The sequence below is a fragment of the Phaseolus vulgaris genome, chromosome 6 (assembly GCF_000499845.2).
Source record: "Phaseolus vulgaris cultivar G19833 chromosome 6, P. vulgaris v2.0, whole genome shotgun sequence".
Lineage (NCBI taxonomy): Eukaryota > Viridiplantae > Streptophyta > Magnoliopsida > Fabales > Fabaceae > Phaseolus > Phaseolus vulgaris.
The window spans coordinates 28,656,123-28,939,369 of record NC_023754.2 but is presented as its reverse complement, the minus strand read 5'-3'; the positions used below and the strand labels follow the sequence as shown (position 1 = coordinate 28,939,369).

The following is a 283,247-nucleotide window of genomic DNA, read 5'->3' as shown; positions in this document are numbered from 1 at the left end:
ATCATAATCACCTTAGTTTCTACTTTCTGTGTTAATATACAATATTAATATAAAAGTATATATGTTGAAGCACAGACTATAGTGCTCCATTATTTGTCCCTACATGTCATTGTTGTTAATTGATGCTTAGAATTGTTGACGTGAAAACGCAGAGGCCAACATGTTATTCCTGGAATCTCCTGTTGGGGTTGGCTTTTCCTATTCAAATACAACCAGCGAATATGCACAATTGGGAGATGACTTCACAGGTATTAACTTGTTATGTCAATTGCAACTGTAGCTGCTTTTTTCTTAATGAAGGTTACATTTTCTATTCTTCCTAACTAGCTAGCTTAATTAATTACTCTGATAAAATTAACCGTTCTCTATATATCCACTGTTTGAAACAGCTAATGATGCTTACACTTTTCTGCACAATTGGTTCCTCAAATTTCCCTCATATAGAACAAGGACATTTTACATAGCTGGAGAAAGCTATGCAGGTAATGAAATTAATTAACAGATCAATGAATTCAATAAGAAGTCATTTTTAGTCTTACAAAGTGACCATGCAACGTTGCAGGGAAGTATGTACCGGAGCTGGCTGAACTCATCCAAGACAGAAACAAGGATCCTTCCCTTCACATTGATCTCAAGGGAATTTTGGTAGTTTTCCATAATTTTAATAGCTAATACCTACTAAACAGTTGGTTTTGCCTCATTTTTGACGAAAAATGATTTTAGAAGAATCATGGTTGAAAGAATTGATTTCAAGAGGGATATAATTGAGATTAAAAACATTGGTTTGTGTTTGAGAAAGTTGCTTTATTACAAAGAACAAAACTTCATGCAGAGTTAACCATAAATACTTTTGATATTAATTAACATTGAATCTTTATTTCGTTATTATTTGCATAAATTTTATATCATGCAGGTTATCAAAATAAAGCCTTATTTTGCTTGATAATATGCTTGAGAATATTTAAAAAAAACACTTTGGTATTATTCTCAAATTCTGTTTATTTAAAGAGTTTTTTCTTTGTTTAGAAGAAACGACAAACAATGAAAGAATTATTATTTATTTTTTTTCAAAAATTTTGCGTAAACTCCAGTAAATAAAACTGAGAGTATAAAGAAATCCTGCTTTATAACCAAGAATATTTCCATTATCTATGCTTTAGTTTATCGATATGATATGTTGAAATGAATGGATCTATTACGCAAGTCACATCATGTTCTATATGAGCATCTTTGCAAAGATAATAGTCATCAAAACGAGTTTCATCTCTGGTACTGATTCATTGAGTGGATTGACTCCTTTCATTAATCTGATGCTAGAAAGACACAGTAGATGGAAAAATAGCATTTAAGTGGTAATTTTTGTTGCAGCTGGGGAACCCTGAAACATCTGATGCTGAGGACTGGTCAGGCATGGTTGATTATGCTTGGAGCCATGCAGTGATATCTGATGAAACATACAAGACAATCAAAGCAAGCTGTGACTTCAATAGCAGTGATCCATGGAGCAATAAAGATTGCAGTGAAGGAGTGGATGAAGTTCTCAAACAGTACAATGAAATTGATATCTACAGCCTCTACACCTCAGTATGCTTCGCCAGTACAGCACGTTCAAATTATCAATCCATGCAAATGGTCATGCTTCGCTCATCTAAAATGGTCAGTCATCAAACAAAACATTATCACACTCTTTACAAAACATGCAGTGGAATTAGGAAACTTTACTTTTAACAAAAGTTGTCTTTAAAAAATATTAAAACGAATATTAATGACCATTTCATTACCAAAATACATTCTAACGAATATCTATTACTTAATATTATAAAGATAAAGAAAGAAAAGTAGAAATTGTTGAAGATGGACAGAAATGATCATGGGAGGATAAGTTAAAATTTTATATTATATAAAAATGGATATAGGAAAGTTTTCTTGTTTAAGGTTGTGAGTGGAAGCTAAGGTTAATGTTTTTATATAGATTATTCGTGATTTATAAATGACTTTTTTTTTTTCTTTCGGAATGTAATAAAAGGAGAAAAGTTTAAAAAAAGTATTGATGAAATATTTATTCTATCATATGAAGTGCTTATATATTATAATTCATTTATACTATTTGTGAACAGTGTTATATACAAGGTATATGCTGTTACTGACACACATGTGGATTTGGTTAATTGACAGATGCCAAGAATCATGGGTGGTTATGACCCATGTTTGGATGACTATGCTAAAACTTTTTACAATAAACCAGATGTTCAGAAGGCACTCCATGCCAGTGATGGTCACAATCTGAGGAATTGGAGTATTTGCAAGTACTTTCATGTTGGCTTTCTTTAGGCCATGTTAAAACTGTATTTGACCAAATATAGTTTGAACAACTTAATTTACTAATTATTAACAACTCTTTTAATGGTAAATCTATATCAGTGACAACATATTCAAGGGCTGGAAACAATCAAAGACTTCTGTTATCCCAATCTACAATAAGCTGATTTCAGCAGGACTAAGGATTTGGATTTACAGGTAAATAATAGTATTCATGATTTCAACCTTGTAATTCAAAGGTTGTGTGCTGCCATGTTTTCTCAAGGTTTCCTTGTTTGCATATTGATGAGTTTTCAGTGGAGACACCGATGGTAGGGTGCCAGTGTTGTCGACAAGATACAGCTTAAGTATTCTAGATTTGCCTATCACTAAGAAATGGAGGCCTTGGTACCATGAAAAGGAGGTAAGAGGCATATTGCTTCCTTTGTTCTGGTACTTTTGTTTTTGGTATGTTTAATAGTGTATGTATAAATGATTTGAATTCCTTTGGAACAGGTAAGTGGGTGGTATCAGGAATACGAAGGGCTAACGTTTGCGACATTTCGGGGAGCTGGGCATGCAGTGCCATGTTTCAAACCAAGCAACTCCCTGGCATTCTTCTCCTCCTTTCTTAATGCATATTCACCACCCTCTACTAAATAATAACATACATCCTCATCTTTCTCAAATACCTACAAATAATATATAATTAATGAATAAAACACTGTTACTGCTTTCTATTCACCGGATAATACTTTTCTTTTACTTTTTCAATCTTACAGCTCAAACTAACTAAGCTGTTATAAGTAAAAAGAGACCCGCAAATGTATTCTTATTCGATCTAGTTAATCACTAAATAATATCATCATTCGGACATGCATTAATTATGGGAATATGAGCCTCAAACAACACTTCAAAGAGCCCCTACGCGTAGAGGGGTATGTTATGCAAAAATTGGAATAACTTTTTAACCAAGTTGTTGAAAATTTTGCATATCTCGATTTACCAAGTTGATTTTGTAACTATTAGTTATATCAGAGTCTATCCACTAATAAGGTGTATATAACTCCACGTGATATAGGTTTTTGAGGATTTAAACATAAAATGACAGGTTATAAAGGGCTCGTTCACGTACCACTCCACTGTATGTTTGTTTCCGATTAGTAAAATTGATTCCAACCCACGACATCGACATGGACATCAATCTAATCATTCATTCATTCCTTTATTAAGCCGAAAATGATAGCTTCAGACCTCTTAAGTATATACAACTCGTTATATAACTTTGATATAATAAATTTAAAAATAAATATATATAATAAAAAGTAAATTTATAATTAAATAATATAAAAAAATATTAAAATAAAAATATTAAAAGTTGTAATATAATTATAAAAAAAAGTTAGGGTTATAAATATATTATTAGTTGCGTGAGAATATGGAGGGTGACGTGATGGAAACGCAATCCAGTTGATTGAAACGCGGAGAAGCGAAGCAATTCTCCACTGTGGAGATGAGCATCATATGATTCCATCACATCACATCACAACAAACATCGCTGCGTGTTAAATGAATATCACTGGATGTGTGTTAAAAGGACAAGGAATACTAACAATATTGTACATGAAATTTTGTAAAATTGTCATCATTAATCTAAGCAGAGTTATAGAGGCCTACTTCAACTTCCTACCCACATATATATTTCTACTCTATTAATTTGTTCCCATTTTTCCTTTTTCTAAATTAGACATTCTTTTAAGTGTTGGAATACTTATGTAATAGGAATATTTTTGTAAAATAATAGACATAAAATAGATATAATTTGGAGCATTGGTGTCAAATTATCACTACTCTAATTTGTTATATAAGTTCAAATATGAAGAAGCAATTCAAAACCCTTTACTTTATTTCATGGCAAAATTTGTAGCACTAAGCACGGGGTGTAGTGTAAGCTGCTTTCAACTTGATAGTTTGTTCAAACCAATTACAATGGTGTAAGTATTAAAATAAAATTTTAAGGTGATAACATATTGAAAAAGTTGAAATGTTATAAATATATATTGAATAGAGATAATCTAGAAAACACATAAAGAGGATAAGAATAGGAGATTGAGGCCTTATTAATTAGAATAGAATAAGGGTTCCGATACAGGAAAACTCACATAAGGGGGTGTGAATTGAAGGAAATTCAGATTTTGGATACAATCGCTTTCTGAGTCAAAGCCAGAGACGTGCACGCAACTGGGTACAAACTCTTTCTTATCTCTGCGTAAACTTCACCCACCCACTTCCTTCGGGCTAACTCCTCCCCCAGGCGCATCGCAGCCTCCACCGTCCTCTCCTCGCTATCGTGCGCAGAATCTACAATCCCCGCCTTCACTGCCTCCGCCGCCTTCATCTTTGCACCGCCCAGCACCAAGTCGCGCAGCACTGCTGGCGACTTCAATTTTGACCTCATCACGGCGGTGAAGTACTCCGGCAGAGGAAGCCCGAGGTCCACCTCCGGCATATAGAGCACGCCGCGGTCGCCACGCATCAGAACGTAGTCGTGGCTAATCGCGAGGATAAACCCGGCGGCGGAGGCATGGCCGTTGACGGCGGCGATGGTGGGCATGGGGAGGGAGAGGAGCGCGGCGATGACGGGCTTGAGGGAGTCGACGAGGAACTGGAGGCGATCGGTGGCGGCAGAAGAGGAGGAGGCAGCGCGGGCCCAGGCGAGATCGAAGCCGTTGGAGAAAAATTTGCCGTTGGCGGTGGTGAGGAGGACGGAGCCGGGGGTGGCGTGAGAGGCCAGACGAGAAAGGGCAGAAGTGAGAGAATCGATTAGGGTTTGATTGAGACGGTGCTCGGGGTCGTCGCCGGCGAGGGTGAGCACCCACACGTTGCCACGCTTCTCGAGGCTACACATTTTTTTTTGCCTAGGCTCCTCTGTGCCTCTCTAACATTAATATTACCATTTAAAGGAAACTGGTTAACCTACTTCAATATTAAATTAAAATAATTAAACAAATTTATTCCGTACCTGATAAAAAATTGACAAATAATTTTATTGTATAATGATATTTTTTTAAAAATCTCCAAAACACAACAGGTTCCTTTTTTTAGTTTATAATTATTTGTGTTTATAAGAGTAGAAAGGACAAAAAAAATGTGCACATAAATATAGATAATAATTAATTTTATAATTATAAAATATTTTGTCACTATTACAGAAAAAAAAAAGTAATAGCCTTTCGTTTGATTTAAGTAGGAGGTAGAAACAATTTGGGATATAAACACCTTGAGTTAGTGAAGTAACTCCTAATAAGCTAGATTTACTACTTTTGTTTTTGAATTACATTCCTATTTTTTTTTCTTTTAAAGCCTAAATTAAATATAATTTTAATACCTAATTCTAATTTTTCATTAATCAATTTGTTATTTTAATCAAATTTTGCATCCAATCGTGCCAATTTCATTGACCAAATCAACTAAATTCCCTCAATCATTATATGTTGAAAATTACACAGTTCACGGAAAATTTATTTTTTATCTAGTTTTTTTTTCAGATTTTTTTATCTCTACTGTTTCATCATTCACTTCCGTATTTGTTAATGTATCGATAGACACGGGATGGACGTGACCGACCGACCGAGTACATAATAAATAGAGTATTTATGTAATAAGATAAGGTGGTTAAATATACACCTCCGAAAAATAAGGAATACGCATTTAAAGAAGATATGTTTCTTGGGTATTCCGGAGCATGACTGACAAGACCTATCCAGAACCACCCTGAGCCTAAGGGATAGAAAGCCCATTAGGCAATCCTATAAATATTGTGCTCAAGTCACAGAAAGGTACGTTTTCCATTCACTTACTAAACCACACTTAAAATCTCATACTTACTTGAGCGTCGGAGTGTCTTTGTAGGTACCTCCCCCGTCCAAAGATTGACACGTCAGCAGTTACACTACGTCAACCGACCGTGCCTGAGCCCCATCTCTCCACTCAAGTACAGTTAATGTTATTATTTTCTTATAACAAGAAATAAATTACAATGAAAAATAGCTTACTCGGATAAATTAATAAATGTACTATGATAAAACTAAATATTCACACAAATGTACTAAAAAACGGTATACAATCACAATTTTAAGGCCACTAAACTAAACTCTGCAAACTTGGACTCAACTATATAAACCCACAATATAAATAAATAAATACAAAGTAGATTGTTGTATTTGGAGTTATAATTCATATTCTCAATACAAATTATTAAAATGAAATAAATATTAATTAGTATAAAAAATATGTTGTTGTGATTAGTAAAATCTAAATATGTCCTACTTTTCTGTTAGTAATGGATTTGAGGTTTACAGTTAATACTTATTTCTTGGGCCTTATCCGAAATTAAAACGCATATGGAAATCTGAATTTCAAATTGTCATTCTTATTCGCACACCCATATTTGCTATTTGCCCCACTTTAATTGTTTTTTTCTTTTGACGAAATTACTCTTTATTGAATTGTGTTTCCATTAATCATGATGCACTTTTTTTATTTAGTATTAGTGTTTTTTAAAACATAAAAAATAAACATGATTTAAAATACTCTCCACTTTGATCTTTTGATCTTTAGATAAAGTAATTATTAATTTAAATTTATCTCTCCCTGATCAAACTACATTTATCTAAAACAAAAGCCTTATAATATTGATAGACTATATCTTTAAATATATATTACAAAAATCATGGAAGATAGTTGCTCGAGATGAAAATAATTTATTTTATTAGATAAATTTTTTTATATCAATTTCTTAGTGAACTCTCTACTCAATTTTGTCCTTCTTCTGTGGAAGAACTTCTTTACCGTAATATGCTAAAACATTTTGTGTCATCAAGACAAAGTAAAAATAATAAAAAAATAGTAATTCGAGCGTTTGGCAAATATGAACGAGACAAATGTCAAAAGATTTTTCAACATAACAACAAGAGACACAAAAGATTTTTCAAGATAATATATATATGTGGAGAGAAAAGTCAGAATCCCTAATTAATAGGAATAGGTCATAAAAGATATAAAAAAAACAAGAAAATTAAGAATATAAACGGTGGAGATGTGATGCAAACGATTTACCACAATGAGGCAAGAACAAGTTGACATTTTTGGTTTGGTTTTGGAAAGGAAGTAAAAGGTTAAAATTTATACTGAATAGGGTACTGCACCATTAAACATGAATTTGTTCTTAACAGCCAATAACATGGCGATACATTACAGACATGTTTGAATTTCAACGAAAGAGAAAACACGACAACAATGTTTGGTGCTTTCTAAGCAGCCAATGCCATGGCGATACATTAGCCCCAAAAAAACATGATGAACATCATTTCATGGTGAAGATTTGGCTTAATCCTATTATCTAATCTTTGCGTGCCATCAATTAAATCAAATACCTGATTATGACTACGAATAATGATACGTCATTAGATAGAAAAGTAAAACCCAAATCTTTCTCTCTCTCCTTTCATATAATATATACAATATATAATATCTTTTGCCTATTATTTGGCCGCATACGGTCCACATATTTTATTTTCTTTATTTTCTTTAACTGCAAAAGTTTTTTCTAAGTGTTGTGTTCTGATTGAGTAGTGTGTGGATTGACTTACTCAATCTCATCATGTAACAATATTCCACGTTGATTCGGACATAAGTTAATTATTAATAGTATCTATAGGCAAGTTACCAAAATATCCTATCTAGATACTTCTGTCTAAACTATTAAATATGTGAAAATAATTAATTACTTTATAACCTCGATGAATTTTCATTTTCATGGCTTCTCATTTTGTTCTAAGAGTTGGCTGCCTTTTATTTCATATGATCAAGACATGTTTTAAAGGATTACAAAGAGCTTCTTATGCAGGAATGATCTTACACAAATTTGCATTGGTAAGTAAAGAATAATTTGCTTGTCAAAATCTTGAAGAGGTTTTAGTGATTTATGGGATCAATAAATATGGAGAGAGTCTTTAAAATTTTTCGTATAACTGTGTTTATTTATGGTTGGAAAGTCTTAAAGTAAATCCTAAATCCTAAATCTTAAATCTAAATCTTAAATCTTAAATCCTAAACTCTAGACTCTAAATTTTATAACTAATTCAACCTTATAAAATTGGTAAAATAAAATTTATATTTGTTTATCTAATATAAATTGATCTTAGTAATGTGAGATCTTCAATACACTTTCTTTATGTCGAGATCAATCCATTTGTGTGTGTGACTATTTATTAGGTAATTCAATAATGGGTGATGCAATATATCTCACAAATTCTCGTTAAAATATAAATGACTTTGATATTATCTTAAAAAATTGACTTTAAATCTAATTTAATCTTAAAAAATAATATTTTTTTTATCAGCAAAGAATAAATAAAATAAAATGAGGTACTTCAAGGGTACTCAAACCCTTATACAAAAAACGAAAACAAGTTTCCTTACACCACCTAAGGATGCACAAAACCTTATATGACAAAACTCAAATCACTTATAAAATACATAGAATCCACAAAAACATCATCCCAAAGTATGTAAAATAATATTTACACCTACTTATATTGATTTTATCATGTGGTATTTTCAACAAGAAGTTCAAAAAATTATTTTACATATTATGTTTTTAAAAAAATTATATATTTATCACTTATTTTTATCAGATTTGACATGGAATATATGTGTGAGTTAGTTCTTCTGAACTCTTGTGAAATAACATTTTTATATGATTACATTTGAATTATTTTAAGAAAAAAATGTGTGTTCCATCTGTCATTTGTTTTCATACATCATTGTTGTATGATTTACTTAGATGATGCGAAATAAGATTGTGTTTTGAGACGTCAATTTAGGTTTTGATAATATATATTTTGAACTTGATAAAAGTCAAATCAAGATTGTTAATTGTGTTCCTTTTCTTTATCAGTGTGGGGACTTGTTATCTATACCTAACCCTTTGAAACAACATTGCCAAAATCTTATATTCAACTTAGAGTACCCCTCTGTCGATTAATAATTTTTCTTATGAAATAATGCGCTTAATAATATGTTATAGATACTAAAGGGATTTAAAACTGTTGAATTGTCTAATTCCAACAACTTTGACAGTTGACATTCTACTTTTGGACGTGCTGTGTTTAGGGTTTATAACAATCTTTTTATCTTTCTTTTCCTATAACCTTTTTCTTTCTTTAAGTATCAAATGCCCAAGAAGATGACGAAATAACTTCTTATCAGATATCATACAAAACCATTTCTTTTTCAATTGGAAACTTTTCATAGTAGTTATAAATCCATATCAACCTAGATTCTTTTTTCTCTTTTCTTCTACTCCCTAGATCCATCTAATCTTCCCATATACAAAATGATCTTTCACATAACCTTACTTTATATATTTCTGATTTCCACCCAAGGTATATCCTTACTAAGAACTAAAGATTATTGTTTCTATTTTTTATCAGCAAAGCAAAGATTATTGTTTGTGTGATTGTTATTTAATGTTACTTGTGGTAGGATTGCATGACTGAGACTATGACTCGGCACTCAGTCAAAGCCGATCGATATCACAAAAACCATTACGTCTAAACAGGATTAATGAGTCTAATCAACGATCAAATACTAGATAATGTATTATTAAGCATAACAGAATTCCTTAATCTCACCTAATAACAGAGAGCACATGATAATAATATAAATAGTCATAAATTTCAAGAAACAGGTAGGTTATCCTACAGTATTAATAGTGATAGGTGTCAAATATTGTGTTGAGCGTCGAAGTGTTTTTTGTGTTTTTTGCAAGTACAATTCAAGTTTAGTGTTCAGGAGAGGACAAGAGGGAGAGCAATGAAAAAAGAGTGAAGAACTTACTTTTAGAAAAAAGAAGAACTGACCGACCGATCGAAGAGTGTCAAAGAGTGTTTTTTGGTCCTAATCTAGTGTGAGAACATTACTCTCCCCACCACAGTGGTTTTTTTTATGAACGAACGATGACTACGGGGTCATGAGCCTTTTTAGCAATAGATCCCAATCAATAATGATTCTTTCTTTAGTTAATTAAAAGTGCTAGTGTTGTTGCTGACGCAGAACAGTAGTATTCTACTGTATTCAGTTTGGTGTAAGCTTCAAAGACGAAATTAAAAAATAAGCTATAGTGGAAAGGACAAAATATAATATAGAAAAGAACTCAATTAGATATAGTTTCTTATCGGCTGTTGTTCGCGTCATTACTCTATGAATTAGAGTTTTAGTTTGTAATCTGCATAATGAAAATTTACCTCAAAAGCTTATGCTGATTACAAAGTAACACTCAAATTTTTATAAAAATACAGAAACAACATTATATCTAAGTTTGTCCAATAATAAACTCCAAACCCAAACTAAAGCTTAATAGAGACCTACAATGGCAGGTACATTATCTAACCCAGTATCTACCCTAAGACAAATTAATCACCCTAAACGTTCCAGTTCATGCTTGGAAGTTGAAACTGTTGCCTCAATACATCATTACTAACTGGGCCAAGAAGTGCATTTGGGTGAAACCCTGTGTTCTGTGGAAGTTGGCTAAGCATTGAAACGAAGGAATTGTCTTCCTCAACAGTGTTGCTTCCTGCATTGAGATCACAATGGAATCTCCTGCTAGAAGAAGATGACCCTGTGTCATTCCAAAACTGTGACGAGAGTGCTCGTTTCACAGGGTAGATTCCCTTTGAAGAGACTTGGTGGGAATCAGAAACATCTTGCTGCATGCTATGGTCAACTCCTAAGATTCCATCAAACAAGTTGTCATCATTTTCTAGTCCCAGGGGTCCATAACTTGCGCTTGTCGAAGTCCCGGCTTTGGAGTTCTGAGTTGTGTTATTATTGGCCATTGACAAAGTTGACATCATTGGTACCATAGTACTCTCCGAAGAAAGCTCCTTGTTCTGCTCCATCAAAGGAAACCTTGGCATGATGGTGCTGTTGTTTTTCTTGTATATTCGGCACAAAACCCAATCATCAAGCTACCAAACAAAAGTGACATAAAAACAATCACTTTTTAACGAGAAATTTAACAGTAATAATCAAGATTTTGAATTATGGTACAGTTTATCCTGATATCTGATGTTACGGAAAATTAAAGATAAATAAGAAATAAAAAATACAATGTGGTCACGGTGAGTAAAAAAACTACATTACAGTCAAAATTACTGTTACGCGTAATTTTTTTCATCTTTAGGAACAATAAAAACCTTATCTTACTAAGGAAGATCTGCTGCATACATCACACGGTTCATTTAACTTTGTTAGAAAAGTAATTAAAACAAATAAAAATTAGAGATGTGAATACCCTCAAGGAGTTTTTCTTGGTACTACGTGCATGGTCTGCAGGCAGAGAAGGTGGTTTTGAGGTAGAATTCGAGGAAGTGCTAATAAGCCTGTACTCGTGCATGATCCAATTGGTTTTAACCCCTTTTGGAGGCTTCCCACCGTAGAAAACAAGTGCTTTCTTGACTCCTACTTTGTGGTGGCCATGAGATGCAAGAATCGGCCTGTCAGTTCCGGTAGCTTTCCAATACCCAGAAGAAGCAGCCCTGTTAGGCCTTGCCCCATTCGGGTATTTTCTGTCTCTTGGGCTGAAAAAGTACCACTCTTGCTCGCCAAACGTTGCTTTACCTAAAAAACACAGAAACACCAAAATCCAAAAAATATAAAATTTTGCATCACAAACCAAACTAATCAAGGAAATATAAAAGTGGGTTTCATGCAAGGAGGAGAAGACAAGGTGGGGTGTGATAAAGTTTCATACTTGGGAGTTCCCACGGATCGAACTTGTAGAGATCAACCTCGGCGATGATGGCAACAGGAAGAGGAACAGAGTCTGCTTTTCTCTTGAGGTAGTGAACCACTAGTTCCTCATCTGTGGGGTGGAACCGAAACCCCGGAGGAAGATGAGGGTGCTGATGAGTGTGATATTCTGAAGATGAACCCATGCTATTCATGGTGATGGTCACGGGTCTAGCTTCAAATCTCTGCTACAATTCTCATGCATACAATAAAGCAACCTTTGTAAGCCTACCTTTTTCTCCAGATTCCCTTGTTTTGCTCTCTTTCTTTACTAGGCGTGAATGAAGCTTAGGTACTAGCATTGAATGAAATAAGGTTGAGAGGGGGAGGCGATGATCGCATGACGAGGATTCGTGTTTTGTAAGGGTAGGGTTGGGTGAGATAAATGTACCAAAGGGGTGCCCGTGAGATTTGTGACACGTGGGAATCGAGGGTGGATGGTTCAACACGTGTACGGAGAACAGCAAAAAGTGATCACACAGTCTCTTGTCAAACACGTGTCTTTGGCTTAGACCAGTGTTCGTGCAACATGTAATGAATATTTTCAATTGAGAAAAGAAAATGAAGAATATTAAATTATACTATTACATGAAAATGAAGTGAATTGGGACCATAAGATTCGTGATCCATGTAATAATTTCTGGACAGCAGCAGAGCGAGGAGAATAAGGATGGTTGTCTGTTTCTGTGAGGAGGGAGTTTGGAACTGCCATTACACTTATGATGTCATGCTTTTGTTATGCAGACAAAACCCAACGTAGCCATGGCCCACACTGTTCACACAATCAAGCACAGTCCCCAACTAAAGCATGGAGAGAGAGAGAGAGAGAGAGAGAGAGAGAAAGGTGTCACGTGCGCACGTGCTCTTCTACCTGCGCCGTCTTCATTTCTTCTTCTAAAACTTTGGTAGGATTGATGTCATCACTAGGCTGTTAAAATTAAAATGTGTTTACTTTAGTTTGAACAAGGTTATAAAATGGGTTTGTTTAAGTAAAAATTTATTATATGCATTAAATCAAGTTATTTTTCATCCCAAACGTGTTTAAATTAAACTGATTTAAATTTTATGGGTCGATGTTATTCTTAGTACTAATGTTTTTAATAACTAATGACTAATATTTAATCGTGAATTAGTTTTATTTGATTAAAATATTAGTGGGTAATTATTAAAAGTTTGTGTGCAATTACTTAAAAGAGAAAAGGTGGGCGCCATAAAACCATCACTTTTATACAAGTACGAATCGTATGGTGCCAATAGGTGTGGGGCTTATTGCAAAGTTTGGTTTATTTCAATTATCTATAAAGAAACATTCAGATTAAGATTATTTATATGTACAGCGTGCGTGTAAAAATAAGAACACTTCGATTAGCTATGAATATTGGTATCAAAACCAAAAAATAAAACTAAACAATTTTCATGACAAGCAAGAACCCAAATATAATTTTCATTTTCATTTTGTATTGATAAAATAGATTGAATCTTTATTTTGTTCTAAGATTATCTATACTCAAATACAATATTAAAACTTTGCATTAAAAAAAAGTTATTATAACGTAAGCTAGTTGTATTTCTAAAACCCAACACTTGAATATCTTAGTTAACGGCTTAATTTTAATTTAAGTTCTATATATTTTTTATTAGACATATGTACAATTTATATGTTCTTGAAGGTAAAACTTTATAAAACACATTTATAAATGTGTATTAATGTATTAATTTGGTACCAGTGGTAAAATTTAGTAAAATTTAAAAAACTTTCGTTATAACTAAGGTTAACGAAAGTCGGACGTTTGGTCTTCAAGGTTCAACAAGTAAGTTGAAAAAGGGATGGAGAGAGCACGACTCTCCCATTACAATAAAGTCTCACTGAAGTTCTTCAAAGTGTTCATCGACAACAAAGCTTCCACTCAGTAGAAATCGGAAGTCTAAATGGTCGGTTCTCTAGACGGTCTAGCAATCTCTCAGTAAAATGGGATGTCCATGTCACATCACAAGTTAGGAACATTAATTTTGGTTAGGAGTTATAAAGTGTGATTAAACGCTCATTGGATATCTCTTAATCATTTTGACTGGATAAGACCCACTAGAACACTATAAATAAGAAAGGACTTTCATAGTGAAAGGTAACTTTATTTTGAAGCCTGAACTAAATCACCTAAATTGACTTCATCTAACTTGAGCGTCGGAGTATCTTTACAGGTATTCCATCCTCTCAAACATCTAAGAAGAACAACCGAAATTGAAGAAAAGACACGAGTAATTAATTGGAGACATTCAGTCTCGGATAAATTGTAAGAATAACTTTTAACATCGTTAATCGATTAGAACCCTTGTAATATATAATATATAGTGAGAATTGTTTTATATATATATATATATATATATATATATATTATACACAAATGTTAAACCTGAATTATTAGATTGTTATTTTTATGAAAAAATTAATTCAAACATGTTTTTTTAATAGTAATTGGAGACTCCTAAAAACAAAGTGCAAATGATATATACTTAAACAAAAATAAGAAGAATTAAAATGAGGGTATATAATGAGTGGCCAACACAAGATATTTCCTGGTGAAACAGAAATTGATGGGAGAAAATCTGAGAGAGAAGATGGAGAGGGTGACGAAAGAAGTTGAATGGGTTTGAGGAATCTATAATTACATATGGAAAGTGTGAAGCAAGGTATTCAACCCTTATCTTAAAGGGTATAAAAGGTGATGCTTTTAAACTACATCTGCTTCTCAGGATTATCAATTCTTAAATTAACACGTATTCCATGTGAATCTACACAAATATAAACTTACACTTTCTTCTACTTTCCTCATATGTTTTCAAACATTGAATAGACATGAAAACAATTACTAAACATATCACAAAAAAATCCATATACTTATTACATTAAGATTTTGAATTATAAATAATGTTAATACTTTATACATCCTCCTTAAAGAAATCAACATACTTCACTATAGAAAGAAAATAGGCAAAAATAATATTCAATTTCTACAATATATAATGCGAATATAATGACTTTTAACTAGACAGTGGAATAAGTACTTTACACCGAATATGATGATTTCTTTTTCTTCTAAAGCGAATATAAAGATTACGCAAATACTTCCTCGGAAAATCTAGATAAAGTAAAACTAAAGAATAATAAACTCTTATTTCAGTATTAAAAATGCATAAAATTATTAAATTAATAGTTGAAATTGAAAAAAAATAATCATAATAATCAAAATTTAAAATATTTGTAATAAATTTAAATAATAATGTAAAAATATATTTAAGAATAATTAAATTTTGAAATTTGAATTAAACAATTAAAGACTAATCAAACTATATTACAAGTCGTAGCAAACTTGTGATGAAGTGGTATAAAATTCGAATTTTGCTTTGAATATGATGTAAAGCATGATGAAAGATCAATATTATAATCATATTGTCGATAGTCTTAATAATTGTTTATAGAGATGAATTATTCGAATAATATTATTATGGTTAAAAAAATTATTATTATAATTCTTCCTAGAACTAAAACTTTAAAAGTTGCAAATTAAGGACAATGACTTGCCATGCTGGGTTCTATAATGCTTCGGCTTATCAGCATATTTTTCACTATTCATCTATAATTTAATGTTATAACATAATTAAGAAATATAATTGTTTCTTATTTTATTATGAGAATATTAAGATTATTGAGCAGGGTTAATACTAATGAGTAATATTTAACTTTTTAAAATTGGATACATGTTTTAAATTAGAGATATAAGAATTAAATTGATATATTCACATATATATATATATATATATATATATATATATACTTTTCAAGTATGTATAATATAACTAAAATTGTTATAATAAATATTAAAAAATTCAGTATATCATAAAAAAATTCTTAAGAATAGTGAAAAGTTAGAATTATCTAAATTTAACTTGAAATCTTACAAATATTTGAACGGTTTTGATGTATAAACAATATTTTTTACACTTATGACGAATTTCTTCCATTGTTGATGTGTTTAATTATTCTTTGTGATAAAAGTGTTAGAGATCTCACATCGACTAGAGATTAGAACATTTCATTGTATATAAGTGAGTGTAAACCTCAATCTCATAAGCTGGTTTTATGGGGTTGAGTTAAACTTAAAGTACACTTTGTAATATCTTATCAGACTCTTGACGTCAGGGATTGTATCCAATCAATTATTAACCAACATACTAATATTTTTAACTACATGTAACATTTTAATTAAACAAAAGAAACATGGAATAAAAAAATAATTTTAATCTATTATTGAAAAATAACAAAATATAAAATTTAATATATAGTTGTATAATTTTAAAAAATTAATCCATTTTTAATCGTTGATATGAAATGTCGTTAGAGTCTTAACGCAAGTATATATATGTCATTTTAACCAACTCTCTTATATAATCCGTAAAAAACGAGTGGATACAATATAACTCGATACAAATTACTAAAATTTAAATTATTTTCTTTAATATTATTTATTATTTTCACATTTTTTTTGTAATTACTTGTTTTAAAAATGATATTATTAATAAAATATTAATTATATAATTCATTATCATTTTATCCATACTCAATTATATACTTTAATTCATGCAAATCTTTCTCATCTTGTTTATTAAATTTAAAGAGATTGTTTTCTCGTTTTTTGGGTTTATTCATTCTTCTTTTATGTACTTTCTCTTTAATTCTTTATTAAGTATATATTTATTCTTTCCCTTTCTGCAAAAGCAAACAGATCCTGTAATTTATTATTTACTACAAATAAGTAAAAAATATATTATAAACAGGATATATTCAAATATATTTAAAATAAATTTATATTCATATTTATAAATATATGATATTGATAAAATAATAAATAAATCAATACACAAATAATTATATAATATAATAGTAAAATATATAAAAATATAATGCAAGTCACGAAACGAAACTTATCGGACCGCATTTTAGTTCACAAAAGGTATAGATTATAGGCCTATATGAGCTCATGGACTTCCATCTGGACTTGTTCCATACTCTTCTTTTGGCAATTTCTCTCTGCACCATATATTTTTTATAAGCACCTATCATAAGTTTTTAAATTCAACTTTGTTATTGTGACGTATTTACGTATCAATATCCAGAAGTCACATATTAACACGTCGATCAACATATTTATTATAAATTAAAAAAAGAAAAGAAAACACAAGTCATTGACTCTAGATTTTGAACTTTCGAATTCATCTTAAATCCTTGAACTTATGAATTTTTATATCCAGAATGTCTACAGATAGTGGAAGTAAAAAATTAACTATAACCTTTTGAATATAAGCATCTATGGATATAGATATTCGAAAGACACAATTTGAAAAAACTTATTGCATCGCATTATGTGTCAATTTCCACAACCACAATTCTACTCCTCCTCCGTGTTAGCTTTCTTGACTTCAGAATTCAGTGGTGTGTGTTGGATACTGTTGTGCCTTAGGGGTAAGGATGGGTGTAAGGGTTGATGTAGGAGAATGCAGTGAAAAGCTAAATTTTATTTTATTAATATACAATATACATTTTACATTGTTCATTAAAGATCCACATAATATTTAAAAATGATATGAAGCAGGAGAATTATGGGTAAAATAACTGATACCAAAAAAACATATGCTCTCTCCTAGTATACAATCCTTATTAAACAAAACACTTTTATTGTTGCTAAGACTTTATAACAATATAATTTGGTTATAAACGTATTTTCACCTCACTATAACAACGTACTTAATAAATATTTACATTATATGTTAGTTTAGAAGATGAAATTATGACGATTTCTTTTGTTGATAATAAGAAAAGGAAAACAAACAAGGAGAGTTACAATTTCTAATATGCCATTTATGAAAGATTTATTCATCTCACATTCAAAATATACACATTCATAAATGGAAAAGTTAGACTAACCTAAAATTAATAAAACTACATTGTTCTCGATAAATTATTTCCAATAATATAATAACTTCTTTTCAATAATAATGGGTTAATATAATCGACGAATTTTAAAATATAGAAATTTACAAAAAAGAGTAGTAATAAAAAAAACTCTCCATATCATTTAATTAATAACATAAAGGGTTGAATGTTTTAAAATAGAGTCTTCGTATATTTATTATCTAATTCTACATTACAATAGTTAAAAGTTTGATTAACAACATTGATATTAAGAAAGTGATTGCTAGAAATTGAATCCTGCCACTTGCCGTGGGCTTCTTCCTGGACTAGGCCTATGGGTTGAAGTAATTAAATTGGGCAAATCCTCCGTGCACCTCCATATAGTCTCCTTCCATTAGGCAGAATCTCCCTGCACCATATAATTTTTTACCTACACCCAACACTACTATGTGAAATGTCTTGTGTGCCCTTAATAAGTTATTTGAATGAAATGTCTATTGTATCCTTAATGAAATAAAATCTCCTTCTACAACAATGCATTCCCTACACCAACCTTATGCACCCAACTACCTAAGGCACGACGGCACTCAACACACGTTTGTAAGGCACGACGGCGGAGAGGAGGAGAAGAACTGTCGTTCATGGAGGAGGAGAAGAGTTGTCGTTCACGAAAGAGGAGAAGAGCTGTTGTTGTGGAAATTGCGAGTGTAGTAAGTTTACTCAAATTTAATGACTTTTGGATATCTATATCCAGAAGTGTTTTTCCTATTCTGAACGTGCATGAAAGTTATAGTTAATTTTTTGCCTCTTATATGGATATCGTATGTTTTCTGGATGTGAAAGTTTGTAAGTGCAAGAGTTATGGATGGTTCTGAATGTTGAAATCCAGAAAGAAGTCACTAACATATACATTTTTTGTTGTCTTATCTCAGAACAATTTACAGTGAGAGTAACGAGAGTAAAAATGAAAGCTTCCTTCCACCATCACAACAACCACTGCACCAGCACCAATTCCTCTATAGCTAAACGCACACCAAACACTCAATCCTCTATAACTTTTTTCATAACAAAGAGGAGAAAGGCAAAATTGGGTTTAAAATGTTATGTTGGGTGCATATAAAAAATGATATGGTGTAGGAAAAAATTGCCTTTCTTTAGTTTTAACACTATCCTTCTTTTTAAGTATGTTGAAGAGTGTAATGTTTTTTTTAGTGGCAGTGGTTGCTTGTGATGGCTTGTGATGAATGTAGGTAGTTGAAGTAAGTTTTATGATGTTTTTAGTGATAGTGATTGCGTTTTTGTTTGCTTTTTATTTTTATTTTTTTGAAAGCAACAAAACCCAGAAAAAAAACCTGATAAGATGCAACAGTGGAGTGCAAAACTCAATAAAAATTATTTTTGTATTGAAAAACATTAAATATAACAAATCTTCTTATCAACCCTCTCACACATGCTTAAATGATAAAATTACTCTATCAAACCATATGGTTGAAGAATAATGAAAATGTTGCGACTGGAAAGAATATATGGAGGTGTAGCCGAGATAATTTAAAAAAGTTATGTTATACTTCATTTAAAGTTATTTAAAAATTTAAAAAATGTTAAAAATTGACATTTCTCATAAATTGAAGACAATAATTTTACACCTGCATCCAATTATTTTGAAATATTAAAATTACTTTTTATTTTGAAATTAAAAATCTAAAATTAAAAAGTACACTCTAAAAAAAAATTCATAATAGATTTTTGTGATAAAAAACTAAATTCTAAAATAGAATTAAAAAAACAAAATTACATGTGAAAAGAAAAAGAAAATTAAAATCAAGAAACATATTGAAAATATAAAAAAGTATTCCGTAAATAAAAATCTAAAAAAATGTATTCCGTAAATATAAATCTAAAAAAATGTATTCTAAAATATTAAATGTGAAATTACACCCTTCACTCTTAGGACCGGTTTGCTTCAAGGGAAGTACTGTTCACGATGATGGAAGTGCAGTGATATCCCTTATTTGGATCAAGTGATATGCATGAAAGTGTGAGAAAGGATATCCACATGAATAATGAAAATAATATTCCTCTTATATGCAGAGATTGTTGTGGAAAGACACGTCAGCATTGGTGATTTTCCCAACTTACCACATATTTTGTTTTGACATGCTGAAGGCAAAGGAAAAATAAAAGGGATAAAAAACAAATAAAAAAAGAAGATAAAATCATATTACAAAACAAAAATACTAGGTATATTTATAAAAAAATAAAATTATTAAATAAAATTATAATAAAATATATAATCAATTGTGAATAATATATAATTGATTATGTATATAATTTCTATAAATTAATTTTTTAAATATTATTATTTTAATATTTATATTATTATTATTATTTTATTTTAAATAAATATATTAATTAATTTTTAAAAATATAAGAATAAATTTGTAATCTTAATATTTTATTAATTAAAAAAATTAAAATTTTAATCACACTCGTCACATCATTTACAAATTTATTATATTTATAAAAAAATTTCATGTTCAAATAATGATAAGAAACTAATGTTTTTTTTAAAATAATTATTCATCGAAATAATTTACAAAATTTTAATTAACTCAAATTCACACAAAAATATTTCATATTTCATTATTCAAATATTTTTAAAAACAAGGATAAATTTATAAACTTACATTTTACACTTTAGAAAAATTTAAAATTTCCCCACAGTCATTCCATCAATCACAAACTCCCATAAACTTTTTTTATAAATCCACTCTAGCATACCCCAATTTAAACAACCTCACTTTCTTCACATCCACTCCTTCAAATCTTCACACATCCACTTCCCAATCCAAATACACTCTTAATTAAAAATTAGAGAGAATAGTTTAAGTCTATAAGAAAATTTAGGTTGGAATTTGTTGTATAGAGGAAAGAATTGACTAAACTGAAAATAGGAAGAAATTTTCTTGCAATTCAATTGAGTGAGTGAATCGAATGTCAACCACCGTTGTGTTTGTCTTTGCGCGTTGCTCCTATTTCTGTTACTTCTTCTGCAAGCTATCGCGTGTCTTCCATTTTCACATTGCTACCATTATCTTCTTCATTCATGAAACAATGTCTCAGTAGAGTTTTAAGACCTCTTTTTTCCTTTATATTCATTACCCAGAAATTAGTATACGATCAATTTTTTTTAATATAGAGAATGATAGGTTATATCTTAAAATAAATATCATTATTTATAATAAGTTGGAACAAACTCCTAAAAATTTTGATAAATTATATCATAGTACCAGATGACTTAAGAAACAAAAAGATAACATCATAGAGAACAAATAATAACAAATATTCACTTCTCACTAATAATAACAAAGTTTCAACTTCAAAGTTTTAGAAGATTTTTTTTTTTTGGAATTTATATAGGCAGTATACTTATTAGTATAACATTACATCAAATTTGTCAATCATTGACTTTACATCTTATATTATCACTTTACCAAATAGTGTAAATTGTGGGGGAAATTTTAATTAATTGGTTTGGATGTTTCTAAATCACTTTAAATTAAAATATTGAGGCATGTCAATTGATAGTATATTTCTTAAAAATCGTATACATGAAATTACTTTATTTTTTACTATTTTCAAATTTTAAACCTTAAAACAATTTTAATTTTCAGTGAAGCTAATTACAGTAAGAATATATAAAAATGTGTGCATTTTGTAATGATATATAGAGTAGTGTTTCAAAAAGCAAATGAAAAATATTTTCTTTATAAAAACTCTATTAATAGAACAAGTTTTGAAACAAGTTAAAAAAAAATAAAAATATTTTTTTTCAAACATAACACATTATATATACTTAAGTTTGGTTTTAAAACTTTTTTCTATCGTCAGGTTTTAAAACTAGTTGAATTTTGGTTTGATTTGTACAAGAATGTGTATGCTTTAGTTTGCATTTTTTTTTTACAAGAATGTGTATGCTTTAGTTTGCATTTTTTTTAAAGAGTTACTGCAATTACTACAAGAAACCATTGAATATAAATCAATTTTAGAAACTAAAAATAATTAGTTGCTATAATGACTGAATTAAAAAATATTTTAGTTTTTAAATTAGTTTCTAAATTGATATCTAATTAGCTACATAGGTTTTTCTACCAAATTTAGAAACTATTTAACCATAGAAACTAATTTAGAAACCAAAAAATATTTTAGATTCTAAATAGTCTCTAATTTAGTCACTATAGCAACTAATTATTTTTCTGTTTCTAAAATTAATTTCTATTTAATAATTTTTTTTAGTGTATGAAGAATTTTAATTATTTAGTTTTGTTTTATATATTTAAAAAATAAATAACTGATGTTTCATGATGAGTATAATTTTATTAATACTTAATAACTTTCATCATATAGATTATTAGAATATAATAATAAATAAATTAACTGTTTTAATTAAGATTTATTGGTTTATTTGAATCTTAATGATTATTTTTTATTAATGTTGTGTTTATAGAGTAAACGGATAATGAATCAAATATGCAAAAGATCAAATTATTTTTTTACATAAAAAAACAAAAGCAAATATTTGAGAGAATTTAAGCAAAGTAAAAGATATTTTCTTCATTAACTAGGAACTGAATCTTCTTTACTATATCTTCTACATCAAAAGTGGTGTCTCCACTATGGAATGTGAATATGCTTGTTGGTTTGTGTCCTACTTAAGGAGAGACATGGAAACACATAGTAGCTATCATATATAAATTTAATTAAAAAAAATATTTTAAAATAATAACAAATAAATGTATAGTATATATGAAAAATTACTATTATATAATTTTGGAATAATAATTATAAAAAAATGCAAACAAAGTACATGTATCATTATAATTTTATTTTTTGGAGACGATTTTTCATTATTCAATATTTTTCTTCCATGTATCATCATGTATAATTTGATAGTTAGGATTGATATTATTATAAATAGAGTAACATGACTTTACAACTTCAGAATCTTGAAACACTTGTATTTGAAAGAGATTTAACAAATAAAAAGTTTACATGTAAAGAAGTAATAATGCTACATCAGATTTAGATCTATAACATCATTTAACCTTATTGGAACATATTTCAACAATTAAAAGAAAGTGAACATACTTTACGTTAGTAAATTATCGTTTAACAATGTACCTAAATTTTTTAGTTTTCAGTGCAATGAAGCACACAAATCTTAAATGAGTAATAATAATAATAATTAAAAATATATATAAAATAATTAAATATTATAAGATTATAATTGATGTAAAATATTTTAAACAAATTTATTATGTTTAAAATTTAAATATTAAAATAGATCTCAACGCTAATAAAAGAATTAACAAATCTAATATTCTTTTAACTCAACAAATTATCCATTAATATTGAACGAAACTTAATTCTAATAAAACCAAACAAAGTTCATGAGTAATAATAATATTTAAAAAAACACAATACTATAAAACAATTCAATATTGTAAAAAGGTGAATTATGCAAAATATTTCAAAACAAATATATTATTTTTCAATTCAAATATTATAAAAAAAACAACTATTTAAATAATCAAACATATTTAATTTTATGATAACGTAGTAAATTACCATTTAATATTTAATATTGTATAAAAAAATTAATTTCCAATAGAATCAATAACATTTTGTAAATAAATAATAATAATAATAATAATAATAATAATAATAATAATAAAAGTAATTAAAAATACTATAATGGAGAATATATAGAATACTAGGGGAAAAATGTGGGTAACAAACTACAAATTATTGATTTTAACCTTGAGATTTGTTACAGATGTCCTATAAATCCCAAATTATGGGATGAAAACGTAAAAGGGTTAAAGCAAATTGCTGTCATAAAAAAATTAAATAGACAAAGCACCAAAAAAAATTAGAACAGAGATGATGAATGAAATAACTTTGTATTAATGAATCAATAAAAGAATGATACAAATGAATTAATCTCAGAGCACTGTCCCGTGCTTCTGTTGAATCAATTTCAATAATTTTTGTTTAAAAAAAAAAAACTATCTGAAGGCTGATCCCAATATTAAGCGAATTCAGGCCACAGAATTTGAGTGATGTTAAAGATAGCAGCTTAGCTTATGGTTATTTATATACGAAAAAAATGCAAATTTTATATTGTGGTTATATATCCAACTTATGAACATTGAAGCGTTCAACGTTGCTTCCTCGCGTGCTTCCTTTCTTCCTCTACCTCCAACAAGTTCACGATCACCGCTTCCGAAGCATTCCTTAGCAACTTTGACCAATCCCTGAAAACAAAAATCACTTCAAAATTAATAAAAAACCCAACTTCATTTAATATGATCCATTAACCCAAAGAGAGAGATGCATATGAATGTGTATAGATTTACCCGTTCAAAGAATCAAACGTCAATCCCACGGTGTTCTTTGCTTCTTCAAGTGCGAAGGCGAACCTCTGAAGCTCCATCGGAGGGCACGTTCCGTTGTCCTTCACCCTCAGTTCCGAGGGTTTCACGTCGTAGAAAATGGGAACGACCCTTTTGTTGGACTCCATCAGAAGAGCGAGCTCGTGGAGGCAGAAATGGGAGTCACAGTAGCGAGGAGAAAAGACGGCAACACCAACCTTGCAACCTAGAATGCCTCTATCAATGTTGTGGAAGAGCCTGTCCCCGGGTTTCATGTTCATGCTGTCCAAAAACGACCTCACTCCCATCCTCGTAAGATTATCGTACAGCAACCCCGCAACGTTCCTCTTCGTGTCGATTCCACGGTGGTTGATGAACACGTCGCATGCCGGGCGACCCATTTTCGCCATCAACTTGGCTGGTAAACGCTGCATGGCTCCTTCCACCACCTAACTCAATCACCAATAATTTGTTTGCTTACAAAACTTTTGTTTCTTTTGTAGAGAACCGAGACTTCAACTAGTTATGTACTTATATTTTGTTTTGTGCGTTGGGGGGGAGTTTTTAACGTAGGCAAGATCTGAGAGACAAAGATGGATGTGTATAAAGTATATATATATATATATACATATAGAGAGAGAGAGTGTGTGTGTAAATTTTGGAGAAAAGGGGTTATGTTGGACTAGAGAAAATACAAGGTAATTGAAGGGAGGAGACAGAGAACAAAAAGAGTAAAAGCATTTGAATTTTCTGGCTAACTAGGATTAAGATCTGGAACTACATTTGTTCCTTCAAACACGTAAGTACGTATCCGTAGTTTTTTTGTCTTTGTTTTTTGTTACAAAGTATCGGGGATTTTGTATTAAAGAAAAACATCGAGGATCTCGGCTACACTAATCCTCTGACGTGGTCATTCTTTTACCTTAATTTTGATGGAAATTTAGGGGTTCTTTCCTCCACGACCCTTTTAATTAATCATAAATATACTTATAAGATATTTAATTTCTACTTTATATAACGTTAAAAATGTACTAGCAATATGTACAATTATTCAATTCCTATCTTTTACTCTCATATGACTCAGTTTTAGTCATTTTTTTTTTCAAAGTAGATTAGTGGTAATCAAAATATGTTTAATCAATCCGATAAATCAGTTTTTTTAAGTGGTCCTATTTAATTTTATTGTTTTTTTTTCTGATAAGAAAAGTGATAATCAAAATATGCATTTATTGAAAACATAATATATTTCAACAAGTTTGTTTTAAATAATGTTGTGAAAAAATTCTTAATAAAAGGAAGATGTATAAGTTTAAGAGAAATATATTCTTTAAGATTGATTTTAAATATGTTTTTTTACTATTATTGAATTTATTGAAATTTTTTTTTTTTGGAACTAATTAACTTTATATTAACAATTTCCTTTTTTTAGTTTTTAATGCATTTTAATTAATAATAAAATTTGTTACAAAATATGTTATTAACTCTACTTTATTGTTAATTAGTTAAAAGTTCAAAATATAAAATTTTACAAACAAAATTATTACATTGTTGTGATCAAAGCAAATATTTTTTTTAAAAAAAAAAACACTACAAAAAATACAAACCAATTTTAAAAACAAAAAATAATTAGTTGCTATAGTAACTAAATTAGAGACTATTTTAAAAATTAAATAAAAAATTGATTTCTAAATTAGTTTCTATTATTGCTGAATGATTTTTAAATTGGTATCGCTAACAAAGTTCTAACTACCAAATATTTAGTTTCTAAATTTGGTAGCAAAAATCTTCATTGCTAATTAGATACTAATTTAAAAATCATTTAAGAATAATAAAAACTAATTTAGAAACAAAAAAATTTTAGTCTTTAAAATAATTTCTAATTTAATCACTATAAAAACTAATTATTTTTTTTGTCTCTAAATATTGGTTTCTATTTCATGATTTTTTTTAGTAAAATCGAATATATGTTATAAAAAACAATTTGCTCGTGTTCACTATGTTAAAGTTTTATTAGTGTATATAATTCCTTTTTTTTTCAGCACTGTATATCATTCATACGTTAGAATAATAAAAATATATGTTGAACTTTTCTTTTGTTTGCTATCATCATAAGATTTATAAAATATAGTCAATAATTTTAAAATGCTTTTTTTTGGTTACTAATATTTTAAGTGAATTACTGAACTTGCGTTGACCGTTCTGATTTTTGTGAAAGAAAATGAATTTTTAAAATTCCCTTACCCAGTTATTGATAAATTAAAATAAACTAATATAATATGCACAATGTTAAGATAATCAAATATAACTATTAATGAAGTTGTAAATGATAATAAATGATAAGATATGCCAACTGCAGATGTTAATAATGATACAAAAGTTAAAAAAAAATTAAAACATGGGAATCTCCAAGTATAGTATTAGACAACTTTTACTATAGAAAGGTAAAAAGAGTAATTAATTTCTTGTTGTGATTACACTAACTTCCAATAGTAAAAATATTACTTAACTTTCGTGACAGAGCTAAGTGTGAAATCTTAAATTTCTAACTGAGATCAATGCTTGAAATGGAACTTTTTTTTTTATGAATGCTTGAAATGGAATATTATGTGGCTGTTGAACACTTTTTTTGAATACTTTTTGTTGAACTTTCTACTGTGGTCAAGTATTCATATTTGGTATCCAAAAAACCACGACATGTAGGACTCAATTGTTCCTTATATTTATTTATTTAAGTTTGAAATTCAGGGGCAATACCCTAATAGTTTAGAGCCAAACAGTGTAAAGACTAAAAACGACTATTATAGTAAATTAAAATGTATTAGGTATTGAGCTTAATTATGTTATGAAGAACACATTGATCGTGAATATTTTTCTCTTTTATTTCTTACATGATTTTAAAATACGTGTGAAATAACGTACTTTTCGTAGAGCCATTGGACCAAGGTGATATATATGAGGATGCAATCAACATCAGTTTTTGTTAACACTATAATAATATCAATTATACTTACTAGAATGTTTTATAATCTTTAGTTTTGTCTTATTGTTTAAAAGTTTATTATGTAAGTATGAAATATACTATCTTGTTCCCACTTAAAATTTAGGGGTTGTTGTTACTGAATAATTTCCCCTTTGATTAGTGGAAACTTCAGACTCTGAACATTTTAATTTTTTCTTTTCACAAGAAAGTGAACAAGGGCATGCTCCTTTTCAAAGAGCTAAAGAATTTCACAGAAGAGTTCTATAAAGCTAGATGATGAATTGCAACGTTTTAAGATATATACAAAAGTAAAAAAAAAAAAAAACTGACTCATACATAGTACGTAATTTTTTAGATGTTTTTTTTATCAACAAATAATAAATAAATTAAAAAATACACTTTAAAAATATTTTAACCCTCATATATATGCTTACTAATACATATACACATACATAACAAAATAAGAAAAAAAAAATTGATGACTAATGAAGACCTACGCGACAGCAAAAGGGGTCTACAAAACATTGAAAACATGGCATCTACATCAAGTATCAAATTAGATTTTTGGTTACACTAGATTTTTCTGTACCATATTAATTGAATTCATAAATGACTTTCTTTGAGAGTGAGATTTAATACGCTAAAATATCAAAGTGTTGCGAAACTCGATTCAAACGGTCAAGTAATGATTAATCTAAGCTTTTACTCATTATACATTTGAATTATGGTTAGTCGTTAAATTTCTGATTTCATAAATAATTGAATACTTCTGTATATAATTCTAATTTCATGGAAAACTAAAGTTCCAATCAAGATATATAATAATTAACTCGCTGGTGGGCTGTTGTGGGTCCCAATTAATTAGGTGTTTAACTTGGTGGTTTTGTTTTTTTTTTTATTTGTTTTAACAAATATAAATTGAGAGACTGAACTATAATTATTATAGATAATTTTAAAAATAAAATATAATTAATTGTTATATTAATTAAATTAGATATTATTTAACATATTAAAAAAATTATTAATAATTTTTAAATTGATATTTAATTAAAAATCTTTCTATCCTTATTTCTTAATCTCCATTTTTCTTTATTTTGCATATGTTAACTCATTTGACCTAGTCCACCTAAGAGAATTTTTTTTTTTGATATTTTTAATGTATAGATGAACAATATTTGTTAGCATTTTATACATTGAGAGATAATGAAGGAGTAAATATGACAGATTTTATTAAGCAAAATCTCTCAATCAAGATTAGTCTTTTCCTAAACTTATTAAGAACATTTTTTCAAAAATAATCCTCCTAGGATTATCCCCAGTGGTAGACTTAAATATGTAAAGGTTAGATTCATTATATTGTAATTTAATATTTTCTAAAAACCTATGTACACATTGTGTTGTATACTTGAGTCTCCTAATTTATTTTGAGGAAAGTAACCTTAAGTCTTTAGCTAAATTTATATACTTTTTATGGTTGTTACATTACAAGAAAATCATGAAATAGAAATCAATTTTAGAGACAAAAAATAATTTTTATAGTAATTAAATTAGAATCCATTTTAGAAACTAAAAAAAAAATGGTTTCTAAATTAGTTTCTATTATTGTTAAATAGTTTATAAATTAGTATTTAATTAGCTACCAAAGTTTTAACTACCAATTATTTAGAAACTAAAAGTTTTTTTAGTCTCTAAAATAGTTTCTAATTTAGTTACTATAGCAACTAATTATTTTTTATCTCTAAAATTGGTTTCTATTTCATGATTTTCTTATAGTGTTAAGACATTTTGCATGTTTTTTTTATACATGAACATGGTATTGTATACAAATCTATATTTACTTTATCTTGTCCTACCTTCACACTCTTTTATGCATTTATTTTTTAGTGATCTCCCTTAGTGTGTCATATAATTATTATCCTACTAGTGAAAACAAAATAAGAAGTCAGAAGTATCCTTAACTTAACTCATTGGATGATTAAATTTTTGGATTTAACTTCTATTTATTAATATTGAAATTGAGGAAGATTCCAACATTTTCTCATTTATTTAATATTGAAAATGAAAATTTAATTTAGGTGATTTTTTTTTAGAATACAATAATTATTATGCATTTCTATTTTATACACATAAATACAAAATAGCACTACAAGCAAAACATGAAATAAAAATCAATTTAGAAATCATTTAACAATAATAGAAACTAATTTAAAAATCAAAATTTTTTTAGTATCTAAAATGATTTCTAATTTAGTCACTATAGCAACTAATTATCTTTTGTCACTAAAAAATAGTTTATATTTCATGATTTTCTTGTAGTGTAATATATATAAATATTTAAATATATTTTAATAATAATGTCTTTTACTTATATAAGAAATGAACTCAGTTAATTTTTTTTCAATCAGAAAAAAAAATAAAAAAAATGAACTCAATTAATATTAACTATTAAACCACAACTGAGTACTTTATTGTAATACTTCTGTTATTGCAGTTGCTACATACATGTATATAGTTTTAACAGATTAACTAATAATAATTAGGCAAATCAATATACAAATCACGATCAAATCCATAAGTTAATAAACTTTATTAACGTTATGAAATTATAAGTGTTGACTAAGAAATAGCAATTAGTATCGACGGTGACAGAAGACGTTCACGCGAACAATAAATTAAGAATAATATTAAGGTGGGAATAGAAAAAAAAGATGAAATTGTATAGAAATTAAAGAGTGGTGAGTGAAGATTCTATTTGTTTACAAAGAACAAGGGAAAATCATAGTCAATATAATTGAATTTGAAATGTGTTCTAGTCTTCAAGTCACGTTGATTTCCATTTACATCTTCTCCTGCTTAAAGAATTTCAATTTGGTAAACGATACGTGTTATGTTATAGTCTTTTAAAAAAACACCACGTTTCTTAATTTTTAAGTCTTAATAACGTTAACCCTTTCGATATTAATTAAACATTGTATGAGTTTGAATTCAATCACACAATTTTGTGTGTTCCTTTCTGAATCCAACAGGGCGTGTTGATATGACTTTTCATAGCAAAATGAATGCTACTAATTCTGAGATTTCCCTTTTGCAGCACCACATTTTAAAACGTGTTTTCGCTTTCAAGAACACACTTAAATTGTTTCATGATGACGTTGTGGTAACAGTGATGAAATTTGAAGATTATTGTTTGGGTTTTGATTGAAATTTGGAGCAAAGATTGGAATGGACTTGTTCGTGCCCCTAATTTGGGTTGTTTTGTCTTAAGTTGAGCTGAGTATTGAAACTGGCTCAGCGAAACGGCACACTATTGAGACCATTCTTTGGTGGTAGAACACAAACTCCCAACGTTTTTGAAAGGTTCAAATCAAACAAGTAAGCGAGTCAAAAGAACCGTTCCACCCCGTTTTCTTCACTATTTACGCAAATCAAATCAATAATTATTAATTAATAATTCACTATTAACTCATTTTATTTTCATCTATCTTCTTATTATGCTTTAATTTGGTGACCTTTGTTTCAACGACCAAGTCATGCCTACAATACAACATAAACCCAAAATATTTTTTACTTCTTAACTAAAATAGAACTTTCCTTTCCCTTCGACTGTGGAAATTTATTTCAACTAAATTCTTCATTAACTTTTTTAACAAAATAAAAAACGAAATTTAAATTAATTTAGATAAATTTTTTTAACTTATACATAAACTAATTATTTTTAAAAAAAATCTCATATAAATGAATTTGCGGAGGTAATCTAAGCCTACCTGTATATACAATTTAACCTAAATAAGATAATTATATATGTAAATACTTTTTAAATTTCACCTATTTTTTTATTTTCATCATTTACTCGTTACATTTATTAATTACTTTTTTTGCATTTCTCTTGCTATCGTTTCCATCTATGTCAAAATATATAATATTAGTTTACATTTCGGACATTTCCCTTCGACAATAATATAACGATGGCTATATTTATTCGACTGTAAACTTAAAATAAATTCATATTTAAACTATTTTTTTTTACCGCAAATCATATTTAAATTTTTAATAAATAGTTTGGGAAATATAATAAAATATTTGCCTTTCATTAAATTAAATATTGATTATGTTATATGTTATTTTATGTTCTGGTTAAATAAATAAACCAGGCATGCTTGTCTTTCATTTAAATATTTATTATTATCATTTTCAAGAAAACAATAAAAATATATACGATTAGATTTTAAAAAGACACGTGTTCTTCATAGTGTGTGCCACGTTTCACTTTTAATTAAATCCAATTTTGATTTATTTTTGTTAGATTTACCTATGTTGACATCTGTAAAAAAATTTCTTGAAGAAAAGTGAGAGACGAGTAAATTTTAAAAAATACACCTGTGCTTCTCACAGTGTACCATGTTTCACTTCTATTTTTAGTTAAATTAAATTTTAATTTATTTTTGTTGAATTTATTGTGTTAACACGTGTAAAAAGTTTTCTTCGAAGAGAAATCTATTTATAGTATAGATAGATATGAAAATAAAATGCTACTGATTTCTTTCTAACAGTAATGTTGTAAAATGATTATTATAAAAATAATATTTAAACAATGTAAGATGAATTATACTTAAGAATGCATTTAACCGGTAAACCATATATATTCAGCAGGTAATTTATTTCACCAATGATTTTAGACATTCACCCAATAATTTTTGGAATTTCAAAATTGTCTCTCATTTGAAATTAAAATTTCGGAATTAAAAAAAGAAATTCTGAAAAGTAAAATCTAAAAACGTATTCTAATAAAGAAATTTGAAAAAAGTACATAATATCTTAATCATTTCACATTAATAATTGATTTTGTTGGGTGCAATAATCAATTCATATTCAGAAATGTGACTAGTTCAATAATACACATGACATGCGTTTTTGAGTTCGCGTTACCCACCTCTCCGTTCTCCTTTCCTTCAGATCCAAACAAACAAGTCAAAGAGACTATTTTATTATTTTAATATAATTTTATCTCTTAATTATTGAAATGAATATTTTTTATAGAAAAATTATCAAGAAAAGAGATAAATAATTTCAATTCAAATACATTAAAGTAGTTACATTTATACATAAAGTTATGTCAACTTGTCACTAACTATCCACTTTAATAAAATTTAAAAAAATTATTTATTTTGATAATTAAAAGATAAAATTATAACCATTCGTTTCAAAAATGGAATTCTGAATTTTACATTTTGAACGAATTATCTTTTTGAAATCATAAATTTTACATGCAGATTTATCAAAAATTAATTACCCACAAAAATTAGTGATGAAAAAGTAGACAAGCATTACCAATAACACGTCCATAATGTAAAAAGTTGATATTTTGAAATAATTTTCCCACATATGTAGATAATGTATTTGCAGATACATTATATTATTTGTAGATAAATTATTAAAAAATAATTTTTTTAGTTTGTCCTTAATATTGTTTTCACCGTTGTTACCCTGAGAAAGTTAAAGATGTAAAATATTTTTCCATCGTTTTTTTTTTTCTTCATACACTACATTATTGTTTTATAATAACTGTCGTTTACAATCATGAACATGCTATAATTTCATCGATTTCTTTATATAAATGAAGATAAATGTTTAAAAAAAAATATAAGATAATAAAAGTTCACATAATTTCTTCAGTTCTTTCTTTTCGCGAGTGATTTCATAATAAAATTGTCTCACTTTATTATTTTTAATGAGTGATTTACGAAACAGATTACCAAATGAACTTTTGAAGACAAAATACCATAATAGAGAAGATTAATTCTTAGATAAGCAACTTGCTTGAAAACTATTTTTGACAAGACCTCTGTTTTTTGTCCACATATTTTCCACGTTTTAAATGGATTATTCTCTTTATACACCCCCATTCCACTGTTTCTGTTTTATGGGTATTTCTTCCTGCACCCTGTCAAAGTTTTCTCTACCCCATCACTTAAGAAAAATGACTAAAATACTTATTTAATTTCTCATTATTCTTGAAAGCTCTTTTCAGAACATATTCCGAAAATTTTATTTCGGAAAATAGTATATAATACGCTATGAAAAGTTTTTTCTAAAAATTCTATTTCGAAAAACATTTTCCACAAATATATTTTATAAATTTCAGAAAGTATGTTCCATGATCATTCTGGAAAGTTAATCCAGAATCATTTAAAAAGGGTAAAACAGTCTTTTCAAAATTGATGGAGTGAAAAAAGAAATTTGTTGGAGTGCAGGAAGAAATATCCTATTTTGTCTTTTGAGCCCATTTGATACCTCATATCTACAGATCCAAATAATTTTAGAGAATAATTGATGACTGTTTCTTCCTGCACCTCCATACCTTCTTCTCTCACCTCCATATATTTTCAAATTTTTAAAAATGCCCTCCTATACTATTCCGAGTTACGTAATCCAGAAGTTATTTTTCATATGTATGATTAATTTTCGAATTTAGCTTCCGGATTATGTAATCCGGAAATCTTTTTTCAAATGAATTTCCAGATTACATAATCTGGAAACTACTATATGGGGTGACATAAAAAGGATAAAAAGGATAAAAATGTATTTTCATGTTGTGTATGGAGTTGTGTATGGAGGTGACAAAAAAAATATGGAAGTACAGGAAGAAATAGTCTAGAAGGACAAATTTTTCCTACACCCAATCTTTTTGAACTGTTCTCAACACAGTTTTAAATTTTCGAAAACGTTCTTCATTCAAAATGAAAATCCGAAATTAAAAGTTTTTTTTTTCTTTCCTTCAATCTTATTCGTCTTTAACTATATTCTAATTATTCTTTCAAATATCTTCCTTAATTGTATTATTTTAAATTTTTTTTGTTATTAAAAAAATATGTAAATGCAGAGAAACTTGTTAACTAAAAATAATATCCACATCACTTTACAAATTCTTTAAGATTTAGTTAAGATAAAAAAATGAAATCATTACAAAATTTTACTTCTGGATATAGGATCTTATAGCCGATATTTTTTGTCGTGAATATTTATTAGTGTGTCCAAAATCTAACATGAAATTTACTATTTAATAAACTGGTATTTATATTTCCTAGTGCATATAAGTCATATTTAAAAATAACTTCTTATGATAATTTTGCACTATGGTGCAGTAGTTAAAGTAAAAATAATTTTGAGACCAATCCCATTGAATCTATTGAAGTGTGTGCGTTAATGTGACCCTACATATCGGATTATTCTAAGGGTAGAGAAACCAAATGCATATTAAACTCTAATAAATTGAAAAAATAAATATGCTGAACCTTTTTTTTTGGCCATTTGTTGGTATAATTTTCTGAACCATCCATCAACTTCTGAAAATAAAGACAGGCATTTCCAGTTTTCCAAGGTTGTCAATTATTGGAAGTAAAGCAAATATTGCATTTTGCACATGTTGTGATTCTGTCTGCAAGTGCATGGTTCAATAACTATGATATGAAAACCACAGTGTTTGTTATGATTTAAACCACTCAGCATATTGATTAAAATCTCTACTTAAAGATATTTTAACTAAAAATCTTATAACGAAAGGAGTGCATAAATTAGGAAAATAATTTATAATTAATGAGTGTTAAGAAAAAAAAAAGAGAATTGCAGAGGAAAATATCCATGGCTTGGTCAAGTTGCATAAGAAATTTTGTCGCCTTGTTTTAGAAGGTGTTGATGTGAATGTCACAACACAACACAACTCATGGAACCCCACACATGCATTTTGCCTTTTTTTCCAGCTAAAGTGAGCATTCCAGCTGTTTGATAGTTGGCTTCAGATCAGATCCACCTCCTTTTTTATTCAACAATATCATCTCACACATTCACCCCTTTATTCTTTTCAACCATTTTTTCCTCACTCCTGTATTCCACACACTAATACTCCAAATCATTAAGTTGGGTTTTGTGTTATTTAATATTTCAAGACTTTATAGCACTTTTGTTAAATGTTAATTACAAGCTTCTTAACTTAAGTATAATATTTTACATTTTAAAATGAAATGAAATCAGCAAGTTGCTAGTAAGAAAATCTTCAATAATTCAAACTCAAATTCTGTAAGATGAAGTTAACAACCTAATCATCCTTGTATATGATATTGCAATAATGATGAAAGATATAATTTGAAATGATGAAGCACTGAAAATTGACACCTAGCACAGCCCACCTTGTACTGAAAATATATGCATAAAAAACATTTGTTTTGTCCTTAATGAAAACTTAAAAAAACTAAAGAGGTAAATGTATGATCAAAAGACAAAGAACTGTTTTGTCTTCATTATTAATTTTTGGTTTGTCGTTAAAAAATTGTCATGGTTTAATGTGAGGCTCCTATAGAGAAAAGAAAAGAAAATAATTGTATGTTACTGTGGATGGTTCTTTAATAAGAGTCTCATTTATTAGGTGAAGCATACATAAAATTCAACTGAATAATCTTAATGCAGACAACAATGGCACAGAGAGAGAAATGGGATTCAATTTGAAGAAGAAGAAGAAGCCATTAAATCCGAGGAACATATTCTTTCTCCAAACCTATAATTAATGACCTTCTTTAGCAAGACCAAACGTGACCCACCAAACAGCGGAGAATGCTTCCAATAATGTCTTTTATCAAATCATAATCTTTTGGAAACTCACGCCCCCATCTCTCTCAACTTTCAAAACCCAACACAAACAAATAATTGCACGAGTTAAAATTTCGATTAATTGCTATCAAACTATGAATAGTAAAATAAAATTAAGTTTTTATAAAAGACCAAAATTTATAAACCACACAACACAACTTATAAAATTTATGGAAATTGTTAGTTTTTTCTTGTTAGGGAGATGGACTTAGAGACCTCTTGAAGTCTTCATCTTTCTTCTTTTTTTGGGTAGGTTGTTAGGACTATACTGAGATCCTTCTCGCCTTCGTGTTATTCTTTCGATTCTCGGTTTCGGATGAATGCCAAATGGGGGAGGTACCTGTAGAAGACCCTCCGACGCTCAAGTTGGTAAAAGGTGTTCGACACTCGGATAGGTGTACAGTAATAATGACGGACATTGTTCCTTGGGATGCGTGTTATTTATATTTTTTAATGGACTTAACTGATTGGGCCTGATTAGTGGAATATATCACACTTATGGTTGCATATGTAATTATTGATGGTAGTTTAGTTTCACTGATCTTGATTTGAACATTAATGGTTATATGTGTCGATCTTCTTAACCTCTCGATCGGTTAGAGCGTCCAAGATACTCGGTCGGCTATGCCAGTACAAAAATTAAACTTATTAAAGAATAAAGGAAAAATATAGCAACTTATTAACCTTTCTTCACACTCTTTGATAACATTTTGATGAGTTTATCTTAGTTGATTTTTGTGAGTGAAAAGAAAGGAGTTAGATACGCAGACAAAGCAGAAGGTGTCGCTATGGCATGTGATGAGGGCGTTGAAATCCTATAATATTATTGCCCCACTTCGCACTCCATGTGCCATGCTGCACTGCATTCCCCTCCTCTCTCCCAAACCCTTTCTCTCACATTCACACAACAACAACTAACGTTCTTCTTCTTCTTCTTCTTCTTGTTCTTCTTCACTTCACGAAACATCCATTCCCTTATGCTCTCACATGGCTTCCAATTCCAAGGCCATTTTGGATTATGCTTTGTTTCAACTCACTCCCACCAGAACCAGGTCACCCTCAACCCTTTCTTTTTCCTTGTTATTTGCTCTAAACAACTCTTACTGGGTGCTTTTCTTTTGCATCTGTGGTTGCTTAATGTTCTTTTTTCTTTTGCAGATGTGAGTTGTTAGTCTTTTGTGGAGGTGCTAATCAGAAAATAGCTTCTGGGTTGTTTGAGCCTTTCGTTTCTCATCTCAAATTCGTCAGAGATGAGATCTCCAAAGGTGGATACTCCATTAAGCTTCTGCCTCCCTCCAACTCTGCCTTCTGGTTCACCAGAGCCACCTTTGAGAGGTGATTGCTGCTTCTATCGATTTTTTACGTTATCTTTTTTGGCCTCTATAAGTGATTATTATCAATCTCTTCTTTCATCTCAACAACTTTCCTAATGTTTTCCAATCAAAATTGAAGATCCCGTGAATCAATACCTTAATAATTGAAGCCTGTAATGTGACATAATTGAATGGGAATGGTATGTAAAGAACTTTTAAATTTTTATCACACAATTAGTACAAGGGGTAATCATTTTCCACTCAGATTACTACCATGGATATATACTTCTTCATGGACCTCTGCAGCGCCAATGATAATAGAGGTCACTTTTTGTTTGTCCCTACTAATTATTATTTTATTTGACACCCATCAACTTGTTTAGTTAAAGTACATGATATTGTCAAATCAGTGATTGATTAACAAATTGCAGCTCTTGAATGATAGCTCGTGATTTAATAATCGATTTAGTTTACGTGGTTTTTATAAATTTAGGGAAGAATTTTTTTGGGGGTGGGAGTTATTGAAAACTAGGACTCAGTTAATAGAGGAAGGACTCTGGAAATTATAAAAAAACTCAGGATTTTCTGTATTTTTATCTCGTGTTCCTCCTTTCAGGATCCACATTCATCCAATTTAAGATTTATGATGCTGATTTTGCTCACTTCAGTTTTTGTCTTCTCTCTTTCCTTTTGGGGTGGGGTGTATTTTGCAGATTTGTGCGTTTTGTCAGCACACCGGCTATTCTGGAGAGGTTTGTTAGCCTTGAAAACGAAATTCTTCAGATTGAAAGTTCATTTCAAGCTAATGCTTTATCGATGTCCAATGCAACTCCTGATGAAGGTACGGTTGGAAGCTGCATCTTAAACATGTTTTATGGATATTGCTGCATGAATTGCTCAGTGTTAGGTGCTATAGTTAAATTTCAACAGCTGTACTTATTAAGTCAAACGACCATGAGGGAATGAAGTATGTGCGCATAATATTCACACCTAATCATCCGTTGCTTAATTGGAACTATTTTCTTACTAAAATTTTATTGTGTATTAGGAATCGTGCCACAAAACAATGGCAACACAAGGAGGTTAAGTGATTCTGCGAAGGTACTTAATTTCTTAAAGAAATGTTAGAATTACTTAATAATCTCTGATTTATTTTCTTAATTTACATTTTGTTTTGTTTCAGTTAAATGATGTACTCGAAGGTGTTGAGATCAAAGAAGAGGAAAGCTCAAAGTAACTGTCTCTCTCTTCAATGGTTTCTGCTGATGAAATGTTATTTTTATTTTTAAAAGAATTTCCTAACACTTCCTATTGCTATAATGGTAAGGGCTTCCCTGCATCGTCTATTGGAATCTCGAATAGCACTACTCCGGAAGGAGCAAGCAATGGCTTATTCACGTGGTCTTGTTGCTGGATTTGAAATTGACAGCATTGATGATCTCATATACTTCGCAAATGCATTTGGAGCAATCCGATTAAGGTATGAACTGGAACTAGTTCTTACTTGTACACCGTCAAAGGGAAACTTTAGTCAATTCAATTCTTACTCATAACATCAATGCTATTTTTCCTGCCTGTTTTTGTAAAGTGAGTTTATTTTCCTCAAAAGAACTTTCCCCTGCTTTGCCTGACTTAAAATTATTTTAACAATTGACCCTACTTTGTAGATTGTGAAATTTCACTTGTCTAAGGGGATCCTTCTTTTTGCTATGGAGGTTCAACTACCTTTGGATGTCAGTTCTCTCATTCCTTATTTTTCCAAGGATCATTGAGAAATGAGAACCTATTCTTGTGAATATTTTAGTTTCCTTTAAACTCTAACTGTCATCCTGTATGTCACACGTACTAATGGACTATGCCATACCACCATATCAGACTAGGGAAATTTCTGCAAAACGTACCTGTTTTCTTACTATGAGATATGATAAATCATTTAAAACTAGTAACCTATGGTTGTGGACTGGGAGATCTTGCCTCATTGACATAAGACCTTTAGCTTCAAAATCAACTCAGTCTTGATATTCAATGTATGTAGGGAAGCCTGCATTAATTTTAAGGAATTATGGAAGAAAAAGCATGCAGATGATCTTTGGATAAAAGAAGTAGCTGCTATGCAGTCAAGCTTGCCACCGGCACTCTCATTGTCTGGATCATCAGGAATTATACTGGCAAATGATATAACCGCCAATGACCAGAATAGCGTTGCTTCTGGTGACGGAAATGTACTTTCTGAAACATCAAATTCTACTTCAAACAAAAAAGAAGGTAATTTTTTCAACCCTTCCTTTTCCTTTACCTAGTCTATATTATGTATTTAGAAATTTACAGAAACCTTCACCTCCAAATCAAATCTCAGAAATTTAAATTTGATAATCAGAAATCTGCTTACATAATGATGTCTGCTGGATGTCATAAAGCCATATTAAAGAGAGGATATAGATATCATTTACAAGCCATACAATGTTTATTTAATATCAATGAATGTCATGTGCAGATGTGAACCTGGCTACTCCAGATCAGAAACCTTCACAAACAGCAAATGTTCATATGCCAATGCCCTGGCCTTACAATGTGCCTCCGTATATGTATAATCTTTCGCAAATGCCTTCGTACCAAGGATATCCTATGAATAATATGCAGACTGTTCCTCCTTACCTTCTACAGAATTTGCAATGGTCTTCTGACCCGGGAGTGAATCAGAAACCATCATCAACCAAAAAGGATAAATCCCATAAGAAAAGGGCAGATGAATATGAAGAAGACCAGCAGTCAGAGTCCAGTGATCCTGATTCTGGGAGCGAATCTGATTCAGATAAACAGAATTACTCCAGTCACTCTTCGAAGGATGATGTGAAGAGGAGAAAGAACAGAAGAAAGTCATCTGGAACAGTTGTGATTCGTAATATCAACTACATCACTCCAAAAAGGAGAAATGGAAATGAGGACGGAGGCTCTGACGAATCTTTAGAAGATGATGATGTCATAGATGAACAAATGATCAAACAAAAGGTCGGTGTTGCACTTGAATCTTTGCACAAGGTCCATAAAGGTGAAAAACACGCTAATGGAAAAAAAGCAGCAGCCGGGCACAAGGTAACTAAATCAAGTGATGCGACTGAGGAGGATCTCACTGAAAACTTGAGTGATGCATCCCACGGAGGAAACAATAATGAGAACTGGAGTGCATTTCAGAACCTTTTGAAGATAGATGAGGGTACTGGAATTGATGGATCAGAAAGGATGAAGTCAATTGATGTCCAGGATGAGCATTTTACGGTGAGAAACTCAGAAGAAACAATGCCGTATGCTGCTAGTTCAACTCCAAACTTGGATTTCAAAGAAGTTCTCAAGAATCCTAAAGTTCCAAATGACTCCTTTATTGTGAGTCGGAGAGATGGAGGAAATGAAGGCGGATCCAAGCTGGATGAGTATGTAGACAACTGTGGTCCAGTTACAAAGAGCAGGGACAATGTGGGTGAAGAAATAGTGCTGTCTCATAGATCAAAAGAACCAGGAAATAAATACGGTGATCCATTATCTACTTTTGCTGCCGACTCATTACAAACAAAGGGCAGAACATCAGATGATTGGTTTATTCTTGAAAATTTGGAAAAGATGAGGAGCCCCGATCCCGCAATTGTGTCTGCAGCGTTTGATGGTGATTTCACTTCTCCAGTGAATGGTCATTCCCATTCCGAGAAAAGAAGTGAAAGAACTCTCATTGATGATTCCTTCATGATTCAGGGTCAATTAGTAGATAACGATCTTTCTGGCTCCCAATGGAAGAGGGACTTGAGTATGGTTGCAGATCTAACTGTTGCCAACAAGCCTGAAAGTGATGCAGCTTCTTCAAATGAGAAGCGTGCATTATCAAAGAACCAGGAGCCTAACGACCTCTTTGTAGTTCTACAACGTGATTCTGGATTTGATTCTGTTGAGGGCTCACGGACAATGGACTATGAAATTGACTTTTCTTTAGCAGAAACTGATAGAAGATCCTCCTCCTTTGACCATTCTCATGACAAGTTGAATGACAACCTTCCTGCTAGTCCTGTGAAAACCAATGTGAGCAAAAGCAAGGTTTCTGGATCAAGAAGTTCAGAAAAGGATGAGAAATCAAAATCCTCGCGCAGTTCCTTCGGAAAGGGCAAGCCTGAAATAATTCCCAGGGCCAGAAAGCCATCTCTCCCGAATAGGCCTATTGTTCAGAAGAGCAAAAGGGAACAGGTATCGTGATTTTTCCATTGTTCAGTAGCATTGTTATCTTTTGAAGATGCTTTGTTCACCTAATTCTTTTAACATAGCATGTATTAATCCTAACTCTTAATGATGCTTATGACGGTAAACAGGAAGATGAGACGAGGAAGAAGATGGAAGAATTGCGGAATGAACGTCAGAGGAGAATTGCTGAAAGAACTGCATCCTCTGGTCTTGCTCGAGGTGTGCCCAAGAAAGACCAAGTTGAAGGTAAAACAACAAGGGTTTCTCCTAAGAGTGACAAGAACAAGACTCAACCTGCGAGAGAGACAAACAGAATCAGTTCTGTCAATGTCAGGGGAATTTAGCAAAACTCGTGAGTTCGATGTGGATGCAGATTTTATAAGCTACATGGTAAAGTGTATTTAAATAAGCGATGATTAAAATGAAATGAATAGTTTCGTTTTTTATAAAGTGTAAGTTATTGCATGTTTTGTTTTGTCTCACGGTTGTATATCAATAGATTCTTTATCGATTGTAGATGAAAACTTGTCATAAAGGTTTTGTTGGATAAATAGATATTCAAGTTTAATAGGTTGTGTGGATTGTATATCCCGGCATTCTTTGTTCTATGTAATGTATGAAACCTTTATGAATAATTCTATTCTTTTGCAAATAATTCTGAATTTATTTTTCTGTCTGATTCTTTGTCATTATGATACCACTAGGAAAAAGAAAGTGAACAAAATTCACAACTTATTTCTGCAATGTTTTTAGTTATATCATTAATATTCAAATCTGTATCTCAACTAAATATAAAAATATTTCATTGGGTATAAACATGAAGAGATCTATGAAGTTGAATTAAAAGTCTTTTCAATAATATTTTTTAGCAAATTTTAGTATTATTTCAGAATGAGTTTGTGAAATTTAACTCTACAAGATTAATTTTAGTAAAAGTTGCCTTTGTCATGTTTATTTTGGGACTTTACCTTGAAGAACAATTTGAGTTTTTCTCTTCAATAGCGTATATTGTTTGAGTTCTCCATCCTTTTGGACATAAATTAAAAAGATAGAAGCTTATTTTAAAAGTAGTTTATTTTTTTTTTAAAGTTAGTGTTGCAGTATATAAACGAAGTTTCTACTTTCATATCAAACTAGTCTAGAAGCATTTCGAGAATTTCGGTGAATAAAAAATTGAAGACAAAAGAAGATTTTGATTTAAACTCAAAGATCGTTGCCACGTGCTTACAAGTAAAGAGAAAAAAAAATATTAGTTCCTTTTCATACGATACACTCAAAATTAGAAATCAAATAGTGAAAGAATCAGTAGTTTTAAGGCGAGGGTTTATTATAGAGTTGGGGCAAAATTATATAAAACTGGACGGACAAATTGCTAATTATGGAGAACCAAAATTATATAAAACTGCTTTGTTACAGTATCAGTTTGTACCTAACTCACTCAGAACCAATGTTAAGTAGTTTGTTAAAACTTAAAAGTGGGAACTCAACAAAATTATTGAGTTGATTAAACATAGAAAAATCGAAGAGACATGTGAAAGGGTCGAAGCTGTTTAATATTGTCTTGTTTTTAGCAATGAGCCTGCCCATAATATACTTTACAATGTTACAGGAAATTATTAGTTACAACCTCACCTATACTTTACACTGCTATTCTGTTTACTGTTTTAGTGCTCAACACAACTACTTATATATTTACTTCAACTTTTCTGTGTATCTCTCAGTTCCTAAACGATCACTTTCCTTGTCGCGTAGTAGTTTACTATGAGAACACGGCATAAACTCCAACACAATGGCTGAAAGCAACTCCATCAAATCCAAAACATAGGACTGAAAAGGTACTTATTTTTCATCCTAGCTCTCTCACGTTTGACAATTTTCTATTAGAATTCACATTATTTAATGATGATGCTCCACCATTAGGTCTAACCTCCTTATTGCATGCATGTCGCTTATTTTTTTATTATAATGTCAATTTGAAAGTTCATTTCTGGATATTTTATTTCTTCGCAACAAAGGTTTGAATTCTGTAGCAAATTATTCTGTAGTTTTTTTGGTCTTTTAATACCTTCAATGGACTTTCATTTTGAGCTGAACATGTCAGCTTGTTTATACACACTTTGTGAAGTTGTGGCTCGCACATCACAATGTTTTTTTTAATTCAGGTTTTCAAGTCAATATAAGCAAACCTACTAAGCCATGTCTAACGTGAGATTATGTGGTTTGATGCCATTTCGCTTTGGACGAAAGGCCTGTCTTTTTGAGGTAAGATTCTGGCCTTCTGACAAAGCAATTCCCAATGGTTTTGTCATTGTATTTTGCATGGCTTGGTTTGTTCCATGCTTAAATTTGGAATTGTTATACTGTCATAACTCCTTTCATTCATGATACACAATTTATCATGTTCAGTCAATGAAAAGCTCAACGACGTCCAAGAAGCCTTCTATGGCTCATAATGAAGGGAAGGGAGGGTCAATTGAGTGGTCATTTGTTGGTGCAGACCAATTGATATCAATGATGAAGGTCCATAAGAAGATCTTTGTCTTTAGGGATATCATGGACCTTGCTCCTATCAATACTTCTGCTTCCTTGCTTGAGGTATTTCATCTTTCTGAACTATGTTATGGCTTTGCCTGAAAAATGTAAATAAATAAATAAATAAACATGACTTTGCCTCCCTTTGCTTTTCATCTGTCATATTTTAGATGGTTATTACAACCTTGGAAGATCTTCAAAGGCTTTACCCGGGGATCATACCAAGCAAAAAAGTGTCAAATATAAAAAACAAGCCTATAAATGAGGTTTTCAACTTGCAGCACTTGAAAGTGTCTTAATTAAAGTTACTTCATAAATTTGTATCCTAGAATGCTAAATGTAGAAAGTTTTCTGCTAGGGTCTTGCCTACTTCTGCGAGGCTTTAGAGTCTCTTGGAGAATCTTGGATGATTAACAATGATTCTATGGAAAAACACAGCTATGAGTTACCAGCGTGTAAAGATAACACCAATATGAAGCAACTGGGTACATCATATTTCACAATTTCTGTCCTGTCTCAGTTGAATTTCAGTTAATTGTTATTTTATTTGTTTCGCAGGTGAAACTATGTCGACCACACTTGATTGTTTGATTAAGATTGCTAGTGAGAAGTTTGATATTATGGAAGAAGATGACCCAAAAAAAGTTCTACCTTACAACTCCTTTTCAGATATGAATTATTCCCCTGTCACACCAAAATCTGTCCTTCCAGAATCCATGACCCCAGCATATTCTAGTACCATTCCACTTTGGTCTCCAAGAGCTGTGGAAAAGCTGAACCCAATTGATTTAAAGCGTTTATCTTACCACATGTCATCACCACGCATGCAAACCCACAAGATAAAGAAGGAACCAACTATGAACATGGAAATAATAGATCCAAAAGTTGAAAACCCAGAAAACAAAATATCACAAGATATAGTTCTTCCCTCGGGCACTACTAGTGATCATGGAGAAACATATGATAATCCTCAAGCAAAGGAAGATGTGGAGAAACTTTCAGTATCTCCCAAACCATTACAAACACCTACTCTGCAACAAAAAGCACAAGGGTCGGTAGCATCACCGTCATCTCCACTAACACCTCCACCACCCCCACCACCTCCACCCTCACCCCTTCCGACAACATGCACTATCCCACCACCACCTCCAACATCATCACCACCAGTGCTGCAACCAAATAGGGCACTACCCCCGCCGCCACCACTACCTTTGAGCTCAAGTTTAGCACTAGTACCACCACCTCCCCCACCAATTCCCTTTAAATCTGGACCAGCTCCGGCACCTCCACCATCAATGCCACGTGGAAGCGGAGCTGCTGCTCCACCACCACCTCCACCTGGAGCAGGGAGATGCTTGCGGCCAAAGGCAACTACCAAACTGAAAAGGTCAACACAATTAGGCAACCTGTATAGAACTCTCAAGGGAAAAGTGGAAGGATCCAACATCAAAGGCAAATCATCCGGTGGGAGAACCAATGCAATTGGAGCAGGAACTAGTGGGAAACTAGGAATGGCTGATGCTCTAGCAGAGATGACAAAAAGGTATACGTTTTTAGACACTCCATTGGCTTGCTTTTAAGCCTTGAAACCAGATTTCTCACCACTTTCTTTTGTTATTTTTTACTTCAATTTTTGGTTTTTACTAGATCATCTTACTTCCAACAAATAGAAGAAGATGTTCAGAGGTACACAAAACAGATCATAGAACTGAGATCAGCTATTACCAATTTCAAGACAAAGGATATGATAGAACTTGTTAAGTTCCACAAAGATGTTGAATCCGTTCTTGAGAATCTAACTGATGAGTCACAAGTGAGTTTAGAAACCCCATTCATCTCCATTCAAGTTAATGCACTGCCATGTATTATTTTGCTTGTTCTTTCGATACCATGATACAAAACTCCATTGCTATGTAGGTCCTATCTAGATTTGAAGGCTTTCCCTCGAAGAAGTTAGAAGCTATAAGAATGGCAACCGCACTTTATCTTAGGTTGGATTCAATTCTTACTGAGCTTCAAAATTGGAATATAGTGACTCCTGTTGGCCAGTTCCTTGACAAGGCTGAACGTTATTTCAATAAGGTGATTCTCAATCTTTTGGTTTATTATCCCCTCATTCATGACATTGATTCTTTTAATGTATCTACATTCGTTTCTAACTTGCAACACCAACATACAGATAAAAACAGAATTAGATTCAATGGAGCGAACCAAGGATGAAGAATCCAAGAAATTCAAAAGCCACAACATCGAATTCGACTTCAACATCCTTATAAAAATCAAAGAAGCCATAGTGGATGTTTCCTCCAATTGCATGGAACTAGCAATAAAGGTCACACAACAACAACAATCACAAACAAACCCTATTTAGTTTTGATGATTCCACCTTAGGACATTTAGTATGATTGACTTGATGTGTATTTGCTTGAACTGAATGCAGGAGAGGCGCAGTGATGCCGCCACCAGAGTTTCAGGATCAAACATTAGTGATGGAAAAAGAAAAGAACATGGTAAGTTGCTTTGGAGGACTTTCCAGTTCGCATTTCGAGTCTACACTTTTGCTGGTGGACATGATGATCGTGCTGACAAACTCACAAGAGAATTGGCTAAGGAAATAGAGAGTGACCCGAACCAGCCATGACCTTCCACAAGATTTCTTATAAAGCATGTCACATGCTTCATACTACAATCACCATTTTTTGTCATGGACAACTTAGACGTAGCTCCATAGATGCCTTGCTGTTATTCTCTTATGAAAATCACAGTTTCACTTTTCTGAAATGTACAATTAGACAAAGTATGAACTTTAAAATAAGAGGATAAAATGTTTATATATTTCAAAATAAGAAGACGAAAGTCACGAATTGAATAAAATGGAAGGATTGAAATCACAGTTAAGCTACATTTTTATTGCACAGATCATTAAAGTAAAATTCTAGTTTTTGTCGGAGAACATGAATACCTATTCAATTGTTTGTAACTTTTTTTTTTCACTCAGGAAGCCCCAAATCATTGTTTGACCAAAAGAAAACAAAAAACTGGTTTTTTGTTCTTGTCATGAGAGAAAAAAAATTGTTGGGTTAAACAGAGCTATCTCTCAATATTACATCACTAATCCTATCACACAATTTTTCTATTTTCTCTTTCGTGTCTTATTATGGTTGTAAAAAAATTATACAAAACTATCGTATAAAAAATCTCTTTTAAAAATGTACCACTGTTGATACAATGTTTATTTTTTAAAAATAATTATATTTATTATTTGAAGAAATTAATCTTTCCAAAATAAGCTTTAAAAATTGAAATTTTAATGTGAATACTTTATAAAATATTATAAGAGTTATTATCATTATAAAAAAGTTTATATATGCTTTGTACTCTGAAGCATTATTGTTGTGTACTATTGTACTTTCTGTACTACATGTACTGCAGAGTGGAATTTGCCACATATATATATATATACATATATGTATATATGTATATACATATATATATATATACATATATGTATATATGTATATACATATATATATATATACATATATGTATATATATATATATATGTATGTATATGTTTTGTAGTAGCATTTCACTCACAACCAGCAACCTCAATTTCTTATTTTGTAGCAGTTTAGTTCAGAGTACTACATTTTCTCCTAACTTTGAGAGCATGGGTAACTTCTATTTTCTGGGTATTCCAGGTTTCTTCTGATCCTTTGTCCTAAAATCCTAAAATAGTGTCTGTTTCTTCTTGAGGTGTTTGTTGAGGAAAGAGAAAGGGTTTGTTGGGAACGGTACGAGAAATAGAAGATTCCCATGTTCTCACGGTTAGCAGAAAACGGGATGTCAGTGGAAGATGCCAAGATTAATGCGGAGGTGCAAAAACAAAAAGCTAACAGGCCTTCGGTAGTTGGGCTCTACAAAATAGAGAACAGCCCTTTGGGTTTTTTTTATGCTACCCTTCTCTTCGCACAACCCTGCGATTTCTTCCTCCACCTCCATACAAGATGTGAAATGCAACTTTGCCCTTTTTTTCATCTTCTCATAACATTTCAAACTCCATAATTTAAAATATAATTTTGTATTGTGAATTCTAAATTTTGAAAATTATTTTCCAAATCAAAAAATACATTACAAACTCTAGAATTGGGATTCAAAAATACTTTCGAATTCTATAATTCAAAATAGGTAAGATATTTTGAAACCTAAAAAATATCTTCTGAATTTTAAAATTAAAAAAATACTCCAAATTCTAGAATTTAGAATATATTTTCTGGGTTTTGGGTTTGAAAATATTGAACTCAGAAATTTGGAAATAATTTGAGTTTTTAACTTTTGTGTTTAAAAAGTATTTTCAAACCACAAAATAGATTCTGAAGTCTAGAATTTGAAATTTGAAATTCTAAAATTCAGAAGGTATATCAATTATATAATTCAAAAGTGAGAAAAAAAGTATACACCTTTTGTCCTATGATAATTTTGGAATTAAAAAAAATATGGAAATACTGAAAGAAACTTTGGAGGTGGATGAAGAAATTCCCCACAACCCTTTTTATAGCAAATGAGTGAGGAAGGGAAAGAAAAAAAGTATTCTCTAAATCAACATCAGAAATGGTCCAACAAGCAACCAAATTGTGATCCTTTCATAAATTTTGTGAGCCACACGTATAAATTAATAAATTAATGCTTTTCTCTTCAAAATTACCATTCAGATTAAATGGTCTGCTACTTGGTTATAGTTTCAAATTTGCTACTTTAATATTCAACAAAATTGCACTAGGTCATTTTTAAGTGCAGTTATGATCAGTTAGTGTCGTGCAGGGTTCAATTAGGTAATCCATATTTTATTTGAAGAGTTTCTTATGAATATTATATTTATTTTAGTTTGAGTATTGCTTAAGAAGGTTAAGTTTCAGATTGAATTCCTACACCTTTTAAAATTCTTATAGATAGATCTATATACATATAGTTTAAAATCATACATGAGTTTTCATGACTTCATCTTCTTTAAAAAAAAAAGTATAGTTTCTTACTAAAAGATGAATAACTTCGGAAAAAATTGAATTTATATAAAAATTCATATATGTACTTTTCAAATATTAGAAACATATGTAAAATATTTCAATAATGAGATTATGTGTACTGCAATTTAGATTTGAATCCCCCTTATCTTCTAAACTCAAGAAACTTTGTGGTTTAAAACAAATATGAACTAATTTTAAAGAAAAAATAATAATTAATTATTATATTAACAAAATTAATTTTTTTTTATAAACTAAAGTAGTTAATTAATACAAATATATAAGAGGATTTTTATAGGGTAAGTCTCTTAAACTGTCTCAAGTGCATTATCCTTAATACGAGAAAATCATGAAATAGAAACCAATATTTACATATCAAAATAATTAGTTGCAATTGTAACTAAATTAGAGACTATTTTATAAACTAAAAAAAATATGGTTTCTAAATTAGTTTCTATTATTGTTGAATAGTTTCTAAATTTGTATCTAATTTGCAACCAAGGTTTTAACTACCAATTATTTAACCTTGATTGCTAATTAGATACCAATTTAGAAATTATTGAAGGGTAATAGAAACTTTTATTAGCATGGGTCAAAAAGGGACATTAGCTATAATAAATGGACGCAAAAGTGTAATTATCATTAAAATTTGGAAGCTAATATGTTCGACATAAAAATAGTGGCAGGTGTGTGGGACACAAGTGATGTGTTTTTTGAGTAGGCGTATCCTACATGCTACCCACACAAAATTATATTTTATATTGTTTATTCAAAGAAGCTTGGGCTTAGACAACGGACTGGCCACACAATTTTTAAACAAGTGTGGGTTTAACCTTCATAATTTTATTACATATTTAAATTTAATTTGAAATATATATATATATATATATATATTATGTTTGCGTGAGCTTAACCTACAAAATTTTAAATTTTTATTATTATTTATTATTTATAGTTTCAGTTGTGACCGTTTGACCCACGCAATTTTTTCTTTCTTTTTTTTAGTTTATGTCGATATAATCACGCTTACCCACGTTTTATATTTTTTATTATTTTTAATAATGAAGTCTTAGTGAACACTATTTAGGGTTCCTAGCATCACCTTCACTTTCTTTTGTAGCTAATTTTACTTGTTGGTGTAGTGATTCTTATACACAACATTAACTAGAAAGCGAAATTCATAATAAATCTTTTATTTATTTTGAAATGTGATTACATTAAATGTTTGTTTATACATATTGTTTTATCCATGTTGAAATGGTTTTTTTTTTCTTTTTTGTATTGTTGGAGTAATCTAAGACAGTTACGTGAACCTTAATCAGCACGATCCCTTGTCTATAAGAGAAGAAAAATGATTTGTTGACACCCCATTTTTCCTTTGCTCCAAATTACACCTTCTTTTAAGTGTTGGATTACTTATGTGATAGGGGTATTTTTGTAAAATAATAGGCATAAGATGGATGTAATTTGGAGCATTGAGTGTCAAATTATCACTACTCACTCATAAGAGAAATGTACGAGGTCATTTAGTCACCGAAAACTTGAATAATTTATTGGTGAAAATCCTATCGTAAACTTCGCAGGAGCATCGAAATTAAGGATCACGCATAGATTTTATTCAAACTTTTTGAATCCCAACTAACATCATCGTCACTTCAAAAACTCTATCTTGATTCCTCCAACCATGACATGCCCCTTCCCACACTTAGGCACCAAAGTCACCAATACATGCTCGTAACCTTCAGCATCCAAATCCTCCAACAATTCCGTTATTCCAAGCTTTAACTTCGTCTTCATCTTAGTGTGTTTGTGTTTATGCTTATGAGGCACGTTCACAAAGCTCCCTGTAAATTCTATTAAGGAAATAATAATTATCAAAATTATATGCATTATTGTACGATATTCTATCCAATTAAATGCAATTAATTTAATAATGAGAGAATCTCATTATTAGTATCACTTCCTAATTAGATTGTAATTTGGAGAGAGAAATTTCCTATATATTTCCTAGACATGAAGTGATGTAACCATACACATAAGAATAAAAAACATCTCTTCTTTTTACCATTTTTTATCATTTTCTTATAAATTCAGCCTTACTTGGCTCACCTGCCACATCGTCTTCATCATAAATATACACATCAAACTTCACACCCAAATCTCTCTCAAACTCAATCGCTTCTATCACCAACACCTTCTCCTTCTCTTCCTTTTCCTTCTCATTTTTATTCTTCTTTGGTCTTTTCACCATGGTGCTTACACTTACACTGAATCCAAAACCACAGGAAACTTTGTATTTTGGGAAGTCTCAGCAGCCAACGCTCTACCAGCACCAAAATAATTCATTGCAATTGTTCTTCGAAGACGTGGTTTAGGCTTAGGTTCTAACCACGGAACATCATCTTCTTGATAAATATATCCAAGCTTTCTAGTATCAAGACAATCTTTCACCTTCACACGAACTAGCTTTTTGTTCTCATCATAGAAAACAAAACCTATAAGAAAATGATAAAAAATGGTAAGAAGCTAGTTTTACTTACTTTGAGTGGTGCATTGATCCTAATGCTTGTATGTTTTCAATAAAGTGAGCTTTTATAAGAGTTACTCCTTCGGTTGGGTTGTTTGTTATTTTAAGCTTCTGTTGTTCGGTGCATTGATCCTAATGCTTGTATGTTTTCAATAAAGTGAGCTTTTATAAGAGTTACTCCTTCGGTTGGGTTGTTTGTTATTTTAAGCTTCTGTTGTTCGTTGCAAAGAGATTGTATTGGGTTTGGTTTTGAGTTTGTACGGGTTAGATTTGAATTTGTACGAGTTAGTTTTGAATTGGTACGGGTTAGTCTTGAAAGTAAACGGGTTGTACGGGTTTTTAGTGGTAGATTTGTTTGTGTCTCTATTTGTTGGTTTGGGAGACCAGAGAAATTGTCTCATATTTTTTAGGTATGTATAAGGGTTGAACCCTCCTGTTATTCAATCATTTTTGCTGATAAAAAAAAATATATCGTACAATATTGCATACAATAATTGCATATAATTTGATATTATTATTTCTTTAATACTCCCCTCAAGTTGGTAAGTGAAGATCATGAACTTCCAACTTGTGTGTCGTAGCGTCAAAATATCTGCAAGCTGATACTGTGTCGGTACATATGAAAGACTAATTATCCCAACTTGTAATTTTTCTAGCACAATGTGGCAGTCTATAGTTTTGTGCGTTCATGAAATACCACGTTTCTTCTGTCAAACACCAAGCCCTCTTCTTTGTGCTTTTCTGCTTCACCACCCTTTGTGCCTTTGCATGACACTCTTAGCTTTGCAACTTTTGGGGCATTCAAATTCTGATTTCTGAACAAGCTGATGGAAGAGAAGTGGTTTGAAATGGAAAAGTGTGGAGGATATAGGGAAGCCATTAACATAGCTAGATGAATTTTGGTGGTATTGTTGTGGGCTTAGAGATTGAGAAATAATCTCTCTCATTTTATAACTAAGTTATGTGAGCTGCTTTAATTATGCTCTCTTGGTTAAATGGAAGTGGCGTCTTATGAGTGAAGAAAGAGGGATATGAAAAGAAGTTTTACACTCTAAGTATGGTCATGAGAGTGTGCAAACACACACTCCTATAAAACATCAGTCTAGGTGGTGGAAAGATTTACTAAAGGTATGTAGTGTAGAAGGTATGACGGGATGGTTTCAAAAAGCAATAGGGTGGAAAATAGGAGCAGGTGACAAAGCAAGATTATGGGAAGATTCATGGTATAATAATAATAACATTTTCAAGTGTGTGTATCCCAGGTTATACTCGATGTCACTAGATCAAGGGCTAAAAGTGGGAGAAGTTGGTGAGTGGGTTGGTTCAGTGTGGCAGTGGAACTTAAGATGGAGGTGTGATGGATTTGTATGGGAAACATCCTTACGAGAAGAACTGATGACATCTTTAAATAACGTCAAGTTAAATAGGAATGAGAAGGACAAGTTGGTGTGGGAGGGTCAGGATTTCTCGGTCAAGTATGCATATGATTCGTATGGGAATGGGACTTATGGGAAACATTCTTACGAGAAGAACTGATGACATCTTTAAATAACGTCAAGTTAAATAGGAATGAGAAGGACAAGTTGGTGTGGGAGGGTCAGGATTTCTTGGTCAAGTATGCATATGATTGCATCATAAATAGTAATCGAGGTTGTAATAATGTCAATTCGCTTCTTAATCAACTATGGATGCTAAAGCCTATCCGAATGTTCTAACTGTAGCATGGAGGGCCTTACTGAACAGATTACCGACACAAGAGAATTTATCGAAAATGGGTGTTTTAATAAACACATTGGTGTGCGCCCTGTGTTAGGACGGGGTAGAATCATCTCAACATCTATTTCTGGAATGTCAGTGTGCACAAAAGATATGAAACAATTGTTACAGATGGATAGTGCAACACAAAGACTTGAAAAACCACTTTAAAAGCTTTACTTTAGATCACATCAATTCAAAACAAAACCTTGTATGGAAATGAGTATGGACGGCCATAGTATGGAGTATCTGGGAACAAAGAAATAGAGTAGTATTTAAGCAAGGTAAAGTTGATGTCGAGGAAATATTTCATTTGGCGCAACTCAAATCTTGGTTATGGCTTAAGTATAGAAAGAAAAATTTCATGCACTCCTTTACAGAGTGGATTATGAACCCTAATTTGTGCATTAAGAGTTGCTCTTAAAGAGAATGGTGGGTGGGATTGAGGAATAGAGTAAGGAGTTGTTGGAGTGGGTTAATCTTCTGGGGGAAGGGGTAGCAAAGGAAGTATAGAAGGGGTTGGAAAAGAGTATAATGTCTGTAATGTTAAAACTGGGTTAAAATCTGGTTAATAGCTAGGTTGGGAGCATCACACATGGCTAAAACCAATGATAGTGATGTGTTTAATCTAGTTTTGCCAACTGACATCGTCTTAGCTAAAGGCTAAGAAAGGGTGTTCTGTTATGCAGGTTGTGACGGTTCGAAAGAGGGGGACTATGAAGCAAAATGAAGCCGAACAAAGTAAAAGGGTGTGGAGTGGATGACTATAGATATCCATATATGGATCAGAAAAGTGTCGAATGGTAAGCTAAATGGATATCTGAATCAAGCCATGGAATTAAAATTATGTAGTAGTGATAAAGGCCCAAGATGGAACTATTGAGGTTGAAACTTGTTTGTAAGGGTGGTGGTCCCGGGACTGAATTGAATATAAATCACCAATATGATGATTATGTTGAAGCTAGTCTAGTTTGGTTGATAGGTAGAAAATGTAAATTTGTGTAGTTGCGCATGTTGGAAAACCATAGAGAAAATGAAGGTGTAGTATGGTGGGTGTGGGAAAATAATAACATTCTTAGATTATGTAAGACATTCATCACAAATTGATTGTTGTGCAGGAAAGGGTAGACTATATATGTGGAGAAAAGTCCTATGGAATAGAAGGGGTAAACAAAAATTCTACAGAGCAAAAACAGGATGATGAGCAAAACTATATGTGAATCAATTTTAGAGGTGTTAGTTATGTACTTGTAATCAATTTGCTCTACCTGTTTGTTGTAGGCTTTTGTATAAGGGTTGAAACACCAAAAATATCTCTTTAATTAAATTCAATCATTGCTGATAATTTTTTTTTTTTTGACTATTTTCTTCTCTTTCGTGATCAAAATAAGATAAATCTATGGAGATTAACGTGACGTCAATTAATAATCACGTGGATGGAGATCAACTATAGTGTTATTTTTTTATTATTTATGCAAAGTAATTTCCATTGCTGTGCCAGTTTCTATAATCTTCCCTGACGAATTCAAATTACAGACGAACGAAATAATAAATAATAACGATGATGACCAAACTTTAATATGACGTATAATACATGGTTCTATTTGTATTTTTTATTATTGTTTTGCATGTGGTATGAAATTTTGGATACTCTGCATGATCAATCAAGAGACACCAATTTTCCATGAAATAGTGTGCAAATGTCACAACTCCAGAACATTTTATCTTCTTTGCGTAACCAGCTTGCTTTAATAACTATTAGACCATCTATACAATGCAATTATGTGAGTGAGGGTTATGGGTTAATTCCAACAACCTTGAAGTTAATTGACATACTCTCATGAATACCGTGAGTGCAAAGGCAAAGGGTAAAAGAAGATGAACAGTAAAAAAAATAAGAGAAAAACTGAATATGCAGTTTTATTGAGTGAGTCGTTTTACACGTTTTTCACACTCTGCCTCTTTCATGAGCAAAGGAATATATGGCTGCTTCTTCCTGCACCTCCATACCTTCTTCTCTCACCTCCATAGATTTTCGTATTTCTGGATTATATAATCTGGAAGTTATTTTTCAAATTTGTAATTAGCTTCTGGATTATATAATCCGGAAGTCTTTTTTCATATGCATGATTACTTTCCGGATTACATAATCTGGAAGTCTTTTTTAACTTCCGGATTATGTAATCTAGAAGTCTTTTTTCAAATGCGTTTCCGGATTATATAATCCGGAAGTTATTCTATGGGGGTGGCACAAGAAGGATAAAAATGTATTTTCATGTTGTGTATGGAGGTGCCAGAAGAAGATATGGAAGTGCAGGAAGAAACAGTCGGAATATATAGACAAAAAGGAAGAGAGAAAAGGGCTCCGTTCAACTAAGAAATGAAAAAGCCCAAAGAAAAAAAAACGGAAAACATAAAAAAAGTTGTCCGAATTTATGTTTAATATTTTTATGTGTAGCTTGTGCGGGAAAAAAGATGAGACTTCTTTTCATCCGCTTTTCTGTTGTTGCTTCACTTGGTTAGTGTGGAGTCGCGGTAATGCGTGGTTAGAGTTGAAGTCGGTTGATTCTTTTAACCCTCATTCTCATTTCTTGCAGTTTAGCGTGTGTAATGCACCTAATTCTGTTAATTTGGTAATGAGAAATGTTTGGATTGCGGTAATTAGCGAGATCTGATGTGTTAGAAACAAAGTCATATTTAATGGTGGAGTGACATACTATGCAGAGACTTTCTCTCTGGCTCAATTGAAGGTTTGATATTGAATTTTCTTTAAAATTTCATCTGTTTGTTTTTCTTATTTAGATTGACCATGAACCTATGGTTTGCCATTATTCAATTTATATTTGGTTCTAGATTGTCAACTTTCTGATTTTGAGGTTTATTGCTTTAGAGTAGTTTGATTGGTTTTAAAGTAGTTTTAATATTTTATTAGCCGACTATAATTGATGAGTTGTATGAGAATTGGTTCATGATCCATATATATTTATTTATTGTTGCTGAAAATATATATATATATATATATATATTAATAAAATAATATTTTGTATTATATAGTATTATAAGGTATGTAGTTAAATTTAAATTTTTTGTAATTTACTATTTATTATGTTCCAAAATATGGGAAGACGTACACCTCTGTATTTCCTAATTAAAGCTTTGTAATGGTGAAGTGGTACCCTTTTAATTTGTCCACAGTTATTATCTTTTATATTCCAAACTACTAATCATCGTGAACCAGGGACAGTGGTCTATATCCTTTTGTGATCAAGCATACCCTAATGGATTCAAATACTTAAAGCATCGCAGGTGGAAACTGACTTATTAAATAAAACATATCAGAGACACTGAGAATATCAAAGTAACTTAAGCAACTAAACCCATAAAAAACGACACCATATCTATATTAATCACGTCTAAAACCTAAAAGGGAAAATCACATCTACCCCAATTAAAGATCCATAGTTAATATCTATTGTTTTTGTGTCTGAAAGTTAATCTTCATATTGATTAATTGGATAAAATACTCCACTGTAAAAGGTGGGAGTGAACTCAAACCACTCTAGCAGACACTTTTGGCAATAATTTCTTCTGTTACTAGTTAAATATTTTATCAGGTTTTAAAAAATTAAATTAGTTAATTTATTGTACAGTATTAAATGTATGTTTTACAAAGTTCCTGGCATTAACGAGCTTTTTTTTTATTATAATAACAAATATTTCTATTATTTGTAATTTTTTTATTCTTTCTCAACATTAATACATTTATTTTTTAAATTTATTTGGTTGTAAATGTTAATAATTAAAGTAATATTTTTTTTATACAAAATATAGTTATTCTACTTTCAAAGAAACTAAAACATTAATTTATCATGTATAAATTTCTGAGAGGAATTTTCTTGGGATACAACTATAGTCACAATGGATACTTGGGAAATTGTAGTAGATAAGAAGAAGATAAAGTCTTTCTTTTGAGCTCACATGCTTATATTCTAGAATTTGACTAAATGGATGGATTTTGGATTTTTTTATAGATAATTTGATTAATGTATTAATATCCTGATTTTTTAAAAAAAATTTATGCTTATCTGAATTATATGTGAATATGGTTATGTTTTAGTGATTTTAACATGAGTTGAGATATCCAAGTACTTATATTTATTATATTTTTATTATTGATTAAAAAAATGTATAGATTTCGAAAAAACACTGGAGATAGTTAATATAATATAGACTATGAGTGGTGATATGGTAACAAAGAGTAAAAAACATCCACTTAACAAACTATTAAAATAATATTTTAATCATTTTTAATTTAATTTTTAATTTAAAATATAATTATATTATTATAATATGATGTCATGTATATATTTTTTACTGTATCTAGTGTTAAATAAAATATTTCTTTCCTATAGGCTATATTAAAGACTTGACCAGATAGGTACAAGTTGTTTATACCTTGGGAAATTTTTCCATGGTAGACTGAGGATGTCGATTACTATACATACCTATGTAAATATTTGAAATTATAAATAACATTTTTATGTGTTTTTTATTTTGTTAACACAAACAAATATATTCGATAAGTATGTAAGCAAGAAAGATAAGATTTATTTTTGAAGCATTTTATCCTTAATTGAAGATTTTTTATCGTTGATACATGGGTTAAATGATTATAAATTGAACGAGAATGTTTACAAACATTTTTATAATTATTTGAAACAAAATTTATTAAAGATTTACAAGAAAACAGTAAGAAATGGAAACTAAAGAAAGAGATAAAAGTGTTTAGATATTCCAATCCTGATTTTGTTGAATATTTTTCAATCTGAAATGAGCTCAATTTTGATGTTTGTGATTTTGACAAGTCCTTTCCCATACCTGGGAACAAGCGTCAACTAACACTGTCATCATCGTCAGCTTCCAACTCCTCTAACAAATCCGTAAGTCCCAGCCTCAAACAAGTTTTCATACTCTTGTTTTTGTGCTTGTGCGTATGAGCCACACTCACAAAACTTCCTGCAAATTCTGTATTATCTGGTCGAATGACCTTATCATCTTCGTCATTAACAAACACATCAAATTTCACAGGTGTGTTTCTATCAAACTCAATCCCTTCGATCACCAAAACCTCTTCCTCCTCTTCCTTCGCCTTCTTGCTCCTCGACTTCTTCGGCCTTTGAACCCTTGTGCTCACAACTGAATCCAACACCAGTGGGAACTTCACATTCCTTGAAGTCTCAGCGGCACGTGCTGCACCAACACCAAAATTTTGTGTCACTGCTACCTTCCGAGCCCTTGACTTAACCGGTGTGGGCCTGGAGTTTAACCATGGAACGTCAACATCTTGGTAAACATACCCTAGTTTTGTGGTGTCAAGGCAATCCTTGACCTTCACACGCACAAGGTTCTTATCCTCATCGTAGAAGAGAAGCCCAGATTCTAACCAATCCGAGTCACTGAAATCCCTTCTTTTCCCACCAAGTGTTTTCCATATGGACCACATCCTATCTATATTGGAATGATGAGAGAAGAAAATGGGGTCTCTTGCAGCCGAATAGAAAGTTCCCATGTTCTCAATGTTGGGCTGGTCGATATCACCGGTCCATACATGAACAGGTCCATGTGGAACGTTCTCTACGGATCCACCACCCGGGTCGGGTTCATCTCCAGCACGGTAAGCATTTCCAAGGAACAGTCTAGGAGTTTTCCCATTAGACACAACTTGCCTATACATTATGGTAAGGTTGGAGGAGATTTTTCCATCGGCATCAGGATCCTCAATGTCGAAGTCAAGGTCAACGAGTGTTGGAGGTTGATGATTAGAATTGCGAAGAGGATCATAGAGAGGTGATTTAGGGTCTGCATAAATGGAAGGAAGTTGCATGCCCTTGGGAGCATCCCAGTTCCAAAACGGGAGGGCGAAGGTTGGGTCGTTGATCAAGCTCCCCAAGATTCTTTCGTAGAAATAGAGATACCATCGATGGAAGGGAAAGAAGAGCCAAGAGTTGTGGACTTGGAGATCAAGGTCAGGGAACCCAACTTGGTGATATGCACCGTCACAATAAGCACAGTGGACGTTGGCTTGCTGCATGAAACTACGTGGGTCATTGGATGGGAGTTTTTTCATTAGGTCAAGAGCTTTTTTGTATTTGGCTAGGTAGTCATCAGTGACCAAATGTGCTGCTGGTCTGACACGTAAGGGTTGGTTAGAGGGAGGGAACTTGAAATCAATGATTTTGGAAGATGGGGGGCAACAATTGATGGGTTTTACACCTTCGGCTAGGTCTGGTGGACCACATGTGGTTAGATCGGGAGGTAAAACCGGAGCTGCAAAAGCAAAAGGGTTGTTGTTGAGAGTAACAGCTCCACAAAGCCCTCCTAGGCCAAGTAGAACGTTCCTCCTGTTTTCTACAATATGTGGGAGTTGTTCTTCAGAAGGGTTTGGTGTTTGATGATTCGGATTTCCTCTGCATGTCACTCTGGGAATGTGATTGTGCTTTGGCTTTCTAGTTTTAGCTGATTGGAATTGTGAAAATGGATGCAAGGAAGAAGGGGGAGTGATGGAGTTGGGAGAGACGTTATTAACTGAGGAAACAAAAGAAAGATAAGAGATAGAAGCCATTTTCTATCATAAAAAACCACACCTTCTCTACCCTTTTATAATGAACTACTCATGAAGAACTTTCTTGAGATTTCGTAAACTTTTTGAACTCCAAAGCAAATTTTTGGTAACGAGGGCAGAAAAAATAGGTTGACGTTCGTGGTTAAAATTGGTGGTTGATAATAGTTGAATTTAACACCAACGTGTGCAATTTGAGCTCTAGCTTGTACTGGTTTGGGGACCTCATTGATTCAGATTTAGTAGGCATCTATGTAAAATCCATGTACACATATTCAAATCATGAAGGTTTTGCACGCAAACTCCAACTAATCGTGGAACGAATATTCAAATTACCATGCATGCATGAACCAATATGTAATTGAAATAATTATGTTTCAAAATATTAAGAACTGAAATTAGATTAATTCAATTTTAATTTTATAAAATATTAGATTTAAAGTTTACTTTTTTTTAATATAATATCAGAATTATTCAAACTATATTTTTCTTATTTGTATTGTTCAAAGTTTCCTTTGCCAATACAATGGGATGGTTGAAGAGACTAATTTTAGCGAGTGTTTATGTTGAATTTATTGTGTCATCGGTTATTACATCGTTATTGGATTATCCATAAATATGTAATCTCAAATACAAATTGGTTGGTATGAAGGATAGAAAATAAATTGAAGATCTCGACAAAAATATTAATAGTATATAAATGAGGGTAAATCTTAAGTATTATATTCGCTTTTTAATATAAAATATTATATTTTATTTGAAAACATGAATTGTTTTGAGATATTTAGCAGCAATATTTGTCCTTAGTCTTATGCATAGAGAGAAAATCCAACTCGGCGGCTTGAATGGGACTCTGATATAAGCAATCTGTGTTTTCTATTTGAATTTGGATTGATTGATAAAGAAATGAAATTTGGATTCTAAGAACACCAATCTTACAATGCAGCATGCACCTGTGCTTTGCTGTTACCATAGATTAGCAAGTTTGGCACGTGGATTGACTTTCTGTTCAAATATTTTTAATTTATTTCCATTCACACACATATAACTATAACAACTTATTCTTCATTTTCCTTCTTTTTACGAGATACAAAAGACTTATTTCCTGTAATTATTAAATTAAAAAAATTAAAACAATAACTCTCTTAAAATTATTATTAAAATAATTTCATCTTATATATACTTGCGTTTTAGACTTATCTTCTTAATGAATTCATATTTTAAAAACTATGTCAACTCGCCTTTTCATTTTTTGTGGATGGTTAAGATTAAAAAATTAAATAAATAAAGTATTTAATTCATAACTTCAAATTTTAAAATTAATTTTTAGGTACGAATAATTTCATAATAATTAATGAACATATGTTTAATTAATAATGATAAAATAACTAAGAATAAAATATGTTTTTCAGATAACACGTATTGTATGTTTTCAATTTTAGTATAATAATAACAAATTAATTAATCTTCGTACAAAAATTTAATTTTGTTTAGTTTTAACTCCATCAAATAATTATTTCGTTAAACATTACTGTGATATGGTCACATAAAAAAATAATAATATGAAAATATTATTGATATCACTTAGTTTTACTTTCATTGGTTAACCAGTGAGGTAATTATTTATGAAGAAAAGATATTACCGCACGAAGAAGATAAGTGTTCCATTAATGGGTCTTGATTTTTGTTAGTGTTCCAGCTCTGATATACTCAAATATAGTTTAGGTGTTGAGTTTAAGACACATTTGGGAGCAATTTTGGAAGTTTTATTAGGTTTGTTTAAAACTCTCTTTCAACTTTTAAAGTCGTTTGTAGGTATAGTTAAATCAGGAAATAACATAGAAAATATGAGAAATTTGAGTTATTAAGAATTTACAAATAAAATATAGAAATGTTGATATATATTTAAGACTTTATTCAAGCAAATAAATATGTGTAACATATTTATAAGTCTAACAACTTCAGCTTTAATAAATATAAAAGATGAAACAAATATGTATTCTAAAATAATTGTATTAAGTATATCACAAATTAAAAATTAACATTTATCTTATTATAAAAACTTTTAATCTACAGATAAACTTCAATTATATAGTATAAGTTAAAAATAATTGTACAGTGAAAAATATGTACTACATACTAGTGATATAGATTATAAGTGGAACAAAATTATCTCTTTTTAACAATGAGTTAATGTACTAGATGTCATAAAACCACAAACTAATACAATATACTATATCAGGTATCTAACTCTTCTCATCCGTTTAAAAATTAATTTTAATCCACTTATGCATATATGAAATGGGTCTATTTGACAATATCTTTGTGCTTTGTTATGATAATAAACAAAAACCAAGATCAAATACTTATTTTTAATTTGTATTACGAAGTTGACTTTAAACCTAACTCAACCTCATAAAACCGGTTTATGAGGTTGAGGTTTGCACTCACTTATATACAATGAAAGAAGACTATAATCTCTATTCGACGTAAGATAGACTCGAAATAACTCTGATACCATATTAAGAAGTGGACTTTAAGCTTAACTCAACCTCATAATTTATTTTTATTTATTTGACATATTCTTAATTTGTTTACTAATAATTCATATAATTTTGATTTATAATTATAATTGATTCTACCATCATTCTTAATTTTAATATATAAATTTATTATTATAATATTATCATTTAAATATTAAATATTTAAAATATTTCGTGCGTTGCACGGGTTAATAAACATATTTAAACATCTACAAATTATATATTATATATTTCAATACAACACATCTGATGAGCGAAATAAAATTTCACAAAGAAATTTTTTTTTCATTACTCTTGGATTGAGATTCGTTGTGAAAATTATCATTCGTGTGAGAATTATCATTCACGAAGCAAAATGAATTTGGAAATTATCATTTGTTTTCTTGGTAAAATTTACTATATAAATAATAACTAATAAGAACTGAACAAAAAAAATTGAAATCTTATTTTATTTTTTTAAAATCTCGAATTGATGTTCCTTTATATCCATAGCATAATGAATACCATCTTCAATAGAAAAACCTTTTTTAAACCATAAATATCTATATTTATTTACAACATGAGGAGGCGTATAAAATATGCAATGAATTATATTTTGTGTGGCATGAGCACAGCATTGGAGAGTAGCACAACGATATTTCTCAAGTAGGAGAAGTCGTGTCAAATTCACAAGTGCATGGTTTGGATTTTGTTGGAAAAATATATATTTAATAATTACACACGTGTATCATTTATTACATTACTTTCCAATTCTTTTAAATCCCCTCTTCATTTTTTATATAAATTTTAATTGAAAATAAAATAAATTTGATGTGAATATATATTTTTTTATAAATATTTAGACATTTTAAATTTACATTGAAAAATAGAACAAAAATAAGATAGATTTGGAATTGGTGGGCCAAACCAAGGGTATCCTAAATATATTCAACAACGAAAATGTCGGTGGGAAATGTCTTCCGTAGCAAATTAATATACTATCATTTTGAAAAAGACAAATTCATTTATTTATAGAAACACAGTTAAATTACATAAAAAAATATATATTTACGGTTTAAATTATAATTTTTTAAATATGGTGAAGAATAACATCTATTTATTATAGAAAAATTATTAAATAAAAATTAATTTTAAAAATTATAAATGATTAGTTATTATATTGATTAAATTAAATATTATTTTATAAATAATAAATTATTAATATTTAAAATAATATATACTATTAATAAAAAAATTAAATTAATTTTTAATTAACTATCACATTAGTACTTTATATTTTAAAATTAATAATTAAAAATTTAATAATTAATTAAATACCAATAACATAATTAAATATCAATTTTTAGTTTATAAATAATATATAATTTAATCAATATAATAATTAGTTATTTTTTATTTAAAAATAATTTTTATTTAATAAATTTTTGTGGTGATTTTTTTTTATTTTTTTAGTAAATTATAAATTTGGAATATGTGGATGTTAAATTAAATAATACTATTTTAATCATTATGATCACTATAATATATTAAATAATTAAATTAAATTCTTAAATGCATAATTTTTTATAATCAATATTTATTTACGTTTAAAAATATTATATGATTAAAGTAAAGTTATAAAATGAAATGTTAAATAATTAAAGTTATTTATAAAATTAATATAAGCAATAGTATAAAAATATGAAAAACAAACAAGTTAACTCCCACTTGTCAAATAGAAATGTAAATGTTTGAAATGATTGAGATGATATCTAAAACAGGTGGTGGATGATAAATCAAACTGTATTAAAGAGAAAAACTCAATGATTTTGACTTTTTGTTTGGACAAATTTTTAAATTATAAGTATTTAATCTTGCAGGTAAAACTCAAACCAACTTATGACTTTTGAGATTAGACATGACTAATACCTAAAACAAATTATTATTAATAATAAAGCTTCATATTTAAAAACATTAAATGATTAATTGATTAAATCAATATTTTTTGTTAAATAATAAGTGTGAGCATAAGTTATATTTATTAAACACATTGTAAATTGGATTTTATTATATTAGTTTAATAGTATTAATAATGCATATATAATTCATTGGTTTGAATATTTTTTATTATTTTTATTATTCTTAATTATTCATTTTTGTATTATATTTTAAGAAAATTATTCAGAAAACTATAAATATTATATAATTTTTTATTGGATTATTTTATAATATGTAATATATATATATATATATATATATATATATTGAAAGGCATGCGAAAAAATTATGAAGGTAATAGGAGTTGAATTAACAATTTAATCTACTTTAATATTCATTATCAGCCTCCAAACTATTGGAGGATGTACCCTTCTCTATTTTCTAACTGCACCTCTACGAGACTAGGTCCAGATCTCTTTGCATAGCCCATTTTTAACCTTGTTTCAGGTGTTTCTTCTTACACCTCAACAAATGTCTTTCTGCACCCCATCATTTACAGAAAATATTGTTTTACCCTTTTTAAAAATGACTTCAGGATATTTTTTTTTCAAAATATTTCTAAAACATACTTTCCAAAACATATTTTATGAGTTTCGAATTGATTACTCTGGAAATTAAAAAAAATATGTCATAAAAAGGATTTTCTGAAATGATTTTTTATCTTCCAGATTTTCTATTCCAGAAATATTCTTTAGTTAGGGAACTCCTATTTCAAAAACACTTTTTACTTAGGAACTTTTATTTCAAAATTATCCAAAATTGATAAGGATAATTTTAATATTTCAGATAATGTAGGGGTCTAGAAAGAAAAATGTAAGGGTATAGAAAGAAACACTCTCTTTTTCATTCACAGAAAACTTACTCATTTAATACAACCAATCAAACAAAAACTACTTATATGTATTTCACGGATTTATTCAGCAATTTTACCAACTATTTTTTCTAAATAAATTGATTTTTAATTTAGAATGTTTTCAATAACATTTTTTAGGTGGTTTCTAGACCAAAATTTGTTTGAAAGAAACTTACATTGCCTGGATTGAATTACCAGACAAAATATAGAAGAACAAAAATAGATTATAATAGGCAGATAGATGATAGAATGTCAAAATTGCATCTTCCAGCAATCTTCAACAAATGAGAAATTATACTTTATCTCTTTCAATAACAAAATATTTATTCCATAGATCAGATCACAAAATATTTGTAGTCTTTGTTAACTTTTTGTATTTAGATTTTGCGATTTATAAAATAAATTAATAAATTTTATCATATAAAATTAATTAAGTATCGAATACGGAATAATTTATGTTTTTAAAATTACCTCTCTAGTTTAAGGACATAGAATTTTACATAAAATTAATAATACTAAGAGTTTTTTACTAGATAATAAACTTATTTATAAATATAAAATAACATAAATAAATATTAAAATTAAATAATACTAAAAATGTATTTTGTAGACAAAAGTATATTATTGTATAATTATAATTGTATACTTTTTAAAATAATTTATTTAATTTTTTTAGTACTTTTGTTTATTTTAAAAAGAAACTATTTTGTTCTTTTATTTGAGTAAACATTTTTTAAAATAAATTTATCTATTAAGTATCAATTATTTTTTATTTTTTATTTTTTAAATTTAAATATTTTTATTTTAAACATATAGTGAAATATCAGTTATAATATTAATTACGTAAAAAAATATAATCTAATAAATATTAAAAACAATATAATAACTGCATTTTTATAAAATAAATTAAGAATAATAAAAAATATTAAAATAAAGAAAACTATTGAAAGGAAATTTAATAAATTAAAAGGTAAATAAAATATTTTATAGTTTATAAATTAAAAAACGCCTGAAAGAATCTGAGATGTAACATCACTAGGAGTCAAAAGATAAAAATAAAATAATATAGTTTGGACAGGAAATGGTGGAGGATTTGGGTGGTGGAGAAGGACCATGTGAAATAGCTGAGTCAGATCATTGTCATCTTTGACTCTGAAAATGGATAAGATTTCACTAATTTTAATGATTCCAACACATCAATGCCACGTGCCATCTTTCTTTTCCCCTTTTTCACATATATTCATTCATTAACTACACTTTTATTACTCACTCAAATCTATTATAAACAACTTTTCATTTTAGCACCAAAATTAATTTTTTTTTTATGTATCAGATCTCTCTTACTTTATATCTTATCTACTTTTTCTGTTCGGATAGAGTTACCACGTTGACACGCGCTTTCTCTCTTCCTATTGCAACTATATATATTCAACATCAATCACTCATTCTTCATATCACCATCAAATCTCATTCTTCACCTACACCTGTTTTTATTCCTATTTTTGGTATGCTACGTCCCCACTTTTTACATTTTGTATACATTTGTTCATACCATGATCATTTCTTATTGTTCAAAAGTTGATAGTTTTTTCATCTTCATTCTGCAGTTAAGTATCTTACAGATCTTGGTGCGTTTCTTTGAGAGTGCTCATTGGAAGTTAATTGATAGACAGAGGAAAAGATGTTGGGAATTTTCAGGGAGAAGTTGGTTAATGCACCCAAGGAGCTGAACAGTCCAGCTTCTTTGAATTCGTGCACTAAGCCCAAGCTAAGCAATGAAATCCTGAAGGATTTCATGTCTTGCAATTCCTCCAATGCTTTCTCCATGTGCTTTGGAAATGATGCTTTGCTGGCCCATTCCCCTTCAAACAACCCCTCCATTCATCACAGGTATGATTATTGAAGTTCTTGTTATGATGAGTAAATTCCCTTTTCAAATTCCATGGCAGATGTTGTTAATGAATCTATTTGAGAAATGGGTTTATGAATTTGTGAGCTGTGTCGGTAATAGAGAAGAAAATTGTGACAGGTTGTTTAGTGGTTTGGATGACATATACTGCGTTTTCCTGGGTGGGTTGGACAACCTTAGCAAGGTGAACAAGCAGTATGGGCTATCAAAGGGAACAAATGAGGCCATGTTTATCACTGAAGCATATCGCACACTTCGAGACAGGGGTCCATACCCTGCTGATCAAGTCCTCGTAGAACTCGAAGGAAGTTTTGGATTTGTGATCTATGACAACAAGCATGGAACAGTTTTTGTTGCATCTGTAAGTAGTCTCTTTCCTTCATCTCTTCATAGTAGAACATGTATGTTGGATTTAGAAAAGGAATGTATGATTTGACAACAATGTGTAGCATAAGATTGTGCAGCTAATTTTTGTGGACTTACCCAAATGTTGTATGTGTTTGATCAGGGTTCCAATGGCCAGATTGGGCTCTACTGGGGTGTTGCAGCTGATGGTTCGGTAGTAATCTCTGACAATGTGGACCTTATAAAAGCAAGCTGTGCTAAATCATTCGCACCATTTCCAACTGGTATGTAAATGTGATTTCTCTTTACCTTTGGAAAATCAGGTTTTGTAATCTAGCATTTGGAATTGTTTTTGTGGAAGTAATGGAATTATAAGATGATGGTAAAATGGTGCATTTGAAAGGGTGTGTGTGGAATTTAAGCATAAGTGGGGTTGGAATTGCAGGGTGTATGTTTCATAGTGAGCATGGTCTGATGAACTTTGAACATCCAAGGAGGAAGATGAAAGCAATGCCAAGAATTGACAGCGAGGGGGTTATGTGTGGGGCAAACTTCAACGTTGACTCTCAAGCAAAGATCCAAATGATGCCGCGTGTTGGAAGTGAAGCTAACTGGGCTACTTGGGGAATATGATCAGACTCACTTTTGAGTATTTTGTTTTCTTGTTTGCTTCCATTACTGTGTAAAGATTCAGGCTTCAATGTTGAACATGACTTCTGTAATGTCTAATATGAATAACAAGAAGTTTTAGTTTTGAGATCTAATTTCCAATACTTGATAGGTGTGTAGGAAAAAATAATAAAGGTGCAAAAAGGAATTGGTGATGAAGCCCAATCAACAATACTTATGAGGCTGCTTCTTCCTGCACCTCCATAGAATTTAGTATTTCTAAAAATGTTCCTCTGTAATATTCCGGATTAATCCAGAAGTCATTTTTCAAATTTGTAATTAGCTTATGGATTATATAATCCAGAAGTCTCTTTTCAAATGCATGATTACTATACGAATTACTTAATCCGAAAGTCTTTTTTAACTTCCGGATTATGTAATCCAAAAGTCTTTTTTTCAAATGTGTTTCCGGATTACATAATCCAAAAGTTATTCTATGAGGATGACACAAGAAGGATAAAAATATATTTTCATGTTGTGTATATATGTGCCAGAAGAAGATATGGAGGTGCAGGAAGAAACAGTCTACTTATGAATATCACACGTTCAGTCAGTCCCATTTAAAACATGTTCGTCGTATCAAAGCTAGAAATCATTTAATATTCTTAATCGAATCCGAAACAACCTATATTAAATGTAATAAAGGGTGCTAATGTTGATTAGTGTAATATGCTATACAAAAAGTTAATTGGATTAGACGTTTCAATCTATTGCTCATCTCACAACCTCAGTAAATTTTTCAATTATTCTAATTATTCATTGCTATGTCAAATATAATTTAATATTTTTATTCATTGTTTTATTAATATCTACTACATTATTTTAATTATTAATAAATATTGATTGCACTGAAAATTATGAATGTTATTGGTTTATATTTGTATACTTACATGAAAATCTACATTTTAGTTCTGGTTCGTTCTACTTTAATATTTTTTTCTAGCATTTTTCTATTTACTTAAAATAAAAATAAAAAAAAATTAAGTTTTTGAAATTGTTTAATTCTATTTTACTTTCAGGAAATCCTTCTTTCTTAATTAATTGTTTATAATAATTTTTTTTTTCAAAACCGTAATATATGAAGGGAACTACACCAGATCTGTGAAAAAACCAATTTTATACATATCAACCCATTCAATCTATGCCAAATCCGAAGCAAGTACACCTTGTCACTCCTAATCCATCTAATAGTCAACAAATATTGTTTTTCTGTTTACTTTACATTAATGTGCATTTATTGAGATAAATACGAATGCTTTAAAGCCTTACTGTATAACATTGTTGCACAAATTTGGGTAGGAGAAGGGTACTTGCAATATAATTCACTAGTGATACAGTTATGGAAAAAAGTTAATAAAGATTTATGGAATGTCAGTACATATAAATAGGACAATGCATAAATCAATAGATCAGAGACAAAATCCCACCCCTCTCATTCTTCCCATGGAATGTCATCAACATTTTCTAATACTGATTTACACATGATATAATTACTTTGTGTATAACATTTTAGTATAATGTACCAACAAAAAGGTAAAGAAATAGAAAATCATATAATCTTGTAAGAGATGGAGTGGTCTTTTGATCATGTACATTGTATTGGTAGGGTGCGCACAACTGAGACTCTAACATGACATTCGATCTAGACCAATCGACAATCGACATTATTAATAACGAAACTGATTAATATCTAGCATTTGTTAATTTGGTTTTATTAGGTTCATTAACGATAAAAGACCCACAATAATTATATAAGTAAACACAGATTCAAAAAGTCAGATACGCAATCATCTAGTATTAAATACTGAAAATCAAGTGTAGAAGTTTAACTTGAGCGTCAGATTGTCTTTTGCTGGTATCATCAGCTGATTTCAAGGAAAGGAGGAGGAGTGGAAGAACAAGAATAGCCGAAGTTCGGTCTTTCTTTGATTCCAAATCCATTCAAGAATATATAATATAATATAGGTTAAGATACATAAAAAAAAATACATTTTTGTGTAGTAGCAGGTTAAATGAAGTTAGGGAGAATATTATTCTCCAAATTAGATCTGAATTTGATAATTACAATTAAAAAACCATAAGGATATCTTCTCTCTCCGAAAATTCATATATTAAAGGGTTCTACTATTGATCCGTGGCAATGCAATGATAGAAGAAACGCCAAGCAAAAACAAACCTCGAAAATAGAGTGGGCCAAGATGCCATACACTGTTGTATTAAAAAGGAACAAATATGAGAAGAGCATGTGAAGTATAAGCCCACAGATAAACATCCTTGAGGTATATAACAGTAATAGAATATCATAATATCAATAAACAAGTCTGCAACCAGAATTCCTTATGGCCCAGAAGCAAAGAATGATTCTCAACCAGTGGTGGTGATCAATCTTGCCCAATCAAATCCATCTTATATCATTCCAACACATGCACATTTACATATCCACAAGAATCTTCCATCACATTCTGTCACTTCAGTGTGCTGGAGCAGACCCCGTATCCATAGTCCTCCCCATTACAAATTACTCAGAAACCATTAAGAAAATACAACAAAACAAACAAAATTCTCTATACTTTTGAACAATGTTAAGCTACTTGCATACATTAGTGTAACATTTTATTACAGGAAATGATAGAGAGATGCACAGGCAAACTCACTGGGTTACAGTTAATTGGACCCTCTTGCTTGAATCTGAAGCTGAAACTAAAATAAGACAGCTCCAAATACTTCTCCTTATAAGACTTATAAGTGCAGAAAGACAAGTGGATATTATGATCCATCTGAAAACAAGAACACTTTTTTCTATTCCGTATGAAACACAAACACCACAAATAACTAATCTATGAACATGGGTTACCATTTCTTTTTATACTTCCTCTTATCAGGGTTTGATGTCAGAATCATCCCAAGGATTATTTGGATCAGTTGAGACCAACGAATCAATGTCCTCCCAACTCCAATAGTTGGACATTTCCAAACCAGAACTTGTTGCTGCTATCTCCCATGGCTGTGTCCTGTTGCCACCACCACTGCTGGGAATTGTACTGTTGACGGTTGGCTCCTCCAGTATTTTAAACTCTTCACCGTAGTTATACACACTGGAAGATTGCAAAGAGTTGGATACTGCACATGTGTTTGTGTCAAAAGAGTTTGAGGTTGTGAAAGGGAAGAGAAGGTTTTGGTTTTGAGGTAAAGGCAGAGTTGAACTCAGAAAGATTCCATTGCCAATAGCAAAGTCTCTGCCTTCTGAAACTTTGGTACTCGTCAGATTCTGTTGTGGCAAGCACAAGGATCGGTAGAGAGGGGAAGGTGTGGTTTTGTGATCATCCACTGCAAGAGGAGGAATTGTGAGGTGGGTTGTCAACTCACCATCCATGTTGCTGCCATTTGAGGTGGTGGTTGTAGCTGAGGTTGATTTCTTGACTCGCTTATTCTTTCTACCACCACCAACAGGAACGTTGCGCAGAGTTCCACCTTTAGTCCAGTGCCTCTTGCAAGCTCTGCAGAAATGGCGAGGTTGAGACTTGTTGTAGTTGTTGTAGTAACAGAATTTGGTGTTAATGGAGTCACATCTTGGACAATTCAAAGGCTCTGATGGCTGAGTTTGTTGCTGCTGTTGTTTCCTCATAGGAGTAGGCTTTGGGAGCTCCAAGTTTTGAGCCTGCAACAAATTCTGGTCCCAATCAAGCCCTCTATTAGAAACCTGCTTAGAACTCAAGCCCATATCTTAAAGTCACCCCCCGAAAGCACTACTAACCAGAAAAAAAGGAGTAGTTCTTTTGTTGTATGCAATTAGATCAGAAAGGTGGGGATTTGGCAAATTTATCCTTTTGATCTGAAGGATAACAAGGGAATGAGATTGCTGCTTATAGCCCAAACCCTGTGAAGGTCTAAGGAAATTGGTGAGTGAGAGTGGCTTGATAGAAGGAAAGGCCTAGGAAGCTGAGAAGAAGTGAGCATGTCTTTCTCTAATCTGTCTACATCTAATACCTATTTATGATCTTATCTATCTGTAAAGGATCAATAATTATAGGAAGAAGACCAGAAAAAAATTACTTGAAGTGGTGTGTGGTAGTAGTGGAGGAAAATGAAACCACATAAAACTTATGCAGAGTATAGTAACCAGTTCAATTTTGGTTTTCTCCATACAAGTATTATAAAAGGGGAATGGGAAGATGCTTAACCCCTAAGGTGAAGGTGGGTGGGTGGCACGTGGAGGGTTTTAGGCCATTGATAGTGCTTTGTGTTTTGGCTGTAAAAGGAACGTAGATGTGCATGATGCTGTGCTATAATAATTTAAGTAGCAAACTTGGCCACCAATAAACACAAAGTTGGCAAAAAAGAAGGCAAGTACACTACGGTCATGTTTCTCTTAAGCGATTCACATTAGGGGAAAGGGAAGTGAGGTAATAGTGGGGCCTAAGATTCTTAGGAATGGTAAAAACAGTTGGCAACACACATGCTTTCTTGTGGGACACAAGGGAAAGAATCCATCTAGTTTATGGACCTATGTCATGTGATTACATGTTGTAAGTTGGGTATATCTCTATGTTGCATGCACGTGTTGCTCTCAAGTCTTTGCCCTATCGCTCTTCTTCATTCAACCATTATATCTTAGCTCTCTGCATTTTCATTTCTTCTGTGCAACAAAACAACATTATGCTTCGTTTTGTTTTTACAAGGTGTACTTGCTCTGGTGTTTGTCTTCAGCATTACAAATTCAAGGGTTCTGTAAGTGTACATTTGAGTACAAAATCTTCATCTTAATTTGTATTCTAGCTCAAGGATTTTTGGTCAACAAAAACTTCATTAATATCATAAACCCTAGGGGCATGACCCACACCATACACAATGTAATAGACTAACAGATGTTTAAACCCTCTAATAATGTAGGAAGTTTGTAGTTTAGGAAAGACCATTATCAGCATAAATTGTGTATGGTTAAGAAACCTATAACAAACAAATTTGATTGAAGTATGCTCAGATATCAGTCTTAAAATAGTGTAAAAACAATTGAATTTTTAAAATGACTAGTGGAAAGTGTCATATCTGAATGTCTTGGCACCAAATCATATACAATGGACTCACACCAGCCGACACTTGTGAGCAAAGAATAACCCAAGTGTCTCACACACCCTCAATAATGTGAATTTCAAGTCAATTACTACTTCAATTAGGTGATGGAAAAAAATTAAAGAAAAATTTCTATTAGGACTTTGGTTTAATTCTAATTCATCCTCTTAAAATTCAGTTTCTAAAGTAAAAGTTGTCCTCACTTTATATATTTAATTGTAAAATAATGTTTTTTTATCAATCAAAAATAATAAATAGATAATCATTTCAGGGTAGATCAACCCTTACATCGACAAACGCCTTCTCTTTCTAAACAAACAAAAATCTGCAAAAATTCGCTTACAACCTAAAACAAAAACGCACACAGTTAAAAACTTACCATTGAGAAATCCGTCACATAAACTAACATCTCTCACAGTCAACCGACGAACCTTATGATTGTAAATTGGTATTAACCGTACATAAGAAAAATAACATGTTCAATAAATCTCAATAAAATAGATTATGATATCATATAAAAAATAAAATAATTCATACATTCATAAAAAAATTATTAAAAGAAAATAATTTATTACTAATTATATATAATATCTAAAAATTAAATAAGTATATATAATTAAATTTTATTGTAAAAGATGATTAAATATGATTGGAATTTTTCTTTTATTTGTCGTGATACATTCCAAAATCTCCTGGTGCAGATAGAAGTGATATGAGTTGTGGAATAAATGAATTGAAGATACTATTTTGCACATGGTATTTTCATCCTTTTACAAGTTATTTCCTATTTTGAATTTTGAGATCACCCATCAAAGAAAGTCATAAGAAGTGGATGGAATAATATATTTCACGCATGAATGAAACGCTAACACTTAATCACACAATAATAAATTTAGTGGTGGTGGCTGTCATAATATTAATTATTAATGTTATTATTATTAGTAAATCAAAAGCCACATGCAGATGTATAATTAAGGCACGAGTAGGAGAACAAAGATTACAAATAAATGTGCGCTTGATTGCATTTACAATTTTAAAAGATGGATTTTTGTAATAAACTAGTGTCTTAAGGAATCGATAACAATAAAGTACGTTAATAATATATTTTTAAAATTATTTAGGGTAGTGATTAATATTTGAATAAAAGATTAGTAATTGAAGGAAAGGAATGATGGTGGGTTGGTTAAATAGTATAGTGTGATGAAGTGGTACAAGACAAAACAGAGAATGTTTGTCGGACAAATGAAAAAGGAAACACCCAATTACATCTAAGTTCAATCGTAGTCACTTAACACCCCCAAAGACTCAATGATGCAAATAATTTAAAAAATATTTTTCTTAAAGTTAAAATGGGTGTCATATTTAACTCGTAATCAAGTGCACTTTAAATATTTTTTTCCACTTAACGGATCTATTAAAATATGTATTTCTTAAAGATGAAATTTGACAAAGTTTTAAGTTTTAAAGGGAATAATATTTTATATATATAATTATGTAGTACAAATATCATGGACACTGACATGACATGAATACGGACACGGAGATATGTATAATCTTTAAAATGTAGGATACGGGGACACGGATCTATATATTATATAATTTTAAATTATATAAATTAAAAATAAATATTTATATGTAAAAGTATATTTCAGATTCTTTTGGAAGTAGAAAGATATTTTTATGACTGGTTCAAAAGAATTTGTTCTTATTTTTAAAAAAATGTATTTATACTTTTTAAAATTGTGTTAGAACCGTACTAGAATTTTCAAAAATTCAACAAATATTTTTTTAAATTGAACATTTTACCGATAAGTATCCTACGAGTGTCGACACGGATACGTGTATCCGATACGGATACACCACTTAAAAAGAAGTATCCGAACCTATAATGATATTATTTTAACGAATTTAAATTAAAATATGGAGATTCTTCATGCAAATTGGAATAAAGTTTTAGAAACAAATCCTTCTAAATTGAGGAATTTAGCTCAATAATTTTATATTTTTTTAGGAGTAAGAAGTCATTAATACTCTAAATACACATCCTTTTCTTAATTTACTGAAACGTCTCTTAACAAATAAAATCGTAACAAAATTTCAAACTTTAAAATAAACCATACTTCAAATACCACAATCAATCCTAAACGATTCTATGTCAACAAAATTAAAATCGAAAAATATATGTCAATATATTTAAAACTGCATTTTACTTAAAAATATATAAATTTTACGTAACGATCTTAACAATCATAAACTCCTTATAATTTAAGTATTAATTGATTCGGATGTAACAGGTGGAGCCAGGAAGCACGTGGGTTTTAGTTTGGTAATGGGTCATCGCGGGTTATTTAAATGGCACTGATTATCTTAAGAAGGACACGTGTCGCGCAATCAAGGGGCAGGTGGGCCACTTGATTAAACCATTTGGGCCATTGATGCTTTCAAGATCATCCACCGCCACTATCCTGTGTCTATATCTTATCGCCTAAGAGACTCAATTTCACATTTTCCTTTATCTGGAGAGTTCATCTATTTTTTTATTTCAGGAATTATATTTAATTATGTATATTTAAAATACAAAAATTTAAATACGAGGATATTTTCAAAAATAGTGTCACCAAATGCGATTAAATTAATTTAAAAATATATATTTAATTTTATTATATAACTATCGTGTTCCTTTTTTAGTCCAAAGAAACTAATAGTTATTATTGTAGAAAATTTGAGACGATAACCTATCCATCATAAAAATGTATTTGAGATTAATTAATAAGCGAAGCGATAATATAAGTTTATAAAAAACTATTTTTTCAAGATATTATGATTTACTTAAGTGATTAGACTCTTCAATACATATTTGTTGTCACCTCTATTGATATAGAAAAGAACTCATATTGATTTTCTTTATGAAATTAGCTGTTATTTTTTTAAAATTCAAAACAAAATTAAATACTCTTTTTGTAATAATTTATATATTTACCCTTCATCTAATTTTTAACCATTTTATTTACTTTATTGTGATAAAAATGAAAGGCGTAAAATAAAAAGTTTATAATTTTATTGAAATAAAAAATGCATTTTTTTTTACAAAAAACAGCACTTAAAAAAAACGGAGAAAATACATGTTTTAAGAGATAAATTATAAAAAATAAACAACATATTTTCGTGGATTATAGACTGCATTGTGTAGCATTTAAAATTTTGGAATTGTGAAAGTAATAAAGGGGTGTGTTTTGATTTTTAAAATAAATAAGAAAAAAAAGTGAAAAACGTTGATAGGAAAAAGTGGTGTGTGGAGAAAGTATAATCCATTGTGGTATGCAGAGAAACATAAGGGATTTATCTTTTGAGGTTTTTATTAGAAGATGAAAGTGACATACTGATTGTCTGAATGATGAAAGAGGCAATACGTACAAAACTCTGAAAGTGACACTAACGATGCCATTTCAGAATATGTTTAAATCAAATCAACTATCTTTCTTCGTGTAAGAACCAAAATAAAATCTCACAAGTTTGGAAAATAGACCCCTTCTACTGTGCTTTGTATTTCTGTTTTATTTCATGTTTTTAAAAATTGATTCATTTAAATTTTCGTTTCACCAATTTGATTAGTGGAAAAAATTACTCTTCCACAACGTGGTGAAGGATGTTTAAATTCAGTTCAAAAAATAATCTTCAATTTAGTGTTTCACCCTGCCTTGATTAAAAATGTTTGTAAAGGAAACTCTTGAAACTAAAAAATTGAATAAAGCAATAAAATATTATAGAAAATGGAGTGATTTTGTATATATCAGCATTTATTCCATCGAAATTCGTCTTAAATTTTAGTTTATTTGCATAGGGAAAAGATAGATAGAGGAAGAAGAAGACAGAAAAGGGAACAGGAGAAGAAAAAAGTTATGTGCAGAAATATAGAGTAAAGAGAAAGATAAGAAAGTATGTGATGAGAGAATGAGATGAAGACATGAAAAGGAAATAATTTACCCTTTCATGTTTGGAAAATTTTATAATCTCGCTTCTAGAAAGACACATTTTATACTGCTTGAATATCTGATGAAAGGTTTCCCCGCAGTGGACAGCTTTTCTTTTGGACAAATATCAACATTAATTAATATGTTAATTTTTGTTAACAGAGAATTCGAAGGCATCATTTTCACTATATTATCTTAGTAGTGGTCAATGTAGTGAGAAAAGATAGAAATATAGGTTGGTGAGTGGTGGAGTATAGTAGCTCCATCTGACGGAGGGATAAAAACCATTACAAGTCCTAGCGAGTTACCAGGACAAAATAATTGAGATGGTTACCAATTAATAGAGACGATGATGAAAAAAATTAACAATTGAAGTGCTGACTTACAAAAAAACATATGTTTTCCATCATTCGTTCAAGTCACTTCAGAACTCTTAACAAAATTCCATATCCACAATTATACACTACATTTTCTTTAAACAAAGCCATTTTCATAAAAAATAAAAATAAAAAACTATTATAAAACATTTCAAAATAATGTAACATATTCTCCGAGCTTATCCTTAGCCGAAAAGATTCTCCTTTGTCGAATGAAATTTACCAATAAAAAAATTATAACAATTCATACATTTATTAGTAGTGCACATTTATTAACAGTGTAGAAACATGAAGAGAAAATTAATATCGTTATTTTAACAGAAAAAAAATAATTTAAGAAGATAATAAAACCTAAATTTTATTTCTTTCTCGGATATTTTTATTTATCTTTTTATATCTTATTAATTTCATCTAAATTATACAATATTTAAAACATTTTTTTCTCTATTTTTCACTTTTTTTTACTCTAAAAAACTAGGCTTTCAATTTTATTTTACAACTTATCTCATCACAACTTTCATCCTCTCAATTACTCTTCTCACCCAAACAAGACAGTACCGTTCAATCAAATACTCTCTTCAATTATCCTAATTTTTTCTCCTAAAACAATAAAAGAAATCATTGGCATAAATATTAATAGAATAAGGGGAAAGAAGCAAAATAAGACGGTGATTGGGGTCAACAAATTATGTGGAAGGTAGCGCGGTGATGTATTGTAAAGCCTTGGAAGGATTGAATTCATTGTATTGAATTTTGAATTAAAGCTGACTACCACTTGCTCTGCGTAGAGTCCTCATACATATATATTCCTCCTATCCAAAACATTAACACTTCACTTCCAGCCAATAAAATACAGTCGCGTTAAACCGCTGCTAACAACATATTCTCAGCTCATGGGATGTGAGAACTGCCCCAGTAGAGGGTAGCCCAGCCCCATTTTCCAGCAATAGACGAACAAGGCGCACCCTAAAACTTAAAGTCTTTCTTCTTTGACTTGCCCTCCTTTTCTTGCATCTTTCTCTTTCTCTTCTTCTCGTTCTGCACCAGACAGATAACATTACCTAAGTCACATTTACAACTAGAAAATCTAATATGCATGTATGTACACGATTTGAAGGGTGAATGTAACACACCTCTGCAACCATATCACTGAAATCTTCACGCTGACTACGCAACTTCTCCTCCTCCCTTGCTTCTTCGTACCTGTATCCAGTAGAGGTAAGAAATCACTTCCTCAAACCTGACCCAACTAACCAACTCTAAAAAGTTAGAAAAGATAAAATCCATACTTCGCTGGCAAAACATTTTCCATTGCTTCCAACTCTTCAGGCTGTAAAGTGACATCCACTTTATCTGTTTTCTGACCTCTAAGCAAATCAACCTGAAAGTGCCATAACCAGAACGCATGAAACATGCTACCCTTGAAAACAAAACGGATAGCATCATCATAAACAACCAACCAACCACAGAAAAAATTCTTACCCTTTTAGCCCCAGACTTGTCCTGTGCGCCAGTGCCAACAACATAACTGCAGAGTGGAGAAAAAACGTGGCAACTCAACACACAATCGAGGAGGGAAAAATAATGCTATTCAAATAATAATAAAAAGGTAGGTGCAAGTATAGCATACGTGTGTGTGGTTCCAAGCAAAGTTCCAGGAGCAATTTTTTCTTCCTTCTCTTCAAGTACCTACATAGAAAACAACAAAACGATAATTACATAGCAAGTCAAATCAGAAGCCAAGGCTAATGAAAAACAGCAATAAAATACACTCACTTGATAAAGAGGCCTCTCAGGCTCCTTCCTCTGTTGCTTCCGGAGGTCAATAACATCAGGTGTTTCCACTCCCGTGGGAGTGCTGAGGTGAAAAATGTAAAGGAAAATAATCAAGAGATGAGATGAAAGGAGCAGTACATAATCAACCGCCACAAAAAAAAAAAACTCTTCTCAAATCAGTCCACACACGTACACCCAAAATATTAAAGGGAGAATCATGAGCACAACAATGGTACAAGAAATTTACATTCAAATATCTGTTAACTATTCTATCCATAAGATTAGTTCATTTTGGGTGGTAAATGTTCCATATATTTAATACCAACCAATCATTAACTTCAGTGTAACAATTGGAAACCAGAAATATTAAATGTTCAAATTAAACTCTACAAAGCCATTTTACAAATTCTTGATCATCATTTCATTCCTGTTTCCTTTTCTGTTTGCTAAATGTTTTATAAATTCTAGGAACCCATTACATAAATTCTTAACCATCATTCGATAGTTTTTGTTTTCTTAAATGTTTAGCTAGTGCATATTTGGTTGTGATTAAATCTTTGGGGCAAAATTCATTCTCTTCATAAAGATTTGATAGTGCTTTAGGTGACAAAATTGGCTAATCCAAAGACATAATCATATGCCAAATCATTTGTAAATGATTTTCAAAAGTTTTATCATGAAGAATGGTAATGCAGATCACCAAAAAAATGTTGATTCTCAGGCAGTTCAAAACGTCCATGCTACCATCATAATATATAAACAAGAAAATAAAATGGTAAAATAACAATACCTTGACAGACTATCAACTGACTGAATACCATCTTCAAGTTCCTCCTCCTCCATTTCTTCTTCTTCTTCCTCCTCCTCCTCCTCTTCTTCCTCTTCCTCCTCCAAGTCTCCCCAATGTTTGGTCTTGTCAACTGGCTCTTCCTGCATAGTGAGAACACTAAATATGAAAATGGAATACCACAATGAATTTAAGAAACATTTTATACAACATATATTGCAACAGTCCTATGTAAAACAATTATCTGTATTCGTTACCAAACGACAGATAAGATTGCATTCACTCAATGACATGACTGTCTCTTGAGAGTTAAATGAGATATATTAATGCAATCCTATGTAAACTTTACACATTCCTCACACAAAGAAAGATTGCATTGACAGGACAGTCTCTGAAGAGTATATTGCAAAAAAAAAATATTATTGTGTTAAATATAAAACCATTAATGTGTCTTCACCGTCGTGAATTATTGATTCATGACATAGGATATGTGTCTATCGAGGCTCTGACCACTAGATCTAGGAGTTTAATCCCAGCTATCCTAATTCTTATAAATAGAAGTCAATTTCCAGAATAGGGGGGTAGGGTGGGTCTGTCTGTGCATTATCAAGCCTCAAGCCCAAAAAGACTTCTTAGGTGGCATGTTATATGAAAAACCATGTGAGCTTTCAAACAGCACAACTTTTGGGACTGTGAGTTCAAGATAATAGGAATGGTGGCAAGCAATAAGACTTTATATACTGTTAATGTTTTTCACTTCACATCATAAGAACCCAACGAAATTCCACATGAAACAAGAAAGAATTCCATAAGCTTTAAGGTAATTCAACTCTGGCCTTAAACCAAACCTCATAGTTAGGCAGTTCTTGCTGTTGAACACCAAAAACATCTCCATACAGTGGACGTCCATACTGTTCAGATGAACACAAGTAAACAGGTCAGTGAGATAAAGAGTGGGGGGCTCTTAGCTGAAAAAAATAATCCAGTCCCATCCACAAGTAGATATGTAAAAAAAATATATACTTCATCAACAGGAGGCTTGCCCCATCCACCAGGATGATAACCAAAGCTAGCTCCAGGGGGGATAGGAGCATTCAGTCCAGGGATCTTCAGATGAGGGTATGAGGGTGGAGGACCATATCTCTAAAAAAACATATTTGTGGTCAAATGGCCAGAAACAGAATAATATGAAAATTGCACCAGAAGTCAAAAACATATAATGTTATTACCTGCATATTTATAAGCCAAGGAGGAGGAGCACCCTCAGGCATGCCAAGAGCTTCTTTCAATTCATGAGATAACATGCCAGGTTTCATCTCCCTCAACTTCACCTGTGCACCAAGCAATGACATCATATAAAATAAGAGCAATCTCAGTCAAAAGATATGCTTAAATAAAATCTAACAATCAAATTAAAACTGGACAGGATGCCAGGAACCCTGACACTAAAAACAAATGAATGAACGCCTCTATTAAAAGGACAAACAAAGATATCCAAAGTCTAAGACGAGAACTTCAAATTGAATGCTCATAGAAATTCAAATCCAAACCCAAAAAAAAAAACATAACATCCTACCAAACAATATTACAAATGAAAGGAGAAAAAGACATTTATAACATATTTCCCAACTATGCATGCCACTGATAGGCCCATTATCAAAAGATATAGAAGCAAAGGGAAAAAAATGAGCCAAAGGAATTGTCAAGGTGATAAATGTGCCCGTGAAAACAAGGCTCTGTTAATATTCTCAGGGTTCAAGAAAAGAAAAACTACAGAAAAAGGTTCACTCTTGAATTTATTACTCAACCAAAAAAAGCAAAACAGATTACACAAAGGAGTTGCCTCCTTTCATACTGGATTAACCCAGTCACCACAAATTAATATTCCAAGATGACCCCACTAAAACAAACAGATTAATTTCCAGTTTTGCAGCGAGATGTACTCCAATCATTGTTTTAGTTTTTATTCAATCTGATTTAGTTCATCCCTTTGTTATATATTCAAATTTCCTTTTCAGTTTGTGGAATCACAGCCCCGCAATAATTTTATTTAGCTTCCATCATTCATAAAATTTCCACTTATCTAGGAGTGGAGATGGTACACAGAGATTCCTATCCTAAATTACAAACACTATATTCCAGCTAAACTTAATCAATAAATTGACCTACTGCTCCAAATTAAAGACTCTCACCCAACTAAAAAATAAATAAAATATTTTAACACTTTTCTGAGTCATAAGTTAATACAGCAATATTAAAACGAAAATGGTTGCAACAGAAACAAAAACAGAAGTTGATAGCAGTTAAAATATTCCCACGCTGGGTAATACCTCAAATTCTTTTCCTTCATGATAAAGGTCTCCAAGAGATGTCAGTTTAGGCTTTGTTTGGTATTTAAAGAATGCATCGTGAAGAACCTAGTAACCAGGAAAAACTATTAGAAAGAATGAAAATGGTTCTGGCACTTGAGTAAACAAACAACCAAATAAGCAATGCAAATGGTGCAAAACACAAATGAAACCTGATAATCTATATCCATTTTCCCCATTTTTGGTTGCATGCGCTCCCTTTGCTTTTGTTTCAGCTTCTTACTGTCCTCTTTCTCAATATAAGCCTGCATGAGACAACATATGACAGTTAAAAAAGCAACTACGGCAAGGATTTAGGTAAATTAATTAAAAGACACATATAAAGATCAGACAGAAACTTACAATATACAAATGTTAAGTTGTTGGGAACAGAAAATTTTAGAGAGGACACGTGAAAGGAAAACTATATGTAGCACAAGTCACTCTCACAAGGCTATCCCCGTTAATATCCCCAATATTATCAATCCATGCTACAATGAGTTAACAATGTGCTAATTTTATGAAAACACACCAATACTTAGGAGGGATGCAAGCTTCTAATCAAAACCAATAACCATCAATCCATCAAATATAAATAACAAAATTCTAAAATAAAAAAGAGATTCTTCCCCAAATGGGAAGCTTGTAGTCTAATATCAGGAATAAAAACAGTAATAGCTTATGATATTACAGAAAAATGTAGTTTCAAGGTCACAAATAGCATGTAAAATTTGTAAGGAAATTCATTTATTTTGTAGGTCACTCAAAAAATTCATAGCTCGTAAACACGAGATTTCTTGAAAAGCATATGTAAAAGATTGTATTACCTGTCTGATTTTCTCAATTCCAGTGGCAGCAATGAAATCAGGAAGCTGAAAGGGTGGTTTCTCTATACCTCGTTTACCCTGAAAACCAAAAAAAATACCTTCGATGAGATATAAGTACTTTCATGTGGACATACACTATGTAGTTGGCTAAGTTATATTATATCAGTCATAAAAATTGAAGATAAGAGGAATTCAGCCCAAGCATTAAGCCCAATGGAAAGGTATCTGAAAATTCAAAGCAGAACTATTAGCATCTTTATCACAAATAAATGCCCATTTACATTATGCAAAAATGTCATGATTGTAGATCCCCATTATGCAACATAATACAAGCCACATATTCCCATTTGATCTAATAAAGGTAATAAAAGAGAAATGACTCAAGGTTGCCCATTGCCAAACACCTACAAGTCCAGGATTGGTGATTGCCACAGCAGCTCCCCTGCAAGCACCATATACATACAGATAAGAGAAACCTTATCGACGTTATCTTCCTCACCCTATCACTACATCCCTCATGCAGGCTACAATTATCATATATGCTTGCATTGCATCTTGAACCGTTATTTATAAATTTAGAATGCATATTAACCTGTAAAAATTTTCTCTTCTGACACCAATGCCTGGGTACAGGTACAGTGTTCCGATAAGACTTCAAAAACACCAGCAACTTTGGGTCTGATGCCGTGGCATCCCATACCTTAAAAGTGGAACAATAGAACAATTACATGACTTTGAAAGAGTGACCGTGAGACTAAACTAATAGTGGGAACTGGGAAGGGAAGCTGAACAATTTAAATCTAAACAAGCTACACAGAACGTTCCTACCTCTACAACATCTGGCCTTGAGCAAATTTGTTTTAGTTCAGCAATTTTCATCCTCCGTTGAAGCTGAACAAAGAAACCAAACTTATTTCAGAATATTTATCAAAAGGAAGACAATAGTAAAAATTGAATAAACAAAAAAGGAAAACATGTTACAAATTGCTACACCTTTTTCCTCTTGTTAGAGATGCCTTTCTCTTTTTGCTCATTATCGTTTTCTTCTTCTTCAGAATCATCAGAATCTGCCTTCTTATTAGTAGCGGCATTCTCTTCCGAACCATTCTTCTTATCAGTATCCTAGTTGAATGATAATAAACCTCCAGTCAAACAGTATAGAAAGAAGATACAACGAGAAGAAGACAATTGAAACATAAGCTTTACCTCCAAAGCAGTAACATCAGCGAAACTAAATTTCTCGAAGATTTTTCTAAACTCTTCATCCATGCCTTCTATTAACTCGGCCTTCTCTGGTACATACTCAATCTCCACTAGTTCAACAACCTGCAAATGAAGAAAAATAACGGCATAATAAGTGCACTAACGACAGTATATTTCAAATGACATCAGGGAAATTTCAATATATGATTAGAGGAAACAACTATCTGCTACGACACCTGATCTAATCACCTAAATACCTTTCAAAACACTAAAAATTGACAACATGACACTAAAAACTGCAATAATTACAGTGATTATTCCAGTTTAAGAACTTCGATCAAAACAAAGTGAACCTGCAACCGAAGAATAACTAGTGCAATGTTTGGCACGGGAGAAATAACCCACGTTCCATGTACATGAGCCATGTCTTGTCCAAATACACAGATCATTTTGCTATATTCTCTCCAACTCCCTTTCACCCGACAGAGCCCTAGAGATTCTACCGCTATACTAAAAACTCTGAAACGCCAAGTACAAGTACGAAAACCCTAATTTCGCTGCAATATTGTTGCAAGAACACACAAATATAAACAGTCGGAATCTAACTATCCTTTCCGGCAATAAAGCCGCTGTCGATTACGAACCTCTAAAGGAATAGGTACAATAAACAACGCACCAAAGCCTGAGAAACCGTTAAAGTAACAGAACATAGATGGACAAGAACCTGATTTGAATCAGTGGTTTCTTTCGCGTCGTCACTATCTTCGGCAGAGTTAAGCACCGACGCCTCAGACGCTTTGTTGATCTTCTTCTGCTTCCGGCGACGGCGACGGCGCTCGCTTTCCCGCGATTTTTTGGTCGTGGCGGTGGAGTCATTGGAGTTGGCAACGACGCTCCCATTCTGGTAGGGAAGCGTTTCCGCGGCCATCGTTGAAGGGTTTTGCGAAATCGAGAAAGTCGATTAACAAGAGAGTTCAGTTGGAGGGATAACAATGAATCGGAGTGAAGAGAGGTGAGAGACGCGAAGAAGGAGACGAAAACGGATTAATAATAACTTGGCACCCAAACAGTCTTCGAACCTGGGCACGTGCAACGTTGTGAGATATTTAGGCCTTTTGAGCTTTGAGGTTGGGCTCTGTAGAGAAATATAGCCCAATAAAGGCTTTTACTTCATTCACCCCTTATTCATCCTCTAACTCCATAATCTATAAGTCTTTATAGGGAATGTCTTCCAAATTATATAATCTATAGGTCTATTCTATATTTGTGAATGTCTTATGATGATACAATCTAAAATATATATAAATTCAAATAATTTTTTTTAATTGTATAATAAAAAAATAAAAAATAAAATATTTTTTATTTGTATATTTTATAATGTTTTTATGTTATTTTATAGTATATTGTATTTTTATTTTTATTTTAAAGTATATGGCTAAGTGTCTTTCAACTCCATGAGACTATATATTAGGTAGTGTGATAGTGGATAAAATAAAACCAACAAATTATTATTATAAATTATTATTATAATAAATTCTAATATCATTTTAATAAGTAATCTTTACGGTTTAAATATAAGGTAAAAAAGTTAATCTCTTTAATTACTAATAATACTATGTTTGGGATACCTAGGAATTTAGGCAAGTTGTGTCAATTCGGCACGACTTTTGCGATTTTGTCATTTATAGGTAACAATGTGTGTGGCCCCAGTATACATTCTGCACAATATTTTAAAGGCTTATGAGGTCCAATTTAATCCAGTTCGAAATCATGATTATTGGTCTACTTAAACGGGACCAAATTTCTTACCTGACCCCATCATGCGTCGACATCAATCAGGAAGACCTAGCACTCAACGCATTCGTAACAAAATTGATGATTCAATTCCAAATAAGACAAAAAAATGTTCATATTGTAAAACGGAATGTCACAATAGAAGCAATTGTCTGCACAGACAAGTTTAATAATAAAATTCAATTCAAGTTTAATTATTAATTTTCTCATTTTCTTTATATATGTATTTTTTCATTCATAATATTCTTAGAACATTCATTTTCTTTATCTATGTATTTATTCATTTAATTCAAACATGATTCATACATGATTATTCAATTTTTTATTCCTTAAAACTAACACTCCTAAAAAACTATGTATCAAAATAATTTTTAACATTATATAACTTAATATCCAATATATAAACAATAAAATTTAACAAAAAAATGATGGAGTGACAGAAGTCGTGCCAAGTTGTCACGACTTCATTATGATAGGACAGAAGTCGTGCCAAATTGACACGACTTCAGTATGACATGACAAAGTCGTGTCAAATTGGGACGATTTATGCATAAGAAATCGCGTCAAATTGGCACGACTTGCCTAAATTTGTATTTTTTTTAAATAGACTCCATTTTGTTAAAAAATAAAAAATAAAAAATAACACATCATGGTCAAAAACCCTATATTTGAAATATGGATTTCAGTTATGCTTCGGACTTTACTTTCTTTAAAATATTTTAACTTTTTAACAAATATGTATTAATAAATGTTTATTTATATACTATACTTACACTGATATTATTTATTTTGAAATAAACATGGTAAATATTATAATTTAAGTTTTCATTTATTTTATTATATGAAATAACTATACACATTATTAATATTCATATGTTGTGACAATCTTTTAAACTGATTTATTATTACCAGTCAAATACAAATCTAATACGTAATGTTAATGATGTTTTTTTTTACATGATATAGAAACTATGTTCAACACTAATAAGTATATTTTACTTATAAAAAAATTAGGTGCATCTCACTGTTAAAAATACTTGCTACAATTTGCAAGCATAACAGTTATAGTTGTAATGTTTTACTGAACAACTTTGTCTTTCTAGAAATACCCTCGCTGACGGTGGAAGCCTCTTCACACAGCTCAGAAATACAAGGTCTAAATCGGAATTCATGAGGAAATCAGTAACAACAGCGACACAACCTTGGACATGTTTCGTTTTTCCTTCTTTATCTCAAACACGTATCTTTGAAATGAAAGAAAATTAGAGCCACAGGCACACTGTGTTGACCCCACTAACCCTCCACACCATAATGCGACAATTCTTTGCACCCAAAATCCAAAGAAAACTAATTTTTCCAATGGGGTGTCTGTTTCTCCTCCTCAATTCTTCTTCTTCATTCAATCGCTTTCCCATTTCAGATAGAAGAGTTCAACATAGCCCATTGACAATACAGACAAAGGAGCAGTGATTGGTACTTGATCAAATGAATGTTATCTTTTATTATTGTTGTTGTTATTGAATATTCGAGGGTGGCGAGACAAGAGAAGGAGTAGAATGGGGTTATCTGAGGTCCAAGAAGATAGGAACTGTACCGGAGATGGGGTATCTGAAATTCCGTCGGGTACCGAAACAAAATACACCATGGTGACCTCTGTTCCAGTTGAGGACAATGAAGTTCTGCAAAACAAGAAGCACCAGGCCAAGAAATATGTCTTTGCATGTGCCGTTTTTGCCTCTCTCAATTCCGTGCTTCTCGGCTATGGTAGGCAATTCTAATTCCTTATCTTCCTTTTATGTCTAATAATTCGATTCCGTTATTTTATTTTATTTACACCCGAAATATTCCCCAATACGTGTCAGTTAAAAAAATCTAAAAACGAAAAATGATTTGATTTGGTATCGTCTTTTGTGAGATTCTATACTTGTTTTAAGGACTTCGATAAGTTAACTCTCTATCACAGTGATGAATATAAAATCCAGTGTTGTTTGTCAGTTTTTTTATTTTTAGGTTGAAACTTTTTCGATGGTCGCTCATTATTCAAGAATTGAGAGTGGCTCGGAAGAGATATATGTGTGTGTATGACTAGATGGATTAGTCTTATAGTATCAGATAGCAGATATGTGTGTTCGAATATGATGAATAATTTTACTGTCAGACAAGCACTAAGGATTGAACGCAGAAAACTTAAATCCTAGTCCAACTATTAGATGAGAACCCATTGGTTTGTGCTTTGTTTGCAGCTATGTTGTGTATTGATTTATTTTATAATATTGACTGCATAAATAAACGAGTTTATAGGAACCAAAACTAAGACCGTAGTTGGTTGTGTCTGCTTGTCATTTTGCAGATGTGGGTGTTATGAGTGGAGCAATTATATTCATTCAGGAGGATCTGAATATATCTGACGTTCAGCAAGAAGTACTTGTTGGAATTTTGAGCATAGTATCCCTGTTGGGTAGTTTAGCAGGTGGAAAGACATCTGATGCCATTGGTCGAAAATGGACAATTGGTTTGGCAGCCGTTGTCTTCCAAACAGGTGGAGCTGTTATGGCTTTTGCTCCATCCTTCAATGTATTGATGATAGGAAGACTCGTGGCTGGGGTGGGTATAGGTTTTGGTGTCATGATTACACCTGTCTATATTGCCGAAATTTCTCCAGCCATTGCTAGGGGATCCCTTACCTCTTTCCCTGAGATATTTATAAATTTTGGAATCCTTCTTGGCTACATATCAAACTATGCATTTTCCAGGCTTCCAGCACATATAAATTGGAGGGTGATGCTTGGAATTGGACTTCTCCCTTCGGTTGTTATTGCTCTTGCACTGTTTGTCATACCTGAATCCCCAAGATGGCTAGTGATGCAGAATAGGATTGAAGAAGCTAGAGTTGTGCTGTTAAAGATAACCGAGAGTGACAAGGAGGCTGAAGAAAAGTTGCAAGAAATTCTGGTAGCTGCTGGGTCAGTTAATACTGACAACAAGTATGAATCAAAAGCCGTTTGGAAAGAAATATTGAGCCCTACTCCTCCTGTTAGAAGAATGCTTATAGCTGGGTGTGGCATTCAGTGTTTCCAGCAGATAACAGGCATAGACGCAACTGTGTATTATAGTCCCACAATTTTCAAGAACGCCGGGATCACTGGCAACTCTGAGCTTCTTGCTGTAACAGTTGCTGTTGGATTCACCAAAACTCTGTTCATTTTGGTAGCCATATTTCTTATCGACAAATTGGGGAGAAAGCCTTTGCTTTACGCCAGCACAATTGGGATGACAATAAGTTTGTTTAGCCTGAGCTTGTCTCTGGCTCTTCTGAGTCATGCGAAAATTGGGATTGCGTTAGCAATTCTTGCAGTTTGTGGAAATGTAGCTTCATTCTCAGTAGGAATTGGCCCCATATGTTGGGTCTTGTCAAGTGAAATATTTCCTTTGAGACTCAGAGCTCAAGCATCAGCTCTTGGAGCAGTGGGAAGTAGGGTGAGCAGTGGTGCAGTCTCCATGTCCTTCCTCTCAGTGTCTCACAGAATCACAGTAGCAGGAACATTCTTTGTTTTTGGCGTTATTTCGTGTTGTGCTGTTGTCTTTGTTCATTATTGTGTTCCAGAGACAAGAGGAAAGACTTTGGAGGAAATCGAAGTACTGTTTAAAGATGAAGATGATTTGCAAGAAAGTGAGGTGGAAATGGGAGATGTAGAGCGTCTGGTGCAGTCATGAGTTGTTGCCACACCAAATCTTTAAACTAAATTCCTAGGTATTCCAAACATAGTATTATATTCTATGGTTCTCTTGTATATATTAATGTTTATAACATGTATTAGATTATTTTTAACACTTTGTTGATATGAGTTTATACACTGTTTCATGTAGCCATAGTGGATAATGTGTTGTCCCTTTCGCATCACGTGGATACATTGTTTTATTTTTTTCTATGGCGCGATTGTTGCTTAGTTTACTAAAGAAGTGAACAATTTCAACTTTCTGATTGTTCACTAACCCTTGAACATAACATAATTAGTTAACTATCTCGGTTCAATACTAATTTAGGCATAAAAATATAACAATAATTCACTTTTAAAATCTTGTTATCAGTTGAATAGAGTTATTTATGTCTCAGTATACGAAGAGATGTGCAATCTAAAAAAAAAAAATGAAATAAATAGGTAAAAAAAACATTAGAAATTATATCATAGAAAATACATACTAAATATATAAATAAAGTTAAAGTAAAATTTAAGATCTGTCTCGAGTTTGAAAATGTGATCCTTTTTAAGTTTTGATATTTTGAATCTTCGTTTTTTTTCACAAATTTGGTAAGGAATTATCTACTTTAGTACTTTCCCACCTCATTTTCTATTAATATTTAGGTTTGGAAGTAAATGATTCTTAAATATTTGTACTTATAATTTCAATTACTGGTACGGTAATTTGTTCATTTAAATTACTATAGTTTGTACCAAAAAGTATATAAGAAATAAGACTTGGCATGGCTCCTATTCGAAATTTAGTATATATATATATATATATATATATATATATATGAGAGGAGTTTGACTTAAAATGTAAATTGTTAGTTTAATAATATCAGGTTACATTTTTTTTAAAATGGTTTCTTGATGATATCTTTTATTCAATATAATATTATATTTATCGTGATATTACTTACTTTAAACTTTTTTAAAAAATACTTTATTTTAAATTTACACTTTTTAAATACATATTTCCATTTTTTATGAATTGTACTTAAATTCAAATACATATTTCCATTTTTTATGAATTGTACATAAAATTTATGATTAAAATTAGGGGTGACAATACGGATTGACCTGTCCCATGCGCACTTGGCCGGCATATAGTGGACCGGGTTGGTTTGCCCCACATAAAATTTGTGGGCTGATTTTTCTAACCGGTTTCGCATAAGGGTTAGCCTGCGGGTCTCCAGGCCAACCCGCATAAGAAATATTTATTAAAAAAATAATTTTTTAAATATAAATTTTGAATTTCTTTTATTCAGATGCATTAGGTAAATGGTCTCATAATATTATTTTCATAAAACATGCGTAATAAGATGTTATTAAAAATTCTGGAATGTAAAATAATGAGGCTACATGAAGAAAATATGGAGGTATAGAAAAAAAATTATACATTTTAAAGTTATGCGGGTCAACCCACACTACCTCACACTTGACCCGCACGGGCTGCGGGTTATGCAGAGTGGACCTAAGCGGGTCAACGGGTTAAAATAAGTAACTCATCCCACGTTTTTTTCAACGGGCCACAGACCGGTCCGCACGGCCCGTCCCACTTCGTTACCCCTAATTAAAATGAAGGAATAAGAAATGACACCATATCAAAGAATATTGTGACCAAATTGATTGTTAAGGACTTATTTATTGTAATTTGGTATATGATATATACACTTTGATATGTTATAAAATATCTTTCCAAAATAAAAGTTTTTAATATAAAAAAGTAATTTCTTTTATTCTTATAACTTGTATAAGACCCAGTATCATTTATATGTCAAGATACTCCAAATATAGATGTTTTATAACACCCAAATCTTACTCTTTATAACCTTATTATGTATAAATAGTGCAAGAAACTTTGAAAATATCAAAATAAAGGCGTAGTAACAACCTCTTCACGTTGATAGCCACATCGCATTTATGGGTTTTATGTTTGAAGATGTTATGGGATATAAACAATTAAGAAAGAAATCTCCACATTGAACAAACCCACCATTACAGAGATGTGGTTCCATTTCCACTTCTGTAGTATACATTCTTCTGTTACAGAGTGGAGAATGATTATTAATACTATAATGAGAATTTCTCAAATTTTGTTTCCAATCCCCTAAAGATGAGAGTCGGCAAGAAGTATGTGTTTGAACTAAATAGGTGAATCACCTGTCTGTACAATACACGAAAAACACCCTTCTTGTCTCTTACCATTACCATGACTGAACTCTAAATTTAGAAAATACAACAAACTTGCATGATTTGTATCTTTTAACACCCTCCATATCTGGTTTCATTGGTTTTACATATTTCGCACCTTAAACAGCTGCACATCTATTCTTAAACACACGTTTTCACCTTTTATCTAACCATTAGTGAGCCAAACATTTAATTTGTAAATTGGATTTAGAAGCTGCTTTGGATCTTCCTAAACATATTCACAAGAACTATGACTAGCAAAAATGAAAGCAAGGAGATTGGGACAGAAGGCGAGTGTCACATGGAAATAAAAGTAGGTGCTCTATTAAGATTGGAAGCTGAGAAATCACTTTCACAATTTAATTGTCTCAAATAACAAGACAAATATCAATCAACTTTTACTTTTCACTTGTCAACTGCAGGCCAAAACCACAGCTAAACATGCCACCCTCTTCACCATTCAGTGGGAAGGAACGTGTCAGAAAATTTTCACATCATATTCCTCTCAGATCTTTCGAACAGATACAACAAAAAGGATCATACATTGGTCCAAATTCAAACCTCCTTGTACTCTATCAAATATATTCTTTTATTTTTTTATACTTGCAACACAAACATTGCTTATAACTACTTTAATTTAAAACCTATCATTCTAAGTCACTAATTACAATATTTAATCAACAAAAGTAAAACTGCAAACTTGAAAGCTAAGTGTTGCAGAAGATGCAACAAGCAGAGATGATACTATCCACAATGCTTCCCTTAACTACTTTAAGTTTCCTACTATGCCTGTTCCACAAGTGCACTGCAAAGCTTTCTTTGCGAATTTGCTCCATTTTATTCACCAACCATTTGGAGGGAATCTCATCTCTAAACAAACCTCCAATCCCTCTCCAATCCACAGGATAAAACGCAGAAGGAGGGAGCACAGTGAAATTGAAGCCCGGTTTCCCATTCACCCTAGACACTACCCTTGAGATCAAGTAAGGACCATTATGCCCCCACTTGTTCCCATCAAAGGTGAGTGCAAACTCCTCGATGAACTTGAAAAGCAAAGGGTGCTTCTTGTCAAATATCAACACTGCATTGTTCAAGCGGCTCCATTTGCCGGTTTTGACATCGAAGTTCTGTGCACCAATGGTGTTTCTCAGCTTGGAGAAACTCTTCAAGACTATGACATCTAAGTCAATGTAAGTGCCTCCAAACTTGTACAACAGAGCAAGTCTAAGCAAATTGGAGAGGTTCTGCCCCAAAGAGACCTCACCGGGATTCACATTCCCTTCCTTCAAACGGTTAAACCATAATTCGGCATGTGTGTTCTTGAATATGTAGCCAAAATCTGGAGCAATGGCCATGACCCTGAAGCCATTACTCGCAAACGGTTTCAGAATTCGAGTTCCAGTGTGAGAATCAAGGGACTTTGACACTATGACTAAACAAGCTTCAGGGTGAGACTTGAACAAGCTCTCTATAGAGATCAGCTCCCTCTCACCAAATGCTTTCAAGGGAGAAATCCAAGTCATGAAGAACCTCACCCGGCAAGGAGAAGAAGAAGAAGAGGTGTTGAAGAATGTTTTGAGTCTGGAATGAAAAAGTGAAACAGGGGAGCGAGGTTCTGAGCGCACACTTCTAAGGCCACGCTTGTGCTTCTTCACTCTCTTGGCCCTTTGAATGGAGAGGGAAAGGCTTTGAGTAGTAGTAGTGTTTGGAAGAAGGGGCAAAAGGGAGTTGTTGAAGAGAGGTGAATTGGCGGAAGATGAAAGATTGAAGAGTGTTGGAGCAGAGCGTAGGAGAGGGGACTTGGGGAGATGGAGAGAGAAGACGGTGAAAGCGTTGTAGGAGAGGAGGAGGAGAAGGAGGAAGGCGAAGAATGAAGTGGGTAGGGAGAAGAGTAGAGAAAGCATGGATCTTTTGAGGTGAAAAAAGGGGAAGAGTTTTGCGTTTTGCTCCATTTGGTGAAGCATGAAGAAGGAAAGAGAGGTTCAAAATGTTAAGCACGTTTCACGAGGAAACAGAGAAAGTGGGAGAACATTTGCATTGAATTGAGAATGGCAGAATGAGTGGAGTGAAACTACCTTTTTGTTTTAAACTTTTCCACCCCCATATTCTTTTTTTTTCTTTTTCGGTTTTGCTCACGTACTCTTCCTGTATTACAAAAGTATATTAAATTAACATTAATGTAAAATAGGAAAATTGTTATAATATATCAATTTTAACTTAATAAAAATTAACATCAATATTAATATCCATTTTCACAAGAACAATTTATTACATGTATTAATGGAAATTAAACTTTAGGTAAGATTAAACTAGGTAACGCAAATTGTGATATTACGAATATAAAATCTACTTAAAAAATCACATTGAAAATTTGGGTTTTCTTCTTGCAACTCTACATTTTTATTCTTGCACTCCTATATCATTTGAAATACCAAAATTATTTTTGACAATTTTGAATGATTTTAGAAGGATTTCGTAACTAAAAAATGTTTCCAGAAATACAGATTTCATAAATAAAGAGTGTTTATGGAAAAGAAAATCAAGAAGGCAAAAAGTTATTATGAAATATTTGTTCAAAAGACATTTCAAAAAGAGTAATCCAAAGTCACTTTTAAAAGGAGTAAAACGGTCTTTTCAAAAAATAATGGGATGCAGGAAGACATTTGTTGGGGTGTGGAAAGAAAGACTCTCAAAATTTAATTTCATTTAAAAACCCATGACAATAAATGGGTTGGGCTGGACTGTTTTGCGGGCCCGTTGTGTTGTGCGAATCTCAACACTAAAATATTTCCCATTTCTTTTCCGTTCTTCTTCGTATGCTTCTCCTCAGTTCTTTTTCTGAGATCAGTCTTTGCATCAGGTATTTTCTTTGTTTCTTTTTCCTTTCTTGAGCATTTGAACCGCCAATGTTAAAAGCGGAGCCCAAACAAATCTTTCTTGTCTTCTATTGCTTCAATTTTCGCGCTGTTTCTCAATATTAACCTGTATTTGGTTCAACCACCACTTGTTTACCCCTTTAAATTCAATATTCTCTTCCCACTTTTTCGGTTCCTGTTTATACCTTTGAATCCTTGTAAATAATTGTTTCGCTCGAACTTAATTATTCAATTTGAAAGCAATACTACACTGCATTTGATTCTTTAATGTTTTCATTTCCAGGTTTAGGGAATGGCTGCAAATTTAGCTCGGAAATCACTCCTTGCTCTTCGTGCCCGCCAATTGGTAACATTAATCTGATTTCGATTCTTCGTTATTTGTGGAAATGAAAGAAACAAGGAAAAAATTACTCTTTATAAGATTTTGATTCAATCAAGAAACTAAATTTTATCCGAATGCCCTATATTTCTTCCCATCTCTTCCTTCAAGCTGTGAAATGGATTCTTTTTTTTCTCCTTTTTGCTGTTATTCTGATTTCTGTCTGGTTATGTGATGCCCTGGTGCTCTTAAATTATAATTTACTGGATAGTATTGAAGAGGTTGCTGTGAATTAGATATGGATCATTTTAAATGTAGGATGCCCAATGTTTAGGTTATTACTTAATACTATCCCTTGTTGTTCTGCTTGTTTAGGCTGTAAGCGGTCAAGGGCTGCACAACTCCCAATCCTATGGGCTTCGATTAAGTGCACACTCCTACTCTACCAAACTAGGTCTGTTATTTGTCTTAACATCCTCATGGGCATATTTTCTGCACTGCTATAGAATGGTTAGAATTAGAAAGCAAAATGATTGAGGACTGGCTGAATATGAATTTTTATTGTTTCCTTCACCAAATTATCCATTGCATAACAATCATGATCCAGTTTCAATAAATGAACTTCTTGAAAGCGGATAGTGAGCTGGGTTCACATGTAAAAATAAAATATATATTTAATTATGTATTCCTTGAAAACACTACAATGCACTCCACTCTTCCATCCTCAGGTGATACTGGTGCTGTGAGTTTTTACCAGTTCCCGTACTTTAACACACCCTCCCCCTCCTAAAAAGGCAGATAATTACGTGGGTCAAAGGAACAACTATTCAGAATTGTGTATAGTGAACAAACACGACATTTCTTTAACTTTGCAAATACTTTCACTAGCATGACCATTTGTCTGTCAATAGTAATAGCCCTTGATCTCCATTTGCTTTTCACTTTCATGTGTTATGTATTCATGTCCTCCTTCACATATATCATAATTCTGAGATGCACTAACTGCAGAGGATGAACAAAGGGAGCAACTTGCAAAGGAAATTTCAAAGGATTGGAGTGCTGGTATTTATTTTGAATCCTTTATTTTTTAGTTTGATTGTTGTTCTTTTTGACTTTTTCTATAATATAACTAATTCATTGCTGGTATTCTGGATGACAGTTTTTGAACGAAGCATCAACACTCTCTTTCTCACTGAAATGGTTCGAGGTCTAATGCTGACTCTGAAATACTTCTTTGAAACAAAAGTTACAGTAAGTGTCTTCTGAAACTGTTTGCTATCCAATAATGATGGATATTCTAATTAAATGCTTAATGCACGACACCTTTAATGCAGATCAATTATCCATTTGAGAAAGGACCTTTGAGCCCTCGTTTTCGAGGTGAACATGCACTCCGACGATATCCAACAGGAGAGGAACGTTGTATTGCTTGCAAACTTTGTGAAGCTGTAAGGCTTTGATTATTTATAATTTTGGTTCGTCTATGATCCTTGAGAGCATGCATACATACACCAAATGGCATATAACCACAGGACAACATTTTCCTGTTTCTTTCATAAACTGAACGAAGCTTGCAATTTTTAAGACTATTTTGTATATTCCTGTTTGTGTGTGTATGTTACGAAGTGTTGTTTCTACATTGGTTAATGTAGAAAAAAATGTGCAGCTGTTTTGGTATTTGAAAAACACACACTACACAAAGTGTAAGAGTTAGACCATTGGTAGGCTTTGAGCTCAAAACCATGCGGCGGTCTCTAAATAGTGAAATCCAAATAGTTCTAGAAGAAAGGACTACAGGGGACCAGCTAACAGCTAACCCCAAACAAATGAGCTATGCAATCTATACATGAATACCCTAATTAATAATTACAACCAATGATCGATCCATTACATATTTGCATTGTCCTAATATTCCTTTTCCAGGTTTTCTTTCTTCTTTTTTATACGTTCCCCATTTCTCTCCTTCCTGTCCGTAGAGTCAGCAGCTGTATGTTATTGTTTTCTCTTAATATTTTCTTATTAGATATGTCCTGCACAAGCAATCACAATTGAGGCTGAGGAGCGGGAAGATGGCAGCCGCAGGACAACTCGGTAAATTACCTGCCTTATCTGCCCCCTCTTCTCTTAGCCCACTCCATTCTTGCTCTCTTATCTGTTAAATCTTTCAGGTATGATATTGACATGACCAAGTGCATCTATTGTGGATTTTGTCAAGAGGCATGTCCTGTTGATGCCATTGTTGAAGGGCCAAACTTTGAATTTGCTACAGAGACTCACGAGGTTCATTTTTATTTCCTTTATGCTGAATTATGTAAATATTAGGGGTGGTCATGGATTGGATTAAAATCCAATCCAAATCCAAATAAATAGATTGGATTTAAAATCCATATCCATTTTAACTAGATCAAATTTAAATGGATTTTTTTTTTAAATCTATTTAAAGTGGATTAAATCTAGATTCAATCCATTTTGTTAATTAGATTAAATCCACTTTGTCAATTACATTTAATCCATTAAATCCATTTTGATATGGACACAAACTAACTTGACTCGAATCGGGCCTAAGTCGACTCAACCTGAACACAGATCAACTCGGTTCGACATCGGCCCGGGCCTAGACGCCTCAACATCAGCTTGAGCCCGGACGACTCAACATCGGCCTGGGCCCAGACGACTCGACAATTGCCCGAGCCTGGATGATTTGACATCAGCCCGAGCTCGTTCGACAAGACATCGACCAGGGCCTGCTCCACTCGACATCAGCTCGAGCTTGGATGACTCGACATCGGCCCGGGCCCGTTTGACTTGACATCGGTCTGGGCCCAATCGACTCAACATCGGCCTAGATGACTCGACAATGGCCCGAGCCTGGATGATTCGACATCGACCTGAGCCCGTTTGATTGGACATCGGCCCAGACCCGCTCAACTCGACATTAGCCAGGGCCCCAATCGACTCAACATTGACTCGAGCCCGCTCCACTTGACATCGGCTCGAGCCCAGACGACTCGACATCAGCTTAAACTCGGACGACTCGACATCGGCTCAAGCTCGGACGACTTGACATCGGTCCGAACTCGGACGACTCGACATTGGCCCGAACCCAATCTACTCGACATCAACCCGGGCCCAATCTACTCGACATCGGTCTGGGCCCGGACGACTCAATAATGGCCTGGGCCTGGATGACTTGACATTGGCTCGAGCCCGCTTGGCTTGACATCGGCCCGGGCCCGTTCAGCTAGACATCGGCTCGAGCCTGGGAGACTTGACATTGGCTCAGGCTTGGTCAACTCGACATTGGCCCGGGCCCAATCTACTCAACATTGGCTCGGGCTCAATCTACTCGACATTGACCTGGGCCCGTTCGACTTGACATCTGCCCGGGCCCGGGAGACTCGACATCGGCCCGGGCTCGTGAGGCTCAACATTGGCCCAGGCCCGTTCGGTTCGACATCAACCCGTGCTTGCTCAGCTCAACATTGGCCTTGCCTGTTCGGCTCGACATCGACGCGGGCCCGGCGACTCGACATCAGCCTGGGCTTGCTCGGCTCGATATCGACCCGGGCCAGCTCAGCTTGACATTAGCCCGGGCAAGCTCGGCTCGACATTGACTCGGGAATGCTCGGCTCGACAACTGCCCGGGCGCACTCAGCTTGAAATCAGCCGCTTGGCTTGATATGGGCCCGGGACTGCTCGATTAGACATCAACCTAGGCCCGCTAGGCTCGACGTCGGCTAGATTGTCTTGGCTTAACTTGGATCGGACCTGTCAAAATCCATCCCAAAATGCAATTTGGATAATCAAAAAATGTATCTAATCTATATCTAATCCATATCAAATTAAATGGATTGGATTTGAAATCCAAAAATATAGATTTGGATTTTAAATAAATCCATTTAAATGGATTAAAATTAATAAGGATATGGATAATTATGGATTGAATTTTGTAATTTGTTTTTTGCCCACCCTTACGATAATAGATTCTCGCTAACAATTGTCTCTATTGTTCTTTACTATTAATTATATGTTTAACTACTATTTATTATTCCATGCAATTAATTGTTTACTTGCATATTTATTTACTTCTGGTCGTTTTTACCTGTTCTAGGAGCTTTTATATGATAAAGAGAAGCTGCTTGAAAATGGTGACCGATGGGAGACTGAAATTGCTGAGAACCTGAGATCTGAAAGCCTTTACCGCTGAAATTTTACCATGTGATCATTGCCTGTTGCTTTTTTCGGTCTTATTAGGCAATGATGAATAAAATGACCACCTGAATGGTTTTAAAGAACTGTATGCATTCACGATTGTTACGTCAGGTTTTTTCTTGTCAATGTTTTGCATTGCTGTTAAGTATACAATATTGTTGACGTTTATCTCATTGAAATATTGAACAAATATGAAAATAATTGAATTTTGAGCAAATTGGCAACTTGTATGCTTGTGTTGGCGTAATTGATCCTTAGAGGATGGAAGTACTGATGCAGTAGTGCAGTTTTCGGATTCGATCATTGCGAGCATGTAACATTTTTTTTACGAGGTTGTATAAATTCTTGTGAAATAGCAAAATCACTTTTTGTTGGGAATTTTAACACTTAGCAGGGTTGATATTGGTCCTGCTTAATTTTTTTTTGCTATTTAACCAACATGATTTTCTATTTTCAAAATTACTATTGTTGAAAGAAACATTTTCTATTGAGTATTTACAAAATGGAAATGTATTTTAGTTTTGTCATTGAGTGTCTTGCTTTTATTCAAATATGCTTGTGTTGTGTGACACTTACTTGCTTTTTATTTCCTGGTTTTATTTTTATTTTTAAATACAAAAATAGAATCATATTTTTAATCTGCTTTTCAATTTGTACAGAAAATAGAAACAAATATTTTTGGCATTTTCTGTACAAATTATTTAGAATAGGAAAAAAACTAAAAACAGTTATATTAACACTTTTTTAAAACAATATTTTTTAATTAATTTAGCTCAAATTTATTTTCTATTTATAGAATTTTATTATATAAAAAGTTACACGATTTAGTAGTGTTATTTTTTCACACAGCTTATGAGTATATTTCCCTTTTTATTCTTAATTTTCAAATTTAAAAATTTAGACTGCTCATTGTTGTTATCATTATTTTTTTTCTTTTCAAATTTAAATAAATAATTATTTTATTTTAAAATTCCAATAATAAATTTGATTGTATTTAAATATTATATAATTATATTCTAATTTAAATAAAATTAAGTGTACTTTTATATCAATTTAATTCATGAAAAATATGATTTGGTAAATTTAGTGTATATTATTAAATTATGTATAAAAATGTTTACTTCATACGGATTAAAATGTTAGTAGAATACAATTTCACACAAGCTAATCAAAGTTGATGAAAACAAAGGAAGATTGAGAGATAAAAAAAACAATTTTAGTTATTTTTTCTATTTATGGATTTGTTTATTCGATAATTGACAGGGAATATTTGTTTTTAAATCTTGCTTAAAATATTGAATTTATACATACATATATCCTATTAATTTGTGCGGAAGATTGCTGTTGTATAATTTTTTCATTTCATAGAGCCTGCAATGTGATCCTCTAATATTAATTAAAAGTTTTACTTATATGTTTATAATTTATACACTTTATAATTAAACATATTATTAAAAAAAAATTATAATAATTTAATCCCGATTCAATTATAATAAAATGAATAAATCATAAGTAGCTTTTAAGTTTGAGTTGATATGAAGCTCATCACTGATATTTGTCCAGCTCAGTCAATGATGAATTTTTGAAGGATATCATGTTCTATCCACCATATTAAACATCATCACTTATTGTTGCAAACTACTATTTTAAATTCTAAAACAACTATGCCATTTAAGATTCTGTATAAAAATTAAAACACCAAACACAATATTTTTATATTAAAATAAAATTTCTTACATTAAAAAAATGCATTTGCAAAACTCCTAAAACAATATTGTAATTACTATTAATATTAACCACTGGAAATATTTTTTATCATAATCAAAGTAAAGTATAATTGAAAAATGAGTTATTATGATAGTTATTTAACTGATATTAATAAAATTACTAACAAATTGTACAGAGAAACCGTCAAAAAAATCTTCATTATTATTAATTGTTATAAATAAAATATATTGAACAAGTTTAATTAATATCAAATAAAAAAATAAGGTATCTCAATTATAAAATAATGGGTCAATAATAAGTTTCTTATCTTGGTAATTTTTTTCATAGTTAATTCTGTCTAAATAAAAAAAAATGTTTTTTACTGCCCTGTGCATATCAATATTTATTTTCCATTTTAAACCTTATTGTTCTTCTGATGGATTATTCATTTAAGTGATTTTTTTATTAGAATATTATATAAATGTTAAGCTAATTATTTGATACGGTGGTTTAGTGAGATGATAAAAACATGATATTCTATTATTTAAAAACAATATATTAAGATACAATAAAATTATTTAAAACCAACATGTTAAGATACAATCAAACTACAAAATTAAGTTGTGAAGTAATAGCTTTTCATAATTATCAAGATTAAGCATAAAATCTCATTTTTTTTTTTATTTTAAAAAATAGAACATAGACTATCATTATATACAGTTTTGTAGTTACAAAATTATAAACTTGGTATATGGTAAATTTGTTTTTGTAATAATTATCATAAAAATCTATTACTTTTAATTGGTTGAGTGATAATTTCTTAATATATTTTTTTACTCTTTCAGTGTACAATAATTGAATTTTTGTTTTAACGTGAAATACTATACTTTTTATGTAAAAAAAATACTACATCAACTATTAATCAAACTTAAATTATTTAATTTATATATATTTCATAATATTAATATTTATAACTAGATTATAGATGAATTTTAACATTTTATTTTGTATTATTTTCACCGTTAAGTATTTAAAAAGTGGAAGATAGTTTAGTGGCAGTGCTGAACCTCCGTCAAAGCAAAGCAACAGTGTTCCCATCATTTGCGTTTCACAGAAGAGAGAGAAAATCGCAGTCGCAGACATGTCTTCCTTCGATACCTTCACCGATGACTTGAACGTCAACTCTTCTTCCACTCACCAACACGACGACGACGAGGACAACTTCTCTGGCTACGCCGGCTACTCTTCCTTCACCGGTGATTTTTCCGCCGATGGAGATGTCGCCGTCGATCACTCCGCCGCCGCATCGCCGGAGATCTACGGCTTTACTGATCCGACTCCCGCTTACTCTCAGTCTCCCTTCGAATCCGCCTCCGTAGAGAACGGGAACGAAAACGGAAACGGCTACGGTGATGGCGACGGAGTTTTCGTCTCCGACGGTCCAGTGCTACCGCCACCGACCGAGATGGAGCCGGAGGAAGGTTACGCTCTTCGCGAGTGGCGCCGGTGAGTGGTTGTTTGCAATTTCATCTTCCGTTTCGGGAATTTGTTGGATCTCGTTTGAATATGCTTAGATCTGCGATGATTTTGCCTTAATAAAAAAGTTTCCTCGCTAAGTGTCTCGCGGTTGCTAGTGACCAATTAGAACTGTGAATCGGGAGTGGGAAAGGTTGATCTTACTTGTAGAAAGCGAATTGGTGAACTTAGGTTAATACGATTTTACTTCAAGCAGTTAGTTGAGCTGTGGCATGATATGTGATTATTTCGCTGAGATTTAGGGTATCGGTTTTTGTATGCTAGGGAGTTGGGTGGAATTGATTTATATCCATCAATTGTAAGTCTATGTTTGGATGGAGAAAGTTTGGAGAATAATGAGCAAGGATGTTTGATTTTTCACTCATTGATGTTGGATTTCTATAGTCTATAATTATTTTGAGGTGAGGTACTTTTAGGGTAAATTGCATGGTGTGAAAAATTTAAAGTTGCGGTTCGGACTGAATTTGTGATTTGATGGTTTTTAGGGTTTCGTCTCTGTGATCACTTAATTTGACTAGATGTTGGCTTGACAATAACCATTGTTTGATTCCTTCTCCTTGGGAATGAGATGATCATATGCTAAAGTTGACCCCTGTTGACTGTTGAGCTTAGGGCAGGCAAGCTACTTATGCTGAACTTAAACGTTGATAAATGTTGATGGGGATTGTATAGGAATGGGATCCTCTTGATCTTGGTTTTTTGCGTGTATGCTACGGAAGTTATATTTTATATTTATTCAATTAATTCAGTGTGCTTCTTATATAGACCGAGATTGCATAATTTTATCTCCTTTTCTTTTCTTCCCTTGTGCTTGAGGGAGTAATAAGATATTTAGCTATCTGGTTATGCAAATAAGCTTGATTTATCATGTGTATAAAAGCTAAAGAGGAAATTAACTCATGTAAATGTATGTTAACTGATGCAACTATCATTTCTTCATACCCTTGAAACATTTTTGCTTGCTCTAATTAACCTGTGTGTTCCACATTCTTTGAACAGACAACTGAACTTTCCCTCTTTGATTTATATGGGTTTTAAATGTTCTCTTCTCTAGTATGATGGTAGCTCTCATAGTAGTCAATGGTGTGCTATAGTGGAGTATTAGATTAGAGCAAACCAGTTTTCAATAGCAATCATTGTGGCTGTAATAGTTGTCAAATCAAAATAGCAGTTTTGTGTGTTATGATGATATAGGGAGTCCAAAAACACATTCTTTTACCCCCTTACACAACTTCAAAAGCATAACAGGATTTGAAACCCTTCTTCCTTGACCATTCCCCAAAACTTTATCTTTTTTTTACTTGTGTCACTTCACACTTTACCGGTCTATGTTTTCTTGTGTTCCAATATTTTTCTTTCTTTCAACTTCACTTTCTGCTAATTTTTTATTTAATTTGTTCTTTTTCTATTTCATTATTGTTTTTTACTTTATTATTGTTATTAGCTCCTAGACTGATGGTGATTGTGTGCATAAACTTTGTCTAACTAGTTTTCATGAATTTCTTTAAATTTTTTGTTTGCTTTTGAATATTTACGTGTAGTATAGACTATTAGTTAGTAATGACAATTAGTAAGATATAAAATGGCAGACATCCCAGTATCTCTATAACCTTTTGATATGGGAATGAAAATCTTCTAATGTTTGATTTATCACACGCAGCTCAACTGATCGTCTTGAAAAGAAAATACAAAGCATTGTTTTTTCTTATTTACCATATAATTCTGGTCGATTAACAATTCTGAAATTAGGATTTCTAATATTTATGTTAATTGTATGGTGCACGACTTAAACAGGCAACAAGTTATCTTTTTCTGAGCCTAGATAAAGTTTATAATATTTTAGATGTCCAAACCAATTCTGTTGGAAATAAATGCGTGAGATAATATGTTAATGTCACATTAATAAAGTTAATACCATTAATTAATTTCAATCAAAAAAAATAATTGTGATTAATCTAAATCTCCACTTTATATAGTTAGTTATCTGGGACAAAATAGTTGTGAACTTGATGAAAGAACATCATTTTCTTAATCTCTCATCTTGGGCCACTAAAGTTTAAGATCTTTTGTAAGTTTGCTGAACTCAGTTATGATAAAAAAACGAATGCCTTTGGCTTTCCTTGTACAGTCAAAATGCCATTCTGCTAGAAGAGAAGGAGAAAAGGGAAAAAGAGATGAGATTGAAGATTATCGAAGAGGCTGAGGAGTATAAGCTGGCTTTCTATGAGAAGAGGAAGGTTAATGTTGAGTCTAGCAAGGTTCAAAATAGAGAGAGGGAGAAGGTAAGTTTTACTTGCATGAAGACATCATCTTTCGCCAGATGTATTTTTTTCCTGTTCTAATAGAGAATGAAATTTGTCTGTCGAGCAGTTATTCTTGGCTAATCAAGAGAAGTTTCACAAAGAGTCAGACAAAGCTTATTGGAAAGCAATTGCAGAGCTCATTCCTCGTGAAGTTCCCAACATTGAAAAGAAAAGGGGCAAAAAGGATCAGGACAAGAAGCCATCAATTACAGTCGTTCAAGGCCCAAAGCCCGGCAAACCCACGGACCTGTCTAGGTTGCGGCAAATACTGTTAAAACTGAAGCATACACCACCACCTCACATGATTCCTCCACCACCTGCTCCTGCTAAAGAGGCCAAAGACGGTAAGGATGGAAAAGAGAAAGCATCAAAAGCAACTGGATCTGCAGCAGAAGGTGCAACTGCATCACAACCAAAGGATGCTGCCTCTAATGGCTCCGCAGATGAACCCCAGAAAGAAGCTCCTGCCACTGAGGAGCAGGCTGCTGCATGATTTTTGCATATCATACTCAGTTCCCCTTCAATCTTTCTTCTGCCATCTCTTTCTCCACCTGCTGTCTTTAATGAATCTTTTTGCCCTGTTACTAGTTTCTAATGCTTATTGGTTGCATTTTATTACCAACTTTGAGGTTCTGTATGAATTAAATCCATTGACCATCATGACGTAGAGATTCAATGATCATGGGTTTAACTACATCCTTTTAGACAGAAAGTACTTGTTGGGATTGCTGACTGGTGGTGTCAAACAGACTCTTTTCGGCTGTTTAAATTTCTGTTCATATATATGCACCTCATCCTACTGCCCTTACATGTGCTGTAAGATTAAGTTTTATCAGCCTTCATTAAATTTGGTTTTGCATCTTTAAAAATGGTTGATTTTGGTCTTTAGAATTTTTAAATTTGTGATAAATGATTTATATCATATTTATTCAAGATATGTAATATCTACATGTTGCGCACGTTATTTTAAAATCGTTAAAGCTATTGTATGGTTTTATATTTGTGCTCTGTAATTGTAGGAATTATTTAAAAGGTTAAGAAGACTAAAATAAATGAGAAGTTTAGATTAAAATTAAATTATATTTATAAAGATTTCAAGTATATTTAATCTTATTTGATCAGGTAATTTATTGACAAGGTAGGTGAGTCTTTTTCTCTCAAAGTAGATTATTACAAAGTTAAATGATGCAAATTATTATCATGTGTCAATAATATTGTTGTAAACTCATGTCGTCTATTAACAGTGAGAATGATTCAGGTTTCAATTTTTGTCTAGTTGCTTGGCTTCCTAAGAGTAAAAGTTTTAGGATTTGACTTCAAAATGAAAGAATATTCATAAAGTGAAGGTTGAAAATGAATCTACCTTTTACTTAAATCAAAATATCTCTTTAACTTTTAATTCATTTTAAATTAATAATAAATGCATTTTTCTTTTCTGTTTTACTACCGTTGAATTTTGAAAAAGTAATCAAATCACACACAGTCAATAAAAGTAATGCAAGATAATCAGACATACTATACAGGTTTCAATATGCAGGAGCACGAGATTGCTTTCATGCCGAGTTATATTTTTTTATAGCTAAATTGAAAAGAAATAACATAAGAAAGTAAAACAATATTTGAAAAACAAAAAGTACTCTTGAATAGACATCACCTTGGGGTGACCTGAGTAATAGCAACATGAGTAGAGGTAATAAAAGGAAGAGGGTGTTTTCGAGAAGATTCTCCTTCATCTGTGAATAATCCTGGTGCTGTAAGTTCTTTCTCATTGAGTTGGATTGTCTTTGATAGCATACTAACAACTTGTATCATCAAAGGCCTTCTACTTGCTGCTGACTGTGTACAGAAAAGTGCAACCTTCATGTATCTCATTACCTCTTCCTCAGGAAACTCTTCCATCTCTGGATCCACAAACTCCAACAATTTTCCTTCTTCATAAAGTTGCCAGGCCTGTTAGATCAAATAATAACTATCATCATGTCCACTCCAAAGTTTCACACTATGAATACCATACATCTAACTATATAGATAGACACGGACACTCATATGATACAAACACATATGAAAAAACGTATAATCTCTAAAATATCAGACACGAAACACAGATCTATATATTATATATTTATAAATTATATAAATTAATAATAAAGATTTATGTTCATAAAGTTTTTCTTGTGTAGCATAAAGATGTTTCTCATGACTAGTTCAAAAGGATTTGTTATTTCTTTATATAGTCAATAAAAATTTATACTATAAATTTGAGTTTTTAGAAAATTGTATATTTTCTTTATAAAATTGTGTTAGAACCGTATTAGAATTATTAAAAATTCAACAAATATTTTTTTGAATTAGACGCTCCACCGATACGTATCGTACCAGTGTTGTGTGTCCGACATGGATACACCATTTAAGTGGCAATTATTCAACTTTTTTTTTTCTATTTTTTACAATTATTTCAACTCTAGATTTCTTTTTGGGAAATTGAAATCCCATTGTTTTTGTCCCTAATAAATTGGACCATATTTGATTTTAGTCTAACCTTTTAAAATTAAATGTTTTTGTTCCCAATTTTTTTAAATATCCAAACTTTAGTCCCAAATAAAACCTCACCCAACAGTAGTTGTAAAATATAATGGATGGAAACTCATGATCTTAAAGAACTAAATCCAAAGATGGCCATTTTTTTAGGAACACACCAATGTATTAGGGTTAGGTTACAAGGGAAGTGGAGAGATATATAATGAATAAACAAGGTAGTGAATAAAAAAGATATGATAGGATTTCATAGACTAAATTATATAATGTTGCAAAGTAACTCATAAAAGTAAGATTTATGTACCCATTCCAAGAGAAATTTGTGTGATCCTCCTCCGTTTGTTCTCCTGGCACTGCTTCTGCCACTAACTATTTCAAGCACGAGAACCCCAAAGCTGTATATATCAGCTTTCTTCGTTAACTGGCCACCTATTGCATATTCCGGTGCTAAGTAACCACTGCATAAATATAAACCTTACCCTGTTTAATGAGTTTCATAATCCACAGTTCAAGTATAAATCTTGAAATGCAAAAAATTTATAAACTAGTGGATAAATTAGAACATCCCAGTTTTTCAAGCAAAAATTGAAGTATGCTTAATCCAATAACTGTATGTAGAGATGAGCAACCAACAGAATGACATAAGAAAAATAAAAATCTATTTTCATACTCTCATAGACTATTTACATACGCTGTTCCAGCAATTCTTGTGCTAACGTGAGTGATACCATCTGGAAATAGTTTAGCCAACCCAAAATCACCTATTTTGGGATTGAAATCTTTGTCAAGTAGTACATTACTAGCTTTGATGTCTCTATGCACAATTGGTGGTGAAAGTTCTTCATGCAGAAAGGCAAGACCCTTAGCAGTACCTAAACAGATACCAGATCTTTTTCTCCAGTCTAGTTTAATCTTTTCATTCCTTGTGCCTACAGAACACCAAAAAGAACAAAAAAAGGTTACATGCATGTTTCATTCTATCATCTGTATATGGAGTCAATTCGTGACTTCATAATTTACTGTAAGCATTTGACATATTTACCAAGTAGTGCACTATTAAGGCTTCCATTTTCCACATACTCGTAGACTAATGTACGACTAGGTCCTTGGATGCAGAATCCAATCAATTCAACAAGGTTTGCATGTTTAACATTTGACAAAGTTTTGATTTCAGTCAAAAACTCACGAACACCCTGCTTTGACCAATTTGAGAGAGTCTTCACTGCTATACGTCTTCCATCTCTTAAGGTTCCCTAGCAAAATTGTCACATGAGTATTTAGAATGGCTTAACATCAATAAAAAAAACTAATGATACAATTACTTGCTACCTTTTACTCTTCAATAGCTTAGCACATATTCAGTGTTCTTGAAACTCAGACAAATTTTTTACTAAGTGTGATGATATTCTTAATAACCCAAAAACAATGTATTGACTTTTTTCCATTGCAAAGTATGGAATCCTAGCTGCTCTCAGATTGTCTTCTACTTCAGACATGGTTGGTCTCAGTGAAGAGTTTGAGTAGGTAACATTCATATTGATTTCATGATTTCATGCATGCAACTTATACAAGCATCAGAACTCTGAATACCTGGTAAACGGTTCCAAAACCTCCTCGTCCTATCTTATTGTTTGAGTGATAATTATCAGTTGCCAATCTCAGTTCTTTATCAGAAAATTGCCTAACATTAACAAGGGGATAACCTGCACAACAAAAGAATACATATGAATGAATATAAACGGCAAGAGAAGAATTCTATAGATAAACATATTGCTTGTTAATAACCGTTGACCACAAAACCATTAAAACGAATTTATTTACAGTATTTAACACACATAATTGATAATGAAATTGCCAAAACTTTCTCTAACCATCAATTTCTCCATTAACATTAGAAGAGCGTCTTTTCTTAGCAGATTTGGCTCCAAAGCAGCCACAAGTCATAATGATTCTGGTATACTCTGCAATCTGCATAATCTAACATTCTAACATAAGACTATTAAGAGACAAAGATATGCACTGGCACGGCCACCCAAATGAAAATTAGACCTTTTTAAATATTTTAAGATACAGAAAAACGGTCTTCAAATCAAAGAATCAAACACAAAACTGAAGAGCAAAACCCAGAAACCTCTTAAAAAAAGATTTGGAATTTTAACAAAAGCAAATTCAGAAAAGTTTTCTGTTAATCTGAAACAAAGTAAAACATTAATTTTTTTTATATAATTTCACAAAGAGTGTTACTTCTGAGATGAGTACCTTATTTGGGTGATAAGAAAAAGGAGGTGGGAACAGAGGTGTGGTAGTGATAAGTATGGCTTAAAGTTGAAAGAAGAATGAGAAACAAAATGTGAAAATAGAGTTGATTAGTGGTGACATGATTGAAATTTGAAAGCAAGGAAATGTGGCATATAGCCGCCAGCCGGCAGTGAATATAAAAATGGAAAATTGAGAGAGAGTTGTTTGGTGCAGTTAGTGTCTGCCTTTTCTGTCGCTAATTCTCAATATTTTTTTCAAAACGCATCTTTCATTCATATCTATCACTTCAATCTTATGATTTTTGTTCTACATGAGACATAGACTAAATACCGGTAATGGGAATTAGCTGACTATATTCTACCACTTCCGGCGATCAACACGTTTATTCTATGTCACACCAAATAATTAAATATATTCTAGACTAGATATTAGGATATACTTTATAATGTAAATTTTATTTTTTTATTAGTAAAAAAAATAAAAATATGAATATTTTAAGGGGTGATCAAACTCATATAGCTACTAGCAATTCTATTCAAAAGAGAGACTTTGTAATCATGCTATAACCTACCAATTGAAAATCAATGTAGACACATAAAAGAACACCATAAAACCAAACTACTCAAACTAACAAACTACTATCAAAGACTTTTGATCATAAGCAAACAAGTCAACGGATTAAGACATCAATCAGAAAAGGAAAAACAAGCCGAACCAAAATTAGAAGTAATCAAAGACCAAATCTTTAATATAACGAAAGAAAATATTTCAGAATGATCAATCACTCCACTTTTAAAGCTGATGCAAATTTTACTTTATAAGACGATATAAGATTGAAGTAGACTTAAAAGTCCACTTGTTAATATGATATTATAGTCATTTTTTGGTCTATCTCTATAAAAGTTTGTTGACCTTATCAGATCATTCGTTATCGAACTGTATCGTATCACCTTTATATATCTCCATACACGAGTTGATCGTCTCATTCCACCTCATGTCAAATAGAGATCAAGACATTTTATGTATATAAATGATGTAGACATCACTAAGTCAGTTTTATAAAATTAAATTAAACTTAAAAATTCATTTCTTAAAAATAATATTACGTCTTAATCATCCTGAAATTATTATTAAAAAATATTTCGGACATTCTTCACAAATCCTTACACGTAAGGTCCATAAATATTAATATAGGTAGATGGATGTTTCAATGTAAATTTAGTTTTTCTAATTCAATAGAATCATTTTGTGTAATTAAGCTTAAAATTTCTTACTTAAATGTTAATAGTTCATTTAACAGCCATATATTACAATTATTTTTTTATAAATTAATCAGAAAAATGAAATGAAAGTATAAACAGTCTCATATGTCAGCGCCAGTTCCCACCTGGTCACACTCTAGTGGAAACTCATTTTTGCTCTTCTAGTTAAAGTTCCACTATCGTTGGGTCAATGCCTGTAATATTATTTTTTAAATAAATCTTATTCTAATAAATTAAATTATCTATATCACCACCTTCTGTATATTCTATGTTTTATTATTATGCATCAAGGTTTTAAAAAATGGTTTGGTTTAAGGAAGGTCACAGTTGAGATCATATAAATTGCATTTGAGTGTAATTTTTCTTAACATTTCACTACACTTCTTTCTAAATATTTTTAGAAAATAAAAATAGAGTTCTTTACACAAAATACAATAATTTTATATATAAAAATGCACTGTGGTTCATAATTCAGTGGTCTTTTTCTTTACTAAGCTCGAACATGGGAGATTTTTCTCTATGATTTTTTTTTTACTCTTATACTTTGGGATTCTACTGTTGAAAGGGTTGGTGTGTTTCTTCATGCATTTTTATTTTTTTTTTAATTTCTTTTTGTTTCCGGAATGTACAAAAGGTGATTAAATTTTTTATAAAAGGCAAGAATCTCAACTCATGGGTTGGGGTGGGCAATACCTTATTGGGCTTGTGGGCTTCATTACTTATTGGGAATGACGGTTTCTTCCTGCACCCCTACATTTTTCTTCCTGCACTCCATAAGGTTACGAAAAGACAAAACTGTCCCTATAAACTGTACATTTTTTTTTTATTCCAGATTAAGAAAATCCGGTAAATTTTTGGATTGACACTTCCGGTAAATTTTCGAATTGGCGCATCTGGTAATCTCCTGGATTGATACTTCCGGTAGTACATAGTGTTAATCCAAAATCAAAAAATGCAAAACATCATGAAAAAACCACTCCGGATCCGTCAATTCGTAATTCAAAATATGCATTCCGGATTCAGAAATCCATAATTGAAAAAAATCATTCCAGATCTACCAATCCGTAATAGAAATTAGACTTCCGGATTCAACAATCCATAAATCAATAATTTATGTAAAATTTGCTTACAGAATGCAACATAATTCACTTTTGGATTAATGAATCCGTAGCACACTTCGAGATTTCAAATTTAATATGCAGTCTGTTAAAATAATTGTTTAGAGATTAAAAGGTATTTAAAACACAATTAAAAATAAAACTAAAATCAATTAAACTAATCCAATTTATTTATTTGTTATGGTATTTGGTATGGGTTAAAAAGAAATAAAGAAAGTAAATGAATTGCGTAGTGTTGTTGGTCCCATGAACTTGTGGCGGCTACCATACTTGAATACTTAATTACTATAATCTTGCATTACCATTACAACAATCATTTTCATTCAAATTTCAAGTTTTTTGTGCACCTTTAAAATAACATATCAACGTAAAATTTCCCATTATAGTTTAGTTAACCTATATATTTGACTAATGATATTAATTCTGAATGCTGAAAATAGCATTTTCATAGTCAAAGGATATCAAGACTTAAATAAACAACAATTTCTTTGTTTTATTAAAATATGCCCTCGTGTTTCAAATGCTGGAATAAATGCTGGGATAATACACCACCTTATTCCTTTAATTTTGTTTTTGCTTTTAATATTTTTTTCCTTTGTGATTTACTCTCTTTTTTATATCAGTGAAATAATTTAAGTTTTTTTTAATTTTGTTAATATATTAGTAATTTAATCTAAATTTATTTTAATATTAATTTTTTATTAGTATTAAAAAATTTGCTTTTATAAAATTATAATAAGAAAAATATATATTTTTTAAGAACATAAAGCTTTTAAGAAAATTACATAGTAAAAATCTGAAACTTAAATTAATACAATTTTTTATATTTATATAATTGATGGTATTTTTGGATTAGGGAGTAAACGTAGGAAATGAATTTGTGATGATTTAAAGGAGAAAATGTGAGGTTATTTGGATTAAGATAAATATAGTAAAAAATGAAGAAAATAATGTATGAAAGGTTGTAAGTGATACAATGTAATTAAAAAAATAAGAATAAAATTAAAAAAAAATAATATTTTATTAATAATATGTTTAATTACCCTTTTAATTCCTATATCAAGAATCAAAAGTTGATTCGGTTATGAATTTTTTTAAAAATTCATTATGATCATATTTCTTTAATAAACATTTTAATGTGTTTTTTTTTTCTGTGAGATTATTCTCATTTAAACATATTTACCTTAACATTTATACCACTACACAAACACATTTGCATTCAATAGTTTTAAAAAAGTTTGAAACAATCACATTAAATTAATTTTAAAAAATTAAAACTACATTAAACTTTTAAATAAATACTGAAACCGAATTAAACTTTTTTTAAAAAGTTGAAACTTGAACTTTTTAAAATCTGTGTGATAAAATTAATTTTGAACCTTTAATATATATATTAAAAAATAATTAAGCTTTGATAATAATACAAAAATAATTATCTCACAACAATACCTTCACAAATATCACAACTCTGTATATAAATTTTATAAAAAAAATCATTCAATAAATAACTCATAAAACAATTATAATAAACAGATAGACAATCTAATAGAGCATCCTACATAATTGAAACCCAAATATCACAAGTTGTATCATTCATGGACCCTACATGATTGAAACCCAACCATCACAAGTTATATTATTCATATATATTATATTATTGATGACACTTTGAATATGAAAATATTATATAGCTATGCACATACTTCAAAGCATTGAAATGGGAAAGGTTGAATGGGTTGACCAAACAAGAGTCTTTCACAACGCTTTTTTTAACATCTTGTCTTATTCTACACTTCTTTTATGTCAAGAATATTCACCTAACATCTTTCCCAATAAAATATTTCTAAACTTTTTATTTTACGTTTTTTAAATGAATATTTTACAATACATTCTGTGCTCACAGTACAATAACAACTGAGAAAATCAATTTAGTAACTTTTATGAAATCAATTAAATTTATTTAGGATGAATTTGATGTGAAATTGCATGAATACGATGAAAGTAAAAGAAGAAGGTTGGTTTGTTGGTTGGCAGTGAGAGAAAGGATGAAGCCGACACATGCTTCTGCCGACGACTCCTGTACCCTCTTTTGGTTGCAATAAATAAGTGCCACACATGCGAAAAAGTTATGTAATATTTAAAAAAAATTAAAATAATAATATTAAGAATTATAATATTGTATAATTAATTTTTATTTTTTAATATTTTTTTAAATAAAAATATATGAATGAATTTTAAAGTATTTAGAGATGAAGGTGGTTTGAATAATTACTCAAATAATAATGCAAACCAAATTCTCAAAAGTTAAATTCACTCAATCTAACCACCAACTTCAACTTCTCTATAAATCATCTTCTTCATCAGCAAACAAAAATGTTACTTCAAATTAAAATTCATTTGAACTTTTTAAGAACTTTCTTGTGAGTGCTTACCAAATTTTGTAGTATGGTATATATATATATATATTTGTGAATGTTATTGTAATTTGATGATTTGAAATTAAAGTGAAGTAGCACACAGAGAATAGACGAAAAAGTGTGTAAGAGTGCTAAATGTAAATGCACAGTAACCCCACTCATAATCACGTCTTTTCTTTCTCTTCATCCGTCGCCATCAATTGCGACTTTCCCTCACTTCCACCTCTTTCTCTCTTCCTTCCTGCATAAATATTATATATACATCAGAGCCTTTTGTTTTCGGTTATGAATCAAATTGCTGCTACAAAGGAGCCAGAGGAGGGTTCCCAGAAGACGAATGAAGCAGTGAGTTGCGAAGAAGAGGATCCAATGGAGCAGGAATCAGTCATCCCTGCCACCGTCTTCTGCATTAGGCTCCGCCAACCGAAGTCCAATTTGCTCTACAAAATGAGTGTCCCTGAAATTTGTCGCAATTTCAGGTATCTCTGCACTGCAGTGCCTCAAGATTCGTTTCATGGATTGAATTTTACTGTCAGTGTTGGGTTTGAATAAACTGACTTTCTATATATCGGATATAACTAGCTTTAGTCGTTTTTGTCATTGAACTTGGATAACCGTAAGTATAGGAGTAAGGCTTTGCTGTGTTTTAATGTTCGTCTGATTTGGTGCATGTGTTGGCTTCAAGAGTTGGCTTTGTGGACTAACGAAGTGGGGAACTGGTTTAAACTGAAGATGATTGTGAGGATGTTGCCAACGGAAATATTTATTGTGTTTATTAAATAATTGCATAGTGTTGTTTAAATGAAAGGGGAACAAAAGGAGAAAATATTACGTATATAATTTGGAAAATAAAAGGAGAGTGTTTTTTTATTGGGTTTGTAGATTTTAAATTTGGAAAGGATTGCTAAATAGCTTGAAAAATTACTGCATTAATTGGTTACGAAGAGGAAAAAAAGTGCCTGCGTGTAATTGGAACTGAGAAAAATAAATGTTTGATGGAAATCATGCCAAACAGTTGATCTGCGGTTTCCGTTGAATGATTTTCATAATATTTAGTAATTTTCTTCTGAATAGTTATGGATTTGGTGCTTATATGAGGGGAGAATATCAAGAAAATTAGTGCAGTGCTGTCAACGGAATTGATGATATGCTGTTTAAAACTCTTAAATGGTGTTTGAGATGACACCTGAGTCTTGCTCTGATGGTGTACCATGATGATGATGGAGCAAAGGGGTGATCTACCAGCAAAGGCATTTCTGCGGTCATGTCTGTCAAGGCATGATAAGATCTAAAGTATTAAGGGTGAACTATGTGCAGCCAAGGTCTTCAAAAAACTGTCAAATAACATCATCTGTGGATGCAGCGTCAGGGTTTTTTTGGGGTATTGTGAATGCATCAGCCTCATTTGTCTACATTTTTCTGCCATATAAATGAGGACAATGATGCAATGGAACCAGAACAAAACCTAGTGTGTAATTGATAATGGAGGGTCCCTTTTGTAACATTTTAAAACCTTGGGAGTAATTGATAATGGAGGGTCCCTTTTGTTACATTTTAAAACCTAGGGAGTAATTGGTAATGGAGGGTCCCCTTTGTATAATATGGTAATTGTGGGGTTGAGTTAAGCCCTAACTCCAAGTTCTAGAACCATCTAACAATAGGAGATTTGACTACTCTGTTTCCTGATTTATGCCATGTAGATGATCGGTCTGGGATTTGGATCCCAGATCCTACCTCAAGGTATCCAGTATCAAGGGATATTAATGCCAGAGATTCTTGTGCCCCAGCTGTATCTTAGTTGTGTGCCCACAGTGGGATGGACAAATTCGTCTAGTCATGCCTAGATTCTGGTATGGAGCAGAACATATGGTATTGAGGGAGGATAGGAACCACAAATAAATTTCATTGTTGTTGTAAAGCTACTTAATAGGAAAGAAGCTGCTGGTAAAGAGTAGGATGAAAATGAGAGTATACCACTGGTCTTCTAATAGTATAGGAAAGAAGAAAGTTAATTACTAAGTTTCAATTGTCAGTGAAATTGTACTTGATTTAAATTAAGGTTCTAGTATGTTATTGTTCTGGTATATTTTCAGAAAGTATCCTTCTATCCAAAACTGTATTCAAGAGGTGCTTGGGGGCTTGCTTTGACCTTAGGCTTTGGAAACTTCAAAGTTCACTTATTTATTATATATGTTATCTGGTTGCTGAAAGAAGAAAAATTATTAAAGGGAAAAGTAAACAGGAAGCGTTAATTAATACATAATAATGCTCCTATCTCTCTGCTTGTCCATGAAAGATATTTGCTGAAAAGAATCTCTCAAAAGACCATTTACATTTACTACTACGAAGCTACAGGAAAGCAATGCCATAGAAGCACAGACATTTCACCGCAACCAAATACACCAGAGAACATCATAAAAGACAAACAGCCACAAAGTTCTATCTTCCTTACTCTTGCTGAATCCATGGATAAGTATTATATGAAACTTTCAAATTGGCACACAATAGTAAAGAAATATGTACCCATTGTTAAACCAACCTCAGACACAACACAACTTATTTACAGTGGTATACACAGGTTGATGTGTGGTCACCAAATAGAGAATTTGACCTAGAAGTTCCTTTGACAACCAGATTGGTTTGTCAAGAAGGAGGTTTCCGTGTTAGAAATAGTAAAACTTTAAATAGGATTTATAACAATGCATACCATGAGTGTCAGAAGTCCAAAATATTGTATTTTGATAGGATGACAGCCATACAGAATCATGTTGTGTGGAAGGGGTTATAAATAATGCTTCATGTCTGAAGGATTCCCATTTTGTTTGACCACTTTGGTGATAATTTCCTTTTATGTATTCTGGATTTTGTTCATCTCATGGATAACCTTTTTAGTTTGGGATACTTATTTGGAGATACTGGCTCAGTTCATTATTTTCCTTTTAAGGAAATCATAATTTTAATGTCTGGGGCAGAGAATCATGAAACAATATTAAATTTAAAGTATAGTTTTTCTTGAAAATGTGAATTGAGAAAATTTCAGTTTTTATCTTGGACTAGAATTTTTCAAAGAAATATTATTCATGCATATTTGTTTGATTGCTCCAAATTATCAGACGAAGATATTTATGGAGATTGTACAACCACTCAAGTCATTATTACCTTTCTATGTTGCTTGGAAATCAACATAGTAAACATCTTTTCTTTGCTACCCACAGTGTTTTCATTTCAATAGTAGTACATGAGGGCACTGCATCAGTCCATGCTTATGCTTTTGCTATCATTTTCTGTTGGAGTTTTATTTTTAGCATTTTTTTATCGCTGGCAATAGAATGAAACTGTTTCATTTTTCTCCATATCGATATAAGCTTGAAAATCTTCATCTCTCCCTTAAAATAATTATATAAGCCTCTTTGGAATCTAGAAAATATGTAGATGGCCAACTTCCTTTTCATAATGGGGACACTGGCTTACCAGTGCTAAGTAGTAATTCCTATGACTGGGTACGTGTTAGGTTACACATAGAGGAGGAGGAGTTAGTTAGTGTTGCATAATCAGGAGAATTATGTTATAATTAAGTGCAGATTCTATTTTATATTTATTAGGACAGATTTGTTAGTGATTTGATTTGATTTGTACAGCTTTAAACACTCATTATTTCTGGCTTTCATTGCCTATTATTTCTTTCTTTAATTAGGTTGTAAAACAGTCTATAAATAGAGACTGTAATCACATTTGTAAAATATCTCAGAAATATATTTCACTTATTTCTTTCCACTTGGTATCAGAGCTCCTGATCTAGGAGACTCTGCTTCCGCAAATTTTTTTTTAGCCTTCATTGCTGTAATCATTTTCCTTGACAGCCTTCATTGCTGCAATTATTTGTTGGACAGCCTTCATTGCTGCAACTTTCTATTTTCCTTATCCTTTCTCCATTGACCACCACCACCACCTTGCACCATTGACCACCACCGACCACCACTGCCGTCGCTCGCCGGAAACTGCACCGCTCGCCGGAACTGCCACTGCTCGCCGGAAACCGCCGCTGGCCGCCTGAAACCGCCACCGGAAAATTTTTCCGGCAGATTTTTTTTTTCCTGTGTGTGTGAACAGGATCAAATTTTGCCAATCTGAAAAACTCAGTTGGTTTTGAACTCTCATGGACTCCCTTAGTAAGCCATCTAGCTATTGTTCCTTTACTATGAGTGGTAAGAGTTCTAGTTTTTTATCCTTTAATGCTTCTAGTACTGAAAATATCTGGATTATAGACTCTGGTGCTACTGATCATATGACACCTCATTCCTCTTCTTTTTCATCCTACACTACTTTATCCGGTAAGCCATATATTACTATTGCTAATGGTTCCACTACCCCCATTAATGGTCGTGGTAACATTCACCTTCAACCTTCATTTCCTTTAAAAAATGTGCTTCATGTTCCCAAACTATCCAATAACCTCTTGTCTATTCAAAAGATTACCCAAGATTTAAATTGTACAGTGGTATTTTTCCCTTCCCATTGTGTTTTTCAGGATCTTGTCACGGGGAAGACTATTGGAATTGCTAAAGAGCAGGGCGGGTTATATTATTTACAGCATGAAGAAAGTAAAAAGGGTGCTAGACTACAGGCACACACTTCTAATCTTCAGCAAGGTCGTGAATCTTGGTCATCCTCTCAGATATGGCTTCAACACAGACGTCTTGGTCATCCTCCATTTAGTACCCTAAAGTCCTTATTTCCTGTTTTATTTACAAAAGTGTCTGCTGAGTCATTTCATTGTGATGTTTGTCAGTTTGCTAAACACCATCGGACAACTTTTCCTCCCAATGGTAATAAAAGTTCTAAACCTTTTGATCTTATTCATTCAGATGTATGGGGACCTTCACCTATTCCTAATATCTCGGGTACAAAATGGTTTGTTTCATTTATTGATGATTGTACTCGGGTTACTTGGTTATTTCTCATGAAAGATAAGTCTGAAGTTTTTCACTTGTTTGTAAAGTTTTACAGAATGATTCAAACACAATTTGAAAGTTCAATTAAGAGATTGCGTTCTGATAATGGAAGAGAATATGTGAACCAAAACCTTTCCAAGTTCCTTGAGGAAAATGGAGTTGTTCATGAATTAACCTGTGTGGACACTCCTCAACAAAATGGGGTTGCTGAAAGGAAAAATCGTCATCTCCTTGAGGTTACTCGAGCTTTACTTTTCCAAACATCTGTTCCTAGATCTTACTGGGGGGAAGCAGTCCTGACTGCCACTTATTTGATTAATAGATTACCCTCTCGGGTTCTAGAGGGTGTTACTCCTATTCAGGTTATGACCACATTCTATCCTTCTATTCCCATGTTGAATAGTCTTCAGAATCGTGTCTTTGGTTGTCCTGCTTTTGTCCATGTTCATAGTCCTAATCGGGGTAAGTTAGATCCTCGTGCCATCAAATGTGTCTTCATCGGTTATGCCCCCTACAAAAAGGGGTACAAATGTTATCATCCTCAAAGTCGTAAAGTTTATATTTCCAAAGATGTCACCTTCCATGAAACAGAGTCTTTCTTTCCTAGTTCTCAGCTTCAGGGGGAGAGTATTCAAGAAGCTGAGGACCTTGAGTTGCCACCTTTTCCTTTGTTACAGGATTTCGTTCTTAGGAAGGATGACAAAGACCCTGCACCAACATCATTACCAGAGAAGAATAATGAAGACAAATATTTTGGAAAACAATATCAGCGAAGGCAACAAGAACCCGTCCTGGTCGAACAGCAACTTCAATTGTCTGAACCGGAGGTAAGAACTCATACCAGTGAGACTCTTGAGGACACCTTAAATACTGCTTTTGAACCTAACCTAAATGATTTACCTATTGCCTTGAGAAAAGAAAAAAGATCTTGTGCCAAATATCCTATATCCCAATTTGTGTCTACAGAAAAACTTTCTATGCAGCACCAGAGTTTTCTTTCAGCTATTGATTCTATCAAAATCCCTACATCGGTACAAGAAGCCTTAAAAGATGATAACTGGATTCGAGCCATGAATGAAGAAATGAGCGCGTTAGAAAGGAATGAGACTTGGGAGATTGTAGAGAGACCAAAAGATAAGAAAGCAGTGGGTTGTAGGTGGATATACACAGTTAAGTATAAGTCTGATGGCACACTAGATCGGTATAAAGCAAGGTTGGTTGCAAAAGGGTACACTCAAACCTATGGGATCGATTATGAGGAGACTTTTGCTCCAGTGGCAAAAATGAATACCGTCAGGATTATTCTCTCCCTGGCGGCACACTTTGGTTGGGCAATGCATCAATTTGATGTTAAAAATGCCTTCTTGCATGGAAGCTTGGAGGAAGAAGTATACATGGAGATTCCACCTGGGTATGGTATTGTTAATGAAGGGAATAAGGCGTGCAGACTTAAGAAGGCCCTATATGGTCTTAAACAATCACCTCGTGCTTGGTTTGGAAGGTTTACTCAAGCTATGGTATCTTTGGGGTACCGACAAAGCCAAGGTGACCATACTCTGTTTATAAAACATTCTCAGAATGGTAAACTCACTCTACTTTTGGTCTATGTAGATGATATGATTATTACAGGTGATGATGAGATTGAAAAACAAAATTTGAGGGAGAGACTAGCTGCTCAATTTGAAATGAAGGATCTTGGGAAGCTGAAGTACTTCCTTGGGATAGAGGTTGCTTACTCGAGACAGGGCATCTTTATTTCTCAAAGGAAATACATCCTTGATCTTCTCAAAGAGATTGGTAAGTTGGGTTGTAAGCCCACTGGAGTGCCAATAGAGCAAAATCATAGGATTGGGAATGATGAGGAAAACCCAAAAGTGGAGAAGACACAATATCAAAGACTTGTGGGAAAACTCATTTATCTTTCACACACTAGGCCAGATATAGCCTATGCAGTTAGTGTGGTTAGTCAATTTATGCATGATCCAAGAGAAAGACACTTGCAAGCAGTAGATAAAATTATTCAGTACTTAAAAGCCTCTCCAGGAAAAGGATTGCTATTCAAAAAGGGGGAAAACTTATCCATGAAAGTATATACTGATGCTGACTATGCAGGATCGATTGTTGATAGGAGATCCACCACAGGCTACTGCATGTTCTTGGGTGGAAATCTGGTGACATGGAGGAGCAAGAAGCAAAATGTAGTTGCAAGATCAAGTGCAGAGGCAGAATTTAGAGCCATGGCTCAAGGGGTGTGTGAACTCTTATGGATGAAGATCATACTTGATGACCTAAAAATAAAATATGAAGCTCCTATGAGTTTGGCATGTGATAATAAGTCCGCTATCAGTATTGCACACAATCCGGTTCAACATGATCGAACAAAGCACGTAGAGATAGACCGACACTTTATTAAAGAAAAGTTGGATGATGGTCTTATAGCCACTGAGTACATCCCTTCAAGACTCCAATTGGCAGATATGTTTACTAAGGGACTTCCCGCAAAACAATTCGAAGATCTTACTTGCAAGTTGGGAATGATAGATATACATTCACCAACTTGAGGGGGAGTGTTGCATAATCAGGAGAATTATGTTATAATTAAGTGCAGATTCTATTTTATATTTATTAGGACAGATTTGTTAGTGATTTGATTTGATTTGTACAGCTTTAAACACTCATTATTTCTGGCTTTCATTGCCTATTATTTCTTTCTTTAATTAGGTTGTAAAACAGTCTATAAATAGAGACTGTAATCACATTTGTAAAATATCTCAGAAATATATTTCACTTATTTCTTTCCACTGTTAGAATTAGAATAGTCATGAGTTTGTTATTTGATTTGCTAGTTAGATATAAATAAGAAAGAAGGAGAGGGGGAGGGGAGTGTGTAATATTTTTGTAGATTGAGCTTTAACTCTTTGTGAAGGGGAAACCCTTGGAGGAGAGAGTGCTCTCCTATTTCTTGTTCTTTTCTTTCTATTCAATAAAAACCTTTCTTTTCTTCTCTTTATAATTCTTGGATCCTAACAAATTGGTCCGACCTGCCGGATCTGAACAAAGAGGATGGAACAGAGGACCGCTGCATTGGAGGAGTTGACCAGCGAACAAGGAAGATGGATTGCGGAAATGAGAGCAGACATTACTGGGTTGAAGCTGGACCTGAAAAGAAATGCTACTGGACATCAAGAAAGGGGACAGAATGTCTGAGGGAGGAGAGAAATCTGTTAGAGCGGACACAATGTTCTTGAAGGAAAGCCTTCTGGACTTGAAAGAAATTAAAGAATTGTTGTGGGACATCAAGAAATGGGACAGAATCTCGGAGGGAGGAGAGAAATATGTTAATGATGAAGAGAAGAGGATCCAAGATGTTGGAGAAGATTCATATATGAAGAATCACATTCTCTGCAGCGAAGAAAAAACCAAAAATGAAGTGAGATTTGCAAGAGAAACTGAAATGATAAGGGTAGAAGGGATGCATCAATAAAGAAAGTGAAGACTATGTGCTGTAATGATCTTTTTCTTGAGAGGCCAATTATAGAGCTATCCAGTAAGAAATTTGAAGGTGGAGATGCAACCAAGCATCATTTTTTCTCAAATTCAGATTTACTTCATAAGCATAAGAAATCATTGTGGAATCAAGATTTGATAATGAAGGTGGCTAGAACATCAATGACATCAGAATCTTGGAATTTCAACTTACTGGGTGCATAGACTTTTATACAAAACCCCCACTCATTCCCACCACCACCTAAGCCTCCAGACCTGAATTTGCATGCAGTAGCCAATGGGTTCCCTCCCTAAGATAGATAATATCACAAAATACTTCCAGGAAGCGTACATAAAGATCATGGTGTTGAAGATGAGCCACGGAGAAAAGGTTCCACTGTTCCAACCTCGAGGACAAGGTTGTTTTCTGGAAGAGTGTATTGTTAGGTTACACATAGAGGAGGAGGAGTTAGTTAGAATTAGAATAGTCATGAGTTTGTTATTTGATTTGCTAGTTAGATATAAATAAGAAAGAAGGAGAGGGGAGGGGAGTGTGTAATATTTTTGTAGATTGAGCTTTAGCTCTTTGTGAAGGGGAAACCCTTGGAGGAGAGAGTGCTCTCCTATTTCTTGTTCTTTTCTTTCTATTCAATAAAAACCTTTCTTTTCTTCTCTTTATAATTCTTGGATCCTAACAGTACGTGCTGATTACCTCACAAGTCACAACAATTTCTACGTTAATGTAGGCTGATGAACCTGTTGTAATGAAATTGTGATTATGTATTTGATTTTTCTGAGCATTTTAGTAAAGGGAATTTGTTTGGCTATTATTTTTGGCTTGTGCTATTCTAATTCTGATGTTGTCCCTTTTTTTAAATAACTTCTTGATTTTCTTTCTAGTGCTGTTTCCTGGTGTGGAAAACTGAATGCTATAGCTTGTGCTTCAGAAACGTGTGCAAGAATACCAAGGTTAGTTTTATCCATTGATCATATTTCCCGGCTGAAAATCTTTGATTATGTGCTAAATAATCATTTTTGATCCTTTGCATTTTAGAATTTACAGATAAATTCAAGACAATTTTATTAATGTTTCGAAAATCAAACTTCCACCATTGCTTTTATTCTATTGTGGTACTCTGGCCGGAAGAAGCACTAGGAAAAGATATTATGGGCTATATTTTTTTTGTATATTTACTTATGTGCCTGGTTCTTGGAACTTATTTTTTTGATTGATTTACATAATATTTTTCTTGCTCTTACCCAGTTTACTTATTTATTGGCTAATGAATTTGTCAATTAACTGTAAGTTTTGTCTTGCTTTGTTTCTACTTTCTAGAAACATTTATAGGGTTCATAAAAAAAGTGTTAAGAGAACGGCTGCAACCAGACGTTCTGATAAATATCAGAATATATATATATATATATATATATATATGTATTATGTGCATTTTATACATATTCATTTGTTAAGCAGACCCAAATGCAAATTTGAATGGATACTACTGTTGGCAAATACACTTATTCACATACTAAATAAGCTTTGCATAATGAAGTCTAATGTTTATATCTTTTAATTATTATGCTTCTAATATTTGTTGGCGTGCTAGCACCCTTGTATGTTTGCTTTTGCTGGCAATTTTGTAATGGTTATTAGTGTTTCTTTTCTCCAAAGCTCAACTGGAAATCCACCATTTTGGATTCCTATACACATTATGATCCCAGAGAGGCCGACTGAGTGTGCAGTATTCAATGTCATTGCAGGTATATTAATGTTAATCTTCCTTCTATATTCATGGATGTTACAGTTTACTGTTCTATTTGTGTTGTTTGATCTTATTTTAAACCTGACAGGACTGTCAGAATTGACTAACTGCTGTAAAATTAGGTGTTTGTCCTTTCCAATTTCATTGTGATATTATTGCAGTCAAACAGATTTAATGAACCTTCAGTATTCTTCATTTGCGGATACTGATACCATATCAGTGTACTATCAACACCTCTGGGTGGATAATGAGAGGTAAATACTGAAAAAAAAAACAGAAACAGATGAAGCAGGTTATGTGAGAAACCCTGCCCTCTCCTTTGATTTCTTCATAGCATTCTGTTTACTGATATCCCCAATCCCCTTGTTTGCATTATTGGCAATCTGTCACATCATTTCTTCCTGCCTGAGATTTCAATACCTCTTGGTTTGTCTTTTATAAATCTAACATATCAAAGGCCCAGATCCTCTATGCCCCTTCCTAATGTAACCCTCGGAGATTGGTGGTTTCCTATCACATTACCGGCATAAAGGTTCTGCTAAATCCATGAAGCTGTTTGACCATGTAATCCTGCACAAGCTAATTATGGATTTGGTAATATAAAATTCAGGTATAAGGCCGGAGGGTGGAAGAAAAGAAGAAATCTTTTAATTTCCAAAAGTTTTGGTTTTGAAAGTTAAAAGAGTTATCTGGATAGCCTTTAACCATAAGATTTAAGATGTTATTGAAATATCTGTCCACTTTATATGGTGGTGTTTTACAATCAGAGGGGCAATATAACTAATTTCAACAGAAAGTCTGAAGGATTTTCATGATGGGAATATTTGAAAAATTGTCATCATTATCGTTATTATTATTGTAATCACTTTTACATGGAATATTTTTATAAATTGCATCTCATTTGTAATATTGGTAAAACGAAAAAGTGGTCAAACTGAATCTAAATAATAAAATTTAGAATATGTAGGAAATTGAAGTCCTCTGTAATAGTAGAGAGATGGAATCATTGAATAAGAAATGAACTCATCTGTAAATTTGTTCTTGCTGTTAAATACGGGAATGCTGCTTTTGTTTTTCTTAAAGGCATGTTCATAATATGGGAAATAACATTTTGATGTTCTTTCTTGTCTTTGTTTTTTTCTGGGGTTTTTGTTTCTGAAGTGAGTTGCTTTACTATATATGTATGGTTGTGTGTATATATGTTTCAAAATTTGATCATTTGAACTGTATGCCTACGAAGATTCTCCTCGCGATTCTGTCCAGTTCATTGAATGGTCCCCCACCTGTTGTCCCCGTGCATTATTGATAGCAAATTTCCACGGGAGGGTAACTATTTGGACTCAACCGTCTCAAGTAAGTGAGAGTTATTGCATATCATAGTTGTGCAGTGTAATTGCAAGTGCTCTGCCATTGATTTTTACCTGGCCGTAAATTTAATTACGAGTATTGATGTTTGTCTATAAAGAAAACATGTTACTAAAACCTACCCCAAACTCTATAGCTATGTGTATAATTGAGGTGGTTTTTCTATATCACGGAATGGGCAGTATGACTATATACTATATCTCCCACAGGGAGGTTATGTACTTAGCCCTTGTGTATGCCTGTGGAATGATCTTTTGTCCAAACTTTAACCATCTCTGGCTTCTCCATTATTCATACATGTTTTTCTTATTTATCTGTTACTGATTTCATGTCCATTCAGGGGCCAGCTAATCTTGTACTCGATACTAGCTGCTGGCTGCGAGAGCATGAGTGGCGACAAGATATTGCAGTTGTTACAAAGTGGCTCTCTGGCGTCTCCCTGGTATGCCAGATAATTTCTTTTCTGTGATGTTTAAAAGTTTAGCACATCATTTTTTATAATCATTTTATTTGTCCAATTTTTCCCTTAAACAATCGTCTCTTAAAATCCCTTTAAAAAACATACTCTATTTTTTAACATTTGTCTCTAAAATAATTCTATCTCTAAATATTGTCCTCTAAAAGTTGTTTGAGAGAGAGAGAGGAGAGAAATTGTTAGAGAAGGTGTTTTTTTTTTTCTAGAGAGAAAACTTAGTTTAGAGAGACAATTTTTAAGCTAAATCAGTAATTCATTTTTCCCTAAAAAATCCCACAATTTGGAGGAACTTTTAATTGTTAACAAAATATGAACAGAAGAAAGGTTTTCTAGGGTTAGTGAAAATCGTAATTCTCCTTTAATCACAATGTTGTTGCATTTTCTAAGTTATAACTTCTACTGTAGCAAGCTTGCGTTGGATCTTGTGTAATTCAAGCTAGTAATTCTGATTCTTTTTAATCCAAATTAATTGTTTATTTAAAAAATCAGTATAGGTGGTTTTCATCTAAACAAAGTGCTCCTGCCAATTCAAGGTCAACATTTGAAGAAAAGTTTCTTTCACAACAATGTCAAACGTCAGGTCAGTTTTATTGAATTTGCTATTATGATTGCCTTTTATTTTCCAGTAAAATTGTTCACTGTAAGATATCAAAAGAAATACTACCATTGGCGATTTTTTTTTTCATTTTTTGTAATATTTATTTTCTTTTGTCTTTTTTCAATGAAGTATCTGGAAAGGCATAAGTTAAAATTGCATCTTCCATGATGCAATCTAGCAAGATAATTTTCTTGCCAGTTTGAGTGTCATATTGATACTCTGTCACTTAGTTGATCATAGTGAATGATTCTATTTCACTGGAGTATCAATTTCTCTTCTAACTAATTTCCACTGCACATTGGTTATAATAATTTTCTGTTTTGTGTTTCTGATTTAGTCAATATAAGTATCTTCATAAAGACAAGTAATTTTGATGCGAAGCACCATACTTGATCTTCAATCCAATTCTGAGTTTGTCTATTATTTATAATACTCAATCATCTTAGTGACTGGCTGATGCTTTTCAAGCCCAGATTCCTCAAGAGTACTATGCTGTATCAGACACCGTCTCATGATGACATTTGTAATAACAGGGAGACACTTGCCAGATTTGAGGCCATGTGTGTATAATGTACTCCATCTGTGCCTGTTAGTCTTATACTAACACAATTACACAATTTTACCAACATAATTTGTATGTTGACAGTGGTAATGGTGGTGACTATCATGGCAATGCCTGAAATTAGAACTTTGTATCCTCTCTTTATTTGATTGCTTCTTTCAGTTTTTTTAATAATTCATTTTACATGTTCATTTGTTTTTTTCTAATTATAGTGCAATAAGTATATTATAGTGAATGGCTAATGCTTATGAAGCCCCCATTCCTCAAAAGAACTGTGCTGTATTAGACACCATGTCATGATGACATTTGTAATAACAGGGAGACACTTGCCAGATTTGAGTCCATGTGTGTATCATGTCCTGTATCTGTGCATGTTAGTCTTGTACTAACGCAATTACACCAACATAATGTGTATGTTGACGGTGGTGGTAATGGTGACAACCATGGCAATGCCTGAAATTAGAACTGTTTATCCTCTCTTTATTTGATTGTTTATTTTAGTTTTTTAATAATTCATTTTACATGTTCATTTTTTTTCTAATTATAGTGCAATATGTATATTAAAATACCGTGTTCTATTCTGTCTGACACATGTTGTCTTTTCAGCTAGATGGCCCAATTTTCTCTGTGTCTGCTCTGTGTTCTCATCAGGCACTCTTCAACTTCATTGGTCCCAGTGGCCTCCTCCGAATGCAACCCCACCCAAATGGTTTTGCTCTAGTAAAGGACCATTGGGTTGTGGCCCCAGTGGCATTATGGCTGGTGATGCTATCATTACAGAGAGTGGTGCCATGCATGTGGCAGGTGTGCCAATTGTTAATCCATCCACCATTGTTGTTTGGGAGGTTATGCCTGGGCCTGGTAATGGTTTCCAAGTAATTCCAAGAACAAGTACCAATAATAGTGTCCCACCTCCTATTAGCTCACCCAATTGGATTGGTTTTGCACCTTTAGCTGCATATTTATTTAGTTGGCAAGATTATCAATTATCCGAAGAAAAACAAGGGAAAAACCAGACAAACCAAAACCTTGGTGGTTCTATACCACTTCACTGTTCACCAGTTTCAAATTTTTCTGCATATGTGAGTCCTGAAGCTGCAGCTCAATCTGCAGCAACCACTACATGGGGCTCTGGTGTAACAGCAGTAGCCTTTGATCCAACTTGTGGTGGTTCTGTGATAGCTGTTGTGATAGCTGAGGGTATGGAACTGATTCTTGATCTTTCTTTCGCACTTCATATTTGTTATTTTCTATGAGATACCTTCAGCTTTCGCACCAAAATGTAAAATACTGGAAAGACCGTATATTTTATCTATCTTTGCATCTCTACAGTTTGTGACAATGCTATATGTGATTTTTCATCAAACAGAATTTATGCCAGAGTTTCTTGGGGATTGAGCTAGGAAATTGATGCTATATTTATCAGTGTGTAATTTATTTTACATTTATAGGACAATACATGTCCCCTTACGACCCAGACGAGGGTCCATCAATCACAGGGTGGAGAGTGCAACGCTGGGAGTCATCTTTACAGCATGTTGTACTCCATCCAATATTTGGGAATCCTACTTCCAGTATGGGTGGACAGCCTCCTATGCAAACTGTATGGCAGACCAAAGTGGACCTGAGCATTCCACCAACAAATGATTTCAAGAATCATCAAGCACCTGCAGGTGGAATGAACACAGATATACAAAAGGTAGCAGAGTTTGGTTTTGATAAATCAAAAAGGGTCTATTTTGATCCTTTTGATCTTCCAAGTGATGTTAGGACACTTGCACGAATTGTATACTCTGCTCACGGTGGTGAAATTGGCATTGCTTTTTTGCGTGGTGGAGTCCACATCTTTTCTGGTCCAAATTTTGCTCCTATAGACAACTATCAGATTGGTGTAGGATCTGCAATTGCAGCTCCTGCTTTTTCTTCAACAAGCTGTTGTTCAGCTTCTGTTTGGCATGACACAAGCAAGGATCAGACAATTTTGAAAATAATCCGGGTTCTCCCTCCTGCTATTCCAAGTAGTCAAGTAAAGACCAACTCGTCATACTGGGAGCGTGCAATTGCTGAAAGGTGATTTCTCAGTACAAGGCTTTCTCACTTTTTACATAAACTTAGTGGAGGTTGTGATTTATTTCCCTTTTCAATGGTTTATTTTTTTGCTAACTGACATCTGTTAGAAAAGCAGGTTTTGGTGGAGCCTTTTGGTTGGAGTTGATTGGTGGGATGCTGTGGGCTGTACACAGAGTGCTGCTGAGGATGGTATTGGTAAGGAGGTGCAAATTATTTAATCTTGTTGAAGTTAGTGCCAGGGGAATTAGAGAAAAAAGATAACACAATTTGCTTTGTTTCAGATAAGCATTCTATATCTTCACAATGTGCCATTGATACTCTATATTAATGAGTTTGTGTTTTTCCTTTTCCTGTTTCAGTTTCACTTAACAGTGTTATTGCAGTCTTGGATGCAGATTTCCATTCTCTTCCTTCTGCTCAGCATAGACAACAGTATTGTCCTGTATATTTCTGTGAACTATCACCATTAACTTTCATAGTTATCTTTATTGTTTTTTATTTTTGGGATGGAAATCTTCTTCATTGTTTTTCTAGGGTGTGTTTTTATTTTTCTGTTATTTCATAATGTTTTAGGGATACAATATTACCTGGATAATGGACCTTGCAGTAGATACTTGTTAGTAGCAAGTTTATCCCTATCTCACAATACATAGGCACAATTTATATTATTTGTTCTAATTGAATAACTTGTTGATAATTAAGTTCTTAATTTATGTTCCACTGCTCATAACACACTTCATTTGAGGCTATTTTTATGTTATAATACTTTAAAGATTGGCTTCCTTATGGGACTTTATGCTAACACAACATGAGGTTCATTTTCACCTGATGAGATCCTGTCATCCAGCTTGGTTTACCCTCCTTGTTTTACTCTGTTTCCAGCTGGCACAGATCCCCTTTCCCTGGTTCTTAATGTTCTAAATTGACACTTTTTAATTACTTTTAGCCATTGGATTGCTTCAATTTACGCTGGTCTAGTCTGAATCTGATTTTAAAACGTCTGAGTTCCTTCTGAAATTCACTTGAACTAAACTTTCGCAATCCCTGTTCTGCTTCTTTCAGATGGGACAGGTGTTGTTATAATTTTACCTATAGTTTCTCCTGTTTTTCTAGTGTTTCGCATGTGGAAATGGCAATTGGGCTAAAAATAATTTGATTTTCTATTATTGCAGAGTCTAGACAGAATAAAGTGTAGGCTGCTTGAAGGGGCAAATGCTCAAGAGGTCAGGGCAATGGTTCTGGATATGCAAGCTAGGTTGTTATTGGATATGCTTGGGAAGGGAATTGAGTCTGCTTTGATAAATCCTTCAGCTTTAGTGCCCGATCCATGGCAAGTATCTAGTGAGACATTATCGAGCATTGACCCTGAAGCAGTGGCTGTTGAACCTGCACTAGTTCCATGTGTTCAGGTTTGTTTGGTTAACTGTTGTAATCATGTTCTTCGTATTTTGTTTGATGAGAAAATCAAAACATGGCAATTATTAACTGCTGCATTGTTCAGTCTGCCGCACACTCTTTTTTGTAGGACTTGCCATGCATTTATTTATATTCACCAGTGTAAAAGAATTTAATTTTTTCACATAATTAACTGTTCCTACCTACCTATCTAATATGTCATATTATTAAACCCTTTGTTTTTTCTCTCCTTTTTCCATGAGCTGACATTTCCTTAATTTTCTTAACATTTGACTGCATATACATCTCATGATTGTTTCAATATTACGCAGGCTTATGTTGATTCAGTTCTCGATCTAGCTTCACACTTTATCACACGGTTGCGGCGCTATGCTAGTTTCTGCCGTACATTGGCAAGCCATGCTGTGACTGCAGGGTCCGGAAACAACAGAAATGTGGTTGCTAGTCCTACCCAAAGTTCTGCAACTCCTGCAACAAGTCAGGGTAAGTGTGCAATGATATGAAATTGTATTGATTTTTTGAATAGTTTCTTTTATATTAAAATTTATTTCATTTTTTTTAACAACTCATATATAGATCATTTCTAAAGTTGTGTCTTTATGGATCTAATATTGAAGCATAGATTTGCTGCTCTTTGTTTTTCATTTGTCACAAAAAACTTGGTTGTCGTACTTTGAATACCTTTATTCTTTATATTACATGTTGATATAGTTATGTTTTTTTCCTTTCAGATTTTAATAGTTTTCTAGAAGGTTGAATAGAATAAAATCAGATTTGATTGATCCTTGATTTTCTCTCTAAATCAATGAATAAGAAAACCATTCTCCTCTAAACTACATTTCAATATTAAGTACCAACTAAAGCAAAAACAACGTTGTTCAGGGGGTCAAAATGGGACAACCAGTTCTAGTGGAAGCACACAGATGCAAGCTTGGGTACAAGGGGCCATTGCTAAGATTAGTAACACAACTGATGGAGTATCCAACCCAGCTCCTAATCCCCCTATCAGTGGTCCTTCCTCTTTTATGCCCATTAGCATTAATACAGGAACTTTTCCTGGAACACCTGCAGTTCGACTCATAGGGGACTGTCATTTTCTCCATAGATTATGCCAACTGTTGCTCTTCTGTTTTTTCTTCCGACGGACACAACTACCCCGATATGTGGGGGGTGTACAGAGAACTACAGACACAAATACACAAAAGCCTCAATCCAGTGCTTCTGCTCCTGGCAAGGTGGAGGAAACTGTAAAACCAGGGTCAACTTTGGCTAGGCCAGATGATGGTCAGGCTGGTCGAGTTAATCAGCTTGTGCCTGCACCAAAAGGAGGTGAAGAACCATCTCCAGGGCGTTCAAGAATTGGTACTGGAAATGCCGGCCAAGGATATACATTTGAAGAGGTATAACTTTATTTATATGGTGTCTGAAAGCTCTTATTTCAGTGATTTTTGACTGAATCTGAGATAAATGCGTTTCAGAAGTCATCATAATTCTCTCTTGAAATTACAGAGACTAACTATTAATTAAACTTATGGTCTTCCTATACTGGTAATTCAGGTCAAGGTTCTTTTTCTAGTACTTATGGATCTATGTCGCCGAACTGCTGGTTTGCAACACCCATTGCCAGTTTCTCAAGTGGGGAGTAATAACATTCAGGTTCGGCTGCATTATATTGATGGAAACTACACTGTACTGCCCGAGGTTGTGGAAGCATCCCTTGGCCCCCATATGCAGGTACTTTCTATTTTCCATTTCGAAGTCAGTATTTTTGGGAGACCAACAAAACTAGTTATAAGTAGTATTTCAAGAAGATGATATATTATTACCACAAGTTTATGATGCCATTTAATCATGATTTGAAAACGTGATGATAGTGATAGACATCAGTGAAGTAGAACAACAAAGGGCTCTATTGTTTTTCTTTAGTAATGATTCCTTTTATAGAAGATATTGTTTCTGATTTCGTGATGGAGCACGCTGTTAGAATATGTAGGAGAATTTAATGATTAAATTATGTGGTTTTGATAAAAAATACATATTTTTGTTCGTTTTGGATGCATTAAAATGAGTTTCTTTCCTTGGATTAAATGACTGACTTTCCTGTGAATGACACCTACCCTCAAAACAAAACTAAAGAAAAAACGGCTTTGCAGAACATGCCCCGTCCTAGAGGTGCTGACGCTGCCGGTCTTCTACTACGTGAGCTAGAACTCCATCCTCCAGCCGAAGAGTGGCATAGGCGGAATATGTTCGGTGGACCTTGGTCTGATTTAGATGATTTGGATTCTACAAATGAAGCACCAAAACTTGTTAATCTTGATTTCAGCTCATTGAAATCTTGTGATGTCTACGATGGTGCCAATGGCTTATTGCCAAGGAAACGCAGGATGTCTGAACGAGATGCAGCTTTTGGGTTGAACACTTCCGTGGGCCTGGGAGCATACCTGGGTATAATGGGATCTCGAAGAGATGTTGTTACTGCATTGTGGAAAACTGGCCTTGAAGGAATCTGGTATAAGGTATGAAAAGAAACTTTCGGTAGGCATTTTGTGTTGTTTTCTGTCCATGCGTGCACATAAAGTTTTATAAACCATTAAATGCTCGGTTTTGAGTACAGTAAGAATTTTTCTTCTGTAATGATGTTAATGCCCGGTTTTCTCTTGAAGGATGTAAGACAAATTGCTAATTGTCAATCATGTAAATGTCGAGTGATTGCAAATTTTAGAGGTCTCAGATTTGTTATTTGGATAACATTGACCAAATCTGTAAACAAAGCCATTCTTTCAATGCTGCATATAAATTAGTAAAAGACACTTCTGTTTATTCATCTTGCTGATCTCCGAACTAATTTTATTATCCACTTGCATGTAGGTACTACTTAATTTTCTCATCTCTGTTTGGCTTCTGTTTGGTACAGTGTATAAGATGTCTGCGGCAGACTTGTGCTTTTGCCTCCCCAGCCTCCACCAATCTTCCTAGTCCAAATGACCGGGATATTTGGTGGATCAGCCGCTGGGCTCATGGCTGTCCAATATGTGGCGGAACATGGGTTCGGGTTGTATAGCCAGGCTTCAATACAAAATTGTCACGTGAGTTTCTCTTTTGATCAGGGAAGAATTGCTTTTATTTGTTGCTAACCACAGAAACTGAAGGTAGATGAAACACTGGAAGGATTTGTACCGGAGAGGAGACATGTAGATTACCTGACAGGTTCTTTATCATTTTGTTATCATTAAAGGTAGGTGACCAGACAAACTTGGATTCGGGTAAATATTCTACTAATCACTTTGTAAAGTTCCAAGAATTTTCAAGTAATTCCCCTAGATCATGGTCATATGATTTGTTGTCACACCGCCAAAATTAGGTATTATCCTCGTAATGTGTGTAGTTGCTGTTGCTCCTTCCAGAGATATATAGTTCAGGATTTTTAACTCTTAAAATTGACTTGATATCAAGCATATAGTGATATCAAGCAATGCATATTAGTTTTCCTTTCTTCCGTGTTTGGATTAACTTTTTTCCAGGTCATTGAATTATTTTTAATAGATTCTTGAGTGAGTGAGTTTTTGAAAATATTTCTCCAAAAGACCTGTTATCAAACATGCAAAAATATTCTGTTTTTTTTATAAATTATTGAGCTGGGGAATATATTTGATGCATGCAGATGCTAGTCCTTTAAGATATAAGAGGGTGGTGATGGTGGACAAGTAATTGGGAATGTCCCTGATTTATCCCAGAGAAACTTCTGCATGACTTTCGGCAGGTACTATACATCAGTTTCTCCATTTCTTTTAACAAAAACAACATATGTAATTAAATAATCAACTATGTATGTAAATTTATCAAGTAATTTTTTTAATTTGTGCGGGTGGGGGCAACGTCATAGGGTTATATTTATGGCAGTTATAGATCAATTTTCTGTACTCTTTTATGCCTTATATTTGCCTCATTCAGTCTCTTAGTTAATATTGGTAGCCACCATATATATTTTACAAATTACTTATATATATCTTATAAAACTTATAATTTTTATATTTACAAACTTTATGCTTCTGATTTCTCTTAATTTAGTTTGTTATTTATAGTATTCTATAATATTAAAAATATAAATTTAATTTCACGAGTTTGGTCACAATTTATCCAAACCATTACACTTTTGAGCCTTAAATTGTCTTTTCAATGCTTCAATCTTTTGTTCAATTTTTTAAGCGTGAATCAAAATAGTATATAAATATATGTTAACAGATTAATCTAAATAATTATATCTTCATTTTGAATATAAAAAAAATATCTCAATGAAAATATATTTTTTTCATTGATGTTTTATATAAAAATTAAGATTAAGAATTGAACTTAATCTAATTTTTCAATTCAATTAAAATTTATTAGCTTGTTGCGATTGTTTTTTTTATTATTATTTATCAATCTAATTAGATTAAGGAATTAAAAAATGTTATCATATCTTTAACTCTCAATAAAAAAATACTTCGAAAATAAGATTTATGATGTCTTTTTTTAAGATAGCAACATTACTTTTAACTTAAATATAAACAATAGATCTTAAAACTATTTTATATAGCTTATAAAATTCGATCTCAATTAAGATGTAATATATTTACTCATAAAAGCATGGAGGAAGAAATATTTACTTGCAATATTCATAAAATAATATTTATATGGTGAACAATAAAAAAAATGTATATAGTAAAATTGTTAGACAATTAATAGTTTTATAATTTTGAATGTGTTTAGTTTCATTAAGTTTGAAACTTATAGACATATTCAACTCAATTATAACTAGACCTATAAAACAATACTCTACTTACTCAGTCCATCCTAAATTAAAACTTATTAAAAACCCAATTTTAATAAATAATAAATAAGTAAATAAATAAACAAGTTTCAAGGCACGAAGGTTAATGGAACCCTAAATGAGATGTTTGGTAGATTCCCATGGTTGGTGAAAAGACAAAGTGTTCCTCTTCCGATTTAAATTGTACATTCTTAATAGTATTTCTAGATTCAAAATTACATTTTGAATTGATCTAGAATGTATTTTTCATTTTTTATTTTAAAACACAACTTGATATTTTGGAATAAAAAATTGAAAATGATCATCCTAAACCAGACCGTAAATTTGAAAATTTAAAATGTATGTGGTGGAGGTTGAAATTATGGGAGTAAGGATACATTAGTCCAGGAATATGAAGCTGAAGAATCATATGAAACCTTAGAAGAATGCGAAAAAGATGATCAAGTTGTTCAAGAAGACGATAAGAATGAAAAAAAAAATATCACTAAAAGAAGAATAACAAATACAAAAAGTTTGATAAATAAAATTAAAATACAAAGCAAGTAAAACCTGACTACATCAGAGCAGAGTATCTACAAAGAACATGAAATCCCAAAAGTCCAAGAAAGAAAGAAATTATGTAGCCATATAGAAAGATCTTAACAATAACAATAACTCTAACAGAGAGTGCACAAATCTATCTCATGGCAAAAATGGAAGAAATAGACCATGAGGTAGAAAAGCTACTATCTTACTTTCTTAAGATTATCCTCTCAAAATCGAAGGACATCAGCACATTAAGTTGAGAATGTCAGAACGATATTTTATACAGATTTCTTCCTATATGATGTAACATGTATTTCCTTTTCTAGATTATTCTAGTTTTGTTTCTTTAAGGCTTTGTCCCTTTGTGTCACATGAAGTGTGGGCAACATGAACATGTGAATACTGGAAAATTCACATCTTCAAGCTATTTTTAGTGTGCCTTCTTGGGACCCCAAAATTATATCACTTCTATTACTAAGGACCAGAGGAAACGTTTTATACTCTGTATTCTTATAAATTGATGTGAAAATAAAACTTCTAATGCTCGACTTCATTTTGTGAAGAAACATTAACAGCATATGAGGAAATCGAATACATGCCTAATAATTTCAAATGAAAAACTAAAACCTCCTGTTATTCATATCAGAAACTACCACAGTCATGTTCAACATTGCAGCATGAATATGTACACAACTATGGAACCATACGACAAAAACAGGACATCCCAAAAGGGCTAAAAGCAAAAGTCACTTTTTCAAAAGAAAGTTGGACTATGATAAATCAGCCTAGTTTATTAGCTCCAAGTGGACCAATTAGCTTCACTTCCAACACGTGGCATCACTTGGATCTTTGACTGAGAATCGACATTGAAGTTGGCCCCACACATAACCCCCTCGCTATCAATTCTTGGCATTGCTTTCATCTTCTTTGTTGGATGTTCAAAGCTCATGAGACCGTGATCACTATGAAACAAACACCCTGCAATTTCAGCACCAGTCATGCGTTAGATTCTATACAGAAATCACCCTTTGAAATGTATTTACTCTTAACTATAGTCCACACTTAATTTTTCCATTATCTTATAATTGTGTTACTCTAAAAAAAACAAGTAATCTAAATGGTGGTTTAGAATCGAAGTTACAAATTTACATACCAGTTGGAAATGGTGCGAATGATTTAGCACAGCTTGCTTTTATGAGGTCCAGATTTTCAGAAATTACTACCGAACCATCAGCTGCAACACCCCAGTAGAGCCCAATCTGGCCATTGGAACCCTGTTCAAACACATACAACATTTCGGTAAGTCCACAAAAATTAGCTGCACAATCTTATGCTACACATTGTTGTCAAATCATACATTCCTTTTCTAAATCCAACATACACGTTCTACTGTGAAGAGATGAAGGAAAGAGACTTACAGATGCAACAAAAACTGTTCCATGCTTGTTGTCATAGATCACAAATCCAAAACTGCCTTCGAGTTCTACGAGGACTTGATCAGCAGGGTATGGACCCCTGTCTCGAAGTGTTCGATATGCTTCAGTGATAAACATGGCCTCATTTGCTCCCTTTGAGAGCCCATACTGCTTGTTCAGCTTACTAAGGTTGTGCAACCCACCCAGGAAAACGCAGTATATGTCATCCAAACCACTAAACAACCTGTCACAATTTTCTTCTCTATTACCAAAACAGCTCACAAATTCATAAACCCATTTCTCAAATAGATTCATTAACAACATCTGCCATGGAATTTGAAAAGGCAATGTACTGATCATAATAACAATAACTTCAATGCCATTCATATCTCAAAGGCAATTAAACTAATCATACCTATGATGAGTGGAGGAGTTGTTTGAAGGGGAATAGGCTAGCAAAGCATCATTTCCAAAGCACATGGAGAAAGCACTGGAGGAACTGCAAGACATGAAATCCTTCAGGATTTCATTGCTTAGCTTGGGCTTAGTGCATGAATTCAAAGAAGCTGGACTGTTCAGCTCCTTGGGTGCATTAACCAACTTCTCCTTGAAAATTCCCAACATTTTTACCTTTTTCTATGAATTAACTTCCAATGACACAACTCTTGTTTCTTTTCCTAAAGAAATGCCAATTATATCAGTATGACAATTAACTGCAGAGCAACATAAAAAAAAGCATAAACTTTTGACCAAAAACAAATTATGATCCACTTGAACAAATGAAAAAAAAAAAGTGTAGAGAGTGGAGAATGTACCAAAAATTAAGAATGATGGTAAATGGTAGGAGATGAAGAATGAGATGTGGAAAGAAAGAGTGGAACATGGTTTAATATATAGAGAGTGGTATTGGTATTAGGAAGAGAGGAATGGTGTGTCATATGAACGTGGCAATTCTATCCAAACCAGAAAGGAAGATTAGGAGGAAAAAGGTAACGTACAGAATCGTTTCGTTTATAATATGAAAGTGTCAGAAAAGTCATTTAAAATATTTATTGGTACAGAGTGATGAGAAACCTATATTAATTACAATGAGACTATGGATGCAGTGATCTTGTGGGCCATATTATTCAATGCTTTATCTAGAAAAACCATTACTTTTACACTTCTAAACAAATACGTCCAATAAATATTAAATATTGTGTCGTGTTGGGATGTCAAACGAATATTTTTTCTCTTAGTGATACTGAAGTTGTCTTTGATAACGGAGAGAGAATATGTGACGATTTATGGCAGTGAATGGGTGAGAATTTGAGAGAAAAGTTTTAAGAAAGTGTGTATTTAAATTTGAGAGAAAAGTTTGAAGAAAGTGGGTCTGTTTGAATTGATGTATGGTAAAGTAGATTTGTGAGGAAAGTTTATTAAAGGTAAGTGATGTGATGGTTGTAAGGTTTTTTTAATTTTTTTTAAAAATATAAGTTTACAGTTTTATCATTGTATTTAAAATATTTAAATAATGAAATGTGATGTATTTTTGTGTAGATTTGAGTTAATTGAAATATTTAAAATTATTTTCAGAACAATTGAATAATTTATATCGATATTATTAAATAATTAATTTTGAAAAAAATACGAGTTACTTAATATTATCGAAACATGAAAATAATCATAAAAATATTATCTAAGCATATACAAATTTATTGTTATATTTATTTATACATTTTGAAAGTTTTTTATATTCATTTATTTAAATTGTATATGGATACATAAACATGTAGATATTTTAGATGACACTTTATAGTAAAAATTATTATATAGAAAGTGAATTGTACAACAAGTTTATTTATGAAGAAGATAAAATATATAGAATAAAATATGAAATATCATAATATGATAATTATGATGGAAAAATAATAAAAATAAAAGGTACTATTATATATATTATTCATGAATGACAAAGAAGAAAAAAGTTAAAAAGGAAAACATCATCATCCTATGTGGTTTTCCCCTCAGATATTTGCATATGAGGAGAATGAGAGAAATCACTCTTCATGCAGATTCACCCTCCATTTTCTCTTCACGTTCCTTGATCCAAACCATGAATATTCATTCATATCCTTCCTCTACAATACAACCCTTATAGAAAAAGAAGAATAGTTGATACCAATTTTATGTATTTGAATTAAAAAATAGTTATTTTATTTTAAAAATTGATTGTTAATGATTGTATTTTAGTATTAGAGTGTTAAAAAAATGTATATAAAAAATAACATTTGAATATGTTAAGAAGTGAACTTTAAACTTAACTTAATCTTGTAAAATCATTTTTAAGGTAAAGTTTTTACTCACTTATATATTATGAAATATTTTTGTCTTTAGTCGATATAGACCTTTAACATACTCCCTCCTGCCAAAGGTGTCACCTCGTAAGTGATACTATATTTTGAATGTTTCGATAAGAAGTTATCTGATAAGTCCAACAAATATTTGCTAAAATAGACTATAAACGACTCTGAAATCATAATAAAACATAGATTTTGAGTATAACTCAATATTATAGAATAATTTTTAAAATAAGATTTATATTGATTTATATATATTATAAAATATTTTTATTTTTAATTGAAGTAAGATAAGTAAAACATAAATATTTAGCAAGGTGGCAATGTGTTGGAAAGTGAATTGGAACAAATGAGGAAACAAAAGCAAATCTCTTATTGATACTCCTCCACTCATTTCTATGCTATCACAATCATCTCACTCAGCTGCTTCCACATCAGTTTTTGTCATCCACACATCCAAATACCTTTTTGTCTTCCTTCAATAACAACATTTAATAATACATTATTTCTGTCAAAGTGCCACTTACTACTTTATCTTCCTCACACAAATTTAAATATTATTTTTATTAATATTACTGTCTTTTTTAAATTTTAACACTTCATACTACTTTGGAAAATATTATTTAATACAATATTAAATTTTAAGATTTGTATTATTTTAACAAATTTCAATTTTACATGCCGCAAAAACTAAACCAATTGGCTTGATTTTTATTTTTATTTTAAAATTAAAAATTTATACATTATTATTATATAAAAGTAAAGCAGAACTATTGGTAATAAAAGTATTAATGTTATATTTTATACTTCCGTAAAATATATGATTTCATCGCCATAATAATGAATCAAATAATAATAACACTTGGTATATTTTTACGTTCAAGATCTATTAAAATTTAAAAAGGTCGGTGCATTAAGATGAAGTTAAAGATACAATCCATTATTTTTTTTAAGTATATTTGAGTTAATTAAATTTTTGTCAATTATTTATAGTACCGTTGAATTAATATTTTTGAAAAAATTAGAATCAATTAACATTGACGGAATAAAAATAAATAAAACACAAAATCATACTCATATAAACATAATTTTAAAAAATAATTTATTTATTTGTGATTTTTTTATTTATTTTATAGTTAAAATATTATTTTTTGAACTATGTTAAAACTAACTTTCTATACAAAATGCAGATTATGCCAATTTGTAAGAAAATAAAAATTCATTATAAAATAACTGTGTTTGCATTAAAAATCAAATTTCAACTTTTCACATTTCTAAAAATATTTAGGTAGAAAATTATTAATATATGTAAATATTTAAATTGCGAAATTCAAATAAATAAATTTAATATTCATAATTTTATAAAATATAATTATGACCATAATTTGTATTGAATTTAAATAATATTATTAATTATAAAATAATTTTTATAATAATAATATTAATTGTAAAATAATTTGTTATAATAATAAAATAAAATAAAATAAAAATAGAAACAAGTCCAAGAAGGTGAAATACAACCACAATCACATAATTGGAATAATAACTATCTCGGTAATTATTTTTCTTACATAATCGAGTATTAACTTTTTTTTTTTACGCAATCTATTATTTCATTAGTTATTTTTCATATATAATTAATTATCAACTATTTTTAGACACATAATTGATTATTTCAATAATTTTTTTATCACACCTAATCGATTATCTCAATAGTTCTTAGATCGATTATCAGTTGTTTTTCGCACATAATGGATTATGTTCTATATTTAATGTTGTAATCGATTATGTCTTCGTCTGTGTGGAAATGATGGCACAGCATGAAAAATGAAAACCAAAGTGCACCTACACACTCTGACTGAAGATGAAAAACAACGGTAAAAACATAATGGTGCACTGGCCAACATGGCTTTCCGCAGTTTTGGTTGTTGAATAAGGAAACCATTGAGCTTGAGCTCGTCCAAAAAACGACATAAGAACAAGTTAGAAGCTCTTAAAATGAACTCTACGTTTTGGTTAAAAAGCCACAAATGCAGGATCGTCAAGAAAGTCTTGGCAACTTGAGACACCATGAAGACAAAGGTGAATCTTGAAAGGAATCCATGATCGAGAGGAATATTAAACAAGCTGTAAAAACGTTGAGATATGGTTGTTGAATCGGTAGGTACATTCTCAATTTGTTACTGGTCTCATTAAAACAATTATCTCCCGAGACACTTCTAATCTTACTCAGAAAAACCAGTTCTGCATTGGTACAAAGAAAATTGCTACTAAATTTTTATTTCTAGTATTTTCCTCACTAAGTAACCATGAAATATATTTTCAATACAGTTTCCGTGACAATCAACCAACTAACTAAACTAAGGATAGATCAGATAAGATTTGCAAAAAGAATACTACTACCACTGATTATCAGTAGGGGATACATATAATAAGTAAAAGGAAGGAACCTTGTACGGAAAATTTCTTAGTCTTCAAACCCAATAGATTACTATAATTTTACAAAACCACCATGAAGATAAACTTGCTCAGGAATTCAGTTACTTTTCCTGCCATCACCCTCAGTTATCACGTCCTGGAAGGTTCCATTGCTAGGAATCATGGGCAAGACATGCTCTTGATGGGGCACAATGACATCAAGAAGATAGGGGCCAGGGGTGTCCAACATTTTCTGAATTGCCGCTTTAAGGTCTTCCTTCTTGGCCACACGAGCTGCTGGTATCCCACAAGCATCTGCAAACTTCAAGAAATTTGGAAATATGGCGCTTTCATTTGAGGGGTCTCCCAGATATGTATGACCTCTATTAGACTTGTAGAACCGATCCTCCCACTGAACAACCATACCCAAGTGCTGATTATTCAACAACAATATCTTAACTGGGAGCTTCTCCACTTTGATAGTGGCCAGCTCCTGAACATTCATGATAAAACTACCATCACCATCAATGTCAACCACAATCGCGCCCGGGTTAGCCACCGCCGCACCCATTGCAGCCGGCAATCCAAACCCCATGGCACCAAGACCACCAGAAGTTAACCACTGCCTAGGCCTCTTGTACTTGTAAAACTGAGCAGCCCACATTTGATGCTGCCCAACTCCAGTACTCACAATAGCCTCTCCATTAGTCAACTCATCAAGCACCTGTATAGCATACTGAGGAGAAATCTCTTCCTCAAAAGTCTTGTAACTCAAAGGAAACTTTCGTTTCTGCTCATTCAGCTCTTCTCTCCAACTTCTAAAATCAAGCTTCCCCTTAGCCCCTCTGCTCTCCAACACAAGATTAATCCCCTTCAACGCCAACTTTATATCCGCACAAACCGACACATGAGGCTGCTTGTTCTTCCCAATCTCAGCCGAATCAATATCAATGTGAACAATCTTAGCCCTGCTCGCAAAAGCCTCGAGCTTCCCAGTGACACGGTCATCAAACCTCACCCCAAAGGCAAGCAAAAGATCACTCCTATCCACAGCATAATTAGCATAAACAGTTCCATGCATCCCAAGCATCTGAAGAGAATTCTCATCAGCAATGGGATAAGCACCAAGGCCCATCAAAGTACTAGCAACAGGAACACCAGTGAGTTGAACAAAACGCCTCAGTTCCTCGCTAGAGTTCAAACAACCACCACCTACATACAAAACCGGTTTCTTCGCTTCAAAAAGCAATCTCACAATAAGCTCCAAATGCTTCTCATTGGGAGATTTAGGCAACCTAGACATGTAACCAGATAACCTAATCGGCTGATCCCAATTAGGAATGGCAAGCTGTTGCTGAATATCTTTAGGTATATCAATCAACACAGGGCCAGGTCTTCCTGAGGTGGCCAAGAAAAACGCTTCGTTGACGATCCTAGGGATGTCATCAACATCAAGAACAAGGTAATTGTGTTTTGTGATGGAACGTGTTACCTCAACGATGGGGGTTTCTTGGAAGGCGTCGGTGCCAATCATGCGGCGGGGGACCTGACCGGTGATGGCAACGAGGGGGACGCTGTCGAGGAGGGCGTCGGCCAGGCCGCTCACGAGGTTGGTGGCGCCGGGACCGGAGGTAGCGATGCAGACGCCGGGGAGGCCGGAGGATCGCGCATAGCCCTCAGCGGCGAACACACCGCCCTGCTCGTGGCGCGGGAGCACGTTGCGGATGGTGGCGGAGCGCGTGAGCGCCTGGTGGATCTCCATGGACGCGCCACCGGGGTAGGCAAAAACGTCAGTGACGCCCTGGCGCTCAAGCGCCTCCACGAGGATGTCGGCGCCCTTGCGGGGCTCCTCGAGGCCGAAGCGCGAGAGAAAGGGTTCGGCGGCGGTGGATTTGGCGGCGGCAGCATCGGAGATAGCGGGGGAGATTTGGAGAGAACGTCGTTGGGAGAGTAAGGCAGCGTTTGGGAGTGATGAAAATGGGAGGGCGAAACGGAGAAAGGGCTTTGGAGTGTGTGATGAAGGGAAGGCGGTGAACGCGGGTTTTGGAGCAGTTACTGCCTCCATTTTCCGATTGCAGAAAACTAAAAAAGGTATACGAAGCAAACAAACGCAGACCCTAAAGTAAGGATTAGAATGAATCTAGGAGTGGGATACCACACTTATAGTCTGCTTGTGGTTTATAACCATTATCTTAATTTAGTTTTTTTTGTACTCTACGTTTAAGTTAAATCGTTCTTTAATTTTATTCTTAATTTAGTTTTTTTATTCAAAATATTGGTCTATGTGCTACTAACACATGGACTATATATAATTGCATATAAAGATTTTAATACATCAAATGTTTTTTTCATATAATTTATTGGTATTTTGTGATATTTTGCTAATTTTTTTTCTCATTGTGACATTGGGATGGTCGTCATGAATGGTTGAAAAATCATAACAAATTCTTCTTATTTGATGTAGGTACAAAATGGACACTTGTGAAAGTAATAAGTATATAAAAGAAAATAAATCAAAATAGAATAATGATACCGATAATTTTTAACGTGAGAAAACCTTTTTAACTTGAGAAATAAAAATTCATGGAACCTAATTCAGAAAATGTCTACACTATAAAAGTAAGATTACAACACTTAATCTCGCTCAACAAGGATGGAATATAGAGTCTCTCTAGCATCTCACTAAGATTTTTAATCTCACACCATGGTGGATATCTATTCTCTCATTTCTCTCTATGTTGTTTTCTCCCTTACTTGTCTTTCTCTTCCACAAGGGTTCTCTTTATATAAAGAATAAGATAGAGGTTTCTTCATAAAAAGATAATGGATAATTAATAACTGTCTCATTTTCAATATACCTTGAAAATACTATCTTCAACTTTCTAGGTTAAGCTTCAAAGTCTTCAAAGAGATATAATTCCAAGACATTGGAATGATCGTCGTTGAATACACTCAATGAATCAATTACCAATATTCATTGGTTATGATCTCCGACTAAATTAAGAAGGGATTCTCAACATGAACATTACCCAATTAGAATAAATGTTGTTTGTAAGATGATATTTTACAGTAGTTGAGGCTCCATTGTTAATAAATTACACCATAGAAGTTTAATTTTGTAAAATATCATTAAACAAAGGCAATTGATATAATATATTAACATAAGTTGAATGGAGTTTCAAGATATATATGTCAAATGTACAAGTTTTCATAAAGAGACAATTTCAAGTATTATTCTGAGTTTGTGACATTACCTCTACAATATTAACCATTGTATGCGTACAATACAATAGATTAAATATAACATACCTAAACACTTGCATATATCTTAAGTTTATGGTATGCAATTTATGTCGATAATATTTTGCCTTCAACCACACCATTTACAAAAAAAAATAAAAATAAACATTGAATGGTGTATATTCTTCGATTGGAAAGTATTCATGTTAAAATAAAGATAGTAGAATAATTTATTTAATTTGGAAATATAAATTTGTGATAAGTAATAACAATATTTTGAAGTAACAAATACTTTTTATTTCAAAGACTCGTCAAAACTGTTGTATTATACTCTTTACTAAATCTTTGTAAGTATTTACTGTGTTATTTTTAAGTGATTTTTTAATAGATTTGGTTGAGAAGTGAACTTTAAATATAACTCAGCCTTATAAAAATTCAGTTTATAAGCTAGGGTTTGCATTTTCTTATATACTATGAAATAGTCTTATTTCTAATCGATGTAAAATTTGGATGGTCCGTGAGTGACATGGTAAGCCCAACAACAAATTTTCGTTATGATAAATTTTAAATGACAATGATACTATATTAAAAATATAAACTAACTCATCACATATAAATATATAACAATATCTCATAATATTTAATAACATATCTGAATCAAAATTTGAATCCATTTGATAAGTAAATAAAGACAAAATAAATTCAGACAAAGGAAGCATTTGATAATTTTTTTTTTAAAAAAAACTGAAATAATTTTGCTAATTATATTTATTTGAATTAATAAAAAATTGGAATGGGATAGGAAATTTTAATTCTGAGGTTAAAAATGATAAAAGAAGAATGAGGTTTAGTTTTGAGTGACATTATATTGTTTCTTTCTTTGTGATAATTATCTTTTCCTTTTTTTGATGTGTGAATCCGTGTGTGGCAATAAATATTAGGAGAATGATTGGGCAAGAAAGTGAGGCACAGCCATATTTGAGCATACAAACACTAAATTGGTTCTGTAAGATTCCCTGGTCCCAACCCAATTCCTGTGCCCTTTATAAAAACACGTGACCAATCTCCACAATTCCCACACACCACACAAAACAGACCAACCAAACCATACTAAACAATAGATATTTTTATTTCTTCACTTTCATGCTTTTACGTATAATTCCAACACCCACCTAACAATTCAAGGAAAAAAAAACAATCTTCTGCATCTTACTATTTCCACAAACGTAATTTTATAGTTTTTACAACTTAACTTACAAAACCTTTTACCTAACTGTAATAAAATATAATTTAAGGAATTCCACAGGAATATAATTTTTTTAAAACATGTGGTGGTTGCCAAGTATGAAAATTGCATGGATTAAAGTGTAGGGTTGAGTTATTGTCTTAATTTTAGTTGAACCACACTTTTGAAATCCAAGAACAATGTTGTTGCTTGTGCCTGTGGGGTGGAGTTTTGTTCTTTATGATCATAGCAAAACAATTTTGTGCTACCAAGTGGGTTGGCTCTTTTTTACCATTGCTTAAATTTTACATTGTGTGGTTTATAGAAAGTTTCTTGTTTCTTCCTTAGTTTTAACATTTTTGTTTAACTTACTAAACAAAATCATACTTAACAAACAACTCTCTTTTTTCAAAATAATTTTAGATGTTATCCTCGTAAACCTTTTCACATAGCTTTCCTTCAAATGTCGTTAACTTCTATAGGATTTTATTGGTCAGACAAAAACACAGCCTGGGATTTTCAGAGCATCATTATCCACACGTTTTTTCGGAACGACATTAATGACCAAAAAAATTCTATATATTACTACTCTTAAATAAATGTTTTTATATCAGGAATATTTTCAAATCAAACGTATAAAATGACGTAATTCTTTAATATTTGCAATACTAATAGTACTACTCTAAATGTATTATTAGTTAGAAATCATAAATGATTTTTCAAAAGATCGCAATAGTATTGTGTTAAAAATCTTGGTGTATTTATTTATAAATAAATGCTTTACTTTCAATATCTTAAAGAGTGTTCTAATGACAAAAGTAGCAACAACATAATGAAAAACAAATGGCATTAGCTTTGAACTACGTAGTATAGACACATTTGTAGTTTTCTTTTTGGATTTTAATTGGAAAGAACAACTCATAAATATAGGTCATAAGTATATTGTAGGACTAGTAATCTATAATTAGTAACAACATAATCTAACATTGAAGGAAGCATGGTATCCAGAAAACGACACAATGAGCTAGTCGTTTTTATAACACTACTAAAATAATTAATGTCCCTGTAATAGATATTCAATTTTTAGAGTTATTGTAATCAAGTCAGTGCACCCTTTTAAATTAAAAACAAATAGTTAACTTGTTAAATTTAAGGTCAAATTTTTTAATGTTGTTTCTATTTCTTGCAAAAATATTTATTTTATTAAACTTTATCTACGTCGAGTCAGAGATTAATATAATACAAAAGCTTGAAAAGATCGTGCTAATCGACAAAAAAAAAAATATAGTTCTTACGAGACTTCATAGAATAGAAAATTAGAACACTTATAATTTGAATGATAATTTTATATGAACTGTCAAATGATGAGGCAGATTCAAGAAGAAAATATATGCTTTGGGTGATTTATTCGAATTGATGAACAAAATATCTTTTAAGTAACAACTTGGTATATTTATATTGGTGTTAAAAATGGGGTAGCGGTATTAAAATTAAACGCATAAATTCCCGAAGAGTTTTATAAACACAAGTTGAAAATATGTGAACAATAATACAGACAAATGTTTAGAATACATTGTGAATTCAATGCACCATAACAAATTTCAGAGAGCTAAATTGTGAAGAAAACATTTTTACTTTCATACTAAAAGTACTTTTAGATTCTTTTGAACTTAATAAAGTACACACTTGTATATTTCCTTAATCTGAAAAAGTGGTTCCTCAACTTTTTTTTGATGATGACACAAGTGTTCTTCATTCTTCACCAAGCTAAATGTCACTTGATAATTTATTTTAAAAATATTAAAATAAAATTAAAAAATAAGGACTCTTAAAAGTTTTTAAAAAAATGTTTCTTGTGGAAGAAAAAATCTTAAAAGGTTGCTATGGAATAAAAATTGTCATTAATTAACGGTTATAAAAAATTCTATCATTTAATGTGAAAACAAATACTATCTTTTGAGATTACTGTTCTAATTTATTTAATAAAAATGAATTTTCATTTTAGCTTATATTTAATTGTTTTTAAATTTTGCACTGAACGTGTTTTTAAAATATTATCTACAGAGAAATTTAGAAAAAAATCAACCTTTACGTTAAAAAGTAAATTCAGAAAAAAATTTACGAAATACTTGTCTAACTGTTTAGGAAAAAAAATTATGGAAGCATATTCATTGTAATAATGAAATTATTGTATTAATGAAACTATAAATAATGGATCAATTGCATGCTTGAATCTGAATTAGGAAATTTTATTTTAAACTTAAGGACAACTTTTTTTTATACCACAAATACAGTAAAGTACATATACTTTTACAGCTTCTTATAATAACATAGTAATATTTTAAATTAAAAATAAAATAAAAATCATTAAAATATTAATTTATTAGAATGTTAGGTGCATATTTTTATTATAAATGGTGTAAATATTTCAGCATCTAAATTTAACGTTAAAGAGCTGACGTTGACCAGACCGACACGCCATACATGGTACCACTGTGATGGTTTACAGAAGGTGGATGTGGATGGTGGGGGTAATAAATTATTATTATTATTATTATTATTATTATTATTATTATTATTATTATTATTATTATTATTATTGTAGTAAAGTAATAATAGACTTCGAAAACCCAAAATGGGGAAAAAATAATGGAGATAAATAAGAGAGGTAGTTGTAATAAGCGACGCCCAAAAACGACACAGGATTGGTTCCGTCATTCTCTCCTAATTAACCATTCTTCGTCATTCCTTTCGTCGCAATTTTAATTACCAACGTCCTTTCATTTTTTGAGAACTGCTGCTATCAATTTATATTTTTTACATTAAACAATTTTTTTATGAATTTACTTTTGAGTAATTTAATCTTACAATAGCTACATGATTTTTGCATATTTCTTAATAATAAATTTACCTATGATATATAAAGGGAAATTAAGAAAAATATATATATAAATGGTTGAAGTGACATTAGAATTGGGGGGGCTGAGATAATGGTGCGTTGGGGCCACATCTCGAACCCTACATTAGACGTAGTATGGATGCGTGCATTACCGGGTATTCCGGTAATAATCTCCCTATAAATATGACAAAGTCTCCCCTGGTTCTGGGCCAGAAGGAAAGAACTCTCTCTCTCTCTCTCTCTTCCCACAATTCTCGATCTCCAAAAATCTCTCTCCCTCTCTATTTCTCTCTCCCTTCCTCAGCTTAGTTAATTGTTCTTGGACTGTGTATGGCAGCTAGATTGTCAAGGCATGAGTTATCCGATCTCTGTCTTGGGAAACCGCCTCTCAGGTCCCTCTCCGTCAACGACACCGTAGCCGACGCCCTCGCCGCCCTCAAAAAGATCGACGACAACTACGTCACCGTCTGGAACTGCCACCACTCCTTCATACGGAAACAACAAACCGCCATTTCCAAATGCACCACCTGCGCCTGCATCGGTAAGGTTTGCATGGTCGACATCATCTGCTTCCTCTCCAAACCCCAAAACCTCTCCTCCCCTTCCGCCGCCCTTCATTCCCCTCTCTCCGCCCTCATCCACCAAACCTCCCCCCTCCTCGTCCGCCACCTTCCGCCCACTGCCAGGTATTACTTCCCCTTTTATTTTTCTTTGACTTGGTATTATTCAACAAAACCTAACCTTCCACGCTTTTTATTGACTTCTTTATAACTCAACAACACTTGTTAATTATAATTCTTGATTTCTTTTTTTTTCTCTTATCTACTATTAATTAATAACTGTGCTACTATTTAACGTGGTTTTCTTTTTCACCTTTCACAAACACGAAGTTAAATTCGAATTTTCTGTCTGGTTCTTTTTTCGATGGATAATATGAAATGATGTAAAAGTGTTGGTTGCAGTTTGGTGGAGGCTATAGATGTTATGCACGAAGGGGTGCAGAACCTGGTGATACCAATACAAAACCTGTTCGAATGTTTTGACTCAAACACTCTGCGCCACAATAACAACAGCACCTATTGTTGGATCACCCAAGAGGACGTCTTCCGATTCCTCCTGAACTCGATTGGGGTGTTTTCCCCAACACCAGCCAACCCCATCAACACCTTAGGCATCATCGACACGCAAAACCTCTTTGCAGTGTGCTACGACGACCCTGCATCCTCTGCTTTGGACCTCTTGTCCTTGTCCCTCATATACCAGAGCTCCGTCGCCATTGTCGACCCCAACGGAAAATTCGTCGGCGAAATCTCGCCATATAGGCTCAACTCCTGCGACGAGGGCGTCGTGCCCGCCATGGCAACGCTCTCCGCCGGCGACTTCACCTCCTACATCGACTGCGGCGGCCCACCGGAGGACTTGGTGCAGCTGGTGAAGGAGAGGGTGGAGGAGAAGAACTTGTTGGAGCTGCTCCACGACGAAACGGGTCTTTCTTCATGGTCTTCTTTTTCTTCTAGTTGTTCCTCGGACGAAGAATCTTGCTCCGGAAAGAATTGGAAGCTTGGAGGGTACTCTGGGAGGGTGGGGAGAAGGTCTGAGGCGATCGTGTGCTACCGGTGGAGCTCTCTGGTGGCGGTGATGATTCAGGCTCTGGCCCATCGTGTGAGTTACGTGTGGGTTGTGGAAGAAGATGGAACCTTGACGGGCATTGTTACATTCCAAGGAATGTTGAAGGTTTTCAGAGACCACTTGAAATCCATGTGCTAACAGTTACTACAGTACATACACGATGATGCAAATACCCTGTGCTATATTACCTCAGCTAATTTGTTGTTATAAGAACCAAGAATAAAACATAAACTAGGTAGCATGGATCTGTGTTTATGCCCAGATTAATCCAAGAGAGATGTTACTTGTATAATATTTGTACAACAATTTCCATAGCCATGAGAATGAGAGAGAAAGGGAGAAAAGAGAGAGAGATCTGAGATTTCATCTATCATGAGAGAGAGAGAGAGAGGGGAAATGATCTTTGTGTTGCCATCACATCTCAATCAGTTTTGCTCTTTTTTTGTCTACTTCTCTTCTTTTTTTTTACCAAAATACTGAAATTTTGTTTTGAAATTATTGCAATTTTTTTTTAAATTATGAAAATACTTAAAAATACGAATTATATTTATATTAAAAAAAAACTAATTTTAATTACTTTGTACTATTTCCATATTTTTTATTTTATTATTTATATATAATTATGTTTAATATTGAAAATTAAATAAAAGATATTATATGTATCATTTATATATTTAATAAAATTTATTAAAATTAAATTCATTAATTAAATATAAAAATAAGAAATAATATATTTTAATAATTTTAATGTCAGTAACAATGTTATATATGAATAAATACAAATATATATGATTGTATATTTTTTTTTAATAATTTTTTTACTTACATGAGAATAAATAAATGAATAAACCCTTTTTCATTTTTATTTTTATGAATTCTCCTGTAAGTTTTATTTTACCTTCTCAATTAATAATTTCTACACTTTCGAATCAGCTCCTTTAGATTTGATTTTCATATTATAGAATTAAAAAAATAAAAGTGAATAAAAAAATGACAGGAATATCCAAGATAATAATAAAATAACAAAAAACATTTTATTATATATTTATAAAATAATAAAATAAAATATTAATATAAAAATAAAATAGAAAAATAAATTTCTACACCAAAATAACAGTCACGATAAGAATCCTCTTTATTTATATTATATATTAATAACTATTATTAATATTAGAATGCTTATTGTAATAATAAGATGAAGTTAGTAGATCCTACTGACTTAATTGGATAAGAAAACTTATTAAAAGAGAGCTTTAAATTCAGATAAATCTTTATACATTTATAAATGACAATCTTGAACAAAAATCTGTTTTTAAAAACAATGCGGAAATACGTATAGTTGATGGGCACTATTTTATGCCAATTCAAATAAGAACTTTAAAATTTCTTCAAAACTAATCATGTTCCATAATTGAATAATAATGTGATTTTTTTGGGTATTAACTAATGCTCTTATGGCCTTTTTTAGTCGTGTGAGAATAAAAAATAGATAAAAGAAAATGGTGAAAATAATAAATTTTATGAATTTGTTTTAAAATGGTTTAAAATATTGAAAAAAACCTAAAATAATTTAGTTTAATGAAGAACAAAAAAACGAAACAACATGAATAGTAAAATATTTATTTGTCCTGAGTAAATAAATAAATGGCCACAAACGTAGCTCTCTACTTTATTTGCATGGGATGGATTAGAGGAGACATATGTTAGTGAGTTTGTTTAAGTAATTTGTTGCACTGGAAACCTTCCTGCAACTATCTCCTTCACTTTTCCCAAAATAAATCAATTTTTCCCTTTTTTACAACATTTACGTAAATGCTGTCTTAAAAATATTACGTCATCTAGAGAAAATAATTGACAAAGTGAGAAGAGTTAAGACTGTTATATTACTTAATTAAAATAATTTTATTCATCATTACAAATGTCTGTACTCTATAACAAAAAAAAAAACTAGCAAATTTATCCTATGTCATAATGTGATATCGAATCGCAGTGTAACTTTTATTTTCTTCATTAAAATTTGCTTAACTTGAAAATAATATTAACAAAAATATTATTGTTCTTGAATCGGTTAAGAATAAGTGAACGATTGTCTTTCTTTTTTGTCGGTCGGTCTTCTACTATCTCCTCTCTTCTTAAAATAATTTCATAATTTTTTTTCCGTTTCTCGTCTTTGTAGACTCTAAGCTCGATTGATACTTACAAAATACTCTGATGCTTAAGTAAGATCTCGAAGTTCGATGTAATCAATATGTGATGATGACGTACCTTTTGCTTAAACCGTGTGACTATTTATATGATTATCACGGACCATTTGTTATTGAGTCGGATTAAGATTTTGATCATAGTTAATAGTGTATTGCCTAATGCTTACTAGTTTGATTTTGTTAATCTTCTTTTAAGCTTAATAATTTTGATCGTGTCAGTAGACACTAGGATCTCTATCAGTCGTCTAACTCAGCACATTTATATTATTTTCATTTTGCATTCAAAAGTTTGTATATAAAAAAGAAAAACTACTAAATAATAAAAATTATTTCATTCATTTTCTCAAATTTCTAAAATACAAATACAGTAAGGGTCTTGTAGTCAATAGAAAAAGTTGAAAATAATAAATTTGATTGATGTTTGAATCAGGAAAACGCAGACAAGCTGAGGAAGAAAGGTAGCCTTTAAAGATCTACATTATTGCATATATTTGTATGATAAAAGTTGAAAGGATTTTTTCTCACTTAGGCTTGTTACCACAAAATATGAAAAAACTATACAATATTCAATATTTGGGTACTTTTATTTCATTAACAAAACAATGACGTGATAGAGTTTTATGTTCTATGTTTGGACATTATGTGCATTGATTTTATCTTTAGGTCACATACACACATTTTACAGAATGAGACACTTTATGATCCACAATTCTTCCAATAATTTTATTTATTTATTTTTTTCACACTTTTTATTTGAGGAAAACTTGTCATTTTCAATGCCACCTAATCAAAAGTAATTGTATTAATTCAAAATGTCTTTCTCAAGGAATTCAATATTTTTCATATATTTCTAATTACTGCTATTACCTCCATTTTTATCCTTCTTTCAATGTTTTTTTAGGAAAAAAGTAAAATATCTAATCAAACTTTCTTGATTCTAATTAATATTTTATAAAAATTAATTACGTTTTTCTTATTTATATCCCACAGTAAATTGTTTATAAAAAATAAAATAGAAAATATTTTCCCACAAATAAAATGATCTCATATATAAAACTATTTTTTTACAAAACTTCACATCTCTCTCAACACACAAAAAATAAATATTTTACTTAGTTTCTATAAAATTTCATTTTAATTGATAAACGTGTTTTTTATTTATTTATTATGAAATTCATCGATAAAATATAACTATTTTTTCATTGAATTATTTAAAAATATAACTTATACTCGTTGGTTAAAATATTATTCCTTGAGTCATAAGTAGTGGTATTATGTATAATCATCAATTAAATAAATTGATTTTATGAATATAAAAAAAATGATATATTATTGATATGAACTAATTTATTATTTACATTTATCTTGTTGAGTTATTGAATATATAACTCCACACTGTTTTCTCCTTTTCCTAAACCACAAACCTAACCCCTTTTTAAGGTTTTCTTCAAGAAAGTGAATATTGTTTCCTTTCGAAATTGAGAAAAATATCCACATAGAAAAAAAAAAATACTAGCAACACGTTTTTACACATATTGTTTGAAATACTATTTATTATTATTAATTTAAATTCATTAAAAAATATAAAGTTTTGTAGATTTTTACGTTTTATTTGATGAATATTATTTATATTTTTAATAGTTTTTATTCAATAGAAAAAAATCTATTTGCAGCACTCTTCACGTTGAAAATACCCAAAGTAGCCGAGAAAAATCATAAAACAATATTTGATTAATATGATAAAATTGAACAAAACTAAGTATATGACGTATGCATTTTAGTTTCACAAAAAAAGTGGAAAAAAAATATTGAAACATTATTTAAGAGTTTTTTATAATTAAAAAGTAGAAGCATTGTTTATGAGATAAAAAAATTATAATTAAAATGTAAAAGTATATTTTAATCTTTTTCTATTAGTAGTTGGGATGTAAGAAGCAAAAACCGACTTATTGTTGTCAATGACTGTTTGAGCCCATATAGACTTTCATATAAGAGGAATTGGACTTAGCCACTGGCCCATATTTTTATCTTTTTAAAAGACAAATATTTTTTTGGTCTATGATAAAAAAAATTGTTATAAAAAATAAATAAAAAGTTTACTTTTATAACTCAGGAGGTTATTTAAATATAATTTACTAAATTCATGTATTTTAACATATTTTAATAAAGATGTCTATGACTCCTTTAATGAAGATATCCTAATAAAATTATCAATCATGTAGAAGCTATAAATGTAAAAAATGTTAGAAAATAAAATTAAATATTCCCTTTTTATTCTTATATTAATATTTTTTTTTGGTTGATTAGGATTGAGCTGAAAGCTACTAAAATTATTTCAAAATAATTATAACTATTTGAATAAGATTGGTGTTAAATGAAAGATATTTAGATAGAGACTGAGAGAAAAATGTCTAGTTGAAGTTATGTCAATAATGTCTCAATTGATTTTACACATATAAAATCATGAGTGAGGTTAATCTAATATTGACTTAACTCAGGTTTAATTGACAATTATTTAATCAAGAACAAGCTAATAATAATTTAATTGAAAACAAGTGTATGATCTTTCGATTGACAACGAAGCAATTATAATTTAATTAAAAATGAGTTGATGATAATTAAGATAAAATATGTTCGTACAAAACCAGCTTAAATATAGCAAGGTAAGTATTAAATCTCATATTAATCTTATAAAGATAAAGTTATAAATATATGACACCAACAACACATGGTGATAATATTGTAGCATGGATGTGGATTGATAACATTCCTAAAAATTAGTTTTAGCATAAAAAAAGGTGGATTTGATTGCATTATAATCCTATAGTCTATGATTGAAATAATTTAATAAGATATGGTTCTTATTACACTGTCCTACCTTCAAAAACACTCAATCTCAATCAACACAATCACTCTATTAGATTAGATATTGTGTGCTTCTAATCATAACTTTCAAAAAATATAACACCTTAATATCTTTCCTTCTGTCACTGTTTTATCTTAATTATTTTCACCTATCTATAATATCTCTTTTTATTTTCTTCTAATTTTTTTATATTATGTATTATACAACTTAACATCTCAAACTACACATGAAAAAAAAATCAATAAAATTCACTCTTTCAATTTACAAGATATAAAAAAGTACATAATTACATTAAATTTTTAAAAAATATTAAACTGAAATTATAATAGAGAAAATAGAAAAAAAATACAAATATTCATTAAAGATTAAATAATCTATGAAATCAACGGAACTATTTAGCAATAATATGGTAGTTTGGAAAATATTTAAGTTATTTATTTATATAATAACTTTAATATTTAAATATATTTAATTATTGGATGATCTGGAGAATTTTAAAATAATAGCGAACACATATCATACGCAATGCAATGGATGCTGAGTAGGTTTATTTTTGGCTGTTGTGGAACCAAAATCAGGGGATATTTTCTTTATTTTCGCTATACAATCATTTATATAATTTTTTTATAGGTATTAGAAAAAACACAAGCTTCAGATACGTGTATTTATATTTTTATTAGATTAAAAAATATATAATTTTGTTATTTTTTCAATTTTTTTATTTTTATGAAAAAATAATTAAAATATATATAATTTTAGTTGTATTAAAAAATTATATAGGTATTATTTTTAAAAAGAAAAGTTATTAAATTATTCATTTTATTAAATAAAAAATAATAATTTTTTTATTTATTAAAAAAGTACAATTGTTGAATTATTTATTTATTTTTAGATATTTTTTTCTCATTTTGGAGGTAGTTTTTCTTACATAAATAGTTTTTTCAGTTTAAAAAACGATTATACAAATGGTAAAACGGTAAGAATTTCTTTTGTTAATGTTATAATTTTACATATATTCATACATGTTATTTTAATCTCTCTTAGTTTGTTTCAAAAATATATGACATTCTAATTTTACAAACACTTATCTCCACTTATTTATTTATTTATTTATATATATATATATATATATCAAATTACATAGTATATTAATGTTATTTTAACATATTATTTAATATGATTTTAAAATATTTACATATTTAAATTAATTTATTGATATTTTTATTTTGGAAAACTAAATTGAAATTCAAACAGGTTTAAAAATATTTGATGCAAAAATATATTTGAATCATGTATTTATATTTTTAAATATAAAATTAACCATAACGAAAATTATTTTAATTTTTTTTTAATTAAAGTAGTAGGATAATTTTAATATAATTGGATAATAATTAAGATTTAAAATTGATTAAATAAAGTTATTAACTTATAAAAGTGAAAATAATATTTAAATTTCTTTTGTTGATGACATTTCATAAAAATAAACGAATTTAAAGAATGAATAACTTTTTAATATAATTTTATATTTCTATTAAATTTTAGTTTATTTTGTTAATATTCATTTTACAAGTAAACAAAATGACTACTATCCAATTAAGTAGTGTGATTAGAAATTTTTAAATCAGTTTAAATAGCAATGAAATACAATATACTTTTTTTTTTTATAAAGTTTTCGTGTTAGGCATCACTATGCAACTTGACATCTCAGCTAAGCTGACACCTCAAGAAACAACAATCATCTGCCATCACATGAAAAAAAAAAATATTATTAAAAAAAAGAAAAAAGAAAGAAAGAAATACAATATACGTTTCTACCTCATTGAGTGATGTATGACGGAATGAAATACAATTAATGTGTATGTAATTAATTTCTAATCATAAAAATATGTTACCATAGTTAGATTGGTGTTAATTTTACAATTTAAATTTTAATAAATTTTTGAATTGTTATAATTAAAAAAATCCCTTAAATAATAAAACTGTATGTATTAGAAATACATGGTGATATAAGTCGTGATTTATCTTTTTCAGTCTCATTTCCTATTCTAGTATTGTTAACAATATATTTTTCTTGTTTATATTTTAAACCCGTTAACTTAAGATTTGCAACTAATTAAGAAAGGGAGGAATGTCCTAATCCTTTTTACATCATCATAAATCTTAATTAGTGGCTGAAAAAAAGTAAGGGATGGTAGATCTGAATGTGGTTCAAATATGTCATTAATTAAGATTCATGAATCATTCAAGAATTAAACAATAATTACTTCTTTTGAGGTCCCTTGCAAAAGTCAAAGAATTAATGTTTATAAATGTATATTTTTTGTTAAAGTTAATAGATTGTGTTCGAATATTAAACTCATTAATGTAAGCTTTATTGACTTTTGATATGATATATGCTTAATTATGTTCAGTCACGGATTTTTACTTTTGTTTTCCTTTTTGTGGAAAACCTATTAAACATTGTCGGTTAGATTACTTTAAAAAAACGAGCATTTATTCATATTCCACAGTTAAAGATGTTATTAGGAACTCAAATATTATATTGTAAATAATTATATATATTATGGATGGTAACAAATAATATAATAAAAACAATAAATAAATAAATTTAAAATAATTTTTATATAATATTAAAAAATAAATTTTAAACTTAACTTAATCTAAAAATCTACTTATAAAATGAGGTTTATATCTAATTATATATTATAAAATATTTTAATTTTTAATATTAAATTACAATAAAATAAATGAAATAATAGTTTGTAATGTGAACAACAATTTTTTTTTACTACCCAAAAACAAAATTATAATCAAATGAAGAAAATACAAAAGGTTTAACTCTTACAAATACAAGATTTATAAAAATATGTTTAATTTAAATAGAGTCAAACTAATTTTAAAAATTAATTAAAATAATATTTCTCACTTTTTTTTTCAATTTTTCCAGACAAATAATTGTAAAAAATAAATATATAATTTATCCTATGCAAAATAGGCAAAATAAATTAATCTAGGGAGATATGCATATATGGATACAAATTTTGGTCCCTTTCAATGTACATAAATCATCATTAACTAGCATGTGATAATCAATAAATGGATATGAGTAGGTAATAGAGTTTGTACTTATAATTAATTGTATTTTTGTCTCCTTTTTTAAGAAGACGAATCACAGATGGTTACGATATATAAAAATATAATGGTATTATCATAAAAAAATATCACACGTAAAGATTTTTAAACATCAAACTTATCTTTTTTTTTATCATATCAATGCTATTTGGATTTAAAAGAATTTGATAAATAGTTCGATCATTATAAAAATATCAACTTAGGGTTTAAACAATATCAAGTAATTGATATCTATCACTCATTCTTTTTATACAGTTACATTAAAAAAATTTATACATCCACTTAACAAACAAACTATATTATTATTTTAATAATTTATATATATATATATATATATATATATTTTATTAAAATTATCACATCAAAATTTGTATATATGTGTCAAAATATTTTTTTTCTTAACGATTTCACCTTAAAGCATGCTATACCTTGATTTACGTGTATTTAATTAACTATCATGTCCGGTTAACTAATAATATTATAGATTAAAAATACTTCTTATAACATTAATTACAGCATATTTCACATGGTAATGTAATAAATTAATCAAAATTATTAAATTAGTACACATCAAATTATTTGTTTACAATAAATTATTTTATACAATTTATTATTTTATAATAAAGAGAGATGGAAACAGAAAAGAGAAAAGGCGTGTGAGATAATAATTAAAAGGACGAAGAGAGATAAAATCTATTATTACTCAAAAGTTGTATATCTCATTATAAAGAAACTATAACAAAAAAAAGTAACCTTTAAAAAATTATTTATAAAATTTTATAAAAGTATTTACAAAGCAATGAACATAAACAAAATATCCAAAAGTTAAGAAAAAGAAGAAATGAATATTTTCGAATCCTCCAAAACGAAAAACAAACAGATAAATGATAATTAAAGGCAGACGCCAATTGCGACCTTTTCAAACTAATAGACTTACAAAAATGTCCTCAATAAAATTGAAAAAAAAGTAATAATAGTAAGCTTTTATTTTAATCCTTTTAAGTTTTTAACTTAATGTGCTATAACTTTTTTTTAACTTAACGTGTTTTTAATTCCTATAACTTTATAAAAAAATTAACTTAATGTGTTTTTAATTCTTATAACTTTTAGTTAAGTGATAAGTTTCTGTAGTTTTATATTAATAAATTTGATTATCTAAAAAAAATTATTTTCAAATTTTTAAAATATAAACAATTTTCGTAAAGGTACATAAATTTACATAATTTTCAATTTTAAAAATTAATTTATAAATATACACATATATATATATAAATATTTCATTAATTGTTTAACTAAAAGTATACAAATTAAAAACTATTATTTCCAAATTATTTACGATTTTTTTTATGGAGAAAAAAAAAATATTATCCTAAAACTAAGATTGATTAGTTTAAATGATTAGAAATTAGTTCTAAAGGTTAATTTCTATCGAATATGATATGATTATTATGTTTTATTTACATGTTTAATTAATGTATTATTGGAAATTGGATATATATTTATTTGATTTCTTGAATCGATTTTGGACAATCTAATCATCCATTTAATCAAAAATTTAAAATTATTGTTACAAATAGAGCAACATTATGGGACACAAGATACTAAAAATTTGATCCCAAACAAATGTATCTATTAGAGTGGAAATTGATTTGAACATCAAGTATAATTGAATGTATCCTACTACTGAGAGGACTGACAAACCAAAAGATCGATAAATCAATAAGACTAACTAGACTCAATAATATCTACAATTTCACATAAAAGAAACCCATCCCTACAAAATCACTAGAACAATTAACAATCATATTTGATAAAAAATAATTAAAATCATTGAAAAAAATATTTCCAATCAATCCTAAAAATAAAGATATATGTTTGGAGAAACTAAAATATATTTATCAATATGTCTAGATAGTGAAAGCTAACCCTGTCATTGCAAAGAAATTGAATTGCTTATAAGTTATTTGAGTTTAACTTGTTAAATATTTGATTAAATTTATCTGTTTAGTTAATAAACAAAAATTTGACTAAAAAATAAACACGATTATTCTGTAAAATATTAGAAAACCCTATGTTAAACTCAGATTCATATTTTTTTAAAATAATTTTGAAAAACCAACTTTTTTGTAAGCAAAATGGCCAACTTCAACCATTAAGGATTTTTACTTGATAAAAAGGAACGTATACATAAGAAACTCATAAAAGTAGAAATCATTAACATGAAAAGAGAAGAAAAAAAAAGAGAAAGAAAAGGGAAAAAATATGGGGTGGCAAAAATGTAAATAAATAAGTATAAAGGGGGGAAAGAGGAAGAGAGGGAATGGCTAGCCATCAGTGGTGCGTAGAGGGAAAGCTATCAAAGCCAACAAATAAGGTAAAGTGGATAAGAATGATTTAATCAGTAATTATTTAATAATAAATTAACAATAATAATAACGCAACTAAGAATAATATATTAGGTAGTTGCGCCACGTGTCCTACCGAAAGCTTTTGGTGATGGCTTTGAAGGCTTTGAAGAAGAGTGTGTGTGACACTGTGAACGTGGCTATAGTAGAGGTGAGAGAGAGAAAGCACGAAAATTTATAGTGGGTTTTGGTTTAGCAGTGGGGTTTAGAATCTTGTTTGGAACTGGGAGTGTGTGTGAGTGTGTGTGTGAGAGAGAGATATGTACATAGCTTCCATGGGAAGGTCTTTCAAGGACTCTTTGAAACTGCTTGAAGCTGATATTCACCATGCCAATACCCTGTTAGTTTCTCTCTTTTTATCTTTCATCAGTCATTTCGTTTAAATTTTTCGCACTCCTTCAAGAAAAATATGTTATTGTGATCAAGTTTGTATTTTTGTTTTTAAATGGTAGACTCAGACACCCTTTAGTTTATTTTTTCTGAAAAATAGTGTTTTTTTTTTAATTGGATCATGATCACGAGTGAAGTTTTTCTTGGTCTAGGGAATGATTCTCTGGGGTTTAGCCTCTGATTTTTGCTTTCCTTCTCGGTCAACCATCAATTTTCCTTCATAAACATGGTGCATTTAATTTTTCTGCAAATACATGGTTCAAGTAATTTTCAACTTCTGTTATCTCCACTTGTGGAAAGTTTAGTACTTCAGGAACCCGGACCTCACAGAGTGAAACCTTTGGCGGAGTTCTTCATCTGGCTTGCACCTCATGTTTGGTTCGCTTATTGGTGACATATTATATTAACGACTAACTTCTGGTTTTTAATTTTGTAAATGACTGTATTTTACTGTTTTGTCGTGTATCTTGTGCCCAAAACTTTGAGAATTTGGGCTTTCGTTTTGCCGGATTTATGTGGTTACGAAGAGAGAATTTTGTTATTCATTTCACAGTTTCATTCATTTGTCTTGTCTGTGTCTATAGTGACAATATATTTCTCCTTTCATGATATGTGTGACATTTTAACCCTTTGGCAGGGTTTGGACGGTCTCTTGAGTGATTTGGTTGACTAGCAAATAATGCATGATTATTTTTTATGCCGATTTATTTCTTCCTGATATATGATATGCAGTGCATTATCTTTTTCAGGGAGTGCCATGCTTGCGTGTGTTTCTTTTTCTTTTTTGGTTCAGTATATTGAAGTTTGTTGTGTTTATTATGATGAGCCTTTAGAGTAACTTGTCTAGAGAGGCTACATATAACATACTCGAGTTCTGAATGGTTGCCTTTTTTCCTTGTCGCTAGCCATTCTTCTTGCTTATATTTATCACTTTATATGCAACTGGGTGTGTTGTAGGGCATCAGATTTTCCAAGGGAATATGATGGTGCATGCCTTCAGATGAGAATGTCATACAGTATGGCAGCACACCTATTTATCTTTTTGGTGCAATGGACAGATTGCAATCTTGCCGGAGCCCTAGGACTGTTAAGAATCCTAATATACAAGGTGAGGTCTAAGGCATTATGGGTTATGGATGTTCATATTAAACTGAGAAATTTGGTCGAGGTGGCAACTGTCAAATTTTTCTCTCGCTTCAGGTGTATGTAGATGGGACAACTACCATGTCTACCTATGAAAGGAAAGCAAGTATTAGAGAATTCTATGGTATATTTATATGTTTATGTAATAATTGACAAGTTCGTTTGCATTTTAGTCTATATGAATTGCTGATGTACTGAATTTATGCATTGATCAGCGGTCATATATCCCTCTTTGTTGCAACTGCAAAAAGGTGTAACAGATACAGAGGATAAAAAACAGAAGGCTGTATGCTCGGAGAGGTATCGGAAAAGAGACGAAGAGGAGCACAGACAGCTTTCGGTTATAGATATTGAAAGGGAAGAAGAATGTGGAATATGCATGGAAATGAACAGTAAGATTGTGTTACCCGACTGCAACCATGTTATGTGCCTGAAATGTTACCACGAATGGTACTTTCTCTCGCTGATGCTCACTTTTCCTTGTTTATGGTCATGAATTGTTCATGCTAAGAAGTATGAAATTGTGATGTTTTTTCTATTTCTCTGGGAGAATGTTTTATGGAAGCTTTTTATTTGGTTCAATAATTAGAACTGCATTGCATAAAGTGTTACTTCTGTAAACTGTAATTTGTTGAATCGCTTGGGTTTTTTGTAGATTTTGGATTTGCTCAGTTTGCTTGGACGTAATTATTTGATGATGTTAAGTAAGATGGTTTCTGCCCTGGCAGCCTTTGCAAGTAGTGTAATAGAATAACAGAGCTTCCACATAATTTCCTTCATATTGAGTTGACATCTGTTATGGCTGTCATTTGGTTCAAAGAATCTCTGGCTGCCTGAACTGTACTTGAGATTTTCATCTCATGCGGCTCCACCATTTTGGTGTAATGATAAAAATACACAGAATAAAAAAGATTGCAGTATTCTCATTATCTACTGAGCAAAGCTAGTGTTTTTACAATAAATTTCTAGTCACCCTTCCTGGAAAACTTATTTCTTTTATTATCCCCACTTGTGGAAATACAATAAATCTCTAGAATCAGTCTCACCACTAGTGACCTGGTTTTAGAATTATGTGTCTGCGGATGTGATGCCATCACAGGCACTATATGCATTTGTGTGAGTTTGTATATAGGTATGGGTTTTCAATTCTCATTATTCTGTTATTGCTCTTAATATAAGTATTTGATTAAAAAGTAGCAAACATGGGAATGAATTAAAGAGAAGTTGATTGCAGCTGTTATGTTAATAATACATGTAGCTGGAAAGGTGGTTATATTCTATATTGCTAGATTCTTAGTTTATGATGTATGGATATTTCAGAAGTGATGTATTTGTATCATATTTATAACTGATACTAATACTAATATAGTAAACTTGAATTTGAATTGTTGGTATGTATGTGGTCCTCAAATTACTTGTCTACCTCAAAGTTCATGTGCTGAAATTGCTGTGAAAATGTAATGTATTATGTTTTGAATAAAAAGGAAATGGGTCTCTGTTATGGTGCCTAGTTGGGAAGTCATGCAAGAATTAGCTTGATGGTAGTCTAATATATGATGTCTTGCACCTTGCGCTTTAGGGATATTTTGTACTTTTTATAGGGTGAGGGACACATGTTTGTGAAACCTTCTATGTTGTGTTTTAGGACCAAGTCAGAGCAACAAACTTTAATACACGTATGTTTTCTCTATAAATAAACCTCCTTTACGTAGAGAGGGAACTTTAGGAAATATTGTTGTAAAACTGTACTGGTTCCAGTGGAAAGGAGTAATCTCCTTTGGAGGAGTATTTATTTACCTTGGTTCTTGGCTTGTAATGAGTTTTCAGTAATAAAGAGAGTAAGTTAAGAATCATTTTGTGTCCTGTTGTTTTTCTGTTAGGCTTTAACCTTTTCAATTCTGAAAAGAGGATCCTAACATTGTGATAACTTGATTGTTTGACACGTGCCTTTCATGGGCCGAAGTAAATTCATTAAACTCTTTGTATGGATTGAATGTGAATTTGTTCCTGGCACATCTTGGAATCTGGTTTAGTGTTTGGGAGAGCTCCAAAAAGTGTTCAGTCACAAGATATTTTATATGCTATTGAAAAAAGTGCGTGGGGAAGTGTTATGTCCCCCATTTGCAGTCAATCAAATCTACAAAAAAACATTAGATCATTATTGAACTCTGGTCTAGTGACGATCATTGCTCTCCCACACCTTAGTCAAAACTTTCGATGCAAGAAAGAAGAAAGCATCAAGTTTTACAAACCCAAAGACTGATTATATTGATTTAATGAAATTCATCTGAAAATCAGATAAAGAGTTATCCTTCTCCTCCAAGGATTTCTCCTTTCACAACTTAGTTCTCTCAATTGATACATCGTAGTGTGAATATCCTCCTACCCACATCCGTTTATTTACTTGTCTTAGTGACCCCCTTTAACTAACTAATAAACTACTACTGTACCTGTCTCAATAATTAGCTCTCCCTTCCCTCGCACCTAGCCCCTAATGTAAAAACTCTTAACTTGGAGAAATGAAATAGCTTTTTATACTGTACTATTATGATATTGCAGTGATAGAAAAAGGAAATTGCATTGCTAGTTTCATGGGGAACTGTTTCATTTGTGAGCTATATTACATCTCTGACTGGATGGAACCACGAAGATCTCTCTCTCCAGGCTCATCATGCATTCAGAATCTGTGCCTGTGTGATAATTTAATGGTCAACTGGCAATCAGCCATTCTGCCCTTAAGTGGTTACGTAGGCTAAGCAATTCAATATCAATTATTCTTTCAAAGAACCTCAAAACAACTTCAATGTAACAATTCACTGAACTGTTTGCAATGATCACACATGGTTCTTCCAAACCTCTTTTAATTTTCATGGTGTGACAATTCTCTCATTAACCAAATCTCCATACTTGTGATCAGATTCTCATTTAATGTTTGAGCATAATTGTAATTGATGAGTTTTTATTTAGTTCTGCTGCATGTCTAAGAACATGAAACTTTATTTTACATCATTGTATCTACCAGTGCGTGCATTGCTCAAGTGTTCTCTTGTTCAGTTCAAAATGACATCACTGTAATTTGTTATGTTTTGCAGGAGAACAAGATCACAGTCATGCCCCTTTTGCCGCGACAGTCTCAAGAGAGTAAACTCAGGTGATCTGTGGGTGTTCACTGATGGTAGGGATGTTGTAGACATGACAACAGTGACAAGGGAGAATCTTAAAAGACTTTTCATGTACATAGATAAGTTGCCTTTGATCATTCCAGACTCTCTTTTTGACCCTTATGACTCTCATCTAAGATGACTGGTTTTACTCACTGTCTGGTGTTGGAGGGACAGTTCCTTTCAATTTAGTAACATAAACTCCGAATGTCATTCGGTAAATTTAGTTTATAGAGTCGTAGTGTTGCTTCCCACGTCTTGCAAAAAAGTTTCCAACCCTGAGTTTACTGTGGGTTGGTGGTGAAGGTGAGAGTATGTATATCATGTACAGATTGAATTACTGATTAACAAGAGGTTTGTTTCCATATTCTGTGCGTCAGAAGAGTACATTTTCCATGGATCCCACCTATTTAGTCATGAAATGGATCAAAATGAGTATCAATAAGAGTGTAGGAATTAATTGAAGGAAATAAGAGAAAACAAAAGATTGTAGCAACTAATTGAACGTAATTGCAAAACTAATCTTATTCATTTTAATTCACTCAATCATATATATAATAATTATAATTACTGGAAGCTATAAACTAGGAATAGGAATACTAACAGGCCTATAAATTAACCATTAATATAATATAACGGTAAAATAGTTTAATGGTAATAAAATCTGAATTAATAATAATAAAATCTAAATTAATAACTATCATGTACCACCACATCTTTGACACACTCATTCTACTATTAATTACATTCATTTCATTAATAGTGTTCCAAAACACAAGAAATTTCCAAGAAATTTCAACCCTACTACTGTTCTGATTCATTCCCGCTGCCTTGCAGCAAGTTGTTCATATGCTATTGTAAATGTAAAGTTAAAAGTATTGTACATCTGTTGGACAATTGTTGTTTTGTTATTGCAGCAAGCTAGAGCCACAACTTCCAGATATAATACTAATTTCAGATAATTGTTATTGTAAATATAGATATTAAGAACATTATGAAGGCCACATATTCTAAGCATATTCCCTCCTTTTGTGAATAACATATTATCCATCCCAATGAAAATTAGCAAGAATAATTAATGGAGCTAGATCAAAATAAAAGATATAATAAAAAAATTTCATTAATCTCATCATATCAAGGTATTTGTTTATTTTTTCATGATAATTTTTTTTATGGCGTATAAATTTTGTACCTTGTTTAATAAAATTTAACTTTTATTACTTAATGTATCAGTAAAAAAAAAAAACACCTAAAACAGTGAAAAAAATTAAAAAAAAAACAGGGTAAGTTTTATTCTATTGTGATTTTTATACTAACTATATTAAATAGTTGAAATGATTAAGATTGATTAAACTAACTAGGATCCAAATCGATGATAATTATAGCCGTTGCAGAAGGCCAGAAGGCATGATGAGAAGTATATATGTGGCATAAGTTTTAAAATTTCATATGGTGGAAAAGGGTGGTGAAGAACAATGAGGAATAATAGCCCACAAGATTAAGAAAAGGTTAATTACAAAAATAGATTTGTTTATTTGGTAACATTACATCCAATCAAGGGCAGTCCTCTAATTTTCCAGCCTGTAATGTCGGGGCAAACAAATGGTTATGTCTGTTCCATCTTTTTTTAGCCATTTTCCAGTTTTGTTCCCATTCTTATAAATATATATGCATTGTTCTTCCATCTAATGTGAGTGAGAGAGAAAGAGAGATATCAGAGAGAGAGAGAGGGTGAAAAAAATGGGTAAAGGAGGAGATCAAGAAGGTGTCGTAGCCGGGGGCTTCTTCTGGTCCTACACCGACGAACCCCATGCCTCACGACGTCGTCAGATCCTCTCCAAATACCCTCAAATCAAGCAACTCTTTGGCCCCGACTACTCCGCTTTCTTCAAGGTTTCGTCTTTTCCCGTTTTTCATTCAAATCTCGCTCTTTTCTCTTCTGGGTTCCTTCCCATTCCCTCAATGCTGTTGTTGTATGTGTTTTTGGCTTTTGGGTTGTCGTCATTTTTTTTTTCATTTTCCCCAATTTTATGTTTTTCATATCTTTTTGTCTCTGGCATTGTCTGTGTGGCTGGCGGATTGCACACTTTTTTGTCATTTCTCCCTTTTGTAATGGTTTCCAACTTATTTCAATTGGTATGACAATGTGTGTATCTGCTGAAGATAAATTTACATTGACGTGGTAGTTATATATGTATGTATATATATAATATATATTCAACTTAGATCTGTTGAGAAATTTCGAGTCGCACAATTCATTCATGTTTGAAATAAAAAAGGTGAATTTGATATCTATGCAGTGTAAATTGACGTTGTCAACTAATCTGAAATCTTGATAGGTGTGACTTTTGAGACAGTTAATGTAGAATTCTACACACTTATCACATACGGCAACTTTGATTAGATTGCAATGTAAACTCTTTAAACTGTTGGTGCATTGACGATTTATTATAAGAAGTGGTTGTGTGTGTACTATATTATTCTATTAAGTGGTATTTCTTCAATGTGTGAGCATGATATTAGATGGGGATATGGATTTGAAATGTGTTTTAGGTGGATGGATAAATGTCTACCAACCTGATAGGGTGTGTATTAATAGTGTTTGAAACTTGTGATGTTGCAGATTAGTGGAGTTGTTTTGCTTCAGCTTGTTACTGGTGTAGTGCTTAAAGATGCTGGCTGGCTGAAGATATGTTTAGTAGCATACTTTTTTGGATCATTTCTCAACCACAATCTCTTTTTGGCTATCCATGAGTTGAGTCACAACCTGGCCTTCTCAACTCCATCCCTGAACCGTTGGTTAGGGATTTTTGCTAACCTCCCTATAGGTGTGCCCATGTCTGTTACTTTCCAGAAGTATCACTTGGAGCACCACCGGTTCCAAGGTGTAGATGGCATTGACATGGATGTCCCTAGTCTTACTGAAGTTCGTCTGGTGACGAATGTTTTTGCAAAAACCATTTGGGTCTTTCTACAGCTATTCTTTTATGCACTTAGACCTCTCTTTCTTAAGCCAAAGCCTCCTGGCTGTTGGGAATTCATCAACTTCTCTGTTCAGATTGGACTTGATGTCTCAATGGTTTACTTTTTTGGCTGGAAATCGCTTGCTTATTTGATACTTTCGACATTTCTTGGTGGTGGGATGCATCCAATGGCTGGCCACTTCATTTCAGAGCATTATGTGTTCAATCCTGACCAGGAGACATACTCTTACTATGGACCTCTGAATTACCTCACTTGGCATGTGGGCTACCATAATGAACACCATGATTTCCCAAGAATTCCTGGCAACAAGCTTCATCTGGTGAAGGAGATTGCTCCAGAGTTTTATGACAGCTTATCATGCTATAGATCTTGGAGCCAGGTGATTTACATGTACCTCATGGATCGAACAATTGGACCTTTTAGCAGAATGAAGAGAAAGTCAAGTAAAGCTGAATAGATATGAATAGAAATCATTCATCCCCTCTTCCCTCTTTGTCTTGTCTCAACTTTTGACCATTTTATGTGCAACACAAGAATGTAATCTAGTTTTTGACCCAAATAGCAACTCATTTCTTCATTATTAGCTCACAATTCTGCAAAACATATTGTTTTGGGATTTCCTCCTTCAGTTCTTATGCACACATCTCTCTCTCTCACTGTCACACAGACACATGCTATTATGCCTGTGAAACAGTCTATTTGTGACAAGCTTGCAGCAATTTTATTAAAAAATTTCAGCAAACATTAGTTACTACATTACATAAGGTGCTCATATTGCCACGAGATTTCCCAAATGATAAAAAAGTTTTGTAAGAATAATACGAAAAATTAACACTAAAAAAATTATTGGACTTTAATTTAATTAACCAAGCAAACCAAAAAGAACAAAGAAAACACATTCATTTACATTATTAACAGAGTGAACCTCTAATTTTATCTTTCACATCAAATGATAATATTTTATTATCCATCAAACAAAAAATATTCATTTAACAACTCAAAATAATAAATATTTACTTCACAACTCAAAATAATAATAATATTTTAATTATATTTATTTAACTTTTTTAGATTGTAACTTTTTGAGTATGAAAGTATGTATTATTTTGATTTAATTTTATTGCTAGATTTAGAATTATTGCTCTCGCTTAACATAAAACCATAGAAGTAACTCCACATAATTTATTTTTCGTACATTAAAATGTTGAAATATCAGAAAAAAAAAATGAGAAACATAGCTGCCACAGGTAATGATGGCATTGGCATGGCAGCGATTGGAGGGGAGAGAATTAAATTTAGAAATTTTCAATTTTTAAAATCTATTTAAGTAAAATGGAAATTTAATATGGAAAATAGATAAAATATAAATCAAAATAATGATCAGATTTAAATAAATATATTTTTAATAAATTAGATCAATGAAATAAGCAGTTTGCCCACTCTATATTTATATATTTAGTGATATAGAAATTCTAATTATTGAAAACGTTCATACAATTAATTTAAGAGTACTCGTGCGTGCAATAACATAAACCACTTTACAATTACAATTTTTTTAATAAAAAAAATGATTGTAGTATTTTCTCTTTACTTACAATCCATTATCATACATTTTCACTATTAAAAAAATGTCTATCACTTATTGTCAAATAATATTCAATTCTTAAAAATTATTTTTTTTAATTTAAATGATGGTATCAATATGTTTAAGAATTAAACAATTTGACCCATTAACAAGTTGGTTGCTGTGGTGTAGTGGTTATCACGTTAGTCTTACACACTAAAGGTCCCCAGTTCGATCCTGGGCAGCAACAATTGTTTTAAAAGTGTATTTTTTTATTAATCCCAGTTTTGAATCAAACCCTATCCATTTATAATTTGGTTTAATTATATTATACATTTAAAGATTAATAAATACTTCAAAAGTAAATTTCTAATACATTTTAATAATGTTAAGATAACGATGATACACTTATTATAAATATATAGATAATAATTATATAACAAAATCTAAAATTGTTTTGCAGTAAAATTATTAGACAATTAACGTGATTAATTATATATTTATTATGTGGTTACATTTGTCGAATTTCAATTTTACAAACTTTTTATTCAATACCATTCTATTTTGATGCGTCAAACAAAACTTAATTCATCTTACCAAAGTTACAAAATTATAGTTAAATTATATTAATTAGCGAACCAAATTGATAACCTATCTTGTAAATCTAGAAAGCTATATAAGTTTTATACAGTTCAGGTTAAGTCGGGCTTCAGATTCTGTTAATGACGTTTGGGATGCAATTTGGGTAGGAGTTGTGAGTGGTATTTGGAATCATAAGAATTGTGTGTCCTTCGATTGGGGGTGGTAGATAAAGGTTTGGTCGTGGATTTACGCAAAGTCTCATTGTGCTTCCTTCGAGTACTCTAATTGGGTTATGAACCCAGTGGATTGTATGAGGATGATAATTTAATGTTTTTCTGTGGTTAGTTTGGTTGTTCCTTAGATAATTAGGTAGGTAGGAGTATGGTAAGGTGTTTTGCTCTTTATGTATAAGGGTTGAACCACCCCTGAAGTGGTTCCCATTTATTTATTTTTTATTGCTGATAAAAAAAAAAGTTTTATACTTGTTTTAGTATAGCCTTTATATAATTTCAAACAAAATTAAGTGATTAGGGAAAGCTACGTTTTGAATGGTTTTGGAAAAGTTTAATATATTAAATATATTAAATTTAATTTATTTTAAATTACTTTACTTTTTATTTAAATAAGATCATTCAAACTTAGTAAATTTTTTTTTTCATTTGAGTATTTTAATTACTATCAAATAAAAAATATTTAATGTTAGGGGTGTTTTTGTCTTTTTCATTAATGTTAGTTGATTTTTTTTTCAATTTTGACACTAGTAAAAATCTTAGTGCATAGAATATATTTGTGTTGATGATACAAATTATTAATGTAAACATCAACAAAAAAGCAATGACATACATCAATTGAAAAAAAAATTATTTAAAAAAAATAATATCCTCAACATTAGTCGATACAAAAATTAATTAATATTAAACAACAAATAATATTAATCTACAACAATAATAAAATAATTATAATAATTCAAATAAAAAAATAACTTCTATTAATATAAAAAAGACCAGTGAACATCAACCAAAAAATAATCATTTAATAATAGTGTTTTGGCTTTATTCAAGTCGATGACACCTTAAAAAAAATAAAGTTATAGAGAAAATAAAAAAATAAAAGCTATAGATAAAATAAAAAATAAATTTAATAATATGAAATATTTCAAACTTGACCTTTTAAATAAAATTTAAAATTATATAGTTTAAAGTAATCTAATTACTTCAATAAAGTTATAAAATTTTAATTTCTTTTGAAATTTCGCTGAAATAACATATCGTTTTCATACTTTATCGTCTTAGAATCCAAATATAGTACAAAACTCTTTCCAAATTGTGTAAATAATGTTTTGATATAGATTTTCTTTCCAAGGTGTGTAGAAGTTATTTTGGCATGTAAGCATAGTTCAAGCCAAATTATTTAGTACAAGATTTTTTTCATGCAAAAAACTCAATTTTCTTGAAGCACTCTTTTTCACCCACCTAATTAAGCAAAGATACTTTTTCTATTTCTTCCCTTATTTCTATCAACTATATTTATCTTCTATTTTTGTCGTTTTTATTTCTTTAAATTAAAAATCTATTCCTCTCTAATTTGCTCCTGATCCAAACAAAGTATAATATCATGAAAGGCACAGCAAAAATATGGTTATCCAACTACAAAAATTTTCATATCCCTCTTTTCAGACGACATGAAGTTTCTGAAATCTCAATTAAATAAAGGCATTGGCAGTGACACTTGCCCTTAAATTCGTGCCGACACAATGGATGAACTAAAAAATGAATTCCTAAGAAAATGTAGGCTGTAAAAGAATGGTTATCATGTTTTCTGTGTTTGTTTTGTAAGACTAAGGTTGTTTATCAGTTTGTACTATGCAGAAATACCAGGCATGTCCTCAGACAGGTCAATCGGTTCTACGGGTTGTGGTCTCGGCTTCTCAACTGGGGCAGGCTTTGGAGGCCTGTTAGGAGTAACTTCATCAACTTTCTCTTTTTTCACATCAAACTACACAATGCAACATATACATCAGTTGAGTCAGTATATTATATTATACTATATTACGTTACATGTACTCAGTGGAATCTTAACAACAGTATGGTTAAGGACCCAGTTAAAATGATTTAAAAGTTCATAAACCTAATTACACACTTTCAAAACAGAGACTTGTTTAAAAAAAACTACAAATACTTCAAGAACCTATATTAATTTAACCTTCAAAAAATGAATATCTCCAATAAATTGACTTTCTTCCAGTAATACTTAATACGGTGGAAAAACTGCTTAAGGCATGAAGGGAAAATATATTGATTACACAACAATTTAATACAAATTTAGGTTCTTGAAATCAAACTGACCTTATAACCGCAACCACATACACAAGCATGGAAACATTCCTGTATCAGAAGAGATTAACCATAGTTAATACATAAACAAAGCTATCGAATAACTAATCTTTAGCCATTAAGAGTTATGAGAGTGTCGCAAAATTGTATATACAGGAACATGCACATAATCAACGGGACTGAGTTTTCTGTGACTGGTCAGGAGATGTAGACAAATGATGCATAGACTAGAGAGAATTTTTTAAGAAAACGTTGGCCTCCCAAATCTGTCTAGCTTTCAGAGATGAAAATAAGATCACTCAAACTGGACAACCCAGCCTAACTTTTTGCCAATTTGATAATTTCTGGACTGGCTAAACAGCCAGTTAATTGACCACATTAAAGTAAAACAAAACAAGCAATATTATAAGTTGTAGCTCACTATTTGGTAAGCGCATACCAAAATGAAAGTAACATAATTAAGTAGATCCTATCAAATCCAATGCTGAAACTTTAAATTAAAATCAGATCAAGTTTTAATACAAAAAATGTAGCATTGGTACAAGACTTTAGAGAATGCCATTTATATTTATCATTTGCACTCAGGGATTTATATTTAGCAATAAGTCTAAACCAAACAGCATATGCCTTTGATATTTACCTAATTTTATATTCTTCCTTCCAGCTATAATCCTCAAAACCAAACACTTCATTCATAGGGCTCAAGTTGAATAAATATGAATTCAAACAAAATTTAGTTAATTAGAACTTGAAACAAGTCAGTAAAAATGAAGAGCCATTTGCAATTTCTAGCATATTTCGGTTTTTGTTCCACTAAATACAACTACAATTGATAGAGTATTGGATCACTATTTTGCCTACAGTTTACACAGAACTGTCAGCATCTCCTGCCAGTATGTTTCTGAAGCCAAATCTTCAACATGGTTTGAATTTTAGGAGTTCCATGCAATTTGGGAGAAGGGCATACTAATCAAGGTGTTGAAAATTGAAATGCATGCATTTGAATGATAGATATAAATTACGGAATTTTAAAGTTGATACACATTATGATTTAGAAATTTTTCTAAGGGGTTAAATTGAAATTTACCATTAAAATTATGTGAGTTGAGAGAAGAGAAACCATCAAAGGAGAATTTTGTTAGGATGAACCCAAACCAGCAATGAACTACATTGCAAGTTGCTAAATACTAAAGTGGCAACTTGGGAAATAAAACTGTAAAAGAAGCATGGGATGGGAGAGAAGAAAATACCGCTGAATAACTGGCAACACCGGGGGAACGATCAATATAAGCACTCCACTGTTGGTCCTTTAGGACAGGGTCCTTGTAGCAAATTAGATTGCAATCTTCCAAACCTGGTTAACCAATAACCATCATTCACATATCAGAATCAAATTGCAATATCAGAATCAAATTGCAAGAGCTACTACAACAATCATCATTTCAGCTCTAATAAACAAGGTTTAACGCCAAGTCAGGTAATCCAAAATATGCTGAAAGGAATGAAGATTAGGCTCCTGTTTCTGCATTGAATTTGTAATGTGCGAAGGCACATGTTTATGGACACAGAGGGATGGAACAGATATGGGTACGTGATACAACAATTTTCATGGAACTGAGAATGGGTACATTTATACACCCACGAGTGGGGTTGCTCTCCCAGCTCGTGGTCAGTGTTGCGTGCAACTGAAAACACTCTGCAGGACAAAAAATCCAAGGTTTTGAAAATTAATCCAGGACTTCAATTTCATGCAGAACATCAATTTTTTATACAGTCATGACCACAATCTAAAATTGAAAAAGTCCCTGACTGAAAAATTGTCTTTTATGTGAAAAAGAAAAATAATGGTAAGTGGACCATTTTTTTTCTTTTTTAAAAATACTAATGGTATGTGGACCCTTTGACCAGTCTAAGGTAACAATGGAACAAAGTATACAGAGCAAAAGTCAAGCTTCTACAGGGTCAAAGGACCAAGATACTTAACTAAAGTTATGGTGACCAACCAACTAAGTACACATAACTCTTTCAAGAATATGGAAAGGTCCATTAGCTTATAAGGGGAACTGTAGACCCTTCATGGATATGGGAAGGGCAGAATAAACACCAACTCACTAATGGAGTACGCATGCTTAGTAGGTTTTACAGTAGTTTCCCTAAGGGTATGGTCTACAAGTAATCAATGCTTTTGGGATTTCACAGAGCATGTTTAGAAAACCATTGGAATGTAGAAGCAAGATTTTGTTATTTTTTGGAATAAACATTGGCCTCCCGTTAAGATCAACTTATAAAGAAATACACTAATAATCATATCTTTCCTCCTCACCAGAGCATGCCAAGAAGAAGATTGACATGAAAATGATCTTCAAAACCTGAAATTTGCTTCCAAGTACAGTCTTTCGCTCAAGCAATTATTATGCCCCTCAAAAACTGTTAAGTAAAAAAAATATACCATTGTTTTGGAGAGCTATTATACAATGTGGTCCCTTAAAAAGAAAACTTGTGTAGCTCTGGTCCACTGAAATTGCACTTTTGAGGGATAAAATTATATAGAGGTTGACAATTTCGTACACAAGTGCACACTTTGAGGAAGGAAAGCAACACAAGTGGTCAGGCCAATTGCATACTAACTATTAAGCTAGCATTGATGCAGAAACACATTACGCAGAAGGATAACCTAGATTTTAAGAGAATAATAACATTTGAAGGAAAAAAAATAAAATAATAATAATAACAATAATACAAGAAAAATGATCTCACATTCTTCCCATGTATCTCCCTCTGAACTGCACCCCTTCTTGCAGAAAACTCGCCCTACGATAACACGACAAAAAATGGTTATGTAACTGCATAAAGAAAGAATTGAATAAATTGAAATTTGAGAATGAAAAATACATGGAATTTGGGTGAATGCAGAGTATTTGTTGTTGCATTGATTTCCACAGGGAGGCACCCATTGTTGCGGGATCATCTTTCTTGCTGTGTTTGTTTCTGGTTAATTATGTTTGTTGTATCCACTTATCTTAGTAGATTTGTGTGCGTGCCAATGCTCTCAAATAGGTTTTCTCCATCTTCTCCAAACATTTTTTAAGAATACTTAATTATAACCAAAATTGTCTAATAAAATTATACTTAATTTTAATCAATAATGATAATTATATAAATTTTTATATAATATTGAACATAGTAGTATATATAAAATAAATGTATAATTATAATAAATAAACTAAAAGAAATGATATAACACTCTTAAAGAAAAGTAACAAAATTTGTTAAACTGTATATTTTTCCAAAACTAACAGTGAATTAATATAATGATATTTGTACATAATTTATAATTATTAAGTTAGTAATATTTTAGATACCGAAAAGTTGATGGTGAAGGAGAAATTTATGAAAAACTTAATATCCTTAAATAAGAGTGACCGAGTTCATTATTAAAAACAAAATAACTTCATCCATTTATTGGATATGATGATGTTCTCTACCTTACAATTATGTGTTGTTGAAAATATGGATATGAAACACTCATATAAACATGGATTTGAGTTGTATCTTAAACTCAAAATATTCAAAATGGTAAAGAATAAGTGTATTTTTAGTTTAATATGTGACCTGTCTTTTCTTCTTGTGTATCTTCTGATATATACTAAAAAAAACTCCTCACTACCTATTTTGTATTTGATTTTGTTATTGGCCTGATTTTATAATAAAGTTTGTTTCCTATCAAAGGTTGATTATCCGGGATTCCCGAACTTGCACTGACAATGTCTTTAATCACACAAATCGGTAGACACGATCATTATCTTTAAAGTTAGGCTCGATCCACGATACTACAACCCCCTAGCTACAGACATAAGTCAATGAGACTAAGCTTATCGATTCAGTAATCACAATCATCAACTGACCCACCTCTTTTTTAATTGAGCTCGACCTATAATGCTATAACATATATTGTTAAAATTACATAAATGCAACATAATTTAGTAGAATTTTTTTCCATCTTTTAGTTATGGTTATGATTTCAAATATGGGGTTCGTGAGAAAGCTTTTATCACAAATTTTCACAATAATACGGTTTATTTGTTATCATGTCAAATTGTTTACTTGTTTATGTTCTTGTAACTTTTTTGTGTGTGTGTTTGGATTGAAAAGGGGATGTGTGAAGATTTGAGAAGAAAGTGTGAAAAGAATAAAATTGTTTGGATTGAAGTATGTTAGAATTGATTTGTGAAGAAAATTTATTGAAGTTTGTGATTATTATAATTAATTTTTTAATCATGTTATTTAAGATTTACAAAGACTTCATTCATTTTCGTGTTTTATTTCATACATAAGTTGTTTAAGAAAATTTGAGTAAAAAGTTGTTTAGGAAAAAGTTGTTTATTTCGTGACCTATTGAGTAAAAGTTGTTTAGGAAAATTTTCCAGAAATATTTTACAAAAATAACTAACGAAGAATCTAGAATATTTAAGATATGATTAGAAAGGGTAATGATACATTGACAATCCACATTTTTTATGCAACCATGTTACAATTCTCAATACTATTATTTTAATATATTTTTATATAATTTAATTATAAATTTACTTTTTATTATATATATTTATATCTAAACTCATCACATCAAAAATTTGTATACCACTCTTATAAGGGGAAAGGGAAAGTAACATTTTCCCAATTATAAAGTAGCAATATAACTTAACATGTCCATTATGGTTGTCTATTAAAGATTGATTTTAAGGTTTAGCATTGATTTGTTTGTAAGATGGGAGAGAAGACAGTGATAGTTTTTGGGTTGGTAATAAACATGATGTTAGTTGGAAGTGAAGTTCATGGTATAACATGTAATGAGGCTATAACTTATTTGTTGCCATGTGAGCCATTCTTGCTGGGTTTGGGTCCAATAGCACCACCTCCCATTTGCTGTACAAACATAAAGACAATATTTTCAGAGACAAAAACAGTTAAGGTTCGTAGATCCATATGTAATTGTCTCAAGGAAGCTGTCATTAAAGCAGGAATCAAGCATGAGAGAGCCTCACATCTTCCTCAATTCTGCAGTACTCAGTTTTCGTTCCTCATTGATCCACACTTCGATTGTGATTCGTAAGTCCCATTCTTCATTATCTCTTTCTCATTACTTTTATGTTTTGCTAATTCATCAATTTCATTCCTAATTCATGCAGGGTTCCCTGATCCTTCCAATTCTTGATAATTAATAAATATTTATATCATTTGTACTCATGTTTATGTCTTAATTAATGAGGTTTAGTCGAAAAACGTTTTAAAAGATATAAAAATATAAAGTATCACAGAATATTAAGTGATGTGAGTTGTTCCAGTAGATATCCCGAATAAGTTTTTTAAATTCTTATTAATTTTTGCTTAGTGTGTTTTGTAATATATTGTAAAATATAGGGTTTTGCTAACCAGTATCTCCCTGATTAACTTTTTAAGGAATTAAAGCAATTTTTTAGTAAATATTACAGTTTTTCTTAATTGTTTTTTATGTAATAAATCATGTTAACGGAAGATATTTATATAAAGTTTTAAATGAACATTTATTATTAAGTCTGAATAATTAATTTTTTTTTCTTCATCTCTTTGGGTTTTAATTTTTAATCAATAATATATTTGTAAAAAGTTATCTTAGTATTCAGGTGTAACTAATGTAGTGATAGTAAAATACACGTGTCTTGATTATTGATTATTGCATTTATTTATAGTATTTGGTGAACCTTGAATCTAAATTAAGATGTATATTGTAATTAACGTTTGTATTATTTTTTTACAGTTTAATTACTTTAATTGATATGTTTACTCCATGCTGTTCATATCGAATACCAATACATTATGAGACCAGTACACGGCTAAGATGGTTTATAACTGTATTTCAATTAAAATATAACTTTAAATTGTTTTTTAATATTCACAAAAATAGATTAATACAATCAGATTTGTTTAGATTTTAATGCAGAATCATAAGAGAAAGATTGTCAGAATATTTAATAGTTGTTTATTTTCTTATAAATATTTGAATCCAGTGGATGCATTTGAAATATTAGTTCTTAATACAGAGAATTCTGTTTTTATAGTATATTTACAAAACAAAAAAATTGCAAATATTTATTGCAAATATTTGTTATTATTATTATTATTATTATTATTATTATCCTTTGTTCCTATTGTTTGAAATGAGTGAGGGAGTTAATGTTTAATCAAGTAGAGAAGGAAATTAGTCAAGTATATTTATATTTAATTGTAGTTACCAATGTTATGAATCATAATCTATAATCTGGAAGTGTGCAAATTACACTATTTTTAAGAAATTATTCCAAGTACAGCAAATATATCAAACAAAGCTAATACACAATAGGCAAATTAAACCCAGAAACATTTCATGTTTGGATTTGAAGATAATAAATTAAATAAAACCAGTTTCAGCTTAAAAACGATGTTACTGGAAGCTATTAAAAATCAAAATAAGTCAATTGTTTCCTGCATCTAATAATTTTTAACCTACGCCAATTTCTAAAATTTTAGAATTGTTATTTATTTTGGATTTGAAAAATACATTAAAAAAGAAAGTTGAAATAACTTTTTTGCATTTTGAAAATGAAATTCTGAAATACAATTGAAAAAACTAAAATTCCATTATAAAAAGATAAATTCGGAATATAAATAATATATTTTAGAAAAAAATTCTGAAAAAAAAAATCCGAAAAATCTAAAAAAGTATTTCAAAAACCTAAATATAGTATTCCAGAATAACAAATTCATATACATTTTGACCTGTAACTCTCACTTCCTCTCACTCTTATTTTAAAAAAAATGTAAAAGTTCAAATTGGTTAGTTACATAAATCAATTACCTATACAAATTCATCTGGAACAATTATTTTAGAAGAAATTAGGTCAACCAAAAAAATTAAGTTGAAGCTCAAATATTTACTTCTATAATGTGCACACTTTTAGTAAGTTTTATAATAGCATTACTTAGTAATTATACAATTATCAGTTTCAATGAATTGATATAATCATTTAGAGAATTTTATCTATAATTAAAAAAATATTTTGTTTAATTCATTATATACGTGAAAATGTGACATTAATACCATAATTTTTTTAATTTTTTTAAAATTAATGTTGTTACATTTAATTATTTATTTTGAATATTATAAGATGCTATTATTATTTTTATTTAAAATTTTTACATTAAAAGAAAAAGTGGACATCACTGAAGTGATAATATTTTAAATAATTAAATAAATTATTTTAAATTAAATTGGAACAATACAAGTTATATAACACCCAAAAATTTGGTACAGGACTAGTTAGATGATTAATGTAATGTCTAAATATTAAGATTCTAGAACAAATGTTGATTAAATAAATATTTTATATTTAACTTTTCATGATATATTGGCATGCTCAAATATTGTTATTTTATTAAGATTAATTTAGTTTATATAGATAATAAGTATATTTATTAAGTATAATATCAAATAATTATATAGTCATTTATTAAAGAAATATTATTCCCTCATCAATCTTGGTTTTGTACAATTTATTAATGGTTGTTCATTCGGTGGCTTCTATCACATTTAATCATTGGATCTCTTGAAACGGTGCCTATGGATAATTGAATGTGAAAATTAAATTTAAAAAAATAAAAATAAAGACCGTGATTAAGGAATGTTTTTATCATAAATCTTAAATAAAATTACTCAGATAATGTAAAATAATTTTCAAGTGGATTTAAATTTAGGATGTAAAATTTAGGGTTTAGAATTTATAATTATTTTTTTAATGAGTGTTAACAAAACCTTTTTTGAAAACAATTTTACCTATATTATAAATTTGGTGATTAACTGATAGTGTTTAAACATGTGTGATAATAGCATAATCAGATAAAATCAGATAAGAAAAGAGAAAGAGACAGGCGCTGAGGTGGTCCACGTTGTCTTGTTCTTTGGCTTGGACCAATCACATAAATTACATAACTAAATTAAATTAATCATACACATGATTTTGAATAATCATATTAATAAAACTTTATTATTTGCTATTAAAGTGTTGGTTTATCTTGGATAATTGAAGTTGATATGATATATACCTTCAAAGTTAAAATCATGAACTGTGTGGAACATCCTCTGCAGTAATAACCACACATTTCATAGGTCTAGTTATATAATACTCAAACTATCAAAGAAGAGAGTGCACAATATCAGTGAGAGTGTGAAATGGATCAGTTTATCTGGAGGGTGTTGCCTTTGCTATCAATCCTTGTTTCCTTTTTGGTATTCTTCTACTTCCAGAATTCACACACGGCCCAGTTATATCCTCTCATAAAGGTTGGTTCTTTCTCATGTTTTTCGATTCACGGATTACGGTTTTGTCACCAACAAAAGTTATAAAGAAGTAACCTTTTCGCTCAACTTTGACTTCAAAGTTGTCATAAAACTTCCTCGTTTTCTGCCACTATATGGTCACTGTGACTAGTTTGGAACTTTTGTTATGATAATCTTAACTGTCCCTGTCTGAAAATTTAAGAGGGTGTGAGGGTTGAATGTTGTGGACTTTTTATGCTGCAGTTTCCACGGAGTAAGTGCAGCCTTCTTCCCCATCACCACTTCTGGATATCCAGCAAACGCATTGTGACCCCACAGGGGATCATTTCTGGTTCAGGTTTTACTTCTTTAACCCTTGATTATTATATTTTGTTTCTACTCTTTTCATTTCGTTGTGTGAGGTTGTAAAGGGTTTTGTGTTAAGTAGGATTGTGGGATTTTATGTATGACTGTGTTTAGTGCAGGATTGTCTCTGTGTGCACGGGAACTAACAAAGAAAGTGAGATTTTAGAACATATCCAAGAAAGTAGTTTCATTCTCTTAAGATAATCTTAAAATGAAGGATGAAGAATGGCACACCATGTGTCCGACGTATCGACAAAGATTTCTGACAATAACATTATTTTGAAATAAATTTTTATTGTGAATTTATATATTTCATATTTTAAAAAAAAGTTATACTTATCTCCGTGTGTCTATCTTAGAACTCACTGAGCGGCCCTAGCATGAAATAGTTAACAGTTAACTGAAGACTACTTTTTCTGTTGACCATTTATTGTTTCAATTGTACATGTAAAATTTGCTTATCACTGTGTAGACGTGTTAATTGATTTTATTCGTGGAACGTTAACAGTGGAGATAAATGAAGGGAGAATAGTATCTGTCATTGAGGGATATGGTAAGCAGGGGCAGTCTAAGCAAGAAGAAATAATAGATTATGGAGATGCTGTTGTTATGCCTGGCCTGATTGATGTGTAAGATTTTGAAAATCATCTTATTGTTGTTTATTTTGACACTGTTGTTTGATGCATTTTCTACATATATCAATGTTGAATAGTTTAATAATAATAGCTTTGGGCATGCAAGAATTTACTAGTGTAGGAATGGTAGACTAGAAGAGTTGATTATCAACTCCATCTGGTTCATTGTATATTTAAACATGATTATCTGAATTGCTTACTTTGCCAGGCACGTACATCTTGATGAACCGGGAAGAACTGAGTGGGAAGGATTTGATACTGGTACCAGAGCTGCTGCTGCTGGTATGCAGATGTTTTTTCTATTGATAAACATATTTTCTTCATTAGTAGTGTACATTGGATATTTCAGGGGAAATCTTGATCAGTTTTTCCCTTGCTTTCAAGCTTAGAACAAAGAAAACAGTAACTTGTATGAAATTATGAGCCCTTATCAGATGTTACACAGTGGATAGCTTGTATTATTTTTCACCGTCTTCCTAATGATAGTTATACTGTCTGTCTATTTCAAATGTTATTGATATGCATAGCTTATTTACTTTGGTTTATATACATATTAAATGGATCTGTTCCAACACTCTTTCAACAGGAGGTGTAACCACAGTGGTTGACATGCCTTTAAACAATTACCCTTCAACCGTGTCTAAGGAAACGCTGAAACTTAAGGTAATTAGTGATCGATCCTGTATGTGAGTTCAAGTAATATCCATCTTATGATGATTTTTTTTCATTTCAAAGAGATAGATGGAGTTCCTTCTGACATACATCATTTAAAATTTTCCATGCAATTAATGTTCTGACATAAGTTTCCTCTTTTTCCAGCTTGACGCTGCAGAGGATAAAATCTATGTTGATGTTGGTATGACCAATAAATTCTGCCTTAGCATATATAATTAGTGTAGTTACTAAGACTTTTTTTGTAATCTTATACAGGATTTTGGGGAGGCCTAGTCCCTGAAAATGCACTTAATCTAACTATTCTTGACGATCTCTTGAGTGCTGGTGTTCTTGGTGTGAAGGTAAACATTTGAAAACTTGTGCATTATCGTTGCAACTTTGCTTAGAGGTCAAGGACATATTCCCCGGGTCAACTTTATGATTGAACATTTTTCAAGAAGTTAATTATTACATTAGTCTTCACCTAGCATTAATGATACTTTATTGCCGAGAATATATGGATTTTGGACATTTTTGGTCTCTGGCTCTCGTTAGTATTTATCTTTGAAGTGGTGTGGCACTATATTGCTGGGGATTCCTGAATTTCTGTATTCGTGTATCATCCCACCATCTTGGAATTAAACATGGTTTCTTGAAAGTATGTGATAATATGAGTTCTCTCTCCACAGTACTAGCCATCAGATATCTGTTGGCTTCTTGGTCTGACTCTGTGTTAGGATCCAAGAATTATAAAGAGAAGAAAAGAAAGGTTTTTATTGAAAAGAAAGAAAAGAACAAGAAATAGGAGAACACTCTCTCCTCCAAGGTTTCCCCTTCACAAAGAGCTAAAGCTCAATCTACAAAAATATTACATACTCCCCCCTCCCCCTCTCCTTCTTTCTTATTTATATCTAACTAGCAAATCAAGTAACTAACTCATGACTATTCTAATTCTAACTAACTCATGACTATTCTAATTCTAACTAACTCCTCCTCTTTGTGTATCCTAACACTCTGACTCGCTTTTTGTTTTCTCCCTTTTCTGTTTGCAGTCTTTTATGTGTCCTTCAGGAATTAACGACTTTCCTATGACAACTATTGACCATATCAAGGTACATTCATGTGAAGTTATAGCTGGGATTTTTTTGAATCAGTTCAATGCAGTTCTTTATATTTCTTTACATACCCACTTCTGCTTGATATACTGTGATCTTAAGGCATTACTTTTTTCACTCTCGAAAGATCTGATAGGGTAATGTTTTACTCTATTGCACGGAATATCACTAAAGAATGACACTTATTAACTCTATTGCTAAATTGTTTAGAAAATGTATTTGTCAGGCTGGATTGTCGGTGTTGGCAAAATATAAAAGACCTATAGTAGTGCATGCTGAGCTTCAACAAGATTATGGCAATCATTTGGATATTAATGATAACCGTGATCCACATGATTACTTGACCTATCTCAACACCAGGCCACCTTCATGGTAAGACATTGTAAGGTTTTTGTTTTCTTAATAAATAAACATTATATCAAGACATAAAAAATTATTTTGGATTAATGATTCATTATGTCTGTTCCTTCTGTCATGTCAAAACATGAAATTGGATACACTACTGCTTAAATTTATCCTATGTTTTCATATCTGAATTATCTCATCGAAGGCTTTGGCTTGAGTTGGTATTGAGCCCTCTCTGTGAGGCCAAGGAGTGGAGCCTCAAATAGTGTAGAAATCTGGGCCACAATAGGGCGAAAGCTGTGATTGAGGGTGTTGGGAAGATGAAAGTACCCTTGTTCCAGAGCATTGTAAATTACATAACTCAAGAGGTTTCTGAATATTTTTAGAGATCCTAGCAATATGAAATATCCATCCGCTGTGCTTTTGTATGATGCAATGCATTTAGAATCTTGGATGAGCACAATATCATGCATCTTTAGATGTCATATTGCTCACTAAGTTTCCCTATTTTTTTTATTAAAGCTCTTTTTTACTTTCCCAGGGAGGAGGCAGCCATTAGGCAACTTGTTGGTGTTTCGAAGGACACTGGAATTGGTGGTCCTTTAGAAGGAGCACATGTTCACATTGTCCACTTGTCTGATTCAAGTGCTTCCTTAGATCTGATTAAGGTACTGTGTTCATTGAGTTGTCTGGTTAAAATTAAATGTGGAACATACCAAAATTGACTGATTGCTAATGTTATACATTTATAATGCACAGGAAGCAAAAAGTCGAGGTGATAGCATAACTGTTGAGACTTGTCCTCACTACTTGGCTTTCACCTCTGAAGAGATACCAAATGGAGATACTCGTTTTAAGTGTTCCCCACCCATTCGTGATGCACACAACAAAGACAAATTATGGGAGGCTGTATTGGTATGCTTCCTCTCGGCAAAGAACTAGTATTGTCTTATTTTAATCATTTATGATCTCATCAGTTTTTATTTTATTTGTTTACTCTTCATTTTAGGAGGGACACATTGACCTGTTAACTACTGATCATTCACCAACTGTGCCTGAACTCAAGCTTCTTGAGGAGGGTGACTTCTTGAAGGCTTGGGGGGGCATATCATCTTTGCAGGTTAATGATTTTTCTTGCAGTGAAGTTAGACCATTTTTAATACTGCAATAATACAATACGAACCTATTTGAAATCAATTATCAATCTACAAGTTGATCTTTGAATGAATGCTTAGTCACAGTATTTGATTGAATCTTATGTTCATGCTTGAGGTTGGTTCTTATCTACTTATTAAACAATTGAATAATATGAATGAGTATTTTCTACAATGTAATGACATAATTCTGTGTTTTAGTGGGAAGGGAGAGATGGGTGATTTTCCAAGGAACAGTTTGAATTTATTTATTTTATATTGTAACTGTGGATGCTGTAATTGGCCTAAAGACTAACTGATGTTCTATTGGGAGACTTGTAGTTTAATCTTCCGGTGACATGGTCATATGGGAAGAAATATGGACTAACTCTGGAACAGTTGTCATTATTGTGGAGCAAGAGACCTGCAGCACTTGCAGGAATAGAATCAAAGGTGATTCCTTCTTTGCCTCAGACTTAACATAGTATATCTTTGCTTCTTAGAAAATAATTTCTGTTGAAATCTGACTAAATTTCCATTTTTGCTTTAGGGGACCATTGAAGTTGGAAACCATGCAGATATTGTAGTTTGGCAACCAGAGCAGGAGTTCGACCTGGATGACAATTATCCTGTTTTCATTAAACATTACGTATGTCTTAATTTTTCTTTACCCTGTTATTAAACTCATTTTGTCTATGACTTTCTTTTTCTTACTCATAAGTTAAAACCATTTCAAACTATTATGATATTTATTTATTTTTCTGATTCCTTTAACCATTTGGTATTCAGGAACTCTCTGCTTACATGGGAAGAAGGTTATCCGGAAAAGTTTTGGACACTTTTGTGAGAGGAAATCTTGTGTTTAAGGATGGGAAGCATGCTCCTGCAGCATGTGGTGTCCAAATTCTAGCCACATGAGTTAGTTAAATATTGGTGATCACCATAACTTTCCAAACCCATCTCAATTTCATTTGGTTCTCTAAGATTTTTTTATGCTTATCATGATCCTTGTTCATGTTGTAGACAGGTACTATCTTTCAGATGCTAGTTTCGGTGGGGGCATAAATAAGAGAAGGAAGTAGCTGCTGGCATCGGCCATTGAGCTACCATTTTCCTTCTCAGAGACTAGTGCGTTTGCATGTATTATATTATATCCGTTTGGATGTTTTGGATGTTTTGGATAATGGCATAATATTGTACTTTTCTTGAATGTAGATTACAACTTTGCAAATTCTAGAGTTCCTTTTCTGCTCATATCATTTCATGTAAAAAATATGCATGTTTCATAGCTAATAAGCATCGTGTTAACATAATCCTTATCAGATTGCAAGGGAATATAAATAGAAAATAGAAGAAACTGAAACTGTTCTCCATTTCTACTAATCTTGAAAGTAGATTCTTCTTCTTTTAGTACATGAGAGAGAAAAAAGAAGAAAGAAAAAACTAGCCACCAGAGTAGAACAAAGATACCAAACAACATCAGACAATCTATGTAAAGAGACGGAGGAGTGATATTTAGATAGGAAGTGTAAAAACATGCCCTGTGTTTAGAACCCTGGAATAGAGTTCTCTCTCAATTGCAAATAATTCTTGGCAATTTCTCCCTGCATATAATGCATATAATTTAAGACATTCACTCAACATAAAATGCAGAAATCCGAAATCCTGGTTGTTATATATTTCGGATTTAGATATCTGAAAGGTTATATGTGTTTCATTTAAGCTTCTGGATGACCATATTCATGAGTAAATTATGATTTCTGGATTTTTATGTCCAGAATGGTGTGTTGTAAATGAAGTTGATGATAGAGATCCGAAATTCATTTATATTTGTTTACTGATCTTGACATCAGGAATGCCATTTATGTTGTCCAGGTAAGTTTTCATATAGTTAATCCGTATCCGGAAGTGATATATTAGTTCTGGATAGACTTATATATCATAACTTTATGATTTCAAGTCAGTGTGTTGCCGATTTGGATCAAGTCAGTGTGTTGCCGATTTGGATTTGAATTGATTGGTTGCCGTTTTGAATTGATCTGGTGTAGGTGTTTTCTTTCCTACTCCTTGGTATATTCGATTTGAAAACTGAAATCGTGAACACTTCCTTTACAACCCTCACAATCCATTTTCACCTTTCAAGGTATAATATTTAATCCAATTAATAATGAGCAAGTGAATTTAATAATTTAATGTCTTATATATATTATTTTTATAACCACTTATTCCAAGATATTTAATTAATATAATTTGTTAGAAATTTTAGGACGTCACAGACTGGCTTATATAATAGCAGAGAAAAAATATTATTGCCTTGTCCAATTATTTTTGCAATTATGGAGAAGATTGAAGAAAAGACAAAGAAGAAGCACTATCTTACATCAAATAATGTGTGAAGTAAGTCTGGAGAAATCAATTAATAAAGCAAGACACACAAGAAGATTGAATATTTTTTGGTACATTCTCCTATTAAATTGAAGCATGCTATACACACAGAAAAACACTTGCCATTAATTGGTTGCCATGGGCATCTCCAAAAGTTAAAGATCAATAATTCTGGTAAAAAATTCAAAATTAAGAACACTCAATCTTATACTGTGAAGATAATAGTAAAAAACAGAATAATTCATCCTTTTTTCTTTAACTTTTTGGAAGGTGCTATTACAAGCAGTTCTCTGTTAAAATGAAACACCAACACATCCTACTGTTGCTGACAGTCTACAACGTGTAATTCACTTCATGGGACAATTCTATTTTCTCTTTCATTCTTCTTCACCACCTATTTAAATTTCAATTGTGAAGTTTAAAAAAAATTAAAAATAATATAGTAATCTCGAAAATAATTAAGTTTTATTTAATATTAATTTTTTTTTATCAACAAAGAATGAAATTAAATTAAGAAGGATACAAAAGGGGTATCTCAACCCCTTTACATAAACCAAACCACATTAAGAATCTCCAAGAATAAAGAGATGAACAAATATCCCAGAAGTGCATACGCTAGACATCCTATTCCAGCTAGCACCGTGCTTGTATTGGAATGCTATAAGCACTGCAAACTGCAGTTACAAAACCATCAAAATACATCAAAATATTGGTTATCTCCAATTTAATATTAATTTGATTTTAGAAGCCCTATTTTTATATTTTATTTCTAAAATGAAGGTATACAAAATATTAAACAATAGTTCCATTAGAACATCGCAGTACATAGTTTCTTAATTAGTAGCTTAAATGATTTTAGTGAATGTCATATTTCCTTTCAAACTTAACATCATTATGCTTCAATGATGTTACATATTTCTCATTAATTTATTTTAGACTTACTTAAGATTAGTTAAACAAAATTGTTTTTATTGTTTTGCGTTTCAACAATAAAAAAAATTAAAAAGGTTTTTGAAAGTTAAGTAAAATGTAAGTTAAACGTTAAAGTTGCTCTTAAAAGTATTAACCATATCAACAAAATAATTCTTTTTAATGCATGAGAACATTATTAGTAATATAGTAAAGAATTTTAAAAATTTCAAGTTGGGGAAAATTATATTGAAAGAAAATAAAAGAATGAATTAATTTAAAGGAACTAATCAGTTAGAAATTAAAATTACTAAAAAGTAATTTAACTAACAAATTTATGGATGATGATATGTTAACACCACAACAGTAAAAGACATCTACTTCACAAATTAATAAAATAATATTTTAATCATATTTAATTTATTTTTTAATTTTTAATTTTAAATATTATTATATTATTATAATGTGGTGTCAAGTTTTTACTGGGTATAGTGTCAAAGAAATTTTTTCCAAATTTATAACTCTAAAAGTTAGAAGAATGAAGTAGAAACTAATGAGTTAATATTAGAATAGGATTGAAATGTGAAATTTGTGGCATCGACACTTCAACATTGTAAGACACGGGCCTGGTCTTAAGGTGGTGACATCTGTACTATGTTCTGTCTGCTGCAATAACTGTACCATAATGAAACTATAAAAGGAGAGAGAACACAATGACAATGGTGAATTGGTGAGAAATGGAGAGGTTTGTGTGGAGGGTGTTGCCTTTCTTAACATTCCTGGTTTCCTTCATAGTATTCTTTTACTTGCAGGATTCTTACAGAGCACAGTTACATCCTCAAGTAAAGGTCCAACATCTAATCTATTCACTTTCATTCTTTCTCATGCTTTTTGATTCATTATTATGTCTGCATAACCAGAAAAAGTTACTATGACTAGTTTGAAACTTCTGTTATGATATCTGTTGGATATCCACATAACATTAAAGAGTAACACATTTCATAGTATTAGTATATAAGTGATTAAATCTCATCATATAGACAAAGATCTTATAAGTAACTCATCTTATAAGATAAACTGGTTTTATTATCTTGAGTTATAAGATAAACTGATTTTATAAGGTCTGGTTTTATTATCTTGAGCTATTATGAGACTGAAGAAGCTGTGGGATGTTATGTGAAGAGAGTTGAATATTGTTGACTTTTTGTGCCACAGTTGACTGAGAATAAGTGCAGCCTTCTTCACCATCGTCATTTCTGGATAACTAGCAAACGCATTGTGACCCCACAAGGGATCATTTCTGGTTCAGGTTTTACTTTTTCAACCCTTGATCATTGTATTTTTATTTCACTCTTTACATTTTGTCCCATGAAGTTGTAAAGGTTCATGATTAAATCTCATGGAAGATGCATGTGGTAAAATAAAAAGAAAAGCGAAAATCCAAGATAAATATTTTCATTCTCTAAAGATCATGCTAAAATAAAGGGTAGATAACGAATAAAAAGGATACACTTGAGTTCAGGTGAAGATCTTAGGAATTAGGACTCACTTGAATGGAATTCATTAATAGTGAACTGAGGACCATATTTTCTCTGGACCATTTGGTGTTTTAGATTTGAATTGTTCATGTAAATATTTGACCAGGCTATCACTATTTACATGTGTTAATTGATTCTTTTATTTATTGGCCATAAACAGTGGAGATAAAAGAAGGGAACATAATATCTGTCATTGAGGGATATGGTAAGCAGGGTAACTCTAAGCATGAAGAAGTAATTGATTATGGAGATGCTGTTGTCATGCCTGGCTTGATTGATGTGTAAGATGTGAAAATCATCTTCTTATTGTTTATATCTGCTGCTGTTCTTTGGATGCATGTTCTACATAAATAAATATTAAAAAAGTGCAATAATAATTTTATTAATGCAAGAATCTATAAATTCAGAAAGAACAAATATCACTTAATGAAGAAAATATAGTAAATTGTACCTAAGATGGCTTGAGAAGATAGCCTAATAAATATAGGTAAAGGGAGAGTGGGAAACCAAGAAAAACTCCAATTTAGAGAGATTAAAAAGGACTTAGGTATAAATGGCCTATTTGAAGACTTGGCTTTCACATGACAAATCAGCACTGTTTACTCCATATATCAGTCCTTACTTATTGTAATATAGAATTTTAAAAGTGATTCTTTTCTTCATTGAGTTTTGTCTCACTAAACTTAGTAGCAATCATTATAAGTAAAATTCGGACTATTAGATTGTTGCATACGAGTCATTATAAAAGTAGCAGGCTGGCAAAGATTACATTAATATAGGAACTAAAAAGAGGATTTACTTCCTCCAATAATAAGTTCTTTCTATCTTAATTATTATTTTTATTGCTATTGTTGTTGTCATATCATCATCAGTATTCAATGCTACAATTTTTACTTCATGAGCACCATATATTTAACCAACTGAAGGAAAATAGGGAAAATAAAAAAATAAAAAAAGAGGAAGAAAACAATTTTATATCCCTTTTGTTTATTTTCACTTTTAGAAGAAAAACAAATTATATTGTCCCTAACATTACCATTGTTGGGATTTTTTTACTGGGATGGAACTGGGGAGATTTATCACCACTAAGGTATGAGTTGTCCGTATAAGATAACATGAAATCACCATCAACCAAAAACCTTAAGGCTATGTCTTTCTGAGTCTTTTTTCTTTATATACCACTCAACTTTCTCAGTTCTATTTAATATGAAACTTTCAATTCATACTTGAATTCCTAACAAGAAATTCTAGGCTAGAAGAGTTGATTATCAGTACCATCATAATCAGTGGAACTCCACATGTTGATTTTTTTTATCTTGCACATGATTTCTGTCTGCTGCACTTCCTCTGATTATTTATATCACATACTTTGGCAGACATGTACATCTTGATGAACCAGGAAGAACTGCATGGGAAGGATTTGATACTGGTACCAGAGCTGCTGCTGCTGGTATGCAGATGCTATTCCTCTATTGATCTACACATTTCCTTAATTAGCAGTATACCTAAGAAATTGATAGGACTTCAGCGGAAATCTTAATATTTTTTCCTATGCTTCTAAAGTACATCTAGATTCCAAGCTTAGAACAAAGAAAACTGCAACTTTTTATGACTTATCAGTCCTCATCAGATGTAACTTAGGTGGATAACTTCAATAATCTTTCAATCTCTTCCTAATGATAGTTGTCCTGTTTATGTCAACTGTTGTTGATATGCATAACTTATGCAGTTTGGTTCATGTATATCCCATAGATCTGTTCCAACACTGTTTCAACTTTCAACAGGTGGTGTAACCACAGTGGTTGACATGCCTCTAAACAATCACCCAACAACTGTGTCTAAGGAAACACTGAAACTTAAGGTATCAGTGATTGATCCTGTATGTGCATTTAAATTTTTATAGAAGTAATAATATTATCTATATAATAAGTAAATAACTAATAAATAATATCCATCCTCTTACAATGAATTTTTTCATTCAAAGTGATAGAAGGAGGTTTCCAACTGATATATATCATTTAAAATTTTCAAGACAATTAAATATTGATCCTGTATGTGTAGTCTGTTTTTAGAGGTGTTGCATTTGTTTGGTTACTTAGGGATAACTGTTGAATAAAATACTTTTTTCTTCTACTAACATAAGTTCCCACCTGTTTCCAGCTTGAAGCTGCAGAGAACAGAATCTATGTTGACGTTGGTATGACCAGCAACCTCTGCCACAGATACGATTAATTGAGTTTCTGAAACGTTTTTATAATCTTATACAGGATTTTGGGGTGGCCTAATCCCTGAAAATGCCCTTAATACAAGTATTCTTGAAGGTCTCTTAAGTGCTGGTGTTCTTGGTTTGAAGGTAACCATTTGAAAGGTTGTGCATTACTATGCAAAGTTGCTTAGAGGTCAAGGACATACTCACTGGGATCAACTTCATGATTCAAAAACATCATATATCTGTGTGGCAATATTTGTTATGTTTTGATCTAACTCTCTTTTTTCCCCTTTGTGTTTTTAGTCTTTTATGTGTCCTTCAGGAATTAGTGACTTTCCTATGACTACTATTCACCATATCAAGGTACATTCCTTATAAACTAAGTAAAGTTATAGCTGGAATTTGTTTTAATCAGTTAATTATATTTGCAGACCTAATTCCTCTTGCATATTAACATGACATGGGATAGTTGCATTTCTTGAAATACTATTATTGGTTGCATTACTTTTCACTCAAAAGATCTGTTAGGGTAATGTTTTACAAAAAGGAGTAGCTTTCTTTTTGGCCTTGTTCAACTGTTTTACAATGTACTTTTCAGGAGGGATTGTCTGTGTTGGCAAAGTATAGAAGGCCTTTATATGTGCACTCTGAGATTCAACAACATTTGGAGCTTACTGATAAAGGTGGTCCTCGTACTTACTTGACCTATCTCCACACTAGACCACCTTCATGGTAAGACATTTTAATACTTCATTTTCTAATTAAAAAAAAAAATGCCTGTAAACCATAAAGTTATTCCAGATAAATTATTTGTTATGCTTGTTCCTTCTTTATGTTCAAAACGTGAAATTAGTTAAACTGTTGCTTAACTTATCCAAAGTTTTCACATCTGAATTCACTTACCAGATGCTTCGGGTAAAATTGGTGTGGGGGCTCCTAATTGAGTGGAAATTTTGGCCCCAATTAGGTGAAAGCTATGACTGAGGGTGAAATAAACAAGACTCTCAAGATGTTTTTTAAATGTTTTAAGAAAATCTAACAATATGAAATATCTGTCCAGTATCTTTTTCTATGATGCAATCCATTTGAAATCTTGGATGAGAACAATACCACGTATCTTTAATTGACATAATGCTCTTGAAATTTCCATAAAAAATTATGAAATGTCTTCTTTACTTTTCCAGGGAGGAAGCAGCCATTAAAGAACTCGTAGGTGTTACGAAAGACACAAGAATTGGTGGTCCATTAGAAGGAGCACATGTTCACATTGCTCACTTGTCTGATTCAAGTGCTTCCTTAGATCTGATTAAGGTATTGTGTGCTTATTTTCATCGTTTAGTATTTTGCAATGCTGTTGACAATGGACTGTTGGTAATGGTTAAAATTAAATATGAACTTGCAGCTAGTTTTCTTTTTCTATTGAAGTCTCGAGTATCAGTCTAGTTGAGATGTCAGATTTTATAGTGATGTCTAGCATAAGTTTTATATGAAAGAAAATTGATATGTGAGAGCTAATTTATGCATTTATATTGCACAGGAAGCAAAAAGTCGTGGTGACAGCATAAGTGTTGAGACTTGTCCCCATTACTTAGCTTTCTCTTCTGAAGAGATACCAAATGGAGATACTCGTTTTAAGTGCTCTCCTCCCATTCGTGATGCATACAACAAAGGCAAATTATGGAAGGCAGTATTGGTACACTTCCTCTCCTAAAATACAAAGCATTATCTTACTTTAATCATTTATGATCTCATCAGTTATTTACTTGTTTTATTCTTCATTTCAGGAGGGACACATTGACCTATTAAGTTCTGATCATTCACCAACCCTGCCTCAACTCAAGCTTCTTGAGGAGGGTGACTTCTTGAAGGCTTGGGGGGGCATATCATCTTTGCAGGTTAGTTAGTTTTCTTACAGTGAAGTTAGACCATTTTTCTTATATGCAATGAAACTAGAGAGATGAATAGAAATAAGTAAAAAATCTAATAAAAAGTATTGTGTTACCTCTTGAAGATCTTACATTAATAACAAAAGTATGAAAATATGATTAAGTTGAATTTATAGAGTTAGACTTTAACTTATTTTCTAAAATAATATATGAATTTATTCTAACTAAAGGTGTAATCAAACTATTGTATACAAATAATTGCAAACTCACTTTTTAAAATAACCCTTCCACCAAAACACACCACTAAAATATAACTAGAGGGTATCAGCAAAAAAGATGCAATGATGATGAATTTAAGCAATATTTTAATCAGAAAACCAATTGCTAGTTTCCATGCTTCAAACTTTCAGCTGAATTAGATTTTTTTATACTGCAATCTTGAATACTATAATTAGTCTAAAGACTAACTGAGGTTCAATTGTAGTTCGATCTTCCAGTGACGTGGTCTTATGGGAAGAAACATGGACTAACTCTGGAACACTTGTCGTTATTGTGGAGCAAGAAACCTGCAACATTTGCAGGGATAGAATCAAAGGTGAGATAATTGTAGTTTCCTCCTTTGCCTCTGACTTTGGATATACTCTAAAAAGATTATTGCAATCTAATTTTTTCATTTTCATTTCTACTTGTGACAATATTCTTTTGAACTAAGTAACTGAAATATATTGAAATATATTGTTCTTTTGGTTCCAATCCCTAAATCAAAGAAATAAGATTTTCGTCTGAACCAGCCAACAAAGGAGCAAGTTTGAACCCAAGGTCTTATGCTATTTCAATTCTAATATAGCCAAGCCTCATCCCTCAAGATTGTCTGAAAGAAATGAACCTTGTGCATTTTACTTCCTTGATGTGTTACTAAAAGTATATGTTGAGAAGTATTCAGTTAAAATCTGACTAAGGTTTCATTTATGTTTTAGGGGTCCATTGCTGTTGGAAACCATGCTGATATTGTAGTTTGGAAACCAGAGGTGGAGTTTGAGCTGAATGAACATTATCCTGTTTTCCTTAAACATCCTGTACGTCTTGATTTTTCTTTATCCTATTATTGAACTCATTCTGTCAATCACTTTCTGTTCTTTCTAAATTTTTCTTGTTTGACAATTGCTTTTGGGAAAAGTAGATGCTAGAGGAACCAAATTGTTCCTCCCACTACTTCAGTAAAGGAAAAAAGAAACTGTATTATTTCTTTATTTATGTTGTTAATTACTTTTCTCTTAGAAAAAAGCATTAACAAAAAAAAAGTTCACTCTTTCATAAAGATATAGTATTGCTCACTTTATCTACATGCTAATATTTTGGCTGTTTTTCTGAATCCCATGGGTTAAACAATGGCCTTTTTGGTATTTAGAGCCTCTCTGCTTACATGGGAAGAAGGTTATCAGGAGAAGTTTTGGAGACTTTTGTGAGAGGAAACCTTGTCTTTAAGAAAGGAAAGCATGCTCCTGCAGCCTGTGGTGTTCCTATTCTAGCTAAATGAATTAGTTAAATATTGGTGATCCCCATAACTTTTCAAACCCATCTCAATTTCATTTGGTTCTCTAAGAGTTCCTGATGCTTAATATGATCCTTCTTCGTGTTGTAGGAAGGTTTATTTCAGATACTGGTTTCTTTGGTGCATAAATAAGAGATGGAAGTAGCTGATGGCATTGACCATTGACCTACCATTCTCCTTCTCATCCACCAAGCATACCATGTATTATTGCAGTTTGGATTTTTGGACAATGACAACAATGTCCTACTTGAATTATATGTAGACTATAATTTTAAACATTCTGAAGTTTCTGTCTTCACATATCATTGCATGAAATGAATAGCATGCTTCCTAAGAAAAATCATGAAACCTTTCATCTATTTCTAATCTCGCAATTAGATTTTCTTCTTTAAGAGAAAGAGAGAAACACACTAGTCACCTGCTTAAAAAAAATGACACACTCTGTAACTTTGAGTGTATCTGATGGAATTATCTTTTTGGGTTGGATTATCGAGCCAACACATGAGCAAGAAACATACAAACATGTTTTGGAACATTTATTTCTCTATCTTTTAAAAATTAAGGTAATCTCCTTTCCGAAATGAAAGTGGACTTTGATTTAATAGCACACAGAAAACTTTTGGACATATGTTTTGTGTAACTATTTCTTGATAATCTAAATGACTGAAAAAATTTGTCGTAAAATTTAAAAAAAATGACCATGGAACAATATATATTTATAGTTAGAAAAAAAGTAACCAACAAAAGAAGAATCTATTTATATAATCTTGATATAACTTTGTCGTTTAATCTTTAACTATCAGTATCAATAAACACCTTGATTTATTAGTGGTAGTTTCCTGAGGCTTCGAGAATTGAATTTTGTTTGTTATAGTATAGTGAATTGCCAGAATCTTGAATGGTGCCAAATCAAGTTTATCAAATGCATAGATTTTAGCAATTGAGTTTAAACTGAAACTGCCACTTTTACAGAATTTGACTGCTTTTCGCAACCTATCAAAGTCTATCTTCTACAGTTTTATTTTATTTGTACTACTCAACATCTTATCATGGAATACAACTAAATTGACGAGCAAAAGAAGCACGTAGAAAACTCTTTCAGTCACGTAAATACTCTTTCCTAAATAGTCCAAAAGTTGCTAATGGATAAGCATGGCTGATTGGTGTGGTAGATATCAGTCACAAAAATATTGATTTTGAAACAGTCCAAAGAGGCTTCTGGACACACGTAATTGGATTGGTTTGGATTGATTTCTCGTTTTCTGACTGGAGTCAGAACGTATATATGTATTTAATTTGATATTTTTTTTAGTCAGAGTATATAATTTGATATTTTTTCTTTAGTTGATAAATAATCTATGATTTTTAGATGTAAATATGGAAAGATACTGTTAGTTGAAACATCTCTAAAAACTGATTTAATTTAATTGTTTTTTCTGATAAAAAAATCGATAAGAACAATAGAGATTTCTAGTTATTATTGGACAGAAAATATATCTCACATCTCTATGATTGTAAATATTTAGGAGTACAAATAAAAAAGCTGTTTGTTCGGACAGTAATAATTGGTAATGTGACTGTTTACAAAGACTGCAAAAGAAAGACAGACCAACGACCTTTGGTACCACCTCTGCATGTAACTTTTATGTTGGTTAAGTATATTACACGTATCACCACGGATTCTGACACCATCCTGTGAGTTTGCCACATGCATAATCTCCAATGCCACTGTTTGTTAGCTTGTGAATTTTTTAATAATGGTTCCATTCCATCACGAAATAGTTGAACCTCAGTCCTATTAAACCAGATTTGAGAGGAGAGCACAAGCTGAAGAACCATTGAACTAACTAAGCAAAAATGTTGGCGGTGTTTGAAAAAGCCATTGGAAAACCACCGGAGGAACTGAGGCTTCCGGCAATGGGATCCAACAATTCAAAGACCCCACAAGAGATTGTAGAGAATTTTCAATCTATGTGGCCGGATTCTGCAGTTTACAACCTTTCACACGGGAATTTTATGGCTCTGTCCCATGAAGACGAAAGTCCAATACACCCCAGGTACATATATAAAGTTTATTTGATTGATTTATCTATTTTCATTTCTCAAGCACATGCATGCCTTAGCCAAGAAATGGCTTTCTGTAAGAAGGATGTATCTAATAGTACAATAACCTTGCAGTTGTTCTTAACTTTGAATTCTCACCAGGCCTGGGATTCAATAAAAACTTGCTACTATGTTTACTTCAGTGAAGCATCTACATGAATTCAAGTTTTAAATTTTTTTCTGCCCTTTGAATTGGGATTCAACTGGATGTCTAGTTTTGTTCTAATCCATTGAAAACCATCTCCTTGCAACTATTTCTCATTGTTTAGTTGGTTAAATATGTGTTTGGTTCGGGTTAAAGTGATTTTAGTCTCAGTTTGAAGAATTGGTTCTAGTCCAAAATCAAATGAGTTAAAGTAACCTTGTCTTGGAGTATTATTTGCATATGATACAAATTTTACACTCTCTATTTTATAAATATTCAGCCAAACACGCTAATCTGTAGTTGTTGTAAATGAATCAGGTCTATTGTTGTTTTGGATGATATCTTCTGCGTTTTTGTGGGAGCTCTAGAAAACATTGCTGACCTTAGGCATCATTATGGCCTTCCAAGGCAAGCAACAGAAGCCATGATTGTGATTGAAGCATATAAGGTCCTAAGAGATCGAGCCCCCTACCCACCTGACCAAGTTGTTAAACATCTTGATGGAAAATTTGCATTCATCATCTTTGATGCAAGGACGCATACTCTTTTTATTGCCAGGGTGAGGTCTGATCACAAAATGGTTTACCTTTTGTTTGTTCTTACTCTACAAATGTCCAGGAAATTAAGCCTCTTCTACATGGATAGTTTGATAGTGTTGTTTCTGACATAGTTCTTGCATGTTAGGATCGTGATGGAAGTGTGGAATTTCAATGGGGAATGGCAAGAGATGGATCCTTAATCTGTTCCGATGACCCTTCAATCATCAAAGAGGGATGTGGACAAGCTTGTGCAAATTTTCCTCCCGGTTAGTTTACCTTTTCTAACTTTCCATTTTCTAAATGCTCTCAGCTTTCAACTTTCTCAATTCAAATATAAACAATTCTAAACTCAGATATAATAAATCCTAACTAATTTTAGCTAATTTAATGAAACAATCTCTAAAATACTCCTATATCTACAACTTCTCTTTCAAAATGGAGAGAGTATTCTCATTTGAAACAATTTTTTTAAGAAAATTAAACAAGGTTAACTAATAACATTCGCAATTTGTATGAATTGTATATTTTTTTTCTTATATTCGGGCTCTGATCGAGTATGCACTCAACATCAAAGATGAATCCTTAATGGATTCGAAGTAAGCAGATTGCATTGTGATTTTCATTTACTTCTTGGACTTGAATGCAGGGTGCATTTTCATCAATGGAAGTGGGTTGACAAGCTTTGATCATCCACTGCACAAGGTTCGAGGTGTTGTGCATGAAGATGACAGTGGAAATATCTTGAGTGTATATTTTCAGGTGGATCTGTACACAAAGATTCCCAGCATTCCTCGCACTGGAAGTGCAGCTAATTGGGCCGATGCTGCTGCTGCTGAGATCAAGGGAGAATAATTTGATCACTGTACTAAAAACAGTATAATCTGATTCAAACTTGGTGTCATAATAACTAAAAATGTCCTAGAAGTTCTGTTTGTATATGCATATCTAATGAAGGGGAAAAGAACATTAGCCATTTCATCCCCAAGTAATAAGATTTACAGTTTAGACACTGCAAAATCTTCTACTGCAGTTCCTACCTAATGTGTGTTACTTGTATGTTAACTAATCAATACCCGTTTCTTTAATTTAGTCACTTCTTTTTCTTTCCATAAACCTGAGAATGAAAACTATTTATCAAGAAATAGACAATATATATTATCATTTAAACAACAAATACTTTGTTATTATATGCTTAAGTTTTCAGCTTCTACAGCATATACTTTATTTGAATACTATGAAAAGAGCATTAACATGTTGGGACAATTATGTCAACAACACACATGTTTTGTTACTCTATGTTTTGGTATCCGTGGCTACAAGGTTGAGGTTCAAAGTTGATGAGTGTTACACCACAGAATCCACTTGGGGTGTGACAATGGAGAGGTTTACAAAGTAGATGACCCTTTCCTCCATGTCCTAGTAGATTGCGAGTGCCTCGTCCATGCGTACCTGCATCAGGGTCTGTACCTGAAGGTGGAGGGAAGGGGCTGACCTGAGAGGAAAATGCCAGACTTAGAAAAAGCAAAAATACCAAATATTTTGTCAATATTGATGTGACCATTTTTAGGTGTCATTATGCTTGTGAGTGTCAAGTGTTTAAATACCAAAGGGTTGAAGTGAATTGCACACAAAACATTGAACACAAAGGGTATGAAGTTGAAGATTATGGGATATAAAAACCGGATTTTGTGCATTCAACTACCTGTCATGCTACTTCTGTGACTGTTTCTGTTGTCTACTACTGCCAAAGAATTTGTGCAAATATATTACAGATTAAATGTGTTTTACTTCTTTTATGACTATGATAACTTTTACTTTTTCTTTTTTAATTTTATTTATTACACGAATTTACTATTATATTACTACTAGATTTAGTATGTTTGCTAGTCCACGTAAATATCATATATTTTACTTTTACTTTTTAAAAATAAAATATTGATTTTGAGTTTTATAAATGTATACAAGTTTAAAGTAGTTTATTTTTAGCTGCTTGAAATTATTTTTTCCTTTAATTTTTAGTTACATGATAATTTCATTCGTTTCCCTTCTTAGAAGTTTTTTTTTTTCATTTGAAAGCTTTTTTTTTCATTATATGATTTCATTCTTGATTTTTTCTTTGTATGATATTTTTTCCTAGAGTTTGTTCCTAAAATCATTTGTATTTTAAAAGTTGCATGAATAGAAAGTTCATGTTTGATATGAAAATGAATGTATGGAACATAAATGTATAAATTTATCAGTATCTTGAATTTTTTAATGTTATTGTAATGTCAAATTTATGTATTTGTGTAATTTGTTTGTATTTATTATCATAGAGTTATCCAAATGTTTTATCTTCCCGAGTGTATAAGGTTAAAAAAAATAGATGGTTGTTGAATTGTGTTTTAGGAACTTTTTCACAGTAAAAGTTTTCATTTAAGAAGACAAATTTTCATGTAATATTAAATACTGTATTTTTTAAGTTTGTCATTTTGATTGTTATATTAGAAGATATATCTTTTTACAAGTAACACTTGTTGACCATCTTTAACTTCATTATTCATGAAAACAGTTAAATTGAGATTACATGTGTTTTAAATTAATGTTATCTAATTTTTTTCTATCAATTAATTACCTTTTTTTAGATTTTTTCATCAAAAAATGACTTAATTTAAAAATTAATTATCTTTTAAGTCTTTTTACATTTTTTTTTAAATAATCATGAGCTAAGAGCCTAAGAGTAATGAGAAAGTTGATTGTGATATATTATTCAAAGTGTCGCATCAAAACCTGACTTCTATTCTGAAAAACTTCTTAAGGAAGTAGTTTGTTTCGTACACAAAACGTGTCAAAGAAGTTTTCAATATGGTGAACACGTTTTATAAAAAATAAATTGTTCATAGTTATTTTCTGCGTATATTTATTGTGTATTTGGAACATATAATGGAAACTACAGTTAAAAAGTATTGTAATTGATAGTGCGTATATGTGTACATGTTAAGTGTGAGTAATTAAATTAAGATTATATATTCGTTTAATTTATATAAATAGAGGTTTATGATAATTGCTGACAAGTTCAAGAAATAATTAAAAAACAAGGTAAGAACACAGCAAGTGGTTTTGGAGATTTACAAATATTAGTGGTACAAGTAAAAAACTTATCAAATCTAACTAAGTTATAAATTAAAAATATTGACCTAACAAAGAAATAAATTACATGACAGATTTTTGAATGCAGATAATAGTGATAAAAATAGAAAATTTTAAAATAATAACAAATAATATGTATAATACATATGATAATTTATCATTGTATACCATTGAAATAGTAATGAATAATGAAGGTGATAATAATAATTATAATAATTTTTTTTCAAACAAAGTACTATGTATTATTATATTTTTCTGTAAAAATCTTGACATAGAAAATATTTACTTGAGTTTATAAAATATTGAACAAAACAATTACCTATCAAAAACTAGATTATATATCCGAAACAATAAATAATTGTATGTAAAGGTTACATTGTTTATGTATATTTAATAACTTTAACAGAGTATTACATTAGACTTCTCATTTCTTTTTATGTTATTATTATTAAAAACACTACTGAAATTATGATTGTCAGTAATTTATATATATAGAGAGTAGAAAACTCTTATTATTGTAAGGAAAATAAACTAAGATAAACATATTATTCTTATTTTTTTCTTTTTCTTTTTATGTGTATTACCCATTATTTTGAGTAATTTTTTAAAAAATATTTGCAAAGAAGTTAAAGTAGATTGAATTAATGCTCAAAATAAACATTATATTTAATAAAACTGAAATTTGTTTGAAAAGAAAAATAATAAACCAAAGTAAGTAATTAAAATTTAACTAAAGGTTATCTATTTTATCAATTTCAATATATCTAAAATTCATTTATATTTGGGTATTTATGTTCTTACACGATCTGAAAATAAATAACTTATTATCTTATGAAACTTGTCGGTTTCACGGTCTTATGGTCTTTTTATTTAGGTTTGAGTTTTTTATTATATTCATTGATTTGGACTTGAACTTTGATGTATGAATCCTCACTTGTTGAATTAAGTCAACTCGAACTACTCAACCTCTGATCTCAAAGTTTCCTATGGTGAATGTACCTGCAAGAGGCTTTAATGATAAAGTCATAATTAATTTTAGTTAATTATCAAATAAATTCATTATTGGGTTGATCACCTATTTACAATACTCATTTATTGAGCTTTAGATCCAATTAAACTTTTAGTCTCCGTACCTATATTTATTAAATATATTGCACGTATTTGAACCTATTTAATGGATTTCACTATAGTATTTGACTATTTAATTATTTATTTATTTATAGTTAATTTTTAGTCTTATTGAGCATTCCGTCTGCACTAGTTACCAGGTATAAGGAACTTAAAAAGGCATATATTGAAACTTATTTAATTGATTTTATTATTTATTTATTTTTACATAGTTTTAAGTCTTATTATTAACCTTTCAACTTTTCCATCATTGATCTTAGACAATATAATTTATAATTTATTTTGTATACTCATTATTTATTGTAGATAACAAATACAAAAATATATTGATAATAATTATACATCTACCTATCATATCTTAACCTAAAGTTATACAATATTCAGTCCATAGTTATTACAATTAAAAATAAATTTAAGAAAATATATATACCACATTTTTACATGTTATTATTCATATTGACAAACTTATTAGTTAGAATAATCTTCCTTTTCATTGTTTATTTTGTAAATCATCTATACATCCGTATGAAAGAATTATTTGAAGTTAAGTCCAACCAATCAAATATATGTTATTATGATTTTTTATTCAATTTTTCACTTTGAATGATATTTCATTTGAGAAAAAAAATATAAAGTCAAATGCAAAATCAATTAAAAAAAGTTAGATAAATATCAAAAATATAATTGAATCTATTTTTTATTTGATGAAGTTAAGTTTACTACACATGCATAGTGTATTTCTAGTTATGATGTTAGAGAGTTGGGATATTATAAGTATTGAAGAGCACTTTGTTTTATTTTCACTTATTTTTCTCTCTTCTTGCACAGTTCGGCCCCAGGTTTGCTTTTCCTGTCGTTTCATCTTGTTTTGATGATATTTACCCAATTCTCGGTCACTCACTCACTCCAAGTTCTTCTTTTTTCTCTGATTGGTTACTGATTCTCACAATTTACGTGACAAAACCTCATACTAACTTCGTTTCTTTCTTTTCCCTCATATCCCATCTATTTTCTTCCGCTCTCATCTCTAATTTTTCTTTTACAACTCTTTTCGATGCATGCATGATTGTGATTGGAACTAATCAAAGATCTTTTCTTTACTGATTTGAGTTCTCCCGACATTTATTCCTCATTGCAAAGCAAAGCATCTTTTAACATTTTTTTCTTTTCAGTTCTTGCTTATTCATTCACGAACACAGCCTTCACTCTTTCTCAGTGCTATAGGCAGGTTCATCCTCTCTACCAAACAAGTTTTGATTTTATGCTTGATCTAGGGATGTGAATGGGTGATGATGTATTCGATTCCCCTGTTGCTTTCAATTTTGAAAGAATTGATCAAATTTATGTTTATTGCAGGTCTTTGATTTTCTGACAGGTTTGTTGTATTGGGATGGAAGTCTCTGGGCAGAATATTGTGAAGTGTGAAGAAGAGAAAGCATTGAAGTGTTTGCTTGATGCATTTGGCTCTGTGTTTTCTCTTGAAGAGATAGCTTCTGCTTATTGCAAGGCGAGCCGGAATGCTGACTTGGCTGGGGAAATTTTGTTTGAAATGCAGGGAAGTTCTTTAGGATCATCTTCAACCACCCTTGATTCATCCAATACAGATATCAGGACTGAAGGGTCTTCTGAATCATCAGATGGACATTCCCTTGAGAATTCATTCCAAGAAAGGAAAACCAAAGTTCGCCCTGTTTCGGCTGGTACTGTTTCAAGCATTATTGGCAAGAACTATGTTAGACCTGCTCCATCAGCAAATGGGTCTTTTGGGACGAAAAAACCAATTAAGTTGGATGCAAAGTCGCTGCCAATGACCGGAATCTGGCGTGAAAAAAACAAGCCAGATGTTTCGAGTTCTAAGCATGATCAGCTTCACCAGGATATGGAAGATTTCTTATTTAAAATGCTTGGAGATGGCTTTCAGCTTGAACGAAATATGATACGGCAAGTTCTTGGTATGAAATTTTCAAATATTGTTGCTGTTAAAACGAAATTGAAGCCGGTTATTTTCTCTTATTGTATGTATGATATTTCCCTTAATGCATTTTGTATTTACAACCTCCTTTTTTTTCTAAAATTTACATGGCATTTTCTGTCTCCGGCTCTACTGATCATTTCGTTTCATTGTAGAAAACTCAATTTTACTACTTCCTAACCACTTTTTTATTCAAATTTTCCATTATCCCATACCATATTTGTTTGAATATCTGTTCTAACGTATTTTATATACATATCAATTCTCAAAAAATGTTGAAATAAAATTACACAAAATCTATGTTATTTGTACTTAACAATAAAAAGTCATAGGTAGCGTAAAAGATACACACAAATACCAACAAATGTAAATGATAAGTTTCCTTGATAGAAATCATTAATCACCTTTAAATCCAAGTTTTCCTATTAAAGCTGTAGATTTCATATTTGGAAATTGAAATCCAAAAAATGTCCTGGGTTTTTTGAATCATCACGGTGCTGCTATCCCGCCCCTGTAGTAGCTTATGGTCGCAATGGCACAATAGTGGTGATATATGGTGATCAGTGCTGCTAGAATTTCTCTTCATTATATCATTATGTAGCTATTTGAACATGATTATAATGGGTTACATATGTATGTTGTTTTAATAGATTAATGTTGTCCAGTATTGACTGTGTGTCATGCCTAGAAAATAAAATAGATTCTACTTTGATCTGATGCAATGCAAGCCTTTGATGCTTTCTACCTGGACTTGGCTTAACCAATTTAATGCTCAAATTTCTATCTTGGGTGCATAAGTTCTTATGTAATAAATCTGATGCTAGTTTGTTTTATCACTTCTTACAATTAGTTATCAAGCATATTGGCTTAAACATTTACTAAATGCCTCAATCTACCAAGTACCACTACTGATGTATATACCTGATTTATTAACTATTTATTTTATGACCAAGCCAAGCAACGCATGGGCTGAACTACATTATTGTTACCATTATTTCTTTAGTTTGTATTAAAAGCTGACTGATTTTATTGCAAATATGCAGATACTTGTGGGTACGATATTCAGAAGGTACCTAAACATCTTCTTATGCTTCTGTTATTGATATTTCTTTACTTTGTTTTTCCCACTTTTTTTGGGGTTTATACCAGAATCTACATTTTCTTTTTCCATCCATAATCTCATGTAGTATTCAAACAATGTAAATCGACAAGGATATGATTCACTTTTTTCTGGTTTAAAAAGTAAAATAACATGGAGCTTATTAATAATCATGATTTTTCTGTTCATTCAGACTACCCAAATCTTGTATTTTCTTGCTTCGCTTATTACCTATGCCTAATAAATATATATTGCAATCATCCAGAGCTTGGTGAAGCTACTCGATCAATCGAATATGGCTTCAGGCAAAAGGAAATCTGTTGTTGGTGATTCAGCTGGTAGAGTAAGTATACACGCCAAGATTATTTCTTTATGTTGAAGCTCAGTCTGGATTATGTATTCTATTTTCATTATGTTTGGTTATAGATATTATAATTTGTAAATTTTGAAATTCCTTTGCAAATGGCTCAAGATTTTGGATTAAATCCACCTCAGGACAGATTTTAGGGAAATGAGACGGTTTACCTCCTGCTGTGGAAGTTGTTTGCCACCTGCCACCTTCTTGAATAATGTCTGTCGTTTTACACGAATTGTTTGTGTAACTAAAATTCGTATGAAAAGATTGCAGAATGTTTTGCAAAAAAGATATTTTTGAGCTCATTTTTTTTCTGACAATTATTTTCACTGTGTTGGTTATGTCTATTTAATGTTTTTTATTCTTGTACTTGATTATTACAAAAGAATACTTATGACTTGTTGGTGATGATTTTGTATTCTCTTTGCTTTTGACCTTCCCGTTCAGAACATTATATCTTGATGTATACATTAAAATTCTAGATTCTTAGATTGCTATTAAAGCTAACTGCACTTTTACAGTTTACAGATATGAAACCAAATTCTGAAGTGCCTTCTTCTGAAAGAAAGTCTCAGGATTTAAATTATCCCAGAGGGTATTTGTTTTTTCTTTTCTTTTTTCCTGTTAATATCTACTAATTTTCATCATCTTATTTGCCTTTAAAAATCACTAGACAAGGGAGTTGTATTGTACTTCATATTTTTTCAATTTAAGTCATGCTTGAACAGCATAGTGAATTCATTTTCATGATATTTTGGGTCTTAATTTCTATTTTCTTTGGGATGCAGAGATAGAAACATAGCTACAACTAAAGGAACGGAATTACATCAACAACAAAAACAAAAACAAAGATATGACCTTCAGAAAGAAGTATTGTCTTCTTTGTTTGATTATCAAGGGCATTCTGAGGTGGAAGAGGCTCCTAAAAGAATTGTAAAGGATTTGAATATGAAATCACGATTCGGGCGTGTGGTTTTTGAACCTCCCAAAGACTCCCCGGAAGAACTCAACATTGACATGGACTTCTCACGACCAGAAAATATAGACGGTACTTCATGTTATCTGGAAAAATGGATTCGTATTTTCTTTTATTTGTTATAAGTTCTCTTATTTAGCTACATGTCTTTTGTAAAAGCAGATTTGTGTCTAAATTTTATTTCTCACAATATGTATCTGTACAATGTATTTTTATGATGCTATTGCTATACCTTGCATGTGCTTCCTAAGCCGGAGGAGAATTATTGCCTTGCAATTAGTTGATTCATGTACTTCTCTCACTCTGGGACAAGTATTGGAATGTTGGAAGAATTTGTGATACAGTCCCAGAATCAAAATCCGTTGACCATTTATTTCTTAGTTCTTGTCACATAATATATATAGATATTATATTTTATCTTGTTCTGAAGTTGTGTTCTACTTTATATGAAGATTGAGTGCTTTGTATATTACAGATCCAGAGGACGAGGAAGAGTACAAGAATGTGCGTAGAGCTGTGAAGGAGTACCGAGTGGCAATGAATGAATATTATAAAGCAGTATGTTTGCATTTTCTGTTTGGGTTACACATTTTATCATTGGATTAGATAGTTACTTGGTAGATTAACCTGGTGCCGGGTTTTTGTGATGGACACTGTAAAGACTAATGGGTCATTTTGTTACATCAGGCAATTGATGCATTTGCAGAGGGGGATCAAATCAAAGCAGAAAAACTGTTAGAACAGGTAGGTTTTTGATAGAATTGAGCCCAGCAATAAGTTGCTTTATAAGGACTTATGTAGAGTTCTTTCATGACTTAAGTAGTACTGCGTCTTGCATTCAGTTGTTTTTTCACAACTACCCCTGAGAATTAAAGAGGCTCTTTAGAGCTTGTATGATTAGTTGCCATTATTTCAGAAGTACATTTTTCAAATCAGAAAAGTTACTATATTTGGTTTATGTTTAAATATGGCGCTTCCGATTGTCTTATTTGTCTAGATAATGGAAACCAGTTATAATTTATTATCCTAGTTTCTCCAAAATTTGGTCATGCATTGATGCATGCTAGGTGATGGCAGGGACAGTTTTTTCTGAGCAAGGCTCACGATGCTGATGAAGAATCGAACAAAATTATTCTTGAAACCAGGTTAATCTCCTCTGCTCTTAAATTTGCATTGTTTCATTCCTTTTTTATACTTCGTTAAGGTGGTCATTTGTATGTTATGCAGTACAATAATTATTTTGTTATATTTGTTGGCAGCAATAGTGAAGCAGAAGAAATGGTGCTTGACTTACGTGACCATGGTTCAAATGAGGCTGTGAGATTACTGAAGTGTCACCTTTCTTCTTTTTCTGGCATTCCATGTAAGCTACGACATCGTACTGCTGATGAGTATAATTTATGGATCCTTTTAAATTTTCCTCCCTTTTTCTCTATGGTAATTTCAATATTTTCTTATCTACATCAGCATACGAGTACCTCAAGGTTATGGTTCATGCAAATGATAACCCTAAAGGGTCTCGCAGAAGACTACGGGTATTAAAACTATTAGAGCAGGAATCTATAGCATGGGTTGAAGGAGACACTGCTGATACAATACTCATCCGCTTGTCTAACATAGACCCTAAGAGTTTGAGTTTTGTCAAAACTTTGTGAGTCATCATCCAGCTTTATTGATCCACAATCTGTCATTAATTCATGAAACTTGCCATGAAACTTGGCATTAGGGTCGTGATTTCTGGAAATGTATTGCCATAGTTTGCATCAAATTTTTGCAACATTTCATCAAATTGCATTTGCATGGTAGTAGTAAAATTCTACTTTAGGAAAATTGCACTGATATATGAAAATCATATACCTTCTAATATTTAAATAAATACCCACTTATATTATTTTATTAATAAATCATCACTTAGTTTTGTTATGTTATTGATATCTATACTTTTTACATTTGTAGTAGAATTGTATTAAAATGATATGTAAATATATTAATAACTTAAAAAAATTAGTAATATATTTATAATAATTTATTTATTCCTATATTTAAACAATTTTTGTGACCGACTTCGGTTGACATCGGCCCGAACCGATTCTGCTCAACATCGGCTAGGGCTGCTTTAATCGACATCAGCCCGGACCGACTCCACTCGACATCGGCCTGTGCCGACTCCGCTCGAAACAGACTCAGGATGACTCTGCTCGACATCATCCTGGACCGACTTTAATCGACATTAGCCCAGACCGACTCCACTCGACATCGGCCTATGCCGACTCCGCTCGAAACAAACCCGGGATGACTCTGCTCAACATCATCCTGGACTAACTTCGTTCGAAATGGGCTCGAATTGACTATGCTCGACATCGGCCCAAGCCGACTCCAAAATTGGCTTGGGTTGTCTCTGATCTACATCGACTTGGGCCGACTCCGGTTGACATCGGACCGAGCCGACTCCGGTCAACATCGGCCTGAACCAATTCTGGTTGACATCGACCTGAACCAACTTCAGTCGACATCGGCCCGAACTGACTTCAGTAGACATCGACCCAGATCGACTTCGGTCGACATCGGCCCTGATCGATTGCGGTCAACATCGGCCACGGTCGACTCTACTCGACATCGGCCCGGACCACCTCCGCTCGACAACGGCTCATGCCGACTCCTCTCGACATCAGCCCGGGCCGACTCCACTCGACATTGGCACAAAATCGACTCTGTTTGACATCAACCCAAGCGGACTCTGCTCGACATCGACAAAGGCCTACTTCGATCGCTCGACATCGACACATGCCAACTCTGAAAATCAACCAGGGCTGACCTTGATCGAGTTTCGCCCGAGCTGTCTCCGATCGTTATCGGCCAATGTCGATTCTGATCGAGATCCACCCGAGCTGACGTTGGTCGATTTTGGCCCAGGTCGCCTCAGAACAATATCGTCCTGTGCTAACTCCTGTCGACATCGACCCGGGTCGACTCCAGTCGACGTCGGCCCGGACCGACTCCGGTCGACATCGGCCAAGACCGATTCTGCTTGACATCGGTTAGGGCCGACTTTGCTCGACATCATTCCAGACTGACTATGCTCAAAACAGACGGGACGACTCTGCTCGACATCAGCCCGGACCGACTTTGATCGAAATCGACCCGAAACGATTGTGCTCGACATTTGCCCAGGCCGACTCTGAAAATTGGCCCGGGTTGTCTTCGATCTACATCAACTCGGGCCGACTCCGGTTGATATCGGACTTGACCGACTCCGGTCAACATCGATCCAGACCGACTTCGCTCGATATCAGCCAGGGTCGACTCCACATGACATCGACCTAGGCGGACTCTGCTCGACATCGACAAAGGCCCACTTCGATCGCTTGACATCGACACATGCCAACTTCGAAAATCAGCCAGGGCTGACCTTAGTAGAGTTTCGCCCAAGCTGTCTTCGATCCTTATTGGCCTGTGCCGATTTCGATTGAGATCGACCCAGACCGACGCTGGTCGATTTTGGCCCAGGTCGCCTCTGAACAACATCATCCCGTGCCAACTCCTGTCGACATCGACCCGGGTCGACTCTGATCGACATCGACCCGGGTCGACTCCGATCGACATCTCCACCCAGACCGACTCCGGTCGACATTAGCCCGAACAAACTCTGGTCGACATCAGCCCGGACCGACTATGCTCGACATTGGCCCGGATCGCCTTCGCTCGACAACGGCCCAGGTCGACTCCGCTCGACATCAGCCCGGGTCGACTCAGCTCGACATCGGCCCAGGCTGTCTCTGGTCGACATCGGCCAGGGCCGACTTTTCTCTACATCGGCACAGACCGAATCCACTCGACATTGGCCCGGACCGCTTCTGCTCGACATCAGCCCAGGCCGACTTCCTCGACATCAGCCCGGGCCGACTCAACTCAACATTGGCCTGGGATTTACTCTGCTCGGCATCGGCCCGGGCCGACTCCGCTTGACATCGACCCAAGCGAACTTCGCTCGACATCGACCAGACCCACTTTGTTCGCTCGACATCGACACATGCCAACTCTGAAAATCATCCAGGGCAACCTTGGTCACGTGTTGCCTGAGCTGCCTCCGGTCAACATTGGCCTGTGCCGATTCCGGCTGACATCGACATGGGCCACCTCCGATCTACATCGTGTCATGCCGACTCCAATCGACATCGATAAGGGTCTAGTTTGCTCGACAACAACCCGGGTCGACTCCAGTCGACATCGGCTTGGACCAACTTCGATTGACATCGTCCTGAATCGACTCCGCTCAACATCGGCCCAGGCCGTCTCCGCTTGACATCAGCCCGGATCGACTCCGTTCGAAATTGGCCCGGACCGATTGTGCTTGACATTTGCCTAGGCTGACTCCGAAAATTGGCCTGGGTCGTCTCCGGTCTACATCGACCCGGGCCGACTCCGCTTGAGATGGTGTTGTTCACGGTGGAGACGATTCGCGGTGGATGAATCGCAGTGCACGACGACTTTGCGGTGGAGGAATCGCAATTGGAGGACAGTTGGCTCGCGGTGGAGGAATCATTGTGCATGACGGCTTCCCGGTGGAGGATGACTAGCGGTGGAGGACGGTTGGCGATGGAGTGGAGTGGAGGAATCAGGGCAGAGAGATTTTAAGGATTGAAATAAAAATGGTTGATGAGAGAAAGGGCACAACGGATTGCAAAATTGATTGCATTGCATTACAAAAAAGGAGTTTTTTCCGGGCTGATGGGCTAGTCCACCCTGTCCCATCGTAAGTCCATGCGGATTATGTAGGACGAATTTAAGTGAATGGACGGACTTAAGTGAGTTGATGGGTCAAAAATAACTCGTCCCATGTTATTTCTTGCGGGTTACGGCCGCGCCGGCGCATGTTGCCACCCCTATATAAACTCATTCTTCTTACCATCACACGAGTGCAAACACACCATTATTTGCAAACACACCATTATTTGTGACTTGATTATTCCTGCAACAATTAGTTGAACGAAACCATACTTAACTTTTTTTGTTATCAATTATTTTTATCTAAAAATTTACTGTCATACGAATAAGAATATGTTAAGCAAATCAAAATTTAGTTTATGTTGGAAATTGTTTGAGTGTTAGTATTATTAAAGCATATTAACCATTATCATTCCAAAAAATTTTAAAAAATGTAACATAAACATTTATCAAAAATTAAAACAATATAATTTTTTCAATTGTCTTAACTATGTAATGAATTAATCTTTCTGTCAAGGAGATAATTAAATTGATATATATATATATATATATATATATATATAACAAATTTATTATTGAGTTTGTTGACCCTTTGTGACAAATTAACTATTTTTATTAATTTTTTAACTTCACGATAAATTTTGTTCTAAATCTATCAAACTTACAATAAATTTAATCTTCAAGTTCAAAATGAAAAAAAAAATGGTAATAAAGTTGACAAACTAAATTATATAACTTAAGCTTTTAATAATAATTGATGTGTTATGATTGATTGAACGTAGGTTCTTCTATACTACTAGATTTTTGCATTTTTTTAATTAGATTTGATCCAACCAACTTATTAATTGGATTGGGTTCATTGATCATAAGTTTTGAAATGTTCTATATTTTTGGTATATATCATACATATAAATAAAATATTATTTTTATAATATACTAGTTTAATATAAATATTTATGCTCATCTATTAAACTTTTAAAATAGCATGACATATCTAATAAACTTATATTTTAAAAAAAAAAACAATTAATTTGATTTTCATAAAGAATAAATATTTAAAATTAAATTTTTAACTCTATTTATATTTATTATTATTATCAAAATATACACTATAGTGGAAATTGTACAATTAAAATATTTGTTATTTAAATCATATCAACTACCATTTATTTTGTTGCTAATATTTTATTAGTATTTCTAACACCATCATGTCAATTTTTTCATGAAAAATAATATTAATTATTTATTTAAAAAGAACAATTACATTACATTGGAATAAGATCTTTACATCACTAATTTTAACTCACTGCAGACATCGTTTTGTATTTAATTTCTATGGTTTAGATTTGGCTAAAGCAGTTTATAAAAACACATATTTAGTGATGTTTCAATAATTTAAACTTTGTAATATATTTCCTAATGTTTTTGTAGAACTATAATAAAACTTATGATAAGTTGATGAACTCAACCAAGTATTTTAGTATTGATGTGTATGTATACAAGAGAAATGAATCAAGAAGCTCCAAAACACACAAAAGTTGTTATTTCTATACTTATAGAAACAAAATTCCAAAATGCATTATATACATATCTAAAAAGTTTTATTTAGTAGAGTTCACGAAAGAATATAATGAAATCGATTTTTAATTATTCTGGAATATATATTTTTAAATGATTAATATTAATCGAGAGTGTTCTCAAATCAACAATTAGAAATAGCTAAAAATTAATTTCTAATTATACAGTGCAAAACCTTCATTCTAAGAATTGTTTTGAAATAGGAAAAAGTAACCATTCGTATGTGGTTTCATGTTAATGTTACAAAATATTTACCATTTCTTTATAAATTATTTTTATAAGAAAATCTAATTGAGCTTTCTGATCATAATCAAGATTTTTTTATTTATTTATAGAATTCAAACCCCTAACTATATTGAAGAAATATTGACATAGTTTGACTAATAGAATGTGTCGAATTTAAAATTTGTGCTAAAAGAAGTATAAAATATAATCAGCTACTTTTAAAAAATATAAAAATGAATTTAGATATAACTTTTAAAAAATATTTTAGATATATTATAACAATTACATTTCAATTAAAAATATTATAACATTTAATGTTGATAATACAATTCAAATGAGTTAAATAAGTATAATATTAACATCTATTTGGTACTCTCTCTTTTTTTTATGCGGGTAACCATTTTGTTGGTTTTTAGTCTGTGTAGACTTTATGGACCGTTTCTTCCTACATCTCACCCATATAAAATGTAAATTTTTTATTTTTTTTTCATCCTCGTAGATTTTTATAATTTAAAATTAATTTTAAAAAATTATATATTTTATATTATATAATTTGAAAGTTAATCTCAAATTTTAAAATAATTTTTATATAATTTAAAATTAATTTTAAAAAATTATATATTTTATATTATATAATTTGAAAGTTAATCTCAAATTTTAAAATAATTTTTAGATTATGTAATTCAGAAACTAATCTCATATTTAAAAAAAATTCAGATTATATAATTTGTAAACTAATTACGTATAAGAAAAACTTTTTATTACATAATTCAAAAATTAATATTATATTAAAATAATATTAAAAAGAAATTTAAATTATATAATCCAAAATATTACCTAAATCGAGAGAAAAACAACGTATGGAGATGTGGAAGAAACGGTCGGCTTTAAGTTATACCAAAAATGGAGCGGGTTATATTTTTGGGTAAAATGTTGGTGTTTGTGACCCTTAGAAAAAAATATCTATTGTGATTTTTTAAGATCAATTTAATTTAAATGCAGGCGTTTTTATATTTGAAAGAAAATATTCAAAATTCTACCCTGTTTTGAAACTTAACCTTTAAGGAAGCAATAACGTGGAAAATCCAAGATTTTGTTCAGCGCAGTTGAGAAGAAACGCGTTTTGTCTCGCTTTCTGAACATAAATTCGTTTCTATTCCCATACACCCTTTTCCTTCTATAAATTCACAAATTCCCCAATTCTTCACCAATTTCCACCAAAACCTAAACCCCAAAACAATCTTCACACTTCCATCATGGCTGCCGAACCCCAACCCCAACAAATCGTATGTTCGGTCCATTTTTTTTCATCCTTATTATTATTTTTCTATTGTCCCTGTGTGATTGATCTTGTGCTCTGAATTTCCTTGAACTTCAGGGTTTGAATTTTGATTGAATTTCCTGAACGAGATGATTTCATTTCTATCAGTTGTTTATTTACGCTTTGATTTTTAATTGATTTTTTCAGAACGAGAGAGCTATACTCTTAGTGTCTTGTTTATTTTGTTTAGGGTTCGAACTCGATTGAATTTTCAGGACGACAGAGTATTCTACTCTCCATGCTTAGTTTGTCTATAGTTTAATTTGATTCAATTTTTAGGATGAGAATATTGTTTTAATTTTGTGTGTGTTGTTTGAATAGGTTTTGAATTTTATTGAATTTTAAAGATGAGAAGATTCCATTTTCTATGTGGTTTATTTAGGGTTTTGAATTTGATTGAATCTTGCAGGATGAGAGAAAAGAAGAGCAAGAACTCAAGTACCTTGAATTCGTGCAATTCGCAACTCTTCAGGCTCTCATGCGTTGCGCCATCCTCTACTCTTACGCCAAGGAACGCGCCGGTCCTCTGAAGCCCGGCGTTAACACAGTGGAGGACGCCGTGAAGACCGTGGTGGCTCCGGTGTACGACAGGTTCCATCTCGTCCCCGTCGAGCTCCTCAAATACGCCGATCGCAAGGTCGGCGAGTTGGACCGCCACGTTCCCTCCAACGTGAAGAAGGTCTCCTCCCAGGCCCGTTCCGTCGTCTCCGAAGTCCGCCGCGACGGCGTCTCCACCTTCGCCAAAACCGTTTACTCCAAGTACGAGCCCACGGCGGAGCAGTGCGCCGTGTCCGCGTGGCGGAAGCTGAACCAGCTTCCGCTCTTCCCTCAGGTGGCCAATGCCGTGTTGCCAAAGGCTGCTTACTGCACGGAGAAGTACAACGAGGTTATTGTTTCCTCTGCTGAGAAAGGTTATAGGGTTTCTGCTTATCTTCCTTTGGTGCCCACTGAAAAGATCGCCAAAGTCTTCAGTGGAAATTGATCTCGCTTTGTTCCTCTTTTTTTCCAATTTCTTTTCTTTTTTTGCTTTACATACAAAGTTGTTGCTATTGTTAGTCTCTGTGTTGGGTATTATTTGATAATGTGAATGATCTGTTCTGTGTTTCTTATATATATATAATACACAGTGATATTAAATAATTGTGGCAGTTTTGTTACTTTTATTATTCTCAAAGGTTCGATTGCCATTTTTGTTTGGTCTGAATATTAAGTTCATACAGAAGCTAGACAGGTTTTTTAGTTTCGGAATTGAAAAAAATTTGAAATAAGTTGGTAACTCTATTATAAACATATTTTTAGTCTTTAAAATGAAAAATAAAATCATTTTTGAAAATGAGATTGTGTCGGTCCTCTCATTGAACGATACTTTTTTAATTTTTGTAATGAAGCTTGATATTCTTGAACATTTAAAATTATTTTCAATGACTAAGTAGTAATTTTTCTCTGGCACATTTGAGAATCTTGAAAGGTATGTTAACAACAAATCAAACAGAGTTAACAATTAGAAAGGTCGTTTGCGTTTCGTTTCATTTGTTCTTAAAGTTATCCAACGACTGAGAACAACTCATGAATCAACAAAGAAACCACTATTCCTCTTCTAGCAGTCAACGAAAAAAAATCGAATGACAGCATTGGGCACTAATGACAGAAAGAGTAAACCAGAAACACATGCCCAATTGGAATAGCTATGTACTTCTTTCAACCAGATACAGCGAAAAACTTAAGTTATACGTGTTATCTTCCATTTCACTCCGCTACATTCAGTAACTAAGTTAATCCGTATTTTGAAAGGAGCGAGATAACACTAGAATGATAGAACAAGAATGCAGGAAAACATGCAGAATGAGCATGAGAGAGAAAAGGAAAATAAACTTAATTAATGCATGCAAAATATATCATAACAACGTAATGAGGGTGCAATCTTAATAAATGGAGTTGCAGAGAAAGAAAACAAAAAACAGAAATGGTTAAAAGACTTGTGTAAAACGATGGGAAGAAGATAAAATAGTTGTCTTCATAAATGACATGAGAGTGGGTCTCTATATTTAGTGTTCGCGAAAACTAGGACAATAAAATGTACAGATTAACTATTACAATAAAATGTACAGTAGGAATAGAAACTGATATTCCAATATTTTTCAACAAATATATAAGTTATTTAATCTGACATGTGGTGATTGTCAAAATATGATATTCGATCATAGACAATGAATGAAATATAGTGATCTTTTTTTTTTATTACTAGCTTAAGAACTCAGAAAAATGCATAAACCAGAAGGATGAATGTTTTGACAAACATTCCAATCAAAATCACTAAAGCTTGAGTTTTTTTGTTCTTTTTTTATCAGCACTAAAGCTTTTGAGTTCAAGTATAAAATCTCTAGAGTAAAAGAGTCATTAGGCACGAGCATTCTTGATGAACTTAAGTATACACGAGTGATATTATAACGATAAATGGTAAGAGTCACCAAAAATTGGCTGAGAAACTGGAGAACATAACTGATATCTGGTATAGAGAAGTCTTCCAATGAGTCTTCTATGAAAATAATGTCATATAAAAGTATTTGTTGCTAATAAACATTTTGTGTCTATCATGAGGTCGAGGCAGGCTTAGCAGCAAGCAGCAAACCATTAGTAAGAATGTCAATAACATTTTTTTCATACTTGATCAAGATTGGAAGTAATATTTTAAATCTTATAAAATGAAATTCTCTACAAGGATTATGTTGTCAACCTACACAAATAAAGCCTTAAATGAAGAAGGAGCATCTTTGGTGAAGAGAGAATGATCACCATTTGACTAAAACGAACCCACTATTTTTTAAAAATGATGAAAGCTTGGCAAATCAGCTTGTTTCAAGTAAAGTAATTCAATCAAACCACCTTAATTAAGACTTGAATAAGATTAAATCACACTCCCAGCAAGCCAGAATTTGAACTGTCGCATTAATTCCAAAAAATAAGGCACAAGTAGTGTGGTTGAGCAGCCCTTTTGAGATCCACTGCCATATTTTTGTTCTAATCCTATTAACCACTACCTCAGAATTAACCAATCAAACTTAGGACAACTACATACATTAATTTTTTTTATTTGTATTTATTGTCATACAATATGACTAAATAATTTACATTCAATTTTACTTCAATGAAAAAACTTAACAAACTTCAAATAATTTACAATTTATTTTTTTAATTTAAACTTAATTACAGATTTGGATAAAATATATTTTTATCCTTAAACAACGACTTGCAGAAGCAATTCAATTTTATTAAACAACTCCAAAGCTCCAGCGAAGCAATTCAATTTTTAAGCAACTCTTAAACATTCACCTTTGGAAATGCTCTTACAATAACATGATATCAGACTTCTTTTTAAAATACCTCAACAGAAAAAAAAAGAGACTGAAATTTAAATCAGTAGTCACAACTAAGCATAAAATATATTCACTACTACTACATGAAAAATCCTTTGCAACTGTGAATTTAATTTGTATTGCCATTACTTAAGTTATATTCTTTAAATATCTGCTGAAGCCTAAGTAACAAGAATCCAATCTATTCATCTAGAGAACAAGGAATACACGTATACAAGGCCAAAGAATACCTCGTCTGCAACAGCATATGGTAAAACAACAAAAGAAGTCAATTCAAACATTATGTTTGGATAGTTGCGCTAAATACATAATCAAGACAAGTGATCATTTAACTATTGCACATATATTCAATGAGGACAACAAACTCAACTCTATATTGACTAATTAATTATTACGAAACTAAAATCGTTGTTGTCCTTTACCCAATCATTTACTTAGTTATTCGATTTTAAAGAGACTATTTAAATTGTAAATAAATAAAATAACACTTTGTATTTTATGTTGTAAAGAGCAGAGAAATATTTGAAAGTAACATTGATTTCGCAATTGGCATGTCCCAGCAGTTTTTACAGCAACCTGCGAGGAGTGCAACTTCCTCTTCTCGAAGTGAACCTGCAAGCATTTCACTCCACCTCGTATTTCCATCAGCTTCTTTGAAATCCCGTGAAGAACCATTATCCTCACATTATACTACAAGCGAATACCAACAAAAAATTGTTACGGGAAGACAGATTCAATTTTGTCAATACGACTTTTCAATCAATGTTTTACACTTTCAGTTTGGCCCCTAACCGCATCACTTTAGTCCCTATCCATCTGTTATCAAAATTAGTCAAGGTCAATATCATGTTCGATAATGTGTCACGTGCGCGCTGCAATTAAGTTTAGAAATAACCTAATGAAAGGTCTAACTTGAAATACTATTCACACATTCAAGAACTATTTTGTAGTTGAGTTAAATTCGGGAACTAAGGTGAAAGAGCTTACCACTTTCGAGGACTTGGATGAACTCCAAGAATAAATCAATCGATCCTTGATTCAATTCTAGTAAAATGATCCCAGAATGAACCAACCCATTAAGATTCCACTGCAGAAGAAATGCAAAACTAAGTTTCAAAATTCATGCATTCCTGATTTTGATTATTTTCTTAGTTTCTTTGTTTTCGACGATGCCATCTTTCTCCATGCGGTCCAGAAGCTCATCCACTTCTTTACCACCTCGCACATAAGTCTTGATTAGGGTATGATATACTTGTCTATTCACTGGGATGGCATTTCTTAATAATCTGATGAAATCTTCTGCATCTTCAATACTGCTGTTATCAGCAATCCAACTTAATAGTTCTGCAACCACCTTTGCGTTCGGCTTCCATCCTTTATTTTCCACGTACATAGAGAGGGCAGTTTTAAAGCACCTCAATGCTTTCTCCGTCTCACCCTTGTGAAGATATCCACCTGCCACCATTGACCAACAGTTTGGGGTTGTGAGCTTTTCCTTATTTTGTAACTCTAGGAGGATGGTCTCGGCTTTCTCATACAAACTTTTTTGTGCATACCCAATGATTACAATACTAGGGATTCCAAAATCATAACAATTGCCAGAGGATTCCCATTCCATAAGTATTTTCTCAGCTTCATCGAACGCCCCAAGCTTTACAAGGGATTCTAACATGGTTGTGAAATCCCTGTTTATGCACCTCTTGCAAGCACTTTTCTCCAGATCCCATATTCTCATGACCTCATTCTTCAGTTCAAGTTGGGCATACAGAGAGATGAGATGATTGTGACCTTGGCCATCTTTGTTACCTAGCTTCTCCTCAGATTTCTTTAGGGCAGAAACTGCCTCTCTTCTAAACCCAGCTTTTATATAAAAATTGGCCACGATAGAGTAAGTGTTCCAGTCCATCACAATGTGTGGTTGAGTCTCCATTTCTTTCAACACTCTTTCCACTCCACCAAAATCAGACCTCACACCATAAGAATTTATACAGATCCTGTAGGTAAAATTGTCAGGCATGACCTCGTTCTTTTTCATCTCACTTAGCACATCAGGAACCTTCTCGTGCTGTCCAATCTTTGAGTACAGACACATAATGACATTGTAGGTTAGAGGAGACGAAGCAAACCCCAACTCCTTCATTTTCAGAAAATGAGACAGGGCCTTGTCAGCTTCACGCTGGCGAGCATAGCAATTCAAGAGAGCACCGTAGGTCTTATGGGTTTTGTCTACATTCCTCAAGGCATCAAAATAGCTTTCTGCAGCAGAGAATCCTTGAACATTGCCAATCAGATCCAAATGCACCGCATGTTCCGTTGGAGAGAATATGCACACACCATTCATGTACATCCACTCAGATACCTGCAGCCAGTCATTGACAACATAAATAACTTGAAGCGAACAACCAACCAGCCGATCCAAGCACGGTGCATTCACAATAAGTAAAATCAAATCAAACTTTGAAATTCGCAAACCGCACTTTAACAACAAAGCAGTTACGATTATAACAAGTAGGTTAAACATACAATGTGGTTCCTACATGTGTTGCAGATTTTCAATTTGGTCCATATGCGTGAAAACTAATCCTATGCATCTAAACATTGTCAGTTTGGTCCGTAAGTGTAGCACCAAACCAAATTAAAATGTGCAGTGTGGTTAGCAGTCAACATATGATATCAGAGATTATACTGGTAAAGTTTGTACTAATAGGAAGCAATAACATAAACATTAACGCATAACAACGAAATTGAGAATCCGTGTCTTTTAGGGGACTAATGCTTAAATTGAAAAGTATTTTATTTATAGAAATTTTCCATCAACGAGGATTCACAATTTTGAAAATAGACAACTTATTGAAGAGCACAAATTATGCTGATGATGACATTGTTCCATCTAATCTTAGTTCGTGTACTTTAAGAGGAGCATGAATGAGATAAAACCAGACCTGGAGGGCTTGGGAGAACCTACTGCGTTTGCGAAGGTCACGAATGATGCGTTGAAGTTCTGCGACTCGGACCTTGTTCCCCTTGTACACCCAATCGTCGAGTACCGGTACCACACTGGTGTTGGGATTTCCGAGGGGGCTGATTTTCGAGTACAGGTTCGGTTTATTTGTCCTGCTCGTGTAGTATGACCTGCTAGCGGCTGCGATTCTGCGAAGAATCATCTCTTCAATGGCTTTGCTATGGTTTCTCTCTTTCTTTCTCTTAGCGCAGTGTAACGATGGTGAATGAATGGAAACGCCACAAACACTGTGGTCGCCTCTGCCGCAGACGCCGGCCAAGGACCCAAGGTTTATTAATGGGCTTCTACTTTGGGCCAACCATCTTCTTACTTTACGCATTTGCTTCTGCACTCTCCTAATTACTGTCTACACCCTCAAAATTTTAAAATTATCATTATTATATATTTCAAATTCTGAAAATGTTAAGAATAAAATTTCTGGAATAAAACTTTTAAAATATATTTTTCAAAATAAAATTTCTAAAATATGAGTTATCTTTTATAATAAATTTTACAAAATATATGAGATGTTTTCTGCAATACTACATAAACATTTATTTTACCTTTTCTGAATTAATTAATCTAAAATGAAAAGAAGAAGACATAATGGTGGTAAATAACTGTAGTGGAGAGGCAGAGAGAGCGGATATTTTACTCCTCTTGCTACATTAACACTTGCTATTATCATGGAGGTGAAAGTATTAATTATGGAAGTGTAAGAAGCAAAAATATTAACTTACATACATTTCACTTCTACTTTTAAGACATTTTAGATTTGATGTTTCCCAAACTTATAATTATTATCTCAGTAGTAATTTATGAATTAGATAATTAAGAATGATTTTTTCAAAACTATGCATTGAAATAGATAATTTAAATATTTTAAGAGTATACAATATAAAATTATATTTCGAATAGTGTAATATAAAAAATTGAAGATTATATAATTTTAAATAAATTAATTATATAATTTAGAAATATATTACAAATTGAGTAACTCAAATGTAATAAATATTCTGATAATTTATAGTACAGTCTTGAATATTGTGGTGTCATGATATGATAACACACTTGGAAATCAAATTCCACAAACAAATGAGTCAAATGCTAAGTGACCTATCACATACTTAATGTTCCGTTTGGATTGGAGAGGGGATTTTTTTGGAAGGGGATGAAAGAGGATTAGTTTGAAAACGCATGCATCAGGATATTTGAATAAAACGCAACACCACAAAATCACCTCAAACTGTCCAAGGAATCCATCCAAATTCTGTTCATTGCAAGTCATGCTAATCATTGTTCTTAACCATGAAAATGAACTTAGATAACCAATTTACAAATTACGACTAGCAGCAACATTTTAAATATCAACCATTGGATACATTAAAAAAGTAATGAGTACCCCAAGGGCATGCAAAGTTCGATTGCTCCCCTGCACTGGCACGGGTCAAGTGCGATCTGCAGTTCCCTCTGAGAAAGACCACAAGAATGGACCAGACAAGTGCTTGCTACTGACACCTTGTTTACCTTGTCTCGTTGCCTTTGTTTTTGTTGAAATATACTGCTTTAGAAGCAACTTCCTAACATCTTCAACATCATCCAGTGAACAGTTTACATGTTTATATGGTTACCTTAAAATAATATATATTCATTTCAAAATTGTGACGACAAAAGACTAGTCAGGCATGCAGTGATGGTCCAAGACAAAGAAGGTGTTAAAGTTCACACGTACGCTAATAATTATTAGAACACATCATATAATCGAAAAACAAAGTTCCAAATGACATCATGAATAAACAGTGTATAGCACAATCAAGAATCCAATGAGAGGTTTTCAGGTTCTCGGACTCCTTGACTGGAGGCCTTTTTTAACTCCAGAGCTCTCTTGTAAGGTGGAGCAATTGGGGGTTGTACAGGATCCAAGCTTTGATATGTTCCCCCATCAACTTTAGGTAGTGGATATGAGCGATCAGAATCATACCCACTGAGGTCACCACAAGCTAGAAATGGGATATACACCTTATTAGGGCCTTCCAACCATCCACTACAACAATCTGCAAAGCCACATGCATTAATTACTCCAGACCAAAGCCATGAAAAATAAGTCTACTGATGATACAATGAAAACAGCAACGGATATTTCTCAGGGTCACGATTATTTTAGCATACATTATTCAGGATTCACTGTATGGGCTGAATTTATAGTTCATAATTAAATATAAGATTTACTATAAGGACGTAGATATACCTGTATCATCTACCCCCGAGGGACTTCCAACCTTCTCAAGAAGGCGATGCAGATCTTTTGGATCGAATCCTTCAGGAGGGGAATAGTTTTCACAGACTGCAAATGCCTCTGCAAAAGTGAAACACCTACAATTAGCTCAAATACTAGTCCAATAGATTTTCCCACTTAACATTTTTAACCATATTTTGGGCAATGTTAGTGTGGTAAAAACTAGCTTAAACACATATAACTACAAGGTGATACAGCTATGTTTTCAAAGTTCAATCCAAAAGGGGCTGCAGCTATTTTAAACTAGTATTTTCGAGGTTCATAATTTCATAGACATTTCTTACACGATAGAAAAGCTTCTGTTAAATCTAATTAATGTTTCGACTGTCTATTTCTATGTAACGTCATGACTGTAAACTCTTGAACAAGGCTACTTCTCATAATAAAAAGAAACGATAAAGAGGGGAAAAAGTATGCATACCAAAAATAGCAAGCATTGAGAAACTAAAAATCCTTACCTATGCTAGAATTACGGCTGCTTTTTGGTTTTGCAAATGTCACTACAGGGAAGAATAGCTTTAGCTGCAAGGCAGAGACGACACAGGTTGTCATGATGATTCTAGGGTTATAGAAAAAATTAAATTCCGAAAAACTATGTAACAAAATAAGAGCAAGTAACTTTCAGAGACAATGATACACCTTTGCCACTTTCCAATTGTTTCGTTATGAATATTTGGCAGAAAGTGGAACTGCAAAACAATTTCACAACTCAACTAAAATTTAGATTCAGTAATGAGTAGGGTCTAAATCCCAGCCAGACAAAGGGCATACTCACAGAGATAGAATCGATTCAAAAAATATTTTATATGTGTGCACTTCTTTTATTTATCAAGAATGTAACTTAATGGTGTTCCTTTTATTTCAAAGTACAATCATTTTGTAGAATTTTGGTGTAATTCGTTGAAAACACTCATTTCTCGTCACAAAAAAAATACACATTATATGATTTGATCTAACTGCCAAAGTCAGAAATATGTGGTATTTGAATTACTTCTATTGCCTTCAAAGGTTTGCAACCCTCATTCATTCTTAATCATTCCCAGAGAAGATCATGTATTATCAGTTCTCTATAGATGTTTCCAAAAGCTAACTGAAAGTTGGATGACTGCAAGGCATGGATGTAAAAACAAAATTGCACTAATGTCAACTACGCACAAGCACACAAGTCTTCAATTTCTAATATTTCATGATACGGGGACTTCAAATACCTGACAATATAGAAGGGATGTGTCCTTTCCTCTAAATATCTTTGCAATAAACTTCCCTCCTTCCTTAAGTACATGAGTAACAATTGTCAACCCCTGCAAGAATACCAATAAGCATCAATCTGCAACAAAAACCCAACAAGAGGCAAATAAAACCATGCAACTCTTTGCAAATCAATTAATCCTGGTTTCACAATAGGGCAAAGAGAAATAGATGGAGCAATCACTGATTTTATATACCCTTCAAATTTATTTTCTCATCTCCAATTTGCAATAGTGATAACGTGAACATGTACTATCCAGCTGGAAAAACAATAAAAGGCACAAACAACAAGAAAGGGGCAGAAATTAAATACTTACTGCAAGTATGAGTTGGGATTGTACAAACTCATCCATGTCATGAAGCCCAGTAACTGCAAAAGCCAAAGCTTGCTTTCTTAAACTACAAACAAATTAAGAGATTTTATACCAATGTATTACAATTGAAATGGAATAACAAACAAGAGACAAAATAATTCTGGTTGGGTCCTTGATTGAGGCTATAAACCAAAATGTCACACTGTATGTAGCTTTTCATAAAAATTGTTTTCATGTCAAATTGCACTACTTCAAACATAAATATTTTCTATGAAGAAATTAATTAGTTAAATTGAGCATTTTCTTTACCATCAGGAGCACCATCACACACAACCAGGTCAGCCTTGCAGCCATCGAAATGTCTAATGACCTGAATAAATCAAGAGAAAGAAGAGGAGCTCACAAACTTAATTCCAATGGTCATCCAAATAATTTAATTGGTGGGAAAAAACAGCCTCGAATAAACCAGTTTATTATAATGTTTCAACAAATTGTAGACTGCAGCAGAAAGGATTGCTATGAACATCAAGAGACATACTTGTGCATTTGAATTCATGGATACAAATTAAGCTGATTTTGTAAAGCTGGACCTTTAATCTCCTTATTATCACACTATGCATTCCTATCATTCTCTCTAAAACATGTACCATGTGCAAATCACAGTGTAACTAGCTAAAGAATGAAAAAGAAAGAAAATGTTAATTTTGCTGGTAACATAGTATGTTTCCTTATTTTTGTTGGTAATGTTTTGTTGAGTGAATTGGGTTTATTCCGATTTTGAGGAAATTTGCCCAACCCAATGACAGTGGATACATGTCCTTTACACACAACAAACACTGTCATAATGTCTAGCTGTTATTTTACATGAGTGAAAAATATGATTTATAGCATGGTTCAGCACTACAAACAAAAAATGCTGTGCTTTTCTTTTCCTCTATTCCATTTTCATGCTTTTCTCATTGTTATGGTTTGGGCAGTGTTCCTTTAACAGAAAGCAACACATATAGTTGAAATTCAAATGATAGAGGAACAAATATAATAAATGAAACTCGTAATACATACACATGTTTCATTTATGTAAAATATTAAAAATTTAGAAGGAAATATTTTTAAAAGGAAACTATGCAATTTCTTGAGGAAATTTAAGGGGGCAACAAACTGAAAGAGACAGGTATATTTTCTATCTCTACCAAGATATGTATACTCAACTAACATGCATTCAAGATAAAATAAAATTGTCCATGAAAAAAATTATTTTAATACTGTTATACATACCACTTCAGCTGTTCGAGCATTAGTTATATCACCCTGCACCTGAATGACACCTTCAATTGGAGCCATTGGTTGCAAATCAATAGCTACAATAAGAGGAAGATTTTCACCCCTGCATACATGATGCAGCAAGAAATTGATGATATTGATAAAGACGGAGCAAGAATATAAGTGATTCAATAGGACCCATTCTTCTATAAAAGAAAGAATTTATTTAAGACAGAAAATTATGAATTTGGAGGATAGAGAAAAATAAACAGGAAATCAATTATTAGAGTTATCAATCCATTAACATATCTGTAAGGGAAACTCCCTTGAATATTCAAAGGTTTAAACCATCAAGAAGCCAAATGCTTAATTTATCCCATGTCAGCTGTTGATCCAACAAAACCTACTTAAAATATGAGTCATACTCCAACCAAGTGCCCCAAATTGTAGCATACGTTGTTACCAAAACTTTAGCTTCTTTACATCAACTAAAACAATTTAAGCTTACCATAGAATGATGATAAGAAAACCTAGGGGTCCACACTACATTCACCAAAAATGCCAAGCAATGAATTCTTAAAGAAATAGAATTAAAACAATGTAAGAACAGATGATATACTAATAAGAGTTTGCACTCACATAACACACATCAGGGCATTAGCTTTTCTTCATTGATGTCTTTCTTCTTTTTTTCTCTGTCCTAGTTCATGTTTCATTTTAACATTAGGAAGATCTATAACCCTCCAAACTCTTTGCAATTTTCTTCCTTAGTCTTGATGAAAGTCTTATTTTATAATAACAATAACAACAATATATTTATCAGTTGTACATAATGACTAACAAAAAAGGAAACATTAAGTTTGATCGAGCTTAATTTCAATCCTAAGTCTTGACATGAATGTACAGGTGAGAAACAATGAAGAAAAGCTACTGCCCTGATGTGTGTTATACTGTTATGTGAGTGCAAACAGTATAGAATTTTCAAAGAAAGCCAACTTACTTTGAATCAGGCGCAAGCTTGGCTGGGAGATATAGTTTACGACTCAAAACCTGCACATAAGAACTTAAGTACTGTGATGGCTATCAAAAATGATCACTGAATGCATGGACTAGACTGTTTTCCCACCGTGTGAATGCATGCTTGTTTGTTAAGAGTTCATATGACATGACAAGTAAAATTTCATCACAAGTACCTGACTCCAGCTACCCGGGGCAGCGCATAAATCTACAACACGCTTCACTCCTGCAGAAAATAAAAAATTAATCTCGATGCAGAGAGCAAGGGTAATTTGTTGACGCTTTTTCTATTAAATATTCATGACAGAGGAAAACAGTGTCTCAGCGGAAAAAGTATTCAATAAACCCAAACAGTCAAGTACAGGCTTTCGTGGACAAAGGCAGACACCCCACCTTCAAAAATGTCGAATTCCTCATCTATCTGAAGGAGTTTAAAGGCACTTCGAGCACGCCAACCTTCCTCTTTTGCTTTCCGGTAATAGATATCCTGAAAACCAATTTAGCCAAACATGAATGCACCCCAAGAAAGAACACTCTGTAAGATAAAAAGCGCACACACACCCTCTTATCCCTTGAAGCTCTCCCCATGCTCTATCGTTCACTTGCCCTGCCACAAATTACGCAAAAGAAATCCCTGACACCAACAGTTGTCAAAATAAATTAGAACAATACACCTGAAAATAAAAACAAGAAATTTAAAAATAATAAAATAAAAGCTTTTTTCCCATTCTTTTAGCCATTTCTTCAAACATCTGTTGGACATACATAAAATCTTCCTTACACATTTACATAACTTAAAAGCCCCTAAATTTTTAACCCCCAGGCTAAATTACAACTTCCATGGACCTAGAATGTTACAAAACTCTACCCAGCCCCAGAATTTTACAATCCCAATATTGAAAAGAAAACCATGCACCTTTTAACTTGAAAAATCCAACTATCACCTCTCTTACAATTCAACACACTCACTAGCTACCTAGGTTATGTTATATACTAAATGATATATGCCCGTAGCCGAAATGGTTTCGCAACAGTAACCGGGTCAACCCGTGTTCACACCTATAAAGGCTCAGAATCTGAGTCAAATAGCAATTCGCGCTCAACAGCAACTCCTCACAAACCCTAACCACCAATTGTTGAACCTTTAGTATCACAACCAAATGCTCTCACAGCCTTTCTCCCACAACCACTCCCAGAATTTGAACCGCCACATTAATTCCAAAAGACCAAGAGCACAAATTATGCTGATGATGACATTGTTCCATCTAATCTTAGTTCGTGTACTTGAAGAGAAGCATGAATGAGATAAAACCAGACCTGGAGGGCTTGGGAGAACCTACTGCGTTTGCGAAGGTCACAAATGATGCGTTGAAGTTCTGCGACTCGGACCTCGTTTCCCTTGTACACCCAATCGTCGAGTACCGGTACCACACTGGTGTTGGGATTTCCGAAGGGGCTGATTTCAATGGCTTCGCTAGGGTTTCTCCCTTTCTTTCTCTTCTCCGCAGTGTAACGATGGTGAATGAACGGAAACGACACAAACACGGTGATCGCCTCTGCCGCAGACGCGGGCCAAGAACCCCAAGATTTATTAATGGGCTTCTACTTTGGGCCAACCGTCTTTTAACTTTTGGCATTTGCTCCTGCACCCACCTAATTACTGTCTACATCCTCCTAATTTTTAAAATGATCATTGTTGTATATTTCAAATTCAATGATGACTTCCAAATTACTTATTCTGAAATATGGAATAAAATTATTAGATTCGGAATAAAATTTTCAAAATATATGAGATATTTTTTATAATAAAATTTTCAAAATAAATTTTACAAAATATATGAGATGTTTTCTCCAACATTACATAAATATTCTTTTTTCCACAAAGGCCCTTGACAACAATACGATGAAGTGGTAACATAACAGAAAAGGAGAAGACATAATGGTGGTAAATATTCTGATAATTCATAGCAGAGTCTTGAATATAATAAAGAACATTTTGATCATTTCTTATACTAGGAGAGTTTAGGATGAGGGAGAAAATTCCTCTTTTTATTGAGGGAGAATGTGAAAAAATTAGTTAAACTTCCTATATCATTTTTCATATGTTTATATTCATTTATTTATCTTTCTTTGTCTACTATTAAATCAATTAAATTACATAACTTCACAATATTTATCTTCATTTTTCATTTATTTTTATTTTACCAAACAAGTATTAATCCTTCTGGCAATACTTTTAACCCTGCCTACTTTTTAGGGCAATTTAATGTTGTCCACAAATTTCACTTGTACCAATAACCTTGAGATTTTTAACTTGACAATAAAGTTTTTTTTTTATATCTATAACCATCTTATTATTAGTGAATACTTTTCATTGCTTATGTCAATATCTAATTTAGAGTTTCTCATTCTCCTAACGATGTTTCTTTCATTTATGAAGCTTAAACTTGAAATTTGGTTTTAAAAAATCAAGTTTAGTACCACTCGAATCAACAACTTATAGATACTTACAAAAACTAAGACTGCTTGCATCACAACATTAAAAGACACAAACCTTAAAAATACCACGCAGACCTAATTGTTCTAACTTGAAAATTTGGTTGAGTTATTAAGCGGAAGAAATTTTTGAATTCAGTAACACTCAGTGCAAAAAAAAAAATAGAAGCCTAGGGGATTTGTGTAATACAACAAACCACCAAGGAAACACAAAATTATTAAGGTCACTGCATATGTTTAGTTCAGACATGTGATCTCCTAGTTCTCTTTTATAGTTAAATTTATAATATATAATTCCTCAGATGGTTTTAAAAAATTTGTGGTGTGTATTAAGACAGTACAGCCAAAAATTGATCCCTGACAGAATGATTGCATCCAACAAAGTCATAAAGTATGAGTTATGTTATGACCTAGGAAATAAAAGTGCAGTGAGGCCATAATGGAGTAACATTTTTCTTTCTAGGAATTTCCTGATAAACAGTATTAACACAGAAAAAGGAACAAGAAAAAGAAGATTAAGCAATTCCCCAATGTTCACGCAAACCCCACATTCAAATTCCTGTTCCTCCCTCTTTCTCCCATTGCACAACATATGGGGGCTGTGGTATCTAAATTTCAGATTTTAGAAACATAACCGAAGACAAAGAGGGAGCAAAAAGCAGGTGTAGGCCTTGCAACACCAGCTCAAAAGCAATGCTGATTAGAAGAGTATCCACCATCTCCTTACTCTTTCTCTCTCTTTGCTACCTCTTTACATTAACCTTAACATTTTCATTCCTGTCTCCCTCTTCAGTCTCCATGGCTCCACCACTTTGTCTTTTGACCAAACTCCCTTTTCTCTCAGCAATTCCATCCCAATATGTTGCTGTTCACGCTTCAGACTTTGCCTCACTAATGTGGTAGACCTCCCACATTAGTGGTAAATACTTGGATTCCAGAACATGCCCATGTGTGCATGTCTCATGCACGTATATGAGCCTTATTTGTTTTCTTGCACCTATATGCTTTTAAAAGTTCTTGAAACATTCACCCTCTTAAGGATTTTGCTTTAACCTTACAAATTACTACACCCTCTGTCCATTTTTCTAGCTAGCATGTTTCCTTAAAATAGTTTGTCTATATATACTCCTTTGCCAACCTTTCCAACTGTCCCCTTTGGCAGCTACTTCCTCTCTGCCTCTCTTCTTTGTCAGACAATTTTTTTTGAAATATTGGCTTTTTATGCAATTGGAGGTCTCGGATTGTTCATCAAAATGTTGAGAAAAAGTAAGAGAGTAAGCTTCAGTCCTGATGTCCATGAGAAACAAACCATGTTTCTCAAACATAGTGTATTAGGAAACAGGAAGAGGGTCATTGGAAGTTGGAGTTTCTCAAGAATTTCCAGAGACCCTTTATTGTCACCCGTGAGATTCCTACTACAACTTGGAGAAAAGGTAGCAAATTCCATTAGAGATGTTTCTATGGGAAGGAGATCCTCCAGAAAGGTTTCTTCATCCACTTTGGTAAGGTCACGTTCACTATCAGACCCTAACGACTCATCATATCGTGCTAAGGCTGTAGAAGATTGCATTGAGTTTTTACATTCTTCCTCCTCTAGGGAGAGACCAAGTTCAGTCTCTCCATGAAAATCATGGTTTGGAAAGTCTTCTCAAGGCTGCTGCATGCAAGAGATGTATCATGTATGTATATTAAAAAGGATATGCTTTCTCGATTTCACGTATCATGTTCATTAGTTCAAAATTAGAGGTCAATCCTTTTGTCGTCTCTTCTGCAGCAGAGTTTGAGTAGAGACATTGCATATTCAAATGAAAGTTTGAGTTGCACAAAGTGAAGTTTTTTCAACCTTTTCTTAACCATGATATTGGATATTTCCCCCTCTTAGTATAGTTTCTCCAAACATTAAAATTTGAATTCTGCATCAATCAAATTCTTTGATGGCACCGCGGATCAACTTGATTGTGTTTTTTATATCTAATAAAAGGATAGTTTTTGTGCAAATATAAAAAGGACCCAGTAAAAAAAAGACATACTTACTTTTCTCTTTATTTTTTCCTATGGCATTATCTTATCTTGCACTTCTCCTTTTTTGCTCTCTTATTTTCATGCGAACTTTTGTATAAATAACACTTCACTTTATTAATTAATTACGACAGACCCCACAAAAGACATGAGCTTCCACTTTCTAGGCTTCTGTTCTGTAACACACTTGAAAAGCAACTCAACCATACGCTAAAAGATCTGTGAATACCCCAATCTATCAACTTTCAACAATCCTTTGACCATTGACCAGAGCACTACAAAATCACCTCAAACTGTCCAAGGAATCCATCCAAATTCTGTTCATTGCAGGTCATGCTAATCATTGTTCTTATCTTAAGCATGAAAATGAACTTAGATAACCAATTTTGAAATTGCGACTAGTGGCAACATTTTAAATATCAACCATTGGATACATTAAAAATGTAATGAGTACACCAAGAGCATGCAAAGTTCGATTGCTCCCCTGCACTGGCATGGGTCAAGTGCTATGTGCAGTTCCCTCTGAGAAAGACCACAAGAATTGACCAAACAAGTGCTTGCTACTGACACCTTGTTTATCTTGTCTCGTTGCCTTTGTTTTTGTTGAAATATGCTGCTTTAAAAGCAACATCCTAACATCTTCAACATCATCCAGTGAACAGTTTACATGTTTAGATGGTTACCTTAAAATAATCTGTATTCATTTCAAAAATTATGATGACAAAAGACTAGTCAGGCATGCAGTGATGGTACAAATCAAAAGAAAGTGTTAAAGTTCACACGTACGCTAATAATTACTAAAACACATGATATAATCGAAAAACAAAGTTCCAAATAGCATTACGAATAAACAGTAGAAATGAGTGATCAGAATCATACCCACTGAGGTCACCACAAGCTTGAAATGGGATATATACCTTATTAGGGCCTTCCAACCATCCACTACAACAATCTGCAAAGCCACATGCATTAATTACTCCAGATATTTCTCAGTCACGATTATTTTAGCATACATTATTCAGGATTCACTTTATGGGCTGAATTTTATAGTCCATAATTGCATATAAGATTTACTAAAGGGATGTAGATTACCTGTATCATCTACCCCTGAGGGACTTCCAACCTTCTCAAGAAGGCGATGCAGATCTTTTGGATCGAATCCTTAAGGAGGGGAATAGTTTTCACAGACTGCAAATGCCTCTGCAAGAGTGGAACACCTACAATTAGCTCAAATACTAGTCAAATAGAATTACCCACTTCCTAATATTTGTAATCATATTTTTGGCAATGTTAGTGTGATAAAAACTAGCTTAAATACCTATAACTACAAGGTGTTACAACTATATTAAACAAATAGTATTTTTGAAGTTCAATCCAAACGACGTTGTCTAAGTCTGAGATATATCATCTAGTTAATCATTGTATCTGAAATATTATTTGCTTTAGAAGTCATGTTCCGTCATGGTTATGTTCTTAAAAGACCTCAGTTGTTTATAAGAGAAAAAAATATATAAATTGTTTTTGTCCTGTCTGGACTTCTAAGAAATATGAAACTATATTGACGCCGAAATACTTACCTAGAATTATGGCAGCTTTTTGGTTTTGCAAGTGTGGGAAGAATAACTTTAGCTGCAAAGCAGAGACGACAAAGGTTGTATGATGATTCTAAAAAAAATTAAATTCAGAAAAGCAATGTAACAAAATAAGAGCTAGAAACTTTCAGAGACAACACCTTTGCCACTTTCCAATTATTTCGTTATGAATATTTGGCAGAAAGTGGAACTGCAAAACAATTTTACAACTCAACTAAAATTTTAGATTCAGCAATGAGTAGGATCTAAATCCCAGCCAGACAAAAGGAATACTCATAGTGATAGAATCGGTTCAAAAAAATTATCTTATGTGAGTGCACTTCTTTTATTTATCAAGAATGTAACTTAATGGTGTTCCTTTTCTTTCAAAGTACAATCATTTTGTAGAACTTTGGTGTAACTGGTTGAAAAGAACTGTCATCCCTCGTCACAAAAAAAATACACATTATATGATGTGATCTAACTGCCAAAGTCTATATGTGGTATTTGAATTACTTCTATTGCCTTCAAAGGTTTGCAACCCTCATTCATTCTAAATCATCCCAAGAGAAGATCATGTATTATCCATTAATTAAATACTTACTGCAAGTATGAGTTGGGATTTTACAAACTCATCCATGTCATGAAGCCCAGTAACTGCTAAAGCCAAAGCTTGCTTTCTTAAACTACAAACAAATTAAGAGATTTTCTACCAATGTATTACAGTTGATATGGAATAACAAACTAGACACAAAATAATTCTGGTTGGGTCCTTGATTGAGGCTATAAACCAAAATGTCACACTGTATGTAGCTTTTCATAAAAATAGTTTTCATGTCAAAATTGCACTACTTCAAACATAAATATTTTGCATGAAGAAATTAGGTAGTTAAATTGAGCATTTTCTTTACCATCAGGAGCACCATCACACACAACCAGTTCATTATAATTCTTTCAAGTTTCAACAAATTGTAGACTCCAGCAGAAAAGGATTGCTATGAACATCAAGAGACATACTTGTGCATTTTGAATCCATGCATTCAAAGTAAGCTGATTTTGTAAAGCTGAAACTTAAATCTCCTTATTATCACACAATGCATTTCCACCATTCTCTCTAAAACATGTAACATGTGCAAATCTCAGTGTAACTAGCAAAAGAACGAAAAAGAAAGAAAATGTTGTTTTTGGTGGTAACATGCTTCCTTATTTTTGTTGGTAATGTTTTGTTGAGTAGATTGGGTTCATTCCGATTTTGGGGAAATTTGTCCAACCAATGACAGCGTATACATGTTCTTTACAGACAACAACCGTCATAATGTCTAGTTGTTATTGTACACATGAGTGGATATATGATTTATAGCATGGTTCAGCACTACAAACAAAAATGTTGTGCTTTTCTTTTCCTCTCTTCTATTTTCATGCTTTTCTCATTGTTATGGTTTGGGCAATGTTCCTTTGACAGAAAGCAACACATATAGTTAAAATTCAAAATGATAGAGAAACAAAATATAATAAATGAAACTCGTAATACATTCACACGTTTCATTTACGCAAAAATATTGAAAATTTGAATTTTAATTAAGATACAGAAAATTATGATTTGAGGATAGATAAGAAAAAAAGAAGAAATCAATGATTATAGCTATCAATCCAACATATCTGTAAGGAAACTTCCTTAAAATTCAAAGGTTTAAACCATCAAGAAGCCCAATACTTAAATGCTTACTTTATCCATGTCAACTGTTTGATCCAATAAAACTTACTCAAAAGATTCCTGCACCCTACATTTTTCTTCCTGCACCCCACAAGATTGTGCAAAGACAAAAGTGTTTCTATATAAATTGTACATTTATTTTTTTTTTATTTTGGATTATGAAATCCGGTAAATTTTCAGATTGGCGCATCCGGTAATCTCCCAGATTGATGCTTCCGGTAGTACATGAATGATAGTGTTAATCCAAAATAAAAAAATGCAAAACATTCATAATTGAAAAAACCATTCTGGATCCGTCAATCCATAATTCAAAATATGCATTCCGGATTCAGAAATCCATAATTGAAAAAAACATTATGGATCCACCAATCCGTAATAGAAATTAGGCTTCCGGATTCAGCAATCTGAAAATCAATAATATATGCAAACTTTGCTTCCAGAATACCCCCTCATCCGGAATGCAACATGATTCACTTCTGGATTGATAAATCCGTAACACACTCTCAGATCCCAAAATTGTAAGAGTCAGTTTCGGAATTTACAAAATTATGGGAATGCAGAAAGAAAAATTTAGGAATGCAGAAAGAAACTGCCGATAATGAGTTATACTTCAACTAAGTGTGGCCCAAATTTTAACATACTATTAAATATTATGAAAAAAATATTTCTGCAAGTTGACTGGATATATACATACAATTAGATTGAAAATATATGTTTTATTTAATTCGCTACTTCATATTATATCTATGTATCACAATTATAATAATTTATTGTTTTATTTTAACTCGTATATTATATATTGATACAATTCTATATTTGTGGAAAATATAATAATTCTAATACATCTATTGTTACCAAAACTTTAGCTTCTTTACATCAATTAAAACAATTTAAACGTAACATAGCGATATGATAACACAACCCAGGGTACATTATATTCACCAAAAATGTCAAGCAATGAATTCTTAAAGAAATAGAATTAAAACAATGTAAAACAGATGATACACTAATTAGAGTTTGCACTCACATAATTATCTGAAATGGAGTTGTAAATACACTAGAGAAACATTAGTACAAGAGAAGTCAACTTTGTGAAATAATTACTTAGAACACTCTTAGAAGAGAAATATTTAGCAAAACTTTTAATGTATTTAGTTTAGGATTTAGAGTACCCACATTTTCAATATGAAAAAATATAAATTATTCAATGTAATTTTAGTTTAAATGTGAATTATATAAATTAGTATAAACATGTGTTGTAATTTTAGTTTGAATATGAATGATAGATTTGTGTTTAACTTTATTTATCACAAAATTAAACAATGTGCTCAACTCTTACATTGTGAGCAGCGTGAGTGTTTGTTTCTGTTGATTTATAAATAAATAAAAAAGAGAAAATAAATTATGTTGATTTTGATTGAATTCACGTTGTGATGTTTACCTTAATTGAAACAGGACATTGACGTTGCAACAAAGCCCATACCCAATCGCGCGTTCCAACGTTTCAATCAACATCACACTTCAAGGAGATGCAAAAAGTGGTGTTACATGCAATTTTGTGAAATTAATAAATCATTTTAATTTTAAATATATGAAAATTAAATATCATAAAAAAGTGACATATGCAAAATATTGGGGATAAAGGAGAAATAATGAATGAATTATTGATTAAACTATGATAAATAATTAAAATTAAAGTTGATCCCTTTTTGTTTTGATTAAAAGCAAAAACATTATAGGACATTAGGGTGTTAGGTAAGAAGGGAGGAGACAAAATGATGAGGCGTGACAGCATTGAGGGTCATGTCGTTTTGTTTTGGGGTTTGAGGATAAGATTTGCGGTGCATAAAGTATTTGTACCTTTTCCTTCTCATGAGGGGCCCAATTCTGACGAGGGGCCCAATTATTGGATAAGCTTTCGGCTCTATCTACATCTCAATTTCAAGAGCATTTCATTTTCTAACACGCCCACTTTATGTTCTATTCAATACTATTCTTATTTCTTTTATATTTTATTTTTTCATTCTTCTTTCTATTCCTCGTTCCTCTGAAATTAACGTTAATTTACGTTAAAACAAGGATATATAAAATATTGACTATTCGCCAAACCGACATGCGAATATAACTTTGGGGTCCACATCACATGGGATTTCATCTTATCCATTTCCGTTTTTTTTTCTATTTTTTTAATTCTATTCAGTGTTGTGGTGTTGTACAGCAAATTCTTGTCGTTAGGGGAACTAACACGTCTTCTTCATTATCCCATCTTAGTTTTATTTTTCTTTATTTTTAATCAGTATTATAGGAATATGAATTCTCTATACAAGATCAAAAGAATAATTTAAGATATTTTGTTCAATTAGATCAACTCTTTTTTTTTTTAACATTTGCTGTCTTTTTTAATAAAAATACGAGGTACAATATTTCTCAAACAATTAAAATGTTATTATAATATATAAAAGATGCTGGTATCATTTTTTAAAATCATCAAAGGAGGTTAGTGTAAAATTATAATAAAAAGGTAAAAAAAATTATGTAATTTAACAGAACTTCAACAATAATTAGTGCACTTTTTTTTTCACCAAAAAATTATGTAGATTAGTGATTTATACGATCAGCTAAATTATGTTTGTCACATCAAACAGTAAGAAATTTAACATCTTCCTTGTTTCTTTTCGGCTACATTGTATCACTTACACTTTTCCTTTCTTTCTTGTCTCTTACATTGGCAAATGGTTGTTCATAGATATTTTACAATATACCTTTTGGGTCAGTACTTGCTTGCAGATGTATCAGTAACGGAAGAAAAATAAGAAAAAATATATCTTAGACACCACTCTTCATTAAAACCATATACTTTATAACTATTTTTTTAATAAAATATTATATCCTAATAAAATAATAATTTTTATGATTGGAGGATGAACATAAAAAAGAAAAGGCAGTATCATTGAATCATAATTTTACATGTAATAAACAACTAGTACCATAAAGAAATAATAGGGGAAAACCATGAATGTTAATGAAGGATGGGGAATACAAGAATGTTGGTACCTACTCCATAAAAAAAAATCACCAACAAGTATACTAATACTATATTTAACTCACCCAGACTAATGTAAGTCTCTTTTTTTTTTTTGTGTTTATCACTCTCAAACTTTATTAGTTGAAACATAAATTATTTTCTTTGAATAAACTTCATCAATTTATTAGTTAAATTATTTACCTTTAAAAAAAGAAAGTCAATGAGTATTTGCCGACGTGAAAAGGCAAGGTACAGCAAATGCAAACGTGTGAAATGCATTGAATGTGTATTTGTTGTGAGATTTTTTTTTTATTCACAAAGAAGAAATTACATTAGTTTGTTGTGAGACTTATAAACAACAAAGGAATAGTAATTCATTGCATAAACTTGGTGGAAATATGCAGAGAATTTGATATTTGTGGCAGACAGATAAAAGGGTAACTTCATTAAGTTCAGTCGAGTGATAAAAGATAATAGATAGTTTATGTAAGGTCATAACTAGTAGGTTTAATTCCCATTACTGCGATATGTTTAAAAATTGATGGTATAACAGAACTAATAGAGGTTTAGGAGCAGAGTTCTGTGCATATAAACTCTCAAGCTCTTTAGCCTATGATAATTCACTCAATGAATCTACCAAGTTTTTAAAGCTTGCCTTTTACAATGTATACAATAAATATAGAAAGAAGATAATCATCGTGCCCCACTTAGAAGACAAGAAGACAAATAAGGAAGCAGCAAAAGAGAAAAATAGTGATTCTGTTCAAAGATTTGTGTGCCTGCATCTCTTGCCTTCTCAACCTAGGGGTAGAACTTCCCATCAGCTGATAAGAATTGGGGTATGCATACAAATTTTCTGGGTTGCCAAACACTCTGGAATAAACCATCTCCCCAAACATCCCAGTCACAGGGTGGTGGTACGATCCAAGATTCAGCATTCGTGAAGTGGAGTCCGCTTCTTGGTACGGACGAGAGCTGAAGTAGTGACCCTGGTAAGGATTACGATATGGAAGGCGCTGCTGACCCCTTTGAGATGATGTTGCCACAAGTTCTTGAGCACATGAAGCAGGTGGTCTTGGAGGTATCAAAACATCACAAGAAGATGTTTTCCCTTCAGCTGTGGCATGGCCACGGGCGTAGAGTGGAACCATTGTGCTGTTGGATATAACAGCCTTGCAAACGGGGCACTGAGGGCGCTCACTAGTTGTAAGAGTATCACTTTGGACACTTAGCCACTTGTAGATGCATGGCCAGCAGTAGAGGTGGCCACACAGGGTCACCACTGGTTCATGTGCAAAGTCTAGGCAGATGTTGCAATCAAAACAACCATCAGAGTTTTCTGTCTCGGTCACAGCATCTTGGATGGTTTTCAAATCCCCGGAAATGTAGTGCTCAAGTGCCATGAAAATTAAGGAACTCCTTCACACAAGTTTGGTCAGTACAGCTTCTTTAAACCTGGAAACACCAAGAAAAAACAGCTTTAATACAAACAAACAAAAGACAGAAAAAGTGGGGAATTAACTTGATGGGTGAAATCAAGCAGAATTGAAACTAACAGTGGGACAGGAAAGTAAAACCAAATTGATGTCCATCAAAGAAAATGTCAATAAGTAGAAGACTATCCATATTGGAACAACAATTAATGAGATAAATGTAGTTGAAGGTAGCAAGGACGCGTGATCGGATTAACTTAATACCTAAAACATAAAAATTCAAAAGCAACAAATACACCAACTCAAATGCATCACCCTGCAATCAGACAGATATAATACATATTTTTTACCAAAAGTGTAAAATAAATGCCCGAAGCCCAAAGGTATACAATTATGCACATAGGCATACAAGCTATGCGACAAAATCACAAAACCCACAAAGGTGCAAGAGAAACTACCCTTTTAGGATATAAACCAAGGTATGCAGATGCAGTGAAAATCCAAAGGCTAAATTGCTTCATATGAAGAAGCAAATCCTGGTTAACAAGGATTCACTAAACACACAGGTTAAGTGCGGGATGTCCATAACCCAGAAACAGGAAGCCCCGACATGCTTTTCTGCATATTCCTAACAGGGATGCTAATAATGATAAGAAAAAAAGGGCTTGAATTGAAGAGGGGAAAAAGGAAAAATTGGCCACACCTCTTATCTGAGTGGAAAAATATCCCAGACATTTCAAAAAGTAAAAGAATCTTAACAATGACAGAGTTTAAGATGAATATAGAAAAGTGAGTAAAAACACAAGATCTAGCCAGTACAAATTATGTGAAAGGAGAGCATGCACAGAATCCCATTAATTGAAAAGGAAGAAATTGCAAAGAAAAAACACAAGAAGTGAATGGTGATGGTAAAGAAAGAACACTATTTTACAAACCCAGAGAGCAAAGAGGAAAAGAAGGAGGAAATTACATACCCAGATGAAAAAGAAACCAGCTTTGCCTCTGTGGGAAATTTCGTTGGAGATGTAGACGGGGTGCGAGAGTACACGCCGGTTGGGAAGAACTAGTATATATATATATATGTGTGAAAGTCAAAGAACTTGAGATATTTTTCTTTAAAATCTGTTCCAGTGGGAAGCTATTAATTATCATCATTAGAAAAACACAACGCATGTCAAGTCATACTTTTATTACATTAATATATATATATATATAAGTTTATAAATTAATATTTAAAAATTATTTAATCTAATTTTTTTGAAAAAAAGTTATTTAATTATTAAAACAAAAATATTATTTAATTATTTATTTTGTAGTCTCTACGTATTTTAGAAATGATTGTGTTCGGATTAAAGTGTATAAAATCAAGTTTGCAATTGGAATTTGTAAAAGTTTATTTTTATAATATATAGATATAACATATTTTTTTATAACAATTGCCATAAAATTGAATTGACCTATTAATACACTTAAGTTGCAGGGGAGCACGTTATCAAAATTAAAGGTTGATTTGTATGTTGTGCCGACACTTTAAGGATTAGTATAAACTAATTGTGTATTTGTACAAATCCTATGCTTTATCTTATAATTTTTTTGTTATCTTATTATAGAAGATAATAGATAATAACTTATAACTTACCCTGCATAGGCTTTATACATTGCAACTGCATTAGAATGAAATTCATGAACAAGTATTAATTTAAAGTTGATTATATGAACTTTGCTGAGATACTGACACAACGATATGAATAGGTTGGTAAGGCAAATAAAGATCTTAAAGGTACATCATTATCTCTTCAATTACATACCAATTCAATTGACTCAGTGGAACTTCTCAATCATTGAGTCTTCAAACTTCTATTCACAAAAAAAAAGTATTTAATTTTTTTTTATGACCATTAATGTAGTATTTGGTTTAATTTCTGACTTTAAAAAGTACATAATGTTAAAGTTCAAATAAAAGCTTTAATGTTAACATTAAAAGTCTCTGGTTTATATAGTATAGTTTGAAATAAAGGATAACATAGAAAAAAAAACAAATGAAAAGGTTTTAAAATTGTTTTCTTAAAATTCCATTTTATTCATTTTTGTTTAAAGAAAAAGAGAAATTTCAAATAATTTAGACCAAATCTAGCCGTTTCAAGTTTCTCATACAAATTTATCTAGTTAGCTTTAATATTGGACTATTTTCATTAAAAAGTCCAATTAATTAATATTTTTAAGTGTGTAAAATTAAATTTTCCTTTATCTGAATTTAGTTTGAATTACCTGCGAACTTTGTCTTTTTTTATCTACGAAAACTTCCGTAATTAATAAATCAAAGGAGTTTTACAGTGAGAATATAAGATGTTATGTTATAAATTAATAGGACTTTTTATGTAGGGTAAAAAGAGAAAGGTTTTTTTTTCATCAAAGAGAATCAGAAAGGAATATAAAGAGTTATTCAACCTAAGATGAGGAAGTCTCAATATTTTTTTTGAAAATTATGTGTGGATTAATTTTTTTAAAGAATAATTGAGTTAAATATTGATCTCGTGTTGTTCAAGTAATAAATTAATTTTAGGAGTTTGAACCTGCGTAAGAAAAAAAAGTGATCTAACGTACAGTGAATAAAGTGAACAAGTGACCTTATCCGAAATAAAAGTTAAAAAAGCCTATTTTTCTGCTGTTTTTTTCCTCCACCTTTATAGTTTTTGAATACTTCTTAAAATGTTAAAAATAACTTTTATTTTATTGATGTTTTTAATTTAGAGGTCGAGAAAAACTGGAGATTATAGGATTCGTTAGAATAAATTTCTTTAAAAAATACATTTTAAATTATTCGAATATTTTTTAATTCTATATTTCAAAATGTATTTTTTTAAAGATTTTTTTTTTCAGATTATATAATAAAAAAGGTATTTCCGGAATTATACAATTTAAAAGGTGTAAATAGAAAAAAAAAATACAGATTATAAAATTCAAAATGTATTTTTTAAAATAAAATGATCTTTTTCTTGACCAATAGTCAGGAGAAATTATGAAGATGCAGGAAAAAAGAGCCCTATTTTTCTCTTGAAGGTTTCAAAAGACTGGTAGCCAAGCCATGATGAAAATGTGTTCTTTATTTGCACTGTATCAAACTTATATGGAGTGAACTCAGAAGTATAGGGCTGAAGAAATTGTCAAATAAATTCTCTCATTTCATTAACTTGTATAACAATCGAACTTAAATATTGGTGTTGTAGGATCTGTTGTTACAAATACAATAAACCGTAGCTCTCAAGGATTACAACGAAATTTGAAGAATCCGACATTGAAAGGTTTCTCTAATTTCAGAATTGGAAAATGAAATAAAATAAAATTGGTATATTCAGAAATGATGAGCGTTTCATATTCTCGAGATGTTGAAGTCAGGATATAAGAGTAGTGGCTTACGTCAAACATGTTAATCAGGCTCCCTTCTTCTTTTGGTCTTTTGCAGATTTGATCTCCTTCGTAAGCATTCTTGGAGCTATGGCCATAGCCATTAACTCTTGGAAGAGCAACTTACAAGCATAAGGGATGTAAACCTACACGGACAATAAAAGCCAAAAGAATTCAGCACAAGGAAAACCTTGGACTTTGACTGTATACTAGCAGAAAAAGATAAATGATCATTCACCTGAACAATGTCCGTTTTGTTCTTGCAACCCCTGCACTCGAAAGAATTCTTCTTGAGATTAGCAATAGCTATCAACCCACAGCGCTCACACACATGGACCCTGTATGCATCACTTTGATCAAACAATCTCTCCTTTAGGAAGTGAGCAGCTCCATGAGCAATCATGCAATCTCGTTCCATCTCTCCAAATCGGAGACCTCCATCACGTGAGCGTCCCTCAGCAGGTTGTCTTGTGAGGATCTGCACAGGACCACGTCCACGAGAATGGATCTTGTCATCAACCATATGCTTCAGTCTTTGGTAATATGTAGGACCAAGGAAAATCATTGCACTGAGACGTCTCCCTGTATGACCATTGTACATAGTCTCGAACCCACGCATTTGGTACCCACATTTGTGCAGAGCTTTGCTGATATTATCCACCTGATTTACAGAAGTAAAGATAAAAATTTAAACATAGACAATATATATCAATCACATTTGACTTTAAATAAACCTATTAACAAGAATTTTACACACAACAGATACCTGTCCTTTGGTCTAAACTAAATACATTATTAGGTTCATAGTTAAATAGTGAATAGCAAATTGTTTCATTCTTAGCAGACAGTTCTTCATGTATAACAGCTTACTCACAATACATACCACAAATCAAGAACACACAGTCAAATAGTTATTATAGTGTAAATGGATGGGTTACAAGATCAGATAGGAGCGACTGGAAGGAGCTTACTTATGTCAGCACTTCCAATTTATAGCAAGTATATATTGTTACAGAGAGAGAAAAGTGGATGGTAGAGTGCTACTTACAGTAACATCTGTAAAAGGAGTTGCATCTCCTTCCTTTCCCATGTGGGCGGCCACCTTACCCATGATACACTCAATAAGCTGACCAATTGTCATTCGGGATGGAATAGCATGTGGGTTGACAATAATATCAGGGGTGATGCCTTCCACAGTCCAGGGCATGTCTTCTTGTGTATAAGTCATTCCAACTGTTCCCTTCTGACCATGTCTACTACTGAATTTGTCGCCAATCTGTGGTATACGAACAGATCTCACTCTTACTTTCACAAATCTCAATCCATCAGCATTTGTAGTCAGCAGAACCTACAGAATAGGCAAAATATCAGAATCCACCAATGGAAGGAAAAAAACTCAGAACTCCAGATTTTGGTAGTCATTTAATTTTTGTCAAGCAACTCCTATTTTACAATAATTAAAATTTAAAACCTCCAATCATTAAGCATTCAGACCACCACTCAACATGTGACATATTAAATTAAATGAATGTGATAAACATACTTGATCAACCATTCCAGTTTCACTATGACGTAAGCTTATGCTGTGATCACGCCTCGTGTAACGTAAAGCTTGTCCCTGTGCTTCTTCCTGAGATATTGGGGTGGTCTTTCCAATAATAACATCCTCACCAGATACTCTTGTGCCCTATTTCACAACAAAAAATTAGTTCTTGTTCAATTTCTTGGGAACAGGCAACAAAGCATAAACTTAGATATGCTTACAGGTGGTGCAAGACCATCATCATCCAGCTTATCATAAGAACCATGCCTCATGCCCTGCAACAAAATGAAACTCGGTAATAAACCACAAACAAGAAACTGATGTTTTCAAATAAAAATTGCAAAACAAGAAGAATCATTCTCCAACAACACAAATTTTCACCATGGTGTTAGTTCTATCTGGACGGCCAAAATCTTCTTTGACTAGAGTTCCCATCTTCTTCTCTTCGTCTCTGTAAAAGTTGAGAATGCAGCATATCATAAAAACCATAAACACCAATCAAAAGAAAAAATATCTAATTACAAGCAGCAACATACCTATATGATCGGAAAAAAAGAGATCGAAAGAATCCACGGTCTATTGATGATTGGTTCATGATGACAGAATCTTCTTGATTATAACCAGAATAACAGGCAATGGCCACAATGGCATTCTAATACACAAGGGGTAAATATGTTAGAATGTTTTAATTATCCACATAATGCTAACAAGATATAAATAAAGAAGGAAGAATTTACAATTCCAGCTGGGAGTTGGCGGAAATGAAGATGTTCCATGGCTCTTGTAGTGACCAGTGGCTTTTGTGGATAATATAAAACATAGGCCAAGGTATCCTAAGTAATTGAGCAAAACCATAAAGTAAAATCCAGTGTCAAGTAAAATACACAAACAGAAAAAAGGCAGGCACATATTAATAAAAAACAAGCAAACAGTACCATTCGAAACTGGTAGTTGGTAACATATATTCCCATTGCTTGTTTTCCCATTGCAGACTGATAAGTATTACGTGGGGACTGATTACACCAACCAAAGGTAAGTGAGAAGAATAGTGTGTATTAATCAGAATGAATACAATAAAGCAACACCACCATATTTACCTGATTGTGATCGGGAAATGGTATGATAGAAGCACAGACACCCAAAATTAGAGAAGGGTGGATTTCACAATGAGTGTATGTATCGGAATATGCATCTTCTGGGTTGAGCCTAGCTTGTACAAGATCCTGTAAAATTTATTCAAGAATCATTTTTTGTTGCTTTATAACCTCTTAATTTGCATAAAGGGTACAATTTTCAAAACAAGAATTATAACTAACATTAATTGTCATGGAAATCATTGTAGTCTCTTCTTCTTCCGTGTCAATATATTCTATAAAGCCCTTGGACACTAGATCATGCCATCCACCCTCTTCAGGGGATTCCTGAAGCAATTGAATAGCAAGTTAAGAAATTACTTAAACGATATCAGCTGCTAAGAGAGACTATAGTTACTAATAGCTCACCCTCTGTTGTAAAGCATGAATATCCCGCTTCTTTATGAGAAGCCTTTGTTTATCTACAATGAACAACGGACGACTGCAGCGACCATAGTCTGTATATATGCGCAATTCTTTAAGACGGATATCTCTGACAACCCCAACTTCAGTATTAACATCAACCTGCAGCACATGAAGAGCCCATCAGGTATAAAAACCGGATCACAATTAAAACAACATCACACATCACAACATCTAAGCAAATTGAACCAATCAAATCCCAAAAGACAACAAACAATGATTACTCAGATGACTTTATGATGAGGTTATCAAGAAAGCAACTATTTGAAAATTGACCAATACTATGGTCTCTCAAATAATGAATACCCTTAAACATGTGTGATATTTCATAATAAGCAGCCAAATCTGGTGTTGTTATTAATAAATTGCAGTGCCATAATAATAATAGTAAAATGGAAAATAATGCTTCTGGATTTTCATATCAACTACCATCATGATTTATCTTATCTGTCAGGTGATTCATCTTATACGATAACTATATGCTATTTGCCATTTACTGACAGATTCATTCAAACAATAAAAAAATTGGTTGTCAAACAAAATCAGAAAGCAAAGCGATAGTTACCCGACGTCTCAACTTCCTCAATGTTCTCACCAACATATCAGGGTCACGATGGATACCCATCCAGGAACCATTTACAAAAATCTTAGTAGCTTGGGGAATCACTGCAGGAGAAATTTCCTATGTGGAAGGAAAATAAACAAATTTTAAACACTGAATACCATTACCATATAGATGAACAAGATAACTTTGCAGGAAAGCCATTAACCTCGAAATTCTCAGTGCCCCATTCTTCCAAAAACTCCAGAATAGGATATGCTGCTGAACCAACTGTTATGTAGACCATCAATGCCAGATTCTTCACAAGTCCACAGGCCTATGCAATAGCCCAATCACACTCATAAGTACCAAAGAGAAAGATGAGTTCCTAACAACAAGTACTAATATAGCAATATGCTTGGAAAGCAAAATACACACTTGTCCTTCAGGTGTTTCTGCTGGACACATCATTCCCCATTGAGAATTATGCAGCTGTCTTGGTTTGGCCAACTTCCCTGGAATAAAATGGGGAAGGAAGAAATCGGTAAAAATTACAACTTAGACAAACAACCAATATTGCAATAGTACATTACCTGAGTGGATATAAAGAAATAATTGAGAATACATTACCATATTGTCTTAATGCTATTAACTTATGCAAGCACTGCACAGGTGGATAGTCATGAAATTTTACCTTCACGTCCTATTGGGGAATTCAGTCTTCTCAAATGAGATAAAGTTGACGCAAAAGTTAAACGATTCAGCACCTGAAGCACAATATCAAAATGTTTAGTATCATTTCTTCTATGGAAGATATAGCAAAACTATTTTTACTTGAATCATAATGCTGTAATTTATATTCATACCTGTGAAACTCCAGCTCTGGTACCGGCAGCATTTGCTTGTCCCCAATTACCAGTAGCTAGTGAGTATTTAAGTCCACTTGTGATGGTTTTTGCTTTGATAGCAAATTGTAGATTGACATCTTTCCCGTTATCAACACACTACACATTCACGGGTACATAGGTTTAGGCAGCACAAAATGAATGCGGCAACAGATGTAATTTGAAGCCGGTACAAACCTTCTGTACATATCCCCTGACATCTCTCGTTAGCTTTCTGAATAGCTGCATCACAAGTTACAGTAGCCTGTAATTCACTAATTAGAAAGTTACTAACTACGTTAAAAGACATACAAATTAGGTAATCTAAGCTAATAAAGGGGATATGTATCCACGTACACATCTTTTAGGCTATTTTATCCTACAACTGTTTCTAAAAACTAACCTTCAACTACACCAATTATTATAAAAAATTCCTATCAATCATGGCAGTTATTTACATCTCTTCACCAATTTTCACTTCTAATTAAAAAAAACACAACTACACAGACAAGGCACTGAGTGCCTGATTTACGACCAGTATCAATTATATAAATGTTGAGAGATACAAACCATTCTAAAAAGACCCCCAAGTAGAGGGCCAGCCAGATCCAGCCTTTTGTTCCCGTAATGATCCCTATCATCCTCAGCCCTCCGTCCAAGTGCACACAGAAGTAGCCGATGAATGATATATCTGAGGGGCAATGATAGTATAATAAGTACTCACTAAGTCATCAACATGAAAACATACGATATAAAAAAAGTAAACTAACCCAAAATAGTAGGCTTTCTTGGTCTCACAATACTCTCCAACCCCTACATGAGGGAGCATCTCCTTTTGGAGGATCTCCTTAGCATACCTGCAGATTATGATACAAATGTAGCCCTAACTCAATAAAGGGTGAACACAGATCATCCTCATGTTTTATAGAAATCTAGCTCAACTCACTTTATTCTCTTTTCCTTGGTTACACCAACAGTTGCTCCTCTTTTCCCAATGTAGTCAAGTGCAACCTGCAGTTGAGATAAATTTAATAGAAAATAAAACTAAATTGCTTAAATATAAGTGCATGGAGGAGTATAATTAAAAAACGTATAGAAGGACACCATATTTCACTAATAATAAAAGTTTAAAATATCTGAAACTAAAAAGAAATAAACATTCCACTGCAAAATCAGATGGCATCAAATGAAATCGAGTGCAATTAGACCAAAAAAAAACACATAAAAGGAAAGAATTTAAGGTAGAATAAGCAGACAGAAGGCATCACCAAGCTGGAAGACAAAAAAATGAATAATAGGAAAAGAAGATTATTTGAGCCCGAGCAAGGAAATAAATCAGAGATTGAAGTGGGCTGGGAGACATTAAAATGCTCTCATAAAAAATATTATAAATTATAGTTCTAGACTTAAAAAGCAGGATCACAGTGGCTGCAAGCATGTAATATATAAAATTAGCATAACCCACTTGTTGATTTTGAATAACAAACGCTTCTTCCAGGGAAGGACGAAGCAACTCCATCATTTGAGTATCTGAGAAATCGTAGCATATATGTTCGAGAATATCTTTGTCAGCAACAAACCCCAACGCTCGAAACACAATAATGATGGGAATTTCAGTTCGAATATAAGGAAGAGTGGCACGTATATATTGTCCTGAAGAACCCTGAAGGAGGAAAATCATAAACTCAAACATTAGATGCAACCCATAACCATGAAAAGCAAGTTGCCCGCAGGAAATTCACACTGCAGAATTAACATTACCCCTTTGGAACTAGTCCGAGAGAGCATGCGCACAAACATAGTACTGGGCGGTCTGTTCTGGGACTCGGCCATTGACCGAACTTCAGCCACATAGGCATACTTGTTCGGCTGCCTCTTCTTAAACACATACACATGGTTGGTACTCATCTTCTCCTGAGCAATCAGAACCTTCTCACTCCCATTAATAATGAAATACCCTCCTTGATCATATGGACACTCTCCAAGTTCAGTCAAATCCTTCTCCGAATTCTGGTACAACGTGCAATAACTAGACCGAAGCATTATAGGAACCTACAAGTAACAGCAACAACAAAACAAGAGTAATCACTAATTAGTCATTTGATTTAAGCACCAACAACGAAATCAAACTTAGCCTTATCAAGAATCAAGAGACACACCTTGCCAATGAAAACTTTGGTGAAATCTTGAGTCTCGGTGACTTCTTCACCATCGTGCCCCTTCTTGATGACCCTCTTGGAGACATCAACATACAAAGGAGCTGAATAGGTGAGGTTCCTTAACCTAGCAGCCTTGGGAAACAACGTGGCGGTTTCTCCATCGGACTCCGTCATCATGGGCTTACTCAAGTAAATCTGGCCGAAGCTGATTCTGTAAATAGTCTACGAAAAACGCAACGAACTCGTTAACCTAGAAACAGTGCAGAGTAGAAGACATAACAGAAGTAGGAAGGTAAAGTAGAGTGAAGGTACCTCGGCGAAATCAGATTGGTGACCGGGATTGTGCTGCGACTCGGGTCGAATTTCGATGTCGGCGGACTCGTCAACGATTTCCTGCATAGTGTTTTGGATGAACTCGTCGAAGGAATCGAGTTGCTGACGAACAAGGCCTTTCTCTTCGAAGTAGGCGGAGATAACGGCCCACGCATCTTCTTGCGTGATATCGTCTTCGTCGTCTTCTTCCTCCATCATTTGCTGATCGTACTCTTGTTCCTCTTCCAAATCCATGTTTCTTCTTCTTTCTCACTCACTCACTCTCCAAAGATTAACGTTTAATTAAGGTTTTGAAGTTCCGTTTTATTTGGTTGGAATCAGAGAGAAAGAAAGAAGGCAAAGACAGTGAAAAAGCCCTAGCTAAGGGGATTTGGGTTCGGGTTCAGAAAGGATCTACGAATGTAGGCTCTGCTCTTATATAGGGCAGAGGACTCGCTCATCGACATAAACTCCACATTTCCACTAAACAAAATAAACAAAATAAGTGAATGATTTTGTTCCACTTTTTTTAAATACTCTATTTAGATGTTTTCTTTATTTTTTCATTTCAAATAACATTACTTAAAAATAAATTTTAAAATATTAACTTTAGAGTGTAATTCAATCAAACCATGTAAAAATTATATACATACATTTAGTTTCTCTAAAAAAAAATAAGTTTTATATTAAAGTAAAAGTCTACAAAAATTCATAAATTATTACCCTCACGTCAAGAGAGACTGACAGCTCGTGCGTGAGATAATATATTATGGGTGGTGACCTGATAAACCCAACAAATACTCATATGATTGATATTGGTGTACTTTAAGTCTAACTCAACCATATACTCATGAGGTTGAGGTTTGCACCCACTTATATGTAATGAATTGTCCTCATGTCTAGTCGATGTTGGATCTCCAACATAAATCATAATAAAAACCCTAAATTTATAAAATCAAATTAGAAATTTCAAAAACAAATATATTTCAATTATTTAAAAATTTTGACTACAAATAAATAACAATTATTTGTGGGTTAGATATGATAATACCCATTGTCTCATTAATAAAAGGATTATTGAAAATATTTGAATCCTATTACTCACTCCTATCTGTTGGATCTGATAATTTAATTTATAAATATCTATGGATATGTTTATTTTTCGTCCTAGATATTTTCTGAGACGTCCTCTTTTATATAGATCCACCCACGTGGTAAAAAGATGCACAAAACACAAATGTGAAAAGTCTGAAAATATCTTTGACCATTTGAATAATGATTTTAAATTGTTTTAATGTTTACAAAACTGTCATGATGGTCTTTTTAACTGTATTAGTTAAAAGTATAGAACTTTGTAAAATAACGAATTTTCTTGCAAAATAAGGTTGTATCTTATAACTAATAACACCACCTTTTATATTTTGTTTTGATTAAAATGGAAATTTAAGATGATTTAGAAAAAATATAAAAGAAAATAAGATTATTTAAAATAATGTAAATATAGTAAAAAACATAGACAAAATTATAAAACATATATGAAAAGATATCAATGATTAAGAATGAAATAATTTGTTCCCTTCGAAATAAAAATTTAATTGCATAAAAACAAATTATAATAAGTTGAAGTAAAAATGTTAGAGTTATAGTTATGATTAAGTTTGTGATGTTTGGGTTAGGATTTATAGTTAGGTTTATGTCACATTGTTAGGGACGGTAGGACATGATTTTTGAGTTAGAATATGATTATGATTAAGGTTTAAGTTGTAGGTTTTTCTCTCACAAAATATCTTAAATATTGATTATCGAAAGATACTAGTCGATTTCATTATAAAAAAAATAGGACAATATTAATCATGATCAAACAAACATCAATTATTCCTATAAAATTAAATTAATATCAACTGTGAGAATGTAAATATTGATGTTCCATACAAAAATCAACCATAATAATTACGTAATTGTTGTTTGATGTTTTTTTGTGGGGACAAATTAGTTCCATAACTAACTTAATTGATTAATCTTTTATGCAAATAGTCACAATTTTATTTTGCTCTCACATAAATAATAAGGGTGCAAATGTAAAATGTCATTACTTATTGGTCTTTCAATCTTTTCTTCATGTGTCAACCAGTAATCCATTTTGAACAATCATTATCTTTTCACGCTCATCAATATCTCAAATCATAAATACAAACGACAAACGACGTGCATCATTCAAACTCCCTTCAGATGAATAATATTCACATAGATTCAAAGATAACGTTATATAAAAAGTAAATATCATTATTATACTATTGGTTTAATATAATAAAATCTACCATTTATAATAAATATACTTGATTTAATTATTTATATAGTATATATTTAATTTTTTAAATATAACGAACCTTATCCATTGTTTGATGGAAGAGTCTACAAAATCTAAGGATGAATCTCTGAATCATGTTTTTTCTACATACAAAACTAATGTCACTTGAACCCATGACGCTGGTTGCACATGTAGCATATTAAGAGTTTATTGTGGAGTTACTTCATTTAACAAATTAAATTTATAAAGTTCAGAACAAAAATAAAGTTCAACATATTTGTAAGAGATGTCTCAAAGGGATGGTGCACACGGGCCATAACTTGATGGGCTGAGTCCAAAGATAGTGTATTCACATAGAAGGCTGTTTCTTCCTACACCTCCATATATTCTTCTCCCACATCCATAATTTTTATATTTCCAAAAATATCCCTCTGTAATATTTCAGATTACATAATTTGAAAGTTTTTTTTCAAATTCGTAATTAGTTTCTGGATTACATAATCCGGAAGCCTTTTTTTCAGATGCATGATTAGTTTATGAATTATGTAATCTTAAAGCCTTTTTTAACTTCCAGATTACATAATCCATAAGTCTTTTTTCAAATACGTGTGTGGATTACATAATCCATAAACTATTATATGGAGATAACACAATAAGGTTTAAAAGATATTTTCACGTTATGTATGAGGGTGACAGAAGAACATATGGAGTTGCAGGAAGAAACAGTCCATGCCGAATCATTTAACACCTTAATGGTGGGCATTTTCTTCTTGCACCTCCATAGGTAGTGAAATTTTCATTTGATTCTTAATAAAAAAATAAAAAATCCACAATACACTTTCTTCATCTTCCCATGTAAATAACAAACGCAATGCCAGGATGAATGGTCAAACGCGATTTTTTTTAGTTAGGAGCGCTTTTAGAAAAAGCATACTAATCGTGTAATCCAAAAAAATGTTCATATTTCACATTCCAAAAATTAAAAAAATATGGATTCATAAGGGTATTATTGGGGTTTGAAGAATTATAGGGGTGCGGGAAGAAAATGACGAAGGAGTGTAAAAGGAAGAGAGAGAGGTAGTGAAGAAAAGCTTGTGGAGCATGGATAAGTAGAGAATGAATGAGTATAGCTCAGGACGAAACACAACCACAACCACAACCACAACCTCAACCTCAACCTCTTAGCATATACCGTTATGTGTTTTGTATTGTGTGCCAGTTAAGGGAAAATGGGCACTTCAGGTATTGTCTCGTTGACCACACATTTGTGCTCACCTTCCAATTCTACTTCCTTCCCTAGCCCATGGCCGTGCCCACTTCTCCCTCAACTTCGGACTTCGTCACGCGTTCTTCCTCTTCCCCGAATTCGCTCCTCAGCTTCGTCTTCTTCTACCACTACTTCTATTCCTGAGCTTACCCCAGGTGAAGGAATTATGAGTTTTCAACTTCTTATGTTGTGCCCACTTTCTAGTTCATCAAAACCCACCAAACAAACAAGCCCATGGATGATGGGTCGTTGCCAAGTTTTATATTTGCTAATGTATAACGGCTTCAGTTCAGATTTCCCTTCGTAATTTTGTGTGTGTAATTGTGTGTTTCTTACATTTCAATTATACGATAGGAATAATAGACCTGACTTGTTTCCTTAACTCTCTAACTGTTGCTAAATTTGTTGTGTGTGGTTAGGAAGAGGAAGAGTGGTTATTTTCTCTGTATTTCTACTAGTTGTATTTGTTTATAACTGAATGGGTCATGCCATGTTGGGAAGATTAACAGTGTGAGGCAAAAGAGGGTGAAGGAGAGGCAGGGGAACTATCAAGAAGGGAATATGCAGAATGATTATATTATTGGTTTATAGCCTTACATTACCACTCAAATATTAGAATATTTAACTAACTTTTATGTTAATTAAGAAAATTAGTTAATGTCATTTAATCTATTTTATTTTTAAAAATGAACCTTTCTCCTAAATTATCTTTCCTTGGAACTTGATATCAAGAGTAAAAAGAAATTATTGGCAATAGAATCTCAATCAGTTGGAGGGTATTTTTGACTTCTCTTTGACTCTAGATGTAATTTTCAAAAACACTCCCCAGAAAATTTTCTAACCTTTTGGTCCAACTTGATTAGAGTTTATTTTCTGCTGCCTTCATGCAGATAAACTTCCGACAACTAGTATTGATCTTTCTGTAACTGGTGGTGCATATGATTTCGCAAAAGCAACAATATCACTAACGAATGAGTTAATCTCTTCACCAAAGAAAGTGACTCTTTTAAGGCACGGTCTTAGCACTTGGAATGCAGAAAGTAGAATTCAGGTTCGCATTCTACTTTTAATTTATTAGCTTTTGGGGTTTGGAGGATGGTGGGGTTGGTTTATAAATGCATGGGTGATTATGTTATGCTCTCCTTTATGTTCTCATTCTGAAATGCTTTCTTATCATTTAAACTGTACTGAGAGCTACTTGTTTTTTAGAACGGAAGGTTTTGCTTGTTGTTTAGACGTTTTGCATTCAACATCATTTTCTGCATCTGCTATCCACTGTCATTAAATTGATTGTACGTGCCCAGGGAAGCTCAGATTTGTCTGTATTAACTGAAGTTGGAGAAGAGCAAGCAGAAAGGTGCAAGAAAGCCTTGGAAAATATATACTTTGACCAATGTTTTGCAAGTCCAATATCTCGTGCCAAGGTTAGGGCCAGTAAAATTTTAATATTGCTGGCTAATACCACTCATCATTTTATTAATATGGTTTGGGTTGTTTGATGTAGCAAACTGCTGAAATTGTATGGCAAGGCAGGGAAAAGCCATTGGTTTATCTTGATTCACTTAGAGAGATACCTCTATATCACCTCGAAGGCATGACAAATGGTGAGACTGCCTCTGCTCAACTTGAAAATTCGGATAAAGTATCTTTTAATATGCCTGTGGCTTTAGTTATATATTATAGGAACATGGATTTGGCATGTCTAAAGCAATGAGAAAGTAAAAATATTAGTATATATCCACCCTTTATCTGAATTAAAGTCCTACATAAACTTAATCCACATTGAATCAAGAGTGGAACCACCTTTACTTAGTCATTTTACACACCTATTCAATTTAGAGGAGTCAAATCTATAGTTTACATTGCATTTCTCATGTTAATGTTGCCTGTTGAGAACTTAAGATGCTTCAGTTGATTATTATAATTATTATTTACTGTTAACTTTTGTTCCTTTCGATAGGAAAATAACTTCAACTTGGTTAATGCTATCGAGTTTTGAAATTGTTTTCATTTTACATCACGTTTCTATCTGTATCATTCCCACCATTCTTTATAATTAAACTAAATCAGTATGTTCCTCATTTGGAGGCAGTGGATGCTAAGCGAATATATCCCAAAGAGTATACAATTTGGAGAGAAGATCCAGCCAATTTTATCATGAATGGTAGATATCCTGCACGAGATCTCTGGATAACTGCAAGAGATTGTTGGAAGGAAATGTTGTTGTCGCCTGTAAGATTTCTTGGTAGTTGACACATAGTTTCGCTTGTTTTGAAAGTGAATTACAATACTTATCTTATTCTACAGGGAGAAAGCTTTCTGGTCGTGACTCACAAATCTATACTGAGGGCATTAGTTTGCACTGCTTTAGGCCTTGACCCAGAGAGGTAATGTTGGCTATGCATTTAAAAATTTAAACTGATCTCAGACCCGCTTAGTAAAAAATGTACTTTGATTATAATTTAGTTTAAATACCATGCACTGTTACTAGTTATTAACCAATAAAAAATCTTTAGTATGACCTTTAAAATAATTATTATAAAAGTCAACAAACTTACCTTACTATATATAACAACGGCTAGTGATTTAATGGCAATACTGTGTTGACATTGATTCTCAGCCATGTATAGCTTGCTTGAAATTTCAAGTGTTGATTATGAAATTAAAATATTTAAACTGATCTTGGACCTACTTAGTGAAAAATGTACTTCTGATTTGATTTTACTGGCTATTCTTCTAGTTAAGCTTTCAGCTTTGATGAGTTCATTGGTAATTTTATTTTGGTATTGCTGTTGAGCACGATATATGTAGAACCCATCTTTTCAGTCACACACACTCTAATCAGCATTCTCGAAGAGAGGTCCTGTGCTAAATACAGTTTATTAGTAAACTTTGTCACACATTGTGCTTCATCTGTTAACTGTGACACATATATCAAGTTGCATTTCAATTTGTGCATATATATAAGACATTTTGAAGTTCAAATCCTCCATCAAGCTGTATTGTTCCTCCTTTATTTGCAAACACTATTTTCCCATCGGGCGATACCACTGGACAATCTTGTATAACTTTCTTTTCAGACAAGTTTTCGAAACTCCGTCATACGATTAGATGTACCACTATCTACAATCCATCAATCACAGGCTTTCTTTCTAACCAGTCATTTTCTTAGTCTTCCTTGTATTGTGTGATTTTATCATGGTCATCAACGTTTGCCATTGCTTGTTGCTCTATCCTGCTAACTCATGTATTCCTTCTTTCGTGCCACGGGTACTGCAGCTTCCTCCGAAAACTTGAGTTACATTAACATGTGCTACACTTCCTTTACCTTCTGTCCAGATGTTCTTGACTTCGTTCATTGCTTCCTGCTTTATTTCATGGTCAATTACCCCACCAACCTGGATATCCAATAATTTTAGAACACCCATTTGATCATGTCTTGTTTTCCACAGTGAGAACACACCAGTGTATGATCTTTTTCCTCTCTTGGACCCTTGCTTTTAGATACTGCCTGCGCGGCAAGACCCACAACCATTCCCTTTTCCTCCTTGAATCTGGTTATGGTTTTCATTCTCTCCTCCTGCACCATAATTGCATAGATTTGATTCAATGAAGGCACTGATCCATAGCTGGCATCATCAAGCCCCATCTGGAATTGATGGACCTTCTCCTCCTCTCCGTTTTCCGATTTTGGACACCACATCGCATTTGCATCCGCTACTCATGCACTGCAGGATTTGCTCATAATTGGCCAATTCATCCCACAATGTTTTCAGTTCACCACACTGGGCTACCATGCTCAATCCCCATTGTTTGCAATCTGCCAATTCTGCCTTTAGTTGTTGGATTCTTGGCCTATTTACAACTGAAAAATGTTCTTTAATATCTTCTCAAAAGTCTTTTGCATTTTCCACATACATCATATTGGAATGCAAGTTTGTTTCAATCATGTTTAATATCCAGCACATGATCATGGATTGGACTGGCGAGAATCCTCCTTCTCAGGTGCATCCTTTTCAGTTCTTTGCAGGTTCCATCTATGAAACCCTACTTCGAGCACATAAAGATCTCTTCCATCACTCTGAGTTTTCTCCTTTCCTTCTTCCGCCATCACATAGATGCAAAACTCCCTCTCAGCATTGTTTGGATATCGAAGCTAAGGATGCTCTTAAACCATGCTAAAGTAATTTAGTAATTTTAATGTTCTCATTGATCAAAATGTACATACACTCACACATCAATAAGGGGATATTACAATCCCCTATTATTCCTAGAATACACCTGTAGTTGTCCTATTGTAATTCCTATATTACTGGGTCAAATATACGCCCACATTCTTTCCCTAATAATAGCACATGTACAAATATTGTCCTAGAATATAATGCTGCAAAAAGTTCTGAAATAATGCCAGATATGGAATTGATAATGAGAGAAAAATGATCATTACATTAAATTGGGATATAATATTATTGGATGGAATGATATCTTACCAAATATTTCTCATCCATTTTGTTAATCATTGCCGTCAACGAATAGTCTGATGGAGATAACATAAATAAATGATTGATTGAAAATTTGAAGCTTATCACTTCTTAAATTTGAATATCTTTCTTGAAATGTCAAGACCTCTTGCACGTGCTGCATGAAGGCAACATTCTTCTCTGCCATATCTTGCAGTTAATAACATTGTCATAATGTTCAGGTTTCGTTCAATTGATATCAACAATGGTGGACTATGTGTCTTCAACTTCAATGTCAGAGGAGAAGCAATGCTTAAGGGTTTAAATATGACGGCTCACATGTACAGTGATCATGTCTACCCTGGTTAGTGCAAACTTACATGCGCAAGACAAGACTTGTCATTTTTATCGGTAATTGAACACCAGTGAAGACCTGATGTGCAATTTTTCGTTTTAATTACATGAACTTCCGAATCTTTGGCAAGTGGGTGGGTCCAACCAGGAAGCAGGTTACTTTTTTATAGTGGGGGATTTTGAATTTTCACACAGTCCTCCTCTCCCTTTGATATATAGACATATAGGAACGGAGAGATCCCAGTATAATTTGAGAAAGTGAATTACGTAATTTCCAACTTCGTTGTATGTACGGAGTTTATCCAATCTCCTCATTTTTCAATAAATATTATTTGATGTCACTATGTGCAAATCTTGGAAACTCATAATTTTTTACGAGTACTGTTTAATGCTCTATAATTTATTTTACTTGAAGATTTATGTGTTATGGTTGTATAAAAGATACTGTGAGGGGATCAGAAGCTCAACTGCAAGCAATGTTTGAGAGCAGTAATAATGAATATTTATTGATGCGGGTGATATTTGCAATGATTGAATTTGTACAATTGATTTATACGTCTTTTGGAGGTATGAGAATAAATGTGGGTGGCGATGTTAATATTGGCGTGCGGGTAAGGTAAGATGCGTGATGTGTATGTGGGGAATGTTATATAAAAAGGTTGCGTACGTAGATGTAATGTTTGTTTGGCATAGAATTCAATGTATGCAACTTTAAATTAGAGCATGTGGCCCAACTCAAGATAAGGTTTCTTAATGTCTTATTTGCATTGTGTGTATTACAAGAATGAGACAAGAACAAGTTTGGCCTTAGGAATGGAACACTATCATTTTTTGCTTTTTATGCTCTAATCGCATTTCACATCCAAGACTAAATTTATTATGAGATAGTTACTATGATATGCCATGCAAAACCATTTTTTAAATTCAGACTCAGATACTTGTAACTGCTGAGGAGATCTACATAGTTTAACTTTTGTGCTTTATGAGTTAATTTAATAAGAATGAAAACAAGATTCTTATTTAGAAAATGGAATGCTACCATTTGAGTCTGATTAAGACCAAGTTGTAATAAAATGATTGTCATAAGGAAATGAAAGAAAGTGGGAGTGACACTTTCAAGATAAGGGACACTATACAATCCATTTTTGGGCTAACGCTACATCTGATGCAGGGCACGTGCTGCATGTGCCACCGTGTAGAGCGCAGATAATAGTACATTGTCACCCATCATCAGAATAAAAAAGTTGCAAGAAGAGATTCTCACTGACGGTGTCGTTTTACTAGAATCCAGATAAATTCAAAAACCAAATTGCTCACGTGGGACACATCGCAACCGTTGTCTACTCATCATCACAGAAGGGTTCTAATGCAGTGTGGGACCCACCAGACATTAGTGTGTGTGGGTCAGACATTTGAATCCGAGTTCAAAAGCACTGTCATTGGGGCGTGAGCCACACGTGCTCCAAATCGCGTAGAGCCAAAAAGACAAACAGTGAGAACAAAAGCTTCAGTTCTTTTTCGTCTACGTTTGCATCTCCTTCTCGCTCCAACTCCTCGGAGTGTACTGAAACTGAAACCGCTTCTTTCATAGCTAAACCCAACGACAAATTGAAGAGAAAATGAATGACAAAGCAATAAAACGCGATTACCTCAAGAAACAAAATGTCTCAGAAAACGGTTTAGTAAGTAACTAACGGTTTAACCTCAACTTCCTCGTTTCCTTTTCCGCTTCTGTCACTATGAGTTTCAGACAGCGTCCAGTTGCCCCGCGGCGCGGCGCTGGTAACCCTCCGCCGCCGGTAAACTCCGTCTACAACATTATCCCGGTGCACGACCTCTTGAACGACCACCCGTCGCTCCGATATCCAGAGGTACGCGCGGCTGCGGCGGCGCTACGCGCCGTCGGAGACTTCCCGAAACATCAGTTCATGCGGTGGGAGCCGGAGATGGACCTTCTGGACTGGCTCCGCTTGCTGTTCGGGTTCCAAATAGACAACGCGCGGAACCAGAGGGAGCACCTGGTTCTCCACCTCGCGAACACGCAGATGCGCCTCGAGCCGCCGCCAGCGATCCTCGACGCGCTTGACGCCGGCGTGCTGAAGCGCTTTCGGCGGAAGCTGCTACACAACTACTCCGCATGGTGCTCGTTCCTCGGCTTGAAGTCGAATGTGCTGCTCTCGCGCCGCCGCGACCCGACCGATCTCCGCCGCGAGTTGGTTTACGTTGCGCTGTACCTTCTGGTTTGGGGAGAGGCCGGTAACCTTCGCTTCACTCCCGAGTGCTTATGTTATATTTACCATTTCATGGCGAAGGAAGTTAATCATGTTATCGATGAACACATTGATCCTGATACTGGTCGTCCTTTTATGCCTACGGTTTCTGGTGAGTTAGGGTTTTTGAAGTCTGTGATTATGCCAATTTATAATACTATTGAGGTTGAGGTTCGTAGTAGCAGAAATGGAAAGGCTCCGCACTCTGCATGGAGAAATTATGATGACATTAATGAGTATTTTTGGAGTAGGAGGTGTTTGAAGAGGCTGGGGTGGCCTTTGAATTTTGAGAGTAATTTCTTCGGGACTACACCGAAGGAGAAGCGCGTAGGGAAGACTGGTTTTGTGGAGCAGAGGTCGTTTTGGAACGTTTACAAGAGTTTTGATAGGCTTTGGGTGATGCTGATTTTGTTCTTTCAGGCAGCGCTTATTGTTTCTTGGGAGGGTACTACTTATCCGTGGCAGGCCTTGGAGAGAAGGGATGTGCAGGTGAAGATGTTGACTGTGTTTATCACTTGGAGTGCTCTGAGGTTGCTTCAATCTGTGCTTGATGCCGGGACACAGTATAGCTTGGTTACTAGAGAGACAACTTGGCTTGGAGTGAGGATGGCGCTGAAGAGCATGGTTGCCATAACGTGGACTGTTTTGTTTTCGGTCTTTTATGGAATGATTTGGATCGAGAAGGGTTCAAGTTCAATCTGGTCTGATGCAGCCAATCAGAGGATTATTACATTTCTTAAAGTTGTCCTTTTCTTTCTTATCCCAGAGTTGTTGGCATTGGTTCTGTTCGTGGTGCCATGGTTGCGGAACGCCATTGAGGAATCAGACTGGAGCATAGTATATTTGTTGACGTGGTGGTATCATACCCGGATTTTCGTGGGTCGGGGTGTGAGACAATCGCTTATAGATAATGTAAAGTATACTGTATTCTGGGTAGCGGTATTAGCCTCGAAGTTTTCATTCAGTTACTTTGTTCAGATCAAGCCTCTAGTTGCTCCAACAAAGGCTCTTTTGAATCTTAGGGGCATTTCTTACAAATGGCATGAGTTTTTTAACAACACCAACAGGGTAGCAGTTGTCTTTCTGTGGTTCCCAGTTGTTCTTGTATACTTCATGGATTTGCAAATATGGTATTCAATTTTCTCTGCCTTTTATGGTGCAATAATTGGTCTGTTCTCACATTTGGGTGAAATTCGGAATATAACACAACTCAGACTTAGATTTCAGTTCTTTGCCAGTGCCATGCAGTTCAATCTAATGCCAGAGGAGAAGCTGCTAACTCCGCAAGCTACACTGTTAAAGAAGCTTTACGAAGCCATCCATAGGTTGAAACTGCGATATGGACTTGGTCAGCCCTTCAAAAAGATTGAATCAAGCCAAGTGGATGCTACCAGATTTGCCTTAATTTGGAATGAGATTATGCTAACTTTTAGGGAGGAAGATATCATCAGCTATCGAGAACTTGAGCTCTTGAAACTGCCGCCAAATTGCTGGAATATTAGGGTTATTCGATGGCCATGTTCCCTTCTCTGCAATGAGCTACTGCTTGCTGTCAGTCAGGCTACAGAGCTAGAAAATGAGCCTGACTGGTCTCTTTGGTTGAAAATACGCAAGAATGAGTATCGTCGGTGTGCTGTCATTGAAGCTTATGACAGTATTAAATATTTGTTTTCCATGGTTCTTAAACATGAAAAAGAAGAATATTCAATTGTGACTAATATATTCAGGGTCATAGACAGCTACATTCAGATGGGGAAATTAACAGAAGTATTCAAGATGTCTCGGCTACCTCAGATACATGCTAAGGTGAGTGAATTTGTTCAGCTTTTGATACAATCAGAGAGAGAAATGAATAAGGCTGTAAATTTATTGCAAGCTTTGTACGAATTATTTGTTCGAGAATTCCCGAAGGCAAAGAAGACCATCATCCAGTTACGTCAGGATGGTCTGGCACGACAAAGTTCAACAAATGATGAAGGACTGCTCTTTGAGAATGCTATAACTTTTCCTGATGCTGGAGATGCAGTCTTTTCTGAGCAGCTCAGACGATTGCATACAATTCTTACTTCTAGAGACTCAATGTACAATGTCCCATTGAATCTTGAGGCAAGACGACGAATTGCCTTCTTTACCAATTCTTTGTTTATGAACATGCCCCGTGCTCCCCATGTTGAGAAAATGATGGCTTTCAGTGTTTTGACCCCATACTATGATGAGGAAGTATTGTATAGCAAAGAGGCTCTCCGAAAGGAGAATGAGGATGGTATTACTACCTTATTTTATCTGCAAAAGATTTATGAAGATGAATGGAAAAATTTTATGGAAAGGATGCAAAGAGAAGGGTTGAAAGATGAGGATGATATCTGGACTACAGAAAAGGCCAGGGATCTCCGCCTTTGGGTATCTCATAGAGGTCAAACTTTGTCTCGCACAGTTAGGGGGATGATGTATTATTATCGGGCCCTTAAGGTGCTAGCCTTCCTTGATAAAGCATCTGAAATGGACGTGAGACAGGAATCAGAACATATTGTTTCACATGATTCAACAAACCAAAATGGCAGCTTAAATGACCTATCCCCAAATGGGCATTCATCTTTACAGACAAATCTCAGGCTGGCAGATAGCAGTGTGTCCATGTTATTCAAGGGACATGAATATGGGAGTGCACTGATGAAGTTCTCGTATGTGGTGGCATGCCAAATGTATGGGCACCACAAGGCTGACAAGAATCCCCGTGCTGATGAGATATTGTATTTGATGCAAAAAAATGATGCCCTTCGAGTGGCTTATGTTGATGAGGTTTCTGTAGGGAGGGAGGAGACTGAATATTACTCTGTTCTTGTGAAGTATGATCAGCAGTTGCAGAGTGAGGTTGAGATTTACCGAATTCGGCTGCCTGGTCCTTTAAAACTCGGAGAAGGGAAACCAGAAAATCAGAATCATGCCATAATCTTTACACGTGGTGATGCAGTTCAAACCATTGATATGAATCAAGACAATTACTTTGAGGAAGCTCTCAAAATGCGGAATCTGCTAGAGGAGTTCAATGAGAACTATGGTGTTGGCAGACCAACCATTTTAGGGGTCCGAGAAAATATCTTTACAGGATCGGTTTCCTCACTTGCATGGTTCATGTCAGCTCAAGAGACAAGCTTTGTGACACTAGGTCAGCGTGTTCTGGCAAACCCTTTGAAAGTACGAATGCACTATGGTCATCCGGATGTGTTTGACAGATTCTGGTTCTTGGGTCGTGGTGGAGTTAGCAAGGCTTCCAGAGTGATCAATATCAGTGAAGATATTTTTGCAGGTTTCAATTGTACCCTGCGAGGTGGCAATGTTACACATCACGAATATATACAGGTAGGCAAAGGAAGAGATGTTGGTTTGAATCAAATATCCATGTTTGAGGCCAAGGTTGCCAGTGGCAATGGTGAGCAGGTCCTGAGCAGAGATGTGTACCGTCTAGGCCATAGATTAGACTTCTTTCGCATGCTTTCAGTGTTCTTCACGACCATAGGATTTTATTTTAACTCCATGGTTATTGTACTGATGGTTTATGCCTTCCTTTGGGGCCGCCTTTATATGGCTCTCAGTGGAATTGAAGGTGCAGCCATGGATAATGCTACCAACAATGAAGCCCTTGGTGCAGTTCTAAATCAGCAGTTTGCTATCCAGGTTGGTATTTTCACTGCACTCCCAATGATTGTTGAAAACTCTCTGGAGCATGGGTTCCTTCCAGCTGTTTGGGACTTCTTGACGATGCAATTGCAGCTTGCGTCACTATTCTACACATTCTCTCTGGGAACCCGCACACATTTCTTTGGTCGGACTATACTTCATGGTGGTGCAAAGTACCGAGCCACTGGTCGTGGTTTTGTTGTGGCACACAAGAGTTTTGCTGAGAACTATAGACTATATGCTCGAAGCCATTTTGTGAAGGGTATCGAACTTGGGCTTATTTTAATTGTGTATGCGGCTCATAGCCCCTTGGCTAAGGATACTTTTGTGTACATAGCTATGACTATCTCAAGCTGGTTTCTTGTCGTTTCATGGATAATGGCTCCTTTTGTCTTTAACCCCTCTGGATTTGATTGGTTGAAGACTGTATATGACTTCGAAGATTTTATGAATTGGATATGGTATCCAGGTGGGCCCTTCAAAAAGGCCGAATTTAGCTGGGAAACATGGTGGTACGAGGAGCAAGACCATTTAAAAACAACCGGTATATGGGGAAAGCTGTTGGAAATCATTTTAGACCTTCGATTCTTCTTCTTTCAGTATGGCATTGTTTATCAGCTAGGTATTGCAGGTGGAGATACTAGTATAGCTGTTTACTTGTTGTCCTGGATAGTCATGGTTGTGATTGTTGCCATTTATATCACCATAGCATATGCCAGGGATAAATATGCTACAAAGGAGCACATATATTATCGATCAGTTCAGCTTCTTGTAATTCTAGTCACAGTTCTTGTAGTTGTCCTCCTACTGGAGTTCGCTCATTTAAAATTTGTTGATCTCCTATCAAGCTTGTTGGCATTCATTCCAACAGGATGGGGAATGATTTTAATAGCCCAGGTGCTTAGGCCATTTCTGCAGACAACTAAAGTGTGGGAAACTGTTGTTTCCTTGGCTCGTCTATATGATTTGCTGTTTGGCATAATTGTTATGGCTCCAATGGCTATATTCTCTTGGTTACCTGGATTTCAGTCAATGCAAACTAGAATTCTCTTTAATGAAGCTTTCAGCAGGGGTCTCCAGATATCTCGAATAGTTAGTGGCAAGAAGTCTGTTTAAGGTGGTGATTGGAGGTAACTTTTACATCATGTTCTTTTTCTTTATAATATTTTAATATGAAGACACCAGGATATTTGTAGTTGCTAAGTAATTAGTAACACTGAGATTGAATTTTATACCAAGTAAACTACAATTTACCATGGTGCATAGAGATTGGGAAGTTAATCCTTGAAACAGTTTGGTAGAGTTAACCCATGCATTTGTGAGATAATATGCATGTGCAGGTCGACCCAAAAAAAAGGGCTACTGTGCCGAGTTGCTGAGATGTGTTTCTGTATATTCCCAGGTGGTAGTATCAACATGATGTACAAGTTACCAGTTTCTAACACAAGGTTGAGGACCACTAATGGCAAGTCAAAGCTCGTTGTATGCGTGGCAAATGGATGCCTACAGATAAACTTGTGTATGTACACATAAAAAACAAAACAATTGTTTCTTAACTCAATTACAATACAATTTAAAAGCAGCAATCCATGTAACTCTAAATATTTGATTATTTTTTAATAGAGTCAATGTTTTATCGAGTGTATCAAAAGTTGTCCATTTTGGGTCATCCAAGTTCTCTCTTTGTTAATTGCTATAAAGTGTTTTTTTAGCATGCTGCAAATATTTGTGAAAGTTGGATAAAATATGCACATGCCTTTCTCACATTAATGTTAATGTTGATTACTATGTAAAGTTGGATATATCAGTATTTACAGTAGCCTTGATAATCACATATTTGTACTTCATAGAATTTTTTTTAATTCTGATTCAAATGTGGGTATTTATTTTCAGGTTATGCTATGTGAAAACGAAAAAGGAGGTTTAGCTTTCTTTCAGTGGCACTCCCATTGCCTTGTAATTTTCCTCCAAGGCAAGTTGTGAGTCTCTGCAGTTTAGCATTGGAGGATTATGTATCAGATGTTTTGCCTGTCTGTCGGTTGCTGTACATCCTGTTCATATGTAGTGCAACCTACACTAACCGAACACCACATTGCCACTGAATCAATGATAATTTAGGCTTAACATTGTTACTCAGCATCTAGCACCTCTTGATGAAAACGCGTGTTGTTGGTCGTTTTGAATTTAAATTTTACAATTAGATCATATAAATGGGAGATAACCTAAATGAATCTTAAGTATAAAACTTATTACACTTTTTCTTCAATTAATTCCAGTGACCGGAAAGATTTTCCCTTTAAGAAAAAACTTATTTTGGGGAAGTTTTTCTTCATATAGATAGCATATACCTCGTTTTTTTTTTTTTGATCAGCATAGCATATACCTCGTATTTAGCAATATATTAGAAAGGAAAGTCATTTCTAAAGACCTTAAATTAAATATATTACTAGTTTAAGTTTGAATGTTGTTATTTAATTATCAAGTATCCTGAATAATATGATTGTTTAATTTTATAACAATTATTTTTAAATTTATGTTAGAGGAAATTTTTAATTGATTTATAATATCTCTCTCTTTCTATATATAGAGAGATATAGAGAGAGTGAAAATTATATTCTTTTTCAAAACAATACATTTTTTTTTTCTCCGGGAGATTCATCAATTTTTCTTGTTATTTACGTAAATTTATTCCCTTGATTCTTTTTTTCCCCTGTCATTCTTAGAAAATACTTTTTCAGGATAAAGAGTCTGGACATTTTGTTAACAGGTTTTTCAATAAACGAAGGTTAGAGTCATAGTTATAATCAAATAATCATAATAATATACCTGAAGGATGATTTAGCTTGGTAGATTTAATTTGCAGGATAAAAAGCAATTATAATTATTAACTAACAAATGTAAAAAGATTTTTTTTTTTCATTTCATCAATAGAAGTTTGAACTTTGGGATTAACCCAAGCTATGAAAGAATTTGTATTGTCTAGTCATAAAATGTGATGTTTGGAGGAAAAAACCTTGGTCAAAACTTATGTACTTTAAACAAAATGATAACAAGTCCTCAGCTGCTCAACATGTGTTTGTCTCTCAACAAAATTTCCCAAAGAAAAACGATGGTCTATCATCTCTGAAAGGAGGTTCAGACGGCTTTTTTATATGAGCAAAATCCTCCTCTACTGCTAGATCCTGAAGTGTATACCTTCTATTGCTATTTATGCCTTCCAAAACTAAATAAAAAATGTCAGAAGGATAACAATCATTATACAAAACACAATCAATGAGGCCTTCATAAATCGTCATTGCCAATAACAGGTACTTTCTCATAGGCAGAACTTTCTCTGAACCTCTTTGGAAGAATGCACCGACTGCCAAATTTCTGCTGAAAGTATACAAGAGCAGCAAATAAAATACCACCACTAGGGATTATGATGTCCCAGGCTGTGGAATAAAAACCCATTCTATGGTTTGCATATATGTATGACAAATCAAGGTACCAAGCAGAAAAGTGAGATCTAAAAAGATCATATGCATGGGGCAGTGTACGAACAATTGTTGTCCCAACGTAAAAGGAAGAGGCTAGAGCTTTCACTTCTGAGTTAAATGTTATGTTAAGCAGAATCTGTGGGAGCAGAAAACCATCCAGGAGCAGACCAGCGTAAGATTTAAAGTCTTCCCAGAGGGAAGGAGGTCGGTATATATACCCATGAGGAAGCTTAAACTTGTGGCGCGAAAGCCGAAATGGTCTAAATTTTTGTTGGTAATAAGTCTTCCATATGTGCACCGACCAGGCAGTCAATCCACCACCAATGTACAATGGTAGAATCATATAAAGGACCTTTTTATCAGAACCCCAGATATCTGGATGGCTTTCCTCACCCCGTCTTGAGGACCAGGTCAATTGTATAAGGCGCAACTCTAGAAGAAAGGCTACCATTGTCACCATCCTCACAACTACCCCATTCACTTCAAGCCAGCCTCCACTCCCAACAAAAGTATTCTGCACGCTTTGTTTCCCCATGAATAAAGCTTCAAAGTTCAATATCAGGGGAATCATGTGACCTAGAGTAATAACAGCAAGCATCACAACAGAAATGTAAGGAAGCACATCTGGGTGCTTTTTCACGTGGATGAGTTGCAATCCTACACAAACACAAGCAAGTGTGTTTGATACCAATACCATAATTAACTCAAAATCCATTCTCCAGATGGAAGCATCTGCTTGGGTTGTGTAAATGGAATATGAAGACAACTGAAGGGGATCAAAATAATAAGGCTCTGACTTTTGTCGTGTGCTTTCTATAGTTCCTTTAAGAGCTTCACCTGCTTTTGCATTCAAAGGAGGAAACTGAACATTAACCATGATTTCACAGTCCATAGACTCATTCTTTATCAGTATTTTGTCCATTGATCTCAAACGCCTACATCCTATCATACAAAGAACTCCAGTATTCTTATTGTAAATCCCTTCAGCACCAATTTTGACTTCGGTTGACAAGACACCTCTACCAAACTTGAAATCAGGAGGGGGTTTAAAACTCATCTTATAGCTGACATTCAACAAATTATTGTAGTTTTCTGATTGAATTCCATGTGCCTTTGACTTTCCAGGTGTCAACACAATTGGAGCCCCATACGACTGTGCACTATAAATTTGATCATTTACAGATATTGGTGATGTGTAACCTTGAGCCACTTGCCCTTTGCTGTTGGTCACTAACATGCTAAATGCCATATCAGATGAATATCCACTCGGATATGTATTTCCCTTCCCTCCAGCTTTCATCATTTCCACACAGGATTTTCTCACCTTCTCAGTTTCGGCATACTTGTATTGGAAACCGTGAAGGCTTTTCGATACCCTCGATGAACCCTGGAATCCAACTTTATCGAAGTAGCCAGGTTCATCAGCCACTTTGTCACTCCAAATTTGCCCCAAAACTGTACTTCTGTTCCTCAAAGATAAAATTGCAGGAAACCTTAAAGTGAGCCTAATCTTGCAATCTCCAACATAAGGACTAACCGAAGATTCCGTGAAGTTCAAGATCCGGCAAGCAACCGCACATAGCCGATTCTCCTTCTCATCCCACTTCCCCTCAGAAACCAAAGTTGTATTCGGATGAAACGGAAATATAGCATCCTGGTAGCCGGAATCAGGAAAACCCAACAGCATCTGAACCTTCTGCCTCTCCGCACAAAGAGTGCCGTGAAAAAACATATAACCAGGCAACTCTTTACCATTACCACTAACAGGATTGCAACTAACATTAGTACACTGACTCCCATATTCCAATTCAAACCTATTCGTGTGTCCAAGAAAAGCAGTGCAAGCACCCCGGTTTAAGTTTCTAAGGGACAAACCCTCCCTAACTGATCCACTTCCACAACCTTTCTCCTTTTCATCACCAGCCACTGTAAACTTGTATTTCGAACTCTGAGACAAAGCCAATATCGAAATAGGCTCAAAGTACTGTAAACTATTCTTGTCATCAAAACTTTCTAGTGTTCCACTAATCAAACAATTCAAAAGGCTCAAATCTGTAGGGTAACGAAGCTTAAGAACAACATTAGCATTCCGCAGGTTAACATGAGATCCTATTCCGAACATACAAAGGTTACCGGAATGTAGAGACCAAAATCCATTCAGGGAAACGCGCATCCAATGCGTCACTCTCCCGAACGAAAAAACTCGCCGGAGCAATCTTCCGGGCTCCGGCGCCGCTCCTCTACGCTGCTGGAGAAGCATTTGCCCGTGCAATTCGAAAACACCGTCGCTCCCGCTTCGGCGAACGGAGGTCACGCGGAACGATGCATGCATCGAAGCGGTGGATCGGTTAAAGAGACGATCGCCGCCGGAGAAATAGCCGGATTGGAACCGGAGCTCGTCGGCAACGCCGGGGACGTTTCCGGCGTCGGAAAGCGCCGCCGGTGCAGGGACAAGGTGGTTGCAGAGGCGGCTGTAGGTGGAGCTGAAAGCTAAATCTGAAGGATCAATAGAAACAGAGGAATAAAATAGGCCGAAGAAAAGAAAGATGAAGAGAGGATTGAGTGATACAGTTTCCATTGCTGAATCTGCGTCACATTTGGATGGAGATTTCGATTTCTAGGGTTTTAGAAATTCCAAATTGAGATTTACTTACTTCCAAACAAACAACGTGAATTGGTTGAGTGTCTTCAGCAAAATAACCGCTTCTTCATAGTATACACTGTTTCTTGGGTTTGTTTCAGCAGGACCAAGTTTCTCTGTGAATTCCACGTGTTCAAATTTATACTTAATTATCTATTTACTACTAATATTTATTTATTTATTCTATTTTATTCAATTAAATCTTTCAATTCTAAAAACGCAATTAATCATTTTTTAAACATCCATCAATTCTCGTTACTTAATGATAATCTAAAATTAACGTAGTTTTATAAATAGTCTATAAATTGAAACTATGAATACTTATTGGTCAACCATTTTAGGATTAAACGATTCATTATTACAACCTTAAAGAGCTAGATCAACATTTTTATTAATAATAAGACTAAAGAAAATAAATAAATAACAGAATAAAAAGGCAATTATTAAGTATACAATTGATTAAAAAATACATTGCTACTGATTTTTATTTTTATTTAACTAATAAATAATAAAATAATACTTATCCTTATTTTACTCAACATCCTATTATTACAGTGACTTATTTTTGCAACTTAATTTTTGTTGAACCCTTTCATTGTCAACACAACAGTGACAGATCCTGGAAACCGTGGTTTTAACTCATTCATCTTAGGTTCACATTTCATATACTACACGCAACATCAAATTGAAGTGATTTATATTGCATTGCTATTGACTTCCTAGTAATCATCGTGTTAATCTAAACAAAGTATTCATTGTAAATTGAAAAGAAACATTTTTCAACCCTCTGAACCCACACAAATTGATTTAGTCAAGTGATCAATTATACTTCAATTGATACGTTTGAAATCTATCATCAAAGGGATAAAAGGGCACATCAACAAAAGCACTCCAATCATTGTAGTTCTTATTTCACAGTTTCACATCATCAAGCCATTATACATATATGTTTGATGTACACGCGTACCCCACAGGGTATTTATTATCAATACATCTTCACCCTTGTTTTATTTTGGGAAGGGATATTGCTATTTTATCAAACATTTGATATTATACAGATAAGTGAAAAGGTAGAGTAGTTACTTTTGCATCTCAGCGAACTCTCTGCAATCAATTCCCTTGTCAGAAAATGCCTCCACAAGCTTGGGGAAGAGCTTAGCAAGCATGATCTTAAATCCAGTAGAAGTTCCCTTTGGGTTTTCATTCTGAGTATTTCCACCACCAAAAGCACATCCAATAGGAGCTCCTTCAAGATATGCCGAACAAGCCAGAAGTATATGTTTGGAACGTTGTCTAAAGTGCTCCTCCACCAATGCCTCAAAATGCTGCAGTAAGAGTCGTTTTAGTTAGTCAATGTTCCCATAATCTAAGATTCAGATGCCACCATTTTCTTAACAGCTATTGATTCCATTTTAATAAATCAGAGAGAAACCAAAGTAGAGAAGCAGTGATTTTACCTTGGGAGGCTTTCTTAATAGATACAACATGGATTTGCAGGTGACAAGGAAAGCATTCTCATTGTAACTAACTGAGTTTTTCTCCCCTTCAGCTCTACCAATTTGTTGATCATATCCAGCCTCATTGAAATAAGGCTTCTCATTAAGGACAAGGGCCTGAAGAGAAAGAAGGACTTGAAGAATTGTGGAAGTTCCAGGGTTCCAAACTTCGGCAGCTGTACCAGTCCACGTATTTAGTATACTCAAACAGACTTTACCCGACTCATACAAATTAGGATTTAATCGTAGTCCACCAGAAATGTAATGCACCATCTGCATGGGATTGCAAAAGTCATAAATATGCTGCTTGTAAGAATGCTAGATGCTATGTAAAGGGAGTTACCATGCACATAAATGAAAAGAATTTAGAAAAGCACACCAAAGCTACATTCAAAAGCTTACTGGGGGTTGGCTGGGATACTCTGAAGGAAAATGTATGTCAAAGAAAAACAATCCATCATGATATGGTGTCCCAGACACACCGACAATAGCTGCTCTCATGAGATCCATTCTTTCTTCAAAGACACGGACATAAATAGTTTCTGTTTGTGAAAATAAAGATTGTAAGTGAATTTTGCAGATAGGTGTGATGAAAATTAACAGTTATAGAGATTTTCTTGTGTCAAGTAAATACTACTCTTTTTCAAAATCAGTTGAAGGTTAAAATTTAATGGCCAATACAGCTTACTCGGTTGGATAATACATTCAATTAAACTTTGAAAAATGGAATTCTGACAACTGTTTGTTCATCTATATAGCAACCACCAATTGAATTTCCATTTCAAAGAATATACTAAATCTAAAGGTACTGGTCTTCCTAAAACTGAAACTTGTTACATACTATGGTGTTTTCCTTCCAGATCAAAATGGCTGAAGAAGTTAAAAGCACTATCAATCCCAATCCCAGTCCAAATATAATTTCTAGCTTGAGTTTAACCATTGTATAACAATGTATGCTGCAAAGCATACAAAATAATATGGCTCAAAATAAATAAGATGAAGTGTGTACCAGGGAGATTTTTTTCCAGGATGTTCCATTCTTGTTGTACCTTCTTCACCCAATCCTTTTTTACCTAACAAAGAACAAAAACAGGAAAACAAATTTGCCCCAAATCCTTTCAATGCAAGTATAATTCACCGTGAGTATGATGTGTCAATTTCTAACCTGAGATAACGAAAATCCTTTCCCCTCATAAAAAAAGTGGTCTGAACAATTATCAATTAGATCAAACTGCTTCAACTGATCTGAACTTTTGTTGTCTAAAGAAACTGGGAAGTCATTCCTCTCATGAGTCCCAATAACTACACAATATGGAGTTACACCTTCAGAAGACTGCAGCTTGCTCACCAAATGTGATTCAGTGTCAGAGTCACAAGTGTCCAAATCTTTCTTATCCAGACAGTTAGATTCATTTCCCTCTTCAAACCTAGGGATTGGGGAGAATTTTCCAGAAAATGATGCTACAGTAAGTGTTTTGAGTATGCCGGCTTTAATGCTGGAGAAAAGTTCGAAGGCAGCTTGAGGAAGGGATGAGGAACTACTCTCTCCTGGATGCTTTTCACAATTATCTCTATCGCCATTACAATCTAGCAATGTCTGTCATCAAAGTGATATTCAGCCAGTGACTAGAAAATCAATGGTAAACTCAACAATTATATTGTCATTCAAAAACGCAGTTTTATGATGACAATAGATCCATAGTTTTGAACAGTTTAAAAGTTCTATTTATTTTCTCTTGCCATTAGCTACCTGACTTTTCACTACAGTTTCCGAGATGAGACCTTTGTATTTCAATGTGCCAACAAATAATCTTCATAAATATTAGACTACTATACAAATATACACATTAGAAACATGTGGATGTACATAGATACAAGACATGCAGCGAATTTCTTGCCCTCACCTTTCCCTTCTGGTCTGATGGAGGACTTCTATGTTCAATCATCTCTTGAGAGAACTCCTCAACATTTGCTTCATAAGGAACAGGAGTTTCAGTTGAACCTTCATGCTTATTATCAATTCGGAAAATTTCATAAGGTGCAACCTGTTAGGGCACAAATAAGTTTGTAATAACTTCCTGTAGATGAAGGTTACCAAGTAGCGTATAAATTAGGAAAGAAAGTAGGATTATCAAATAAGTATGACATAGTCCAAGTTCAGTGGTCATAATAACTAACTGTTATTTACCAATTATCACTACATCAAGATTTTGACAAAGAAAGAAAACAATGTCCTATTGTTGTATCCCAAAAGAATGGAAAGGGTTATTTTCAATCAACCTTAACAACACAAAACAAACTGCTGCTCCAAACAAACATTATTTTCAGCTAAGAAAGACTTTCTCCTCACAGCATAGCCACACAGCCACACATTTACATGTACAAGCAGGATTGGGGGAGAGGACAGGATCATTAAACTAATAGGATCTATCATTATGTATTAAATAGTTTATCTAGATAATGTGGATGTGGATGTGGGAAGTGTTGACCTCAAGAGTTCTCTACATTTCCATACGAAGTCATTAGCATTGTTAACTACAATATACTGAATACAAAAAAAAAATTATGCCATACCTTTGTTGTTAAACCAGTAGCCCATTTGACCTCCACATCGCCATCTATGAAACCAGTAACATTACCAATGCAGGAGAGGTAACTGTTATCTACAGATTTATTCTGAAAACTGATTTGGTCCCGGTTTATCAGAGGAGCCTCTACATTCACATCGGTCACAGACTTCATATTATCTTTGTCAGCATGGTCACCAAGCTGCTTTTGAGCCGCCTTGAACACAATATCACCAAAACAAGAAGAATAATCTGGATGCTCGAGTAGTTCGTAGGCACTCACAGTTTCCATCATTGCATCTCCAGTCAAATTTTCTGTCTCGGATGTGGGAGCAGTTCTCCATTGTACCTTTACAGTATGCTCTTTTGCATCCATGGAAAGAACAACACCCCATCTTTGATTGCTAGGTTTGAGAGGATCATCAGAAGCACTTTTTTCCAGCACAAACTGCTGGGGCCAAAATTCATGACTGTTTATTACATTCACTGGGATTAAGTTAAGCGGATCTAATCCAAAAGTCTGTTCACCATTTTGCCAAACAATATCAACTTCGGTCTTTATCTTCTCAATAATAAATAATTCCCCAATGTTAGAGTTAAGATTTTTCGTCTTATATCCTCTAGCCTTATTATGCTCGTTATGAGGATCACATGGAGATGCATCTTGAATCATCTGTTCCTTTTGGTCCACAGGTGGTGGAAGCATGCACCAATCACCAAGTTGCCAGTTTGTATGTGAAAAACAGGACAACAAGGTCATGTTTTTTGAATCTTGCCAGCATAGAGGAGCATTTACATTTAAATTGGAACCGAAAAAAACAGACGTAAGCCAATTAACATACACCAAACCTGCTTCCACAGCACAAACAGTTCCTTCACCATGATTGTCTTTCCAGGTGCCACAAAGCCATCTAGCTGGTTTAGAAGCTGTGGAGGTCTTAACCTTGACTCTCTGCCCTGGATAGTACGGATACTGTGAATCTTCAAGAAGATTATGAGTCAGTGGTAAAAGCTGATCTTTTTCCAAGGTAATGACCTCACATTTAGTTCCATCGTCAAACAATATAATCACTCTGTCTACCACCTTTTGAACCTGACCAATCCATGGCCCCTTAACTACGTAATCGCCTTCTGAAATGGAGCGAATCTTCGTAAGTTTCTTGGAGTTCACATTTTTTAGTTTCTTTCCTTGAACACTTTCCAAGTCCACTAACACATCAACACTTGTGACCCTCCCCATCTGTCCGGATGGGTCTGAGGAGGCACACACCACATCCCCATGGACAAACGCCCTCTCAAATGACAGAAAATCATCAATCTTCCCAATGCTTTCCTCTAAACTCGATAATATGCTTCGAGCTTGTCCACCATATTGAAAATCAATATCCTCTTGATCCTCACTGCTGCTGCTGCTGTCACTGGAAGTCTCCCAATCCAAATCAGTAATGTGAGCATCCATCAAGTAGATGCCTGTCATTGTGTGTGCATGGTAACATCATTAACATAATTACAAGAAAATAACTTCAAAACACAACAAATAAAGAATTGTTAGTCAGTCGACCAGAACCTATGAATAGGGGTGACAATGCGGGCTGGCCCATCCCGCATAGACTATGAAGAATCATTTACAGTAGATAGGGAGTTAAGAGGATCCTTACCTTCTCAAGCAAACAGAAACATTGAAATCCAGGGGCTATTGTGATCCACAACAGATATGTCAATGCTGACTTCAAAGGATATTTGTGTCTGATTGATAGTGATGTTTGTCACAGATAGTAAGCCAGTTTCTTCAAAATATTTTCTTGATCACTGAAACTGGAAAGTTGGTGGCAAAGGAGATTTGCCTGATATGATAACAGGAGTCGATCAAAAACTCCAAAACGCCAAAGGAGATTTACCTGATGGGTAACAAGAGTCTATCAAAGACTCCGAAATGCCAAAGGAGATTTGCCCAGTTTAAACTGAAAAATCCACTGAGAGAACCTTTTGAAAAGTCCTTCTAAAACTAGTATCAAGAAACGACTATTGTCAGATCTTTCTCTGTGATTGCCTGGATGGAAAATCAGGGTAGTAGGAGGAAGCTTACCAAGATAATTAAAAAAGATGTAAAAGTAGATTTTCCCTGGTGAAAGTGAGGAGTTCCTAGTGTAAAATATGTTTACTGCCAGGAGTCCAACCAAAGGAAATTAAGTAACTTGCCAAAGGAGAGTTGCCCAATATAGCTGAGTCTTCAAACATAAACAAATTCCAGATAGGTAATAAATTTGCCTCGTCAAGTTTGGAACTTGGAAGCTATGCTGCCAAAGGAGATTTGCCCAACAGTGAAGCTAAAACAACAGGTGTGGTCTAACAGGAATGTTTTTCAACAGAAGAATCATTCAACACATTTATTTTGTTGCATCAGCACATACTTTCTGCTACTTGATTACAACAAGGTGACGCTATCAGATGACTCGTCTGAAAGAACAACGTCCAATTTGAAAGACACTTGACATTGCCAGAAGGCAAAAGAGCTTCTGTTACCAGATAATTTATTTCAAACCTGCCACAAGTAGACTAGTGAATACTTTCTCCAATCAGTTTCGGTATAAAAAGAGAATGGAAAAACTGCATGATGAGATAGCAGTTATAATAATTAAGATGGCAACATTTTGAATTAAATCATGCTAATTCACGAGGCAAGAAAAATTTTCTGAAGATTGGTTCATACACATAAGGTGCGTGCAAGTCAGTTTTTCTGCATAAGCATAAAATCTATTCTAGCATCAAACATAGAAGTCAAATGGTAAGGTGGCTATTACACGCAACCCAAAAAATGAAAAATTGAAAAATAAAGTCTATGTTCATCAAACAACTGATAATTTTTTTAGAACAAAAAAAAAGCACAACTTTGTTGCTTCTATTAGTTGGAAAAGGACAAAACATTACTTGAATGAAAGGACTTGCAAACTTAATCATGTTCCATGAAAAACAACAATATGAATCCAACAAGTTCAAAAACCGAAGTTCAAGCATTAGAATGAGTTTAGAATTGACACAGAAACACCTGATCTATTAACCCCAATAAATAAGTAATCCAACCCAAGAGTAACAAGAAAAAAACGGTGAGTTTGAAGAGGCAAGGGGCAGTACCATACCATTTGCACTACACAGAAGGTTGGACCATATGAAATATCACACTTATAGAAGATCCAAGACCAAGAAACACCATGACTCTAAACTCCAAAACGAAGAAACAGAATCCTGAACATAACAAGCTGAAAAGGGTCAATCCCAAAGCTTGGTTTCAGTTTGAAAAGGTGGGTGATGTTCAGATAGGCCTAGTTCCACGCCCAGTCCCTCCATCATCCACTCCGCCACCAAGTTTTGGAACCATTTTTCAGGGACACATGCACATGTTTTTTCTCTTATGAAAATGCTTTGTTCCAGAGGATGTGGGAACTAGTTTAGATTTGGATGGTACATGTTGCCTTTTTGTTTTAACCAATAGCACTGCTTATTATTTAACTAAACCATAGCAAAATAATATTAGAAAACAAACAGTGTCAGACATAGATACTGTTGTCGTACAAAATAAGCTAAACTTTGCCATGTTTTACTGGAGTAATTAAACAAAAAACCTTCCAGAATAAAATATTAACATCTCGACTCATTTATCTGTAATACTGTGACATATTAATATTGATTTGAAACTGAATTAAGTTAATATTAAATTGTTAAATGTTAACAAAATATTTTGTAATATGGATTTTAAGAAATTACATTAAAAGGTATAGTCTGACATTTTAATTAAAGTGTATTTCATTGGGACCAAATACTTTCCCAATTTAGGAAAAGGACTTCATTATTGGGAAAAAGACGAGAAGGGACAGAAGGAACAAAAGAGAAGAGACTACCATAACCAATGGTTGCTTTGCTTTCTAGGGAAAAAACTACTTGTACTGACATATTTGCCCTCCAATTAACCCCAATCTAGAATATCAAACATCATATTCGTATATTATCCATGATCCATGTATGTAAAGTAATAAATAAAACCTACTTATAAATATTATTATATATACATTTTCATAATAATTATATGATCAATTTTTCTTCTTCATCATGACCTTTATTATAATAAAATATATTAAATTATAATTAAGAATTTTATTGAAACGACCACTATATCAAATAATATAAATATGATAAAAAATATACTTTATTTTAAAATAATAGAATGTTGTTCCTCAAATTGATTTTTCCATTGATTGCATAATACACAAAGAGAAACTTAAGATTAGAACAAATCTTAAGATCCACGAAATACAACAGTTTTCAACATGTTTGCGTGGACAGAACTTTTCTTTTCATTGTATTTTTATTGTTCATAATAATATATCAAGATAGTCTACTTTTGTTTTATGTTTACATGACGATTCACCGTGAAAATTTTAGAAACAGAAAATGTAAGGGAAATACTTTAATATTTTTTAATGAAAACAAAAATATTTTCTCAATGTAAACACGTTTTTGAGTTTGTTTAAATAATTCCTTTTTTTTATATAAATATTAAGCAATAGAGTAGTTTTACTTTATTCATTACCATAAATCCAAAAAAAAAATACATTTGATCGTCAACTATGAAGTGGTCATCCTAAGTCCAAATATTATTTAAAAAACCAATTAAAATTATTATTATTTTTTTAACCTTTTTCAAAAATTTGAATAAACATATTGAAAACTTCAAAAGTATATTTAAAAAAAGGATTTTTATATGAAGAAATGTAAACAAACGATTCCATGATACACATATTAATTTCATTGTCTCTTTCAAATAAAATAGAATATATATAAGTATATAATTTATGCATTAGATAAGCTTATCATAATCATATTCATAGAATATGATTCATTTAAAGAAAAGTAGTGGTGAAAGGGTAGACACGAGGATTTAGAATCTCACAGGTTTTATTCCTTTTTAAGACATAATACTTAAAAAAAAGAAGCATTTTGACATTAAAAAAAGGAATAAGTGAATCACTAAATCTCAGTGTTATTCTCTCTATCCAATAAGTATAAACAAATTGTTTTAAAATAATCTCTTTATTTGTTACAGTGATGCAGTCGTAATAGGATTAATTTGTAGCCATGAAGCAAGCTTATCTCAAGTTTCTTCTTTCGGATATCCTACAAAAATGTTACTTTTCCACGGTCAAATCACAGATATTTTGTTCTTCAAAATTGCATTGCATGATCAAAAGGGAAACGATTCTTTAGGAATGTTGGCAGAAACACAACTCTCTTTACCTTTTTCTTTTCCTTCAATAGAGTGCCCAATCAACTTGCCTCTATAGATGCCTTAACTCAACCAAAAAACAACATCATTTCCTTCTCTAATTCTAAAAGCGTTCAAGGAATGTGACTTTCCCTAACCGCACTAATTAAGATACTATCTACCAAAATCAAAGCTAAAATACATACATTTTTATTCTTCGTGATAGCTAGATCAATCTTCACATCCGACACAAATGTTTCGACCTCAGATTCAAGTTAAAATTTACTTTAGAATTCAAAGACATTTAGGAAGAAAGAAATATATAAATTTTGGCCTAAACTCTTAAATAATGTGTGTCTATTGTACTCGGAAACAACTTCCTTATCACTTTTCCTAGCTTCCTATGTCCATATGGAAATTTCAACCTTATTCTTTTCCTTTTTTCCAGTTGGGTGGATTTAAGTCATTTCATATTGCCACTTCCTTTTCCACTTTGATTTGCATGCTTTGTGTCCTATATTTTGTGATTGCTTGGGGTCAACCATGGAGGCATAAACTACAGTTCTTTTTTATTAGGTAAGTGTTAAAAAGTATAACTGGTGTTCCTAATAAGATGCTCCAAGTCAATGTTTACAAAATATCAATAGAAGATAAACATTAAAGTGAGAACAACTTCAGACTTATCTAGCTTATGTGTACTTTATATCATTACAAAGTATAATCCTCACTAGACAAGAATGCTATCTCTGCTTAATCAAATCATAGGTCACAAGTTTCATTCATACTTCTGAATTTCATTAGGAAAAACATCAATGCTTCTGTCACCAGAGGTTCAGACTCCAGAGCTTTTAAGAACATGTAAGAACTTTCTGACTTGTAGTTTGTCACAAGGTATTACTTT

General features: G+C 32.6%; 36 protein-coding genes and 2 non-coding genes across 78 annotated transcripts in view; 20 read left to right on the top strand and 18 right to left on the bottom strand.

Annotated features, from left to right (window-relative positions):
* The window catches only part of LOC137832612 (serine carboxypeptidase-like 31), a 3,763-nt gene extending 713 nt beyond the window's left edge, over positions 1-3,050 (top strand). The window contains exons 3-10 of the mRNA XM_068640859.1: positions 153-248; positions 390-482; positions 563-645; positions 1,369-1,656; positions 2,176-2,306; positions 2,422-2,517; positions 2,617-2,722; positions 2,815-3,050. Of these exons, the coding sequence (XP_068496960.1) occupies positions 153-248; positions 390-482; positions 563-645; positions 1,369-1,656; positions 2,176-2,306; positions 2,422-2,517; positions 2,617-2,722; positions 2,815-2,961 (1,040 nt within the window). The 3' untranslated portion in view covers positions 2,962-3,050. The remainder of the gene's footprint in view (positions 1-152; positions 249-389; positions 483-562; positions 646-1,368; positions 1,657-2,175; positions 2,307-2,421; positions 2,518-2,616; positions 2,723-2,814) is intronic.
* A 1,344-nt stretch (positions 3,051-4,394) lies between these two features.
* Positions 4,395-5,514, bottom strand: LOC137832613 (enoyl-CoA delta isomerase 2, peroxisomal-like). The gene has a single exon (XM_068640860.1). It carries the CDS (start codon positions 5,204-5,206, stop codon positions 4,487-4,489), a length of 720 nt encoding a protein of 239 aa, XP_068496961.1. The 5' UTR covers positions 5,207-5,514; the 3' UTR covers positions 4,395-4,486.
* A 5,108-nt stretch (positions 5,515-10,622) lies between these two features.
* Positions 10,623-12,516, bottom strand: LOC137832611 (NAC transcription factor 25). Its single transcript, XM_068640858.1, has 3 exons — positions 12,119-12,516; positions 11,660-11,985; positions 10,623-11,333 (listed from the first exon to the last, which is right to left on the bottom strand). The coding sequence occupies exons 1-3, from the start codon at positions 12,309-12,311 to the stop codon at positions 10,785-10,787; spliced, it is 1,068 nt and encodes a 355-aa protein (XP_068496959.1). The 5' UTR covers positions 12,312-12,516; the 3' UTR covers positions 10,623-10,784.
* An 11,773-nt stretch (positions 12,517-24,289) lies between these two features.
* Positions 24,290-25,512, bottom strand: LOC137833183 (probable 2' cyclic ADP-D-ribose synthase BdTIR). Its single transcript, XM_068641543.1, has 2 exons — positions 24,544-25,512; positions 24,290-24,441 (listed from the first exon to the last, which is right to left on the bottom strand). The coding sequence occupies exons 1-2, from the start codon at positions 24,990-24,992 to the stop codon at positions 24,345-24,347; spliced, it is 546 nt and encodes a 181-aa protein (XP_068497644.1). The 5' UTR covers positions 24,993-25,512; the 3' UTR covers positions 24,290-24,344.
* An 11,263-nt stretch (positions 25,513-36,775) lies between these two features.
* On the top strand, positions 36,776-42,367 carry LOC137832610 (COP1-interacting protein 7). Its single transcript, XM_068640857.1, has 9 exons — positions 36,776-37,230; positions 37,337-37,513; positions 38,205-38,332; positions 38,540-38,592; positions 38,675-38,724; positions 38,819-38,971; positions 39,527-39,756; positions 39,986-41,718; positions 41,841-42,367. Exons 1-9 carry the CDS (start codon positions 37,166-37,168, stop codon positions 42,054-42,056), a joined length of 2,805 nt encoding a protein of 934 aa, XP_068496958.1. The 5' UTR covers positions 36,776-37,165; the 3' UTR covers positions 42,057-42,367.
* A 991-nt stretch (positions 42,368-43,358) lies between these two features.
* Positions 43,359-47,137, top strand: LOC137832609 (uncharacterized protein At4g04980-like). The gene is made up of 10 exons (XM_068640856.1): positions 43,359-43,547; positions 43,875-43,974; positions 44,119-44,307; positions 44,415-44,510; positions 44,603-44,729; positions 44,803-45,787; positions 45,892-46,057; positions 46,162-46,326; positions 46,424-46,576; positions 46,685-47,137. The coding sequence occupies exons 2-10, from the start codon at positions 43,909-43,911 to the stop codon at positions 46,883-46,885; spliced, it is 2,148 nt and encodes a 715-aa protein (XP_068496957.1). The 5' UTR covers positions 43,359-43,547; positions 43,875-43,908; the 3' UTR covers positions 46,886-47,137.
* A 3,778-nt stretch (positions 47,138-50,915) lies between these two features.
* Positions 50,916-51,516, bottom strand: LOC137833579 (polyphenol oxidase A1, chloroplastic-like). Its single transcript, XM_068641920.1, has 2 exons — positions 51,375-51,516; positions 50,916-51,109 (listed from the first exon to the last, which is right to left on the bottom strand). The coding sequence occupies exons 1-2, from the start codon at positions 51,514-51,516 to the stop codon at positions 50,916-50,918; spliced, it is 336 nt and encodes a 111-aa protein (XP_068498021.1).
* A 6,721-nt stretch (positions 51,517-58,237) lies between these two features.
* Positions 58,238-60,223, bottom strand: LOC137832608 (polyphenol oxidase, chloroplastic-like). Its single transcript, XM_068640854.1, is given in 2 exon segments — positions 58,238-58,444; positions 58,447-60,223. Coding segments are annotated over 2 exon segments (1,800 nt in total). The 5' UTR covers positions 60,170-60,223; the 3' UTR covers positions 58,238-58,367.
* Positions 60,224-66,807: 6,584 nt separating this feature from the next.
* LOC137832624 (stem-specific protein TSJT1-like) lies at positions 66,808-68,557 on the top strand. The gene is made up of 5 exons (XM_068640890.1): positions 66,808-67,044; positions 67,147-67,429; positions 67,569-67,809; positions 67,957-68,077; positions 68,239-68,557. The coding sequence occupies exons 2-5, from the start codon at positions 67,221-67,223 to the stop codon at positions 68,424-68,426; spliced, it is 759 nt and encodes a 252-aa protein (XP_068496991.1). The 5' UTR covers positions 66,808-67,044; positions 67,147-67,220; the 3' UTR covers positions 68,427-68,557.
* Positions 68,558-71,032: 2,475 nt separating this feature from the next.
* LOC137832607 (dof zinc finger protein DOF2.1-like) lies at positions 71,033-73,025 on the bottom strand. Its single transcript, XM_068640853.1, has one exon. It carries the CDS (start codon positions 72,181-72,183, stop codon positions 71,341-71,343), a length of 843 nt encoding a protein of 280 aa, XP_068496954.1. The 5' UTR covers positions 72,184-73,025; the 3' UTR covers positions 71,033-71,340.
* A 5,527-nt stretch (positions 73,026-78,552) lies between these two features.
* On the bottom strand, positions 78,553-85,912 carry LOC137832623 (uncharacterized). The gene is made up of 18 exons (XM_068640889.1): positions 85,546-85,912; positions 84,825-84,944; positions 84,612-84,740; positions 84,447-84,509; positions 84,211-84,318; positions 83,619-83,696; positions 82,965-83,057; positions 82,774-82,860; positions 81,673-81,774; positions 81,467-81,586; positions 81,292-81,354; positions 80,447-80,586; positions 79,657-79,738; positions 79,511-79,569; positions 79,363-79,408; positions 79,170-79,261; positions 79,014-79,083; positions 78,553-78,918 (listed from the first exon to the last, which is right to left on the bottom strand). The coding sequence occupies exons 1-18, from the start codon at positions 85,747-85,749 to the stop codon at positions 78,847-78,849; spliced, it is 1,728 nt and encodes a 575-aa protein (XP_068496990.1). The 5' UTR covers positions 85,750-85,912; the 3' UTR covers positions 78,553-78,846.
* A 1,950-nt stretch (positions 85,913-87,862) lies between these two features.
* Positions 87,863-90,516, top strand: LOC137832622 (probable polyol transporter 4). The gene is made up of 2 exons (XM_068640888.1): positions 87,863-88,379; positions 88,966-90,516. The coding sequence occupies exons 1-2, from the start codon at positions 88,172-88,174 to the stop codon at positions 90,327-90,329; spliced, it is 1,572 nt and encodes a 523-aa protein (XP_068496989.1). The 5' UTR covers positions 87,863-88,171; the 3' UTR covers positions 90,330-90,516.
* Positions 90,517-92,850: 2,334 nt separating this feature from the next.
* Positions 92,851-94,598, bottom strand: LOC137832621 (uncharacterized). Its single transcript, XM_068640887.1, has one exon. The coding sequence runs from the start codon at positions 94,513-94,515 to the stop codon at positions 93,259-93,261; it is 1,257 nt and encodes a 418-aa protein (XP_068496988.1). The 5' UTR covers positions 94,516-94,598; the 3' UTR covers positions 92,851-93,258.
* A 692-nt stretch (positions 94,599-95,290) lies between these two features.
* LOC137832604 (NADH dehydrogenase [ubiquinone] iron-sulfur protein 8-B, mitochondrial) lies at positions 95,291-100,175 on the top strand. 3 transcript variants are annotated; one of them, XM_068640850.1, is made up of 9 exons: positions 95,291-95,411; positions 95,711-95,773; positions 96,122-96,200; positions 96,755-96,808; positions 96,906-96,997; positions 97,081-97,194; positions 97,770-97,837; positions 97,915-98,026; positions 99,858-100,175. In XM_068640850.1, exons 2-9 carry the CDS (start codon positions 95,720-95,722, stop codon positions 99,951-99,953), a joined length of 669 nt encoding a protein of 222 aa, XP_068496951.1. In that variant the 5' UTR covers positions 95,291-95,411; positions 95,711-95,719; the 3' UTR covers positions 99,954-100,175. The 3 variants fall into 3 exon arrangements, with proteins under 3 accessions (XP_068496951.1, XP_068496952.1, XP_068496953.1); XM_068640851.1 differs by having other exon boundaries at positions 95,405-95,624; XM_068640852.1 differs by lacking the exon at positions 95,291-95,411 and adding an exon at positions 95,425-95,535.
* Positions 100,176-102,711: 2,536 nt separating this feature from the next.
* On the top strand, positions 102,712-106,236 carry LOC137832603 (clathrin light chain 1-like). The gene is made up of 3 exons (XM_068640849.1): positions 102,712-103,171; positions 105,330-105,483; positions 105,572-106,236. The coding sequence occupies exons 1-3, from the start codon at positions 102,807-102,809 to the stop codon at positions 105,995-105,997; spliced, it is 945 nt and encodes a 314-aa protein (XP_068496950.1). The 5' UTR covers positions 102,712-102,806; the 3' UTR covers positions 105,998-106,236.
* Positions 106,237-106,991: 755 nt separating this feature from the next.
* On the bottom strand, positions 106,992-110,594 carry LOC137832602 (cold-responsive protein kinase 1-like). Of its 3 annotated transcripts, none has more exons than XM_068640848.1 (7): positions 110,299-110,594; positions 109,911-110,007; positions 109,630-109,742; positions 109,082-109,292; positions 108,731-108,968; positions 108,344-108,497; positions 106,992-107,454 (listed from the first exon to the last, which is right to left on the bottom strand). In XM_068640848.1, exons 2-7 carry the CDS (start codon positions 109,981-109,983, stop codon positions 107,155-107,157), a joined length of 1,089 nt encoding a protein of 362 aa, XP_068496949.1. In that variant the 5' UTR covers positions 109,984-110,007; positions 110,299-110,594; the 3' UTR covers positions 106,992-107,154. The 3 variants fall into 3 exon arrangements, with proteins under 3 accessions (XP_068496949.1, XP_068496947.1, XP_068496948.1); XM_068640846.1 differs by having other exon boundaries at positions 109,911-110,016; positions 110,299-110,448; XM_068640847.1 differs by having other exon boundaries at positions 109,911-110,024; positions 110,299-110,414.
* A 4,459-nt stretch (positions 110,595-115,053) lies between these two features.
* LOC137832618 (mediator of RNA polymerase II transcription subunit 16-like) lies at positions 115,054-135,748 on the top strand. Of its 16 annotated transcripts, none has more exons than XM_068640871.1 (17): positions 115,054-115,574; positions 124,434-124,502; positions 125,206-125,294; positions 126,537-126,649; positions 127,002-127,103; positions 127,626-127,716; positions 128,903-129,496; positions 129,748-130,366; positions 130,482-130,561; positions 130,726-130,808; positions 131,539-131,775; positions 132,094-132,265; positions 132,665-133,182; positions 133,340-133,516; positions 133,936-134,301; positions 134,700-135,020; positions 135,447-135,748. In XM_068640871.1, exons 1-16 carry the CDS (start codon positions 115,381-115,383, stop codon positions 134,844-134,846), a joined length of 3,651 nt encoding a protein of 1,216 aa, XP_068496972.1. In that variant the 5' UTR covers positions 115,054-115,380; the 3' UTR covers positions 134,847-135,020; positions 135,447-135,748. The 16 variants fall into 16 exon arrangements, with proteins under 16 accessions (XP_068496972.1, XP_068496973.1, XP_068496977.1 ...); XM_068640872.1 differs by having other exon boundaries at positions 134,700-135,048; XM_068640876.1 differs by having other exon boundaries at positions 134,654-135,020.
* A 1,978-nt stretch (positions 135,749-137,726) lies between these two features.
* Positions 137,727-139,488, bottom strand: LOC137832620 (stem-specific protein TSJT1-like). Of its 2 annotated transcripts, none has more exons than XM_068640885.1 (5): positions 139,351-139,488; positions 138,951-139,212; positions 138,539-138,779; positions 138,274-138,394; positions 137,727-138,098 (listed from the first exon to the last, which is right to left on the bottom strand). In XM_068640885.1, exons 2-5 carry the CDS (start codon positions 139,157-139,159, stop codon positions 137,914-137,916), a joined length of 756 nt encoding a protein of 251 aa, XP_068496986.1. In that variant the 5' UTR covers positions 139,160-139,212; positions 139,351-139,488; the 3' UTR covers positions 137,727-137,913. The 2 variants fall into 2 exon arrangements, with proteins under 2 accessions (XP_068496986.1, XP_068496987.1); XM_068640886.1 differs by having other exon boundaries at positions 138,951-139,248; positions 139,351-139,487.
* A 3,635-nt stretch (positions 139,489-143,123) lies between these two features.
* Positions 143,124-145,486, bottom strand: LOC137832601 (acetolactate synthase 3, chloroplastic-like). The gene has a single exon (XM_068640845.1). It carries the CDS (start codon positions 145,355-145,357, stop codon positions 143,411-143,413), a length of 1,947 nt encoding a protein of 648 aa, XP_068496946.1. The 5' UTR covers positions 145,358-145,486; the 3' UTR covers positions 143,124-143,410.
* Positions 145,487-150,758: 5,272 nt separating this feature from the next.
* LOC137832617 (CBS domain-containing protein CBSX5-like) lies at positions 150,759-152,734 on the top strand. The gene is made up of 2 exons (XM_068640866.1): positions 150,759-151,342; positions 151,619-152,734. The coding sequence occupies exons 1-2, from the start codon at positions 150,987-150,989 to the stop codon at positions 152,421-152,423; spliced, it is 1,161 nt and encodes a 386-aa protein (XP_068496967.1). The 5' UTR covers positions 150,759-150,986; the 3' UTR covers positions 152,424-152,734.
* Positions 152,735-162,969: 10,235 nt separating this feature from the next.
* On the top strand, positions 162,970-167,953 carry LOC137832615 (E3 ubiquitin-protein ligase AIRP2-like). 4 transcript variants are annotated; one of them, XM_068640865.1, is made up of 6 exons: positions 163,007-163,232; positions 164,240-164,390; positions 164,483-164,549; positions 164,641-164,875; positions 165,081-165,129; positions 167,518-167,953. In XM_068640865.1, coding segments are annotated over exons 1-5 (534 nt in total). In that variant the 5' UTR covers positions 163,007-163,152; the 3' UTR covers positions 165,082-165,129; positions 167,518-167,953. The 4 variants fall into 4 exon arrangements, with proteins under 4 accessions (XP_068496964.1, XP_068496966.1, XP_068496965.1 ...); XM_068640864.1 differs by lacking the exon at positions 163,007-163,232 and adding an exon at positions 163,386-163,672; XM_068640863.1 differs by lacking the exon at positions 165,081-165,129 and having other exon boundaries at positions 162,970-163,232.
* A 1,082-nt stretch (positions 167,954-169,035) lies between these two features.
* On the top strand, positions 169,036-171,154 carry LOC137832614 (sphingolipid delta(4)-desaturase DES1-like). Its single transcript, XM_068640861.1, has 2 exons — positions 169,036-169,479; positions 170,210-171,154. Exons 1-2 carry the CDS (start codon positions 169,327-169,329, stop codon positions 171,026-171,028), a joined length of 972 nt encoding a protein of 323 aa, XP_068496962.1. The 5' UTR covers positions 169,036-169,326; the 3' UTR covers positions 171,029-171,154.
* A 1,158-nt stretch (positions 171,155-172,312) lies between these two features.
* TRNAV-UAC (transfer RNA valine (anticodon UAC)) lies at positions 172,313-172,385 on the top strand. Its single transcript has one exon. It is a non-coding gene; the product is annotated as a tRNA-Val (tRNA).
* A 1,939-nt stretch (positions 172,386-174,324) lies between these two features.
* Positions 174,325-178,122, bottom strand: LOC137833182 (uncharacterized). The gene is made up of 5 exons (XM_068641541.1): positions 177,943-178,122; positions 177,808-177,861; positions 176,301-176,404; positions 175,063-175,101; positions 174,325-174,712 (listed from the first exon to the last, which is right to left on the bottom strand). Exons 1-5 carry the CDS (start codon positions 178,016-178,018, stop codon positions 174,578-174,580), a joined length of 408 nt encoding a protein of 135 aa, XP_068497642.1. The 5' UTR covers positions 178,019-178,122; the 3' UTR covers positions 174,325-174,577.
* Positions 178,123-183,068: 4,946 nt separating this feature from the next.
* LOC137832600 (allantoinase-like) lies at positions 183,069-188,858 on the top strand. Of its 2 annotated transcripts, none has more exons than XM_068640842.1 (16): positions 183,069-183,403; positions 183,644-183,737; positions 184,254-184,374; positions 184,589-184,662; positions 184,967-185,043; positions 185,200-185,236; positions 185,311-185,396; positions 186,087-186,146; positions 186,376-186,521; positions 187,036-187,162; positions 187,254-187,409; positions 187,504-187,614; positions 187,970-188,080; positions 188,178-188,276; positions 188,417-188,560; positions 188,651-188,858. In XM_068640842.1, the coding sequence occupies exons 1-15, from the start codon at positions 183,293-183,295 to the stop codon at positions 188,543-188,545; spliced, it is 1,539 nt and encodes a 512-aa protein (XP_068496943.1). In that variant the 5' UTR covers positions 183,069-183,292; the 3' UTR covers positions 188,546-188,560; positions 188,651-188,858. The 2 variants fall into 2 exon arrangements, with proteins under 2 accessions (XP_068496943.1, XP_068496945.1); XM_068640844.1 differs by having other exon boundaries at positions 183,114-183,403; positions 188,655-188,858.
* A 2,656-nt stretch (positions 188,859-191,514) lies between these two features.
* LOC137832598 (allantoinase-like) lies at positions 191,515-198,446 on the top strand. 2 transcript variants are annotated; one of them, XM_068640840.1, is made up of 16 exons: positions 191,515-191,769; positions 192,137-192,230; positions 192,620-192,740; positions 193,836-193,909; positions 194,244-194,320; positions 194,620-194,656; positions 194,727-194,812; positions 194,972-195,031; positions 195,267-195,400; positions 195,853-195,979; positions 196,206-196,361; positions 196,453-196,563; positions 197,039-197,149; positions 197,532-197,630; positions 197,963-198,106; positions 198,201-198,446. In XM_068640840.1, exons 1-15 carry the CDS (start codon positions 191,659-191,661, stop codon positions 198,089-198,091), a joined length of 1,527 nt encoding a protein of 508 aa, XP_068496941.1. In that variant the 5' UTR covers positions 191,515-191,658; the 3' UTR covers positions 198,092-198,106; positions 198,201-198,446. The 2 variants fall into 2 exon arrangements, with proteins under 2 accessions (XP_068496941.1, XP_068496940.1); XM_068640839.1 differs by having other exon boundaries at positions 198,197-198,446.
* A 130-nt stretch (positions 198,447-198,576) lies between these two features.
* On the top strand, positions 198,577-201,910 carry LOC137832599 (stem-specific protein TSJT1-like). Its single transcript, XM_068640841.1, has 4 exons — positions 198,577-200,163; positions 200,673-200,913; positions 201,039-201,159; positions 201,540-201,910. Exons 1-4 carry the CDS (start codon positions 199,964-199,966, stop codon positions 201,743-201,745), a joined length of 768 nt encoding a protein of 255 aa, XP_068496942.1. The 5' UTR covers positions 198,577-199,963; the 3' UTR covers positions 201,746-201,910.
* A 4,007-nt stretch (positions 201,911-205,917) lies between these two features.
* On the top strand, positions 205,918-211,320 carry LOC137832596 (putative nuclear RNA export factor SDE5). 6 transcript variants are annotated; one of them, XM_068640833.1, is made up of 12 exons: positions 205,918-205,989; positions 206,323-206,374; positions 206,507-207,102; positions 208,166-208,191; positions 208,487-208,564; positions 209,098-209,171; positions 209,365-209,624; positions 210,028-210,110; positions 210,240-210,296; positions 210,630-210,697; positions 210,812-210,915; positions 211,020-211,320. In XM_068640833.1, the coding sequence occupies exons 3-12, from the start codon at positions 206,541-206,543 to the stop codon at positions 211,205-211,207; spliced, it is 1,500 nt and encodes a 499-aa protein (XP_068496934.1). In that variant the 5' UTR covers positions 205,918-205,989; positions 206,323-206,374; positions 206,507-206,540; the 3' UTR covers positions 211,208-211,320. The 6 variants fall into 6 exon arrangements, with proteins under 6 accessions (XP_068496934.1, XP_068496937.1, XP_068496933.1 ...); XM_068640836.1 differs by having other exon boundaries at positions 205,958-205,989; positions 206,323-206,378; positions 206,526-207,102; XM_068640832.1 differs by having other exon boundaries at positions 205,958-205,989; positions 206,323-206,378.
* Positions 211,321-216,950: 5,630 nt separating this feature from the next.
* LOC137832597 (stress-related protein) lies at positions 216,951-218,541 on the top strand. Its single transcript, XM_068640838.1, has 2 exons — positions 216,951-217,366; positions 217,811-218,541. The coding sequence occupies exons 1-2, from the start codon at positions 217,337-217,339 to the stop codon at positions 218,381-218,383; spliced, it is 603 nt and encodes a 200-aa protein (XP_068496939.1). The 5' UTR covers positions 216,951-217,336; the 3' UTR covers positions 218,384-218,541.
* A 2,400-nt stretch (positions 218,542-220,941) lies between these two features.
* On the bottom strand, positions 220,942-224,137 carry LOC137832594 (pentatricopeptide repeat-containing protein At4g21705, mitochondrial). Of its 2 annotated transcripts, none has more exons than XM_068640829.1 (3): positions 223,718-224,137; positions 221,763-223,134; positions 220,942-221,591 (listed from the first exon to the last, which is right to left on the bottom strand). In XM_068640829.1, exons 1-2 carry the CDS (start codon positions 224,114-224,116, stop codon positions 221,896-221,898), a joined length of 1,638 nt encoding a protein of 545 aa, XP_068496930.1. In that variant the 5' UTR covers positions 224,117-224,137; the 3' UTR covers positions 220,942-221,591; positions 221,763-221,895. The 2 variants fall into 2 exon arrangements, with proteins under 2 accessions (XP_068496930.1, XP_068496931.1); XM_068640830.1 differs by having other exon boundaries at positions 220,942-221,465; positions 223,718-224,057.
* Positions 224,138-225,403: 1,266 nt separating this feature from the next.
* Positions 225,404-231,504, bottom strand: LOC137832593 (uncharacterized). Of its 3 annotated transcripts, none has more exons than XM_068640826.1 (12): positions 231,229-231,504; positions 230,473-230,545; positions 230,305-230,398; positions 230,088-230,137; positions 229,895-229,944; positions 228,910-229,018; positions 227,944-228,004; positions 227,638-227,690; positions 227,281-227,373; positions 226,531-226,594; positions 226,025-226,132; positions 225,404-225,830 (listed from the first exon to the last, which is right to left on the bottom strand). In XM_068640826.1, exons 2-12 carry the CDS (start codon positions 230,497-230,499, stop codon positions 225,589-225,591), a joined length of 951 nt encoding a protein of 316 aa, XP_068496927.1. In that variant the 5' UTR covers positions 230,500-230,545; positions 231,229-231,504; the 3' UTR covers positions 225,404-225,588. The 3 variants fall into 3 exon arrangements, with proteins under 3 accessions (XP_068496927.1, XP_068496928.1, XP_068496929.1); XM_068640827.1 differs by having other exon boundaries at positions 231,252-231,469; XM_068640828.1 differs by lacking the exon at positions 231,229-231,504 and adding an exon at positions 230,828-230,865.
* A 9,713-nt stretch (positions 231,505-241,217) lies between these two features.
* On the bottom strand, positions 241,218-243,283 carry LOC137832592 (E3 ubiquitin-protein ligase RMA1H1-like). Its single transcript, XM_068640825.1, has 2 exons — positions 243,144-243,283; positions 241,218-242,191 (listed from the first exon to the last, which is right to left on the bottom strand). The coding sequence occupies exon 2, from the start codon at positions 242,137-242,139 to the stop codon at positions 241,444-241,446; it is 696 nt and encodes a 231-aa protein (XP_068496926.1). The 5' UTR covers positions 242,140-242,191; positions 243,144-243,283; the 3' UTR covers positions 241,218-241,443.
* A 2,047-nt stretch (positions 243,284-245,330) lies between these two features.
* LOC137832591 (DNA-directed RNA polymerase II subunit RPB2) lies at positions 245,331-253,084 on the bottom strand. The gene is made up of 25 exons (XM_068640824.1): positions 252,570-253,084; positions 252,258-252,479; positions 251,860-252,150; positions 251,564-251,761; positions 251,045-251,109; positions 250,869-250,955; positions 250,669-250,789; positions 250,297-250,341; positions 250,081-250,218; positions 249,909-249,981; positions 249,653-249,729; positions 249,444-249,551; positions 249,239-249,355; positions 248,620-248,775; positions 248,434-248,538; positions 248,215-248,340; positions 248,053-248,130; positions 247,855-247,950; positions 247,654-247,769; positions 247,499-247,568; positions 247,339-247,392; positions 247,118-247,261; positions 246,623-246,922; positions 245,813-246,235; positions 245,331-245,720 (listed from the first exon to the last, which is right to left on the bottom strand). The coding sequence occupies exons 1-25, from the start codon at positions 252,822-252,824 to the stop codon at positions 245,601-245,603; spliced, it is 3,585 nt and encodes a 1,194-aa protein (XP_068496925.1). The 5' UTR covers positions 252,825-253,084; the 3' UTR covers positions 245,331-245,600.
* Positions 253,085-255,965: 2,881 nt separating this feature from the next.
* LOC137832590 (probable 2-carboxy-D-arabinitol-1-phosphatase) lies at positions 255,966-261,299 on the top strand. Of its 2 annotated transcripts, none has more exons than XM_068640823.1 (7): positions 255,966-256,299; positions 257,035-257,195; positions 257,449-257,568; positions 257,649-257,748; positions 258,237-258,376; positions 258,452-258,531; positions 260,847-261,299. In XM_068640823.1, the coding sequence occupies exons 1-7, from the start codon at positions 256,107-256,109 to the stop codon at positions 260,971-260,973; spliced, it is 921 nt and encodes a 306-aa protein (XP_068496924.1). In that variant the 5' UTR covers positions 255,966-256,106; the 3' UTR covers positions 260,974-261,299. The 2 variants fall into 2 exon arrangements, with proteins under 2 accessions (XP_068496924.1, XP_068496923.1); XM_068640822.1 differs by lacking the exon at positions 260,847-261,299 and adding an exon at positions 260,165-260,537.
* A 1,112-nt stretch (positions 261,300-262,411) lies between these two features.
* On the top strand, positions 262,412-269,042 carry LOC137832588 (callose synthase 11-like). Of its 3 annotated transcripts, none has more exons than XR_011084599.1 (3): positions 262,412-268,036; positions 268,309-268,425; positions 268,800-269,042. XR_011084599.1 is itself a non-coding variant. In XM_068640815.1 (2 exons), the coding sequence occupies exon 1, from the start codon at positions 262,698-262,700 to the stop codon at positions 268,020-268,022; it is 5,325 nt and encodes a 1,774-aa protein (XP_068496916.1). In that variant the 5' UTR covers positions 262,489-262,697; the 3' UTR covers positions 268,023-268,036; positions 268,800-269,042. The 3 variants fall into 3 exon arrangements, 1 of the variants encoding a protein (XP_068496916.1); XR_011084600.1 differs by having other exon boundaries at positions 262,489-268,036; positions 268,247-268,425; XM_068640815.1 differs by lacking the exon at positions 268,309-268,425 and having other exon boundaries at positions 262,489-268,036.
* LOC137833789 (small nucleolar RNA J33) lies at positions 265,660-265,738 on the top strand. The gene has a single exon (XR_011084836.1). It is a non-coding gene; the product is annotated as a small nucleolar RNA J33 (small nucleolar RNA).
* An 878-nt stretch (positions 269,043-269,920) lies between the features above and the next one.
* On the bottom strand, positions 269,921-273,139 carry LOC137832587 (uncharacterized). Its single transcript, XM_068640814.1, has one exon. The coding sequence runs from the start codon at positions 272,961-272,963 to the stop codon at positions 270,189-270,191; it is 2,775 nt and encodes a 924-aa protein (XP_068496915.1). The 5' UTR covers positions 272,964-273,139; the 3' UTR covers positions 269,921-270,188.
* A 770-nt stretch (positions 273,140-273,909) lies between these two features.
* On the bottom strand, positions 273,910-280,740 carry LOC137832589 (probable ubiquitin-conjugating enzyme E2 24). Of its 5 annotated transcripts, none has more exons than XM_068640817.1 (10): positions 280,227-280,740; positions 279,176-279,631; positions 278,748-279,094; positions 277,097-278,559; positions 276,427-276,567; positions 275,688-276,119; positions 275,532-275,595; positions 274,925-275,064; positions 274,484-274,795; positions 273,910-274,351 (listed from the first exon to the last, which is right to left on the bottom strand). In XM_068640817.1, exons 4-10 carry the CDS (start codon positions 278,546-278,548, stop codon positions 274,106-274,108), a joined length of 2,787 nt encoding a protein of 928 aa, XP_068496918.1. In that variant the 5' UTR covers positions 278,549-278,559; positions 278,748-279,094; positions 279,176-279,631; positions 280,227-280,740; the 3' UTR covers positions 273,910-274,105. The 5 variants fall into 5 exon arrangements, with proteins under 5 accessions (XP_068496918.1, XP_068496920.1, XP_068496921.1 ...); XM_068640819.1 differs by having other exon boundaries at positions 279,176-279,645; positions 280,227-280,583; XM_068640820.1 differs by having other exon boundaries at positions 280,222-280,565.
* Between the last annotated feature and the right edge of the window lie 2,507 nt (positions 280,741-283,247).

Bases quoted from the DNA above. Each gene is read 5' to 3' on its own strand.
- LOC137832613 (XM_068640860.1), bottom strand. From the start codon at position 5,206: ATGTGTAGCCTCGAGAAGCGTGGCAACGTGTGGGTGCTCACCCTCGCC.
- LOC137832611 (XM_068640858.1), bottom strand. From the start codon at position 12,311: ATGAATAGCATGGGTTCATCTTCAGAATATCACACTCATCAGCACCCT. The intron at 11,986-12,118 runs GTATGAAACTTT...TGTGTTTTTTAG, and splicing joins CGATCCGTGGGAACTCCCAA to GTAAAGCAACGTTTGGCGAG. The intron at 11,334-11,659 runs GTATTCACATCT...TTTGTTTGGTAG, and splicing joins CCAAGAAAAACTCCTTGAGG to CTTGATGATTGGGTTTTGTG.
- LOC137833183 (XM_068641543.1), bottom strand. From the start codon at position 24,992: ATGCAGCGTTTACCAGCCAAGTTGATGGCGAAAATGGGTCGCCCGGCA. The intron at 24,442-24,543 runs GTAAATCTATAC...TTTTGTTTTCAG, and splicing joins ACGTTTGATTCTTTGAACGG to GGATTGGTCAAAGTTGCTAA.
- LOC137832610 (XM_068640857.1), top strand. From the start codon at position 37,166: ATGGCTTCCAATTCCAAGGCCATTTTGGATTATGCTTTGTTTCAACTC. The intron at 38,972-39,526 runs GTATGAACTGGA...CAATGTATGTAG, and splicing joins TTTGGAGCAATCCGATTAAG to GGAAGCCTGCATTAATTTTA. The intron at 41,719-41,840 runs GTATCGTGATTT...GACGGTAAACAG, and splicing joins AGAAGAGCAAAAGGGAACAG to GAAGATGAGACGAGGAAGAA.
- LOC137832609 (XM_068640856.1), top strand. From the start codon at position 43,909: ATGTCTAACGTGAGATTATGTGGTTTGATGCCATTTCGCTTTGGACGA. The intron at 44,511-44,602 runs GTTTTCAACTTG...GTTTTCTGCTAG, and splicing joins AAAACAAGCCTATAAATGAG to GGTCTTGCCTACTTCTGCGA. The intron at 46,577-46,684 runs GTCACACAACAA...AACTGAATGCAG, and splicing joins GCATGGAACTAGCAATAAAG to GAGAGGCGCAGTGATGCCGC.
- LOC137833579 (XM_068641920.1), bottom strand. From the start codon at position 51,516: ATGGTGAAAAGACCAAAGAAGAATAAAAATGAGAAGGAAAAGGAAGAG. The intron at 51,110-51,374 runs GTGAGCCAAGTA...TAGAATTTACAG, and splicing joins TGATGAAGACGATGTGGCAG to GGAGCTTTGTGAACGTGCCT.
- LOC137832624 (XM_068640890.1), top strand. From the start codon at position 67,221: ATGTTGGGAATTTTCAGGGAGAAGTTGGTTAATGCACCCAAGGAGCTG. The intron at 67,430-67,568 runs GTATGATTATTG...AAATTGTGACAG, and splicing joins AACCCCTCCATTCATCACAG to GTTGTTTAGTGGTTTGGATG. The intron at 68,078-68,238 runs GTATGTAAATGT...TTGGAATTGCAG, and splicing joins ATTCGCACCATTTCCAACTG to GGTGTATGTTTCATAGTGAG.
- LOC137832607 (XM_068640853.1), bottom strand. From the start codon at position 72,183: ATGGGCTTGAGTTCTAAGCAGGTTTCTAATAGAGGGCTTGATTGGGAC.
- LOC137832623 (XM_068640889.1), bottom strand. From the start codon at position 85,749: ATGGCCGCGGAAACGCTTCCCTACCAGAATGGGAGCGTCGTTGCCAAC. The intron at 82,861-82,964 runs GTTTCATTTGTG...CCTGGTTACTAG, and splicing joins AAATGGATATAGATTATCAG to GTTCTTCACGATGCATTCTT. The intron at 79,409-79,510 runs GTATGCTATACT...TCCACTCTGCAG, and splicing joins TTGCTTGGAACCACACACAC to TTATGTTGTTGGCACTGGCG.
- LOC137832622 (XM_068640888.1), top strand. From the start codon at position 88,172: ATGGGGTTATCTGAGGTCCAAGAAGATAGGAACTGTACCGGAGATGGG. The intron at 88,380-88,965 runs GTAGGCAATTCT...GTCATTTTGCAG, and splicing joins TTCCGTGCTTCTCGGCTATG to ATGTGGGTGTTATGAGTGGA.
- LOC137832621 (XM_068640887.1), bottom strand. From the start codon at position 94,515: ATGCTTCACCAAATGGAGCAAAACGCAAAACTCTTCCCCTTTTTTCAC.
- LOC137832604 (XM_068640850.1), top strand. From the start codon at position 95,720: ATGGCTGCAAATTTAGCTCGGAAATCACTCCTTGCTCTTCGTGCCCGC. The intron at 95,774-96,121 runs GTAACATTAATC...CTGCTTGTTTAG, and splicing joins CTCTTCGTGCCCGCCAATTG to GCTGTAAGCGGTCAAGGGCT. The intron at 96,998-97,080 runs GTAAGTGTCTTC...CCTTTAATGCAG, and splicing joins TCTTTGAAACAAAAGTTACA to ATCAATTATCCATTTGAGAA.
- LOC137832603 (XM_068640849.1), top strand. From the start codon at position 102,807: ATGTCTTCCTTCGATACCTTCACCGATGACTTGAACGTCAACTCTTCT. The intron at 103,172-105,329 runs GTGAGTGGTTGT...TTCCTTGTACAG, and splicing joins GCTCTTCGCGAGTGGCGCCG to TCAAAATGCCATTCTGCTAG. The intron at 105,484-105,571 runs GTAAGTTTTACT...TCTGTCGAGCAG, and splicing joins AAAATAGAGAGAGGGAGAAG to TTATTCTTGGCTAATCAAGA.
- LOC137832602 (XM_068640846.1), bottom strand. From the start codon at position 110,013: ATGCAGATTGCAGAGTATACCAGAATCATTATGACTTGTGGCTGCTTT. The intron at 109,743-109,910 runs GTTAGAGAAAGT...TTTGTTGTGCAG, and splicing joins TGTTAATGGAGAAATTGATG to GTTATCCCCTTGTTAATGTT. The intron at 108,969-109,081 runs GTAAATATGTCA...GGTGTTCTGTAG, and splicing joins CCTTAATAGTGCACTACTTG to GCACAAGGAATGAAAAGATT.
- LOC137832618 (XM_068640868.1), top strand. From the start codon at position 115,381: ATGAATCAAATTGCTGCTACAAAGGAGCCAGAGGAGGGTTCCCAGAAG. The intron at 127,717-128,902 runs GTCAGTTTTATT...TTGTCTTTTCAG, and splicing joins ACAACAATGTCAAACGTCAG to CTAGATGGCCCAATTTTCTC. The intron at 130,562-130,725 runs GTAAGGAGGTGC...TTCCTGTTTCAG, and splicing joins TGCTGCTGAGGATGGTATTG to TTTCACTTAACAGTGTTATT.
- LOC137832620 (XM_068640885.1), bottom strand. From the start codon at position 139,159: ATGTTGGGAATTTTCAAGGAGAAGTTGGTTAATGCACCCAAGGAGCTG. The intron at 138,780-138,950 runs GTATGATTAGTT...AAATTGTGACAG, and splicing joins AACTCCTCCACTCATCATAG to GTTGTTTAGTGGTTTGGATG. The intron at 138,395-138,538 runs GTAAGTCTCTTT...GTGTTTGAACAG, and splicing joins GAACAGTTTTTGTTGCATCT to GGTTCCAATGGCCAGATTGG.
- LOC137832601 (XM_068640845.1), bottom strand. From the start codon at position 145,357: ATGGAGGCAGTAACTGCTCCAAAACCCGCGTTCACCGCCTTCCCTTCA.
- LOC137832617 (XM_068640866.1), top strand. From the start codon at position 150,987: ATGGCAGCTAGATTGTCAAGGCATGAGTTATCCGATCTCTGTCTTGGG. The intron at 151,343-151,618 runs GTATTACTTCCC...TGTTGGTTGCAG, and splicing joins CACCTTCCGCCCACTGCCAG to TTTGGTGGAGGCTATAGATG.
- LOC137832615 (XM_068640862.1), top strand. From the start codon at position 163,509: ATGGTGCATTTAATTTTTCTGCAAATACATGGTTCAAGTAATTTTCAA. The intron at 163,673-164,239 runs GTGACATATTAT...GGTGTGTTGTAG, and splicing joins CATGTTTGGTTCGCTTATTG to GGCATCAGATTTTCCAAGGG. The intron at 164,550-164,640 runs GTATATTTATAT...TGCATTGATCAG, and splicing joins AAGTATTAGAGAATTCTATG to CGGTCATATATCCCTCTTTG.
- LOC137832614 (XM_068640861.1), top strand. From the start codon at position 169,327: ATGGGTAAAGGAGGAGATCAAGAAGGTGTCGTAGCCGGGGGCTTCTTC. The intron at 169,480-170,209 runs GTTTCGTCTTTT...GTGATGTTGCAG, and splicing joins ACTACTCCGCTTTCTTCAAG to ATTAGTGGAGTTGTTTTGCT.
- LOC137833182 (XM_068641541.1), bottom strand. From the start codon at position 178,018: ATGATCCCGCAACAATGGGTGCCTCCCTGTGGAAATCAATGCAACAAC. The intron at 177,862-177,942 runs GTATTTTTCATT...GTGTTATCGTAG, and splicing joins TGCATTCACCCAAATTCCAT to GGCGAGTTTTCTGCAAGAAG. The intron at 174,713-175,062 runs GTCAGTTTGATT...TGCATTGTGTAG, and splicing joins TATGTGGTTGCGGTTATAAG to TTTGATGTGAAAAAAGAGAA.
- LOC137832600 (XM_068640842.1), top strand. From the start codon at position 183,293: ATGGATCAGTTTATCTGGAGGGTGTTGCCTTTGCTATCAATCCTTGTT. The intron at 183,404-183,643 runs GTTGGTTCTTTC...TTTATGCTGCAG, and splicing joins AGTTATATCCTCTCATAAAG to TTTCCACGGAGTAAGTGCAG. The intron at 184,375-184,588 runs GTAAGATTTTGA...TTACTTTGCCAG, and splicing joins ATGCCTGGCCTGATTGATGT to GCACGTACATCTTGATGAAC.
- LOC137832598 (XM_068640840.1), top strand. From the start codon at position 191,659: ATGGAGAGGTTTGTGTGGAGGGTGTTGCCTTTCTTAACATTCCTGGTT. The intron at 195,401-195,852 runs GTAAGACATTTT...TTACTTTTCCAG, and splicing joins CACACTAGACCACCTTCATG to GGAGGAAGCAGCCATTAAAG. The intron at 195,980-196,205 runs GTATTGTGTGCT...TATATTGCACAG, and splicing joins CTTCCTTAGATCTGATTAAG to GAAGCAAAAAGTCGTGGTGA.
- LOC137832599 (XM_068640841.1), top strand. From the start codon at position 199,964: ATGTTGGCGGTGTTTGAAAAAGCCATTGGAAAACCACCGGAGGAACTG. The intron at 200,914-201,038 runs GTGAGGTCTGAT...CTTGCATGTTAG, and splicing joins ATACTCTTTTTATTGCCAGG to GATCGTGATGGAAGTGTGGA. The intron at 201,160-201,539 runs GTTAGTTTACCT...ACTTGAATGCAG, and splicing joins TTGTGCAAATTTTCCTCCCG to GGTGCATTTTCATCAATGGA.
- LOC137832596 (XM_068640833.1), top strand. From the start codon at position 206,541: ATGGAAGTCTCTGGGCAGAATATTGTGAAGTGTGAAGAAGAGAAAGCA. The intron at 209,172-209,364 runs GTATTTGTTTTT...TTTGGGATGCAG, and splicing joins GATTTAAATTATCCCAGAGG to AGATAGAAACATAGCTACAA. The intron at 209,625-210,027 runs GTACTTCATGTT...TGTATATTACAG, and splicing joins ACGACCAGAAAATATAGACG to ATCCAGAGGACGAGGAAGAG.
- LOC137832597 (XM_068640838.1), top strand. From the start codon at position 217,337: ATGGCTGCCGAACCCCAACCCCAACAAATC. The intron at 217,367-217,810 runs GTATGTTCGGTC...TGAATCTTGCAG, and splicing joins AACCCCAACCCCAACAAATC to GATGAGAGAAAAGAAGAGCA.
- LOC137832594 (XM_068640829.1), bottom strand. From the start codon at position 224,116: ATGCGTAAAGTAAGAAGATGGTTGGCCCAAAGTAGAAGCCCATTAATA. The intron at 223,135-223,717 runs GTCTGGTTTTAT...GACTGGCTGCAG, and splicing joins GGTTCTCCCAAGCCCTCCAG to GTATCTGAGTGGATGTACAT.
- LOC137832593 (XM_068640826.1), bottom strand. From the start codon at position 230,499: ATGGGGAGAGCTTCAAGGGATAAGAGG. The intron at 230,399-230,472 runs GTGTGTGTGCGC...ATTGGTTTTCAG, and splicing joins GAGCTTCAAGGGATAAGAGG to GATATCTATTACCGGAAAGC. The intron at 226,595-227,280 runs GTATTTGAAGTC...TCTGCCTTGCAG, and splicing joins CATCCCTTCTATATTGTCAG to CTAAAGCTATTCTTCCCTGT.
- LOC137832592 (XM_068640825.1), bottom strand. From the start codon at position 242,139: ATGGCACTTGAGCACTACATTTCCGGGGATTTGAAAACCATCCAAGAT.
- LOC137832591 (XM_068640824.1), bottom strand. From the start codon at position 252,824: ATGGATTTGGAAGAGGAACAAGAGTACGATCAGCAAATGATGGAGGAA. The intron at 250,790-250,868 runs GTTAGTTTACTT...ATTGCCCCTCAG, and splicing joins AAGAAAGCCTACTATTTTGG to ATATATCATTCATCGGCTAC. The intron at 246,923-247,117 runs GTATGTTTATCA...CCTATTCTGTAG, and splicing joins AAACTGGAATGGTTGATCAA to GTTCTGCTGACTACAAATGC.
- LOC137832590 (XM_068640822.1), top strand. From the start codon at position 256,107: ATGGGCACTTCAGGTATTGTCTCGTTGACCACACATTTGTGCTCACCT. The intron at 257,569-257,648 runs GTTAGGGCCAGT...TGTTTGATGTAG, and splicing joins GTCCAATATCTCGTGCCAAG to CAAACTGCTGAAATTGTATG. The intron at 258,532-260,164 runs GTAATGTTGGCT...CATCCTTTTCAG, and splicing joins TTAGGCCTTGACCCAGAGAG to TTCTTTGCAGGTTCCATCTA.
- LOC137832588 (XM_068640815.1), top strand. From the start codon at position 262,698: ATGAGTTTCAGACAGCGTCCAGTTGCCCCGCGGCGCGGCGCTGGTAAC.
- LOC137832587 (XM_068640814.1), bottom strand. From the start codon at position 272,963: ATGGAAACTGTATCACTCAATCCTCTCTTCATCTTTCTTTTCTTCGGC.
- LOC137832589 (XM_068640816.1), bottom strand. From the start codon at position 278,548: ATGGATGCTCACATTACTGATTTGGATTGGGAGACTTCCAGTGACAGC. The intron at 276,120-276,426 runs GTGAGGGCAAGA...CTTTGATGACAG, and splicing joins CATCAGACCAGAAGGGAAAG to ACATTGCTAGATTGTAATGG. The intron at 275,065-275,531 runs GTACACACTTCA...TTTCACAAACAG, and splicing joins CCTGGAAAAAAATCTCCCTG to AAACTATTTATGTCCGTGTC.